The sequence below is a fragment of the Mastigoproctus giganteus genome, chromosome 4, assembly GCF_048544385.1.
Source record: "Mastigoproctus giganteus isolate SK-2022 chromosome 4, ASM4854438v1, whole genome shotgun sequence".
In the NCBI taxonomy this organism is placed as follows: Eukaryota; Metazoa; Arthropoda; class Arachnida; order Uropygi; family Thelyphonidae; genus Mastigoproctus; species Mastigoproctus giganteus.
In genome coordinates, this window is record NC_143578.1 from 71638046 (window position 1) to 71900455 (window position 262410).

The following is a 262410-nucleotide window of genomic DNA, read 5'->3' on the forward strand; positions in this document are numbered from 1 at the left end:
GAATCAATCTAAAATGCCATTTTCATATCAGTAGTAGTATACTGGGAGAAAACTGATACTGCTAAATAAATACATTTTGCTATGAATGTTTTCTAAAACCATTAAAGGGAGTTTAAATATTCCAGTGGCATTTTCTCTAGTTAGAAAAGGCAGTTTTCTTTGCTTTTCTTATATCCTGGGTCATTGCAGCTGTTTTAGCTGTCCAGGTTTTATTTGGCACCATTTTATAATGGAAACCAATTCTGTTTCAAATAAATTCGACGAGAGAAATCACATTCCCTGCCATCTTTCTAACTGATATGCAATGCACATCAATGAGATTGTTTCTTGGGTTAGGCATGTTTATTAGACAATGACCTTTCTTTAAAGTTTTTCTCTGGTTTAAATCAATAAAGATTTTCTCCAGTAATAATCAACTGAATGCCAAATTTCAAGGCTTTGGAAAAAAACTTGTCCAAATTGGTCAAACTAGTCTAGATATAGGGTAGCCTTTCTTTTTGAAACATAAACAGACAAAAAAAAATTTTGTCCCCGGGGGCTCTGGTGAGTATGAGCTTGGCACACCCAGGGTCCTGAGATGGATATCATCATTCTTCTCTTTCTTGCCGATTCCCTTCTACTTTTGACTCCCTCTCTTAGAGTAACTCGGGAATTCTTTTTTTGGCTGGCGCAGCACAAGCCTCATGCTTCTTTGCACCATACGGATAATAATAATAAAAAGAGCTCCAATCATTTTTTATTTTCCACAAATTGTATTCTGGAATGTGAAAGATGAAGCTTTTCTTGTAGCACAAATCTTCAATTTTTGAACAGTTGTGATCCAATCTCCTACTTGACAAAACCTCAATTCCTATTAGATCTCTTATACATTATTATTAGCCATATGGCGCAAGGAAGTCTGAGGCTTATGCTGCACCCAAAAAAAAAAAAAAAAAAATTTCCCGAGTTAACCTGAAAGAGAGAGAGAGAAAAGTAGAAGGGGAATCACCAAGAAAGAGAAGAATGATGATATCCAGCTCAGGACCCCGGGTTTGCCAAGCCCATACTCACCAGACTGATTACCAACTTCGTTTTTTTCTCTTAGTCTCGACTTCCTGCTTTGCAGGACATTCGGTATCTTTTTATTTACTACTTCTAGGTATGGTACATTCAATAAAACTTAGTTTCCAAAGATACTGATTGCATTTTTGATTCACTTGACACTGTGATGCTCACTCTTCAAAGAAAAACTAGCCGAATATTTTCAAGAGGGGAAAAAACTAAAAATTTAAGGCTGAAGAATTAAGATTTAAAATTGCTGCATTATTGTTATGTTTTAATATTTTATTTTAACATATTCTTTAAAAAGAATCTTCTATCTTTATACATAAAATGTTTGCTTTTAATGCGGTCACTGAAAACACAAAATCCTTTATATTTATAAAGAGTTCAACTTCATACTGCATATTTTTATGAATAAATAAGCTGTACCTATCGATTATTTTTCTTCTTTTGATGTACAGTACGTCGTTTACGTCGTTACGATCTCAAAAAGTTATCCATCGAATAACCGGGGGTTGTACTGCATTTGTCCCCCCCCCTGGTAAAAAATTAAAAACTGACGCTTATGCAATGCATATCAATTTGTTTCTTGGTCAAACTAGTTAGTGCATGTTTATTAGACAACAGCCTTTCTTAAGGCACGACAGGATATATATCTTCTAACTGTGGTAATCCGTTATTTCGAACTGCACAGCAAATCAGAAGTGAAAACTTAGAAAATAGACACTTCAACATTTCGCAGCTGAGCTTTCCTATACAAAAATAACAAATTTTAAACTTATTGTTAATCACTTACAAATAACGTCTTTAGGAACAAAAAAAAAAAACCAGTTAAAATAACAAAAAAAAAAACATATAACATGATATTAATTTATCATACCTACCAGAGTTAACAACAGTTTTAGCTGACAACACTCCTATACAAAGAGTAAGAACAAACGTTCCGATCGCAACACTCCGCATATGTACTGCATGAAAGTGGAGTAAGACACGAAAACGAGTGTGAATGGTTATTTCAGATCATGTGATGGTAGTTATCAGTCATGCTTACAAGTAAACAGAGAATATGGCGGATGACATTCTGCCACTGTTAGGAGCTGGTGATAGCGATGGAAGTTCTGAAGGTAACTATGCCATTTTCATTATTACTAGTGATCAGTGAATACCGTATACAATGCATTCATTGCAAGAATTTGCAAGGCTTGTCAAGCAAAGACTACTCTTTAGTAAGTGATTATTTAGAACGTCCGAAACAGCTGCAGTACAGTCAAGATTTTAGATGTTCGAGCGCAAGCTAATAAATGTCGTAAAACATTTCTATTTTATGTGCTATATAATACATTTCTATTATATAGCATTGTCCGTTAACATTATAGTAAGAAAATAGCACTCGTACATTTTACATGTATGTCGCAGTGTGCAGTATGCACCAAAGCAACTAAGGCAATGAGGCACATATTCTTCGGTCGGCATTATAGAATAAGGTGACTATTCGTCCCCGAAACAAGACTTGTGTCCCGGCTTATTTTTATCCCCGATTCAGTATTTTCTTCCTTAAAGTTATAAAATAATGAATATGAGATCGGAGCGACGATTTTGCTATTAAAATTCTGCTAATCTAGCAACAATATAACCGTACTTTTATTTTATTATTTTCTGCAGGCTCCAGGGTTTCCCCTATAACCGTACTGGGAATCCCCAAGGTTTCAACTCGAATTCGCTCTCAGTCTCTGCTCATTCACCCACTTTATCCATACCAGTAACTTGCCATTAATGCCACACTGCTCCAATTTGTACAGCAGTCTTTTATGTGAAACCGTATCAAAAGCTTTTCTGAAATCCAAGTATATGATGTCAAAATTACTTTTTGTATCCAGTTCCCTTGTTACAGGCATAGTATCCAATCAAATTGTTTAGAATCGACCCTGGGCTGTGATCAGTGATGAGCATAAAAGTGGTTCGATGACAGATTTCTCATAGGAGTATTTTCATAGCGTTGAACACTTGTCTTTCTATTTACTACGTGTGTTTCCTGTGTTATTAAATAGAAAAGTTATAAAAGATTAAAACTGTAAGTTGCTTTGTATGTTTAAATTTTAAATTATGTACTTGCTATTTTAGAATTATGAGTTCAAAAAAGGGGAAGGCTCACTTCAGCGAATCATTACAAGTTCAATTTTCATTTATTCGTGCAGTTAACAATGAAAGCACTTCAGTACAGTACAGTGCAGTGCAGTGGTGTGTTATACCTTCATGGGGCCCAAGGCAAAATGGGATTTGGGGGCCCCAACTATATCTTTATGATCACAAGGCAAAATGGAATTTGGGGGCCCCATCTAAAGAAAAAAATAATGAAGAACATTTTATGGTGACAACAAAACAAACAAATTATATGACATAAGAACTAAATATAAAATTTCAGCAAAACCAACAAAACATGCTCAAGAACGAAGTGTGAGGCAATTGTAAAAAAATGTATTTTACCCTTGGTCACTGGAAGAAATGAAAAATGAACTTAAAATGATAGCCTAAATAAACTTAACAAATGTAAAGTACTGCATATGGGAAGCAGTAACCCTAGAGTAATGTATCAACTGTGTGTGTGGTACTACACTGACAGTGGTAGAGAATGACCTGGGAGTAATTGTGCAGGCAGATATGAAGTTTTGTACAAGAGTAGCTCATGGTGTCTTGTCAATGATATACTGGAATTTTTCTAGCAGGAATAAGGAGGTGATTATCTTCTTGTATAAGGCAATGGTCAGGCCTTGAGTAATGTATATAGGTCTGGATGCCTCATTTTAAGGATGTAGAGCTATTGGAACGAGTACAGAGAAGGGCAACAAGGGTAGTGAATGGAACAAAGGGTTGCTCTTACAAAGGAAGGCTTAAGTTTTGCAAATTACAGTGTCTGGAGACTAGGCACCTGCGAGGTGATCTGATTGAGGTGTATAAAGCCTTGAATGGTTTGAGCATGCTCAATTCTTCCTCTTGATCACCTGATAGGGCATAAATTCAAATTGAGGAAAGACAGATGTGCAGAAGTTTGCCTTTAGCCAGTGGGTAGTTGGTTGGTGAAGCAGACTTCCAACCTGATAGCCTAAATAAATTTAAGGCTGGGCTGGACTGGACAGGTATTTGGAACGAACGGAGGGGTGAAACGGAAGAGTTTTTTTTTTTTTTTTTTGGCTGATGCTGCATAAGCTTGCTTTCTTGCATCATCATGTTCCTCTACTAATGCTAACCATTTTTGAAAAAAACGTAATTTTCAAATTAATCTTCAAGTAAAATTCATTGACCATGACAGGTAGAAAGTTCATTTTCTGATAAAAATCACTTAAAAATAAGTAAGAAAGTGATTTTGGGGCCCCGCTCTGATCAGGGCCCTAGGCAGATGTCTTTTTTGCCTATAGGATAATGCGCCACTGGTACAGTGGCGAAAATGTCGCGAAAAAGTGGCGAAAATGTCGAAGTGCACTGTGTGCAATTCGACATTTTCCCTACCCAGTGGTGGAAAATCTTCCATAACAGACCACATGAAAGCACAAAACTGCATTGGAAGCAAAATGTGTCTGGAAGTATAGTAACTATTATCGCGAACTTGAGCAATCAAAATCCAAATATGATTTAGCTATTCATGAAGGTATTTTGCCTATCATACCATTCGACACAATCAACATTTTCAAAGCATGGACTGCGCAATGAGTTTAAAAAAGAAATTTTCAGATGAACAGTTTTCACGCTCAAGAACAAAGTGCGAGGTAATTGTAAAAAAATGTATTTTACCCTTGGTCACTGGAAGAAATGAAAAATGAACTTAAAAATGCTGATTTTGTCACCTTTTCTTGTGATACTTTGAATCATAAATACTTAGTTACTTCCAATTACTGTATGTTATTTTGATGGATACAACATGCATGCTCGGATCAATAATAAAACTTTTGTTGAAATATCAGGGGAAACAGCTGACATTATTTATTCAGAAAACAATTGCATCTTATGAGTTGGATAATAAGGTAATCGGACTTTTGGCTGATAACATGAACACAAACTTTGGAGGCTTACTAAGAAGAGGCAAAGAAAATGTTATAACTAAACTTAAAACCCAATTAAACAGAAACATAATTGGTCTTGGCTGTAATGCACATATTGTACATAATTGTGCTAAGGCAGCTTTTGATTCAAGGCCCATTGATATCGAAGTACTTGTTATGAAAATATTTGGGTACTGGGTCATTCCATGTCAAGTGGCCTAGCGGTCCCTGCTCAGCCATCTTTAATTTTGTTGAAACATGTTGTGGATGTTTAAACAGGTTTCAAATAAAGCTGTGCAAAAATTCAGTTGAAAATATAGTATGCTTGAGGCACCAGCACCTTTTTTGTGGAGGTCACTTGTTCAGAATAAATCACAAAAAATTTTCAAAGTTTTAAGTGTTACTGTTGCACAACATTGAGAGGTAGTGCTCTGAAACTTCGTATACCTAGTTAACTTTTGGCAGAGAATGCAAAACTTTTGGTGTCCAGACTCAAAAATCTTCACATTTTTTACAATGCGGTCTAAAACTGGCACCAAAAATTTGTCGCAACTAATTTAAGCAAGACTTTTGAAAGTCATAATTTTTAAATAAAAAACCTTTGGTACCTTCTTCTTTGAATTCCACTTACTAACTGCATGAATTCAGCCTAACTAAATATCAGCTCTTATACTTGTTTTCTGGCTGAGATATTTTCCTTCAAAGATTTACTCAAAATTTGAAAGTCAATTTAACCTATCTTAAGGGGCAAATATCTTAATGTGGGACACCTTCAATTCTCTTGTTTTTCCCACCACTGGAAAGAGCAGAGTTTCAGCTACAAGGATCATGGTTTATCTGTTTGTCTTTGCACTTAATGCCTTAAAATTAAGCCTAAACATCAAGTAGTTTTATGTGCCGTATTGTTATTTTGTGAGATCTTTTTTGTTGCAGAACACTTCCTTAATCTTGCCTAATGTTTAGAATAATCTAGAAATATATAGTATATTCTAGAATTTCAGAACATTCTAGAATATTCTTGAATTCCAAAAGAAAACCTGATGAACATTCTAGAACTCTGGAATATTCTAGAATCATACAAAAAAGTATAAATAGCTGATATTTGAACCATGCTGTTATTAATGTGTTTTATCTTCATGATAAACAGTTTGTTTATTTTGTTCCTCTATTTTTTGTTTGACTGTAATAAAGTTAATTAAGTTTTCATTGCTTACAGAAACAATCACTTATTAGTCAGCATGAAAGCCATGGAATCAGAAGCTTTTGCTGGAAATAAGCTGGACTCATGCACCATCAGTCATATGGATCTTTCTAAATGTCATGTGCTATCCTATACACAACCAAAACTGGGTTAAAATTATTTAAACAATTTGAATGTGAAGAACAACAGCTGATAGGTCGACGTTGTGGATTAAAACTGAGTGAAGAAGACACAATTTGTCTACATCACGAAGCTTTGCCTTTGACAAAATTTGAATTTTTGTAGCATTCATGTTGCAGTCCTTTCCAGAAGAAAAATCATTTGGTGAAAACAAGTTTACAACCAATTGATTTGTCAATGGCAGATTACTTGAAAGACCTAACAAAGGTAGACAAATCCAGGCCAGAAGCTGTGACCATAATGCCGAAAAGCAGGAACATCAACTTCATCTGGATCAGAGCATGATGACAAAATGCATGTGACTGAAAGCTTGAACACAAGTTTGATGGCTATTGGTATTTTTCCTCTGAAATTTCAGCAAATGGTTAAGAGAAACTCACAAGGCTATGCCAAAAGGAAGGCAAGTCAAGTAAAAGGTGTAATTGCCAGTAAAATTGCATCTATTGGTGACTTGGATCCAAATGACATCATGGAGCCAAGTGCAAGTCATCAGTGTGGAAATTGCTTAGATTACAATGAGCTGCTGAAAGAATTGAAAGAAAAGTTAATGGTATCAAGTCATTCCGAAATACTTCAAATATTAACATTATCTCCAGTTAGTTGGTCCATAAAGAAAACAATGGAAGAGTTTAGTATCTCAGAAAGAATGGTCTAGAAAGCTTAAAGCAGAAGAAGGAATCATGGCCATATCTGGAAAAAAGCTTTCTGAGCAAGTAAAGCAAAAGGTGGTGGAATTTTTTGAAGATGATGAATTTAGCCGGATATTTCCATTAGAAATGCAAATGGAAAAACAACTACTACTCAGCAACTTGAAGGAAATGTTTATAACTTATCGAGATAGAAATGGATCTGATGTTGGATTTTCTAAATTTTGTGAACTTCGACCTAAGTGGTGTGTCACAGTTGGTGCACTAGGAACACATTCTGTATGTGTATGCACAATCTATCAAAATGTCAAGTTAATGCTAGCAGCAAGTCCTGTTGAATGTGATTACAAAGTTCTCATTGGTAAAACAGTCTGTGATTTGGAGTCAAAAGATTGTATGTTTCATCGGTGTGAAAAATATCCAGGAATAGATGAATTAAAAAGTTTCTAGAGTATTTTTGAAAACAATGAAACAGAAGATATTTTATAGATATTTTATTTAACCTTTCCTGTCATCATTACATTGCTAAACATCAAAGCTACCATTTGAAATCAACAAAGGAAAGCCTAATGACAGGAGAATTGGTCATCTTGATAGATTTTGCAGAAAATTATTCATTTGTTGTGCAAGATGCTGTTCAAGGGTTCCACTTAGAGAATAGCCAGGTTACATGGCATCCATTTGTCATTTATTACAAGGATGTTGAACTCCAGAATGTTTCTTCATAATCAGTGACTGCCTTCGACATGACAATTGCCGTGCATGTTTTTATAACTAACTTAATTGAATATTTGAAGAGTTTCATGACAGAAGTCAGACACATTTACTACTTCAGTGATGGTTCTGCAGCTCAATACAAGAATTTTATTAACTTGTGTCATCATAAGGATTTTGATATCAGTGCTGAATGGAATTTCTTTGGCACTAGCCATGGCAAGTCACTGTTTGATGGAATTGGTGGAACAATAAAACGATTGGCAGCACGTGGAAGTCTCCAACGCCCAATTGAAAACCAAATCCTGATACCAAGAAACATGTTTGAATTTTGTGACAAGCATGTGACTGGAATAAAATTCTGTTTTGTTTCTAAAGAGGAAATTGAGCAAGTAAGGCCATCTCAAGAGAAAAGATTCATAGACGGTCATACTATTGCTGGAACAAGAGAAAATCATCACTTCATTCCTATTGATGCAAGACAGATTTGTGTTTGCAGAGTATCAAATGACACACCATCATCATTTGTAGCCCATGTAGATCAGACAAGTGAAACCAATATTCAATATGTGTCAATTGTTAATTTACAACCTGGCCAAGACATTGCCTGTATTTATGACAATAATTGGTGGATTGGAAATATTTGTGAAATTTCATTTGAAGAACATGATGTATTGGTAAATTTCATGCATCCTCATGGAGCAGCTCACTCATTTCACTGGCCTGCTAGACAAGATGTCTGCCAGATTCCTGAACAACAAATTATTGCCAATCTTCCAGCTCCAAAAACAACAACAATGGGACGATAATATAGCTTGCCTGAAGTAGTAATATCAATGAAAAATTCCAGTCCATTATGAAGCAGTGATTCAATATCTTCACACTCACTTGCTTATTTCAAATTGTATTTTAAATAAATTTTGTTTGAAACCAATAGAACATCATCTTTATGCTTTGAATCCTGAATAAAGACCACTTTTCAGGCTTGGGAACTTGCACTAAAGAAACCCATGCAATTTCTTTTCTTGCCATTTACACCCCCATTGTAAAAAAATACAGATCTTTTTGTGTATTGGCAATATATCCTTTCTCCTTAAGCCAAAGGGCAGAGTAATTGCAGAAAATTTCACTCTTGTAAATGCAATAGTTCTGTCCTTATTGAGATGTGAAGCTTCACCATCAAATAAGTATGCAAATATTATGTGGAAAATATAAAATGTTTAAGGCCATTTTTTTAGGCCTTAAGTAGCAAGACACAAAACTGAAAAACCATGATTCTTGTTGCTTAAAACCTGTTCTTTCCAATGGTGGCAAAAATGAGAGAATTGAAGGTACCCCACATTTGCCCCTAAAAGATAGGTCAAATTTTGAGTCTATCTTTGAAGGAAAATATCTCAGCCCAAACAAGTATAAGAGCTCATATTTAGATAGGCTGAATTCATGCAGATGTTAAATGGAATGTGCAAAGAAGAAGGTACCAAAGGTTTTTATTTCAAAATTATGACTTTCAAAAGTCTTGCTTAAATTTGTTGTGACAAATTTTTAGTGCCAGTTTTAGACCGCATTGTAAAAAATGTGAAGGTTTTTGAGCCTGGACACCAAAAGTTAACTAGGTATACCAAGTTTCAGAGCACTACCTTTCAATGTTGTGTAACAGTAACACTTAAAACTTTGAAAATTTTTTGTGATTTGCTCTGCATAACATAAGTGACCTCCACAGAAAAGGTGCTGGTGCCTCAAGCATACTATATTTTGAACTGAATTTTTGCACAGCTTCTTTGGAAACCTGTTTAACCATCTACACCAAGTTTCAACAAAATCGAAGATGGTCGAGCTGGGACCACCTTCAAAATTAAGCCACTTGACATGGAATCGCCCTATTTCCATATATACATGTTTGTTACTTGGTTTTTAGGAGCATTAGCAACTAAGGCCATATTGCCCCGGGGATATGCGGTGGTCATTCCCTGACCTTTCCGCATCCTCCGTATTTGGTGGTCACGGGCTCGAACCCCGGTCTAATCAAGAAGCGTGTGCTACGCACTGCTGCTCCTGCCCACCTGGCTACGGAGGCGCCTATATATACATGGTTCGCATAGAACACTTAAAAGATTTTTGTGATTTTGTTGGACAGGAATACAAACAAATATTGGGTTATGCTAATGTGAGGTGGTTGTCATTACTTCTGGCCTTAGAAAGATACTTAAAACTTTAACCGTCACTGAAGTCCTTTTTTTTTTTTTTGTCAGAAAACCAATATCCAAAAATGCTGAATCAATTTTTTGGTAGAAGTGACACAGAACTGTGGATTAGCTTTGCTCATTCTCAAGCTTCTCTTTTTCATGATACAATCAAGATGCTTGAAGGCAATGATAAGTGCACTACAGAATCGGCATTAGTTGTAAAAAATCTATGGTCAAAATTGGAGACACGATGAGATGAAAATTTTATTCCACACATGGTGAATAAACAATTAATAGATTTAGTGGATGATGGCAAAATGACAATGGAATCTTATTTTGCAAAAGAATTTTATGATACGGTTTTATCTTATTTAAAAGCTTGGAACAAAAACAGTGAAGATTTATCAGATTTAAGCTGCTTTCTTCTGAATCAGGTTCCTTTGAGAGAAAATTTTGATATGGCAATTGATCTATTGTTGTCAGAGTGTCAAATACTAAATATCAATCGTGATGAGCTTTTTGATGAATTTACTTACTTGCGAACATATTTATCAGGAAGAGACAATGAATGGTTCAATTCTACGGCCCTTGCTAAGAAATGGTGTGAAGCTCTTCTTCATATGAAAGAAAATAATGTGCCACATGATAACATGAAGAAAGTTGTAAGACTTGTGATGTGCCTCCCTGGAAGCAACTCTTTTGTTGAAAGAGTGTTTTCTTGCATGAACTACATTTGGAGTAATGAAAAATCACAGCTGAAAGTGGAAACAATGTGAGATATCATAGCTGTTAAAATAAACATGGGTTTATCGTGTGAGGCCTTTAGTGTGAAAATATCAACAACCCTGCTATATTGAAAAAAATTCATTCTTCGGACAAATATACAGCAGTTAATTAGTACAATGCAAACATTTATGAAACACGGGTTTTCAAATGTTCAAATAAAATGATTATTATTTAAATTGAATTATTATTATTACTATAGAATGAGTATTATTTAAGGTCCCACTTCAGGTCATGCGATGGCTGCTCGTGTTAGAGTGCACCTCTCTGAGTGCTGGGGTTAAAGCACCATCAGGTGTTGTCAGTAGTTGGAGGGGTGACAGTCAGTGCCAGTCCACAGCATAATGGGCTGAGTTCCCACCGAGGGCATTTATTATAGCCCATCAAAGGATTCATCTTCTACCAAGAGCAGGGGATGGGCCCTATAAAAAAAAACGACCCGCATCTCCGGAAATCCCAAGAAAAAATCGATCACCTTATTGTAGAAAACAGTGCAACTTTCGTCCGAGAACAAGTGACAGCCACGTTGCAAAAAAAAGTTTATATATATATTTTTTTATTTTCTTTCTGAATTTTTTAGCATCGTGCTGATTTGGAAATAATATTAATTTGAAGGTACTCTGGACAGAAGAGCAAAATAAAATGAAGGTCTCCACACTGAAAGCAATTCTGCTTTCATGAGAATTTCATCAACATGAGAGCCTTGTCAATCAGTTTGGCCCTGGAGAGATTGTGCAAAGGCCCATGGTGTAGAATTTTTTTCAATCTGGTCTGTGCTTGTTAACAGGAGAGACTGCTTTTACAGGGATGGGATACACTTAAATAGAAAGGGTGCAATAATATTTTTGCTGATGCTATCGAGGAAGTGTTAGGTGGGTCAGAAAACTGCTAGCTTGGGAGATACATGGACTAATAGATTAACAGTAGCCGCAGGCAGAGGTGAAAGTGATTCTTGCACTGCTTCTATTGGAATGAGCAGCAGTCTGCAAAACAAAGTTCATGGGATTTTGGAGACTGCTGGGAGTCATTGCTGAACAAGTAAATACGTGGGCTGTGTAGAGTAGCTAAGAATTAGAACAGATGCATGTATACTTGTGTATAGACCAATGCTAGGAGTTTTGTAAATAAATTTGATGAATTTGAAGTATTGGTTAAAATGTCAAAGGCAGATATCATTGGAATATCAGATAGGTAATGTCACACAGATATAAGGAATGCAGAATTGGAATTTGGGGAGTACAATGGGTACAGAAAGGATAGGTAGGGAGGAGGGATTATGCTATTAGTTAAGAAACACATAAAATATAAGAAAGTGGAGCCAGTTGATATGGGTGGACAGTGCAGTTTTGAGTCAGTTTAGTGTGACATAAGCACTGGCAAAGCAAAATTGAGAGTAGGAGTATGTTATAGGCCTAATGACTCGGATGAGTATAATGAACAACTGTACAGAGAAACACAGTGGGTCAGTAAATCAGAATGTCTTATAATTTGCTGAGAAGTGGCAACTGAAGTTTAACATTGACAAATGCAGAGTACTCCATATGGGTAGTAGTAACCCAAGAGAAATGTACCAACCGTGTGGTACTACACTCAGGGAGGTGGAGAATGAAAAAGATCTGGGGGTAATTGTGCAGTCAGATATGAAGTTCTATGAGCAGTGCAGACAGGCTGCCAGAGCAGGTCATGGAGTTTTGTCAATGATATATAGGAATTTTGCTAGCAGAGGCAAGGAGGTGATTATCCCTTTGTATAAAGCAGTGGTCAGGCCACATCTTGAGTACTGTATACAGGCCTGGAGGAAGGACGTTGAGTTGCTAGAATGAGTACAGAGAAAGGCAACAAGATTGGTGAGAGGAACAAAGGGGTGTGCTTACAATGAAAGGCTGAAGTTCTGCAAGTTGCATTATCTGGAGACTAGGCCTGTATAAAATATATAAGGCCTTGAATGGTTTGAAAAGGCTCAATGCTGACGGGATACTTCCGCTTTCTCAGATTAAGAACCTGAGGGGACATAGATTCAAATTGAGGAAAGACAGTTGTAGAATTGATGTGTGGAAGTTTGCCTTTAGCCAACGGGTAGTTGATTGCCGGAACAGACTTGCATCTGTTATTGTGGAAGTTGATAGCTTAAATAAATTTTATGGCTGAACTAGACAAACATTTTGAGTGACCGGATGGGTGAAATGGGAAGGGTTTTTTTTGCCTGATGCTGTATAAGCTTGCTTTCTTGCATCATATACCTCAACTAATACTAATGGGAGATTTTAATTTCCCAAGTAGACTTGAACTTGTGGGTTGGTCACTCACACTCTAGCAAGGCTTTTGTGGATTTATTGGATGATTGTTTTCTACAGTAGCATGTTTGCAAGACAACTAGAGGGGGTAATACTCTTGATCTGATTATCAGTAGTGATTCTTCATGCATAAAGAATCTACAGATCAGATAAAGGAACTGCTAGGTGGCAGTGATAACAGTGTGTTGATGTTGGATTTACTCAGTGGTAACTACCGTCAGGGGTAATTAGGCAATGGCAGATTACGAGAAATCTTTGGCAAAGGATACAAAGAAAAACAGCAAAGAATTCTTTACTTATGTAAACCCTAGAAGGAAGGGGATGAATCAGATTGGTCCACTTGATATCGATGGTTCAACTGTTGATATCGTGCTCAGGTAGCTAGCAAACTAAATGAGTATTTTGCATCTACATTTACACATGAGCAGTTATTCAAGGAGAGGAATGTCAGAGGTGTATTAACCTCTGGCAGTGAGCTAAATGATTTTGTTATAACTGAGAGCAAAGTGGAGCAAAAACTGTTGAAGATAAACCAGGATCTATCCAGTTATATTAAAGGCGGCAGCAAATGAAGAAAGCAAACCCTTAGCCATAATTATGAGAGCTTCCTTGGACTCAGAGGAGGTACCAAGGACTTGAGATGTTCAAATGTGACCCCAATTCACAATGGAGGATCAAAGGGTGACAAAAGTAATTACAGACCTGTTAGTTTAACTTTTATTTTGGGGAAATTAAAGAAGGTACTGGTCAAAGAAGCACTGCAGATAATCTAGATAAGATTTCAGTTATAGTTCAGACACAGCATGGGTTTGTTAAGGGGAAGTCTTGTCTGATCAATTTGATTGGGTACTATGATGTGGTCACAAAGGAATTGGATGCAAAGAATTTTGATATCATATACTTGGATCTTAGGAAGTCTGGTGTACAAATTGGAGCAGTGTGGCATTGGCAGCAAATTGCTGCTTTTGGATAAAGGAATAGTTGAGTGGTTGGAGAAGACAGAGAGTGGTAATCAACGAACACTGCTCTTTGTGGACTAAGTTATTAGGGGAGTCCTCCAGGGTCCATTGTTGTTTTCTGTATTTATTAATGATATCGATGAAGGTATACCATCCTTCAAGTCCAAGTTTGCAGATGATACAAAGATTGGCAGGATTGTTAATGACAGTACATTACTGCAATAGGATCTATAAAGTTGAGCAGATGGGCTGAGAGGTGGCAACTGAACATTGACAAATGTAAAGTAGTGTATATGGGTAGCACTAGTATCCCAGAGAACCTATGAACTGTGTGGTACTACACTCAGAGTGGTAGAGAATTAAATGGACCTGGGGGTAATTGTGCAGTCAGATATGAAGTTTTCTAATCAGTGCCCATGGTCTGCAAGAGTAGCTCATGGTGTCTTGTCAATGTTGTACAGCAATTTTTCTAGGAGGGATAAGGAAGTGATTATCCCCTTGTATAAGGCAGTTTTCAGGCTACACCTTGAGTACTGTTTACAGGTCTGGAGGCCTAATTTTAGGAAGGATGTAGAGCTGCTGGAATGAGTACAGAGAAGGGCAACAAGGTTAGTGAATGGAACAAAGGGTTGCTTTTCAGAAGAAAAACTTAAGTTTTGCAAATTACACTGTCTGGAGACTACGCACGTGCGAGGTGATCTGATTGAGATGTATATGGCATTGAGCAAGCTCAATGCTGATGTGATTCTTCCTCTTGTCCAGATTAATTGCCTGAAGGGACATAAATTCAAATTGAAGAAAGAGTGTTGTAGAATAGATGTTCGGAAATTTGCCTTTAGCCAGTGGGTGGTTGATTTCTCGAAGAAACTTCCATCTGTCGTTATAGAAGTTGACAGCTTAAATAAATTCAAGGTAGAACTAGACAAGGTTTGGAGTGAATGGGTTTTTTTTTTTTGGATGATGCTGCATAATCTTGCTTTCTTGCATCATATGTCTGTGCTAATGCTAAAATTACGCTTACTCAATCAATTCAAGGCCTTAAACAGCTCAGTGAGATCTCCTCACAGGTGCCAAATCTCCAGATGTTGAACAATTTGCAAAACTGGAATCTTTCCTGCTAAGAGAACCTATTTCTCCCCTCAATAACCTTGTTTCTCCTCTCTACATCTATTCTAATAGATCCACATCCTTTCTAAAATGGGGCTTCCAGACTTGTGGAAGCCCCATTTTATGGTGTATAAGGTGGCCTAAGGTGGTTAGGCCACCTTATACACCTTATCCCTTTGTATAAGGTGGCCTAACCACCTTATACAAAGGGATAATTACCTCCTTATCCATATGGTCCAGCATTACTTCTTTAATGGGTGACTCCATTATTTTCTTTGGAATAGAAGTCCATCTTACAGGTCTGTAATTATCAGTCTCCCTTTGATCTCCCTTTATGAAATGGGGGGGGATACATTTGCACATCTGTAGTGTAGTAGCATAGGGATATCCATAAATTCAGGCATGCCCTTATCGTTATCAGCCATTTTCAATCTACTGCAGACCTCTCCAATGAACGCCTCACCAGCAGCTTTCCAGTTCCTTTTGTTTTGTGCAATGGCCATCCATTTACTATCCACGAACTCATGAATTTCATCTGTCCATCTCCGTCTTTGTCTTGCAGGCTTTCTTCTATCTCCTCTTGGGTACTATTCTGTTATTTTCTTAGTCCATCTATCATCATGTTTTTGAGTTATGTGTCCTGCTAAAGACATCTTTAGTTTTTATAAGAATGACCTTTATTTGAGTTTGCTGCCTAATCTATGTATTTCTCTTCTTATCTAACGGTCTGATTCCTAATATAATTCGTTCCATTCTTCGCTGTGTAGTTATCCCAAAATCATTCAGCTTCTCACAGGAATTTGGCTCACTTCTGGCATCTCCATTCCTAGAAAATTTATATGTGAATGTAAATGCAAAATACCCATTCAGTTTGTTTGCAACTTCAGCAGTATCATCAACAGGTAATCCATTCTTATCTAGTGGATGAATGTGATTCAACTCCTTTCTTCCACTGTATACATAAGAAAGTCTTTGCTGCTTTCCTTGCATTCTTTGCCATAGACTTCTTGTAATCTGCGTTATCTTGCCTAACTTCCTTTCCAACTTGATTGCAGACTAGTTCATATCTGCTGTAGGCATCTCTATCATCTGATAATTTATATGTATCGTGTGTATTTTTCTTTGCTGCCAAAAGTCTCATCAGTTATCCAACATCCATTTACATTTATGCCTTAGGCTCTATCTCTTAGTTGTTATAAAAAGACTATTAGCTTCTATGATAACATCCCTGAATGCTTTCCATCAGTTGGTCCCTCTTCATAGAATTTAAAAACCGTCTGATCACTGTAGTCACCTTTAAAAAAGCAAATGCCCTTGCCTTTGACAGTGGTTATATCTTTAAGTAAATCCAATATCAGTACAATACAAGTGGGTGTTTTATCTGCAAGTTCCTATTGCAAGAAGGGCTACTGCTAATAATCAGATCAAGAGTATTGCTTTCTCTTGTCTCTCTAATGTGCTGGTGTAGTAAACAGATCCAATAAATTGACAAAAGTGTTTATACTCTGCAGAGCTGTGCTGAGGGTGAGGCGAACAAGGCTCTTGCCTCAGATTATATAAGGGGCGTCAAAAGAAAGATTAAATAATTGCCAACGTTGCCGTGATTAACAGTAGGGTGCAATTTTTCATTCTTGCCTCAGGTACTAAAATGGCTCGGCACGGCCCTGCTACTCTGTGTTAGACCATTCCACAAGGTCCAGTCGATATCTTTAAAGTTAAAATCCCTCATTATAAGACATTCTGATTTACTGTCCACTCTGTATGGGTGTATTGTTGTTTTTTATACTTATCACAGTAAGTGGTCTATATTTTGTTTTGCTTCCAGTGCTTATGCCACACCAAACTGACTCAGCATTACACTGGCCATGCATGTCACTGCACTGGCTATGCTGTATAAGCTTGCTTTCTTGCATCATATGCCTCTACTAATGCTAATGTTGACTGGATGAATTGCCCTAGATTTTATGTGCGTCTTAACTAAGAGCATACTCCTCCACCCCATCCTCGGCACCTCCGTAGCCAGGTGGACAGGAGCAGCAGTGCGTAGCACACGCTTCTTGATTAGACCGGGGTTCGAGCCCATGCCCACCAAATACGGAGGATGCGGAAAGGTCAGGGAATATGGCCTTAGTTGCCAATGCTCCTAAAATCCAAATAACAACAACAACTCCCTATCCTGTTATCCTGTTTGTCCTTTAGGTTCATTACTCCCCATATTCGAATTCCCTTCATCTGAGTGACATGATGGCTCTGATAGCCCTACAATGCCTGCATTTGATGATATGATCAGGACTTCAAATTCATAATATTTATCTACTATGCTCCACCATAACTTCATATAAGTATACCTGCAACTGCTTTTACTCTTAGAAACCTGAATACAGCCCATGTATTTCCTTGCCCATTCTCATACTGATTTGCATGTTTATAGCATCTCCTGCATATTTGCTTGCTCTATATGACATGGTATGAACACATGATGCTCACAATAAAATGGCTATTCAGTGTAAGTTGAAAGTATCATAACAATTCTAAAAGATTGTAAATATGTTCACTACAGTCAATGCAAGCTGATAGTGGCAAAAAGAGTTAAACTCAACGTTGGAGTTTTAATGCTGATTTTTTATTAGTTGCTGAAGTAGCCACCTGTGTCAATTCTTAGTGTAAAGAGAATTTGTAACATACATTGGTGTAGAAATAGAATAATGAATTTTTTGGTAGGAAGAAACAGTCTATGATGCAAGTTAAGGAAATTTTATATAAGATTTGGCAAAGCTCTGCTGAGCAGACATTTGATCTGTGATTGGAATAAGATTTTTGTAGCAATCAGATGTGTGCATTGTAAAAAAGGCTAGCAGGCCTACCTACTGTAAATGAAGAAGTAAGAATGAGTTTCATCCACAGTCCACAAAAATAAATGCATGGGACGAGCATATAATTTGTGCCACACAAAAATGTGTGGAGAATGTTGTGTATTGTTCTTGCCACAGAGGAAGGATAATTGCTGCAGTTGGCACAGTTACACCAGCCACGTTACAGCACTTCTGGCAAGAGGTTGATTACATATTGGAATATGTTCTGCATTACCATTATGTTGAAATATAACTTTTAATTTCCACTACAACTTTCGGTTTGTACTAATTTCTCCTGGTACGTTTCTTGTTGTAAATAATAAAAATTATAATTTACTTAATATGAAAGGTAGAACACAACTCAATGCAAATTACAAATATATGTAATTTATTGAGCATCAGTTGCAGCTTTTTTTGATTTACAGGCTGAACAATCGCAAACTAAATAAACATCTGTCAAAACTCACAACAGAAATAAAGAAGTGGGATTGGATTTACCGTAACTTGTAGCCAAAGTTATGGTCTTCAACTGTACAGGTCATATTGACCTCTACGGGGTGACTTTTTTTTTTTTTAATGAAAACCCCAAACACAAGAGGTATTAGAACGTATAGTACTTAGTACCGTGCTTGGGTTGGAGGTTGAGAAGATGAAAGAAGATATTTGTTGACATTAGACTTGAACTTCTGTAGACTCTAATTTACAGAAAATACATACGAAGGAAGGTTGTTCCAGAAAACGGCACTTGAATGAATAAACGAGGAAGACGAAAAGTTGGTTCTGTGAGTTTGAAGTTGGATTGTAAATGGATGTTGGCTGGTGGCGGCATGTGTTCGGACTGTTTTGAAAGAGAGCGGGAATTATAGAAACCAATTCAGAAGAACAGTGCCCGTGGAAGTAATTATAGAAACCAATTCAGAAGAACAGTGCCCGTCTGTAGAAAAGGCATGCAGGAGAAACAGTACGTCTATGAGGCAGTGAGTGGAGAGACTCTGTTAGAGAGGAGTCGTTAATTAACCTAACTGCCCTCTTCTGAATGGAATCTAGATGCCTGAGAAAGGTTTTGGGGGCACCGCCCCAGATGTGTGAACAATATTCCATGGTAGGGCAGATTTGCGATTTGTGAACAGCTGTTTGGAAGAAAAGTAACGCCGGGAACGAAAGAGAAAACAAAGTTTTTTAGATGCAGAGGAAGCAATATTTGTAATTTTTTTTTTTTTTTTTTGGTAGTTGTTGGCGCATAGGCTTCTGTGTCCATAATGCACCTCCCAAAGTTTTTGCAGTACTTTGATCCAAGCCCGAGGCGGGAATCGAGCCCACGACCTTTGGGTTGCCAGGCAGGCACTTTACCCACCCGGCTAGCCTGGTCGGCAATATTTGTAATGTGCTTGTGCCAAGAGAGATTAGAAGTCAGGATAATCCACAAAAGAGATATATCATTTTGCCTAGAAATCGGAGTGTCACCAAAGATAAGCATAGGAGCAGAAGAATTCTTTTTGCGAGATATAAGACAAGACTGAGTTTTAGAAGGATTGAAATCAACTAAGTTGTCTTTGCCCCACTGGATAATTACTTGGAGATCGGCATTTAAGAAATTGGTAGCGGATATTCGAGAAGTTGAAGCTGATTCAGCAGGGCAAGGTTTCTCAAAATGGAAAGTGGAATGCAATGTGCTATCATCGGTAAAACTGTGGATAGGATTTCCAGTTAATGGAAGAAGGTCATTAATATACAAGAGGAAAAGAGTGGGGGAAAGAACTGAACTTTGGGCGACACCAGCATTAGTGGAGAAGTTAGAAGACAGAGCCATCTACCCTCAGTGAGTGATCAGAGAGAAAACTGGATAACCAATTACTAAAAACAGTTGACAAACCATAAGATGGAAGCTTGTTTTACGCCAAACACAATCGAAAGCCTTTGAGATATCAAGAGCAACTACTTGTGTTTCACCGAACCTTTCCATTGAATTAGTCCATAAATAGGTAACATAAGCCAGAATATCACCAGTGGATCGACACTGATGGAATCCATACTGGCGATCGTTGATCAGACGGAAGGTTTCTAGGTAGTTTAAGAGTTGGCGGTTAATTGATTTCTCCATTACTTTAGAAAGAGTAGAAGTAATTGCAATGGGACGATAATTGGATGGGAGGGATTTGTCATCCTTTTTAGGAACTGGCTGGATATGAGCAAATTTCCAAGCAGAAGGAAAAACACCTTTGGAATAAGAAAGTGAAAAAAGGTGGCAAAGAACAGGAGTAAGTTCAGGAGCACAGGTTTAGAGAACAAGTGGATAAATACCATCAGGACCTGGAGCTTTCTTGCATTAAGGTTCGTCAAAATCCTTCTGACATACTTTTGATGGAAGACCACAAGAGGCATTGAATGGAACGTGTTGGGAATGGTGGGAGGTGTTTTACCAAGATCATTAATACAAGAGTTGGAAGAAAAATGGGATGCTAGCAGGTCAGCTTTATCCTTGGCTGAAGTGTCAACAGAACCATCTGGTTTTGACAGAGGTGGGAGCAGAGATGCAAAAAAGTTGCGGCTAATATCTTTGCCAAGAGACCAGAATGCTCGGCTATCATTAGGGCAAGAAGCAAGTTTTCTACTCTTAGTCTGTTCAAAAGCTAGTTTGGACTGATTAATAACTGCTTTACAATTATTGCGAGCTTTGGTGTAGGCAGAAAATGAACGTGAAGAATTAGAAACAAGCCAATTACGATATGCAACGTTCTTCTCTTGAACAGCCCTAGCACATTTATTGGAAAACCAAGGTTTAGATAAAGGATGAGATTTTAAAGTGGAGTGTGGAATAAATGATTCCATTCCTACAAGAATAATTTCACTGACACGATCTGAGCAAACGTTGACATCAGAAGTTTTGAAACAGTAATCCGACCAAGGAAAAGAAGAAAAGAAATCTTGCAGGTCATCCCATTTTGCATTCTTGTAATGCCAAACAATATGAGGTTGGGAATAGCCATGAGATAATGGCTCATTTGGAGAAGAGACAATCACCAAGTTGTGATCTGAGGTGCCTAAAGGACCACTCACTTCGACTGTATACTTAGAAGGATTGTTAGTGAGAAAAAGATGAAGCGTGTTGGCTGTATGGTTAGGATTGTTTGGTATCCTTGTAGGTAAATGAATAATCTGTGCAAGATCATTAGTAATTGCAAAAGCCTCAGCATCTTGACCAGCTGGGTTGGTGTGACTAGAAAACGGAAGCTAGCTGGAGTTGTGAACATTAAAATCGCCAAGCAAAATTATCTCACTGTTAGGGAAGTTGGGCTGGAGAAAGTCTACTTGCAAAGAGAGAAAGTCAAAGAATTCCAAGTGATTTGTGGAGTTGGGAGAACGGTAGAGACAACAGATGAATTTGACACAATGAGGTAGAGATATTTTAAGCCAGAGAAGATCGAAAAGAGGAGATTCCAAATTACCAAGTCTCTGACAGGGAATATCGGAACAGACATATGCACTAGTACCACCTTTGAGGTGAAAGGAATCGTACAGCGAATAATTTGGGCAACTGAGATGAGCAGTAGTTGAATCAACAGATAACTGAAATTCTGTCAGAAAAAGTATATGGGGTTTGGCAGACTGCAAATGGAAATGGACGTCGTTGAGATTAGAATTGAGACCACGTATATTTGTGAAATGAACTAGGAAGTGTTTGGGAGGTTGAGATCTTTTTGCAGATAAGCTGACTCTATTAGTTTGACAAGTCATGGTGTATTCAATAGTAAGAAAAAGTGGGGGGACATGCAAAATGAAATAATGTAATTTTTGGATATGGCATACATATGGTAAGAATATACCCAGTTCCTTGACATAACGTGGCCTCGACAATGGCCCCCGCATATACACTACTCGGACTCCCTCCAGTCACTATCTGGCAGAGTAGAGGTAGCAAGATTATACACTAGTTGATCCGGAAGCTTCCTAAAGAGTTACCAAAGGTTATGGGTTTGATTCCCGCCTCGGGCTTGGATCAAAGTACTGCAAAAAACCTTGGGAGGTGCATTATGGCCACAGAAGCCTATGCGCCAACAACTACCAAAAAAAAAAAAAACTAACTACCGGCCAGCCTGCGAACACCATTTTAGAGATGTACCCTCAAAATGTAAGGAAGATTGTATCTCGCCATGATGTTCATCATAACCTCAAAAGTCATCAGTCATACTGCATTATGGAAGAGGTGGGGAAGGATTGACTGGACAATGGCAGCTAACAAGGTAGAAGATTGTGATTGGTCTGAGGGAGATGAATTCTCTTAACAATTACTATTTTCCTGGTGTTAGACAGACCATGCCACCTCAAGAGAAAGCTGCATTATGCCGATTAGCTTTGGCCAATCTGTTTTGATATGCAGTGATCTACATACAGAGGATGACTGGGGATATGGATAAGGCTTAGTTTGGTTGGGTGTTTGGCTGGTGTTAGCCATCTTGAATTCTTTGGGACCTCCTGGTGGTGGCAGAAGTAACTCTGGATGTGAGGGGAAAGGGGTGGATACCATTGTTCGGTCTTAAGGTGTATGGGGTCTGAGATCTCATGGGGTAGCATCTGATGTTTGGGAAATGAATAATCCAGGAGGGGGGGCAGTCAATCTGCTAATGTTTCTGTTAATGTTGGCACCTGGGCTGTGTTCGATGGACCAGGCTTCTATGCATTCTCTCCTCAGAAAGGATTGTGGGACACCTGGAGGATCTTAGGATGCTTAAGGTTAATGGTCTCTCACATGAAATGCCATGTTACTCCCCCTCAGTCAACTTGACTTGGTGCATTATAGCCTTAGACACTAATGCTCCATAAAATTCTAAAACAACCAACCCTCAATCAACCCACTCAGTAAGTTCAGCTGGGTGGGCACCAAACTGAACATGGTTCCACTGAGTTTCCACCTGAAGAGCCTGCAGTATGATTGCACAATGTAGTGTTTACCCCACTGGCAGTCCATTCAGTAGATAGTCATGCATCTCTGGGGGTGGAAGGGGGCCTTTTGCTCTCAGTATCTGGTGAAGCTTGTGAAAAAGATGTGTTGTTTTGCTATTTTGATGATAGTCTTCCCACATTTCTTGGCGGTAAGGGAATATTAAATGATGAGAGCTCTTAGGGTTGTCTTGATATGGGAAGTGCTTAAACTGTTGGATGCATTTATTGATGATGCAGTTAGTGTACTCTGAGTGAGAATTGTTGAGGTGAAGAATGTTTTCTGACCTGGTGAAGTTCAGGGGCTGAGTCTTGGGAACATTATATGGCATCATGCTGGGGTAGGTTGTTTGAAAAGAAGTTTAGAACAGTGTGAGTATCAGTGGGTTTCCTGTAAACTGTTATGTTGAACGAGGTGTTCTTTCTCTTATGATTACATAAAAAAATTGCCAGGTATTGTGTTGTTCCAGTTCCAAAGTAAAAGAAATGTCTGAGTTGATGTTGCTAATGTGGGATAGAAATTTGTCCAAATTATCTCTGCCGTGGTTCCAGATTAAGAGCACATCATCGTTGGTGAACCTGATCCATAGCTTAGGCAGCGTGTGTGTGTGTGTGTGTGTGTGTGTGTGTGTGTGTGTGTGTGTGTGTGCGCGCGCGCGCAGGTGGAAATGGTGTTTCTTTTGAGGTCTGAAAAGCAACAGTTCTTATGAAGAATTGCTAGGAGTTTACAGGATACATGCTGCTCCTCACATCATTTTGGATTTCTCTTCAAATAACCTCCTTTCCTTCCCTAACAAAAAATATTACTTGCTTCAACAATTATCCCTTGGAATTCAGTAACCACATTACCAAGAAGTGCATCCAACAGTTTATCCACATTAGGACAATGCCAGTACCTCATTTCACGTTCCCTTACCACACAAGAGTGTGAGAATCTGTCATAAAAATTACAAAACAGTGTGACATAAAGATATATTTTACAGGCCCTCCCTACACTCTTGGAGGTACATAACTGTCTATTGAACTGACCGCTAGTGCTTTGAATGCTACATTAGTACAGACTATAAAGTATTTTAGGGCAAGAGCCTCATGCTATGTGGTAGAATGACTAGTGTATAGGTTAGTGCAATTGCATCAGTTTAATTCGTAGCCATCTACCAAAGTAGTTAAGTTGGCATCATTTTAATAGTCTATACTACTTCATACCACACTAAATACTCTATAGTCTGTACTACTGCACACCATCAGGCATCTCTCATATTGTGGAGGTATACTTCATAACTGGGTTGTCACTATTGCAACAACCAGGGTACCTGCCCACCCACCGATGAGAAGCCAATAAGCTTCGAAACGGTGTTGTTTGGGTGGTAGTATCCACTGAGAATAAGTAACATTAGTCTTCTCCAATGATGAAGAGTTACTTATTCGAGGTAGTGAAATACCATGCCAACTTGTTGTGAAGGTATTCACAATATGAGATATAATTAAAATGATGCCAATTTTACTACTTTTGTAGATGGCTATGAATTAAACTGATGCACAATTGCACTAACCTATATGCTAATGCTACACTAGGCCAGTGGTCTCCAAAGTGGGGTGCGTGAGATGATCTGCAATAAATCAATATTTATTAATTATGAAAACTTTTTAGTTTTTTGAAACGTAATCGAAAATAAAAATTATAAATAAATGTTTTTTAATACTTCAATGTACGGATTTGTTTGATTGCACAGCTTTGTTTGATCATGTTATCAATCATGCACGTTCAAGTACATGTATTTTGTTTTCAATTTAATTTTGTTTTGTATTTTTTTATTTGTGATCTTTTAAAATTAATGTGATTTTAGATATAATGCCTTCCATGTAAATGATTTATAAAAAAAATATATATATATATTAAACATATATTTAATTTTTTATTCCGGGGTGGGTGTGTGACCAAAAAAGTTTGGTGACCACTGCATTAGGCATTCTTATCACAGGCTAGATAACTGTATAGCTGAACACACACTGGGGGGAGAAGAGATGTGAAATTTCATAGTATCTGCGAGAGCCATACCTTTAACCTTAAGAATCCTAAGATCCTCCTCCTCCAGATCTCCTATCATTCCTGGGGAAGATTCATAGAGGTCTAGTTCAACCAACACAACAACTCGGGCATTAATATCAGCAAAAATATTGGCAAAGTTACTGCCTCCCCATAAAATTGCCCTCTTCCCCAACTACGTAGATCATTGTTTTCAAAACAGAAAGGCTAGATTCAGTCAGCATAAATGTAGCCTTCTCTCAGGGCTCCAGAGGTGATCACAGTCTGTCCAACTCCAGGAAATAGTAATCTGAGAGTATACAGCTCCCACAGACCAATCACAATCTGCTACCTTTGCAGCCAACATCAAGTCACTCTATGGAGATGAATGCATACTGTGGAGTTCTCTCCCCAATCTACCCCCCTCCCCCCCAAAAAATCTGCTGTTCAAGGCTATAACACTTTGGCCGTAATATGTATTCCCCTCCCACTTAATTTCAATTTGAGGTTTTAACTGATATTTATTCACTTTACTGTTATTTGGCCTGTACATAAAAGAAAAAAAAGCAACAACCGCCATTCAATAAATTTATTAGCACTAGTATTAGTAGTAGCAAATGAAACAAGAAAGCAAGCTTATACAACTTAAGCAAAAGAAGAAAAAAAATCCATTTTGCCTATCCAAGGAAGCACTAGACAATGCTTAGTCTAGTTCTTCCTTGAATTTATTCAAACTATCCACTTCCACAACAATGGATGGAAGCATGGTCCACAAAAAATTTTATCTGTTGGCTGAAGTCAAACTTCATGCATTTATTCTGCAATCATCCTTCCTAAATTTGAATTTTGTCCTCTCGTGCATAGTCTGAGTAAGAGGAAGAATCTAATGAGCATTGAGTTTGCTTAAGCCATTCAAAGCAAACTTTATCCATAGTAGTAACCTGCACATAATACCACCTCAATCAGATCCCCTTACAAGTACCTAGTCTCCCAGGGGCTGTAGTTTGTAGAACTAGATCCTTTCTTGGTAAGAGCAACTCCTTGTTCCCCTTACCAATCTTGTTGCCCTTCTCTGAACCTGTTCCGGCAGCTCTACATCCTGCCTAAAATGAAGCCTCGAGTCCTGTATGCAGTACTCAAGATGTGCGCATTACACGAAGGGCCCAGCATCAAACCATGCGAGGCCATCCATTGCCCTATACAAAAGCATAATCACCTTATCTCTGCTAGCAGAATTCCTGTATATCATTGACAAAACCCCATGAGCTGCCCTGGCAGCCTGTCTGCGCTGCTCAGAGAACTTCATATCTAACTGCACAATTGTGCCTGGATCCTATTTACTTTCCACTACCTTGAGTAGTACAACACAATTGGTACATTACTCTGGCATTGCTGCTAACCATGTGCAGTACCTTGCATTTGTCAATGTTAAAATTCAATTGCCATTTCTCAGCTCATCTGCCTAAATTTTTCTAGATCTTATTGCAGCAGCATACCCTCATTTGCTGTCAATAACCATCCTGCCAACTTTTGTTCATCTGCAAACTTAGACATTAAGCATAATATAACTTCAATATCATTAGTAAATATGGAAAAGAACAATGGGCCCAGCACCAAACCATGTGAGACTCCACTAATAACATTAGGCCACAAAGAGCAGTATTTATTAATAATCACCGTCTTCTCCCACTCAACCATCCTTTTATCCATAGCAGCAACTTGCCCTTAATGCCACACTGCTCCGATTTGTACAGCAGTCTTAAGTCCAACAGTATCAAAAGCTTTCCTGAAATACAAGTACAGTAAGCACCGGTTATAGTGATCACGTTTGCAAATTGAATTTTGATTCTAATGAATGGCAATTCTAATAAGTGAAAATTGACAAATATTATCCAGAGGCTATAAAAATAAATATATAAAGCAAAAATTTGCACTTTATTACCGAAGGTTTATTACCAGTTAAATGATATGTAAAAATTGGAAGAATATTTCGATTTTTACGTTCTGAACAAAATAAAAATAAATTTATACTTGCGTACATATCTTAATTAATATACATGTTAATTAAACATAACAATTTGTAATATTATTATAATTTAAAATAGTCACTTATTTTAGATTGCTTTAAATTATCATTACAAAGTCTATTTATAGATTTTTCAATATTGTATAAAAGTCTATATTCACAATCACTTGCACCAGTTTCTTCCAGTGCTCTCCTCAGGACTGCTATAGCTTCATGAGTTTGCCAGTTTTGTAACTGGAATTCGTTCGGATTCATCTTCGTTTTCCTCCTCCTTGGGCAAAATTATCAGTAACAGACTGGGCAATTTCTTCATCTGTTAAAGCTGTAGTAACTTGCAGATCTACGTCCACCCATATCTTCGGGCTTTTTAACGTGATCAGTATCGTGACTTAATTGTCCATCATGAATGATTAATTCACATTTTTTTTAAACAATTGCTAATTCATGTTTCAGAAACTTTTCCAGGCACTCATTGTCATATGAAGTGCATCTAGAACAGTTACTGTTTTGCGATATCGGATGATGTTACCAAACCTTCATCTATAGACTGGATGATTCTTCGCCTCATATCCGATCTATAAAAGGTCTTAAAGGTTTTTATTATTCCCTGGTCAAGAGGTTTAATCAGTGATGTGGTATTTGAAGGTAGAAAAACTAATTCAATGTTTTTGAAAGTCAACTTTGAATGAGCTGGGCAGTTGTCCAAAACCAATGCAATTTTTTTTGTTCTTCTTATCCAATTTCAAATCCCATTTATGAAGATAATCTTCAAATAAAGAAGCTCTCATCCAAGCATTAGTATTATTGGCATATTCAACAGGCAGCTGTTTTACTCCTTTAAAACATCTAGGTGATTTACTCTTGCTAATAACTAACGGCTTCATCTTGATTGTTCCCGTTATGTTGCATGTTAAAAGACCTGTAATCCTGTCCTTGATCTTCTTTCCTCCAGACACAGAGGAATTTTTAAAAATCATGCAGTGGTCTGGGGTAGACCTGTGTACAACCCTGTTTCATCTGTATTAAAAATGTCTTCAGGATTATAAGTGCTTAACACAGTTTGCCAAGAGGTTTTCAATGAGATGCCAGCTGCAGAACCATTGGAATCCTGTTTTTCTCTGTGAAGTTTTTTTGTAAACAATATCATGCTTCTCCTTCCATCTTGTCAGCCCTCTGTCCATTGCCTTAAATTCTTCGTGTAGATTTTCATCAAAATCATTAGCATTTTTGAAGAAGAATGCTATGATTGATTTGTGCATTAAATGAGCTGGCCTGTTTGAACTAAACGAACAAAGCTTCACCTACTGTTTGGCATTTCCCTTCACGCTTCCTTTTTCTGGTTTCACTAATCACATTAGTGTTTAATGTGTGACGTGATTTTGTTAAAGATGACTGAGGCACTCCTAATTTTACTGCCGCTTCCCTTTGAGACATATTGCCTAAGTTTAATTTGTAACTTATCTTTTTACACTCAAATTCGCTCTGTCTGTTCACTAACATTTTTTTTTTGGTGGTAAAATTTAAAACAGTAAAAAAGATTCAATCAATAACAAAGCACATGGCACACACAAATTGGAACTAACACGACACACGCAAGTGGGATGAAGTTTAGATATAGAAATGAAGAGCAGATTTCAGCGATGGGGAAACAAATTTCACCATAATAACGTGAAAACACAGAATTCCAGCTATCAGTATTATCACAAATGAATAAGATAAGAGTTTACTACCCATTTATTGCACTAACAGAAAACCTCAATAAACCGGAAACTTCAAATTGTTTTTATTGTTTTATGGTTGTGACCTCCAGAAATGTGCTTTAGAAAAATATCACAGAGGCATTCAAAATTGATTCTTATAACTGAAAATGTGATTCTAGTAAATGATGAAAGTGAAGTGCATTTTATTGATTTGGATTGGTTCTTCGAAATTTGATTCTATTCAGTGGCTGATTCTAATAACCAGTTATCATTATAACCGATGCTTACTGTATATGATATCAAAATTACTTTTTGCATCCAGTTCTTTTGTTGCTGTACCACAGTATCCACTCAAATTAGCCAGACAACATCTTCCCTTAATAAACTCATGCCGAGACTGAAGTATAACTGTACTCCTGTGTAGATGATCCTGCATTACTTCTTTAACCTGTGATTTCCCCCCCCCCTGGAGCAGAAGTTAAATTAACAGATGTGTAATTACTCATGTAACCCTTTGATTTGTGAATTGGGGAGACATACTAACATCTCCAGTCTAAAGGACCTCCTCTGAATCAAAAATTACTCATAATTATGGCTCTTGGTTTGCTTACTTCCATTGCTGCCTGCCTTAATATAAGTGGATAGATCTCATCCGCCCCAGATTCCTTTTTTATGTTTAACATCAACAGTTTCTGTTCTACTTTCCACATTTATAGAGGTCACAACCATAAAACAATTAACAAAACCATTTAGCTCCCTGTTAGAGTTTGATAATTCAGTTCCTTAAAGAATTCCTTATGTGAATGTTGATACAAAATACCTCTTCAGGTTATCAGCAACCTGAACAAGATCAACAGTTAAATCATTGATATCAAGTGGACCAATGTGGTTCATCCCCTTCTGTCTAGTAGAGAAGTCTTTGCTGTTTATTAGGTTAGGTTAGCCAATCTACATTGGCTATCCTAACCTTTTTTATGACCTGATTGCAGACTAGTTTGTCTGCTGTATTCACCTGATAATTTATATGCATCCCATACAATTTTCTTCTCTGCTATGTGTTTCATTAGTTCATCTAACATCCATTTAAGTCTAATTGGTATTTCTTAGTTGGTATGAAAAGCCTAGTAGTTTCTATGATATCTTCTCTTAATGCTTCCCATTTAGAATTTGTTGTTAGTAACGTCATTAGTTTGTCCCACTGTATAAAATTTAAAAACTGCCTGAGACTACGGTAGTCTCTTTTATGAAAGCAAAAATCCTTCCCTTGAACCTTGGCGATTATAAATCTTTAAGTAAATCCCACATCAATATTCTGTGATCACTGCCTAGTGATCACAGAATATTGATAAAATAACTACTGGTTCTTTTATCTGCAGATTCTTAATGCATGAATAATCACTGCTGATAATCAGATCAAGAATATTACTCTCTCTTGTTGCCTCTCTAACATGCTGTGTGAATGACCAACCCACAAGTTGTAGTCAATATCTGGAAAGTTAAAATCCCCCATTATAAAAACATTTTGATTTACTGGCCCACTCTATTTTTTTGTATAGTTTGTTGTACTCATTGCAGTCATTAGGCCTGTAACACACTCCTACTCTCATTTTTGTTTTCCCAGTGTGTTGTTGCGCAAGACTGATTGAACATTGCATTGGCCACTCATGCCAACTGGATGCACTGCCTTAGATTTTATGTTCTTGACTTAAAACATAATACACCCCCTCCTGTCCTGTCTGTTCTTTTTGTAAATTTTGTACCCCCCATATTAAAATTCTGCATCCCTTATATCTGAGTGACACCATGTCTCTAATATTTCCACAATGTCTTCATTTGATAATATGACCAACACCAGATTTATCAAATTAATTGACTGTGCTCCTATCATTGGTGTACTTCCAAGTATTCATGCAGCTCTTCCTGCTCTTAGTTATCCTAACACAGCTCATGTATTTCCGTGTGTTCCATATTCATCCAAAACACATCTTTAAATTCTCGGTAACTTGCTTTCCAGTTTGCTCTATGTTATTTAGTTTACTGTTATTTGGCCTGTACATAAAAAAAAAAAAAAACCCTTCCCATTTCACCCATCTGATCACTCCAAATGTTTGTCAAGTTCAGCCTTAAATTTATTTAAGCTATCAACTTCCACAACAACAGATGGAAGTCTGTTCCAACAATCAACTACCCACTGGCTAAAGGCAAACTTCCGCACATCTATTCTACAACTGCGTTTCCTCAATTTGAATCTATATCCCCTCAGGTTCTTAATCTGAAAAAAGCGGAAGTATCTTGGTAGCATTGAGCCCGCTAAAACCATTCAAGGTCTTATACACCTCGATCAGATCACCTCGCAGGTGTCTAATCTAAAGATGCTGCAACTTGCTGAACTTAAGCCTTTCTCCGTAACCGCACTCCTTTGTTCCTCTCACCAATCTTGTTGCCCTTCTCTTTACTCATTCTAGCTACTCAATAGCCTTCCTAAAATGAGGCCTCCAGACCTGTATACACTACTCAAGGTGTGGCCTGATCATTGCATTATACAAAAAGGATAATCACCTCTTTGTCTCTGCTAGCAAAATTCTTATATATCATTGACAAAACTCCATGACCTGCTCTGGCAGCCCATCCGCACTGCTCAGAGAACTTCATATATGACTGCACAATTAACCCCAGGTCTTTTCATTATCCACCTCCCTGAGTGTAGTACCACACAGTTGGTACGTTTCTCTTGGGTTACTGCTTTCCATATGGAGTACTTTGCATTTGTCAATATTAAACGTCAGTTGCTACTTCTCAGCCCGTCTGCCTAACTTTTCTAGATCCTGTTGCAGTAGCATACTGTCTTTAGTGTCATTAACAACCTTGCCAACCTTTGTATCATCTGCAAACTTGGACATTAACCCTGATATATCTTCATCGATATCATTGATAAATACACATAACAACAATGGGCCCAGCACTGAACCCTGGGAGACTCCACTAATAACATTAGCCCATGTAAAGCAGTGTCCATTTTTTACCAATCTCTGCTGTCTCCCACTCAACCATCCATTTATCCATTGCAGCAACTTGCCCTTAATGCCATACCGCTCCAATTTGAACATCAGTCTTTCATGTGCAACAATATCAAAAGCTTTCCTGAAATCCAAGTATATGATATCAAAATATTTTGCATCCAGTTCCTTTGTGACCACATCATATTATCCAATCAAATTGGTCAGACAAGACTTCCCCTTAACAAACCCATGCTGTGTCTGAGGTGCCTCTGTAGTCAGGTCGGCAGGAGCAGCAGTGCATAGCACACGCTTCTTGATTAGACTGGGGTTCGAGCCCATGACCACCAAATACGGAGGATGCGGCAAGGTCAGGGAATGACCATCGCCTATCCCCGGAGCAATATGGCCTTAGTTGCTAATGCTCCTAAATAACAAACAACAGAGATTTGTTGTGCTGTGTCTGAATTATTACTGCAGTCTTGTCTAGGTGATCCTGTATCACCTCTTTAACTAGTGACTCCATTATTTTTCCTGGAACAGAAGTTCAACAGAAATTATTGAATTTCATGTTGTGCTTCCATTTCTTGACATAATTCTTTGAAAATTCGGTGGTTTAAAGCATAGGATCTGATAATAGTTGATGACGTTTACTACAATTTTTAAGACTTGATTGAGTTTAGAGATTGAGTTTTGGATGCTAAAGCATGTCGATGTAATATACAGTGAGTTTCAACAGTTTGTGGAATTTCTTTTTTTACTAAACCAGCAAATCCAGAAGTATTTCCAAGCATTGCCGGTGCTCCATCCGTACCAGTACTGCCAAGTTTTAATTTCCAGTCAAAATGTTGTTTTCCAAAAAAAATTTTCAACATATTAAATATGTCAGTGCCTTTCGTAGTTTCTTGGAGAGGTTCGCAAAATAAAAATTCTTCTTTGATGATATTCATATGTTGGAAACGAACAAAAGCTAGAAGCTGATTACATTGAGAAATATCTGGTTTCATCAAGTTGAATACTGAAAGGGTATGTTGAGTCAGTTTGGTATGACAAGCACTGGGAAAACAAAATTTAGAGTAGGAGTGTGTTATAGGCCTAATGACTCTGATGAGTATAGTCAACAACTGTACAGGGAAATAGTGGGCTAGTAAATCAGTGTGTCTTATAATGGAGGAATTTAATTTCCCAGATATTGACTGGAATTTATGGGTTGGTCACTCATACACTAGCAAGGCTTTTGTGGATTTATTGGACGATTGTTTTCTATAGCAGCATGTTCGGGAGGCAACTAGAGGGAGTAATACTCTTGATCTGATTATCAGTAGAGATTTTTCATGCATTAAGAATCTGCAGTTAAAGTAACCACTAGGTGGCAGTGAACACAGTGTGTTGAAGTGGGATTTACTCAGAGGTAACTAAGATTGTTTTCTATAGCAGCATGTTCTGAAGGCAACTAGAGGGAGTAATACTCTTGATCTGATTATCAGTAGAGATTCTGCATGCATTAAGAATCTGCAGTTAAAGTAACCACTAGGTGGCAATGAACACAGTGTGTTGAAGAGGTAACTACCATCAGAGTTAAAGGGAAGAGTTTTTGCTTTTGTAAAGGTGATTACGGAGGTCTGAGACAGTATTTTCTTTACTTATGTAAACTCTAGAAGGAAGGGGATGAATCAGATTGGTTCACTTGATATTGAGTGAATGCTAGAGGTGAATTTAACTCTGGCAGTGAGCTAGATAATTTTGTAATAACTGAGAGCAAAGTGGAGGAGAAATTGTTGAAGATAAACATAAGAAAGGCACCTGGGGTGGATGGGATCTATTCAGTTATATTAAAAGAGGTAGAAAAGGAAGTAAGCAAACCCTTAGTCATAATTATGAGAGCTTCCTTGGACTCAGGGGAGGTACCCATGGACTAGAGATATGCAAATGTGACCCCAATTCACAAAGGAGGATCAAAGGGAGACACAAGTAATTACAAACCTGTTAGTTTAACTTCTGTTCCAGAGAAATTAATGGAGGCACTGGTTAAAGAAGCACTGCGGGATCATTTATTAATGGTATTGATGATGGTATATTAGGCTTAATGTCCAAGTTTACAGACGATACGGGGTTTCGCAGGATTGTTAATGACACTAATGATAGTACGCTGCTGCAACAGGATCTAGAAAAGTTGAGCAGATGGGCTGAGAGGAGGCAACTGAAGTTTAACATTGGCTAATATTAAAATGCAAATGTATCAAATGTATGTGGTACTACACTGACAGTGGTTGGGGGTAATTGTGCAGGCAGATATGAAGTTTTCTGAGCAGTGCATATGGTCTGCAAGAGTAGCTCATGGTGTCTTGTCAATGATATACAGGAATTTTTCTGGCAGGAATAAGGAGGTGATTATCTTCTTGTATAAGGCAATGGTCAGGCCACAACTTGAGTAATATGTATAGGTCTAGAGGCCTCATTTTAAGAAGGATGTAGTGCTATTGGAACGAGTACAGAGAAGGGCAACAAGGTTAGTGAATGGAACAAAGGGTTGCTCTTACGAAGAAAGGCTTAAGTTTTGCAAATTACAGTGTCTGGAGACTAGGCACCAGCGAGGTGATCTGATAGAGGTGTATAAAGCCTTGAATGGTTTGAGCATGCTCAATGCTGATGGGATCTTCCTCTTCCTCAGAATAATCACCTGAGAGGGCATAAATTCAAATCGAGGAAAGACAATTGTAGGATTGATGTGTGGAAGTTTGCCTTTAGCAAGCGGGTGGTTACTGCTGGAACAAACTTCCATCTGCCGTTGTAGAAGTTGATAGCTTAAATAGATTCAAGGCACAACTAGACAAACATTTGGAGTGAGTGGATAGGTGAAATGAGAAGGGTTTTTTCTTTTTCTTTTTTTTTTTTTTTTTTGCTGATGATAAGCTTGCTTTCTTGCCTCATGTGCCTTTACTAATGCTGATGCTAATAATTATTGTTGATAATGTATTAATAGGCCAGTACTCTAACATTAAGTTTTTCATTGAAAACCAAGAAGAAATTTTTTTTTTAATGAATCTTTGCACATACAGTGGTGTTATTTCTTGAAGAATTGTATGGACACAGACTATTTTTCGGAGCTCCTAAAAATTTGCAAATATTCAGCATTCAAGGATACAGTGCAAACTTGAAAAGGCAATTCTCACTTGTAAGTGCTCAGTTGAATGGTCTGTGCAATAAATAAAGGCTATAATTCTGACTGATTTCAATATGAAAGATTTCTTGCAAAAAATTTAATGATTATCCTCTTAAAAACAGAAAACTTCCATTGTGAAGAATATAGGTTCATCAGAAAAATATCTAGATTAGTTTACTAGTATTTTCAATCATTGATTTGCTCTATTCAGTAAAAATAGTGCAGATATTTTCAAAATGAAGGTAATGTTTGAAATTAATAAACAGAAATTTCAAAATAATTGTTTTTTTAAACTGTACAATAAAATTTATACCTGTATTTTCCAGTTTATTCTTTGTATTACTTATTTTTTTATTCTCCCCTTTGTTTTTCTTGAAAAGTGAATTAATTCTTGATTAATCAATGTTCTGAAGGTTTTGTTTTACTAAATACCAATTCACAATTAATAAGAGGCAGCTTAATGCAAAATCATTGTAACAGAAATATCTTACAGTTATCTGTTTTGTTACTCCTACCTTAATCGTCAATTTACAATAATCATGAAATACTATGATATATATATTAAACTAAAATGAAAATAAAAATTTTTGAAGGTATGGGACCCTCGGTACTTGTCTGGCATTTTCACTTTCAGTGTCTTTCTTTTTAATCTTTGGGATTATGTCACCCTATTTTCAGTTCAATATTGCCTTATCAACATTCAGTTTTAATCACTGCGAGATATTCTGTTTTCACTATGTTTAACTTGAGACATATATTCAGAATACATTCACTAATAGAGACCACCTGCTAGCTGATGAGAAGCCAGTAGCTATGAAGCAACTATGCTGGTGGTGTCTTAGATTTTTCAGTGTATAATGGATTCATCTATAGGTGATGCTATACAATTTAGAAAGATATTAACAACTTAGTGAGAACTATGATAAGTATTTGTTTGTAAATTGAATGTAAGTCCAAGCCTTAGTATCAAAGGCTCGCACTTGATCTTCAGTGAGAGCACCTGTCTTTCCATGGTTGAAATTAATTGCAGGTAATGTATACAAATTTTATTTTTTACCTGCTGTGTTGAAATACCCCTTCAGTTTTCCTATATTAAAAACTGGAAAGATTTTTTATTACTTTTTTTTATTCATTTTTTTTTAAAGCATTGGTCATTTTCTGAGTTTCAAATGTTTCTTTTAGAAGAATTTATGGACAATAATGATGACTATGTCAAGGATGAATCCAAAGGAGGAACCAATTTACCTGATGTTTCTTATGATACTTCACTTCCAGCACTGCATTCAGTAAGCTTTATTGCATTTAAAAGTAATTAGTTAAAAATATGTAACATTTTATCTTTTTATTTAGTATATAAAAGCATCTCATTTTGTGTTAAATTCTGATTTGTTAGAAATTTCAGCACGTGAGGCAAAACCATTGATGTTAAAACATGCAGTTCTCCTGATTTATTCGCTGATTCATTATTTTTCAGTAGAAGATTGAACCTTCATTGGGTAGTTTTAAGGCCTGCCTGTAAGAAGTAGTTATTGAAAGTCAGGAAAAATGTGGTTGCAGGACAATATTTTGAATTTTCAACAAGAGTTAACTAAACAACCTTTTTAACTCCACAGTAAAGCTTTCTCGTAAAATTAGAATGATTGGTGAGTTAGCTGACAATCCAACTATATGATGTTTTCATTGGTTTCTAGTACTCATGATTGAAAGCCGACACGTCACAAAATATGAGCATAATTTATGAGTGCACATAGCTCATCATAATTCTTAGCAGTAGACTGCCAGAATTATGTCATCAACTTCATAGGTCCTCCTTATGTGAAACTCCCTGAAATAGTATTGGCCAGGGAAATCGTTTAGAATTTTGAACAAGGTGAAAGACAGTGCACTGTGTTAAGCAAATGATGTTTTGCAGAGTGAGAGACAAAATTATATTTCTAAGGTAACACAGTGCGAGTGTAATGTTTTGCAGGACAGTCAACTGTATTTTCCCTGTGCTTTTGCTACTTTGTTTTTCATGTATTTCTGAATTACAGACTTCTCCTTTTGCAAATTTCAGTATATATTCCACTACAAATTTCAGCACTGTACACAGCATGTTATTTTTATATAATATCATGCTGTGTACAATTAGGTTACAGAAACTGACTAAAGATCACAAACTGAAGTTTAATTAGTAAACAACAGTCTGTATTCTCCTGCAAGAATAATGTTCCATACAATAATTAAGCATTGCACTTCTCACTTTGCTACTTTTTCAGTTTCATTTCTTGATTGCAGGCTTCTCCTTTTTTTATAAATTGGGTTATGTAAATTTTAAACAAGTTGACTACATTACAGAAGTTGACTGTAATACTAAACAGTAACAAAAAATTTTTTATTTTATTTCAAAATAAACTTTCTTAAGAGCTCCAAGATAACTTTTCAGGTATCAAATCAACCCAGTGATCCTTTTAGGTGCCTCCGTAGCCAGGTGGGAAGGAGCAGCAGTGCCTAGCACACGCTTCTTGATTAGACCGGGGTTCGAGCCCGTCACCACCAAATATGGAGGATGCGGGAAGGTCAGGGAATGACCACCGCATATCCCGGAGCAATATGGCCTTAGTTGCTAGTGCTCCTAAAATCCAAATAACAAACAAACAAAACAACAGTGATCCTTTAGAATTACTTACGTACATTAAGTTGGCTGCTTAGCAATCACATTGCTTAAGACCTTTTAGGTAACCTAACTTAATTAAATAATGGTAGGATGTTCAAAAAGTTGTCTGAGCACTTCGAAAAAAGCACATGATATTTTGTTGCTCTTAACACTGTAATCAATTTCCATAATGTAACCACACCCAGTATTGTTATTGCATTAAGGTTTGGTTACATAAATTTGCAAAAAGATGCTGCACAAAGTAGCAAAATTCATTTAAAAAAAAAAAAAAAAAAAAACCCTGACTACTTCAACAAGTTGACTACATTACAGAATTAATTACTACATTACAGATCCACTGATTTTTATTATCAAAACAAACATGCAGATGAACACTAAAAAATGCAGTTGCACATCATATATTAATAATGTCATCCCAAGCATATACAGGCAACCCTCCGCAATACTTCTACGACACAGTTTCGCTCTAACATGATTGATAAAGTGCGGCAATCCTCGCAATAACACAGAGAATTGTGGCGACCTTGCAGAACACGATATATTTGAGCTTTTGTGAGGGGAAAAACTGTGCTATTATGTTGGATGTAATTTTTCAACATTTCCATTATTTTTTTTTGTCAATCCCACTTTTGGCTCGCTGCAAAAAAAATTACTGGGAAATCCCTGGTTAGGTTCTGTGCTATTGAACTTGTGCTGCTTGTTGAACTAGTGTAAAAATCTAGATTTCGAAGTTTATTACTGTTGGTTAACGTGCCAGGCCATCCAAATGATTTAAGTCATCCAAACATTGAAGTAATGTTCCTACCATCTAGTACAACTTCTTTAATTAGATCAAGGCATTATATCTACCTTTGAAACTCATTACATCAGAAAATCGTTACAATGTATTTTGGAAAAATTGATTTTGAATCGAAGTGATGGAGGCATGGAAACATTTTTCGATTGTGTGCTGTATTAGAATTAGAGCTTTATCGCTCAAAGAAGTAAAACTCTCAACATTAAATGCATGTTGGAAAAGTGTATGGCCAGAGTCAGTTCATTCAGGAAATATGGTTGAACCAACAGAAAATGGAATCCATGCGATAGTAGAACTTGCTAAGGAGGGGAAGCTTTTGATGATATGACTACTGATACCCTCATGGTAGAATCGCCGTCATCCTCACACCGGGTGGGAAAGATATAAGTTCGAATCCCGTTGATGATGGGAGAAATTTTTTTGGGTCTTTTTCACAATGTGGCTGAGTTAGTCGGTCTCAGGCGAGGGTAGCATAGTTTTCTCTCCCAGAAACTCTGGTTTTTTGTCCAGAAAAATAGAAAATCGACCTCAGAACGCATGCAATTTCAACACACAGCAACATAGCCTTAGTTGCTGATGCTCTTAAAAAAAAAAAAGATATTATTATTGAAGACATTCAAGGATTAATGGTAGAAAAAGAGGCTGGTGAAGCGCATTTGGTGGAAATGGCATTGGAGGCAAATCAAATAAATTCAGAGGATGATAGCGCAGATAAATTATGAACTGCCAAATTTTATGCTAAAAATTAAGGAGGCCGCCGTAGTAAAGAAGTAAGGAGGTCGCCGTAGCTGAGTGGTCAGGCACACTGGTACACAGGTACATAGGTACATGTGCCTTGAGTGACCCGGGTTCAAGCCCGTGACTGCTGAATACGGTGCTGTTTCTTGTATTCTCTCTACCTTGTGTGGTCGTCCCGGAGTATAAACAAAATTTTTTTTATTTTTATTCAACTAGAATCTTATTTTTTGAATTCAGATTCTTTGACTGAAAGGGGCCCAAAGTTCAAAAGGAGTTTCAAAAATGCTTAGTTCCATACGTTGAAATTACAAAGCTCTATGAAGCAAAAGCAAACAATCCCAGATTAATGATTTTTTAAAGAGAGCAGAAGATACACGAAATCTAGAATGGTGTATTTTTGTCAGTTTTGTTAATGAAATGGTGTCTTTTTGTTAGCTCTTGGAACGTAACTACCCTTTTTGTACTGGTTCTTAGTCCCGTATAACACAGTTTCGCACACAAGATTTTATAGAAACTTAACTACCATGTTATACGAGGGTTACCTGTATAATCATTACTGAAATCAATGAGATAAAAAAATGTTTTAATCTAACTCCATCACAATTAAATTGCTTTTATCTAACTCTAGATGACATCTGAAGTTAGATTAAAACAATCTAACTCCAGATGTTGTGGAGTTGGATTGTCAAATAATTGACCAGTCACTACAATTTTGCAGGAAAGGTTTCTGTGCCATTAAAAAGGTTGTTTAATTGACAATCTTTTTAATGGCACAGAAAACTCCTGCTGACATTTTTTGGATTCTTTCCCTGGACCTTAAAGCTGTGCAACTCTCAGTTCCCTTTAGAGAAAATTCATTCACATTTGTTTGATAATTTCAAGAGTAATTTCTTGGAAGAAAAACATACATGAGAGTTAACTGATTGTAATAAGAGATTACACAATCATCTTTTGCCTTTAAAAATCTACATGGAGTGCAGGTTTAATCTCTTATTACATTTAATTTCAAGGGTGCCATCTTTGAGGGGTTATATCATGTATTGAGCAGTAATATATATAATAGTGTTTGAAGTGTTTCTTGACCCTTATCCTGTGAGTACAAAAGGTTCCCGCATTTAATTCCTAGTCACTCACTGTTTTCTTGAATTCTTGTATTCTCTCTACCTTATGAACTCCTCTGACCTTATATGATGATCATCCTAGGGTATAAATAGAAAAATTATTTAACTGAAGTTGAAGTTAGTTCCTATTAAAAAAAAAAAAAAATACCTAAAAGAAAGTCACATGAAATAAGGCACTGTTGCACATGGATACAAACTTTTTTTTTAATCATGTTGAAATCTCAGTACCTTCCTATGACAATCTGATAATTCACTGGGTACTTAAATTCTGCCAGGATGCAGATTATTGAGTAAGCAAACAAGCATTGAAAGTGGTTGTGGTACACCAGGTTCTGCCTGTGTAGTGACAGAATAGATTCAGTTTACATTTGCTAATATGGTTTAGGAAGTGTTAATTAAGTGAACATAAATATATAAGGGAGTACTACATACATACATGAGGGATAGTGATAATTTGTATGTATACATATTATTAGGCACAGATAAACGATATTTTTACCTCTTTTGCAAGTGAGTTTTCTAACAGTACTGAGCCACCTGGAGTGAGTTTTTTTCAAGGAATTTGAAGTTTATAAAAATTGAAAAACTAATTACATAAATGCTTTAAATATTAATTTGTTTCTATTTTGATTTTAAAGTGAAACATTAGTGGGATTAATGTTTCACTTTTAAAATAAGTGAAAAATATTTCACTTATTTCTAAAGGGAAATAATAATGCCAAAAATAAAAATTTTGTTTTAAAAACTTTTTAGTTTGTGTAAGCCCACATTGCCTCAGACCTTGTTAAAAGGTGTGCCCTCTTATGCTGGTATTTGAAATTATTGTAAATATAAAAAGGGCTACTTTTACTTATTACAGTTTGAAAATGGCAGAATCTCTCTCTCAACTTTCAGGAGAATCTGTAAATATACAATTTGTTGATATTGCTTTGAAAGTACCTTTAAAAATGTCTGTCTGTTCATACTTCCTCTTTTGGTCCTCACATGAATAAAAAAAAAACATGATGCATACTTGTGAAAGGAAATGCATTTTTGTCTTACTTTTGTGCTATTTATGTTTTAGCAGCTCATGTTTTCTCTTTTTTGTTTTTAATTTTTCTTGTATTTACTGTATTTATTTATTTATTTATTTATTTTTTTGTTGTTACATTTCTTTAGTACTTGGGAACAGACCTTGAGGAGCTAAGTGGAAGAGTAGTCCTAGATGATGATAGTCATCAAACTATGCCACTTATGGCATTACCTGGTGTAGTTCTGATACCTGGCCAAACGTTACCACTTCATTTGTTTCAGCCTACCATAGTGTCCATGCTGAAGCATATCATTGAGACAGATCGCACATTTGGTATGGTAAATTCCAGGTAAGTTTAAGATTTTTTCATCTATATTCGGATTTTTAAAAGATTTTTTTTTCATTTAGGCTGAATTATCATGAAGGTTATTTCTTGCAAGGAAAATCATTTTAATTTCCACATCCCTAATAAACTGCATATTGATAGTTGTTAATATATCTGTATTTATAAATGCTGTATTTATAAATGATATTGATGATGGTATATCGGGCTTAATGTCCAAGTTTGCAGACGATACAAAGGTTGGCAGGGTTGTCAAGGACACTACTGACACTATGCTGCTGCAACAGGATCTGGAAAGGTTGAGCAGATGGGCTGAGAGGTGGCAAATGAAGTTTAACATTGACAAATGTAAAGTACTACACATGGGAAACAGCAACCCCAGAGCAACATATCAACTCTGTGGTACTACACTGACAGTGGTAGAGAATGAAAGGGACTTGGGGGTGGTTGTGCAGGCAGATATGAAGTTCTCTGAGCAGTGCAGACGGGCTGCAAGAGTAGCTCATGGAGTGTTGTCAATGATATACAGGAATTTTTCCAGCAGGGATAAGGAGGTGATTATTCCATTGTATAAGGCGATGGTCAGGCCACACCTAGAGTACTGTATACAGGTCTGGAGGCCTCATTTCAAGAAGGATGTAGAGCTGCTGGAACGAGTACAGAGAAGGGCAACAAGATTAGTGAATGGAACAAAGGGGTGCTCTTACGAAGAAAGGCTTAAGTTTTGCAAATTACAGTGTCTGGAGACTAGGCACCAGCGAGGTGATCTGATAGAGGTGTATAAAGCCTTGAATGGTTTAAGCATGCTCAATGCTGATGGGATTCTTCCTCTAGCTCAGAAAAATCACCTGAGAGGGCATAAATTCAAATTGAGGAAAGACAGATGTAGGATAGACGTGCGGAAATTTGCCTTTAGCCAGCGGGTGGTTGGTTGGTGGAACAGACTTCCATCCCTTGTGGTGGAGGTTGACAGCCTAAATAAGTTTAAGGCTCAGCTGGACAGGTATTTTGAACGAACAGAGGGGTGAAGTGGAAGTGGGTTTTTTTTTTTTTTTTGGCTGATGCTGCATAAGCTTGCTTTCTTGCATCAAATGCCTCTACTAATGCATAATGCTAATATGCAGGTTATTAGTGTTGGCAAGAATAAAAATGTCTTATATAATATCAGTCTAATATAAATAATCTCATTCTGTATAATTAAGTTCATGACCCTCTTTGTTTTTAATGTCTATTTTACATATGCTTTTAGTTTCACTTTTACAAGATTAGAAGTTTGTTCCATCAGCTAATTACTTTTTTGACTGAGTGCATAGTTTCTTACATCTAGCTTGTGATTATCTTTCCTTAATTAAAGTTTCTACCATGGTTTTATCATCTAAGAAAGAGAAAATATATCTCCATTGTTTTTTAATTTATTCAACCACTTTTATAGATTTAAACATGTAAAATTTTCAGTACATCATACTATTATATGTAGTATTGAAAATTATCAAATAATCATCTCTTGTCTCCATTACTGTCGAACAGGGGTAAGCATCCTTTTGGCACAAGTATGACATAATCAGGTTTCCATTTTCATAACACACAGGATGTGCAACTAGGATTTAAAAAAAAAAAAAAAAAAAGTGCATGGTTTTTTTGTTTTTTTTATTTAATTTGATCACATGATAGCAGTTTTAGTTATTTTATTTGAGCATAGAATGTTGATAATGATATAATTTTTTAAAAATAAAATGGAAAGGCTACAAAAGAAAACAGAACTTAAAAAAGAAAATAGAAAAAATCGTGGACTAATGCTATTAGTGGAGTCCCCCAGGGTTCAGTGTTGGGCCTACTGTTGTTTCATAAATTTATCAATGATATTGCTGAAGGTATATTAGGCTTAATGTCCAAGTTTGCAGGTGATACAAAGGTTGGTAGGGTTGTTAATGGCAGTGTGCTACTGCAACAGCATCTAGAAAGGTTGGGCAGATGCTGAGAAGTGGCAGCTGAGGTTTAACATTGACAAATGCAAAGTACTGCATATGGGTAGAAGTAACCCCAGAGAAATGTGCCAATTGTGTGGTACTACACTTAAGGTGGTAGAAAATGAAAAATACCTGGGAGTAATTGTGCAGTCAGATATGAAGTTTTCTGAGCAGTGCAGACAGGCTGCCAGAGCAGGTCATGGGGTATTTTCAATGATATACAGAAATTTTGCTAGTAAGGAAAAGGAGGTGATTATCACTTTGTATAAGGCAATGGTTGGGCCACACCTTGAGTACTGCATACAGGTCTGGAGGTGTCATTTTAGGAAGGAAGTAGTTGCTTGAGTGAGTACAGAGAAGGGCCACAAGATTGGTGAGGGGGAATGAAGGGATCTTCTTACCAAGAAAGGCTTAAGTTCTGGAAAATGGAGAACTTAAGGAGGCTAGGCACCTGCAAGGTGATCTGATTGAGATGTATAAGGTCTTGGTGGATGGGTTGAGCAGGCTCAATTCTGATGGGATTCTTCCCCTTGCTCAGATTACAAACCTCAGGTTTGTAATCTGAGCAAGGGCATAAATTCAAATTGAGGAAAGACAGTTGTAGAAAATATGTGCGGAAATTTGCCTTTAGCCAGCGGGTAGTTGATTGCTGGAACAAACTTCCATTTGTCGTTGTGGAAGTTGATAGCTTAAATAAATTCAAGGAGGAGCTGAACAAACTTTTAGAGGGAATGGATGTGTGAAATGGGGTTTTTTCTCTGGCTGATGCTACATAAGCTTGCTTTCTTGCATCACATGCCTCTACTATTACTATTACTACTGCTATTACCTGCTACAGAATATTAAAAAATATGTAAAAATAATAAAATTCATTTTGATTTTCAATATATTTTTGAAAGATAAAAATATTACTAATGAAAAAAAAATTAAAATAAGTAATAAAATATTACTAATTTTAATTTTTAGTTAAAATCAACTAAAAATTAAAATCAGTAATCAAATATAGTATGAAATCAAATATAGTTTCCATATTTTCTCGACTTTTTCCTATTTTTATTATTTTGAATAAACCAGTCTAAAACAATTTAATTTCTGTTTCAAATTTCTATAGAACATATACAGAAATTAGAGAGTTACTTTGATTAAAAAAATTCAAAGAATCAGTATAAAATGGACAGTTCAGTTAGCTATTTTGGAAGTATGCTGTGGCAGCAGTATGTACAATATGTTAGGATTCATTTATGTGGACTGTGTTGTCAATTTCTTGCAAAGCAGCATTGTTGGTTTTGATTTCCTATTTAATTTATACTTTATTCCAGTAGTTCTTAAGCTATGTTCCTGCAAAATGACAGTTATTCCACAAACTATACTGCTGAAATATAATGTTAATGGATAGAAGTTTCTCAAATTTAATTTTTTTTCCATTAATTTTTTTACACCTTTGGATTATAACACTCAATATAAACAAACCTGTCCCTCTTTGTTCCAATTAATCATAGTTCATAGGTAGGCAGCATATTAGCCCATCATTCAGACACTCTGTAGGAGAGACTTCTGTGGACTGGAGAAGTGCCAATGTATTGCCAATGCATAAAGGCAGTTCTTAGAGTTAAGTGGGTAACTGCTGACCAGTCAGTCTGACTTCTGTGGTAGGAAAAGTCATGGAGGCATCAAGAGTACAATATAGAGAAATGGAATTCTGAAGTCAGTTCAGCATTGTAAAGGGAAAAATCATGTTTAACCAACCTACTTAGCTGTTTTGACAGTTCTCATGGGCTAGATGTAGAAAATAATTTTAACATTGTTTATTTGGATTTTAGCAAAGCATTTGACTTAGTCCTGCACAAGAGGTTACTGTGTAAGGTGGAATTTGTTCCAATCATAGAAAGCACAGTGTGAGATAGGGAAATGTGTGATTTTAAAAAGTAATAATAATTAAAAGAATTTATTTGCCAAATTACAGATATGCCATCTTAAAGTACACAGGATGCAGTTTATTTTTTGAAGGTATTCTTGACCTCTATCTCCGCTTAGGCATTTTTTTAATCTTCCACCCAAAAGAAATTCGAGCACTTCACAAATTCTTCCTTTCTACTCTTCAGGACCTGCGTGCGTGCGTGCATGCGTGCACACAAGCACACACTGCCCTTCTATTAATATCCGAACACCTGCCTTTAGGCAAAAAAAAGTGCTTTTTTTGTGTCATTTAATATTTTGTGCTGAAACCTTTTGCTTTTATGACAGCCTTCTATCTTTGCAGCATACTCTCAACCAGCTTATTATAAATGTCAAGTGATATGTTCTTCCACTCGGCCTTTAACACAGGCCGACTGGAAGAACATATCACTTGACACCAGTTCGGCCTTGTTCTTTGGGCGATCTAAATGTGCATGTACCTGACGATCCAATACATCCCAAAGATGTATTGGATCGTCATAGGGTTCAGATAGGGTTCAGATCAGAACTCTGAGCTGGCCAATCCAACTTTTCCACACCCATGTGCTCAAACCATTCTGTTACTACCCGAGCAATATGGCATGGCACGTTGTCGTGCTGATATAGGTATGGGCCTTCCCAAAGTATTGCCATAATGTTGGAAGCGCATAATTGTCCAGGATGTCCTGGTATTGCACAGAATTCATGGTTTTGTCGATAACGACTATTGGGCCCAAGCCAAACCGTGAAACTCCACCAAACTTCATTGTTGGGAGGATACAATTAGGAAGGAACTGTTCCCCTGGCATTCACACACCTAGGAACTGCCATCAGACTGATAGTGTGAACCTAGACTCATCTGCCCATAGGACTGTTTTCCACTGCTCTATAGGCCAGGATTCATATTCCTTACACCATGTTAATTGGCATCTGGCATTTGTTGAGGTGATCAGTGGCTTGTGAACAGCTGCACGACCATTGTAACCCATATCATGGAGTGTCTTTTGTATTGTAGTAGTGCTGACATTGGTCCCAGTTCTCTCACAGACGGTTTGTGTGACTTGAGACAATGGCAAATTATGATTTGGCCCATAGTTCTTTGCAGAATTCTCTTGTCCCATTCTATTAGTTTTCTGGGTTTACCCAGCCATTTTTTGGCTGATTCAGTCCCATTCCTCTTCCATTTGCATATGACATCACTAACAGTTGACCTAGGAATCCCCAGAGCGACTGCGATGTCTCATACAGAACTCTTGCTTATGTGGCATTCTACTATCATTCCACGTTGTAAGTCTGTTAATTCTGTTGAATGTATCATCTTGCATGCCCACTTTTGCAATTGTCTGTTCGAAGTCCAGTATGCATATTTATAGCAGGTTCTGTGATGTGTTGCATGCATAGGACCTGTTTCCTCATCCATGGAGTGTTATCTGGATATTAATGGTGTGTGTGTGTGTGTGTGTGTGTGTGTGTGTGTGTGTGTGTGTGTGTGTGTGTGTGATTTATTTTATTTTTATATGAAAACCCCAAACACAAGAGGTATTAGAACCCATAGTACTTAGTATCATGTATGCATCTGTTGAAGGTTGTGGAGATGAAAGAAGATATTTGTTGACATTAGACTTGAACTTATGTAGATTGTAATTTTCAGGAAATACGTATTTAAGGAAGGTTGTTCCAGAAAAAGAAAGTTAAATGAGGAAGAAGAAAAGTTGATTCTGTGAGTTTGACTTTGGACAATAAAAGGATATTGATTGGTTGCGGCACATGTTCGGACTGCTTTGGAAGAGAGAGAGTGGAAATTATCGAAGCTAATTCAGGAGAACAGTGGAAGTATCTATAGAAAAGGCATACAGCAAAAACATCTATGAGAAAGAGCGTGGAGGTGGACATGTGTATATGTAAGGGCGGCACCTAGAACGTTTGTTCAACTCCGCTTCGTGTCTCTGTGAAGAACAGTATCATTACAAATGCGCCAGATATGTGTGTGACGTACGTTTGTGTGTATTATGTGTGTGTTCTGTTGTTATGTTCTGGCCACTTGGCTACCCAGAAGCATCAGTCGCCTGGACAGATGATTTTGGGTACTCGTCCACACCACGGGAAGGTGGGCCAGTCCCAGAAAAATGCGTACTGTCTCAAGAGAGACTCTGACCCACCTAGTGTCGCCAGAAGGTGGAACAGATTCCTCTGGGGACCCATTCCAGAGGGAGGAGATAAAGACAGAAGAGCCCCAAAAAAAAAAAAAAACCACCAGTCATGCAGTTAGGGACGCTGTTAGAGATGAGTCATTAGTTAACCTAATTGCCCTCTTTTGAATGGAATGTAGAAGTCTGAGAGAGGTTTTGGGGGCACCGCCCTAGATGTGGGAACAATATTCCATGGTAGAGCAGATTTATGATTTGTAGAGTGAACAGCTATTTTGAAGAAAAGTAATGCCGAGAGCAAAAGAGAAAACCCAGTTTTTTAGATGCAGAGGAAGCAATATTTGTAATGTGCTTATGCAAAGAGAGATTAGAAGTCAGGGTAATCCCCAACAGAGATATATGATCTTGCCTAGAAATCAGTGTCATCTAAGATAAGCATAGGAGCAAAAGAATCCTTTTTGAAAGACAGAACTGAGTTTTAGAAGGTTTGAAATCAACAAAATTATTTTTGCCCCACTGGAGAATTACCTGGAGATTGGCATTTAAAGAATTGGTAGTGGATATTTGAGAAGTTGAAGCTGTTTGTGCAGAGCAAGGTTTCTCAAACTGGAAAGTGGAATACAATCATCAAAACTGTGGATAGGATTTCTGGTCAATAGAAGGTCATTAATATACAAGAGAAAAAGAGGGGGGGGGGAAAGAACTGAACCTTAGGGAACATCAGCATCAGTGGAGAAGTTAGAAGACAGAAAGCCATCTACCATCACCTGCAGGGCAGCCAGAGAGAAAACTGGATACCCAATTACAAAAAACAGTTGGAAAATCATAAGATGGAAACATATTTACAAGACCTTTAGGCCAAACATAAGCCTTTGAAATGTCAAGAGCAACTCCTTGAGTTTCACTAAACTTTTTCATTGAATTTGCAGTATAGGGGTAACATAAGCTGGAATATCACCAGTTAATCGACACATGTAATCCATACTAGTAATCATTGATCAGATTGAATGTTTTTAGATAGTTTAAATTGAATGTTTTTAGATAGTTGGTGGTTAATTGATTTCACCATTACTTTAGAAAGAATAGAAGTAATTGCAATGGGGCGATAATTGGATGGGTGGGATTTGTCACCCTCTTTAAGAATTGGCTGGATATGACTGCAAACTGGCTGCAAATTTCCAAGCAGAAGGAAAAACACTTTTGGAATAAGAAAGTGTAAAAAGAGGACAGGTGTGAGTACAGGTTTTGAGAACAAGTGGGGAAATACCATCAGGATCTGGAGGTTTCTTAGCATCGGTATTGATCAAAATTCTTCTCATGGAAGGCCACAGGATGCATTAAATGGAATGTACTGAGAATGATGGGAGTTTGTTTAGCAAAGTCATCAATACAAGAGTTGTGAGAAAAATAGTCTGTTAGCAGGCCAGCTTTATCTTTGGCTGAAGTGGCAATATAACCATCTGGTTTTGACAGAGGTGAGAACAGAGATGGGCAAAAGTTGTGGCCAACAGCTTTAGCAAGAGACCAGAATTCTCGGCTACCATTTGGACAAGAAACAAGTTTTCTACTCTTAGCCTGTTTGAAATCTAGTTCAGACTGATTAATAACTACTTTACAATTGTTGCAAGCTTTGGTGTAAGCAGAAAATGAACCTGGAGATTTGGATACAAGTCTTTTATGATATGCAACAATCTTCTCTTGATATGCCTTAGCACATTTATTGAAAAACCAAGAGTTAGATAAAGAACAAGATTTTAAGGTGGAGTGTGGAATAAAGGATTCCAACCCTACAAGAATAATTTCAATGACACTATATGAACAAACATTGACATCAGAAGATTTGAAATAGTAGTCTGATCAAGGAAAAGAAGAAAAGAAATTTCACTGATCATCCCATTTTGCTTTCTTGTAATGCCAAATAACATGAGGTTGAGAATGGCCACAAGAAAAAGACACCATTGGAGAAGAGGCCATCACCAAGTTGTGATCTGACAACTTGGTTGTGCCTAGAGAAACACTCACATCATCTGTGTGACAACACCAGGGTACCTTCCCACCCACTAATGAGGAGCCAATAAACTCCAAAATGGTGTCGTATGCATTACTCTTCCAATAGCAACAATCTTGGCATGAGTAGATCACTAACAAGTTATATCAGATAAAGCCTGTTATTCAACATTGGCAGTCGAGTCTGCGCAGGAACCGTAGAGAGGAAGTTGTTCTAGCTCGCCTCCGCATAGGACATAGTCATCTTATGCATGCATTCTCGCTGAGGACAGATGACTCTCCTATGTGTGAGGATTATGACACCTTTTTAACCATTCGCCATATTTTAACCGAATGTCCACGATATAAACAGCAACGTTTTACGTATTTTAACTTTTTTAGCCATCTGACTGAGCTTATACACTCAGTCAGATTTTATCTGACAATGACAATGTGTCAGCTGTTCTTAGGTTTTTAAAATCAATAAACCTTTTGCTTGTATGTAAATATATCTTTATATTAGTTTACCTCGTACATATTTATATTTTTATACATATTGACATAGTTACCTAAGCAACTACATCACTACAATTTTTACTGTTATCTAGTATGGGACATAGTTTTGGCGCATTATAGCCCTAGTTGCTGATGCACCATTAAAACCCAAACAGCCAACCAACCAGCATCATCTGTGTAGTTAGAAGGGTTGTTTGTGAGAAAAATATGAAGCATCCTGGCTGCGTTTTAGGATTGTCTGGTATTCTGGTAGGTAAATGAACAATCTCTGTGAGGTTATTAGTAATTGCAAAAGCCTCAACATCTCGACCAACTGAAAATGGAAACCATCTGGTGTTGTGAACATTAAAATCATCAAGAAAAATTACCTCACTGTTAGGAAAGTTGGACTATAGAAAGTCAAGTTTCAAAGACAGGAAGTCAGAGTTCCGAGTGATTAGTGGAGTTGAGAGAACGATAGAGATAAGAGATGAATTTGATAAAATGTGGTAGAGAGATTTTAAGCCAGAGAAGATCGAAAAGAGGAGATTCCAAATTACTATGTCTCTGACAGGGGATATCAGAATGGACATATGTACAAATACCACCTTTGAAACGAAAGGAATCATACAGTGAGTAATTTGGACAACTGAGATGAGCAGTGGTTGAATCAACCGATAACTCATAGCATAAGAAAGGCAACTGGGGTGGATGGGATCTATCCAGTTATATTAAAGGAGGCAGCAAAGGAAGTGAGCAAACCCTTAGTCATAATTATGAGAGCATCCTTAGATTCAGGGGAGGTCCCCACGGATTGGAGATGTGCAAATTTATTTCCAGTTCACAATGGGGAATTGAAGGGTGACATGAGTAATTACAGACTTGTTTAACTTCTCTTCCAGGGAAAATAATGGAGTCACTGGTTAAAGAAGCATTGCAGAATCATTTAGCCAAGACTGCAGTTATACAATAGACTTCCAGAATAATGGCACCTTCGGGGATTCAATGTGCCGTTATTTCGATTTTTCTGTTATCTAGAAAGTTTTATTTTTAAAATATATATAATTAATGCAGAAATAATGAGGCTATATAAGAAATAGAGATATTAAGAATGCAATTTTATTAACTGCACATAAAAAACATATGTTGACAATCCAATGTTATATTCTGCCATTAATACACTCCTGCTTGTGCCCCTTTCTATTTTCTTTATTATATCAAGATTAGACTGTGCAGTAGCACAGTGGTACCATGACCCACCTCCCCACACCGGGTGGAGTAGGCCTTGCTTCGGATCCCGTCGATGACACAAAGAATTTTTATGGACTTTTTTCACTCCATGGCTGAATTAGTTAGTCAAGTGTAGATAGCAAGGTCCCCCCCCCCCCAGAAATTGGGGGTTTTCGTCCAGCAAAACTGGAAAATCTACCAGAGAATACGTGCAATTTACAGACGTAAAGTGCACGTGGGTATATGAATTAACTTTCCGGGTGACTCTAAAGTAATAGTTTGGATTATAACAAGTTTGTCATTAAGCTTTAATGTTATTCATCTTTTCTTCTCTGTATGAGGTTTATTAACTTTAGAAGGCCATAGTGAGGGGTTTTTAATTTAAAATAAATGTAAAACAGCAGTATAATCCATGATATCAATGCAGAATTCACTTTGAAAATGGCAAACGTAAACAAATAGAGTAATCACGTGACTTGCCATTTTCTGTTTTCGTATTGTAAGACATCTGCAATGTAAACATCCGATCTCAATTTCTGTTAGCTCAAATGTTTCGTTATTTGAGGTGCTATTATTTCGACATTCTACTGCAGTTCAGACACAGCATGGGTTTGTTAAGGAGAAGTCTGGTCTGGCAATTTTATTGCATACTACGATGTGGTCACAAAGGAACTGGATGCAAAAAATAATTTTAATACCATATACTTGGATTTCAGGAATGCTTTTGACACTGTTGCAAATGGAAGACTGCTGTACAAATTGGAGCAGTATGGCATTTATTACACCATTCTAAAAGTTTCTGAAAAGTCAGAAAAGCATTCAATGAGATGTTCATTTCAGCAGTTATGTTTTCTCTATGTCCTCAACAGTGGTAATCAATGGACACTGCTCTTCGTGGACTGATGTTATTAGTGGAGTCCCCCAGGGTTTGGTGTTGGGCCCGTTGTTTTCTATATTTATCAATGATATTGATGAAGCTATATCAGGCTTAATGTCCAAGTTTGCAGATGATATGAAGGTTAGCAGGGTTATTAATGACAGTACGCTACTGCAGCTGGAGCTAGAAAAGCTGGGCAGATGCGCAGAGAGATGGCAACTGAAGTTCAACATTGACAAGTGCAAAGTACTCCATATGGGTAGCAGTAACCCCAGAGTAACCTACTAATTGTGTGGTACTACACTTGGGGTAGTGGAGAATGAAAAAGACCTTGGAGGTAATTTTACAGTCAGATATGGAATTTTCTTAGCAGTGCAGACAGGCTGCCTGAGCAGCTCATGGGGTCTTGTGCAGGAATTATAGAGGAATTTTGCTAACAGGGATAAGGAGGTGATTATCCACTTGTATAAGGCAATGGTCAGGTCACGCCTTGAATACTGCATTCAGATCTGGAGGCCTCATTTTATGAAAGTTGTAGAACTGCTGCAACACGTATAGGTGGGTAATGAGATTGGTGAGAGAAACATTTGCTCTTACCAAGGACGATTTAAATTCTGCAAATTGCAGCATCTGGAGACTAGGCATCTGCGAGGTGATCTGATTGAGGTGTATAACCCCTTGAATGGTTTGAGTAAGCTCAATACTGATGGGATTCTTCCTCTAGCTCAGATTATGAACCTGAGGGGACATAAATTGAAATTGAGGAAAGACAGTTGTAGAATAGATGTGTGGAAATTTGCCTTTAGCCAGTGGCTGGTCGATTGCTGTCCGTCCATTGGTCATTGTGGATGTTGTTAGCTTAAATAAGTTCAAAAACAAACTTTTGGAGCGAATGGATGGGTGAAATAGGAATTTTTTTTTTTTTTTTTTTTTTGGCTGCTGCCGATTAAGCTTGCTTTCTTCTGTCATATACAGCCACTCCCCAACTTATGAAGGGTTGCTTTTTGCACAACTGTACTTAAGTTGGAATTTTCCTAAATGCTTATGCAGCATTCGCAAATATTCGTGCTGAATTTGATTGAAGCAAAAAAGAAATGTTTGACGAACATTTAAATAGAATTATTTATTCAATTTTTTTATCTCATGCGCATAAAAAATTGCAAAAAAAGTGTACAAAATAGCAAAAATTTTCAAAATTATGAAATTACAAAAAGAGAGAGGAGACAGGCATAACGTCAGCAAGTTTTACCTTTTGAGCATCGTTTTCAGAATTAACTCTCCAGCTGATAAGCACGCATGCTGTGGAGATTTAGAAGGGATTTTTACGAACACATCACAAAATTTCTCTGCTGCTGCAGAATAGGCACTTGTGACTTCACTGCATACGTTAATGTTTTGGAAACCAGTGCGATGCTTAAACCTATTAAACCACTTGTTGCTTACCATGAACTTGGCTTGGGGTTCGCTGTACTTATCCTTAATATCTTCATAAATACTTCTTGCACTTTTGCTTGAATGGCCATTGGACTCAGGGGCACTCGCTTCTAAATCTGATTTCGCTTCTGAATCTGATTTTTCCATCCATATTATTAATAGCCTTTTCATCTTTGATATAGTACCTGAACGCTGTTTTGTGATTGCTATTGATCCTTTAACATGTTATTTTATACGCACACTGTCCCTTAAAATAGTACTCAGTGTTGAAGCAGCGAGACCTAATTCCGTGCAATAATTTACAAACTTTGTCCTGCTTCATACTTCTTAATTAATCATTTCTAAATCAGTTTTGTTTCGTTTCATTTCCTAGCACTGCCAGCACTTGCACTTTCCATTGGTCACTTTCCCTTCATCATTGTAATAAGTAAATAGGAATGAAGAGAAGATTCTGAAAATTTATTTATGTTTTTTATATGATTGAAGATTTCAGTGAAGGGGAGCTCATTTCACCATAATACCGTAACGTAAAAACCCACAGAATTCCAGTTATTGGTATTATCACAAATGCAATAAGATAGAGTTTACTATCCGTTTATATTAGATTGTGCTAACAGAAAAGCCCAATAACCCGAAAGTGCAAATTGTTTTTATTGTTTTATGGTAGTGACCTATAATGTCTTATAATGGGGGATTTTAACTTTCCAGATATTGAGTGGAACTTGTGGATTGGTCACTTGCACACTAGTAAGACTTTTGTGGATTTATTGGATGATTATTTTCTGTAGCAGCATGTTCGAGAGGCAACCAGAGAGGATAATGCTCTTGATCTGGTTATCAGCAGTGATCATTCGTGTATTAAGAATTTGCAGATAAAGGAACCACTAGGTGACAGTGATCTCAGTGTACTGATGTGGGATTTACTTAAAGATATAATTACTATCAGGGGTAAAGGAAAGGGTTTTTGCTTCTTAAAAGGTGACTACATAGCGGTCTCAGACAGTTTTTAAATTCTGTTCAGTGTCATCAACTCATGATGTTACCAACAGCAAATTCTAAGTGGGAAGCATTCAAGGATTTAATCGTGGAAGCTACTAAACGTCTCATACCTATTAAGAAATATTGTTCAAGGTTTAGGCCTAAATGGTTGTCAAATGAACTAATGAGACTCGGGGCAGAGAAGAAAAATGCATGGAATGCATATAAATTATCAGGCGACACAGAAGCCTATGGCAGATAGAAGCTAACTGTAATCAAGTCACAAAGGATGTTAGGCAGGCGAAGGCAGATTACAAGAAATCTTTGGCAAAGGATGCTAAGAAAAACAGCAAGGATTTCTTTACTTTTACAAACTCTAAAAGGAAGGGGATGAATCGATTGTTTCACTTGATATCGATGGTTTGACTGTTGATGATCCTGCTCAGATAGCAAACAAACTGAATGAGTATTTTACATCTATATTCACACATGAGGAGTTATTAAGGTTTGAAAATGCCAGAAGGTTATCAAATTGTAGTAGGTTGCTTAATGATTTTGTAATAACTGAGAGCAAAGTGGAGGAGAGGTTGTTGAAGTTGAGCATAAGAAAGGCACCTGGGGTGGATGGGATCTATCCAGTTATATTAAAGGAGGTGGCAAAGGAAGTAAGTAAACCCTTAGCCATAATTATGAGAGCATCCTTGGACTCAGGGTAGGTTCCCATGGACTGGAGATGTGCAAATGTATCCCCAATTCACAAAGGGAGATCGAAGGGTGACACGAGTAATTACAGACCAGTTAGTTTAACTTCTGTTCCGGGTAAAATAATGGAGTCACTGTGTATATAAAGTGCTTAGCATCATAATACACAGCCATTTCTGAATAAACAGAAAATTTTTAAGGTGGCATCGTTTTAGGTTATATGGCTGTGTATTATGATGCTAAGCACTTTATATACATAGTCTAAATTTGTTCGCAGCTTGAGGCTCTAGCCCTAAATGCGCCTTAGCCTGGAGTCACTGTTTAAAGATGCATTGCAGGATCATCTAGACAAGACTGCAGCAATAATTCAGACACATCATGGGTTTGTTAAGGGAAAGTCTTGTCTGACAAATTTGATTGGATATTATGATTTGGATACAAAGGAACTGGATGCAAAAAATAATTTTGATATCATATATTTGGATTTCAGGAAAGCTTTTGACACTGATGTGCATGGAAGACTACTGTACAAATTGAAGCATAATGGTATTAAGGGTAAGTTGCTACAATTGATAAAAGGATGGTTGAGTGCGAGAAGACAGGGTGATAATCAATGGGCGCTGCTCTTCGTTAATTAATGTTATTAGTGGAGCCCCCCCAGGTTTCTGTGTTGGGTCCACTGTTGTTTTGTATATTTATGAATGATATTGATGAAGGTATATCAGGCTTAGTGTCGAAGTTTGCAGATGATACAAAGGTTGGCAGGGTAGTTAATGGCAGTGTGCTACTGCAACATGATCTAGAAAATTTGGGAAGATGGGCTGAGAAGTGGCAACTGAAGTTTAACATTGACAAATGGAAAGTACTGCATATGGGTAGAAGTAACCCCAGAGAAACGTACCGACTGTGTGGTACTACATTTAGGGTGGTAGAAAATTAAAAAAACCTAGGAGTAATTGTGCAGTCAGATATGAAGTTTTCTGAACAGTGCAGACAGGCTGTCAGAGCAGGTCATGGGGTTTTGTCGGTGATATACAGGAATTTTGCTACATGGGAAAAGGAGGTGATTGTCCCTCTGTGTAAGGCAATGGTCAGGTCACGGCTTGAGTAATGCATACAGGTCTGGAGGCCTCATTTTAGGAAGGATGTAAATTTGCTTGAGCGTGTACAGAGAAGGGCAACAATATTAGTGAGGGGAATGAAGGGATCCTCTTAGCAAGAGAGGCTTAAGTTCTGCAAATTAGAGTGGCTGGAGACTAGGCACCTGCGAGTTGATCTGATTGAGGTGTATAAGGCCGTGAATGGGTTGAAAATGCTGAATTCTGATGGGATTCTTCCACTTGTTCAGATTACGAACCTAAGGGGACATAAATTCAAATTGAGGAAGGATAGCTGTAGAATAGATGTGAGGAAATTTGCTTTTAGCCAGCGGGTGGTTAATTGCTGGAACAAACTTCCATCTGTCATTGTGGAAGTTGATAGGTTAAATAAATTTAAGGAGGAACTGGACAAACATTTAGTGAGAATGGTTGTGTGAAATTTTTTTTTTTTTTTTTTTTTTTGGCTGATGATACATAAGCTGATACGCTTGCTTTCTTGCATCTCATGCCACTATAACTATTACCTCCAGAAATGTGTTTTTTGAAAAATATCACAAAGGCATTCAAAATTGATTCTTATAATGGAACGTATAACGATGAAAGTGTTGTGCAATCTCCATTATAAAAATGAATTTTTAGAGAGGTAAATAGCTTAGTTATATTGTGAAAATGTCAACTTCCGAGGTCTTGGAACAAGTTACCAAAAAAAAAAAAAAAAACCCGTGTTATTGGGTTCACATTACAATTTTTTCACGATACCTCCACTTATTTCTGCGGGATGCAAAATACATTTCCACGGTTTCTTTAAGTTTGCACCGGCTGGCAAAAACTTACATAAAGTCGAATTTCCATAAGTCGAGTATTACATAAGCTGGGGAGTGCCTGTACCTCTACTAATGCTAAACTGGGATATTCTCTCATAAAAAGTACACATTGTTTGGCAGATTGTAAGTGGAAATGGACATTTATTGAGTTTAGAACTGAGACACCGTATATTTTTGAAATGACTCAGGAAGTGTTTCGGAGGTTTAGATTTTTTTGCAGATTGTTTGCTTGTTTTATTTTAAAAATTCAAATTTTGAAAATTCCAAAAATCGTAGCCGGAGCTTTGTTCTGGAGACTGGACATGGGTTCCACCACTTCAAGCCTCCAATAATCAAATGATGGTATTGCACTAATTGATAAGAGTCATCTACCACCTAGTGTTGCCCGGTTGCCACACCTCAACCCCTGCTTATGGGGTTTGCAGCTGAGTGGTCACCTCCAGTACGTTATAGCTGTATTTCAAGATTTTTCTTATATTTCCAGATTATACTCAGATATGCTAACAGTCACGCCATCGTGAAGGATGCAGAGGATTTGGCTGTCACAGACTGACTGGACTTTGTCAAAATTATGTTCACATGACTTGAATGTTATCTGAATATCAGTTCCATCAGCAGAATTTTAGACTCCCAGCTAGCAAGCACAGCTAGGCATATCTGAGAGAATTTTTGTGACAGCCTCAGGGACCAACTTAATATTAACTGTCTAAAATGTGTATTATATTTAAATTGTAAAAGTGATGGAAGTGTAGTTTAATTGGTTATAATTAAAACTCATGTGTTTCTTCTTTCCCAATGAAATCACCTTGTTAACTTGTAATGATATCAGCAGTCATATTATGAAAACTACGTGCTAGGGAGAGAAAAAAAAGAAGAGAATGTATTCAAAATCTAGGTACTGGTCGAAAAAATGTTAAGAACCCCTGATTTAAACTATAGTTTACCAAAAAAAAAAAAAAATGCCAGGGCTATTCAGGATAAGAATATAGCATGGTGCAATTGGTCATATTGAAATTGTCCATTGTTATTTTCTCTCTGTGCTTGACGCTCTCAACAGTTGTAAACAAGGTATTAATCCAAACCTTATTGAATTTGACAAACTTGCTTATTGTGAAAATTGTAGTTAAGTGGTATCTTGCCATAATTAATGGCTGCAACTTCTGTAATCCATACTTCTTCCTCTGTTAATTATTGATAGCTCTGTTGCAACTTGATCTAAAGATACCACTAATTTATTGGCATTTTGCTTTTCCTCCAGATACAAATAAAATATTGACTGAAATAACTGAATTGGAAACAAAGATTTCCCCCCTTCACATTAAATGAGTTTTTGCTCATGGGTTTACACTTACTTTTTTAGGTATGAAGGACATACTCATATACCATCTAAAGATGCAGTTGGTACAACAGCAGAGATAAGGTCATACAGAGTAGTAAGTGGTGAACATATGGGATTATGTACTCTCAGAATAATAGCAGAAGGAAGACAAAGATTTAAAGTGCTAGATACTTGGAGACAGTCTGATGGGTAAGGATGGATGGTTTATAATTTTTTTTTATACTTTGGAATTTTTGCAAATTTTTATTATTAAATTATTTAATCCTGATTTTAAATCTGACTGAATTGATAAAATATTGAATCAACATGTTTTTGCTAACAAAGCAAGATTTTGGTTTTCATACCCAGAAGTTATGAGAATAGTTCTAATCAAAAATGAAAGAGCAATAAAGCCCAGTATGTCCTATTATTATTAATCTTAAATTAAAAAGAAAACTTCATACTTTTATTGTATTACTGTAATTCTCTCAACACTCGATCATGTATAAATATTTTCTTATGTGAATTAGCATACCATGTTAATTAAATCAATTTATGATTTTTCAAAAAGCTACAGATTTTTAAAATAATCCTGTATTCAATATTCATATCCAACCTAGTGCATCGAGAAGATTCGCAGAAAGTCAACAGCCATCAACCCCCAAGCCAATCAGTAACATATGCTAATATGAGAATTGAAATCGTCTTGATAATCTTGACACCATGAAATAAATATACATCAATTTATATAGATAATTTAAACTTTAAAATTGTCTAAAACTTCCTGAAAATCTGGTTACAACCAGGTAACTATACATCAATTTACAAATAATTTAAACTAAAATTGTCTAAAACTTCCTGGAAGTTTAAATTATTTGTAAATTGATGTATAGTTACCTCATGGTAACCAGATTAACATGGTACACTAATTCACATAAGAATACATTTATACATGATTGAGTGTTGAGAGAATTACAGTCCTACAATAAAGGTATGAGATTTTCTCTTATAATTTAAGAGAACAGTTCTGTAATAGCAGTGCTATTGATACTAGTACATTTTACAGCTAGGTGGTGAGAGCATATATTTTCCCAGTTGTTTTCCTCATTACTCACTATTCTGTTGTTAGTTACATGTTAATTAAGCTGCTTAGTGAAGACCTGTTTAATGTGTTCTACAATATTTTGACAAGCTTCTCAAAAGAACAGTTTCACCTTGAAACAAACTTGTTTCAAGGTGAAACTATTAGTGTGGCATAGGGTTAAGTTACTCATGTTCAGGCCTTAGCAGAGGGATTGGTTTGAAAAGTCAGAGATTGTCCTGAGGAAGACAGTGGAGCAAGTCATGCTGTTCCCATATGGCTACAATGAGGGAAGAGCAAGACAATCTGTCCCAACCTGCTGGAAGTGCTTGCTGTGTAGCTGCTCTAGTGACCACCCAGGTAGAAACGGGAGCATGAAATGGATACGTTCATCAAGTGAACATACTACAAAGTAAGCAGTCTATTGACCGATGTGATTATGTACAGGATAAAACTACACACCAAGTGGTTGGGAAATGGTTTCCAACTATTAAGGTCACTGAATAGTGAATAGCAGACAAGAGATGTACCATCATCATGAAGAACCTGATAGCTCCTTCAGTTTTGGATAAAATCAAGCAGGATGTGAGTGACCAACTGCAAAGAATATGGACTGAACCAGCAGTAGAAGAGGAACAGCAAGTACAAAAACTGAAACCCAGAACTGCCTAAATGGAAACGGATTTGGTCAATATCCAGAATAGAAGAAGAATGAAAGAAGGTCCTAGCAGAATTCATAAGAATGGACTTCACAAAGACCCTCACCACACCATGGCAAGTCACACCACTTCAATTGGCAAATAATACCAGATTATCTCAACAACAATAAAGTAAATGTAGCTGCCATCTGCACAGCCATTTACTGTGCTGCTGTAGCAGCTACCAGGATATCTGGAAGAGAAACCAACAGAAAACAAAACGTAAAGACAAGTACAACAAGCCTGAGAATGAAGGCTATAGTAGGCAGAAGGCCATCTGACTCAGTACCAACAGGGTAATAGAAGTAGGAAGCTGATCAGAAAAGTGGAGGCCATTCTCAAGAAAGACATCCACAGCAAACAGGAGACATGTAATCAGAGGATCAAAGAATACTTGGACATCCTCAAGCAGAACCTCCTTGCAATCAGCAAGAGACTTCACTGATACAGGAATAGTGTCCAAAGGAAAACAGACACCGGATATTTGATGAATACTGGAAAGCCTCCTACAGAAACATCGAACAAGAGGAGTGCTTCTGGACCCCCCCCCCTCTCTGACCGGAAGGCACTTGAGGAGTTCTGAGACAACCTGTAGAGCAGTGAAGTTAGCTGTAATAATGACCACGACTGTCGATACCTAGAGCAGAAGAAAACTAAGGACATATAAGAGAATACAGAATGGGAGATTCGGGAAGAAGTACAACAGTTGGTCAGGAAGCCCCACACACACACACACACACACACACACACACACACACACATAGGCACATAGTAGGACAGTTTAACCAGATGATAAAGCACCCGGACATAATCCCAGAGTCTCCAATTCAAGGAATCACATATCTGAAGGCTAGGGATAAAGAAAGTATACACTGAAAGTACATACTGGGAGACTCCTCTATCCCAGCAACATACAAGATACAATCTGTATAACAAAGAATATATCAGACCTCCTGGAGAGTCAGAACCTCATGGCTGAGCAGCAGAAGGAATGTAAGCAGATGAGCAAAGGATGCAGGGAGCAATTAACCATCAATGCGGCAGTTATGGAGCAAGCCTGCAAGAAGTACTGCAACTTATACACGGTCTACATGAATTATTGCAAGGCCTTTGACTCTGTCTCCCCCCCCCCCAAAGCTGACTGATAGAGACACTGAAGATCTGCAAAGTCAATCCAGCACTGACACACTTTCTAGAAGCAACCATGGCAAAGTGGATGCAGTTATTATGAGAGATATTAATCCTCCCCATTGGTTTTATGATGCAAGTGCATGTGTGTAGGTCATTTCATTCCACAAGATATAAACTTTTGTAGCTCAACTATCTGTTTAAAATATTTCTCATTCATTTTTTTTCACCCTTACTGATTACCCCTGTTCAAATTCTCTGCCCTCTGGCAGGTTCAGAGCTCCACTGATGCCATGCTTCTCTATCTTATGCTGTTCTTTTAATTCCTTCATAATTTCCTCGTCCCATCCAATCCATCATTCCAATTCTCCTTTTTCTTTTCCTTTTTTTTCTTCTCAATACATGTCCTATAAAGTTCTTTTGTCTTCTTCTTAGTTCATTTACTAACGTTCTCTCTTCTACGCTCCTCCAAACATCCTCATTACTCACTCTGTCTACCCATTTCATCCTTTCCATTCTCCTCCACACCCACACCCACATTATTGTACTCTTTTACTTTGCTGTTCAAGATATCCAAGGAGCTCTGTAATTCTTCCTCATTATTAGCAATCAATACCTGGTTGTGTCTGCAAATCTTATTGTCTTTATCTTCTCCCTTCCTACTTTTACACCTCCTTTCTGCTCTTCTTTTTGCTCTTTCATCAATTTTTCAGAATATAAATTAAAAAGTAAAGAGGACAATGGAACATCCTTGCCTTACACCCCTACCAATGTCTACTTCTGATTCCTCTCCATCAAATACGGAGGATGCGGAAAGGTCAGGGAATGACCACCGCATATCCCGGAGCAATATGGCCTTAGTTGCTAATGCTCCTAAAAACCAAACAAAACAAACAAACAATCCTCTCCATCAATCTGAACCACAGCTGTCTGTCCCATGTAAAGTTCCCCAATTAGTTTTAGGTCTCTCTTATCCTGCAACAATCTTTTTAAACTTCTTTTAAACCTTTTCCATCTCTTCTCCACTTCTTCTGTTTCCTTCCGTCCACTCTCTCCTTGTCAATTACCTTTCTGAAATCTTCCACTAGCGCAGTCTTCAGTACATTTAAATTCCATTTCCTTCTTTTTCTTGAAACCCTTATTCTCTTGAGTGGAATCTGAATTTTCATGGCGTACTATGGCCACAGATGCTGATGCACCTAATAAATCCCCAAACAAACAAACAATCTTCATTTTCATCACTACCAAATTGCAGTCAGAATCAGCATCTACACCCAGATAGCTATGTGAATTCTTCACAGCATTCCTATACCTTTTGTTTACTAAAATATAGTCAATTTGGTACCTGTCAACATCCCCTGGTATTTCCAAGTGTATCTCCTTCTTTTCTCCTGTCTAAACCATGTTTGATGCAATCATCTTCTTTTGCAAAATTATAACATCTTTCCCCTCACATTCCTTGTCTCAAGTCCATAGTCCCCCAACCTCATCTCTTTACCTTCCTTCACAGAGGACAGCATTTCAATCTCCCATCACAATGTTCATGTATCTGTCACTCCCCAGTTCTTGCATTATTTCCTCTATTTGTTTGTAAACCTCATCTACTTCATCCTCAGTATGGTTGCATGTTGGTAAATAGACTTGTATAATCAATAAATCTATTGACTCGGCCTTTAATCTTACAGCTATAATTCTGTCACTGACTTGCATCACTTTCCTGAGACTTTTTTTGTGTATTTTTATCTAGAAGTTTAGCTACTCTTTTGTATATTTCCTTTATATCCTCACAAAGCCTCCCTCATCTTTCTGTCTAGGCTCTGCTATGCCTAATATATTCAGTCTATTTTATTCCTTCATTCCTCTCTTCACATTTAGAAGTATCCCTTTCCTCAACACTGTTTTTACATTCCGTGTGCCAATCTTCATGAAAGGATTTCGCTGGTTTACGACCTGAGAAGCCTTGTTTCTTCTCCTGCTGAAAACGACACTCACAGCTTCTGCCTGCTGAGTCTCATTTCTATTAATATTTGATTCAGACATCTTGAAGCTACTAGGGATAGATGTAAAAGGTGGTTTTTTATTACCCTCCTTGCCAGTAATGGTCACCTATGGGGTTGGCTGCCCCAGCCATTTCTCAGACTTCTGATCCTCCGCCTGCTGCTTTTCCTTTCCAATTTTGCCTCAACTCCAGCTGGTTGTTAGCTTATTTGATGGCAGCCAACCCTTGCCATGTCACATCCATCAGCATAGGAATTATGTAGCTTTTTATAGAGGTAGACCTGCCACAGTCTACTCCACCAAAATTATATGGACTCTAAATACAAAATATTTTCATATTACTAGCAGCTTTAAAAGCAAATTGCACAGAAATATAGTTTTCATTGAATTTTTTTCTATTAGTAAAGGATAGTGTAACCTTCAGAATGATGTCATATTTGTTATCTGCAGAAATCAGTTTTAATTAAATTTTTAAATGTAGAATTCTCAGACTGATTATAATTATTATTATTGTTAAATTTCTTTATTTGCCAAGAAATTATACATTTAACCAAAATATAACATTAAGCAAATTATCCTATTATGCTGTTGCAGAGGTTTGTCACTTAAGTTCTCCTGAATATATATATATATATATATATATATATATATATATATGCACCGAGTGGACAGAAATCATGGGATACCTACCTAGTAATGGGTAGGCCCACCTTTCGCCCGGATAAGGGTAGTCACATGGCAAGGCATTCAGTCCACTAGTTCACGAAAGTGTTCCACAGGTATTTCCCATTGCCTGCTTGCTGCACCGCTGTCCATAATTCCATCGCATTCCTTGGTGGAGTATCCGAAGTTGAATGGACCTTTCCACAGCATCCCAAAGATGATCCGCGTGGTTCATGTCCGGTGAACGGGGAGGCCATTCCATTGTGGTAAAATCTGCAGAATGCTCTTCGAACCATGTTCTAGTTATCACAGCTCTGTGGGGAGGCGTATTGTCCTGCTGGAAGAGTCCATTGCCCTGTGGGTGCACAATGACCATGAAGGGATGCAGATAGTTTGTAAGGATGGACATGTAACCATATTAAGTTAAAGAACAACATAGCCACCATCAACCTGTACAACAAACATGATGCATTCAACTTTAATATAGTCAACCTCACACAGTGGAATTCCAATATTTCCAAAGGAGTACATGCCAACGTTATTCTAGCGCAAAGCATCAGAATAGCAACTATTTGCAGCAATAATGAAACAGCTATTGATAGCATCAGGATATTATACAAAAAAACTTATAAACAACCATTTTCCTAAAGCATATCTTTGCCATCACATCAGTAAAGCCCTTAACATCTTAAGGCACAAAAAACTAAAGAATATTAACATAAATAGCATTACCGGTAAATAATTATTCCCATACACATCAAGTATGTATATAGTGTAAATACAATATACTAGACCTCTGTGGTGTCTTACAGTCTAGAAAACTCATACCCACCAATTGGCCTAACACAGTGTATTATTCTTGTAATTATATTTAAGCTTAACTTTATTTCATTATACCACTCATTTACACAACTGACCTTAAATACATGATGCACTCACTCCCAGACATTCGTTCAGGGTCCTAACTATAGGAATGGGTTTGCAACCCCGAACTACCCGAGCCTAACTACTTATCTCTACCATAATCATCTTTCTACTTTACTAGCCTCTACTTCCTATGTCCTGTGAGTCATTAGTATACCGAACGCAACAGCGGGACTCTATTTTCTAACTTTACCCAATCTATTTTTCGCCTTAAAGTTTAGCTGCCTTCTACCGCTACTTTATCAGCTATTATATTTCTTAACTATCCTGGGCAGTTTGGACATCATGCATTTAACCTAGCGCATCATCACCGCCCATTTCATTTCATTTTATTTCAATCAAAAACATGCACGATAATTTTTTAACGCTAGGCGCCGCTAGCGTACCCACACATAAATATACTGGTAACCCACTAACTCAGTCTTTTGGTCAGTTCTGCTAGTAACGGTAAGTCCCTGTCTTACTGTCTATACCGATTTTCCTTACTTTTGGCCTTACGCTTTTCATTTTCATAGCGTTTCACTTACTTCTGTAAGGTCATCCATGATCTGTATGCAACACTTTTATTAGCACATTAACTTAATTTTTTCACAATCCAAATTTAAATTCAAAATTTTTAAAATTTAAATTTTAAAATCTAAATTTGTAAAATACCACGTGGCTATTTCACACGTGAACCTATGCATACAGAACATGTCGGAAACAGAAGTAAGAGCATTGCTGTCTTTTTCATGATTTTGGTGGATGACCTCTGATGATGACACAAAAATTATGAAAGACACTGCAATGTTATTTTCACCTTGGTTGTTTTTTAAAAAATTTTTGGTATTTTTTAAATTTTGCAATTCTTATCGTTTTATTTTCCGGTTCATTCCTTCCCCCCCCCCCTTCACAACATATATCGCTCCCAGGGTATACGGTATATTCATTAGTTTTAATTCTATACATAAAGCTCTTTAACACGTTCTACATACAATATTTTATACTTAAAATATTTTATATATACATATACACATTATGGCTGTAGGGTACGTTTTGCTATAGCAGTGTCCCTGATCCATAAGTTATGTTATTGTAATTCAGACTTATTTTAATTTCAAACTTAATTTTGCCCCCCCCATATCATATAGCTTCTCTATATCATTATTCTTGATTATTATATATATATATATATATATATATAAATTTTAACATATTATTCTGGTACTCCGGTGGAACACATTGTGAAGAATGTGCTGTACATAAACAAATGAATAAAAACAGTTACTTCAAGTTGCAAACAACAACTTGTTCATTTGTTTATGTAACAGACAATGCACTCTGTGTGGAAACATGAAAGGAAAGCATTCAAGCTAGTGTAAACAATGTTCATGTAGTGTCATGTGATAACATTTATGGTACAGAGGACTGCATCTGGTAAACTGACATTATATGAATAACCAGACCACTTTTTGCTCTTAGCTTATTGAATTTTTATCTCTGAATAATTTTTGAATGTTACAAAATAATGCCCTTTTCAAAACTGTTAAGACTTACTAGATTTTTGAGTGCATGGTGACAGTAAGTAAAGTGTAGTTATTGCCAAAAAAAAAAAAAAATTAGGTTTCCTTTAAGGTTCTTAGGATGTTAGAACTACTTGTATATTTAAACAGAATTGTTAACCTTTTCTAATTATGTCCTTAAAAGTTATTTATTTCATGGGCTATTTCCATTAAAAATTAACTTCAAATTATTATACTGTTGAACCATGATTATTACGATCATTAACAGCATCACATTCTGGAACTTCTGCCAGTTCGATGGCCACACTTGTACCACTACTACTCTACCGCTATGTGATCAGGATATCCATGAAAGTAAGAGCAGGGAAATTGTCATAAGAGGGCAATCAGTAGCCCTACCCAACTGTCTATAGCTCAGTGCTTATGTAATTTCATACATTGATGTATGAAAAAAAAGTAACTCTTTAAACTAATTTAATTTTAATGTTTTATTATAGTTATTATTTTTTATGTTTAAATATATATTTTTATTTTTCATTTATTTTCTGTTGCTGAATAGACTCATTCATAGTGTGTTTGTATTTGTTTTTATCCTTTATTTGTATTTATTTTCTTGCCTTTAAATTCATATTTATATATATATATATAGCTTTGATGGAATCTCCCCCCTCCCCCAAATATTTTTGTCATCAAAAGCATGTTCACCTGATTCCTTTTCTCATTTTTTTTTTTTTTTTTAATACCTGTCTGCCTAGAAATTTTATTTCAGGCATCCCTCCCTCTCCCTCATTTATATTTTTTCATTCACTCATGTGTTTTTGTATATGATGTGCTTTTTATTATTTATGTGAATCATGTTTAAAAATATTTCCCATCTTGCTTATAGGTTTAAATACGGTCCACATATGTGTTACATATTATTCTCATGGTTTTCTCTTCAATTCCTTTCATGATATTGTGGCTTTTTTGGATTTGGCTTTGTTCTGTTTTTGTTGTTTTCTCATGAAGTATAGTCCCCAGAAATTCTTCACATATTTTCTTATGGTTTTGTTGACTGTGCCCATGAAAGCCCATTGTTAGTGATAAACTCCTCTTGCTTTGTGTGTGTTAGCATTCTGATGTTGCTCTTTTTCTATTTTCATTTGGGTAACTTGAATTATAATTAGCATTAGTAGAGGCATTTGATGCAAGAAAGCAAGCTTATGCAACATCAGCCAAAAAAAAAAACCACTTCCACTTCACCCCTCTGTTCGTTCAAAATACTTGTCCAGCTGAGCCTTAAACTTATTTAGGCTATCAATTTCCACGACAAGGAATGGAAGTCTGTTCCACCAACCAACCACCAGGTGGCTAAAGGCAAATTTCCGCACATCTATCCTACATCTGTCTTTCCTCAATTTGAATTTATGCCCTCTCAGGTGATTATTCTGAGCAAGAGGAAGAATCCCATCAGCATTGAGCATGCTCAAACCATTCAAGGCTTTATACACCTCTATCAGATGACCTCGATGGTGCCTAGTCTCCAGACACTGTAATTTGCAAAACTTAAGCATTTCTTCATAAGAGCACCCCTTTGTTCCATTCACTAATCTTGTTGCCCTTCTCTGTACTCGTTCCAGCAGCTCTACATCCTTCTTGAAATGAGGCCTCCAGACCTATATACAGTACTCTAGGTGTGGCCTGACCATTGCCTTATACAAGGGAATAATCACCTCCTTATCCCTGCTAGAAAAATTCCTATATATCATTTACAATACACCATGAGCTACTCTTGCATCCCGTCTGCACTGCTCAGAAAACTTCATATCTGACTGCACAACCACCCCCCCAGGTCCCTTTCATTCTCTACCACTGTCAGTGTAGTACCACAGAGTTGATATGTTGCTCTGGGGTTGCTGTTTCCCATATGTAGTACTTTACATTTGTCAATGTTAAACTTCATTTGCCACCTCTCAGCCCATCTGCTCAACATTTCCAGATTCTGTTGCAGCAGCATAGTGTCAGTAGTGTCCTTGACAACCCTGCCAACCTTCGTATCGTCTGCAAACTTGGACATTAAGCTTGATATACCATCATCAATATCATTTATAAATACAGAAAACAATAATGGACCCAATACTGAACCCTGAGGGACTCCACTGATAACATTAGTCCACGATGAGCAGTGTCCATTGATTACCACTCTCTGTCTTCTCCCCCTCAACCACCCCTTTATCCGTAGCAGCAGTTTGCCTCCAATGCCACACTGCTCCAATTTGTGCAGCAGTCTTCCATGTGCAACAGTATCAAAAGCCTTTCTAAGATCCAAATATATAACATCAAAGTTATTCCCTGCATCCACTTCTTTTGTGACTGCATCATAGTATCCAATCAAATTGGTCAGGCAAGACTTCCCCTTAACAAAACAATGCTGTGTCCGAGCTATAACTGAAGTCTTGTCTAGATGATCCTGCAGTGCTTCTTTAACCAGTGCCTCCATTAATTTTCCTGGAACAGAAGTTAAATTCACAGGTCTATAATTCTTGTCAGTCTTTGATCCTCCTTTGTGAATTGGGGTCACGTTTCCACATCTCCAGTCTGTCGGTACCTCCCCTGAGTCCAAGGAAGCTCTCATAATTATGGCTAAGGGTTTGCTTGCTTACTTCCTGTGCTGCCTCCTTTAATATAACTGGATAGATCCCATCCACTCCATGTGTCTTTCTTGTCTTTATCTTCAACAATTTCTCCTTCACTTTACTCTCAGTTATTACAAGATTCTCTAGCTTACTGCCAGAGTTGAATACACCTCTGGCATTCCCCTCACTGAATAACTCCTCATGTGTGAATGTTGATGCAAAATATTCATTTAGTTTGTTAGCTACCTGAGCAGGATCATCAACAGTTGGCCCATCAATATCAAGTGGACCAATTTGCTTGCTTACTTCCTGTGCTGCCTCCTTTAATATAACTGGATAGATCCCATCCACTCCATGTGTCTTTCTTGTCTTTATCTTCAACAATTTCTCCTTCACTTTACTCTCAGTTATTACAAGATTCTCTAGCTTACTGCCAGAGTTGAATACACCTCTGGCATTCCCCTCACTGAATAACTCCTCATGTGTGAATGTTGATGCAAAATATTCATTTAGTTTGTTAGCTACCTGAGCAGGATCATCAACAGTTGGCCCATCAATATCAACTGGACCAATCTGATTCATCCCCTTCCTTCTAGAGTTTACATAAGTAAAGAACTCTTTGCTGTTTTTCTTTGCATCCCTTGCCAAAGATTTCTCGTAATCTGCCTTTGCCTGCCTAACCTCCTTTGTAACTTGGTTACAGATCAACTTGTATCTATCATAGTCTTCTGTGTCAGATGTTAATTTGTATGTATCCCATGCATTTTTCTTCTCTGCCATTTGTCTCATTTGTTCATCTGACATCCATTTAGGCCTAAACCTTGAACAATATTTCTTAGTTGGTATGTAAAGCCTAGTAGCTTCCAAGATTAGTTCTTTGAATACTTCCCATTTTGAATTTGCTGTTGGTAACATCATCAGTTGGTCCCACTGTATAGAATTTAGATACTGTCTCAGACCATCGTAGTCGCCTTTACGAAAGTAAAAACCCTTCCCTTTACCCCTGATGGTAGTTACTGCTTTGAGTAAATCCCACTTCAGCACACTGTGATCACTTCCACCTAGTGGTTCATTTATCTGCAGATTCTTAATGCATGAAGAATCACTACTGATAATCAAATCAAGAGTATTACTCCCTATAGTTTCCTCCCGAACATGCTGATGTAGAAAACAATCATCCAATAAATCCACAAAAGCCTTGCTAGTGTGTGAGTGACCAGCCCCTAAATTCCGGTCAATATCTGGGAAATTAAAATCCCCCCATTATAAGACTCTCTGATTTACTGGCCCACTCTATTTCCCTGTACAGTTTCTTATTATACTTATCAGAGTCATTAGGCATATAGCACACTCCTACTCTCAATTTTGATCTCCCACTGCTTACGTCACACCAAACTGACTCAACACTGCACTGTCCAGCGATGTCGACTGGCTTCACTTCCTTGGATTTTGTGTTTCTTAACTAATAGCATAACCCCTCCTCCCTTCCTATCCTGTCTGTCCTTTCTGTAGATGTTGTACTTCCCAAATTCCAGTTCTGCATTCCTTATATCTGGGTGACATCACGTCTCTGATATCCCTACAGTATCTGCCTTTGATGTTTTGAGCAATACCTCAAATTCATCAAATTTATTTACTAAACTCCTAGCATTGGTGTACACGCAAGTATACATGCACCTGTTTCTATTCTTAGCTACCCTAACACAACCCATGTGTTTACTTGTACCGCAATGACTCCCAGCAGTCTCTGAAATATCCTGCATCTTGTTTTTCAGGCTCCTGTTCATTCCAATAGTAGCAGTGCAAGAATCTCTTTCACCTCTGCCAGTGGCTACTGTTAATCTATTAGGCTTTGTCTCCCCCCAAGCTAGCAGTTTTCCGACCCACCTAACACTGCCTCGATAGCATCAGCAAATATTCTTGCACCCTTTCTATTTAAGTGTATCCCATCCCTGTAGAAGCAGTCTCTCCTGTTAACAAGTACAGTCCAGGCTGAAAAAAATTGTACCCCTTTAGCCGTGCACAATCTTTCCAGCGCTGAATTGATCGACAAGGCTCTCATCATATACTCCCTCCTATCGTGTCTGGGCAGAATTGCAGACACTTTCAAATTCAACCCTAATTCACGGCTTTTTTTCAACAGTGACCTGTACTTGTTAAGTAATTCCGCTGGTCTCCTACTCTTGATATCATTAGTGCCAACGTGTACAACTATATCACCTTTTGTGCCCTTAAAGGATGATATCCGCTCTACAACGTCATCAACCTTTACCCCTGGCAGACATACCCTGGTCCTGTTCCACCTATCCTTTTTACAAAGCATGTTCCCTGTTTCCCTGACAATAGGGTCACCAACAACTACTAGTTCCTGTGGGACCAGCGCATTCTGCCTTTGGGGTTGCCGCTGTGTTGTGTGATGACTAAGTGCAAGTTCTGACGTTGGTGTGGGCAGCTGAGAGCTTGATGGGCCCCTCAATTTAGTTCCTTCGAGGACATCCACCCTGTCCTTCAAGCTCTCATATAGGCCCATTACAACGCTGAGTTGTTGCCTGATTTCAATACACTCCTTGCATCGCGTTCAATATCCCGTACCTGAATGCTCCACGAACATCATGCAAGCAGTGCATTTTAAAAGGCTGTGATTCAGAAGGCAACTGCCCCCCTTCAGTTCTCCTCTGAGCCACAGCACTTCCATTAGCTTGAGCCTTTTGCTTTTCCCAAGTCCATCTTTTTCTGTACACCTGGGTAATAATACAATTTTATTCTCATCCTGACAGCAGTTATCCCTGTTTAAATTTCCATTTTGAATCTAATGGTTTTATGTCTATTGTTATGTCTCATACTGAAAAAAATTGTAATTGTGGTTTACTGGTCAAAAAAATCCTCCATAGTTCCACATGTTAAAAAAATCCTCCACTCTTTCCACTCATGCCATAAGTGGAAAGAGTGGAGGATTTTCACCAATCACCTGTCTATCTTTTCAGATAATAAGGGTAGTATTTATTGAAATCATTCAAATTATCTGCTTCCACAACACCAGAAGGAACACTTTTTCAACAATCACTCTGACTGAAAGAAATTTTTCACATTTTTCCCATCCCTGTTTTTTCAGTTTAAATTTTTATGCAAATCCCTTATGCTGTTGTCCAAGCAAAAATTAAGTTATCACCACCATTTTCAGAACTTTCATAATAAGGGTACTCTTTTTGTCTCCCTGATTAATATTGGTGCCATTCTCTATTCCATTTCCAACAGATCATCCTTCCTAAAATGAAACTTCCAGACCTGTATGCAGTACTTGAAATGTGGCCTAACCTCTTGTACAGCAGGATTATTACTTTTTCCTTGCTGGTAAAATTCCTGCATGTTATTGACAGAACTCCAACTATTCTAGCAATCTGTCTGCACTCCTCAGGGAATTTCATGTCATAAGGTACAATTACCCCCTAGGTCTTTCTTTCTCTGCTACCTCAAGTGTGTTATTATCCAATTCATATATTAATCAGCGATTACTGCTACCCATATGCAGTGTGTTGCATTTATCAATGTAAAACTTTAATTTCCACTTCTCAGCCCATCTGCCTAATTTTTGTTGGTGTCATTGCAGTAGAGTATGCCTTGATTTCTCTCATTATCTACCTTGCCAATATTTGCATTACAGGAACTCCCCGACTTACATAAGGGTTGTGTTCTGCAGAACGCTACGTAATTTGGAATTTCCCTAAATAAGCGTTTTGGGAAATTCCGGACCCCCAACTATGCACGCTGAATTTGATAGAAGCAAAAAAGAAATATTAGATGAACATATAAATAGAAGTATTTATTCAATTTTTTTTTCTCATGCGCAGGAAAAATTACTAAAGTGAACAAAATTATAAAAGTACAAAAAGAGAGAAGAGACAGGCATAACCTCAGCAAGTTTTACCTTTCAAGCATCATTGCCAGAATTAACACTCCAGCTGATAACCACACTGCTGTGGAAGTTTGAGGGCTGTGGAGATTTAGAAGAGATTTTTTCCAACTTATCACAAAATTTCTCTGCAGCTACAGAATCGGCACTGGCGACTTCACTGCATACTTTAATGTTTTGGAAACCAGTGTGATGCTTGAACCTATTAAACCACCTGTTGCTTGCCATGAACTTGGCTTGGGGTTTGCCGTACTTATCATTATCTTCATAAATACTTCTTGCTTGAATGCCCGTTATATTCAGGGGCACTTGCTTCTGAATCTGATTTTCAATCTTAATATTAATAGCTTTCCATCTTCGATATATCACCTGAACACTGTTTTCTGATCATTGTTGGGGCGGACTGCCCCGGTGTGAAATACATTGATCCTTGAACACGTTCTTTTATACACGCACTGTCCCTTAAAATAGTATTCACTGTTGAAGCAGCGAGACCTAATTCCATGTAATAGATGACAAAGTTTGGCCTGCTTTGTACTTCTTAATTAATCATCTTCATTTCTAAATCAATTTTGCTTCGTTTCGTTTCCTAACACTGCCAGCCAGAGCTGTGCTGAGGGTGAGGTGAACGAGACTCCTGCCTCAGATTAAAAGCTGAAAGGGGTGCCAAAAGAAAGATTAAATAATTGCCAACATTGCCATGATTAATAGTAGGGTGCAGTTTTTCATTCTTGCCTCAGGTGGTAAAATGGCTCAGCATGGCCCTGCTGCCGGCACTTGCACTATCTCTTGGTCGTTTTCCCTTCATCATTGTAATAAGTAAATAGGAATGGAGAATATTCTGAAATTTTATTTACGTTTTTTATATGATTGAAGATTTCAGTGAAGGGTGGAACACATTTCACCATAATAATGTAAAAGCCACACAATTCCAGTTATCAGGATTATTGCAAATGCAGTAAGATCGAATTTACTACCCATTTATAATTAGTTTCACTAACAGAAAAGCCCAATAAACCGGAAAGTGCAAATTTTTTTTATTGTTTTATGGTAGTGACCTCCAGAAATGTGTTTTAGAAAAATATCACAAAGCCATTCAAAACTGATTCTTATAACGGAACATATGATAACGATGAAAGTGTAGTGCAAATTTTCATTATAAAAGTGATCTTTTAGAGAAATAAATAGCTTAGTTATATAGCGAAAATTTCAACTTCAGAGGTCTTGGAATGAATTACCAAAAAAAAGAGTGTTATTTGGTTCACATTATGATATTTTCATGATACCTCCATCTATTCCTATGGGATGCAAAATACGTTTCACAATCAAGTTTGCACCGGCTGGCAAAAACTTACAGAAAATTGAATTTCCATAAGTCGAGTATTATGTAAGTCACGGAGTTCCTGTATCTTCAATATCAGACATTAAGCCTGATATTTTTTCATTAATATCTTAAATAAATATTGAAAATAGTAAGGGGACCAGCACCAAACCCTGAAGAACTCTACTAATAACATTAGTGCAAGAAGCTGAGCATGGTTATTAATGATAATAACCATGCTCTATCTTCTGCCATTCAACCATCTCTTTATTCATAGCAGTAGCTTACCCATAATGTCACTACTCCAATTTGTACAGCACTCTTTTATGTGCAATAGTGTCAAAAGCTTTTCTGAAATCTAAATACAGGAACTCCCTGACTTATGCAAATTCGACTTTATGCAGAATTTTGCAAAATATTTATTCATTTTGTCAGCAACTTGAACAGGATCATCAATGATTATTCCATTCATGTTGGTGATCTAGTGTAGTTCGTCCCTTTCTGTCTGGTGTTAACATAAAAAAGCAAAGAATTTTAATAATCCTCTAAGCCTGTCTAGCTCCCTTAGTACTTGATTACAGACCGGTTTACATTTTCTGTAGGTTTCTGTATTCCTTGATTTAAAATCAATTCATGCCTTTTTCTTCGCTGTCACTAGTTTTTCATCAGTTGACATCCATTTATTTCTAAACCTCAAACAGTATCTCATAGTCGGTATAAAAAGCTTAGTGGTTTTTGCAGTCACCTTTCTGAATGCTTCCCATTTAAAATTTGCAGTCGTTATCATTACCAGTTGGTCACACTGAAAAGAATTGAATAACTGTCTAAGATCATTGTAGTTACCTTTATGAAAAGGAAAATTCCTTCCATTTACCCTTGAGTAAGTAGTTATATTGTTATTATTATTAGTAGTAGTGACATATGATACAAGAAAACAAGCTTATAAAGCATTGGCAACAAAAAAACCTCTCACATCACTTGTCCATCCCTTCCAATAATTTATCTAGTTCTACCTTGAATTTATTCAAACTGCCCACTTTCACAACAACAGATGGAAGTTTGTTCAAACAATCATCCACCCACTAGCTGAAGGCAAATCTCTGCATATCTGTCCTTCAGCCATCATTTCTCAATTTGAATTTATGCCCCTTCATGTGTGTCATCTGAGCAAGAGGAAGAATCCCATCAGCTTTGAGCTTGCTCAGTCCATTCAAAGCCTTAAAAACCTCAATCAAATCACCAAGCAGGTTCCCCTAGGCTGAAGACATCGAAATTTGCACAACTGAAGATTTCTTCAAAGAAAACCCTTTTGTTTCTCTTGTTCTTGTTGATCTCCTTGTGCATTTCTGCAGGCATTCCAGCAGATATACATCCTTCCTAAAATGGCGCCTCCGTAGCCAGGTGGGAAGGAGCACACGCTTCTTGATTAGACCGGGGTTCGAGCCCGTCACCACCAAATACGGAGGATGCGGAAAGGTCATTCAGGGAATGACCACCGCATATCCCGGAGCAATATGGCCTTAGTTGCTAATTCTCCTAAAAAAACCAAATAACAACAATAACCTTCCTAAAATGAGGCCTCCAGACCTGTATGCAGTACTCAAGATGTGGCCTAACCATTACCTTGTACAATGAGATAATCACCTCCTTGTACCTGCTAGCAAAGTTCCTGTATATCATTGACAAGAGCTGTCCTGGTAGCCTATGTGTATTGCTCAGAGAACTTCTTATCTGACTGTACAATTATAACCCCCCCCCCCTGGTCTTTCATTTTCCACTGCTCTGAATACCATACAGTTGGTACATTAATCTGGGATTACTTCTACCCATATACTATCTTGTATTTGTACTGCTATTTCTCAGCCTATCTGCCTCTTTTTATTAGATCTTGTTTCAGTATTAGCATCTTACGTTGATTACTGTCATTAACCATCCTGGAAACATTTGTATCATCTGCAAACATAGACATTAAGCCTGATGTACCTTCATCAATACCACTAACAAATTTAGACAACAACAATGGACCCAGTACTGAACCTTGGGGGGACTCCACTAATAACATTAGTCCACGAAGAACAGTGGCCATTAATAATCAGTCTCTGTCTTCACCTACTCAACCATCCCTTTATCCAGGGTATTAACTTACCCTTAATGCCACAGTGCTCCCATTGTACAGCAGTATTTTATGTGCAACAGTATCAAAAGCATTCTATAATCGTAGAATCTACTAGGCTTTTCATAGTAGATTCTACTGAATGCTTCCCATTTAGAATTTGCTGTTGGTAACACCATGATATGATCACACTGTATAGACTTAAAACTGTCTGAGACCACTGTATTCACCCTTATGAAAGTAAAAGCTTTTCTCTATACCCTTGAATTAGTTGTCTTTAAGTAAATCCCACATCAGCACATTGTAATCAGATAATCAGATCAAGGGTATTGTTATCACTTGTTCCCTCTCTAACATGCTGCTGTAGAAAACAATCATTCAATAAATCCACAAAAATCTTCTTGCTGTCTTTAAATCCTTCATCAATACACTGTGATCACTGCCATCTAGTGGATATTTTACTTGAAGATTCTTGATTCATGAAAAGTCACTGCTGATAGTCAGATCACAAGTTATATTTTCTTTTGTTGCTTCACTGTGTTGCTTAACCCATGCACCTGTAGAATAAATTTTACCTTCAAATTTGAAATGTAATCATACTAAATCTTATAAACCAAACCTAATGTTGTAAAAGCAGATAAAGACAATATAATAATTGTATTAAGTAAAGTTGACTATATTAACAAGGTAAAAAACCTTAGTAGACTCAAATGCAGTATATGAAGAAATTCAAAAAGCTCTGACTGCCAGTAGTGAGATTAAAATTGGGAAGGCTACAAAAGATTTACTAGATAAAGGGATCATAAAGAAAATACCATACAATTGTATCATCCCTACCAACTGAAGTGTTGATTTTGTTTGGAAACAAAAATTCACAGACTAATCACATTAAGCTCACTGTTAGTAATAAATGCAACTCATAGCCAACTTTGGCCAAAATGGTTAGGCTAGATGTTAAATCCACTCAGAAATAATTACTTAAGAAATTTGATGGACTTCATCGACATTAACAAGAAAGAAAAATTTAACAATGCTATCATGCTGAGTATGGATATCTCTGTAATGTTCCTAAATATGTTTGTGAACATTATAAAGGAGAAACTATAGAGATAGATTGAAATTGTGTATAATCCTGCCCAGCCATGATAAGACAGAGAACACAAGGAAATCCTTGTCAATCATTGCAGCCCTGGAGATATTGTGCTTGGCTCGTGAGGTAGAAATTTCCTAGCGTAGTCTGTGCTTGTTTACAGGTGAAACAGTTTATACAGGGTATACCTTTAAATAGAAAGGGTGTAAGGATATTTGCAAATGCTTTCCAGGCACTGATAGTTAGGTCAGAAAACTGCTAGTTAGGGGGACACACAGGCTAATAGTTTAACAGCAGCTGCTTTAAGCAGAGATGTAAGTGATTCTTGCACCTTCTAATGCAGCAGCTTGGAAAACAAGGCGTCGGGGATTTAAAGCTGGGGATCCTAATGGAACAAGCAAATGCAGCAGTTGCATGTACTTTCTTACTAGGAGCATAGTGAATAAATTTGATGAATTTTAAGTATTGGTTAAGTCATCAAATGCAGACTTTGTAGGGATGTCAAAGATTTGGTGTCACGGAGGTATAAAGGACGTATAATTTGAATATGGTGTGTATAATGTGTACACAACAAACAGACAGGATAGGATAGGTGAAGTTCTGCTCTTAGTTAAGAAACACAAAATCTAAAGCAGTGCATCTACATAAAATCTAAAGCAGTACAGTTGACAAGGGAGGCTAGTGCACTGTTGAGTCAGTTTGTGAATACAAAACAAAAATAAGAGGAGAAGCATGTTACAGGTCTGAGTGTAATGAGTAACTGTACAGAGAGATAGAATTGGGGGGCTAAGGTAAAGAAAGCCAACGTGAGAACCATGGCAAACTACAGGAAACTTGCCAGACAAACTGGTATGTTGCTACTGCAGTTTCTCCCTACATTCTCGGTAAATGGATGGTGCGTGTTATCAGTAGCGGCAGTAGAAGTCGAGAATAATATATATATTGATTGACACATAGGCATAACAGTGATTAGGTTTTTCTCATTATTAAAAGCAGATTATTGGAGTTCATGAGTGTTTTCGCTATTAAAAAACCATATTACCGATTTATTTTATGTTTTAAGGTTAAGTTTCATAACCTAACCTTAAATGTTAGGTTAGGAAATAATAGGGAAAGGTTTCCTTATATTTCCTAACCTTAAAGGTTATGTTAGGAAATAATAGCAAAAGAAAGAAAGAGTCTTTATATACAGGGGGGGGGGTCCCTGGTAGCCGGGTATTCATTAACCAAGTTCCTGCAGTTATGAGGATTTAAAAATTGAAGAATTAGAGGAAACTCTTGAGAAAATTGACCAAGCACTTGAATATTTTTGTTAGAACGACCCTCTTAATGATTGTGCAGTAAAAGTTAAGTGCAAAGTTAATTAAAGACATAACTAAATGCTACAACACAATTTTATCTGACAAAATATGGCAAAAAACACAAACAACTCTGGATTCATTCTTTATTTGTAAAACTGAAAAATAGTATAACTTCAATAAACTTTACTTAACCTTACATTGTTCAACATGTTATAGTAAAAAATGTCTAAAATAATTGTCTCATTTTTCAGTTGCTTTAATCCATTTTTTACTATTTTACAAATATTTTTACTAAAATTTGGTCCCGTTTTAAGTGGAATTTTCTGGAACCAATTAACCTCGGATAACAAGGATCCCCTGTATATATGTATAATGATGTCAATTTACCACTTAACGCTATGATGTTATCATCTGTTGTGTTCACACGCCAGTCAGTACATCGTCTGTCCCGTCTATGTCTCAATCAATATATCGTTCCCAACTTCTGCTGCCGCTACCAACAACACAAACCTTCTGTTTACTGAGAATGCAGGGAGAAACTGCGATAGCTGCAAGCCAGTTTGTCCAATAAGTTTCTTGTGATTCTCGTGTTGGCTTTCTTTACCTTCACCAATGGACTAGTAAATGAGATTGTATACTAGGAGGGATTTTAACTTTCACATATTAACTATGACTTGCATGTTGGTCACGTGCATGATAGTAAGGCTTCAATGGATTTATTGAATGAGTGTTTTCGACACCAGCATGTTAGAGGCAATGAGAAAATGCAATACACTTTATCTGAATTATTAGCAGTGGCTTTTCATGAATTAAGAATCTTCAGATAAAAGACCCACTAGGTGGCAGTGATCACAGTATATTGACATTGGATTTACTTAAAGATGGAAGTCTGTCAAGGGAAAAGGGAAGGGCTTCTGCTAAAGGTGACATCAGTGATCTAAGGAGCGATCTGGTTCCACTGCACCGAAGTTTTTAAATTCTGTGCAGTGGGACCAGTTGATGATGTTACCAACAGCAACCCTAAATGGGAAGCATTCTGATAAAGTAATCATAGAAAGTACTAGGCTTTTTATACCAACTAAGAGATAATGTTGAAGGATTAGACATAAATGGACATCAGATGAACTAATGAGACTTGTGGCAGATGATAATGCATGGGTTGCATATATCAGTTTTCTATATCAGGCGATATAGAAAACTACACTAGATATAAACTAGTCTGTATCAAGTCATGGGGCGCCTCCATAGCCAGATGGGAAGGATCAGCAGTGCATAGCACACGCTTCTTGATTAGACCGGGGTTCGAGCCTGTCACCACCAAATACGGAGGATGCGGAAAGGTCAAGGGAATGACCACCGCATATTCCCAGAGCAATATGGCCTTAGTTGCTAATGCTCCTAAAAACCAAATAACAAACAAACAAGCATCAAGTCACAATGGGGGTTTAGGCAAGCTAAGGCAGATTACTAGAAGTCTCTGACAGAGAAAGGCAGCAGATTTCTTTACTTATGTAAACACTAAAAGAAAGGAGATGAATCACATTGGTCCACTAGATATGGTTTTTTGTTCATGTTCCAGCCCAGGTTGCAGACAAACTGAATAGTACTTTGCGACTGTGAAATAGAGGAATGTGAAAGAGTAATTGAAAGTAAATGTGAAAAAGGTAACTGGGGTAGGTGGGATATATCCAATTATATTAAGGGAGTGAGCAAATGAGGTAAACAAACCTTTATTAATAATTGAGAGCATCCTTGGATTCAGGGGACTTTTTTTTTTTTTTTTTTAATGAAAACCCCAAACAAGAAAGGTATCAAAACCTGTAGTACTTAGGTTTTAGTATCGTGCATGGGTTGAAGGAGAAGTATGGGGGAGGGGGATGCCGGAAACTTTGCTCTAGAGACTAAACATGGGTTTCACCACTTCAAGCCTCCAATAAGCAAAGTGGTGGTATTTCACCGGTTGATGAAAGTCATCTACCACCTTATGGAGATATGAAAATCTATTCCCATTTCACAAAGGGGAATCAAAAGATAATCATTAATGAGTAGTTACAGACCTGTTAGCTTAACTTCTGTTCCAAGCAAAATAAGGGGTCACAGGTTAAAGAAGAAGAATCTTTATTGCAATGCTTAGAATGATAATTTACATAATAATAGTTGCAACAGCCCATCATGGCACAGTGGCCAGGGGTTACAATTAAAATACAGAGACATTGCTTCAATAAGCCGAAAATACATAAATAAGTGAAATAAAGTACAGGAAAATGGAGAAATTACTTCAGTATACTACATATATAGAACATTAAGTGAGTGTACAACCATTTGTTTCAAAATATATACTATAAGGATATACATTGATGTGTATAAATATGTACATAGTTGGTTGGGTTAAGAATATACATTGCTTAAGACTCATTATAATAGTAGTAGTAGCCATGCAGGACATTGCAAGAAGTCGTGCAGGACCATATAGACAGGAGTGCAGTTATACTGCAATCATCACAGCACAGATTTGTTAAGGGGGAAACCTTGTCTGAGCAGTATAATTGTATACTATGATGCAGTTAACAGAAGAACTGTATGCAAAAAATAATTTTGATATCATATACAGTAAGCACCGGTTATAGTGATCACGTTTGTAAATTGAATTTTGATTCTAATAAGTGAAAATTGACAAATATTATCCAGAGGCTATAAAAATAAAGATATAAAGCACAAATTTACACTTTATTACCAAAGGTTTATTACCAGTTAAATGATATGTGAAAATCAGAAGATATTATCCACAGGTTAGCAAAATAAAAATAAATTTATACTTACATCATAGCTTAATTAATATACATATTAATTGAACATAACACTTTGTAATGTGATTATAATTTAAAATAGTTAATTTTCTTAGATTGCTTTAAATTATCGCTACAAAGTCTATTTATAGATTTTTCAATATTGTATAACACTATATTCATGATCACTTGCACCAGTTTCTTCCAGGACTCTCATCAGAATGGCTATAGTTTCACGAGTTTGCTGTTTTGTAACTGGAATTTGTTCAGGTTCATTTTCCTCCTCCTCCTTGGCAAAATTATCAGTAACAGACTGGGCAATTTCTTCATCTATTAAAGCCGTAGTAACTTGTAGATCTGCATCTATGTCCACCCAGTCATTAAACTCCTGTTCACCCATGTCTTCAGGCTTTTCAATGTGATCAGTATCGTGGTTTAGTTGACCATCATGAATAATTAATCCACATTTTTTTGAAATAGTTGCTAATGCAGGTTTTGAAAACTTCATTCCTGGCACTTCATTGTCATATGAAGTGCATCTAGAACAGTTATCTGCTTTGCGATATTGGATGATGTTCTCAAACCTTGATCTATAGACTGGATGATTCTTCACCTCATATCCGATCTATAAAAGGTCTTAATTGTTTTTATTATTGCCTGGTCAAGAGGTTTAATTAATGATGGGGCATTTGAAGGTAGAAAAATAATTCAATGTTTTTGAAAGTCAACTTGGGATGAGCTGGGCAGTTGTCCAAAACCAATGCAATTTTTTTTGTTTTTCTTACCCAATTTCAAATCCTATTTATGAAGATAATCATCAAATAAAGAAGCTATCATCCAAGCATTGGTATTATTGGCATATTCAACAGGCAGCTGTTTCACTCCTTTAAAACACCTAGGCAATTCACTCCTGCCTATTACTAATGGCTTCATCTTGATTGTTCCCGTTATGTTGCATGTTAAAAGACCTGTAATCTTGTCCTTGATCTTTCCTGCAGATGCAGAGGAATTTTTAAAAATCATGCAGTGGTCTTGGGTAGCCCTGCAGTACAACCCTGTTTCATCTGTATTAAAAATGTCTTCAGGATTATAAGTGCTTAACACGGTTTGACAAGAGGAGTTTCTCCATGAAGTTTTTTGTATAGAATATTATGCCTCTCCTTCCATCTTGTCAACCATCCATACTCTTGCCTTAAACTCTTTGTGTAGTTTTTCAGCAAAATCATTAGCATTTTTGAAGAAGAATTCTACGATTGATTTGTGCATTAAATGTGAGCTGGCCTGTTTGAACTAAACGAACAAAGCTTCATCTACTGTTTGGCATTTCCCTTCATGCTTCCTTTTTCTGGTTTCACTAATTACATTAGTGTTTAATGTGTGCCGTGATTTTAACAATTTTGATAAAGATGACTGAGGCATTCCTACTGCCGTTTCCCTTTGAGACATATTGCCTAAGTTTAATTTATTGTATGTTTCTATAATTCATAACTTATCTTTTACACTCAAATTCTCTCTCTTTCTCTTCACTGACATTTTTTTTTTTGGGTAATAAAATTTAATACACAGTAAAAAAGATAAGCTTCAATCAATAACAAAGCACACGGCACACCCAAATTGGAACTAAAATGACACATGCAAGTGAGACGAAGTTTAGATGTAGAAATGAAGAAAAGTTTCAGTGAAGTGGAAAATATTTCACCATAATAACGTGAAAACACAGAATTCCAGCTATCAGTATTATCGCAAATGCAATAATATCGAGTTTACTACCCATTTATTGCACTAACAGAATTGCATTAACAGAAAAGCCCAATAAACCAGAAACTGCAAATTGTTTTTATTGTTTTATGGTTTTGACCTCTATAAATGTGACCTCCAGAAATGTGCTTTAGAAAAATATCACAGGGATATTCAAAATTGATTCTTATAACCGAAAATGTGATTCTAGTAAATGATGAAAGTGTAGTACATTTTATTGATTTGAATCAGTTCTTCAAGATTTGATTCTATTAAGTGGCTGATTCTAATAACCAGTCATCACTATAACTGGGCCTTACTGTACTTAGATTTCAGAAAAGCTTTTCATACAGTTTCACATAAAAGACTGCTGTACAAATTGGAACAGTGTTGCTTTAAGGGCAAGTTATACTATGGATAAAGGGATGGTTGAATTGCAGTATAAAAAGTTATCAGTGGATAGTGCTTTTCTTGGACAAATGTTATTAGTAGAGTCTCCCACCGTTTTTCCTGGACATATTGTTTTTTTTTTTTAATATTTATTAATAATATTGATGAAAGCATGTGAGGCCTTCATCAATATCATTAATAAAGAATATTGATGAAGTTTGTAGAGATAAGAAGGTTGACAGGATAATTAACAACAGTAATCGCCGACCGGGCTAGCTGGGTGGGTAAAGTTCTTGCCTGGCAACCCAAAGGTTGCGGATTCGAATCCCGCCTCAGACTTGGATCAGAGTAGTGCAAAAACCTTGGGAGGTGCATTATGGCCACAGAAGCCGATGTGCCAACAACTAACAAAGAAAAAAAAAAGAAGAAAAACAACAGTAATCCAAGTATGTTATCACACAAAAAGATCTAGAAAAATTTGGCTCATGTTAAGAAATTCCAATTGAAGTTTAACAATGACAAATGTAAAGTATTGCACTTGGGCAGCAGCAATCCTAGATTAATGTACTGTGTGGTATCAAATTGGATTGTGGAGAATGGAGAAGACCTTGGGAGTAATTATACAGTTAAATATGAATTTCTCTGAGCATCAGAAACAGGCTGCCAGGACAGCTCATGGATTGTCAATGATATTCAGGAATTTTGCCACCAGGGATAAGGTGGTCATTATCCCATTGTATAAGGCTCTGATTAGGCCACATCTTAAGTACAGGTCTGGAAGCCTCATTTTAGGAAGAATGTGGATCTGTTGAAATGAGTGTAGAACAAAGTAATGAGATTACTCAGAGTATCAAAAGGGTGCTTTACCAGGGAAATCTGAAGACTAGTCACTTGCAAGGAGATCTGATTGTGGGTTTAGGGCTTTGAATGGTTTGAGTAAACTTGGTGTTAAAGAAATCCATCCTCTTTCTCACACTAAGGAATGATGGGGCATAAATTCAAAATTTGGATGGACCATTGCAGGATAGACGTATGGAAGTTTGCCTTCAGCCAGTGTGTGGTTAGAAGTGTTGATTGTTGGAAGAAACTTTTACTGGTGTTTTGGAAATGGGAAGATTAAATAAATTCAAGGAAGAACTGGACAAACTATTATAGGTTTTGACAGACGATATGGGAAATATTTTTTTATATTTATAAAGCTGATGCTGTATGAACTTGCTTTCTTGCATTGTTTTCCACTTCTAATACTAGCTAAATTATTAAATTGGTTTTACAATATGGGTATTTCAAAGTTGAAAAGAAAATTAAAGTATAGGCAAAAGTCTGTAGTCTCGTGTAATCAGTAAGTATGTGGAAACCACAATATCACTGCTGAAAAAAGCCGTGAATTAGGGTTGAATTTGAAAGTGTCTGCAATCCTGCCCAGACATAATAGGAGGGAGTATATGATGAGTCTTGTCGTTCAATTCAGCCCTGGATTGTGCAGGGCTCAAGGGGTTGAATTTTTCTCAGTCTGGTCTGTGCTTGTTAACAGGAGAGGCTACTTCTACGGGGATGGGATACACTTAAATAGAAAGGGTGCAAGAATGTTTGCTGATGCTATCGAGGCAGTGTTAGGTGGGTCGGAAAACTGCTAGCTTGGGGAGGATACACGGACTAATAGATTAACAGTAGCCGCTGGCAGAGGTGAAAGTGATTCTTGCAGTGCTTCTATTGAAATGAGCAGCAGGCTGGAAAACAAGAGGCAGGGGATTTCAGAGACTGCTGGGAGTCATTGAGGAACAAGTAAATACGTGGGCTGTGTTAGGGTAGCTAAGAATAGGAACAGGTGCATGTATACTTGTGTGTACACCAATGCTAGGACTCTGATAAATAAATTTGAGGTGTTGGTCAAAACATCAAAGGCAGATATTGTTGGAATATCAGAGATGTGGTTACACAGATATAAGGAATGCAGAAATGGAATTTGGGGAGTACAATGTGTACAGGAAAGATAGGAAGGGAGGAGGGGTTATGCTATTAGTTAAGAAGTACAGCCAGTCAACATGGCTGGACAGTGCAGTGTCGAGTCAGTTTGGTGTGACATAAGCACTGGAAAATCAAAATTGAGGGTAGGAGAGTGTTGTAGGCCTAATGACTCTGATGAGTATAATAAACAACTGTACAGGGAAGTAGAGTGGACCAGTAATTCAGAGTCTTATAATGGGGGATTTTAATTTCTCAGATATTGACTGGAATTTGTGGGTTAATCACTCACACTAGCAAGGCTTTTGTGGATTTATTGGACAATCATCCAATAAATTCACAATAAATTCACAACAGCAGCAGCAGCATGTTTGGGAGGCAACTAGAGGGAGTAATACTCTTGGTCTGATTATCAGTAGTGATTAGGGGTAAAGGGAATGGTTTTTGCATTTGTAAAGGTGACTACGGAGGTCTGAGACAGTATTTAAATTCTATACGGTGGGACCAACCGATGATGTTACCAACAGTAAATTTAAAATGGGAAGCATTCAAAGAATTAATCTTGGAAGCTACTAGGCTTTTCATACCAACTAAGAAATATTGTTCAAGGTTTTGGCCTAAATGGATGTCAGATGAACTAATGAGACGTGACAGAGAAGAAAAATGCATGGGATACATATAAATTAATGGGTGACATGGAAGCTTATCGTAGATATAAGCTGGTCTGTAACCAATCACAAAGACGGTTAGGCAGGCAAAGGCAGATTACGATAAATCTTTGGCAAAGGATGCAAAGAAAAACAGCAAAGAATTCTTTACTTATGTAAACTCTAGAAGGAAATGGATTAATCAGATTGGACCACTTAACCCATCAGATTGATGGGTTAAGTCTTGATGATCCTGCTCAAGGAGGTTAAAAAACTAAATGAGTATTTTGCATCAACATTCACATCAACATTGCATCACATGAGGAGTTATTCAGGGAGGGGAATGCCAGAGGTGAATTAAACTCTGGCAGTGAGCTAGATGATTTTGTAATAACTCAGAGCAAAGTGGAAGAGAAATTGTTGAAGATAAACATAAGAAAGGCCCTGGGGTGGATGGGATCTATCCAGTTATATTAAAGGAGGCAGCAAAGGAAGTAAGCAAACCCTTAGCCATAATTATGACAGCTTTCTTGGACTCAGGGGAGGTACCCATGGACTGGAGATGTGCAAATGTAACCCCAATTCACAAAGGAGGATCAAAGGGCGACATAAGTAATTACAGACCTGTTAGTTTAACTTCTGTTCCAGGGAAATTAATGGAGGCACTGTAGGATCATTTATACAAGACTTCAGTTATAGCTCGGACACAACTCGGTTTTGTTAAGGGTTGTCTGACTGTAAGGGTTGTTTGGTTAAGGTTGTCTGACCAATTTGATTGAATACTATGATGTGGTCACAAAAGAACTGGATGCAGGGAATAACTTTGATATCATATATTTGGATCCTAGAAAGGCTTTTAATAATTGTACACATGGAAGACTGCTGCACACATTGGAGCAATGGCATTGGAGGCAAATTGCTGGTATGGATAAAGGGATGGTTGAGTAGGAGAAGACAGAGTGGTAATCAACGGACACTGCTCTTCGTGGACTAATGTTATTAATGGAGTTCCTCAGGGTTCAGTGTTGGGTCCATTGTTGTTTTCTGTATTTATTGATGATAGTATATCAGACTTAATGTCCAAGTTTGCAGACAGTATGAAGGTCGGCAGGGTTGTTAATGACACTAATGACAGTACGCTGCTGCAACAGGATCTAAAAAGTTGAGCAGATGGGCTGAGAGGTGACAACTGAAGTTTAACATTGACAAATGTGTAGTACTGCGTATGGGAAGCAGTAACCCCAGAGTAACGTATCAACTGTGTAGTACTACACTGACAGTGGTAGAGAATCAAAAGGACATTGGGGGTAATTGTGCAGGCAGATATGAAGTTTTCTGAGCAGTGTAGATGGTTTGCAAGAGTAGCTCTTGGTGTTTTGTCATTGATATACAGGAATTTTTCTAGAAGACAAACATTTGGAGTGAGTGAATGGGTGAAATTAGATTTTTTTTTTTTTTGCTGATGCTATATAAGCTTGCTTTCTTGCATCATGTGCCTTTACTAATGCTAATCTCCACTCTCTACTCGGAGAGTCATTGTGTCCTACAAAACTATATGAATCAGATATTTTTTTGACATAAGGTTTTTTCTTCAGGCATTTAAAAAAAAAAAAAACCTGCTCTGAGGATTACATTAATTATAATTTGAACCACCCAACGAATATAAAAAAGTTCACCATCAAAACACTAACATGCACACCAATTAGAATTTGTGATCCAAAGAAATTGGAGAATGATCTTTAAACAATTCTCCGTGTTTATTATTAACGGTTAGTTTCCATTGTCTGTGGTTAAAAAAACCATGAGGATGTGGAGTATTATGGGCACACTACTTCATAGGAAAAAATAAAATGCAGAATAAAGACATTCAACAAAAAAACCACTCACAATACCATACATGAAACGAATTAAAGAGAAAAATGGTGATAATATATAACAAATGTGGATTAACTAAATTGGTAATATTTTAAGAGACATTATTCCCATAATTAAAAGATGACATATTGTATACAAAAAACATGTATGATAACAAAAAAATAGGTCTGCAAGATTGGAAGGATATTTAAATCTAGAATGTATAAACATTAGAAGCAAGTTTGAGTTAACCAAACACACTTTATGGCTCCTGCACTTATAATTTTAAAACTTTTGTAAACAGAAAATTTCAAGAAGCTGTGTATATAAAGAAATTTATATACACAGCTTATGGCAATAAACAGAAACACGAGGAGAGATGAAGGTACACTGTGGATGAATATATTTGGCAATAAAATATAAATTGCAAATAAAGTATAATAAAATTAAAATAAATTTTTTTCCCCTTTTTTCGTTTTTTTCAGGGATTATAATCAATGTATAAAATTACAAGAGAACTGAGCTTTAGAGGGTAGGGTGGGGTTACTGGGCATCTCTGATTGACTAATTAGACTCAGTCGCTCTCTCATATGATGTCATCTTCCTTCTCTTACTTTCCTGGACACCTGTTTACTGGAGTAGTGGGGCATGTAGCCAAGGAACTGACAGAAGTTCCAGAACATGATGCCATCAACAAAGGTAATAATCATGGTGTAGAAGTGTAATATTTTGTAGTTAATTCTTATGTTTTCTTTGTTTTCAAAAACACTGAATACCCTTGGAGTTTGGTTTTATCCCAACATACAAGTTGTGGCTGTTAAATAAGGAGACTGAGCACATAACCACTATGTACCAAGTGCCACCTGTGAAACAAAGGCACAGCAGTTGACCTCAAACCTTTCTCCTAGTTGTCTGGCAAATCATATTCAAACATGCTCATTCACTCTGCAGTGAAGCAGGTTTTCAGTGTTCACTCTGCAGTGAAGCAGGTTTTCAGTGTTCACTCTGCAGTGAAGCAGGTTATCTTGTATTTTTGCAGTTTGCTGGAAAAATGACAGACAAATTACTGTCATTAACTACTGTCAAATTACCAACAAATCAACTTAAAATTTTTAACCAAACTGAAGAAAATGCCAACTGAACGTTATGAGTTATGTAGTCTCCATAGGTTTATGGAGAAGATACTGTGTGAAGAGTCATGTGTTTGAATGGCATAAAAGATTTTTAGAAGACAGCATGTGGAAGACAGTGAATGACCAGGTTGTCTGGTATCCATCAAAACTGATGAAAATGTGGAAAGAGTAAGGATATTGATTAGAAATGATTGTTGTTTAAGCATTAGAATGGTTGCACCAGAACTCAGTATGGACAAAGAAAGAGTTAGACAAATTTTAACTGAAAATTTAGGCTTGAGAAAAGTGTGCACAAAGATGGTGCCAAAAATTTTGAATGAAGACAAAGAATGGGAATACTCCAAGTTTGTGAGGATATTTTGAAAAAAAATTGAAGATCTAGAGACTGAGTACTGGAATTACTTGTGATGAAAGTAGACTTTCATCACAAGTAATGACAGTTCCAGTACAACCCAGAAACTAAAAGCCAATCAACGCAGTGGAAGACAAAACAATCCCAAGACCACAAAAAGCAAGAATGTCAAAATCAAAAATGAAAACCATGCTTCGTTTTCTTTGATATTAAAGGGGTTATTATGGCTGAATATGTCCCACTAAATCTGTCAATCAAAAAAAATAGGAAGTTCTGACAAGGCTGAGTCAAAAAACCGAAAGGAAGAGTCCTGAATTGTGGAAGGATGGTTGGATTCTCCATCTCCATTCTTCATCAATGCTGCAGCACACAGTGTGCTCTCTTTTTGCTAGTTTCTGGCCAAAAAAAAAAAAAAATCCCTGTGTGTGAATATGCAACCTACTCACCAGACCTAACCTCTTGTGACTGTTTTTTCTCTTCCCTAAACTGAAAAGTGTATTTAAGGGAACTCATTTTCAGTCTATTGAAGTCATTCAGAAGAAATTGACCAAAGAGCTAAAAAGGCTTACAGAAGATGACTTCCAGAAATGTTTCTGTGCCAGAAGAATCATATGGAACATTATGTGCAAGCCCACAGCAATTATTTTGAAGGGGATAACTTGTAAGCTATGAAATATTTCATTATATTTATTTTATTGCAAGAGTCTCGTTATTTAATAGCCATACTTTGTACAATGCAGAGGGTAAAAACAGTGAACTTATGTGGAGGATTTAAATTTCTTTATGTTTGGCTGTTGCTCCCAATTTTGCATTTGGTAGCTCAGCAGCATTTGACAACAGTATAAGAATATACCCCCACACACATTTTGGTAAGGCTTTCAAAAAATGTTACTTGTTATTGGAGTAAACGTTAACTGTTGAAGGAAATCCTGCAAGTCATAGTCTCACTTTCCCATTGTATGGTTTCCAGAAGAATACTGCAATAGTAAAGTACATTACCTCTGGCAGGTTTAACTTATTATAAAAGAATTTGAGCCAAACAAACATGAAACTCAAAATAAATTTATTTAAATTATTATTTACCAAACTGACTAATTTAATAAATTCTCATTAAAATGAATTTTTTTCAGATGTTTATTTCGTGATGATATCAAATGCTGAATCAAAGGATTCGATTCTTTCTTTTCAGAGGAATTCATTTATGTTTATTTAAAATTTGTAAGTTCTGCAAGGTTTTGCAGTTAAGTTCCATGACTGAGTCCATTTCATGTTGTCAAAGCACAAGGGACATGATAGAGCACTCCATATCAGATGACTTACATGACTACTTCCCTCTGAAGTGTAATTTGCTTATCACAAGTTATTCACAAGCAGTGTTAGAAGTGTCGTGTTGTTCATTGCAAGTTGCTTTAAGTGATGTAATGGAAAAGACAGTGAACTTATGCTAAACAGACAGACAGACAGACAGAGATGCTAAACTTGTTTCAAGTTTGTGAAAAGTATGACAGAAACTTATGAATTGGTAAAGCATGTGCATAGCAGTGATTCCCTGTCTCACTTGTATGTTTTCAAGATTTCTGGATGGCCCTGAGGACCTGGAAGATGACTAGTGCTGTGGATGTCCAACAATGCCTCAGACCCCCCAGGAATTGCCAAAAAGTTATGCATTTATTGGGTATGATTGTTGAATGACTGAAACTTTTTGATTAAAAAAAAAAAAAAAAAAACCACTTCATTTAGGTTTTCCTTGAGTGGCATGATGACTAGGTAAACTGCTTTGTTTGAAGATAATAATTCACTCAAAACCTACATTGGTATTATGTTTTTTTTTTGAAAAATTTGATATGTACATAATGGGGGTCAGACATTTTGTGGTATTTTCTTATTCCGGGTATTTTTTTATTGTTTTGTTCCACACCAAGCAACAAGTTATTGTGAGCAAAGTGAACTTTTGTGATGGAGATATTTCAAAGACAGATGTCACTGAAGAAGTGCTGAGAAAATATCATATCTGACCACATTATGTACATATTTCCAATTCGGAAATAAACATAATAATATCAAAGTAGGTTTTGAGTGGTTTATTATCTTAAAACAACTTCACATTAGTAGAGAAACAATTAATGTAATTTTCACAGATCTGTGCTAGGTCTATCCTGCACTGTTTGACCAAGGAATAAAAGCTGCTCAGACTCCTATAATGTGAAGAGATTATTCAAACTAATGATGATCCCTCCTTGCTTGATTCAGCTGTGAAAGTGATCAGTTGTGGTGTTTTAAATAAAACCCATAAACAAAAAGGCAAAACTTGCAATGGCAATCGCAATATTCTCAGACACAAAAAATTTTGTATCTTTTTTTATTTTTGATTCACATGGAATTTGTTCTGTTAGGTAAGATAGTGAAGAAGGAGTACTGTGCACGATGACACATTGTTAAAAGAATTCACACTAAGACATCAGTTTATTATTAATGAATATTAGATACATGAATATGTAACTAATATTAATTAATAATAATTATCATGTAAACTGATAATCATTAATTATGAATATTAGACCACATTCTGCACTGATTATCAAGGAATTTTTGACAAAGTGTGTGGTTGTAGAGCTATCCCCCCCCCCATTCCCTTCATTTATTTTTAGATTACTTCTTTTCAAAAATTCAAATATATGCTGGATTTGTTGGTCTAGCAGACAAAAAGAATATCACAGCAGAATGAAGGTGGTTCATTTGCATTTAAAAAATGCCTGGCATGATGTCACAAGTGTATAACTGCTCAAGGTGATCACTTTGAAAAGTATGGAAAGTTTTTTTTTTTTTTTTTTTAAATCTGATTTTTTTTAAAAATTGACCGTATAACTTATATTGTAGTATCTTTATATATACAGGAACTCCCTGACTTACGTAATACTTGAGTTACGGAAATTCGACTTTACGTAAGTTTTTGCCGGCCGGTGCAAACTTAAAAAAATCATGGAAACGTATTTTACATCACGTAGGAATAAATGGAGGTATCGTGAAAATATCGTAATATGAACCCAATAACACTTTTTTTTTTCTTTTTTTTTGTAATTTGTTTCAAGTCTTTGGAAGTTGAAAATATTACTATATTACTAAGCTATTTATCTCTCTAAAAGTCATATTTATAATGGAAATTGCACTACACTTTCATCGTTATCGTGTGTTCCCGTTATAAGAATCAATTTTGAACGCTTTGTGATATTTTTCTAAAGCACGTTTCTGGAGGTCACAACCATACAATGATAAAAACATTTGCAATTTCCAGTTTATTGGGTTTATTGGGCTTCCGGTTTATTGGGCTTTCTCGTTTATAATTATTAAATCTAATTATAAATGAGTGGCAAACTCGATCTTATTGCATTTGTGATAATCCCAATAACTGGAATTCTGTGGGTTTTTACATTACGGTATTATGGTGAAATGTGTTCCCCTTCACCGAAATCTTTAATCATATTAAAATTTTCAGAAACTTCTCTTAATTCCCATTTACGTATGATGAAGGGAAAGCGACCAGCGAAAAGTGCAAGTGGTGGTAGTGCCAGAAAACGAAACAAAATAGTTTTAGAAATGAAGATGAAAATGATTAAGAAGTACGAAGCAAGACAAAGTTTGTCATCTATTGCAAGGGAATTAGGTCTCGCTGCTTCAACAGTGAATACTATTTTAAAGGACAGCATTTGTATAAAAGAACATGTCAAAGGATCAACAGTGATCACAAAACAGCATTTGGGTGCTATATCGCAGATGAAACAGCTTTTAATAATATGGATGGAAAATCAGATTCAGAAACGAGTGCCCCTGAGTCTAATGACCATTCAAAACAAATAAAGATATTAAGGATAAGTCCAGCGAACCCCAATGCAAGTTCGTTGCAAGCAACGGGTGGTTTTATAGATTCAAGCATCGCGCTGGTTTCCACAACATTAAAGTATGCGTGAAGTCACCAGGGCCGATTCTGCAGCTGCAGAGAAATTTTGTGATGTGTTGGAAAAAATTATTGACGAAGGTGGCTATTCAACACAGCAAATTTTTCACGTTGACGAAACTGCTCCGTATTGGAAAAAATGCCGGATCGAACATACATTGCCAAAGAGGAAAATACAATGCCAGGTTTCAAGGCGTAAAAAGATAGGGCCATGCTCTTGCTTGGGGCTAATGCAGCGGGAGATTACAGATTAAAACCACTGCTTTTGTACCATTCTGGAAATGCTTGTGCATTTAAGGGCATCAGTAAAGCCACCCTACCCGTGCATTTCCGATCGAAACAGAGAGCATGGCTAACAATATCTCTCTTTGAGGATTGGTTTAAATTCTGCTTCATTTCTGAGGTTGAAATATATTGTAAAGACAATGACGTTCCTTTGAAGATTTTGCTTCTATTAGATAATGCTCCTGGACATCCTACGCATCTAGATGATTTCAATTCGAACGTGAGTTGTTGTTGTTGTTGTTTGGGTTTTTAGGAGCATTAGCAACTAAGGCCATATTGCTCCGGGGATGTGCGGTGGTCATTCTCTAACCTTTCCGCATCCTCCGTATTTGGTGGTCACGCGCTCGAACCCCAGTCTAATCAAGAAGTGTGTGCTACGCACTGCTGCTCCTGCCCACCTGGCTACGGAGGTGCCTCGAACGTGAGAGTCATATTTCTACACCAAACACGACTTCAATCATCCAACCTATGGATCAGAGTGTCATTTCAAATTTAAAAGCATACTATTTACACACAACATTTGCTCAGGCATTGTCTGCAGTAGACGATGAAAAAATTTTTACATTAAGAGACTTTTGGAAATCTTGCAATATTTACCACGCCAATCTTAATAAGTCCTGGGCGGAAATTACTAAAAGTTGTTTAAATGGCACATGGAAGAAAATATACCCAAGGCATGTAAAAGGCCTCGAAGGATTTGAAAAAGACAAATCATATGAAGAGGTTACAAATAAGATTGTAAAAGTTGCAGAGCTACTTCATTTGGAGGTTGATTCCAAAGATGTGGATGAGTTAATAGAGGAAGAAGAGAAGGAATTATTTAATGAAGAACTTATTGACTTGCAGGCAAGGATAGTGAAAGAAGAAAATGCTGACGAAGCTCAAGATGAACCAAATGAGGAGCCGAGACGCTTCATCACCAGAGAGATGGCAATGGCATTTCGTGAAATTGCATCGGCAATGGTGAGGTTTGAGAAGATGGATCCTGACAGCGAACGATTCTTAAAAGTTAACATAGAGGTGAATGATATGCTTGTTTGCCGCAAAGAAATCTGCGATGAAAAAAAAAAGTCACCGTCCAGTCATTCATTAATATGTTCTTTTGTAAGGTTGAGCGGCTGACCCATTCTAAATCTCCACATCCCTCAACCTCTGCAGTGGCGTACTTATCAGCTGAAGATGTCGATTCTGGCAATGATGCTCGAGAGGCAAAACTTACTGACATTATATCTGTCTCCTCTCTTTTTTTGTAATTTTATAATTTTGAAATTTTTTAAATTGCACGCTTTTGTAATTTTTCCTGTGCACGAGATAAAAAATTGAATAAATACAATAAATAGTTCTATTCACATGTTCGTTGAACATTTCTTTTTTGCTTAGTGAGCACAGTTGCGAGTGCTGCACAAGCATGTGTGAAATTCCGACTTGCATAAAATCCGATTTACGTAGCATTCGGTGGAACGCAACCCTTACGTAAGACGGGGACTTCCTGTATACAGTAATACCCCGAAGTTACGCGATAGGTGGGTCCGACGAAAATCGCGTAAGTCGGGGTACAACTTTGCATATAAATACATATAAATTTTGCTTAATTGGGACCAAGGACTAACAAAAACACTAGTTTAGAAGAAAAATATTAATAAAATTGCAGTTCTTTATATATATTAATACAAAATATGTATTAAAAAAACAAATGACTTACGTAAAAAAGTTATGTCGATGGCTTCATAAAATCTAACAAATTCGTCTGACGACACAGCGCCTTCTTTTTTTCACGCAGAATTTCTTCGTAGCAAGCTAATAATTTTTTTATTCCTTGCTTTGTAGCTATAACGCATTCTTCGTTGGAGTCTATGTTTTCTAAAATTTTTAAGCCCTTTTCAATTGAGCTAAGTTTGCAATTCAATAACTTTTCAATTCAAGTTTGCAATTGTCATATGCTTTTCGCCGTTGCCTCATTTACGCCTGTAGCACGTGCAATATCACATGGTCTTTCATTTCGCTCAAAGCGTTTCACAATTTCATATTTTTTTCTCTATCGACAGAGGCGGACTGGCCATAAGCCTTACCGGGGAAACCCCGGTGCGCCGGTATGATTTTGGCCATAAACCATAGTATGAGGCCACTATAAATTTTCCCGGGTAAGAATTTTTGATCCAGTCCGCCTCTGTTTATCGATAATTGCTTTTCTTTTTCTCTCCGAATCTGCAGTGTCTTCACCAGGACGCTTCCTTTTCACACCTTTTAATTAAGTATTTTACTCATTTTTAGGGAATAAAGCACAATTACAAAACGAGGAGGCACGCTTGATATGCATAAACAAAGCTGCGCACATGTAGCAACTGAATAAACAACACCATAAAAGCAGAGATACACTATTAACACCTCACATTTCTAGGGGTTACTGCCATAAAACAATAAAAATCCAGTTGCGTTTCTGCTAGTGAAATCTGTTATAAACTGGTAGTAAACTCGATCTAATTGCATTTGCGATTATACCCATAGCTGGAATTGTGTTGGTTTTTACGTTATTATGGTGAAATGTGTTTCCCCTTCACTGATATAAAAAACATAAAAGCAGCAAAGTTTAATTTTGTTCATCTTTCGCTCTCAATCTCCGCCGTCGCACCGGATATCGATAACATATGAAAAACGACCTTGAAGATAGTGGGCGGCAGCGTTGCCAAACGAAAAAATCAAGAACCGCGTAACTCCGAGTTCGCGTAAGTCGGGGTATTACTGTATATATATATCTCCGATAATTCAAAATAAAACAAAATAAAATAAAACATAAGCCAGTAATATGGCAAAAACTGTAGAGCGAAAATTAACATAAAAATAACGTAAAATAAACCAACAGGAAGGAGGAAGTAAAGGTAATAAGACATTAAACAGTAGCCGAAAGATAATTTAGCACTTTAAATCCAATTAATATTTATTTATTATTTTTTTTTATTACATCTTAATTTTTAAGCCATTATTTAAATATATATATATATAATATATATATATATATATATATATATATATATATATATACACACACTCAGTAAACTCCTGTTATAGCATTTTTGAGGGTAAGTGTTAAACAGAATCCCCTTTTGGGGGGGGGGGATAGATAACATTGATTTTTCAGGTTTTTTTTTTTTTTTTTGTACTGTTAATGAAGAAGTGGTTAATATGTAATTTGAAAACTTGCACACTTAGTATACTACACTTCCACTTTTGGCACCTTAAACTGTTTTTACATGATATTAAAAAGAATAAAATATTTTATTAAACTAAGCTAAACATATCTTGAATATTATAAAGATGATTGTAGTGCAATCATTCCTCCCAAATTTGGCTATATGGGGACATGATCCTTTCTGGCTCTTTGAATTTTCTGCATTTTGGATGGTCATACTCTAATGAAAAGGTTTTAAGTTGTTGCATTTCTGTACTGTGACTAATTTTTTAAAGTACTGTACAAATATATCCTGTATTTTCAAGAGAAAGATATAGAAAATACAGTACAGTACATGGAAAAGTATAGTAAATATGCAGTGCATGTTTTGCAGAACAGGAATACTTAAATTAATTATTCCACATTTAAAAAGCGAAAAGTAAAGTTTCGCACAATTATTTTCTTGAAGCCTCAGTGTTGACCATGTTTCATAATACAACTTTTTGCTTAAATAGATAGTGGCCTGTGCATGTGCTTTGAAAGTCTGCAGTCCTCTGGACAACTTTTCTTTTAGGCGGCCTATGAGCAAATACAAATGGATGGAAGTTTCTGTATCATTGTTAATTACAAACAATTTGAGTCTAAAAAACATTCATAGGCTAGTAAACATTGTTCACACCTGAGGAGTTATTTAAGGAAGGGAATGCCAGAAGTTTATCAATTATAACTGAGAGCAACGTGGAAGAGCATTTGTTGAAGTTAAACATAAGGAAGGCACTTGGGGTGGATAGGATCTATCCAGTTATATTAAAGGAAGCACTAAAGGAAGTAAGCAAACCTTAGGCATAATTATGAGCATTTCCTTGGACTCGGAAGTCGCATGGACTGGAGGTGTGCAAATATAACCCCAATTCACAAAGGGGGTTCAAAGGGTGATACATGTAACTATAGACCTGTTAGTTTAACTGGTGTTCCAGGGAAAATAATGGAATTGCTGGTTAAAGAAGCATTGCAGGATCATCTAGACAAGACTGCAGTAATAGTTAAGACACAGTATCGGTTTGTTAAAGGGAGGTCTTGTCTGACCAGTATGATTGGATACTATGATCTGGTCACAAAGGAACTGGATGCAAAAAATAATTTTGATATCATATGCTTGGATTTGTACAGCCATGGAAGATGGCTGTACAAATTGGATTAGTATGGCATTAATGGGAAATTGCTACAATGGATAAAGGGATGTTGAGTGGGAGATGACAGTGAGTGGTAATCAATGGACACTGCTCTTCGTGGATTAATGTTACTGGTGGAGTTCCCCAGGGTTCGGTGCTGGGCCCATTGTTGTTTTGTGTATTCATCAATGATATTGATGAAGGTATATCAGGGTTCATGTCCAAGTTTGCAGATGATACAAAGGTTGGCAGAGTTGTTAATGACAGTAAAGACAGTATGCTACTGCAACAGGATCTAGATAAGTTGGGAAAATGGGCTGAGAAGTGGCAACTGAAGTTTAACATTGACAAATGCAGAGTACTCCATATGGATGGCAGTAACCCAAGAGAAACGTACCAGCTGTGTGGTACTACATTCAGAGAAGTGGAGAGTGAAAAAGACCTGGGGGTAATTGTGTAGTCAGATATAAAGTTCACTGACCAGTGCAGACGGGCTGTCAGAGCAGGTCATGGAATCTTTTCAAGGATATATAGAAATTTTGCTAGCAGGGACAAGAAGATGATTATCCCATTGTACAAGGCAATGGTCAGACCACACCTTGAGTACTGTATACAGGTCTGGAGTCCGCATTTTAGGAAGGATGTAGAGTTGCTAGAACAAGTGCAAAGAAAGGCAACAAGATTGGTGAGGGGAACAAATGGGTGCTCTTACCAAGAAAGGCTTAAGTTCTGCAAATTGCAGTGCCTGGCGACTAGGCACTTGCGAGGTGATCTGATTGAGGTGTATAAGGCCTTGAACGGATTGAGCAAGCTCAGTATTGATGGGATTCCTCCTCTTGTTCAGATTAAGAACCTGAGGGGGGCATAGATTCAAATTGAGGAAAGACAGTTGTAGAATAAATATGCGGAAATTTGCCTTTAGCCAGCGGGTAGTTGATTGCTCCGAACAAACGTCAGTCTCTTGTTGTGGAAGTTGATAGCCTTAAATAAATTTATGGCTGAGCTAGACAGGCATTTTGAGTAAATGGATGGGTGAAATGGGAATTTTTTTTTTTTTTTGCTTATGCTGCATAAGCTTGCTTTCTTGCATCATATGCCTCAACTAATGCTAATTACTTACGATAGGTAAAACCGTTATTTCGTTCCATTTTTGTAGCCATTGTTTTTGGATATAGTGGTAGGGAATTCAAACTTTTTAATTGAGGTAGCTAGGTAGCTCTAACGCATAATTATATAGTAATACGCTTCACTGTTTCTATTTAATAGTTTCTATTCAAATACTATTGATATTTAATTTATTGATTTTATTAATTTAAACTACCATGCCCCAGACTAGAGCAGCAAAGCAACGGGCACAAAGTGGCAGGAGTGCTGTGACTCGGGGGAGAACTGAGGGGGGCAATTCTCCAACGCATCACAGCCTAAAAAAATGTGCAGCTTGTGAAATGTTTGCCGAACTCTCTGGAACGGAACATGATATTGCCATGGGGGAATGTCTTTGTGTGTGCGCGATGTAAGGAGTGTAAGGAAATCAGGCGACAACTCAGCGTTGTTATGGGCCTATATGAGAGTTTGAAGGACAGGGTGGATGCCCTCGAAAGATCTAAACTGAGGGGCCCATCAGGCTCTCAGCTGCCCACATCAACGCCAGAGCTTGCACTTGGTCATCACGCAACACAGCGGCAACCTCCAAGGCAGATTGCGCTGGTCCCACAGGAACCAGCAGTAGTTGTTGGTGACTCTATTGTCAGGGAAACGGGGAACATCCTTTGTAAAAAGGATAGGTGGAACAGGACCAGGGTATGTCTGCCAGGGGCAAAGGTTGATGACGTTGTAGAGCGGATATCATCTTTCAAGGGCACAAAAGGTGATATAGTTGTACACGTTGGCACTAATGATATTAAGAGTAGGAGACCGGCGGAATTACTCAACAAGTACAGGTCACTGTTGAAAAAAAGCCGTGAAATAGGGTTGAATTTGAAAGTGTCTGCAATTCTGCCCAGACACGATAGGAGGGAGTACATGATGAGAGCCTTGTCGATCAATTTGGCCTTGGAAAGATTGTGCAAGGCTCAAGGGGTAGAATTTTTTTCTGCCTGGACTGTACTTGTTAACAGGAGAGATTGCTTCTACAGGGATGGGATACACTTAAATAGAAAGGGTGCAAGAATATTTGCTGATGCTATCGAGGCAGTGTTAGGTGGGTCGGAAAACTGCTAGTTTGGGGGGATACAAAGACTAATAGTTTAACAGTAACCGCAGGCAGAGGTGAAGGTGATTCTTGCACAACTTCTATTAGAATAAGAAGCGACCTGGAGCGAGGGGTGTTGGGGGTTTCAGGGATGGATGGCAGTCATCATGGAATAGTTGGGTATATGGGATGTGTTAGGGTAACAAGGAATAGGCATAGGAGCATGTATGCTTGCATGTATACCAATGCTAGAAGTATAGTAAATAAATTTGATGAATTTGAAGTGTTGGTCAAGACATCAAAGGCGGATATTGTTGGGATAGCAGAGACGTGGTGTCCAAAGATATAAGGAATGTAGAACTGGAATTTGGGGAGTACAATGTGTACAGAAAGGATAGACAGGACAGAAAGGGAGGGGGTGTTATGCTGTTAATTAAGAAAAACATAAAATCAAAGGAAGTGCACCCAGTTAATATAGATGAACTGTGCTCTGTTGAGTCAGTTTTGTGAGATAAGCACTGCGAAAGGAAAAATAAGAGTAGGAGTGTGTTATAGGCCTAATGACTTGAATGAGTACAATGAACAATTGTACAGAGAAATAGAGTGGGCCAGTAAATCAGAATGTCTTATAATGGGGGATTTTAACTTCCCAGATATTGACTGGAACTTGTGGGTTGGTCACTCACACACTAGTCAGACTTTTGTGGATTTATTGGATGATTGTTTTCTGCAGCAGCATGTTCGAGAGGCAACCAGAGAAAGTAACACTCTTGATCTGGTTATCAGCAGTGATCATTCGTGTATTAAGAATTTGCAGATAAAGGAACCACTAGGTGGCAGTGATCACAGTGTGCTGAAGTGGGATTTACTCAAAGAGGTAACTACCGTCAGGGGTAAAGGAAAGGGTTTTTGCTTCCGTAAAGGGGAGTACAGTGGTCTCAGACAGTTTTTAAATTCTGTACAGTGGGATCAACTTACGATGTTACAAACAGTAAATTCTAAGTGGGAAGCATTCAAAGAATTAATCGTGGAAGCTACTAGACTTTATATACCGATTAAGAAATATCGTTCAAGGTTTAGGCCTAAATGGTTATCAAATGAACTAATGAGACTCGTGACAGAGAAGAAAAATGCATGGGATGCATATAAATTATCAGGTGACGCAGAAGCCTGTGGCAGATATAAGCTAGTCTGTAATCAGGTCACAAAGGAGGTTCGGCAGGCGAAGGCGGATTACGAGAAATCTTTGGCAAAAGATGCTAAGAAAAACAGCAAGGATTTCTTTACTTATATAAACTCTAAAAGGAAGGGGATGAATATGATTGGTCCACTTGACTTCGATGGTTCGACTGTTGATGATCCTGCTCAGATAGCAAACAAACTGAATGAGTATTTTGCATCTACATTCACACGTGAGGAATTATTAAAATTTGAAAATGGAAGAAGGTTATCAAATTGTAGCAGTGTGCTTAATGATTTTGTAATAACTGAGAGCGAAGTGGAGGAGAGGTTGTTGAAGTTGAGCATAAGAAAGGCACCTGGGGTGGATGGGATCTATCCAGTTATTTTAAAGGAGGCGGCAAAGCAACTAAGCAAACCCTTAGCCATAATTATGAGAGCATCCTTGGACTCAGGGGAGGTTCCCACGGACTGGAGATGTGCAAATGTGTCCCCAATTCACAAAGGTGGATCGAAGGGTGACACGAGTAATTACAGACCAGTTAGTTTAACTTCTGTTCCGGGTAAAATAATGGAGTCGCTGGTTAAAGATGCATTGCAGGATCATCTAGACAAGACTGCAGCAATAATTCAAACACAGCATGGGTTTGTTAAGGGAAAGTCTTGTCTGACAAATTTGATTGGTTATTATGATGTGGTCACAAAGGAACTGGATGCAAAAAATAATTTTGATATCATATACTTGGATTTCAGGAAAGCTTTTGACACTGTTGCGCATGGAAGACTACTGTACAAATTGGAGCAGAATGGTATTAAGGGTAAGTTGCTACAATGGATAAAAGGATGGTTAAGTGCGAGAAGACAGAGGGTGGTAATCAATGGGTGCTGCTCTTCGTGGACTAATGTTATTAGTGGAGTCCCACAGGGTTCGGTGTTGGGTCCACTGTTGTTTTGTGTATTTATCAATGATATTGATGAAGGTATATCAGGCTTAGTTTCGAAGTTTGCAGATAATACAAATGTTGGCAGGGTTGTTAATGACAGTAATGGCAGTGTGCTACTGCAACAGGATCTAGATAATTTGGGCAGATGGGCTAAGAAGTGGCAACTGAAGTTTAACCTTGACAAATGCAAAGTACTGCATATGGGTAGAAGTAACCCCAGAGAAACGTACCAACTGTGTGGTACTACACTTAAGGTGGTAGAAAATGAAAAAGACCTGGAAGTAATTGTGCAGTCAGATATGAAGTTTTCTGAGCAGTGATATATAGGAATTTTGCTAGCAGGGAAAAGGAGGTGATTGTCCCTCTGTATAAGGCAATGGTCAGGCCACGCCTTGAGTACTGCGTACAGGTCTGGAGGCCTCATTTTAGGAAGGATGTAGATTTGCTTGAGCGTGTACAGAAAAGAGCAACACGATTGGTGAGGGGAATGAAGGGATTCTCTTACCAAGAGAGGCTTAAGTTCTGCAAATTGCAGTGGCTGGAGACTAGGCACCTGCGCGGTGATCTGATTGAGGTCTATAAGGCCTTGAATGGGTTGAGCACGCTGAATTCTGATGGGATCCTTCCACTTGTTCAGATTACCAACCTACGGGGACATAAATTCAAATTAAGAAAGGACAGATGTAGAATAGATGTGCGGAAATTTGCCTTTAGCCAGCGGGTGGTTAATTGCTGGAACAAACTTCCATCTGTCGTTGTGGAAGTTGATAGGTTAAATAAATTTAAGGAGGAACTGGACAGGCATTTGGAGGGAATGGTGTGATTTTTTTTTTTTTTTTTTTTGGCTGATGCTGCATAAGCTCCTACACTTGCTTTCTTGCATCATGTGCCACTACTACTACTACTACTACTGCTATTATCATTGAGTCATTACCTCAGCCTAATGTTCAGTGTAGGATTTAAGTAGTCTGACTCACAATTTTTAGTGATTCTAAAAATTAGATCAGGGGCCGTGGTCCAATACTTGTGTTGGTCCAGGAGTCCTGCAACATTGGTGCCCTGGAGCAACCTCTGTAAATCTTGCCATGCTAATACTTTATGTATGAAAATTGTATAATATACAAATGTAAATTTGCAAAAATACTAATTAATTCAAATTTAACAGCAACCACTCAACAGCACCAGATTCAAATTATGTGAAATATCACTACGGATGGAGACCAGGATAAACCGCAACAGTGTGACCAACTGAGTGAAATAAATATAAAATAAAATAGACCGACCATTGTGCGCCAACTCCTCAGAATGCCACAAGGCCAATCAGTGCTTTTTTTTTTGTAAAAAAAGAGGTGCCAGTACTCATTCTTTGCTATCAGGAAAAATTGAAAATTAAAAGGATATGAAAAGTACTGTAAAATTTTTTTACTGATATTGTTACATTAATAGTAAAGTTTTTGGAATAAGAACAACAAATTAACTATATTAACACAGTTTATTAAGCATAAATTTATTATAGTAATAGAGGCATGTGATGCAAGAAAGCCAGCGTATGAGCTTATGTAGCATCAGTCAAAAAAAAAAAAAAAAAAAAAAAATTCGCACAACCATTCCCTTTAAATGTTTGTCCAGTTCTTCCTTGAATTTATTTAAACTATCAATTTCCACAACTATAAGTCCTTGAATGGGTTGAGCACACTGAATTCTGATGGGATCCTTCCACTTGTTCAGATTACGAACTTAAGGGGGCATAGATTCAAATTGAGAAAAGACAGATGTAGAATAGATGTGCAGAAATTTGCCTTTAGCCAGTGGGTGGTTAATTGCTGGAACAAACTTCCATCTGTCGTTGTGGAAGTTGATAGGTTGAATAAATTTGAGGAACTGGACAAGCATTTGGAGGGAATGGTGTGATATTTTTTTATTTATTTTTTTTTTTTGGCTGATGCTGCATAAGCACTTGCTTTCTTGCATCACATGCCATTACTACAACGACAGAGGGAAGTTTGTTCCAGCAATTAACCACCCGCTGGCTAAAAGCAAATTTCCACACATCTATTCTACAGCTGTCTTTCCTCAATTTGAATTTATGTCCCCCCCCCCTTTAGGTTCGTAATCTGAGCAAGTGTAAGAATTCAGCGTGCTCAGCCATTCAAGGCCTTAACACCTTGCAGATGCCTAGTCTCCAGCCTTTGCAATTTGCAGAACTTAAGTCTCTCTTGGTAAGAGGGGCCCCTCTGTTCCCCTTACTAATCTTGTTGCCCTTCTCTGTACATGCTCAAGCAAATCTACATCCTTCCTAAAATGTGTCCTCCAGACCTGTACGCATTACTCAAGGCGTGGCCTGACAATTGCATTATACAATGGGATAATCACCTCCTTTTCCCTGCTAGCAAAATTCCTGTATATCATTGACAAAACCCCATGACCTGCTCTGGCAACCTGTCTGCAATGCTGAGAAAACTTCGTATCTGACTGCAGAATTACTCCTAGGTCTTTTTCAATTTCTACCACCCCAAGTGTAGTACCACACAGTTGGTACGTTCCTCTGGGGTTACTTCTACCCATATGCAGTATTCTGAATTTGTCAATGTTAAACTTCAGTTGCCACTTCTCAGCCCATCTGCCCAAATCTAGATCCTTTTGCAGTAGCACACTGCCATTACTGTCATTAGCAACCCTGGCAACCCTTGTATCATCTGCAAACTTCGACACTAAGCCTGATATACTTTCATCAATATCAGGCTTAGTGTTGATGTTTGCAAATGATACAAAGGTTGGTTTTATATTATTCAAGTATATAAAAAAAAAAATAAGTAAAATGTGAGTAAAATAAGTAAAAGTAATTTCATAATAAAGGTTTTGTAGAATATTCCAAATTTTTATTAAGTTCTCATCTGACACACTATGTTGACTTCTTTTCTTACTGTTTGTGTCAGTTGCTGAATGACATTTCAGCCACGAATCGACATATTTTCCTGAATTGAAGCGTGTCAGTGGCGGGTCTACAATTTTAAGAAATAATAGTGAAGAAATTGTTTTTGTCATCAACGAAGCTCTGGTTGGGCTGATGATCAGGTTCATTTGTGAAAATCCTCGTGTGCATTAACTCGATTTAATTGGTATTGTACTCAGAGCAACCATAAAATTCTTCAATTCTTCCGAAACCATGATTTCAATGTGGTATTCCCGAAATCCATGAATTGTATCTCTTTCATTTAACTGTAACGTAATTGACAATTTTCGAACTTAAGTTTCACAAAATTCCAACATTTCATATTTAGAAGGTTTAATACCTTTGTTGTCTTCAATTTCCTTCTGTGATCATCAATATTGTCACTAGTTCGTAGAACTAGTTGTTAAATTTGAATGTTTTCTTTTTTTTTAAAACTGTCCAAATGCTGGTGTTATTTGGATATTCAGGTACTTTGACTGTGTAAACAGAGATAGAAAAAAAAATTTATGAAAAAATGTGGATAACGCACTTCCGGAAAACAACAGATGATTATTTGTCGGGGTAAAAGAAAATCACTCTCTCCTAATTTTTGAACAGGGCACTTAAAGTTGAGTCACAGTAGTGTCCAACTTACAGCCCACTTAGAAAGGGAACTAAAACAGCATTTTAAAATTTGTTAATTATCAAAAAAATTTTCTCATTAAACATTTTGTTCAGTAAATGTAATTGTGTATTGTATTTAATAAAATTTTTGAATATTTTCAATTTTACTTTTACATGTAACAAGACATGGAAAATGTAATACACTAATTTTTCTTGAATCACTCAGTGTGGTCCGCGAAAAAAATCTAACTTTGAATTTTTTTGAATATGAATATGGGAAAAAGTTCGACACCACTGAAGTAGAAGGTTGACCAGAGCCCATTGTCAGCATTGGGAATACCCCTTGATCTGCTCACCATTGACCAGCACGGTTTTATGAGTACTACAAAGTTGTAGAATGGTAATCCCGTTAACTCTCTTAATTCGTGCAGCAGCACTAGTTGCCTAAATTGTCTGAAGGCCAGAAATGCGAACTGTGTGTGTACCGAGTTAAGTCTGTCCTAATATGTTTGTTTTATGAAAATTTTCTTCACTCAGTGGAAACTATTTTAAATGTAACTTCCAAGGGAAATTTAAAAATTTGCTATAAAAGGAGTTGGTTAAACAGAGGTATGACTTGGTAATTTGGAATTCTAAAAATGGTTATAAAGTTTTATATAGAAAATAACTTTAAGCTTATTTGAATAGTAGTTAAACATGTGAAAAAAAATTTACTGAATATTACAAATTTTGAAGTGTACTGAAAAAAAAAGTCGCATGTCATTGTTAATAAAGGTGCCAGTACCCCATACCATTGCGTACCATCCCAAATAAAAGCACTGAGGCCAACAATCTCTGTGGAATCAGTGCATCGGTAACTTGACCAAAATACCAATTCACTGTATACCAGTTATCTATCTTTGCGCCTTTCAGCTCTGGAAGGGTGGATTTCTGGTTTTCCTTTCTGAAACTTACTTACAGTTTTTGTAAAAAAAAAGTTTACAATTAATTACAGTAAACCCCCGCTATTCGCGGGGGTTACGTTCCTGAGAAATGCCGCAAATACTGAAAACGCGAATACTGAGTTATGGTTCCCATAGTAATAAAGGGGTTCCGTTCCAAGGTATGAAATATATAAGAAAAACTAGTTTAAAATTTTGTCTATGTATATATTATATGTACCTTCATAATATGACTATGTACATAGACAGTACATAGTGAAATGCAAGCATATGGCATCGAAATGAAAATAAGAAACAATTTAATATTAAATGTAATATTTATTAGAAATTTCAAACAAATATTTCAAACCAGCGCCTTTGCTAGCTAAAAAACTTATCCCACCAGGGCTATCACCAGTTTCGCTAAAGTGTTGATAAAGGAGTTTTGCCTTTTCACGAATGATGAGTGAACTTAACAGAATTTTATTTTAGTCTTCTATCCACAGATTTAAAGCCTTTTCCATTTTTTCTAATTTAACATCACGAGTTACAGAGCAAATTTTTGAAGCAATTAGCGCGTTTTCACGGACACTACGGCGGATTTTTTCTTCCAATTTCTTGATTGATTGTACCGTTGACTCGTTGATTTTATAATGTTTTGCCACTGACGAGACACTTTCACCATTAGAAATTTTGTCTAATAACTCAATTTTATTCGCTAATGTCATCACTTTCTTTGATCTTTTCACATTTCCCTTGTTATTTGTAGAGCCATATTTTTGTACGGGTTAGAAAGAACTTGTCCACAATCAAGTCACTTTCTTCCATTAACACTCGAAAAAGTCTGTTTTACACTGCAAAACGGTAGATTTATCACTTTTGTAAGCATATCAATTTATAAATTGATAAATTTATTCAATTTATAAGCATATAAATTAAAAGCAAACGACGAAACCTTCCATGACAATCGCATAACACATACTGAACAAGGATTAGCGAGAAACATCCACGCTCACGATTTTGTCACCCCTCTCCCCCACACCCACTGAGCTCTGTTTTGACCGGGAAAGATAATTTTAGCCACGCCCATGTTTTTTTATGGCAGAAAATGTTCACGGCGCTTTAAAATTCACATTTTTTAAGGTTTCATTTTATATTAAATCAGCGACCGCTAATACAGATACCGTGAATAGCGGGGGTTTACTGTAATTGGAACATAAGAAAAACTTTCAAAACTTATCAAGAACTGTTGCAGTGAGAAATTGCTCAGAGAATTGCTTGTTCACTATAATGCTTGGCACTCGTGACCCTGAAGAGTTATGTTTAGATTTTCAAACATTGGCATAACATTTAAAAAAAACAAGCAAAATATTTTATTCCAAGTAGAAGAGAGGAACATGAAAAAGCTTGGCCTTTTAAGATTGCTTTCACCAGAAGTCTATTAAAGAAAATAATAAAACAAGGAAAAAAGAGGAAAATAGAAGAAAATCACTATAGCAAACATTGGTAGCCGCAAAGCATTACATGATGCGGAAACATGATTTAAATATAAATGCAAAATATGCTAGTGGTGTGGCAAGCCAAGTAAGTGACAAATAGAAAGTCAACCAGACATAACACAGCAAAAAAACAAAAAGGGGAAGGGGATAAGTTGAGATAAAGGGTATTGCAGAAGGAATACACTCCTAATGTAATTTAGAAGAAATGCCAGTTAATGAAAATATCAAATATAAATTTACAAAAACATCAGTGAATTCAAATTTAGCAACAGCACCAGATCCCAGTTATGTGAAGTATCACTACATTGCTTCGAATTGCAGATCGAGATGAAACCAACTACAACAGTGTGACCAACAGAGTGAAACAAACATAAAATAGACCGACCGTTATTCCCCAATTTGTCAGAAGGCCCAACAAGGGCCATGGAGTCACTGCGTTTTGAACATTAAGCAAATCATTGCATCGCTGACTCAACCAAAACACTAATCAGCCTGCCAGTACAATAGATTTGAATAATGGTGGCCCTTATGAAGTGAAAAATTGTACTAGAACAGATTAATTAACTGTTATATATGGATTGAAAAAGGAGTTTACTGAATATATAATTAATTGCTTAGAATTGTAGATATAATTCTATGCAGTGATTTGAATCTTTGAAAATTGTAAATTATATACCTTTTCATCAACCTTTTCATACCTTTAATACCTTTTCATTCAAAACTTTAATATCTTTGCATGTTCTTTGAAGCTGTATTATATCCATAATGAAACTTACTGTTTGTAGCTTTCACTATGGATGTAATTTTGTATGAAATTAGTGTTTGCCATGCAATAATGTGTGCGCTATTGAAACTCACTTTGATATGGTGAAGTGTACTACTTTGAGGTTTATGCATGATTTACATTTTCCCAGTTAATCCGTGACACACACATATACACAAAATCTATTTGAAACTGAGTACCATAAGAAATAGTGCACTGTGGCTTGAGTAGCTAGTATGCCCAAAATATTGTCAAAGGCAGACAATTCACAGTTGCCAAGAAATCTTCTACAACCAGCTAAATAATTATTATAGTAAAATCTTATAATGGAAGAAAGGAGTAGTCTGAATTAGTGAAAAGTCCAAATTATATCATATAATTACATGTAGATATTTTCAAGTTGTAGTTCATAAAAACAAGAAAGTTTATTAGATGATATTATAAAATATATTGAAAAAAAATTTATGAAAACACTGAAAAACCAAATTAAAAGCAAAATTTCATACAAAAAGTTCAGATCAATAAAAACATGTATAATTTGATTTTTTCTAAACAATAAACTTTAATTGATGTGTTAAATCGCCATCATTTTTTCACACACAGTACGGTATCAGCAGAGGCAGTACTGGGTGTGAAAAAACGATGGCGGAGAAAACGGGCTGCAACAGTGGGATTCAGAAATCAGCACTATAATTCAGGAGAAAAGGAATGCATATAAAAAATGGATAACCACAAAAAAACTAGAAGATGAAGTGGAATATAAACAAAAAAAAGCCACAGCCAAAAGAGAAATATGAAAAAGATACTGGGATCAATGGAACAATTTTGTCACCAACTTAGAAAAAGACATTAATAAGCCACGTACTAGAGTATACAAAGTAATAAGACAAATGAACAATAACCTCAAGGAAACAGTCAAAATTTAACACAATATCGTTAGAAGATTGTCTCAATTATTATAAAAACCTATGGACCACAGCTGATCCTCCCCTGGCTAAAACAACATCTAACAATAATATAATAGAAGCCTTCACTAAAAAAGAACTGGAAACAGTGCTTAAAAACAGTAAAAATCAAAAATGTCCAAGCAACGATGGAATAAACATAGAGCTCATCAAATACTCAGGAAAAAATTTTGAAATTAAGCTACTTGAACTGATGAATATGATTTTTGCGGGCCACTGGATAGCTGGCAGAATGATCTGGTAGTGTCACTTTTCAAAAAAGGCATATTAAATGACTGCAATAACTACCGAGGAATCAGTCTCCTAAACTCAGCATATAAAATTTACTCAAGCCTCTTAAAACTGAAACTTAGTAAATACTACGAAAACAAACAGGTTCAGGAGGGGAAGATCATGCGCTGACACTTACTTCACACTCAAGCTCCTGATAGAAAAAAAGAAGAGAGTTTAATTTGGAAAACCATTTCTTATTCATAGATTACAAAAAAGCCTTTGACAAGGTGAACCGAACAAAATTATTTGAAATCTTAAAAGACGATATACCAAACCAGTTGATTGAGGCCATCCTCAATATCTATAAAAATAATAGAATAAAAATTAAGATTGAATCGTAAACAACTGAATTGGAGACGATAAATACAGGGGTGCGACAGGGATGTGGACTGTCCCCACTTCTTTTCAACATACATATATAAATCTTATTATAAGAGAATGGAAGAAAATCTCCAAGACAGGTATCGAAATTAGCCGCGAAGCAAGAATGGACACACTGCTTTTTTTTGCCTAATGGCCAGGTCAGTGAGAACTCATTGCAGAAAGCCATCTTCTCATTACATAAAATAGCAAGATCATTTAGTGTGGCAATAACATTCATTTAATATGGAAATCTCATCTTCAAAGACAAAAGTGATGGCATTTAAAGGAAGAGATCCAATAAGAAGCAAGATCTGCATTGACAATAATACTATTGAACAAGTTAACACTTTCAAATACCTAGGATACCACCTGTCATATGAAAAGAAAAAGATATTGAGCAAAAAGTAAATTATTATATAGGAATTGCTAAAACTATAAACCATATTTTAAAATCTAATTTGGTGCATAAGAAAACTAGGATGCCAGACCTATGGCTCTTAGGCAAAAAAGCCTTTGACAGGCTTTGACAAAAAAGCAAAGGGGACAGGAGGAGGTTGACTGGTGCAGAAATGTGTTTCATGTGCATAACTGCAGGCTGTACCAGACTTAACAGGAAAAGAAATCAAGAACATCCTGTCAGAACTGCAGATAACCGCAGAACTGAATTATATTGACTCATACAGAAACAGATGGATACAGCATGTAGAGAGAATGAAGAACAGACGTTATCCATTCTCTCTACTAAAGAGCTACTAAACTACAAAACCCAGTAACAGGCCACTAGGCCTAATACTGGACAGGAAGAATAAGAATATTAACTGTAAATTTACTTGTATGTAGACAGTCATTCCCAACTTGTGTTGTCTGTTTTAAAGAAAACAAATTTCCTTTTGAAGTGGCCTATTGTGTTGCTGTTTCCTAATGTTCTTCATTTCTTTTAGAGTGTAATAATATTTTTACACTCTAAAAGAAATGAAGAACATTAGGAAACAGCACCACTATATTTTTTTACTATTTTTACACTCTTAAAGAATATCAGAATTAGCAAATTTAATAAGTAAGCAGCTGCAGGCAAATTTACAGAATACATGTTAGTGCAAAGGCATCATGTCTATACTCAGTAAATTAACCGAAGTTATTACAGTTGCATCAGTTCATTACATCTCATTTTGTTAAAGCCTTCACAGTGAGTTGCCTTTTTTTTTAATGAAAATCCCAAACACAAGAGGTATTAGAACCTATAGTACTTAGTACTGTGCATGAGTTGGAGGTTGAGAAGACAAAAGAAGATATTTGTTGACATTAGGCTTGAGCTTTTGTAGACTGTAATTTTCAGGAAATATGTATGAAGGAAGATTGTTCCAGAAAATGGCAGTTGAATGAATAAACAAGGAAGAAGAAAAGTTAGTTCTGTGAGTTTGAAGTTGGACAGTAAATGGATGCTGGCTGGCTGGCGGCGGCACATGTTCGGACTGTTTGGGAATTATAGAAGCCGATTCAGAAGAACAGTGCACATGGAAATATCTGTAGAAAATGCATTCAGCAGAAACAGAAAGTATGAGACAGAGTGGGGAGACTCCGTTAGAGGTGAGTCATTAATTAACCCAACTGCCCTCTTCTGAACGAAGCCTGGAAGCCTGAGAGAGGTTTTGGGATCACCACCCCCAGATATGAGAACAATATTCCATGGTAGGGCAGATTTGCGATTTGTACAGAGTGAACAGCTGCTTGGAAGAAAAGTAACGCTGAGAGCAAAAGAGAAAACCAAGTTTTTTAGATTCAGAGGAAGCAATATTTGTAATGTGCTTGTGCCAAGAGAGATTAGAAGTCAGGGTAATCCTCAAAAGAGATATATCCTCTAGCCTAGAAATTGGAGTGTCAGCATAGATAAGCATAGGAGCAGAAGAATCCTTTTTGTGAGATATAAGACAGGACTGGGTTTTAGAAGGATTGAAATCAACTAAGTTGTCTTTGCCTCACTGGAGATCAGCATTTAAGGAATTGGTAGTGGATATTCAAGAAGTTGAAGCTGATTGAGCAGGGCGAGGTTTCTCAAACTGGAAAGTGGAATGCAGTATGCTATCATCAGAAAAACCATGGATAGGATTTCTGGTCAATGGAAGAAGGTCATTAATATGCAAGAGGAAAAGAGTGGTGGAAAGAACTGAACTTTGGGGGACACTAGCATTAGTGGAGAAGTTAGAAGATAGAGAGCCATCTACCATTACCCTCAAGTCAGAGAGAAAACTGGATAACCAATTACAAAAAACAGTTGGCAAGCCATAAGATGGAAGCTTGTTTAGAAGACCTTTATGCCAAACAAGATTCGAAAGCCTTTGAGATGTCAAGAGCAACTGCTTGTGTTTCACCGAACTTTTCCATTGAATTTGTCCATAAATGGGTAACATAAGCCAGAATATCACCAGTGGATTGACACTGACTGCATCCATACTGGTGATCGTTGGTCAGATGGAAGATTTCTAGGTAGTTTAAGAGTTGGCGGTTAATTGATTTATCCATTATTTTAGAAAGAGTAGAAGTAATTGCAATGGGATGATAATTGGATGGGAGTGATTTGTTATCTTTTTTGGAACTGGCTGGATATGAGCAAATTTCCAAGCAGAAGGAAAAACATCTTTGGAATAAGAAAGTGAAAAAAGGTGGCAAAGAACAGGAGTAAGTTCAGGAGCACAGGTTTTGAGAACAAGTGGATAAATACCATCAGGACCTGGAGCTTTCTTGCATTAAGGTTTGTCAAAATCCTTCTGACATACTTTTGATGGAAGACCACAGGAGGCATTGAATGGAACGTGTTGGGAATGGTGGGAGGTGTTTTCCCAAGATCATTAATACAAGAGTTGGAAGAAAAATGGGATGCTAGCAGGTCAGCTTTATCCTTGGCTGAAGTGTCAACAGAACCATCTAGTTTTGACAGAAGTGGGAGCAGAGATGCAAAAAAGTTGCGGCTAATATCTTTGCCAAGAGACCAGAATGCTCGGCTATCATTAGGGCAAGAAGCAAGTTTTCTACTCTTAGCCTGTTCAAAATCTAGGTTGGACTGATTAATAACTGCTTTACAATTGTTGTGAGCTTTGGTGTAGGCAGAAAATGAAACTGAAGAATTGGAAACAAGCCAATTATGATATGCAACATTCTTTTCTTGAACAGCCTTAGCATATTTATTGGAAAACCAAGATTTAGATAAAGGACAAGATTTTAAGGTGGAGTGTGGAATAAAGGATTCCATTCCTGCAAGAATAATTTCCCTGATATGAACTGAGCAAATGTTGACATTAGGAGTTTTGAAACAGTAATCCAGCCAAGGAAAAGAAGAAACGAAATCTTGCGGGTCAATCCATTTTACATTCTTCTAATGCCAAACAACACCAGGTTGGGAATAGCCATGAGATAAAAGCTCTATTGGAGAAGAGACAATCACTCAATTGTGATCTGAGGTGCCTAAATGACCAATCACTTCGACTGTGTACTTAGAAGGGTTTGTTTGTGAGAAAAAGATCAAGTGTTGGCTATATGGTTAGGATTGTCTGGTATTCTGGTAGGTAAATGAACAATCTTTGCGAGGTTGTTAGTAAATGCAAAAGCCTCAGCATCTCGACCAGCTGGGTATGTGTGACTAGAAATCGGAAGCCAGCTGGAGTTGTGAACATTAAATCACCAAGGAAAATTAGCTCAGGTAGGAAATTGGACTGGAGAAAGTCAAGTTGCAAAGAGAGGAAGTCAAAGAATTCCAAATGATTAGTGGAGTTGGGAGAACGGTAAAAACAACAGATCAATTTGACAGAATTGAGGTTGAGAGATTTTAAGCCAGAGAAGATTGAAAAGAGGAGATTCCAAATTACCAAGACTGACAGGGAATATCGGAATGGACATATGCATAACTACAACTTTTTGAGGCAAAAGGAATCATACAGTGAATAATTTGGGCAACTTAGATCAGCAGTGGGTGAATCAACTGATAACTGAGATTCTTTCAGAAAAAGTACATGGGGTTTGAGAGACTGTAAGTGGAAGGGGACATCATTGAGATTAGAACTGAGACTGCGTATATTTGTGAAATGAACTAGGAAGTGTTTAGGAGGTTTAGATATTTTCACAGAGAAGTTTGCGCTATTAGTTTGACAATTCATGGTGTATTTATATATTCAGTACTTATATTCAGTTGTAAAAAAAAGTGGGTGGGGGACATGCTGTATGAAATAATGAAATTTTTGGATATGGCGGATACCTGGTAAGAAAATACCCAGATCCTTATCATCACGTGGTCTCACAATGCTCCTCCCCCTGCATACACACTACTTGGAGTACCTCCAGTCACTATCTAGCAGAGTAGAGGCAGCAAGTTATACACTAAGCTCAGTGGTGTCCAGCCTGTGGGCTGGATTCAGCCCATGATTAATTTTTATACGGCCCATGTGGAAAGTGAACTAAAATAGCTTTTTAGAGAGTCACCCCACTGTGTGTACAGCCATGCAGGCATCGAGCTCGACTTTCATTCTGTGACTGAGTTAGTTGGACTCGCGCGTAGATAGCAAGGTTTTCCCCGCAGTAACTCGGGTTTTTCGTCCAGCAAAATAGGCAAATCGACCAGAGTACACTCGCAGTTTACAGACAGAATACACAATGCACGGCAGATGAATTTAATTATTTCGGTGGCCTAAAACTAATAGTTTGGTTGAGCTTGACTGTATCAAACGTGTGTGTGTGTGTGTGTTTCAGTGCCGTCATATGTACGCTAAATACCATTATGTACTTCTACTATTTTGATGTAATTTGTTCATTGTATTGAATTATTATTAATTTGTATTGAATTAAAAAAATCATCATCCTTAAAAATGTTCCAAAAGAGAAAAATTGATTTGAAGTGTCATGTATTTGATCACAGGTGGACCGAAGACTATTTCTTCATTGATTACCACGAAAAAGCAGTGTGTTTGGTATGTAAGGAGATTGTGTGAGTTTTCAAAGAATATACTTTGAAACGACACCATGATTCCAAGCATAAATCTTCTGATCAACATAAAGGAGCGTTGCGAAGAGCAAAGTGTTCAGAGTTACAAAACGAATTAAGAAAACAACAAAACACACTGAAAATATATCAGTCAAGAAATTTATCTGCTGTAAGTGCCAGTTATCAAGTTGCACATTTGATCACTTTTGAAAGTAAACCATTCAGTGAAGGTGAATTTGTTTAGTGTTGTTTGTTAAAAGTTGTGGAAAACTGTGTACGGAGAAACGAAAATGATACAAGACATTTGTCTCGACAAACAGTTATGCGAAGAGTAGAAGATATTAGAAAGAATTTGTTCAAACAACTTTTGGAAAACATAAAACAAATGAAATATTCTGGTGTGGCACTGGATGACAGTACTGATGCCAGTGACACAGCCCAATTCCTTATCTTCATATACCTGGAATTAATGATAATTTTGTACCAACATGATGGTTTAGCCGACCTACAGAGTGTGCACGGAATGTTAAATATTAAAAACCTGGTAGGAGTCACAACTGGCGGCGCAAAAAATATGATTGGTAAAAACATTGGGATTATGGGTAGAATAACCAAGAAAATGATAGATATCAGAGCTGAAACTCTGATTGGAAGTCACTGCATCAAGAAGTTCTTTATGGGAAAGTATTGAACCTCCAACACGTTATGAATGTATTTCAGCTGTAAATTTTATAAGATCACATGGCATTAATCACTGAATGTTTTACGGTTTCGTTCAGAAATTGAAGCTGAATACGAAGATGTAATTTTATATTGTGCAGTGGGATGCCTTAGTTGTGGCAAAAGTATTACATCGGTTCTTTAAATTACATCGTGAAATTGATATTTTTATAACAGAAAAAGGGAAACCAATAAAACAACTATCAAATATGGAGTGGCTGCTTGATCTTGAAATTCATAGACATTTTTAGTCATTTAAATGCTCTTAATTTAAAACTACAAGGGAAAGGAAAATTAGTCTGATTTGTTTGGTAACAGCGAATCATTTCAGAATAAGTTGTTGAATTAGTTATTATTTTAATCCCAAATTGAGCAAGACAATTTAGTTCACATTGAATGTTGTACCGAGCTAAAGGAGAAACACATTTCCAAAGAATCATTGCCCTTCGTTATTAGAATTACTTTTTGATGAGTCTAAGAGTCGATTTGCTGATATAAGATCCCATGAAAAAGACCTGAGCTTGTTTGAGAACCTATTTATTTCCATGAAAAATACAAACCCAGCTTGCAACTTGAAATTATTGATCTTTAAGCCAAAACATGGTTCCAAAATAAGTATAGGCAACCCCAGTGTAACACGGTACTTCAATAACATGGTTTTGCTCTAACACAATTGATAAAGTGCAGCAATCCTCCACAACACAGTACTTATATTACACGGTTAGAGAATTGGGGCAAACCTTGCATAACACTGTATTTTTAAGCTTTTCTGTGCAGGAAATTCTTCAATTATGTTGGATGTAATTTTTAAACATTTCCATTCTTTTTTGTGAATTCCCGCTTTTGGCTTGCTAATCGTTATGCAAAAAAAAAATTTATTGGGAAATCCCCATATTTTACTTTGTTGAGAAATTCCCGTGTTAGATTCTGTGCTATTGAACTTGTGCTTGTTAAACTTGTGGAAAAATCTAGATTTCAAAGTTTTATTACTATTGGATAATGTGCCAAGCCATCCAAAAGATTTGTCCTCCAAATGTTGAAGTAATGTTCTTACCACTCCTGTACAACTTATTTAATTTAACCATTAGATCAAGGCATCATATCTACCTTTGAAACTCATTACATCAGAAAATCGTTAATATAGATTTTGGAAAAAAAATTTATTCTGAATTGACTGATGAAAAATTGAAGTGATGAAGTCATGGAAACATTTTAAATTGTGTACTGTATCGGAATCATAGGTTTATCGCTTATAGAAGTAAAACCGTAAATTTGGAAAAATGTATGGCCAGATTTAGTTCATTCAGGAAATATGATTGAAACGGCAGAAAACGGAATCAATGCAATAGTAGAAGTTGCTAAGTCGGTAGGAGGGGAATATTTTGATGATATGACTACTGAAGTCCTCGTGGGTAGCACAGTTGGTAGAATCGCCATCCTCCCCACACCGGGTGGAAACGACCTAAGTTCAAATCCCGTCGATGATGGAGGAATTTTTATGGGTCTTTTTCACAATGTGGCTGAGTTACTCAGTCTCAGGCGAGGCTAGCATGGTTTCTTCTCCTGGAAACTCTGGTTTTTCATCCAGCAAAATAGAAAATCGACCCCAGAACACATGCAAATTATATACAATATACACAGAACAACATGGCCTTAGTCACCGATGCTCCAAAAAAAAAAAAGGTATGATTACTAAAGACGTTCAAGAATTACTAGTAGAAAAAGAGGCTGGCGAAGTGAATTTGGCGAAAATGGTATTGGAGGCAAATCAAATAAATTCAGAGGATGATACCACAGATATACGGGAAAAAAGTATACGGGAAGAAAGTTAGCCGAGCAATTAGATTATTATTTTTCGAATGCAGATTCTTTGACTGAAAGGAGCACAAAGTTCAAAAGGGAGCTTCAAAAATACTTAGTTCCATACAATGAAATTTACAAAGATCTATCAAGCAAAAGCAGAAATAACCGAGATTAATGATTTTTTAAAGAGAGCAGAAAATACACAAAATCTAGAATGGTGTATTTTTGTTAGTTTTGTTAACATTGTTATATTTTTGTTAGCGTTTGGAATGTAATCACCCTTTTTGTGATTATGTTCTTGTGATCATGAGATTTTATAGGAACCTGACTACCCTGTTATACGAGGGTTATCTGTATATTGACTGCGAAAATAAACTACAATACTTTAATTCTAAAAGGCTTTCCCTTGTAAAGATTTTCCCCTAATAAAATGCTATGAAAATGGCTGCCTTGTTCAGATCAACGTATGTTTGCGAGCAATTTTTTCATGCACGAAATCAAATAAATATTTAAAAAGAAACAGAATAACAGACGAGCATCTTCATTCTGTATTGAGAATTGGCGTCAAAAATTTTCAACTGAATTTTGAACAATTATCTAAAAATATTCAGCCTTAATCATTTCATTAAATGTTAAGTTTTGTTCAGTAAATGTATTTTAGTATTTCAGTAAATGTATTCAGTAAGTGTATTGTACTTAATAAAATATTTTGAATATTTTCAATTTTAGGTGTATTGTATTTATTGATTCACCTTAATATTGAAAAGCAATGATCCTTTCCAGGTTGTAAAATTTCTAAAGTGACCATTTAAAAGCAAAAGTAAAGTTAAAAAAAAAAAGGAAAAAAAAAAAGTCATTTTTATAATTTTAATAAAATCTCAAAAATAAATCACTGATATAGATTTGTTGCACATAAAAGTATTGGGAATTTGCATTTTTTATATAATATTGGCAGTTCCCACTTTACAAGTTCCCGGGTTTACGATTTTTTTTTTTACAAGTATCAAGTATCAACAAAATAAATTGCAAAAAAATGAATGTTAAACATTCATAATACCACATTTCAAACCAAGCATGTAGCTATACAATACAGTGCACCCCGCTGCGATATTAATCTGTTCCAGAGACACCATCGTATCGTGAAAATGTCGTCATGTGAACCCAGTAACACTTTTTTTTTTTTTTTTTTTTTGGTAATTCGTTCCAAGACCTTAGAAGTTGAAATTTTCGCTATATAACTAAGCTATTTATCTCTCTAAAAGGTCATTTTTATAATGGAAATTGTTAAAAAAAAAAAGAAAAAAGGTAAACTGCAGCCATTATCAACCCACTGGATGGAAGCTGGAACCCACTGGAACAGCAGGATGGAAGCCTCCTCAACAATTCATGCTGAGGGAAATGGACCATAATCTGTCACGCTGGTCCAGTGCGGGTTGACAGATCGACTGCATTTAGCAATCAGGGGCTTGAACCCCGGTCTACTCAAAGAGCATGTGTTACTGCACTGCCGCTCCTGACCACTTGGCTATGGAAGCCTATTGTATTAGCTACCAATTCAGATCACTTTCATTGTTATCCTATGTTTTGTTATAAGAATCAATTTTGAAACACCTTTGTGATATTTTTCTAAAACACATTTCTGGAGTTCACTACCAAAAAACAATAAAAACAATTTGCACTTTTGAGTTTATTGGGCTTTTCTGTTAGCGCAATCTATTATAAATGGCTAGTAAACTCGATCTTATTGCATTTGCAATAATCCTGATAACTGGAATTCTGTTGGTTTTTACACTATAGTGGTGAAATGAGTTCCCTTTCACTGAAATCTTCAATCATATAAAAAGACAAAGTTTCAGAATCTTCTCTTCATTCCTTTTTTTTTTCCCTTCTTCATAAACTTGTTACTCCTTGCAAATTGTGTTTGTTGCAATCTCACTTGCTTGTTTCGTGTTAGTTAGTTGCAATGTGCGTGCCATTAAAAAATGCTTATGCATGCTATCATGAAATTTATAAAGAAAAGAAAAGAGAAGAGATTATCTTGGAAACAAACTCCTCTTGAAGAAGTTGCACAAGGAGTCGTCTTCTTCATTTCTGAAGAAGACGACTCCTTGTGCAACAAACCAACAACGAGTGATCAATGAGTGTGCATTTAGTCGATGATGATGAATAAACATTCTGTAACATTTGTAAGTCGTAAATAATTTCTTTAAATTATAATTTGCTTGATTTTACAGGCTGTTTTCATTTATTTGGATAAATCAATCATTGTTTAAACATAAACTAATTAGCTAACTAATTTCATTGTTGAGAACGTAACTCCTGGTTTTAACCTTGTCTATGGGAAAGAAATTCCAGCTTTACGAGCGCACGCTAGGAACGAATTAACTTGTAAAGTCAGGAGATACCTGTATGTACATATTACGTAGCCTAAAAAAAAATGGTAACACAAAAATAGAAACTTTCTTTTACATGTAACAAGATATGGAAAATGTAACACACTTAATTTTTCTCGAATCATTCGGTGCAGCCCGCGAAACAAATCTAACTTCGATTATGGCCCCTGTACGGGAAAAGGTTGGACACCACTGCACTTGCTGATCCCGGAAGCCTCCCAGAGAGTTATCAATAGGTCCGGTCTGGTGTACTAACTAGTGGCCGGTCTGCGAACGCTGTTTTAGAGCTGTACCCTCGAAATGTAAGGAAGTTTGGATCTCACCTTGGTGTTTCATGACCTCAAAATACATCAATTGTACTGCATGATGGAAGAGATGGGAGAGAGTTGACCAGAACTTTTCTCTGGAGACGAAACATATGTTCCACCACTTCCAGTAGTTGCTAATACGCCAATAAAATCCAAACCAACCAACCACCACTTCAAGCCTCCAGTAAACAAAGTGGTGGTATTGCACTGATTGATGAGAGTCATCTACTGCCTAGTATTGCCTGGTAACGAGGAGCCGCATTCCTCCGTGTGGTGTGGACGCCACACCTCGACCTCTGCTTATGTTGGTTCAACCTGGATGGTCACCCACAGTGTGCTTGCGCATGGGGTTATACCCAGGATTACTAACAGTTCCACCATCATGAAGCTGCAAGAAGAGGATTTGGCTGCCACAGACCGTCCAGACTTTGCCAAAATTAGGTCTGCTTGACTTGAGTGTCACCTGAATATCAATTCCATCAGTGTTTTAGACTCCCAGGTAGCAAGCACAGCTTGTCTAGCATATCTGAGAGAATGTCTGCGACAACCTCAAGTATACTTCAAATAAGTAACACACTAATTTAATAACAGTAGTCTTTTCTACTCCAATAGAAAAGACTACTGTTACTTATTTTCAGTGGAAACCATCACCCAGATGGTCATTTCAGAGCTATTTGGCCCTTCTTTGGTTGTTGGGTAGGTACCCTGATAGTATAGCAGTTAATAACCCAGTTGTGAAAATAATTCCACAATGTGGAATTATTTTGACAATTGGGTTGTCATTGGGCAGTGGTATCCATTGAGAATAAGTAACAATAGTTTTTTCTATTGAGGAAGCGTTACTTATGCAAAATATAACCAAATAGGCAACTCTTCGTGAAGGCATCCAGAATGTGAGATGTAGTGAAGTGATGCCATTATAATAGCATTTGTTTTTATAGATATAATGCATTTATGTCTGTAAGTAAAAAAATGTAACTTAATTGTTTCTTCACTTCTCACTTTGCTTATAGACTTTTCTCCTAATGTTGGTGCTATTTCTTCTTCCACCACTGTATGTCATTTAGCATTATCATCTTACATCCTCCAACTTAATATTTTGCTACTGTCAATTATTGTGGTGCACCTTTGATTCTATCTGAATAACTGGGGACATCTATTCATCAAGATGAAAAATTCTAGTAATGCATGAAAAGATAATAAAAGATTTTTTTTTTCTGACTGACAAAAAAATTTGTCAGTCCAAAAAAAAAAGAAGATATCTATATTCTGTAGTCACACACATTATTTGAATTAATGCAATGCAGTAAAACCTCAGTGATTTGGGCCTCTTTTGTTTTTGTATGTATTTTATTTATGCACCACAAATTCTTTCTAAAAAAATTAAATGATACAAGTCCTAATGTTTTTGCAAGTAGTTCATGTTTGTCTGTATCATAAGAATGCTATCATGTAATAGTGTTACTTGCACTTAATATTGCACTCTGCTTTATTTCATTCCAGTTGCAGATAGCACTTTTTCTGTTATAATTTTTAATATTGGCCATTGCCTTCTCTTCTCTTGTGGCTACAAGCAAAGAAATTTTCAAAAGGGCTAGACACTTTTCACTTGTTTTCATTGATACAAATGTGTATGGCTGAGTATGACTCCCAGAATTCATAAATGAGAACTTTTTGTTGGTTGTATGAGAGTTTTTTATTGTAAAGGAAGAAAAAAAAGGCACTTAATATTGCATAAATAAAATATATATAAAAAAGAATGTAGGTCAAATTACAAAGGGTCCGAATTAGTAAAGTTTTATTTCAGGTAATTTACATGGTCATGGAGTATAGAAAGTGATATTTTTTTCATGCATTACTCTAATTTTTATCCTAATCCCTAGATCTGGAAAAAAATTTGTTGATCCCTAATTATGTATTTCTTGAAATTATATATATATATACACACACACACACACACACTTATATTTGAATAATGTTTGAAATAATTGAAAACTGAATCTTACATAAAAAAGGGGTAAAGCATATATAAGAGGCAGCAAAAAGCATTTTCCTCTACATTACACTTGAGATATAAACTTAAGTGAGAATAATGATAAAAAATAAATAAAAATGCCAGCAGCAAGGCAAGACAGAAGAGGGAAAATTGTGAAATTATACATAACAATCAAGCCAACAGGGAGGGAAGAGAATAAAATTATTGCAGCAGAAACTCTCGAAGGTAATTTAGAAGTCTAAATACAAAAATAATAAAATATAATCAATTAAATTTTGAATAGCCAATTAAATGAAATTTAATGGCGCCGCCTCTGACCGGCACCAGGTCCAAATTTGTGTGAAATATCACAAGCAGAGATGTGAACAACTACAATAAAATAAAACAAAATAAAACAAAAACAGAAATAGACTGACCATTATGCCCCATCTCAACAGAGGACCACAAGGCCAATAATGGTCAGGGAATCGCTGCATTTCGATAGCGATCGAAATGCAACGAAATGAGGATCGGATGGTGGACTGATCTTTCAATTGATTCGCCTTTGAGGCGATTTGGCTAGCGATCGAAATGCAGTGATTCCCTGACCATTATTGGCCTTGTGGTTCTCTGTTGAGATGGGGCATAATGGTCAGCCTATTTCTGTTTTGTTTTATTTTATTGTAGTTGTTCACAGATATTTCACACAAATTTGGACAGAGGGGGGGGGGCGTTAAATTTCATTTAATTGGCTATTTAAAATTTAATTGATTATATTTTATTACCTTTGTATTTAGACTTCTAAATTATCTTCGAGAGTTTCTGCTGCAATAATTTTATTCTCTTCCCTCCCTGTTAGTTTCATGGTTATGTATAATTTCACAATTTTCGCTCTTCTGTCTTGCCATGCTGCTGGCATTTTTATTTATTTTTTATCATTATTCTCACTTAAGTTTATATATACATATATATACAGGGTGTCTCAAAAATACATGGCATAACTTCAGCAATGAGTTCCTCATATGTAGACAATAAAAATATTTTATATCAACATGGTTTCTGAGTTTTGAAGGTCTGTCTATGACACTTAACTGTTCACATCACCTTATAATAATTGTTCAAAATGTCAACCTTCTGCCTGAATACAGGCCTCACTTCGCGAGTCAATGCGACGTCGCATTGACTCGCAAAGATTATGCCAATTTCCTGGCATGTTTCGTATTGTCTCACAATATTTTCCTCAGCTCATACATGCTGATTGTTAAAGTTTTGGATTCCGTCTCGTGTGAACTGTGCTTCATCTGTGAATATCACTAAGGTAGGAAAGTGAGGAGTTGTACCACACTGCTGCAAGAACCACTGGCAGAACATTACTCGTGCAGGGTAATCTGCTGGTGACAAGGCCTGTACCCATTGCAGATGGTAAGGATACAGTTGGTGTTCTCGCAACACTCTCCAAATAGTAGAACGTTGAAGAGCCAGTTGCATTGCTATTCTGCGTGTGCTGATTCCAGGAGTAGAATGCACAACATCCAAAATCTCTCCTCTACTTCAGGAGTCGTAGATCTTGGTCGTCCTCTATCAGCAGCACGAGGTGTAAAGGTCCCATGTTCACAAAGGCGGCGATGGATACCTTCAAACATTTTCCTGTCTGGACATCTTCATTCTGGGAATCTTTTATGGTACAAACGACTAGCCTCCAGAGCATTGCCGTCTGCCAAACCATACATAAAGTGCATATCCGCTTGCTCCTGATTTGAGTACATGGTCGTAATGGAAAACCACCAGATTCTATCAGTACCTTGCAGATTCTGTCAGTACCTTAGGACTAGATCTTGTAGAAAACATTTTTATTATCAGAGTCTTGAAATTAAAACCTTATGTTCTTCTAAACTTATTCAACAGATGCCTTCAGGAAGAAACTTTTCCGGAAATTTGAAGGTCGCTCTAGTTAAGTTGATCAGAAAGCCGGATAAGTCTTCTGGAGCGGCTAGATCGTACATGCCGATCGCTCTGCTGGCTAATTTGGGTAAATTGCTAGAGCGACTAATGGCCATTAGATTGAATACCCTATTGGTAGAACAGGATCCGCTTTCAAGGAGAGGCGCCTCCGTAGCCAGGTGGGAAGGAGCAGCAGCAGTACGTAGCACACGCTTCTTGATTAGACCGGGGTTCGAGTCCGTCACCACCAAATATGGAGGATGCGGCAAGGTCAGGGAATGACCAACGCATATCCCGGAGCAATATGGCCTTAGTTGCTAATGCTCCTAAAAACAAAATAACTAACTAACTAGCTTTCAAGGAGTCAGTATGGGTTCTGTCCCGGACATTCCTGCGAGGATGCTCTTGTGGACTTTGTCTCTTCAGTTCAAAACTCGGTACATAAATATACCCTGGCCATTTTCATAGACTTCGAGGGCGCCTTCGACTCCCTTTGGTGGTAGAGCTTCTGCGATCAGCTAGGTGCTCCAATCACCTTTACCTTTTAATCCGTAATTACTTTGCCAATAGAACCATAATAGTCGAGCCTAAACACATAGTTAAGTATCAACAGGGCTCTATATTGGGTCCTTTTACATGGAACATGGTGCTGCAGCAGTGGCTCTCCCGATCTTTCGATAACATCAAAATAATAGTGTATGCAGACGATCTCACCATCTTGGTAAATGGTAACTCTAGGGCCGATCTTGAAACTACCGCAAATTTTGTTCTCCGCAATCTCTACAATTGGACTGTGGCCAATAAGCCTAAAATCAAATTGTCAAAAACAAAGATGATGATTCTTGGATCAAAGTTGGATATCTCTCGTCCTCCGTTGGTCAAGATCAATAGCATTCGTCTCCCCATAGTTAAAGAGTACAAGGTTCTAGGAGTGGTAATTGATTCCAGTCTCAATTTTATTCCTCACTTGACAAACTTATCATCTAAAATATGTAGATTTACTGGTGCAATTGTTAGGTTGTCCCGTGTTGAATGGGGGCTCTCCAGAAAAAGTTTAAGGATCTATTACAATGCAGTTTTCCTCCGTATGCTGCCGGTGCATGGTTTCACAGGGCACGGCTCAAACACTTCAAAGCAAAACTCGCCTCATTGCAGAGAACCATCTTGCGGTGTTTAGTTAAGGCATGCAGGACAGTCTCGACGCAAGCTCTGCAAGTACTAGCCGGAACATTACCTTTAGACTTGCAAGTTACTTATAGAGGATTTTTATACAGACTGAAAAAGCAGATTGAGACTGAATTTCTTGGAATAACCATCAACCTTCAAGATGATGCTAAAAGAGAAAGAAGGAGACTGTGGAACGAGTTAGTTAACATCTGGCAGTCTCGATGGGATACAGCTCCAGTTGGTGTAACAACGAGAAAATTTATACCACAAGTTTCATTTCTCCTTGATAAATGTGTTTGATTGTGGTTCTGCATGGACATATTCACATCCTACCTGTTGACAGGACATGGATCGATGAACCAGTCTTTTTAGGTTCAATTTATCACATACAGACCTCTGTTCGTGTGGATCACCAGAGAGTTGGGATCACATCTTGTTTCATTGCTCCCTGTATGACAATCTTAGACTTCCTCTTCATGCACTTACTAATTTTCAACCAGGACAAGAGTCGTCTCTGCTTCAAAGCTCGGAGTCATATCAGATTTTTCAGTCTTTGCTCAAGGCGTATTTCCTTGAAGGCGTTCAGTGTCGACAGATCTCAACAGAATGCAGCACAATGGTCCTGCTGTTGCATAGCTGGTTAGATCTCCTTTAATAATATTTAAACTCAAATCCTCAAGAAATGAAATTTTTCCTTGGCCTGCAGACAAAATTAAGTGCTTTCTTTTTTCTTTTTTTTTATTTAATATATTACAAAAAAGCATCACTTTTTTTTTGTTTACTAATTTATTTGGCTTTCTTTTTTTTTTTTTTTTTTTTTTTTTAGCAGCACCACTACCGTCTCCCATTTTACTTTTTTTTTTTTTATTGATTTATTTTATTTCATTTATTTTTATTTTATTTTATTTATTTATTTATTTTTTTTTATAAATGTTTTATTTTGTTTCCTTCTGCTTCATTTTTATTAATTTCGGTTCCATATCCCATATCCAGCACCATGGGTGATCTTTTTTTTTTTTTTTTTCCCTCCCGACTGAGCCCCCAGAGGATCCTGGCCTACCTTCTGACAACATCAGGTGGGTCAGAGTCTCTCTTGAGACAGTACGTGCTGTACATGGACTGGCCTACCTTCCCGTGGTGTGGATGAGTACCCAGAATCATCTGTCCAGGTGACTGATGCTTCTGGGTAGTCCAGCGGCCAGAACAGAACAAAAGAACACACACAAAATACACACAAACCAATGTCACACACATATATGGCCCATTTGTAGTGATACTGTTCTTCACAGAGATACAAGGCGGATTGAACAAACGTTCTAGGAGCTGCCCTTTACATATACACATGTCTGCACATGTCCAGTACCTTATGATGAAGGAAATCACCTGTGGGAGATAAGACATTCCGGTTAATAACTCGGGAACCAAGCATTTCCCAAACTGTGTTGATGTAAAATATTTTTATTGTCTACATATGAAGAACTCATTCCTGAAGTTATGCCGTGTATTTTTGAGACACCCTGTATATCATCATCATCAGCCATTTTCAATCCACTGCAAGATGAAGGCCTCTCCAGCAACTTTCCAGTTCCTTCTGTTTTGAGCACTGGTCATCCATTTACCACCCACAAACTCATGAATTTCATCTATCCATCTCCGCCTTTGTCTTCCAGGTTTTCTTCTAGCTCCTCTTGGATACCATTCTGTTATTTTCTTAGTCCATCTGTCATGTCTTCGAGCTATGTGTCCTGTCCAAGACCATTTTAGTTTTTTAGTTTTGATAAGAATGTCCTTTACTTGAGTTTGCTGCCTAATCCATGTGTTTCTCTTCCTATCTAACAGTCTGATTCCCAGTATGATTCGTTCCATTCTTCGCTGTGTAGTTCTTAGCTTCTCTTCCATTCTTTTGGTGAGTGCCCAAGTTTCACTTCCATAAGTCATGGTGGGGAGTATACATTGGTTCATTATTTTACGTTTCAGACAAACTGGGATATTGCTCTTCAGTATGTGACTATATTTCCTGAATTCTATCCATCCAAAATTTATTCTTCTCTTGACTTCCAGCCATTTATCATTATTACATCTAATAACTTGTCCCAGATAAGTATATGACTCCACCTTTTCAATTACTGCTCCTTCAGTCATTATTTCCCTTTCTGTGGCATACTTGTTCATCATTACTTTTGTTTTAGCCATATTCATCTTTAGTCCAAAATCCTTACTAACTGTGCATAACTGATTAAGATTTTCCTCTAATTCTTTGGGATCATGGCTTATGACCACAATGTCACCTGCAAATCGTAAATGGTTTAGGTACTCTCCGTTCACATTGACTCCTTTCTGCGACCAGTCTAATCTTCTGAAAGCTTCCTCAAGGGCAGCAGTAAACATCTTCAGAGATATTGTGTCTCCTTGTCGAACTCCTTTCTTAATTTTAAATTTCCTACTGTCTTTGTCTAGTCTAATAAAGGAGGTAGCACTCTCATATATTTTCTTCAAAATCAAAATATATGATGTATCAATGCCTTATCTTTCCAGTGTCCGAAACATTGCCTTATGCTGTATGGAGTCAAATGCCTTTTCATAATCCACAAATGCCAGGCATAATGGTGTTTTATATTCATTTGCTTTCTCCATTAGCTGTGATATTACGTGAAAGTGATCCATAGTTGAGAATCCTGTCCTAAAGCCAGCTTGCTCTTTCGGTTGATTCTCATCAAGTATTCTTTCTAATCTGTTAGTAATGACCCTTGTGAACAACTTGTAGATGTGGGATAACAAGCTAATTGGTCTATAATTTCCAATTACTGATTTATCTCCTTTCTTATACAGCAAAACTATGATTGCATTATTCCACTGCTTAGGCATCACACCTTTTCTAATGCACTTTGGAAGAGCCTTGCCAGTTTTTGTGTTATGTCTCTTCCTCCCAATTTTAACAACTCTACAGTAACTTCATCTTCCCCCGGGGCTTTCTGATTCTTCATTTTCTTCAATGCATGTTCTACCTCATCAGGAAGAATATCAGGTATGTTGTATGTGTTGCTATTTGCAATCCATCTTCCCCACTGCTGGCATCATTCCCCTGCTCCTTGTATAATTCTCTATAGTATTCTTCTGCTATTTGAATTATGCCTTCTCTGCTGGGTATAAGTACACCATCACTATTCTTCAGTTTCAGTATGAATTGTCTTTCTGTATTACTGCTCATGGCTGCTGATTTAAATCCTTTGTTTTCCCTTAATGCTTGTTCTACTTTTCTTGTATTAAATCTTCTTATGTCCTCTCTGAGTCTCTTTCTAATGGCTTTGCATAACTCAGTATACTCAATTTTCTCCTTGTCAGTTTTTTTCTTGCTTTTCATTTGTCATCTTCGGTACATCATGACAAGTATTTCTTGACTAATTTTTTCTTCTTTGGATTTCTTTTTCCCTATAGGTTTCTTGGGCTTTATCACTTTCAAAAAGTTGTAATATTCCTCGTCCATATCTTGGTCCTGAGCAGTCTGCAGAAGCTCAAACTTGTTCTTAAGTTCCAGTACATACTGCTTTTTCTCCTCTTCTGTTATCTCAAAGACCTTTGTATTATTTACTCGAGTCAGTTTTTTCCTTTCCTACATCTATATCAAGTGTACATCTTACCATTCTGTGATCACTTCCAATATTTACCTTATTCAGGACGGTAACATCATTCACAATATATCTTCTGTTAGTGAGGATGAAGCTGATTTCATTAGTAGTTAATCCATTTGGACTCTTCCATGTCCACTTTCTGTTCACCCTTTTCTTGAAAAAAGTGTTCATTACTGACAGTCCTTGAGATTCTGCAAATTCCACAAGTCTTTCACCTCTTTCATTTCTTTCACCAATTCCAAAATTTCCTATAGTTCCCCTTTCTGCGCTGTTTTGTCTTTTCTAACCTTAGCATTGAAGTCTCCCATAATAATAGTATAGTGGGTTGTCTGCTCATCTAGAAGACTCAATTTCGGTGTACATTTCTTCAACCTCTTCATCATCATGGCTCGATGTTGGTGCATAAATCATTATAATCTTTATCTTGTAGCTCTTAGAAATCTTGAGTATTAGTCTTGACACACTTGGTGATGTACTTTTGAATTCCAAAATGTTGTTTTTAAAATCTTTATGGACCAGAAACCCAACTCCACCTTCACTCCTTTCACTGTTTCCATTGGTGTACGGCAGATTTCCACTTGATAAACTTATAAGTGAATCATTTCTTCTTCTTGTTTCAGCCAAACCAATGATATTCCAATTCACATTTTCTAATTCCTTTTCCAGCTCTAATATCCTGTCTTCACCGATGAGTGATCGTACGTTATAACAGGCCAAGTTCAGTTTTTGTGTATGGCAGCCTGGTCGTACCCAGAGATTCTTAGCACCCTCTGCTTCCACTCTGATCCTCACTGCCGTAAGAGGGAGAGTGAAAGCTGCTGGGGACTGAGGGCCATTTGTTTTGTCGTGCTGTTATATGCTGGAGGATTTGGTCTTTTCCTCTTCACGCTGATCAGGCATCTTGAAGAGAACCACTCTACATGTTCGTTGCCACCTAAGTGACATAACAGGACTTATGTCACTTACACTGACATACTGTAAGCTGAATCAGCTTATAGAAGCTGATTCAGCTTACAGTATGTCAGTGGTGTGGCTCTGCTCTAGAGTGCTGTCCGTTCTATATTTTATTTTTCGCTGCATAAGGACCACCTCCGTGCAAATCCTCTGCATTGGTGGATCGATCGGAGGAGGGAGGGTGAAGTGGTACTTCGATCTTTTCACCATGGCGACGATTTGTATAGCGATTGAAATGCAGCGATTCCATGACCATTATTGGCCTCGTGGTCCTCTGTCGATATGGGGCATGATGGTCAGTCTATTTTATTTTAATTTATTTTGATTTTGTTATCGTCTGGTAGTTCCTTTAACCCTCTTCTGGTGATATTTCACGTATCTCTGGCGGAACTGGTATCTCTGGGGGGTACCGCTAAATTAATAAATAATTGGCATTAGTCTAAATTTTGTATAGTTTTAATTGGATTTAAAGTTCGAAATTATACAAGGGTTTATGGGCTACTATTTATATCTATTCTTTCTTTTCGTTCGATTGTTTATTTGGGTTATTTTTATGTTAATTTTCGCTCTACAGTTTTTGCCATACTACTGGCTTATGTTTTATTTTATTTAATTTAACATATTGGATGTATTTCAGCTTCATATGGAGGAATTGCATGTCGCTGCCTCCAATGAATGCTTAATTATTTATTTAATTATTTCATTATAATTTAACTTTATTTAATATAATTCAATGATAGTTATTGCCGTACTACTGGCTGATGTTTTTATTTTAAATATCATATTTATTTTAATTATCAGATATATATATATATATATATATATATATATATATATATATATATATATATATATATATCCTTAAACAGTCTTTGCCCTGCCCCTATCTTCATATAAAAATTTACACAGATATTTTTAGGGTAAACGGTATACTTATTGGCCACTGAAGAAACATTCCATGCTTTACATAGTTGAACCATGCTTTCCATAATAAAATTGAAGCATTTCATTTAAATTATGATATTTGATATTTGGTTGAAATTGTCACTTTTTTTTTTCCCCTCTTTTTTACAATTATCATGAAATCTTAAGAATATTACATTTTATTTTTGTATGCTTAGAAAAAGTTTTTATTTAGTTTTAGTTTATCACTATTGTTAAAAAAAAAAAAAAAAAATCCCCCCCTCCTCTTCATTCTGTAACATTTTATTTGTACTATTTCTGTATTTCTTTTGTGTGGCAGCTGTGGTGACAAAGAAAATTTAAACCATTTTCCGACAGCGATTCTTCTGAATTTTTTTTTTTTTTGCTTTCTCTTTTAAAATTAGATATAGGAATATGGAATAATTCATGTATCATCAATCTCATTTTCAATATTTCCAAAATTAGCAATAATTTCTGAATGAGAGAGTCTGTTATAGGCCAACTGACTGTGCTGATTCTAATGAATAGTTATACAGACAAATAGAGAGGACTAATAAATCATATTGAACTATAATGGGGGATTTTAACTTTCCAGAACATGACTGGAACATGTGGGTTGGTCACTCACACAGTAGTAAGAGTAGATGTTCCTGGACATTTACTGTAATTCACAAAAATGAGAATTTGAGGGGGAAAAAAGAAGCCTCTACCAGCAGAGGTGAAACGACGCCCTATTTTAAACTTGTCCTGGATGCCCTTTATGTAAAAATCCTCTGTAGCTTTCTTCCAAATATTTTGATTTGATGAAGGACAGCCATATCTGCTGATTGTGATAATCATGTAGCATTGGATAGTGTGCTATGGCCTCTATTTCTCAATCACTGTACAAGACACTGAGCTAATACGTAAGGTGAGTTATGATCATTAAAAGAGGGACAGATAACAACTGGAAATTTTGCATCTCTTTGTAATAAGAATTAGATGGAAAATACTGTTAATATCCACTTATAAGCCAAAACATTATGAATACTTACCTAATAGCATGTTGGGCTACATATTGCTGTAATAACTGCTTGTACACAGCATGGGGTTTACAAGACAGCAGAAGGCACCCTGAGGTATCCTGAATCATCTGGAAAGGAGAATGTCCCAGAGTTCAGCAATGGAGTTGAGGCACTAGTGTGGACAGGTGAATGCTGCATTCTACTGCACCCCACAAAAGTTCAATGAGATTATCAGTTATCTTCAAACAGGCCTATGGGGCTGGGAAATTCCATACTGCAATAATTAGACTCAAACACCAGCCAAGCGATTAAAAATTTTACTATAAAATAAGATAAAATACAAAAATAAAATACAATAAAATAAATTACGATAAAACAATTAAAAACAATACTAAAATTGTTAAAATTTTGCTAAAATACCGGAGCTTTCGGAGACTGCTGTCCCCTTCTTCAACGGTGTACTATTATTGCAGTGACACATCCTTAAGTAGCAGGCCCATGGCACTCAAACACGTGATTCACCAGGCACATTGGTTGGCATTCCCTACATGCGCATCGGAAACGGAAGTGGCTCGGGAGCGTGTCAAACGGAACCGGTCATCCCGTCTGAGGACAACCGCCTCAAACGGGGTGTAAACACATACCCCTGTCCCTGTTAATAGTATTATGACTGGATGAACCAATTTGCAAGCTCTCGAGCCACTTGCGTTCCCAAAATCTATGGGCACGGTCAGTAATGACCATGTCCTCAGGGGAGATTTATTTTATTGTATTGTAATAGTTTAGTCTCCCGATATTATATTATAGTATTTTATTATATTTTATTTTTGTATTTTATCTTATTTTATTTTATAGTAAAATTTTTAATCGCTTGGCTGGTGTTTTGAGTCTAATTATTGCAGTTTGTTTGTTTTGTTTAGAGTTGTATGGCGCTTTAGCATTTAAGGCTATAATGCACCTATTGCAGTATTATCAGTTATGTTGTGGGCAATTTGCTATCCAGGGGAGCACACAAAAATGCTTGCATGTGAACGTTCCCACATAGAGTGGGTCTTGTAGCATTAGGCATTATCTTGTTGAAAGATTCCAGTTGTGGTCACCACGTAGGACAAAACTTGGTCCAAAACATTGTGAAAGTAGAATCTCGTGGTGAGGGTTATTCAATGGGGATGAGAGACCAAGTGATGTTCATGAAAACATCCCTTTAAACCATGCTACTACTGCCACTGGCCTATTTTTGTCCAACTGTGCTGTCTGGTTGCAGCTGTTCACCAGTTTGCCATTTACTGCCATGATGGAGTTGCAACCTTGATTCATCAGACCAGGCAACTCTTACAGTCTCCATTATCCAGGAACAGTGCTCCCATGCCCTCTGCTGATGGAAGTGTTGATGGTGTGTCAACATGGGCACATGGACAGGTTGCCTACTCCACGGGCCTATTTGCAAGATACTGGAGAGTGTGCCTGGAAATGTTTCTCTATGTTGGTTGTAGTCTGCTGTTAATTGACAGATTATGAGCTGTCTGTTGTCCTGGACAACACATGCCAACCACTGTTTACATTGACTGTCAACTGGTGGGGGGAGGCATTGCCATCACCGCACATTGGGTGATAGAAATGTCCTATTTGGGCGTTTATATCACACACCTTCATTATGGTGGCTCTTAAACAGCTGCAAATTATTCCCCATTCAAACTCCATCAGTTCCTTCCCTTTCCCCATTCCATGGGCTTTGTGTGACTAACTGACAGGCATTACCTGTGCTATCACTATATATGCTGTGTCAGTTGGTGATGTAACTCCTAGGTTCTGTGGGATGCATCCACTCATTGGAGACAGGGGTGGTCATAATATTTTGGCTCGTGAGTGTATATTCAGAAAGTACTTCAGATATCATTGTCACTTTGAATGATATCACATTCTGCTGGATAATGTTACATTCTTATATTCCTATTAGAGGAGCAGAGTTGGGGGAACCCCTGGTGCTGCAAGACAGAACACTCTACTATCCCTTATAGAGGATTCCTATAAAGATTTAATTCTGAAATCCTTACAGGGATCTGGGATCCTCTTGTGTTGATATAAGAAGATTTTTATAAAGGAGTTCCTCAACTGGGAGTAATTGTACAGTCTGATAAGAAGTTCTCTGAGTAGTATACACAGGCTGCTAAAATAGCAGCAGTGCACTCATTGAAGTATTGTAATTTCCTCCTCATTTGAAAGCAAGTTTCTTTGTAATAAACCACAAGTTTCTTTGTAACCTGGATTCTCTATCTTAAAATGTAGACCTGATTGAGAAACCCCATATTTCTTTGTGAAATTCTAAGAGAAATTCATCACTTTTCATTTCACAGGGTCTTACAGTTATTGGCCATTGTTTCTTTAAAATATGCAAATGTGTTATATTATGTAAATCACAATTTAATCGTAGAACGATACAGTTTCCCACGTAAAACAATCTACAAAGTTACAGCTTCAAAAAGAAAAAAATTAAAGGGATCTCAATTGAGTTCCAACCTTAAGAAATTAACAAGAAGCAGCAGTCTTAATTAAAACACATTCACAATAAAATCATAGTTTTTAGTGATATTTGACCGTAGATAGTTTTATGTGAAACATCCTTGACTTGGAAAAGGTTAGCGAAATTCAAGCCAATAGCCTAATTACCCATTTGATTGTGGCAATTTGTTAAATAGTATGATTGCAACAATACACATATTTGATTACAAATACTTGTATTGTTACAATGTTTGATTACAAATACTTGAGTCATATTTAGCATATCATTGTATTGTTGCCATCATACAAGTTGTTGTTGTTTTGGTTTTTAGGAGCATTAGCAACCTAAGGCCATATTGCTCCAGGGATATGCGGTGGTCATTCTCTGACCTTTCCGCATCCTCCGTATTTGCTGGTCATGGGCTCGAACCCCAGTCTAATCAAGAAGCGTGTGCTACGCACTGCTGCTCCTGCCCACCTGGCTACGAAGGTGCCAAATCATCATACAAGTATTGCAACAATACAATGCCTCTGGCAGAAGCTGCTGATGACATCACTTCTGCTTTGCATTTTTCATGACTGATCAGATTTACTCTGTTAAGGTGCCCCCAAGAAGGATCTTTCACATCAAAAAGTGGAAAACCATGAAAAATCTTTGTACTTTTGGCATTTATCTTGCATGATAAAGAACACATGCTTTTCCTCCAATAGTTGTTGCCTTTTTTTAGTATGGGCTCTGTAGATTATATAATTTTAAGTAACTGTTTAAAAAAATTTCTTCCACAAGGATAAACAGTTTAATATTTTTTCTTATTTATTGACAGCATTGTAATGGGGAAAATTACAATATTACCAGAAATAATACTAAGAGATCCAGGAGAAGGAGCAAGATTACAAAGTTTAGACCGCTTTCGGGTACCTCCACCTCCGAATATAGATCGTGTCACACTTGAAATGGAAAATTTAGGAGAAAACTGTATCCTTCGACAGAAATATTCAAGGAGAAAGGTATGAACTAGATCTCAGTACTCCTTTGTGGCTAGCAGTTTGTAAATGATATGTTTGTTTTCATTGTTCACCATGTATTAATTATCCTTCACCGCTATCAAGGTTTTCATTCCTTCATATGTAGTAATAATATGCCCTAATATTACTGCCATTACCCATTAGTTAAGTTAAGAAGCATGTTAAATCTAAGGCAGTGCATTTAGTTGATGTGGGTGACCAATTCAATGGTGAGTCAGTTTGGTGTTGATATACACCAATGAGCCAAAATGTTATGACCAGCGAGTCGTTATGCAAATCGAAGCAACTGCAGGTAAACTACGACCGTGTTTTTATACCATGTCCCGTGTGCGGGCTGGGACATGGTATAAAAAACACCTGATACTGAGCTTCATTAATGAGTGTTACTCTTGTTCTTCAGATGGGAAAGGCAGTGGACTTAAGCGAGTTTGACAAAGGCCAAATTGTAATGGCCAGACGACTGGGTTAGAGCATATCCGAAACGGCAAGGCTGGTGGAGTGTTCGTGGTCAGCCCTTGGTAGTACCTACTGAAAGTGGTCCGAGGAGGGGAAACCCACGAACCGCCAGTGAGGTGTTGAATGACCAAGGCTCATCGATGCTCTTGAGGTGAGCGAAGGCTCTCCCAGATGGTATGTGGCAACAAAAGCGCCAATGTGGTGCAACTCGCCGGTTATTAGAATACTGGTGACATGAGTAATGTGTCAAAACACACAGTACATCGAACCCCGCTGAAAATGGGGCTGCATAGCCGCAGGCAGCTCCGAGTTCCCATGCTAACCACATTTCACTGGCTGCAGTGCTACAATCGGCACGCGAGCATCAAAACTGGATCTTGAGTGATTGGAAAATCTTCTGGTCTGATGAATCATGTTTTCTGTTGCACCATGTGGACGGCTGGTACGCGTGTATTATTTACCCGGGGAAGTGATGGTGCCTGGATGCACCGTGGGACGAACACAAGCCGGTGGTGGCGGTGTCGCGCTTTGGGTGATGTTCTGCTGGGATACCCTAGGTCCAGTCATCCATGTGCCGAGCACTCTGATGTCTACCACCTACCTAAACATCATTGCTGACCTGGTACACCCTTTCATGGCAACGGTCTTCCCCTCTGGCGGTGCCGTCTTTTCAGCAGAATAATGTGCCATGCCACATTGCCCTTATTGTTCGAGACTGTTCGCGGAACATGAGGAAGACTTCCAGGTATTGCCCTGGCCTCCAAATTCCCCAGATATCAAGCATCTGTGGGTTTTGTTGGAACAGCAACTCCGATCTGCGGCGTCTCAGCCACGGACCTTACAGGAATTAAAGGATCTGCTGGTTATGTATTGGCACCAGATACCACAAGACACATTTAGAAATCTTGTAGCATCCATGCCTCGCCAGGTATGAACTGTTTTGGCTGCACATGGAGGACCAACATCATATTAGTTAGGTAGTCATAATGTTTTGGCTCATCGCTGTAAGTACTAGGAAAACAAATTGAGAGTAGGAGTGTGTTGTAGGCCTAATGACTTGTATGATATGCTATACAGAGAAATAGAGTGGGCCAGTAAATCAGAATGTCTTATAATGGGGGAGTTTAACTTTCTAGATGACTGGAATTTGTGGTTTGTCACACACACTAGCAAGACTTAAATTTCTTGGATAACTGTTTTCTACAATAGCATGTTAGGGAGGCAACAAGAGGAAGCAATACTCTTGATTTGATTGTCTGCAGTGATTCTACATGAATTAAGAATCTGCAGGTAAAAGACCCAGTGATTCTTCTTGCATTAAAAATCTACAAATTGCCTTAGTGTTGCACTGTAGTGCAACACCAAGGCAACTTGTGGTAAAGATGAAGTTTGTTCTGCTGTTTATATTAAGATCATTGCATACCAGGCATTTTAAAGCCTCTTAAAAAAAAAGTCCATAGACAAAGACATTACACAAAATATGTTTACAATTCAGAGAATCATGGACAGTTTCAACATAAATACATGACAGGCCAAAAAAAAGTCTTACATTTTTATGAAATGATACTTTGTTTATTGCGATATTCAGCTTGATCTGCAAAGCCACAAAAGTAGTGCATATTGAACTTGCATAGGTAGAAATTATTAGCGTAGCTTAATTTTACGGTACTCACCTTTTGTATAATCTGCAGTTGATGCTTAAGATAGGATGAATACTAATTTGAGTTTAAATTTTGATTAATATGGATAAATTTAATTTTGAAACAGAGTTAAAATATGCCCAAGGAAATAGAAGTGCACATCTTTGTAAACTTAAATACGCGCGTTTCACTTTCTTCTCACTATCGCCAACTGAAGACGTTAACAACGAAAGCCAATTTGTTACGGCTATTGGCCTCCTCAGTTTACAGATATAGTTTCAATTATTTTCAACCTTAAATTCTATGACAACCAAGGACGAAGATGTGCACTTCTATTTCCTTGGGCATATTTTAATTCTGTTTCAAAATTAAATTTATCCATATTAATCCCAATTTAAACTCAAATTAGTATTCATCCTATCTTAAGCATCAACTGCAGATTATACAAAAGGTCAGTACCGTAAAATTAAGCTATGCTATTAACTTGAGTCAATCTAAATCGGTATCTTAAGAAATTCTATAAATCATTCAATTGTAGAAATTATTATTATTTATTTTATTTATTTATTTATTTATTTATTATTTATTTTTTTTGGTTTTTCTTTTATTGCATTTCACTAAATCTTTATTAGTACACATGAGAGGACAAAAAAAATCTTACTTTTTATAAAATGGTACTCTGATATTCAGTTGACATCTGCAAAGCTGCAAAAGTAGTACACATTGAACTTGAATGGGTAGAAATTATTATTATTGTTGTTATATTATTTCTCCCTGATGGAGGGATTCCATCCCATTACAGGTACTGCTACCAAGTGCACAGAATGGTTATTAATATAAACTTTTCCTCCTTTATGGAATTTTTTTTTTCTCATGACAGGTACTGGTACCAAGTGCATGGAATGGTTTGTTGTGTCTGGTTGCTGTTATTATTGTTACTGCTGTTGGCTGACGAACTCTCTTCTATTCTACAAGTGTTCAGAATAACAGCTTTCTGAGGTTCCATTTAAGTGTTCTCTGGAAGGTCTGTTGCTGTGGCGCCTCCGTAGCCAGGTGGGCAGGAGCAGCAGTGCGTAGCACAAGCTTCTTGATTAGACTGGGGTTCGAGCCCGTGACTACCAAATACGGAGGATGCGGAAAGGTCAGGGAATGACCACCGTATATCCCCGGAGCAATATGGCCTTAGTTGCTAATGCTCCTAAAAACCAAATGACAACAACATCTGTTGCTGCTAGGTTCTAATGGCACCATGGCTCTTTGGCACCATGCTGGTGGTTGATGCAGTGATTGGGATGTTTATTACTTGTTCCATATGCCACATTTCTTTGACTTTCTGTCTTACGTATGTGTACCTCCTGATCTTTTCCTTGTAGGTTTTCTGGAGGTTGCTGATGTTGGGCACCACTACATCGATCAGGTAGATAGCCCTTGTTCAAGATGAAGTGTTACTCAAATAGATGACCATTCTATTGGATGACTGTTTTCTGTTCATTGTTATGGTTCTGTGTTCCTCAGAACCAGAAACATTTCCAGCACTTGATTTTTTTTTTTATCAGCCATTTTTAATGGCTGATAAGGGGAGCCTCACTAATCCCCCCCCTCTCTCAGGGTAACTGGGGAAATTTTTTTGGCTGATGTAGCGTAAGCCTCAGGCTTCATTGCATCGTATGGCTTATAATAATAAACATTAGTCCCAGAAGAGCAGTGTCCATTAATAACTACTCCCTGTCTTCTCCTATTCAACCATCCTTTATCCAGAGCAGTAACTTGCCCTTAATGCCACATTGCTCCAGTCTTTTATGTACAACAGTATCAAAAGTTTTCCTGAAATCCAAGTATGTGATATCAGAATTATCTTTTGCATCCAGTTACTTTGTTACTACATCGTATTAACAAAGGAACTGGATGCATCATAGTATTGAATCAGAATGGTTAGGCAAGTTTGCCCTTAACAAATCCATACTGTGACTGCAGTATAATTGCATTCTTGTCTAGGATGGTACTCCATTATTTTCAATGGAATAGCAGTTAAGCTACCAGGTCTGTAATTACTCGTCACCTTTAGATCTCTCATATGTGAACTGGAGATACATTTGCACCTCTCTAGTTTATAGTGACCTCTCCTGTATTGAAAGATCCTCTCATAATTATGTCTTAAGGTTTTGCTAACCTCCTTTGCTTTCTCCCATAATATAATTGGATAGATCCCAGCCATCCCAGGTGTCATTTTTTTTTTTGTTAAGCTTCAATGATTTCTCTTCCACTTTCTTAAGATATCATGAGATCATTTAACTCCCTTTTTGATTTTGATGAATTTCTGGCGTTCCCCTATCTAAAAAGACTCCTCATACATAAATGTTGATGCAAAATACCTATTCAGTTTTTAAGCAAACAGGCAAGAGTATAACGGTGCTGCCTGGATGGATACCACCACCCAGGCAGCACTGTTTCAAAGCTTGTTGGCTTACTCATCAGTGTGTGTGTGTGTGTGTGTGTGTGCATACCCTGTTGTTGCAATAGTGACAACCCAGTTATGAAGTATAACTCCACAATATGAGAAATGCTTGATGGTGTGCGTGGTTTGATCTAAAAATACTTTTTGGCTAAATGTGTACTCTTTTCACTCTTAGACATTTAGTCAAGAAGTATTTCTAGATTAAACCACGCACATCATCAAGCATATTTCATATTGTGGAGTTATACTTCATAACCGGGTTGTCACTATTGCACCAACAGGGTACCTGCCCACCCATCAGTGAGTAAGCCAACAAGGTTCGAAACTGGTGCCATCTGGGTGGTGGTGGTATCTGCCAAGAATAAGTAACATTAGTCTTCACTGGTGAAGCATTACTTAGTCAAAGCAGTGCAATACCTCAGCAATATACCTTCACAATATACCTCTCATATTGTGAAGGTATTCACAATATGAGATATAATTAAATGATGCATGAATACTACATGGGTAGTAGAAATGATGGAAGTGCATTACCCATGCATAAACAACCTTTTTCATATCCTCACCTGATCTGAAGAAGTAATCGTTTCCTTGATAATGAAGTTTGTTATTTGGTTTTTAGGAGCATTAGCACTAAGGCCATATTGCTCTGGAGATATACGGTGGTTATTCCCTGACCTTTCTGCATCCTCCATATTTGGTGGTCACAGGCTCGAACCCCGGTCTAATAGGCACCTCCGTAGCCAGGTGGGCAGGAGAAACAGTGCGTAGCACAAGCTTCTTGATTAGACCAGGGTTAGAACCCGTGAGCCACCAAATACGGAGGATGCGGAAAGGTCGGGGAATGACCACCGCATATCCCCAGAGCAATATGGCCTTAGTTGCTTAATGCTCCTAAAAACCAAATAATAACAACAACAACAACCCGGCCTAATCAAGAAGCGTGTGCTACGCACTGCTGCTCCTGCCCACCTGGCTACGGAGGCACCCTCTGATAATGAAGTGAACTGGAAGACATTCACATAGTGAGATCTACTTCATAGTTTCAAAAAATAATAATTTATGTATACAAGAAAAAATAATTTATGAATATATGATGTGTTTACCAAGGCAGAACCATTTACCACTGATGGAGGCTGTGCTCTTTTCTTGATAATGAAGTGAACTAGAAGACATTCACATAGTGAGATCTACTTCATAGTTTCAAAAAATAATTTGATTATACAAGAAAAAATAATTATTTTAATTTATGATGTGTTTACCAATACAGAGCTATTTACCATTGAAGGAGGCTGTATCCTTTTTATAGATGGCATGTGCACTGTTGTTGTTATTTGGTTTTTAGGAGCATTAGCAACTAAGGCCATATTGCTCCAGGGATATTCGGTGGTCATTCCCGACCTTTCCGCATCCTTCGTATTTGGTGGTCACGGGCTCGAACCCCGGTCTAATCAAGAAGCGTGTGCTATGCACTGCTGCTCCTGCCCACCCACCCAGCTACGGAGGTGCCATGTGCACTGAAAAGGTGTCCAGAAGTACTATTGAGCAGCTTTGTAATTTAATTGAATTGTTCTTTTATCCAGGGGAGTTCGGAACCATAACTATAATTGAAAACCATTGAGAGAGTTTTGTGTTCAGAGACTGCTATCTGATTTAGATTGTTCTCATTTAGTTAAAAATAAGGGCAATGCTTTTGACATTGATATTGTTCGATTAATATCATAATTATAAGCATTATCAGTTGCATTTATTGAGTTTTTTTTTCTTCTTCTTGCCCTTTTGACTTTATTTATCCTTTCATAACCTGTAAATATTTCACGTTTTGTTGCCTTTTAATGTGTACATTTTTAACTTTATTACTTTTTTTTTTTTTTTTTTTAGTATAACTTTTGCCCTGATTTATCCTTTCATAACTTGTTAAGTACTTCACATGTTGTTGTCTTTTAACATGTACATTTTTTGCCCTATTACTTTTTTTTTAGTATAACAGATATGAATTTGCTAATTATACATGGTGGCCTTCATGGGTATACTGGCAGTATGATTCAGTAAGTAATTTATATTTATAATTCATCTCTCTCTCTCTCTCTCTCTCTCTCTCTCTCTCTCTCTCTCTCTCTCTCTCTCTCTATGTTTTTTATTGAAAAATGTAGAAAATACACATATGAGGGGAGGTTGAAAAGTTTCTAGCTTCTCACAGAAGAAATGCTGGAAAGTTGTGAAAACCCATTTATTTTTCAACATAGGCCCCCACCACCTTAAGTCAACACACTTTCTGGCATGATTCACTAGCTTTTGTAACCTATTCAAATAAAATTGAGAGGATTTTGACTCAAAATGATTTGTTGACTGCATACATCACAACATTCTTAGTCAAATTTCTGTCCTTTCAAGGTTCTTTTAGAATAAAAGGATATGAAAGGACAGAATGTGTTTAGAAACAGAAAATAGTCTGATGGAGCCAAATCTGGGGCTGCAGTAGCCTAAACCTAGTCGTGCAGTGGTGCATGCATGACACGTGCCCCAGTGCATTATCTTGATGCAACATGACTACTTGGCCAATTTCCTGCATCTCTTCTGCTTTAATTCCTTGCAAAACACTCTCAGTAGGTTAAACTAATATATAGCATTGATAGTGGCACCTCATTCCAGGAAATCAACCATGATCACTCCTTCTACATCCCAGAAGATGGATGCCATGACTTTCTGAACTGACTTCTGCACTCAAAACTTTTTAGGAGGTGGAGAAGAGGGATACCTCCACTGTTTCAGAGTCTAAGTGGTGTACCCATGTTTCGTCCATAGTGACATACCACCCCCAAAACTGAATGTTATTATCTTCAAAATGCTGCACAATCTCATGACAAAACCTCACTCTTTCCTGCATCTGATCTACTTTATTATTAGTGTCATATAATGCAAGGAATGAAACTTATAAAGCATCAGCCAAAAAAAAAAAACCTCCCTCATCACTTGCTCCCAGTTCTTCCTTGAATTTATTCAAATTGCTCACTTCCACAACAACAAATGGAAGTTTGTTTGTTTGTTTGTTACAACAATCAACTGAACACACAATCTGAAGACATACTTCCAAACGTCTGTTCCTGCAATGGTCCATCCAAAATTTAAATTTATGCCCCATCACTGAGAGAAGCTGGATGGATTCCATCAGCATTGAGCTTACTCAGTCCATTCAAAGCCTTAAACAACCTCAATCCCTGCTACTCAGAGGATCAAAAGATATCCTTTTGATCCTCTGAGTAATCTCGCTTCTCCTCTCTGCACCGATTTCAACAGATCCACATCTTTGGCAAAGGATGCTAAGAAAAACAGCAAGGATTTCTTTACTTATATAAACTCTAAAAGGAAGGGGATGAATCTGATCGATCCACTTGGTATAGATGGTTCGACTGTTGATGATCCTGCTCAGATAGCAAACAAACTGAATGAGTATTTTGCATCTACATTCACACATGAGGAGTTATTAAGGATTGAAAATGGCAAAAGGTTATCAAATTGTAGCAGGGTGCTTAATGATTTTGTAATAACTGAGATCAAAGTGGAGGAGAAATTGTTGAAGTTAAACATTAGAAAGGCACTTGTGGTGGATGGGATCTATCCAGTTATATTAAAGGAGGCGACAAAGGAAATAAGCAAACCCATAGCCATAATTATGAGAGCATCCTTGGGCTCAAGTCAACTTCTGTTCTGGGTAGAATAATGGAGTCACTGGATAAAGATGCATTGCAGGATCATCTAGACAAGACTGCAGCAATAATTCAGACACAGCATGGGTTTGTTAAGGGAAAGTCTTGCCTGACAAATTTGATTGGATATTGTGATGTGGTTAAAAGGAACTGGATGCAAAAAATAATTTTGATATCATACACTTGGATTTCAGGAAAGCTTTTGACAGTGTTACGCATGGAAGACTACTGTACAAATTGGAGCAGAATGATATTAACGGTAAGTTGCTACAATGGATAAAAGGATAGTTGAGTGGGAGAAGACAGAGGGTGGTAATCAATGGGCACTGCTCTTCGTGGACTAATGTTATTAGTGGAGTCCCACAGGGTTCAGTGTTGGGTCCCCTGTTGTTTTGTATATTTATCAATGATATTGATGAAGGTATATCAGACTTAGTGTTGAAGTTTGCAGATGATACAAAGGTTGGCAGGGTTGTTAATGACAGTAATGGCAGTATGCTACTGCAACAGGATCTAGAAAATTTGGGAAGATGGGCTGAGAAGTGGCTACTGAAGTTTAACATTGACAAATGCAAAGTGTATTGCATATGGGTAGAAGTAACCCCAGAGGAACGTACCAACTGTGTTGTACTACACATAAGGTGCTAGAAAATGATAAAGACTTGGGAGTAATTGTGCAGTCAGATATGAAGTTTTCTGAGCAATGCAGATAAGCTGCCAGGGCATGTCATGGTATTTTGTCAATGATATACAGGAATTTTGCTAACAGGGAAAATGAGGTGATTGGCCCTCTGTATAAGGCAATGGTCAAGCCATGCCTTTAGGTGTGGCCTGACCATTGCCTTATACAGAGGGACAATCACTATACAGAGTACTGCGTACAGGTATGGATGCCTCATTTTAGGAAGGATGTAGATTTGCTTGAGCATGTACACAGAAGGACATCAAGATTGGTGAGGGGAATGAATGGATCCTCTTACCAAGAGAGGCTTAAGATCTGCAAATTGCAGCGGCTGGAGATTAGGCACCTGCGAGATGATCTGATTGAGGTGTGTAAGGCCTTGAATGGGTTGAGCATGCTGAATTCTGATGGGATTCTTCCACTTGCTCAGATTACGAACCTAAGGGGGCATAAATTGAAATTGAGTTAAGACAGATGTAGAATAGATGTGTGGAAATTTGCCTTTAGCCAGCAGGTGGTTAATTGCTGGAACAAACACTTCCATCTGTCGTTGTGGAAGTTGATAGGTTAAATAAATTTAAGGAGGAACTGGACAAACATTTAGAAGGAATGGTTGTGCGAATTTATTATTATTATTATTTTTTTTTTTTGGCTGTTGCTGCATAAGCTCATACGCTTGCTTTCTTGCATCACATGCCACTATTTCTACTACTACTATATCATTCCTAAAATGCTTCCAGACCTGTGTGCAGTACTCAAGATGTGGCCTAACCAGAGCATTACACAACAGGATGAAGGCCTCCTTATCCATGCTGGCAAAATTCCTGTATATCATTGACAAAACTCCATGAGCTGTCCTAGCAGCCTGTCTGCAATGCTCAGAGAACTTCCTGTCTAACTGCATAATTACCCCAGGTCTTCTTCATTCTCCACAATCCCGAGTGTGATTGTGGAGACTGAAGAACTGGAACTTCAATTGTAACTTCTTAGCCCATGTGCCTAATTTTTCTAGATCTTGCAGTAGCATACCCTGATTACTGTTGTTAATTAACCTGCTAATCATCGTATCTCTGCAAACCTTAGATATTAGGGCTCATATGCCTTCATAAATTTGATTAATAAATACAGAAAAAACAATGGGTCCAACAACAGTCCAGCACACAATGCTGGAAGACTCTACTAATATATCAAAGAAGCAGACAACCCAGCCTGGCAATTTGTCATATTGCAAAACCTCTATAACTTTGGTCTTGGAGGTAACGTTCCTCTTTTTATTAAAAACTTTCTTTTAATTGCCGATTTCAAGTTTTTTTAGGATACACATTCTCTTTAGTATTTTGGAAGAGGTGGGAGTTCCACAAGGATCTGTTCTAAGTGTCACTTTTCACAATCAAAATAAACTCTATCGCAGAAAAATTTCCACTTACAGTAAGCAACCCTATACCTTGATGATTTTACAGTATTTTGTCATTCGTGCAATATGAGGGTCATTGAAAGGCAACTGCGAAAAGCCACTGATCGCCTTACATCTTGGTCTTTGGCTAAATGGTCTTTGGATTCAGATTGTCATCATAAAAGACCGTTTGTGTACACTTTTGTCACAAATGTAATCTTCACCCTGACCCAGAATTAAGGTTTGTGCAACAGAGCATCCCAAAATTGGGATGCTCTTTTGTTGTTTTCAACATCATCAGACTGTCCCATTGTATTGAATTTAAAACTTTTCTGAGACCTATGTAGTTACCTTTATGGAAGCAACACCCCCTTCCCTTTATCTGGAGGTTCTTAACCTAACAAATAGTCTGTAGAAAATAGTCATCCAATAAATCCACAAAAGTCTTGTTAGTGTGTAAATGACCAACCCACAAATTCCAGTCAGTATCTAGAAGTTAAAATCCCCCATTATTTAGACCTTCTGAATGTTATACTCATCACCATCATCAGGCCTATTAACACGCTACTACTTTCATTTTCGTTTTTCCCTTATGTCATGCCAAACTGATTCAGTATTGTACTCACCATCATGTCAACTGGATGCACTGCCTTCAATTTAATATGCTTCTTAACTAAGAGCATGCCCCCCCCCCGTCCTTCTTGTACTCATTGTGCTCTCCATATTCAGATTCTGAATCCCCTATATCTGACCAACACCACTTCTGTTATATCCCCATTCAGTGCTTTAGGGAACCATCTCAAAGAAACCCTTCTTCATTCCTAAAATGTGCTCCACAGTATTGTGAGCTCACTCATGGGAGGTGTTGAATGCTATCTCCTTGTGCTTGAATGTTATTCTCTGGTCATGCACGATCAGATCATGAATGATATTCACATTTGCAGGTGTTGATATGGTAACAGGCCTCCCACTGCAGGATGCATCTTCATCACTCTCTCTCATTCATACTTAAATCCTGTACTTTGGCAGCATTCCCTTTAAATGAAGGTGCTCATTGACTGCGCAGTGCTGGATTCTCTCAACAGTCACTGTCTTCATTCATCTTCCATACTTCAATGCCTCGTGTAAAGAGAAGAATATAGTTCTAAACTGAAATTTTTTGTGAACACACACAAGGATCACAGCACAGATTAGCAATATTGTCTTCCATGAAAATCTTTGCACTCTATATTGAGCTAAAAACTTTTCAAATCCTCCCCCATATCTGTTTTACATATTTGTTAGGAGTTTTATTTTTAAAATATTGAATGCAATAAATAATAAATAAATTCCAATGGATTTGGCAAAATTCGTCATAAATTTGCAGAGCATGTCTGCATTTATATCAGCAATGTCTTCATGAATATGTCTTGGGTACACATTGCTTTTGAGTCATCTTGACTGAGTTTTTCTTATGAAAAACTCAGTCTTTTCCCCACCTGACCTTTTCTTATAAAGTTCAGTGCCATAAGGTCAGCAGTACAAGCATTGAGAAATGAGTTGGTTCATATCACTCTTGTCATGTGAGATGTTATATAGCTCCAGCTCTCCAATTTACAATGGAAAATCTCTCTTTTTTTATTTTACTCAGTTTTACCCATTCTCCATGTTACCTTCATAATATAATTAGTGACAAAGAGTTTATCGATCTTTTTTCTGTTTTCAAAACAGAGTAAAATTATGTTAAAATTGAAATTTTAATGCAGTTTTACATTAAGATTTCAATTTTTCATTAACAAATTGATCAGATATGCTATTGAACATTGAAAAATGGTGTTGTTCTCTGTAATGTGTGAACATTCCATATCGCTTGTGTGGTATGAAGCTAATTAACAATATCTTTCAGCATGATACCAAAGAAATAGTTCTTAAAAGTTCAGAAGATATATCACATGATTTTCCACATATTGTAAGATCTGAAAAAGGTAACATTGCCTTGTGTACTGTAAGTATTTGTGATTTTTAAATTCAAGCCACGTGAAATGCGATGTAATCAGACATTGCTGTATTTGCTAACAAAGCAAATGTCTGATTAAGGATAATGACAGCAAGCAGTGCATAGAAAGAAATGCAAAAATTGATGCAGTATTTCATAGTGATGACAGTCGTACTTGCTGAACGTTGATTATCATCTTTTGTTATAGAACATATTTTTCCACAGATTGTGCTGATTATGCAGGTGCATTAGTGAATAGAAAAATTTTGAAATATATAAAAAAAATGAAATATATAAATATAAAAAATGAAATTTTTTATATTTCAAATGAAAAGAATGAAAATATGAAATGAAAAAAATGTATACTATATAAAAAATGAAATATATAAAAAAAATTTTATACTATATAAAAAATGGAATATATAAAAAAAAATTTGAAATATAAATAAAAATAGAAAAATAGAAGACTTTTGGTGGAAGAGCAACAGCAAAAGGCATTGTTAATGAAATTCCACAGATAGGGAATGCAGAGGTAGTGAGGGCTCTGAAAACAGGCCACTTTCAGTTGCTACAGATGGTAGTAATCAAAGTGAAGCTAAGCTATAACCCATTGTGATGAACTTTTATAATAAAAAAAAAAAATCATAAAATTGAAAACATCTTCTTTTACTATCTTCATTGAAAGATGACACTACGGAATTCATTGGGCATCTTCTGAACAAACTGAAAGCATGTCAGATTCCCTCAATAAAACTGTCTGGCAGAATGTGTCTTATGGTAGGCCTAAAAACTGGATCAGCAAAGATATTAAAAAATGATATTGGGCACTTGGTGAAAATGGGCATGTTGTTAATTTGTGTCTGAAAAGAGAGCTGCATGCCTTTCTTTGAGAGTGGATGAATATTGGTGTACATTTATTACTGCCTAGAAAGAATTTCTGAAAGGAAAGATAGATTTAAACAATTTCAACTGATGCATGCCACTGAGGTAAAAAAATATTTGAAGCATGTGTATGCACATTGACTGTCTTTGGTTAAATGTGTAACTAGGCTCGTAGAACAGTGACAATCTTGGATAAGTCTATTTAAAGAAGTTAGAAATGGCGAGAAAAGCCTTATGAGCACTTTTCAGAGTTACCAAATTTGATGAAATAGCGAGTGCCACCTGCTCATAACTAAAGGACAGCAAACGGTGCATACCCTTTATAGTCATCACCCAAGGAGGATGAGAAAAATGATTTTACAAATTGATGAACTCCCCAAGAATTTGAGTTTTTTTTGGAAATAGGTGTGAATTTTTTCCCTTTACAGGAACTTCCTGACTTGTGTAATACTCGACTTACAGAAATTCGACTTTACATAAGTTTTTGCTGGTTGGTGCAAACTTAAATAAATCATGGAAACGTATTTTGTATCACAAAGGAATAAATGGAGGTATAGTGAAAATTTGTAATGTCAACCCAATAAAACTTTTTTTTTTTTTTTTGTAATTCGTTCCAAGTCCTTGGAAGTCAAATTTTGCTCTATTACTAAGCTATTTATCTCTCTAAAACAGTGGTTCTCAACCTTTTTTGCCTCATGCACCCTTTTCACCATATGTCAGAATGTCATTCCCCCCTTTCCAAGATTGATGTCATTCCTCCCTTTCTAATATTGTCTGACTCAAAAGGAGCATTCCAAAAAGATAAAAAAGTGAAATATTTATCTTTATTTTTAATTTAATACGTGACATCCAATAAAGTGTGATGTCCTGTAGATTATGTACAATCTTTAGAATTGTAGTTTGTAGAAAGATCAATATTCCAACAGTTTGAGTCTGTAAATCCCCCCCACAAAATTCCCCCCTGGGAGGGAATTCCCCCCACGGTTGAGAACCCCTGCTCTAAAAGGCCAAAAAATTGTAATGGAAAATTGCACTACCCTTTCATCGTTATCATATGTTCCTGTTCATCATCATCATCATCAGCCATTTTCAATCCACTGCAGAATGAAGGCCTCTCCAGCAACTTTCCAGTTCCTTCTGTTTTGAGCACTGGCTATCCATTTACTACCCACAAACTCATGAATTTCATCTATCCATCTCCACCTTTGTCTTCCAGGTTTTCTTCTAGCTCCTCTTGGATACCATTCTGTTATTTTCTTAGTCCATCTGTCATCATGTCTTCAAGCTGTGTGTCCTGCCCAAGACCATTTTAGTTCTTTAGTTTTGATAAGAATGTCCTTTACTTGAGTTTGCTGCCTAATCCATGTGTTTCTCTTCTTATCTAACAGTCTGATTCCCAATATAATTTGTTCCATTCTTCATTGGGTAATTCTCAGCTTCTCTTCCATTCTTTTGATGAGTGCCCAAGTTTCACTTCCATAAGTCATGGTGGGGAGTATACATTGGTTCATTATTTTACGTTTCAGACAAACTGGGATATTGCTCTTCAGTATGTGACTATATTTCCTGAATGCTATCCATCCAAAATTTATTCTTCTCTTGACTTCCAGCCATTTATCATTATTACAGCTAATAACTTGTCCCAGATAAGTATATGACTCCACCTTTTCAATTACTGCTCCTTCAGTCATTATTTCCCTTTCTGTGGCATACTTGTTCATCATTACTTTTGTTTTAGCCATATTCATCTTTAGTCCAAAATCCTTACTAACTGTGCATAACTGATTAAGATTTTCCTCTAATTCTTTGGGATCGTGGCTTATGACCACAATGTCACCTGCAAATCGTAAATGGTTTAGGTACTCTCCGTTCACATTGACTCCTTTCTGCGACCAGTCTAATCTTCTGAAAGCTTCCTCAAGGGCAGCAGTAAACATCTTCGGAGATATTGTGTCTCCTTGTCGAACTCCTTTCTCAATTTTAAATTTCCTACTGTCTTTGTCTAGTCTAATAAAGGAGGTAGCACTCTCATATATTTTCTTCAAAATCATAATATATGGGGTATCTATGCCTTGTCTTTGCAGTGCCCGAAACATTGCCTTATGTGCTGTATGGAGTCAAATGCCTTTTCATAATCCACAAATGCCAGGCATAATGGTGTATTATATTCATTTGTTTTCTCCATTAGCTGTGATATTACGTGAAGGTGATTGATCCATAGTTGAGAATCCTGTCCTAAAGCCAGCTTGCTCTTTCGGTTGATTCTCATCAAGTATTCTTTCTAATCTGTTAGTAATGACCCTTGTGAACAACTTGTAGATGTAATGATGATAACAACTTGTAATCAACTTGTAATGATGATAACAAGCTAATTGGTCTATAATTTCCAATTTCTGATTTATCTCCTTTCTTATGCAGCAAAACTATGATTGCATTATTCCACTGCTTAGGCGTCACACTTTTTGTAATGCACTTTGTGAAGAGCCTTGCCAGTTTTTGTGTTATGTCTCTTCCTCCCAATTTTAACAACTCTACAGTAACTTCATCTTCCCCCGGGGCTTTCTGATTCTTCATTTTCTTCAATGCATGTTCTACCTCATCAGAAAGAATATCGGGTATGTCGTATGTGTTGCTACTTTGCAATCCATCTTCCCCACTGCTGGCATCATTCCCCTGCTCCTTGTATAATTCTCTATAATAGTCTTCTGCTATTTGAATTATGCCTTCTCTGCTGTTTATAAGTACACCATCGCTATTCTTCAGTTTCAGTATCATTTGTCTTTCTGTATTACTGCTCATGGCTGCTGATTTAAATCCTTTGTTTCCTTTGTTTTCCCTTAATGCTTGTTCTACTTTCCTTGTGTTAAATCTTCTTATGTCCTCTCTGAGTCTCTTTCTAATGGCTTTGCATAACTCAGTATACTCAATTTTCTCCCTGTCAGTGTTTTTCTTGCTTTTCATTTGTCGTCTTCGGTTCATCATGAGAAGTATTTCTTGACTAATTTTTTCTTCTTTGGATTTCTTTTTCCCTATAGGTTTTTTGGGCTTTATCACTTTCAGAAAGTTGTAATATTCCTCATCGATATCTTGGTACTGAGCAGTCTGCAGAACCTCAAACTTGTTCTTAAGTTCCAGTACATACTGCTTTTTCTCCTCTTCTGTTATCTCAAAGACCTTTGTATTATTTACTCGAGTCAGTTTTTTCCTTTCCTTTCCTACATCTATATCAAGTGTACATCTTACCATTCTCTGATCACTTCCAACATTTACCTTATTCAGGACGGTAACATCATTCACAATATATCTTCTGTTAGTGAGGATGAAGTCGATTTCATTAGTAGTTAATCCATTTGGACTCTTCCATGTCCACTTTCTGTTCACCCTTTTCTTGAAAAAAGTGTTCATTACTGACAGTCCTTGAGATTCTGCAAATCCCACAAGTCTTTCACCTCTTTCATTTCTTTCACCAATTCCAAAATTTCCTATAGTTCCCCTTTCTGCGCTGTTTTGTCTTTTTCCAACCTTAGCATTGAAGTCCCCCATAATAATAGTGTAGTGGGTTTTCTGCTCATCTAGAAGACTCTCAATTTCGGTGTACATTTCTTCAACCTCTTCATCATCATGGCTCGATGTTGGTGCATAAATCATTATAATCTTTATCTTGTACCTCTTAGAAATCTTGAGTATTAGTCTTGACACCCTTGGTGATGTACTTTTGAATTCCAAAATGTTGTTTTTAAAATCTTTATGGACCAGAAAGGTGCCTCCGTAGCCAGGTGGGAAGGAGCAGCAGTGTGTAGCACACGTTTCTTGATTAGACTGGGGTTCGAGCCAGTCACCACCAAATACGGAGGATGCGGAAAGGTCAGAGAATGACCACCGCATATCCTGGAGCAATATGGCCTTAGTTGCTAATGCTCCTAAAAACTAAACAACAACAACAACATGGACCAGAAACCCAATTCCACCTTCACTCCTTTCACTGTTTCCATTGGTGTACAGCAGATTGCCACTTGAGTGATTCATTCAGTGTGAATTGGAATATCATCCAAACTGATGATATTCCAATTCTCATTTTCTAATTCCTTTTCCAGCTCTAATCATTTTCATCTTCATTTCTAAATCAATTTTGTTTCGTTTCCTGGCATCACCACCACTTGCACTTTTCGTTGGTCACCTTCCTTCCCTTCATCATTGTAATATGTAAATAGGAATGAAGAGAATTCCTGTTCCCGTTATAAGAATCAATTCTGTGAACGCCTTTGTGAATTTTTCTAATGCACATTTTTGGAGATCACGACCATAAAACAATAAAACTATTTCCACTTTCCAGTTTATTGGGCTTTTCTGTTAGTACATCTAATTATAAACCGGTAGTAAACTCGATCTTATTGCATTTGCAATAATACCGATAACTGCAATTGTGTGGGTTTTTAAACTATAGTGGTGAAATGAGTTCCCTTTCACTGAAATCTTCAATCATATAAAAAACAAATTTTCAGAAACTCTCTTCATTCCTATTTACGTATTACAATGATGAAGGGAAAGTGACCAACGAAAAGTGCAAGTGGTGGTGATTCCAGGAAACGAAACAAAATTGATTTAGAAATGAAGATGAAAATGATTAAGAAGTACAAAGCAGGACAAAGTTTGTCATCTATTGCAAGGAAAATAGGTCTCACTGCTTCAACAGTGAATACTATTTTAAAGGACAGTGTGCGTATAAAACAACATGTCAAAGGATCAACACACTTAAGATCAGCAGTGATCACAAAACGACTCTCAGGTGCTATATCGAAGGTGGAACAGCTGTTAATAATATGGATGGAAAATCTGATTCAGAAGTGAGTGCCCCTGAGTCTAATGACCATTCAAGCAAAAGCAACAAGTATCTATAAAGATATTAAGGATAAGTACGGCGAACCCCAACCCAAGTTTGTGGCAAGCAACTGGTGGTTTAATAGGTTCAAGCATCGCGCTTGTTTCCACAACGTTAAAGTATGCGGTGAAGTCTCCAGTGCCAATTCTGCAGTTGCAGAGAAATTTTGTGATGTGTTAGAAAAAATTATTGATCAATACAGCAAATTTTTAACACTCACGAGACTGCTCTGTATTGGAAAAAAAATGCTGGATCGAACATACATTGCCAAAGAGAAAATACAATGCCATGTTTCAAGGCGTCAAAAGATAGGGCCACGCTCTTGTTTGGAGCTAATGCAGTGGGAGATTATAGATTAATACCACTGCTTGTGTACCATTCTTGAAGTCCTCATGCATTTAAGAGCATCAATAAAGCCACCCTACCATGCATTTCTGATCGAACCAGAGAGCATGGATAACAATATCTCTTTTTGAGGATTGGTTTAAATGCTGCTTCATTCCCGAGGTTGAAAAATATTGTAAAGACAACGATGTTCCTTTCAAGATTTTGCTGCTATTAGATAATGATCATGGACATCCTACGCATCTAGATGATTTTGATTCAAACGTGAGAATCATATTTCTACCGCCAAACATGACTACACTTATCAAACCTATGAATCAGGGTGTTATTTCAAATTTAAAAGCATACTATTTATGCACATTTGCTCAGGCGTTGTCTGCAGTAGACAATGAGAAAAATTTTACGTTAAGAGAGTTTTGGAAATCTTATAATATTTACCATGCCATCTTTAAACATTAATAAGGCCTGGGTAGAAATTACTAAAAGTTGTTTAAATGGCGCATGGAAGAAAGTATGCCCATGGCACGTAAAAGGCTTCGAAGGAGTTGAAAAAGCTGAATCATATATGAAGAGGTTACAGATAAGATTGTAAAGGTTGCAGAGCTACTTCAGCTGAAGGTTGATGCCAAAGATGTGGAGGAGTTAATAGAGGAAGAAGAGAAGGAATTATATAATGAAGGACTTTTTGACTTGCAGGCAGCGATAGTGAAAGAAGAAAATGCTGACGAAGTTCAAGATGAATGAAATGAGGAGCCAAGACACTTCATCACCAGAGAGATGACAATGGCATTTCGTGAAATTGCATCGGCAATGACGAGGTTTGAGAAGATGGATCCTGACAGCAAATGATCTTAAAAGTTAACAGAGAGGTGAATGATATGCTTGCTTGCTACAAAGTAATCAACGGTTAAAAGAAAAAAAGCCACCGTCCAGTCATCCATTAATATGTTCTTTTGTAAGGTTGAGCTGCTGACCCCTTCTTAATCTCCACAGCCCTCAACCTCAAATTATCAGCTGAAGACATTGTAGAAAACCTTGTAGAAAATGATTCACAACAGGCTTAAAAGGTATATGGAATCACACTCTTTAATGGGTGAAAATCAGTATAGATTTTGGAAAAAAAGATTCTTCTTAGATTTCACGGTCAAAGTTGAGGCAAATGTATGAATGTTTCCACGAAAAAAACCACCTTGTCATGGTATGCCTCGGTATTCAGGCCTTACAACACTTTGACACCACTTGGTGCATTGGTGTTGTTCAAGATATCTACACTTACTTGGTGTAAGTACAGTCAGTCCTCGTATAGCACGATAGTTGTGTTCCTAGAAACCATTGTGCAATGCAAAATCATGCAATATAAACAACAGGCCCTATGGGGAAAATAGGGTTAGGTACCGACCACCCAAGATTGAACACACATTTGTAACCAAAACATTACCAAACACAATAAATTATCGTAATAAAATACCAAAGTATTTTATTACGACTATTACGTAATAAAATATTGCTAATGCTTTTGCTTCTATCATAAGCAGACTTGTTTTTTGTTTGATTTTCTGTCGAAACAGATGACAGCCGTTCCATCTCTTCCAATTCTTTGTGTCTTAATCTAATGGATTTTAATTACACTTTGAGTTGTTCCTACTATGAAAGTTGTTTTTATTTTCTCTGCATTCTTTGTAATTCTCAGCCTTGCCTCATTTAGGTCCGTAGCGCGTGCTATATCACATAGTCTTTCATTTTGCTCAAAGCGTTTCACAATTTCATATTTTTTCTCTACTTACCAGGCCATTTCTTACCGGGGAAACCCCGGAGGTCGGTGTAATTTTGGCCATAAACCATAGTATGAGGCCACTATAAATTTTCCCGGGTAAGAATTTTTGACCAGTCCGCCTCTGTTTATCGATATTGCTTTTCTTTTTCTCTCTGCATTGTCTGCATTGTCTTCACCAGGACGCTTCCTTTTCACACCTTTTAAGTATTTTACTCATTTTTAGGGAATAAAGCACAATTACAAAATGAGGAGGCATGCTTGATACACATAAACAAAGCTGCGCGCGTGTAGCAACTGAATAAACAACACCGTGAAGGCAGAGATACACTATTAACACCGCACATTTTACTAAAGCACATTTCTAGGGGTTACTACCATAAAACAATAAAAACAATTTCCAGTTGCGTTTCTGCTAGTGGAATCTGTTATAAACTGGTAGTCAACTCGATCTAATTGCATTTGCGATAATACCGTTAGCCGGAATTGTGTGGGTTTTTACGTTATTATGGTGAAATGTGTTTCCCCTTCACTGATATAAAAAACAAATACATTTTCAGAATCTTCTCTTCATTCCTATCGTGTTGCATTCGGTTGGGGTGATTCTGCGTTCGACTGCCATTTCTTGTTTGTTTGTTTGTTATTTGATTTTTAGGAGCATTAGCAACTAAGGCCATATTGCTCCGGGAATATGCGGTGGTCATTCCCTGACTTTTCCACATCCTCCGTATTTGGTGGTGACGGGCTCTAACCCCGGTCTAATCAAGAAGCGTGTGCTATGCACTGCTGCTCCTTCCCACCTGGCCATTTCTTGTAAACACAAAGGCGAATTGTGCATAAGCGAATTTGGTTCGTGTTAGATGCACGTTATATGATCGAATTCGTGTAGTGTAAACACGTGTTATACGAGGACTGACTGTATCTACACGTTTGGTGTACGAGAAGCTCTTCTTATCCCACAGTGTGGACCTTTGATAACAGACCTTTTGTGGTTCATTATCAAAATGCCCTCTTCCAGTCTTTCACCCAGGAAGGAGTGTGGCACTTAGGACTGGGTTCCACAGGTGTTGGTCCTCAGTGCCATACTCTTCGCCATCAGAATAAATTAAATGATACAAAATATTCCTGATACTGTTGAAACACCTAAATGCTGATGACGTTACTGTCTCGCATCACTCTCAAAACATCCAGAACTTTAATGTTCAATAAATAAAATAGAGCTGTGGATATCACAGAATACCAACTCTCAGATCAGAAACCATTGCTGTACACATTTGTAAAAATTGAAAATTGAAATAAAACCAGAATTACGATAGGTATTTGTCCCATAACGCTCTCTTACTGTGCTTGATTCATTGGCCTAGCTCTTAACAATAAGCTTAATAAAAACACAAATATCTGAATAGCATGCCAAAAAAAAGATGAATATACAGTAGACTCGTTTTCCGGGATAGATGGTAAAAAAAAAAAAACCCCAGATAATCGACTTCCCAGTTAATCCAAAAATACAGCAAGTCCCTGACATGTTCCAGGACTTCTTATGTAAGTCGACTTTTACTTAACTTGGGAATGACTAATAAAATATTGCTACTATATCCGTGATATGCTGAAATTACAAAAACCACATAATATCCTCAGAAGAATGAAGAAAAATAGTTATATATTTTTCAATTAGTTAGCTATATATATATAGAAAAATTGTTTTATATTTTTAAATAGTTCAATTAAAAACTTTATCTGACGACAGCGGTGAAATAGCCGGAGTGGACATAAGAAAAGAAAACATAAAAGTAAGAAAAAAAGTGCTTGTTATTGTACAGTAAAAACTGTTCTGTATTTCTTAGCCTTGGTTATCATAGTTGACTTCATTGGTGCCGATCCATTGTCGTATTCTGTCTTTGTCCTTTATTATTGTATTCACTGTTGACACTGACAAATCTGAATTCCATGCGATACTTGTTAATGTTTCACCATTTTCAAACATCCTTATTTTAATTTTCTGATCTGAATCAATCGCTTTCCTTTTCTTGGTAGATTTACTGGTACCACTTTCACTTATTCTCTTAGTCAGCACCATGATAACAGTAAAATGAAATTTTCTGTAAAGAACTTCACAGGGTTAAGGCGAAAACTCACTATTATCACCTCACATGAGCTCACATTTTACTAAAACACATTTCTGGAGGTCACTACCATAAGACAATAAAAACACTTTACTTTGTTTTACTTTACATTGTTACTGCACTTTTCGGGTTATTGTGCTTTCTGTTAGTGCAATTCATAAATGGGTAGTAAACTCGATTTTTGCATTGCAAATCAAACAGCAACATTTCTCTTTCACCATTACAAAAAAGCATTTTAGTCCCCACTCTTGATGACAATGATACATTTTTCTCTTTTTCGTAGTATTCATTTTAAATCAAAAGGTATTAAATTAACATATAAGTGCTGTCCAGTTACTGGAATCAGCGAAAGCAATGCTTACCAATTAAAACACTTTAAGTTGCGCAAACCAGAAAAATATTCTGTCTGTACAGCTAACGTAGGATAATTGATGAAGTGGATTCCCAAATGAATATTGCTCTATTTGGTTATATCCTTATAAGAATCCGTTTCAAATGCCTTTGTGATATTTCTCTAAAGCTATTTCTGGAGGTCACAACCATAAAACAATAAAAACAGTTTGCACTTTTCTGTTAGTACAATCTAATTATAAATGGGTAGTAAATTTATTGCATTTGCAATAATACCGACAGCTGGAATTTTGTGGTATTTTACGGTGAAATGTGTTTCTCCTTCAATGAAATCTTCAATCATGCAAAAAAATAAAAATAAATAAATTTTCAAAATCTGCTCTTCATTCCTATTTTGAAGCTTCGTAAAAAAAAAAAAAAAAAAAAAAAAATAATGCGCAGGTAGCAAAACCCTCTGCGCAATATAAAATTTTGGTAGTATGCCTATCGCACAAATCGAGGGATGACTGTATAAATATACATCACGATGAATTTTAAATAAAATTCATCGTGATCGACCAAAATTAAAGTCGCGATCGACTTGTTGGCCACCCCTGCTATATATCATTAACAAACTCCATGACCTGCTCTGGCCCATCTGCACTGCTCAGAGAACTTCATATCCGACTATATAATTATCCCCAAGTCATTTTCAGTCTCCACCTCCCTGAGTATAGTACCACACAGTTGGTACGTTTCTCTTGAGTTACTGCTACCCATATGCAGTTCTTTGCATTTGTCAATATTAAACTTCAGTTCCCACTTCTCAGCCCATCTGCCTAACTTTTCTAGAACATTTGCCTAACTTTTCAGTAGCATACTGTCTTTACTATCATTAACAACCCTGCCAACCTTTGTATCATCTGTAAACTTGGACATACCTTCATCGATATCATTAATAAATACACAAAACAACAATGGGCCCAGCACCGACTCCACTAATCACATTAGTCCACGTAAAGCAGTGTCCATTTATTACCAGTCTTTGCCGACTCCCACTCAACCATTTATCCATTGCAGCAACTTGCCCTTAATGCCATACCTCTCCAATTTGTACAGCAGTCTTCCAGGTGCAACAGTATCAAAAGCTTTCCTGAAATCCAAGTATATTATATCAAAATTATGTTTAGCATCCAGTTCCTTTGTGACCACATCGTAGTATACAATCAAATTGGTCAGACAAGACTTCCGCTTAACAGACCCATACTGTGTTTGAACTATTACTGCAGTCATGTCTACGTGATCCTGCAACACTTCTCTAACCAGTGACTCCATTATTTTACCTGGAACAGAAGTTAAACTAACAGGTCTATAATTATTTGCATCACACTTTGAACCCCCCCCTTTGTGAATTGGGGATAGATTTGCACATCTCCAGCCCATGGGGACCTCCCCTGAATCTAAAGATGCTTGCAGAATTATGGCTAAGGGTTTGTTTACTTCCCTCACTGCCTCCTTCAATATAACTGGATAGATTCCATCTACCTCAGGTGCCTTTTTTATGTTTAACTTCGACCTCGTCCACTTTGCTCTCAGTTATTACAAAATCATTTATCTCCCTATTAGAGTTAGTAAACTTCTGTCCTCATCATCCTTACAGAATTACTCATCTAGGATTGTAGATGCAAAATACTCATTCAAGTGGACCAATCTGATTTATCCCCTTCCTTCTAGAGTTTACATAAGTAAAGCAATCTTTGTTGTTATTCTTTGCAAAGGATTTCTCATCATCAACCTTCGCTTGCCTAACCTTCTTTGTAACTTCATTACAGACTAGCTTATATCTGTCTTAGGCTTCTGTGTTGCCTGATAATCTATATTCATCCCATGCATTTTTCTTCACTGCCACGACCCTCATTAGTTCATCTGACGTCCATTTGGCCCCGGGTGCCAAGCGTTCCGTGGCCAAGCGATTTCAGTGCGCTCGATAAAGCGATCCTTCTAAAGAGCTTTTGCCAGATATAGATTCCTTTTTGTTCTAAATACCATTTTCCTCATTTTCTATTAGAGTAGCTCTTTCGCACTACAGGTAGTAGGCAAAGGCCCAGAAAGGAAAGTCACCTTTCTGTTTCTTTTTCTTCTCTCACTAACACAACTAACAGCCGCTTGGTCACCTCGTGGCACTGCTCCTGCCTCCCCGTGGCAGGGTCGGAAACCTGGAAGGAAAAGTTATCCTTCCGGGGCCAAAAGGAGCAATTATGAAAACTGAAAATTTTCCACCTCTCAAGACTGTAAATCCTGCTTCTATGGATTTGCAACAAAATGACTCTGACTATGAAACATGGAAGAGGATGAAAACAGATGTACCTCAAATGGAATATCCATCTTTCCTCATACTGCATTCCCTAACGAATCAGTCATTGGGTACTTTGTCTCCTTTTTATATACAGAAATGTCTAGAAAGTGTAGCGGATCACCAAAAATGGTAAGAAGACTGAAATCTGGCGACCTATTAGTCGAAACCACCAATCGTAAACATTCTGAGTTCCTTCTGAAACTTACATCGTTTTGTGGAGTTCCTACTAAAGTATCTCCTCATGCTACCCCGAATAGCTCCAAAGGAGTAATTTCCGAATGGGATTTATTGAATGTCAAAGAGGAGATTGTTCAAGAACTCCAAGACCAGAAAGTTACTGAAGCAAGACGAATAATGCTGAAGAAAGATGGAGAATTTGTTCCTACTCGTAGCATCATTCTCACTTTTTCTACACCAAGCCTTCCTTCATCAGTAAAAGCAGAATACCTAAACTGTCGCATCCGTCTTTATATCCCCAATCCTGTTCGATGCTACAAGTGTCAGAAGTTTGGGCATTCCTAAACTGTCTGCCGAGGAGATTCAGTTTGCTCAAACTGCAGATCAAAAGAACATGTCCATAGTGATTGTAATGCCGAATCATCACGGTGTCAAAACTGCAATGGCAACCATTCCGCTTTTTCTAAATCCTGTGAGCAATGGAAGCTGGAGAAAAGAATCCAAAAATACAAAATGGAGAACATACCCTGAAGCCAGAAAGCACCTAATACAAAACATGCCTAAACGTACATATGCTGAAGCATCCAAAAGACACCAAACAGTTTCAACGCAAACAGATATATCAGTCCCACCAAAAGTGTCAATTTCTGAATGGGCTCAATCATTGCTATCACCTGCATCACAGTCAACAAAACATCAAACAGTAGATAGGACAAACAATACCCCGATCTCGATACCGTCTACTGCTAAATTAGATCCAGTTACTCCAGATCAGAAGGAAAATTCAGTTCATGTTAGAAAGAAATTATCTGATAACACAACTATGGATATTGCAGAAAACAATACTTGTAATGAACCCATTCTAGATCTTCATGCAGAAGACGACATGGACACATGTCCATTCTTTTCAAAAAAGGATAAAATAAAAATTGACCATCACAAGCAGAGCAACATTAAATAACAGACAGATTCGACTTCTAATTCAAAACCTACACAATGAACAAAAACATAGTTCAATGGAATTGCAGAGGCTTTCACAGCAACATAGATGACATATATGAATTAATTGACCGTTATCATCCTGTGAGCATATGCCTACAAGAAACAAATCTACCACCATAAGTGTCCTTGTCAGTTAAATATTACACTGTTTTTCGACAAGACAGGACAAACAGTGCTCATGGTGGAGTGGCCATACTCATAGACTCAAGGGTTCCTTGTAAACAAATTCCTCTTCAAACTGCCTTAGAAGCTGTTGCGGCTCGTGTAATGATTGGCATTGCTTTAACGATCGTTTCATTATATCTCCCTCCCAACCAGAAATGTACGATTCATGAACTACAGAAAACCTTGTGTTGCAATTACCGTCACCAGTCTGCCTATTAGGAGACTTTAATGGACACCATCCATTATGGGGATCCTCCATCTCAGACAGACGCGGAGAACTCATTTAAATACTACTAGACAGACAGAATTTAACATTACTGAACACAGGTTTACCCACTTACATTCATTTTCCTACTGGAGCATCATCTGCAATAGACCTCTCAATCTGCTCTCCGATCCTCTTCCCAAGTGTCGAATGGACAACACTTGACAATCCTCTCAACAGTGATCACTACCCAGTAATATTCAGAATTCAAACCACGAATTCCAAAACAACTGACACTCAAATGAAATGGAAATTTTCTAAAGCAGACTGGACAAAATATAAAAGTCATGTCTCTTTTGATGATCACATCATTGAGTCTTCCTCTATCAATACTGTCACCAAACATATCACAATACAGATACTATCAGCTGCAAAAGTTGCCATCCCACAATCTCAATTAAGAAATCGTAGACATATCAATCACGGTGGAATGATGATTGTAATAAGGTGAAAAGAGAAAAGAATGCAGCATGGAACTCATTCCGAAAATGCCCTACCACTGCCAACCTTATTAATTATAAGAAACTTAGAGCCAAAGCATGGTACATCAGGCGAAAGGCTAAAAAGGACTCTTGGACAAAATTTGCTTCATCAATCAATAAAGACACTGAAGCCAGAATAATATGGAAAAAAATAAGGCAGCTAAATGGCAAACACCCTACATTACCTGCACCTATTTTTAATTGGAATGGGAAGGAGATCTCTAATCCCGAAGATATTGCAAATGCCTTAGGAACTATGTTCTCTGAATTGTCCACCTCGACTGCGTATCATCCATCATTCCAAAAAATTAAAACCAATGCTGAGAAATTCAAACTAAATTTCAAAACTACCCGCCGCTTACCCTATAATCAACCACTCACACTATCAGAATTGAAAGAATCTATAAATAGTTCCCACAACAGTGCCCCTGGCCCTGATGGAATTTATTATGTAATGCTTAAACATCTAGATCAGCAATCGTTATCCTCTCTGCTAAAATTTTACAATCGGATATTTTATGAACACACATTTCCGAGCTCCTGGCAACATTCATATGTAATTGCTATCCCTAAACCAGGAAAAGACATTCAATTCTTAACAACTACAGACCGATCTCTCTAACCAGCTGCTTAAGTAAAACTTTAGAAAAAATGGTGCACCATCGATTAATGTGGTACCTTGAGTCTAGAAACATAATCAGCAACAATCAGTTCGGCTTTCGTAAGAATAGATCATCCTTAGATCTCATGATAAAGGCTGAATCAAACATAAGAAACACTTTTATCAGGAATCAACATCTCGTCGTGGTGTGTCTCGACATAGAAAAAGCTTTAGATACCACATGGCATGGAATCCTAAAGGATCTCCAATTCTATAGATATGAAAGGGCATTTACCATATTTATTCAAAACTTCCTTTGCCACAGGACATTCCAAGTTCGATACCGGCAGGCTCTGTCTCACACATACAGACAAGAAGAAGGAGTCCCTCAAGGCTCTGTACTCAGCGCCACTCTATTTGCTATACGAATTAACAATATCACAAACAGAATTCCAAACACTGTTGACTCATATATTTATGCTGATGATCTTATCTTGTCCTGTCATTCTCAGACTATAAATTATATTGAGAGGCAATTATAAATATGAATAAATAATATTGAACTATTGATGACACAAAATGGATATAGACTATCAAGCCACAAATCTATGGCCATGCATTTCTGCAACAAACGCAAAATGTATCCAGAACCCAAGTTACACTTGGCCAATCATCCTCTTCCAATCGTTAACAGTATTCGTCTCCTAGGGCTAATTTTTGATAAGAATCTAAATTTTCAGGAGCATGTTAAACACCTACGGAACCGCCTGCCTTAAGAAAATTAACATACTCCGGGTCGTCTCTAGTACATCCTGGGGTGCAGACCGGTACATGCTCCACATGTATAGGTCTCTAATTAGATCTCGCCTAGATTATGGAGCGCCATTCTGCTAGAGAGAGTACTTTAGCTCGTCCTGCTCCTATCCACCACGCTGCCCTTAGGATTGCCCTGGGTGCATACAGAACATCACCAGTTCAAAGTCTGTATGTTGAGGCTCACGAACCTCCACTCAGTATCAGGAGAAAGATGTTACTGTTGAACTACTCGGCTAAAATTAAAAGCTTCCCCACTCATCCTATTTGGCCACTACTGTATGATCCACAGTGGAGAACACACTATGGAAACAAACCCAGAACAATCCGACCTGCCGGTATCAGATTACAGAACCTATTAGAATGCTGGAATATTTCCTTTCATAATATCATCAGAGATTTAAAAGACCCGGATCCCCCATGGATTACCTTAACTCCTTCATATGATGATTACTTTGAAAAATGGGGAAAAGGTGCTGTAGCAAATATTAACATCAGACAATTGCATCTTGTCCATGAAGAAAATTATTCCCACTTTTCTAAGATCTACACTGACGGTTCAAAGTTGGGCAATAAATGGGTGCAGCTGCTGTCTTCCCTAATGCAACTGTTTCTATTCCACTTCCAGCTGAATGCAGCAGCTATACTGCTGAGCTCTATGCAATTAAACTTGCTCTGGAAAATATTTCACTCCTGTCAATTAATAAAAGTATAGTATACACAGATTCTCAGAGTGTTCTCTTAGCTCTCACAAACACCTCACCTTGCAATCCTTTGGTAAAGCTAATAAGACATGAGCTGATACATCTCCATGAGCAACATCGCACTGTTGTCTTCTCCTGGATCCCAGGTTACAGTGGTATTCCTGGAAATGAGCACGCTGATTATGCTGCAAAGCATCCCTCCAACATAGCCTTAACAAATGATCTTGTCCCCTATCCTGATTATAAACATAAAATACAGGAAATATGTATGGAACAATGGACACTTCTGTGGAAAAAGCAAACACATAATATACTGTTTCAATTGAAACCCGAACCACAATTATGGGCATCTAGTCTCCGTAAAATTAGAAAGGAAGAAGTACTTCTAGCCAGAACCCGAATTGGCCATACTCACCTTACTCATCTGTTTCTGCTCACAGGAAATGATCCTCCTCAGTGCACGCACTGTTTGCAGCTGCTATCAGTGAAGCACATTCTGATTGAATATAGCTTGTTCAACTGCCTGACAGTCTACTTTCAGCTCCATCTCAAACCCCTTGTCACTCGACAGCATCATAGGTAATGACGCAAAACTCTCCGAATTTTTCACCTACTTGAAAAAAATTAAAATGTATGACCAACTCTAATTGCTCCCAGAGCAGTTATCACATGTATACTTACTTATGTTGATAGGTGCAATATGGCCTATGTAGCCCTTGTGCCAGAAATCCCATAACAACAACAACAACTGACACCCATTTAGATCTAAATCTTGAACAGAATTTCTTAGCTGGTATGAAAATACTAGTAGCTTCCAATATTAATTCCTTGAAAGCTTCCAATTTAGAATTCACTGTTTTTAACATCATCAGTTGATCCCACTGTATAGAATTTAAAAACTGTATGAGACCACTGTAGTTACCTTTTCAAAAGCAAAAACCCTTCCCTTTACCCTTGATAGTAGTTACATCTTTAAGTAAATCCCACATTAGTAGACTGTGATAACTGTCACCTAGTGGTTCCTTTATTTACAAATTCCTAATGCATGAATCTTCACTACTGATAATCAGATCAAGAGTATTACTTCCTCTGGTTGCACCTCGATCATGTTGCTGTACAAAATTATCCTCCAATAAATCCACAAAAGTCTTGCTAGCATGTGAGTGACCAACCCACAATTTCTTTCAATATCTGGAAAGTTAAAATCCCCCATTAAAAGACATTCTGATTTACTGGTCCTCTATTTCTCTGCACAGTTGTTCGTTGTACTCATCAGAGCCATTAGGTCTATAACACACTCCTACTGTCATTTTCCCTTTCCCAGTGTTTATATCACACCAAACTGACTCAGCATTACACTGTCCACTGATTTAAACTGGATGCACTTCCTTATATTTTATGTGCTTCTTAACTAACAGCATAACCCCTCCTCCCTTCCTACCCTATCTATCTTTTCTGTATACTCTGTACTCCCCAAATTCGAATTCTGCACTGCTTATATCTGTGTAGCACCATGTCTCTGATATCCCAACAATATCTGCCTTTGATGCCTTTATCAGCACTTCAAATTCATGCAATTTATTTACTATACTTCTAGCATTAACATTAGTTGAGGCATATGATGCATGAAAGCAAGCTTATACAGCATCAGCCAAAAAAAAAAAAAAAAAAACCCTTTCCATTTCAACCTGCCGGTCACTTCAAATGTTTGTCTAGTTCAGGCTTAAATTTATTTAAGCTATCAACTTCCACAATGGCTTCCCATTTAGAATTCACCGTTGGTAACATCATCATCAGTTGGTCTCATTGTATAGAATTTAAAAAGTGTCTGAGACCACTGTAGTCACCTTTATGAAAGCAAAAACCCTTCCCTTTACCCTTGATGGTAGTTATATCTTTAAGTAAATCTGGCATTAGTACACTGTGATCACTGTCACCTAGTGGTTATCTGCAAATTCTTAGTGCATGAATAATCACTGCTGATAATCAGATCAAGTGTATTACTCCCTCTGGTTGCCCCTCCAACATGTTGCTGTTGAAATGAATCCTCCAATAAGTCCACAAAAATCTTGCTAGCATGCAAGTGACTAACCCACCAGTTCCAGTCAATATCTGGAAGGCCAAAATCCCCCAATACAAGACAATCTGGTTTGGTGTACATGCAAGTATACATGCAGCTGTTCTTACTCTTAGTTACCTAACACAGCTCATGTTTACTTGTTCATGTTCCATGTATTTACTTGTTCCACGTGTTCCAGCCAGGTGGGAAGGAGCAGCCAGTGCGTAGCACACGCTTCTTGATTAGACCGGGGTTCGAGCCCGTCACCACCAAATACGGAGGATGCGGAAAGGTCAGGGAATGACCATTGCATATCCCGGAGCAATATGGCCTTAGTTGCTAATGCTCCTAAAAAAAAACAAATAACAATAACAATAACTTGTTCCATGATGACTCCCAGAGCTCTTGAAGTTCTCAGCAATTTGCTGTCTAGGCTGCTGCTCATTACAATATAACCAGTACAAGAATCGCTTTCACTTCTCCCTGCAGCTACTGTTAATCTTTTAGTCTGTGAATCCCTCCCCCCAAGCTAGCAGTTTTCTGACCCACCTAACATTACCTCGATAGCATCAGCAAATATTCTTGCACCCTTTCTATTTAAGTGTATTTCATCCCTGTAGACTCAGTCTCTCTTGTTAGCAAGCACAAACTACACTGAAAAAAATTCTACCCCATGAGCCTTGCACAATCTCTCCAGGGCCAAATTAATTGAAAAGGCTCTCATCGCATACTCCCCCCCTATCGTGTCTGGGCAGAATTGCAGACATTTTCAAATTCACCCGTAGCTCACGACTTTTTTATTTTCAATATTGATCTGTACTTGTTAATTAAATCTGGAGATCTCTTACTTGTAATGTCATTAGTGCCAACGTGTAGAACAATATCACCTTTTGTGCCTTTAAAAGACGATATCTGCTCTACAACGTCATCAACTTTTGCCCCTGGCAGACATACCCTGCTCCTGTTCCACCTATCCTTTTTGTGTAATATATTCCCTGTCTCCCTGACAATAGAGTCACCAACAATAACTACTTCCTGTGGGACCAGTGCATTCTGCCTTGGAAATTGCTGTTCTGTTGCCTGATGCACAGGAGTGAGCTCTGGCATTGAGTTGGGCAGCTGAGAGTTTGATTGGCCCTTCTTATTAATTTCCTCAAGGGCATCTACCGTGCACCTCAAATTCTCATAGAAGCCTTCCAGAAGCTGAGTTGGTGCCTAATTTCCTCACAATCTTTGCACCTAGTACACAAAAAGACATCCTCCTTGGCCAGTCATGCCTGTCCTAGACAGGTCTGCAAACATTTCATATTTCGTGCATTTTTTTTAGACTGATAAGCATTGGAGAATCAACCCCTTTGGTTCTCCCCCATGCCACAGCACTCTGGCTAATCTGTGAGTATTGCTTTGCTCCTCTAGTCTGGGTCATGATTCCGTTTAAGCACAGTTTAATTAACAATGAAATTTAATAAGATTAATAAATTTTGCTGATTAATTGATAATACTATACTAAACTATACTAACCGATTTCCAATACAATTTTTGCTATCTAGTTTCATGTTAAACCATACACTGTCTAGTTCAGGATATACATTACGCTATTCTGTAGCGTATAACAATGGCGAAAAGTTACGAACGGTAAAATCTGTGGACACTAAGTATTAACTTTCAAAATCGCTATTTAAATTCAAAATAAACCAAGAGCTTGACTAGGACTATAAGCTACTTATAGAAAATAATTTAAACAAATTAAGTCACTGGAGCTGCAAAATCTTGTCCAACACATGGATATCCTCATATCCGTGTATCAACAAGTTTTAACTTACAAAATTATTAGCTAAATTTGAAAAATACACTAACAAATGCTACAAAGCATTTAATCTATTTGTAAAACTTAAATCTTAAAACTTTGATTACAAATGAAATCTATTTGTAATCAAAAATATGATAAAATTTCAAAGAAAACTTGTCTGTTTCCAGCAGTTTGAGAAGTCCATGTCTTCACACTTATAGTCTCGTTCCCAGACTTTTTAGGTTTATGGGAAAAAATGTTTGTATGGGTTTATAGCATTAGGTTTATGAGAAATCAGCCAGGACCTACCACACTGTTGTTATAATGTGCTGGGATGGTAAAAGGGTTGCTGTAAAGAGCTTTGACTGTGTTAACATTGGGTGATTCCATATCAAGTGGCCTAATTTTGAAGATGGTCCCTGCTCGACCATCTTCAATTTTGTTGAAACATGGTATAGATGATTAAACAGGTTTCCTGTTTAAAGAAGCTGTGCAAAAATGTAGTTCAAAATATAGTATGCTTGAGGCACCAGCACCTTTTTTGTGGAGGTCACTTGTGTTACGCAGAGCAAATCACAAAAGATTTTCAAAGTTTTAAGTGTTACTGTTTCACAACATCGAGAGATAGTACTCTGAAACTTGGTATACCTAGTTAACTTTTGGCAGAGAATGCAAAACGTTTGGAGTCCAGGCTCATAAACCTTCACATTTTTTACAATGCGGTCTAAAACTGGCACCAAAAATTTGTCGCAACAAATTTAAGCAAGACTTTTGAAAGTCATTTTGAAAGTCTGCAGGAATTTTGCATTCTCAGCTAACTAAATATGAGCTGTTATACTTGTTTGCTGGCTGAAATATTTTCCTTCAAAGATAGACTCAAAATTTGAAAGTCAAATTTTGATCTATCTTTAGGGGCAAATATCTTAATGTGGGGCACTTTCAATTCTCTTGTTTTTGCCACCATTGGAAACAGCAAGTTTTAAGCAACAAGAATCATTGTCTTTCAGTTTTGTGTCTTGCTACTTAAGCCCTAAAAAATGGCCTTAAACTTTTTATATCTTCCACATAATACAGCAAACTCTTGATTTACCGGAACACTTCAAGACTCCAAAAAAAACGTAAGCCGCTGACTTACGTAGCTTTGGACTTATGTTATGTTATTTATATATTTTTAATAAGACCGAAGATTTCAATGAAGGAGACACACATTTCACCATAATAACATAAAAATCCACAGAATTCCAGCTATTGGTATTATTGCAAAAAAAAAAAAAAAAGGGAAAAAAAATCAATCAGAAATCTTATATAAAATTCAAGTAATAAATATAAAGGTATAAACAGATGTTTTGCAAGTCATAAATAAGCAACAAGAAGTGCATTATAAGTCGTCATTGGGAGATCAGTGTACCTGTTATCTTGCAATCCCCTGCTGTCTTCCCTCCCGCCGCTAAAAAAAAAAAGGACGAAATGTTTAGTTTGTTCTAGTGCGTCTTCTATTGTTGTGTTCCATTGCACCGCAAAAGGACAAATTTTGTTTCGTTATTTATGTCAGGGGTGTCAGAAATTTTTTTTTTTTTTTTTACAGTAACTTTTTTTTTTTTTGTTTAGAAATCGCGAAAATGATGGGAAAATGCAAGAGTTTTGCTTTCAATTAAACAAAAACTTGAAATTATTCAAAAGTTTTAAACCGGTGCATCTGTTAAATCTCTAAAGAACCATTATAATGTTGGTGACCAAACCATATGCATCATTGTAAAAAATAAAGGGAAGCATCATATTGGACACGCGAGTAGTGCGTGGTAAATTTTTTCATTTTTTATCTATCGCCATACTTTTTACATAGGTTGCTGAACATTTTTCGATATAGTAAGTCGAAATATTTTTATATATATATTTTATATAAAAATATTTATATATTTTTAATAAGACCGAAGATTTCAATGAAGGAGACACACATTTCACCATAATAACATAAAAACCCACAGAATTCCAGCTATTGGTATTATTGCAAATGCAATAAGATTGAGTTTACTACCCATTTATAATGAATTGCACTAACAGAAAAGCCCAATAACCCGGAAAGTGCAATTTGTTTTTGTTTTATGGCAGTGACTTCCAGAAATGGGCTTTAGTAAAATGTGACCTCACGTGGGGTGATAATAGTGAGTTTTTGTCTTAACCCTGTGAAGTTCTTTTCAGAAAATTTAATTTTGACTGTTATCATGGTGCCTACTAAGAGAATAAGTGACAGTGGTACTAGTAAATCTATCAAGAAAAGGAAAGTGATCGAGTTGGATCAGAAAATTAAAATAATGACGTATGAAAATACCCAAACATTAACAAGTATCGTGTGGAATTCAGATTTGTCAGTGGCAAAGGTGAACACAATAAAGGAGAAAGTCAGAATACAAGAAGCGGTGAAGCGATTGGCACCAATGAAGTCAACTATGATAACCAAAACTATGAAATACATATCAGTTTACAGTATAATAACATGCGTTTTTTTCTTCCTTTTACATTTTCTTTTCTTATGTGCCACTCTGGCCACTTCACTGCTGTCCCCAGATAAAGTTGTTAATTGAACTAATTAAAAATATATAACTATTTTCCTTCATTCTTCTGAGGATATTATGTTGTTTTTGTAATTTTGGCATATCAGGGATAGAGTAGCAATATTTAGTCATTTGCAAGTTACGTAAAACTCGACTTATGACGTAATAAGTCCTGGAATATATCTCCTACGTATGTCGGGGATTTACTGTATTTTTGGATTAACCAGGAAATCGATTATCCGGGAATTTTTTTTTTTTTTTTTACCATATCCGGAAAATGGAGTCTACTGTATTTGCATACTTATTTGATGCTGAAGTTTTGCATCTCAATAAGGACAGAACTATTGCATTTACAAGAGTGAAATTTTCTGCAATTACTCTGCCCTTTGGCTTAAGGAGAAGGGATATATTGCCAATGCACAAAAAGATCTGTATTTTTTACAATAGGGGTGCAAATGGCAAGAAAAGAAATTGCATGGGTTTCTTTAGTGCCAAGTTCCCAAGTCTGAAAAGTGGTCTTTATTCAGGATTCCAAGCATAAAGATGATTTTATATTGGTTTCTAAGCTAGAAAAAAGTTATAATTGCAACAAAATTTATTTAAAACACAATACAATTTGAAATAAGCGAGTGTGAAGATATTGAATCACTGCTTTGTAATGGACTGAAATTTTTCATTGATGGTTGATATTACTACTTGAAGCAAACTATATTGTCGTCCCATTGTTGTTGTTTTTGGAGCTGGAAGATTGGCAATAATTTATTCAGGAATCTGGCAGACATCTTGTCTAGCAGGCCAGTGAAACAAGCGAGTTACTCCATGAGGATGCATGAAATATTACCAATACATCATGTTCTTCAAATGAAATTTCACAAATATTTCCAATCCACTAATTATTGTCATAAATGCCGGCAATGTATTGGCCAGGTTGTAAATTAACAATTGGCACATATTGAATATTGGTTTCACTAGTCTGATCTACACGAGCTACAAATGATGATGGTGTGTCATTCGATACTCTGCAAACACGAATCTGTCTTGCATCAATAGGAATGAAGTGATGATTTTCTCTTGTACCAGCAAAAGTATGACTGTCTATGAATCTTTTCTCTTGAGATGGCCTTACTTGCTCAATTTCCTCTTTAGAAACAAAACAGAATTTTATTCCAGTCACATGCTTGTCACAAAATTCAAACATGTTTCTTGGTATCAGGATTTGGTTTTCAATTGGGCGTTGGAGACTTGCACGTGCTGCCAATCTCCAACCCCCAATTGTTCCATTGGTGGTTTTATTGTTCCACCAATTCCATCACGTGGTGACTTGCCGTGGCTAGTGCCAAAGAAATTCCATTCAGCACTGATAAAAAAATTCTTGAAATTATTGTATTGAGCTGCAGAACCATCACTGAAGTAGTAAATGTGCCTGATTTCTGTAATGAAACTCTTCAAATATTCAATTAAGTTGGTTAGAAAACATGCACTGCAATTGTGTCACATCAAAGGCAGTCACTGATTATGCAGAAACTTATATTCTGAAGTTCAACATCCTTGTAATAAATGACAAATGGATGCAATGTAGCCTGGCTATTCTCCCAGTGGAATCCTTGAACAGCATCTTGCACAACAATGAATAATTTTCTAAAAAAAACCATTAAGATGACCAATTCTCCTGTCATTAGGCTTTCCTTTGTTGACTTCAAATGATAACTTTGATATTTAGCAATGTAGTGATGAGAGGAAAAGTACACGCTTCTTGATTAGACTGGGGTTCGAGCCCGTCACCACCAAATATGGAGGATGCGGAAAGGTCAGGGAATGACCACCGCATATCCCGGAGCAATATGGCCTTAGTTGCTAATGCTCCTAAAAACCAAATAACAAACAAACAGGAAAAGTTGAATATCTTTGTACTCAACTCTTCAATAAAATCTTCTGTTGTTAATTGCTTTGTGTCTAGTGTATCCAGTGCTTGAATTCAATAATATCTTCTGTTTCATTGTTTTCAAAAATATTCTCTAGAAACTTTTTTAATTCATCTATTCCTGGGCATTTTTCACACTGATGAAGAATACAATCTTTTGACTCCAAATCAGACTGTTTTTCTAATGAGATCCGTGTAATCACAACAGAACTTGCTGTTGGAATTAACTTGACATTTTGATGGATTGTGCATACACATACAGATTGTGTTTGCACCAATTGTGACACACCACTTAGGTCGAAGTTCACAAAATTTAGAAAATCCAATGTCAGATCCATTTCTATCTCGATAAGTTATATAAACATTTCCTTCAAGTTGCTGAGTAGTAGTCACTTTTGCATTTGCATTTTTATTTCATCTACATTTCTAATGGAAATGTAATCTTTCTTCCCAGGGTATGTCCAACTAAATTCATCATCTTCAAAAAATTCCATCATCTTTTGCTTTACTTTCTCATAAAGTTTTTTTCCAGGTATGGCCATGATTCCTTCTTCTGCTTTAAGTTTTCTAGCTTTCTTGATCATTCTTGCTGAGTCACTAAACTCTTCCATTGTTTTCTTTATGGACCAGCTAATTGGAGCTAGTGTTAATATTTGAAGTATTTCTGAACGGGCGCCTCCATAGCCAGGTGGGCAGGAGCAGCAGTGTGTAGCACACATTTCTTGATTAGACCAGGGTTCGAGCCCTTGACCACCAAATACGGAGGATGTGGAAAGGTCACGGAATGACCACTGCATATCTCCGGAGCAATATGGCCTTAGTTGCTAATGCTCCTAAAAACCAAATAACAAACAAACAAACAAACAAACAAACATTTCTGAATGACTTGATACTCTCAACTTTTCTTTCAATTCTTTCAGCAGCTCATTATAATCCAAGCAATTTCCACACTGATGACTTGCACTTGGATCCATGATGTCATTTGGATCCAAGCCACCAATAGATGTAATTTACTGGCAATTACATCTTGTATTTGAACATGAGCAATTACAACATGAACACTACAAAAATTCAAATTTTTTAAGAGCAAAGCTTCAGGATGTAGACAAATTGTCTTCTTCTCCCAGTTTTACTCCACAACATCGACCTGTCAGCTGTTGTTCTTCAAATTGAAATTCTTTAAATAATTTTAACCCCATTTTGCGTGTATAGGATGTTGAAGTTAAACGTAAGAAAAGCACCCAGAGTGGATGGGATCTATCCAGTTATATTAAAGGAAGCGGCAAAGCAACTAAGCAAACCCTTAGCCATAATTATGAGTGCATCCTTGGACTCAGGGGAGGTTTCCACAGACTGGAGATGTGCAAATGTATCCCCAATTCACAAAGGGGGATCGAAGGGTGACACGAGTAATTACAGACCAGTTAGTTTAACTTCTGTTCCGGGTAAAATAATGGAGTCGCTGGTTAAAGGTGCATTGCAGGATCATCTAGACAAGACTGCAGCAATAATTCAGACACAGCATGGGTTTGTTAAGGGGAAAGTCTTGTCTGACAAATTTGATAGGATATTATGATGTGGTTACAAAGGAACTGGATGCAAAAAATAATTTTGATATCATATATTTGGATTTCAGGAAAGCTTTTGATACTGTTGCGCATGGAAGACTATTGTACAGATTGGAGCAGAATGGTATTAAGGGTAAGTTGCTACAATGGATAAAAGGATGGTTAAGTGCGAGAAGACAGAGGGTGGTAATCAATGGGTGCTGCTCTTCTTGGACTAATGTTATTAGTGGAGTCCCACAGGGTTCGGTGTTGGGTCCACTGTTGTTTTGTATATTTATCAATGATATTGATGAAGGTATATCAGGCTTAATGTCGAAGTTTGCAGATGATACAAAGGTTGGCAGAGTTGTTAATGACAGTAATGGCAGTGTGCTACTGCAACAGGATCTAGATAATTGGGGCAGGTGGGCTAAGAAGTGGCAACTGAAGTTTAACCTTGACAAATGCAAAGTACTGCATATGGGTAGAAGTAACCCCAGAGAAACGTACCAGCTGTGTGGTACTACACTTAAGGTGGTAGAAAATGAAAAAGACCTGGGAGTAATTGTGCAGGCAGATATGAAGTTTTCTGAGCAATGCAGACAGGCTGCCAGGGCAGGTCATGGGGTTTTGTCAATGATATATAGGAATTTTGCTAGCAGGGAAAGGAGGTGATTATCCCTCTGTATAAGGCAATGGTCAGGCCACGCCTTGAGTACTGCGTACAGGTCTGGAGGCCTCATTTTAGGAAGCATGTAGATTTACTTGAGCGTGTACAGAGAAGGGCAACAAGATTGGTGAGGGGAATGAAGGGATCCTCTTACCAAGAGAGGCTTAAGTTCTGCAAATTGCAGTGGCTGGAGACTAGGCACCTGCGCGGTGATCTGATTGAGGTGTATAAGGCCTTGAATGGGTTCAGCACGCTGAATTCTGATGGGATCCTTCCACTTGTTCAGATTACGAACCTAAGGGGGCATAAATTCAAATTAAGAAAGGACAGATGTAGAATAGATGTGCGGAAATTTGCCTTTAGCCAGCGGGTGGTTAATTGCTGGAACAAACTTCCATATGTTGTTGTGGAAGTTGATAGGTTGAATAAATTTAAGGAGGAACTGGACAGGCATTTGGAGGGAATGGTGTGATTTTTGGCTGATGCTGCATATGCTCATACATTTGCTTTCTTGCATCACATGCCACTACTACTACATGACATTTAGAATTATCCATATGACTGATGGTGCATGAGTCCAGCTTATCTCTAGCAAAATCTTCTGATTCCATGGCTTTCATGCTGACTAATAAGTGGACCTGCAAGCAATGAAAACTTAATTAACTTTATTACAGTCAAACATTAAAAAATAGAGGAACAAAATAAACAAACTGTTCATCATGAAGATAAAACTCATTAATAACAGCATGGTTCAAATATCAGCTATTTATACTTTGTTTTTGTATGATTCTAGAATATTCCCGAGTTCTAGAATGTTCATCAGTTTTTTTTTTTTTTTTTTTAATTCAAGAATATTCCTGAATGTTCTGGAATTCTAGAACATTTTAGAAAATACTCTATTTCTATATTATTCTAAACATTAAGCAGGATCTTTTTTGTTGAAGTGTTCTGCAACAAAAAAGATCTCACACAATAACAATACGGCACATAAACTACTTGATGTTTAGGCTTAATTTTAAGTCCTTAAGTGCAAAGACACAAAACAGGTAAACCATGACCCTTGTAGCTGAAACTCTGCTCTTTCCAGTGATGGCAAAAATGAGAGAATTGAAGGTGGCCCACATTAAGATATATGCCCCTTAAGATAGGTCAAATTTGACTTTCAAATTTTGAGTCAATCTTTGAAGGAAAATATCTCAGCCAGAAAACAAGTATAAGAGCTGATATTTAGTTAGGCTGAATTCATGCAGTTGGTAAGTGGAATGTTCAAAGAAGAAGGTACTAAGGGTTTTTATTTCAAAGTTATGACTTTCAAAAATCTTGCTTAAATTTGTCGCAACAAATTTTTGTGCCAGTTTTAGACTGCATTGTAAAAAATGTGAAGATTTTTGAGCCTGGACACCAAAAGTTTTGCATTCTCTGCCAAAGGTTAACTAGGTATACCAAGTTTCAGAGCACTATCTCTCACCGTTGTGTAATTATAACACTTAAAACTTTGAAAATTTTTTGTGATTTATTCCACATAACACAAGTGACCTCCACAAAAAAGGTGCTGGTGCTTCAAGCATACTATATTTTGAACTGAAATTTTGCACAGCTTCATTTGAAACCTGTTTAAACATCCACACCAAGTTTCAACAAAATTGAAGATGGTCGAGCAGGTACCCCTAGGCCACTTGACATGGAATGACCCCATTGCATCATGTGGAATACTTCTTGTTTGCGAACTGTGTTATTAATGCATGTTTTTGTGTCTTCCTGTGTATAAAGACATCTATCCCTTAGTAGTGTTGTCAATTGCTATTCAGCACTTGTATGGCATTCAAGCAATTAACCCAGGAAAAAAAGTGTAGTTATTACTATTTATAGGAAAGGATTTTCAGTGAATGTAAAGAAAGCCAACACAAGAACTACGCGGGGTTTGAGCCTGTCACCACCAAATACGGATGCGGAAAGGTCAGGGAATGACCACCGCATATCCTGGAGCAATATGACCTTAGTTGCTAATGCTCCTAAAAACCAAACAAACAAGAACTACGGGAAAGTTACTGGAAAAATTGGTTTACCGCTACATGCAGTTTCTCCCTGCATTCTTGGTAAAAACAGACAGTGCGTGTTATTGGTATCGGCAGTAGAAGTCAAGAACGATATCTTGATTGACATATAGGCATGACAAATGATAACATCATGTGTTAAGTGATTCATTGATGTTATGTTACATATATATATAAAGAATCCATCTTTTCCTATTATTTCCTAACCTAACCGTGAACCCTATTTTTGTCCATGAGGTTAGGTTAGGTTAGGTTAAAAAATATAAGGAAACCTTTTCCTATTATTTCATAACCTAACCTTTTAAAATTAGGTAAGGAAACCTTTTACTTTTTTCCCTATCCTATCGTTGTATGTTTTTAAGGTTAGCTTAGGAAACCTAACCTTAAAAATATACAAAGAAATCAGTAATATGAGTTTTTTTTAATAGCAAAAACACTCATGAATGTTTTGCTGATGATAGTACATTGCATTCCACTTTCTAGGACATAACCTCAAGGACATAACCTTGAGAAATTCGCATTGCTCAATCAGCTTCAACTTCTCGAATATCCGCTACCAGTTCCTTAAATGCCGATCTCCAGGTAATTTTCCAGTAGGGCAAAGACAATTTAGTTGATTTCAATCCTTCTAAAACTCAGTCCTGTCTTATATCTCACAAAAAGGATTTTTCTGCTCCTATGCTTATCTTTGGTGACACTCATTTCATATGCATTTTAATGAAGGGAAAAGACAATTTACCACAAGTAATGGTTGGTTGGATCGTTAGAAAAAAGGTTTGGAGTTAAAAATCTGAACATCACTTGGGAAAAATTATCAGCTAGTACAGAAGAAATAGCAACATTTACTACTAAATTAGCAAAAATTATTCAAGAAGAAAATTTGAATTTGGATCAAATTTATAATTGTGACAAAACAGGCCTGAATTATAAAATGCTCCCATCCAAAACACTTACAGCTAGAAAAGAAAAATCAGCTCCTGGTTATAAACGAAGCAAGGAGAGAATGTGGTACTGGCATGTTGAAATTCATCAGGGGACATAATCTTAAACTAACTGTCATTTGAAAGTCAAAGAATCCCTGAGCTTTACAATATGTAAACTGTTTGCCTGATAACTATGCAAATCAAAAAAATTCATGGATGGATTCAAGTTTTTTTTTAAATATTAGAAAGAAAATAAACTTCTCCATAAAGCACTTTTAATTTTAGACAAAGCTTCATCCTATCCAGACAAAAATGATCAAGATTTTGGTGACATCAGAGCTCTGTTTTTGCGACCTAATGTGATATCCCTTCTTCAGCCTCTAGATCAAGGTGTTTTGGAGACTGAAATGCAGCTATAGGTGACGTCTGCTTCAAAATCTTGAAACAGGGATCAGTGTTGATGAGAATCTTAAAAAAATAAACATCAAAGACATTATTTACTGGTGGGCAGAAACATGGAATGATGTTAAAACATCTACTCTTATTTAATCGTGGGAAAAATATTTTATGCTCCCAAAATGAAGTCAATGAGAATGAGATAGAAAATGAAGACAAAAGAGATGAGGAAACCCTTTTAGAACTAGGCAATAACCTTACTGTTTTGGACACTTACTACAGAGGATATTAAAACATGGATGAATTCTGATGAGCATCTGGAAATGACTGATGACATGGTCGAAAAACTTGGTGACGAACAAAAAGATGAAAAGTGAAGGTGACTATGAAGAGTATACAGAAACTACCAAAACAAATGACATACACAGAAGGTGTAAACAATTCAACTTTATGTTATATTGTGCAGCAGGAGGATAGCCGATGTTTTATTACTTAGGCACCTACAAAGTATAGCAGCTAAAAAGCGAGGAGCTTCTATTAAACAGAAACCCATTAAGGAATTTTTTTATATGATATTAAGGTGTAGTGCTAACGAATGCATCTTCATCCCCATTGCTTGTTACGCTGCAGATGCCAAAGAATCACCAACAGCCTTGTGAAGAAATACCTTCTGCAGGCCCAAAGATTTTTCCTGCTTGCAATCTCGAGAGCCTGCAGAACAGTGCTTACCTTTGCACTCCAGGTCATATGTGACAAGCTGCCTGATCCAACGTGAAGTAGCCTTATACCATCTTCAACACTACAGAAGGAAGAGCCTCCCTACAAGAAATGGAGACTAGGCAATAAACCTGAACATGTCAACTAAAGAAGACAAGAGAATAATTGAAGAAATGATGGATGAGTGGAAAAGGGAGTGGACTGGCTCGGCACTAGGAAGAATCACATATGAATTCCAACCAGAAGCTAAAATATTCGACAAACAATACCGTGCATGGTTCAGGCCTGGACTTCACCTATCGTTTTTGCTAACCGGACATGGCAGTATAAACTCAAAGTTGTACTCTGTTGGACTAACAGACTCACATCTCTGCCCCTGTGGATCACCAGTCAGTTACCTAATCTTCCAATGCCACATTTATCAGGACCTAAGAGCTCAATTACAAATAATCATTGAAGTATATTATCAAGAAAATGTCAAAAATCTCATCTCAACTCCTCAAAGATTCACCTCATATGCTGACTTTGCTCTCAGCCTCTTCAAAAGCAAGAGAAGAATCCTTACTACTCTAAATAGAACCCGGACGCAGATGGACACTGATTTGAACACTCACTAACAATGACAAAGATCATAGCACGAGACCAAGCCAAAGAATTCTGATCGAAACCAAAGGGTCCCACTGTCCTAATTCTACTTTTCTCAAGGGATGCCTCTCTATTCCATTCCCTACTGCCTAAAACTTTACTCCCCCCCACCCTAAAATCTGACTTCTCCCACTGACATGCAATCTTCCTTTCACTTTTTTTTTGTGGGAGCCCCCACGGGGAGGCTCCTCTCCAGAGGAACCTCTTCCTGGGTGTACCATTGGTGCAATGTGAACTCTGGTGTGCCTCCACTTGCCGAAGGATGGTAGGCAGGGAGCAGTGAACAAACTCATTGTATGCCCCATACCTGCGAAGAAGCCGGCAAACATTCAACAGAACAAACACGTACACTGCACACCCACACTTACCATACTACCGGCATTGGCACATGTCTCAAACAGATGCTACAGCAGCTAATAGGGGGAACCCTGGAGACCGCCATGAAACATAAATTCATTTTGACATTTTGTACAATTACACTTATGTCTTTTTCTCAGAATAACAATACTATCCAGTTGACATGTCTGGGATTACTGCTACCCATGCATAGTACTATGTATTTGTCAATATTAAAAATCAATTGCCACCTCTCAATTCCATCTGACATCATATACTTAGATTTCAGAAAAGATTTTTATGCTGTTCCACATGAAATACTGCTGTAAAAATTGGAGCAGTGTGGCATTATGGGCAAGCTACTGCTATGTTAAAGGGATGGTTGAGTGGAAGAAGACTGAGAGTAGTTATCTATGGGCATTGCTCTTTGACTAATGTTATTAGTGAAAACTAATAACATTAGTCAGTCCAAGTTCATGTTCAGTTCTTGTCATATTGTTGTTTTCACTATTTATAAATGATTTTGATAAAGGCATGTCAGGCTTGATGTCTAAGTTTGCAAATAATACAACTGTTGGCTGGTTGGTTAATGACAATAATTAGGATATGCTAATGCAACAAGATCTAGAAAAAGTAGCCAGATGGGCTGAGAAGTGGTTGTTCAAGTTTAGCGTTTACAAATGCAAGGTATTGCATTTGTCAATGTTAAACTTCATGGTATTAGTAATCCCACACATACCAACAGAATAACATCAACTGTGTGGTATACCACACAGTTGATGTTATTCTGTCTCAAGATAGTAGAGAATGAAAAAGACCTGGGATAATTGTGCAATCAGACTTGAAGTTCTGGCAGTGCAGACAGGCTATTAAGACTGTTCATGAGGTTTTTTTTTTTTTTAATGATATACAGACGTTTTGCTGGCAAAACGTCTGTATTTCAGCAAAACGTCTGTATCACAGCAAAGTAGTGAATCATATCTTGATTATTGCATGTCTGGAAGTCTAATTTTTAGAAAGATGTGGATCTGTTGAAACGGGTGCAGAGAAGGCCAAGATTAGTGGGGCTATAAAAGGGCATTTATCCTTCCTTATGGCATCCTTATTCTTGCCAAGACTATAAAGATGCCATAATGGAGGATATAAATTTAAATTGAGATAGAATAGTTATAGAATATTTTATTGTTGGAACACAAACTTCCATCTGATGTCATTGAAGTGGTGATTTGAATAAATTTGAAGATGAATTAGGCAATTATTAGACCAGATTGGATAGTGATGTGGGAAGGCTGGTTTTTTTGTTTGTTTTTTTTTGTTGATACATTAGCATTAGCATTAGTAGAGGCATTTGATGCAAGAAAGCAAGCTTATGCAGCATCAGCCAAAAAAAAAAAAAAAAACCACTTCCACTTCACCCCTCTGTTCATTCAAAATATCTGTCCAGCTGAGCCTTAAACTTATTTAGGCTATCAACTTCCACGACAAGGGATGGAAGTCTGTTCCACCAACCAACCACCCGCTGGCTAAAGGCAAATTTCCGCACGTCTATCCTACATCTGTCTTTCCTCAATTTGAATTTATGCCCTCTCAGGTGATTATTCTGAGCGAGAGGAAGAATCCCATCAGCATTGAGCATGCTCAAACCATTCAAGGCTTTATACACCTCTATCAGATCACCTCGCTGGTGCCTAGTCTCCAGACACTGTAATTTGCAAAACTTAAGCCTTTCTTCATAAGAGCACCCCTTTGTTCCATTCACTAATCTTGTTGCCCTTCTCTGTACTCGTTCCAGCAGCTCTACATCCTTCTTGAAATGAGGCCCCCAGACCTGTATACAGTACTCTAGGTGTGGCCTGACCATTGCCTTATACAAGGGAATAATCACCTCCTTATCCCTGCTAGAAAAATTCCTATATATCATTGACAATACACCATGAGCTACTCTTGCAGCCCGTCTGCACTGCTCAGAGAACTTCATATTTGCCTGCACAACCACCCCCAGGTCCCCTTCATTCTCTACCACTGTCAGTGTATAAGATACTGTATAAGCTTGCTTCTTTGTGTCATTTGCCATTTCTAATGCTAATACTTCATAATTAATGATGAAGGTTCCTTAAAAAAAGCAAAAGAAAATTGGTTTAATATCAAAACTCCTTTGTAACTGAATAGTTAAACAGAATAATGAATGAAAACAGCAGAAACTTTTTTTTTTACTGCTTACCATAGTGCTTTAATTTATTGACTTTTTAGGTTATTCTGATGAAACGGATACAGCAGGAATTAAAAAATTGGAACCGCTCTTTACGTGTGGATGCTATGCCTAAAAATCCCACAGAATTTTCATTTTGGGTAGCTGCAAACTTGCCATTAGATGATGCCCGTCGTGTTAGTCTTTTATCATTAAATAGTGCAGTCCAAAGACTAAGATGTGAATTAAGCTTACTAGAAAAGGTATGTTATTGAATTAAAATGTTCTTCTTATTTTTACAAAATTGTTAATTGTGTGAATTTAATCATAATTGTTAATTTTAATATATCAAAGTAATTTGTGTTAATTAAGCTATTTAAGGTATCTTTATTTGCATTTTAAAGAAGAAAACAGCATGTTTTCATAGAAAATAATGGCTCGAGGATAGATGCAAACTGTTCTTCCAGTCCCTTGATTAAAAAAACAAGTGACATTTTATGAATCTGTTTTTATGTTGTGATGTTTAAATTATTTCAAGTTATGAAATAATTTAGTGGATTATGCTAGATTGCTCTATGCATATGAAATAGTTAAATTTTCCGTATTAACAAAGACAGGCAATCTTTTTGATTTTCAGAAATGTGTTATTGCTGGAGCACATTTAGGAACCACAATTGAGAAAACAAAGAAAATCACTGCTGTATCAAAAGCATCCATCTCAAACGTATACAATGAGAGGAAAATGATAGGAAATATAGCTCTAAAAGAAAGAGCTGTGGAAAAAAGTCAGTACTCCAAGAATGAGACTACAGGAATTTAAAGCAAATTGTGCAATGTACAACAAATGATTGAAAAAAATCGATTTAGGAAAAGTATTTCCAACTGAACTATGTGGTGGGAGTTGAAGAATCTGGGATTTGGTAGTTGTGTGGCTATATGAAAGCTGTTTTTTTCTGTAAAAAATTGAAAGATTCAACTGGAGCGGTGCCTTCAATACCATGACTGGACTGTGGTAAAAGATTGTGGTCTTCCGGTTCTTGATTTACACTTTTTTTGCACCAATGGTAGGTTGAGAGTGGCACAAACCTAATGAAGCCATGCATCCAGACTGTCTCATGTCTGCCACCCAAGTAGTTATGGCGCCTCCGTAGCCAGGTGGGAAGGAGCAGCAGTGCGTAGCACATGCTTCTTGATTAGACCGGGGTTCGAGCCCGTCACCACCAAATACGGAGGATGCGGAAAGGTCAGGGAATGACCACCGCATATCCCGGAGCAATATGGCCTTAGTTGCTAATGCTCCTAAAAAAAAAATTTAAAAAAAAAAACCAAATAAATAGCACCAAGTAGTTATAAGTGGTATCATGGTATGTTCTGTTCATGTACAAACTGGGTTTGCTCATACCATTAAAAGGTCTTGTTACCTCCAGTGAATATCTTTTTGTCATATTGGACCAGCTTCACCCTGCACTACATTTTTATCCAGATAGTGATGGATCATTTCAAGACTGCTATGCAAAAATTGTACCTGAATGATTCAAGGATGAATGGTTCAAGTTCATTCCCAAGATTTCGAACATCTATCCTGACCATCTAATTTTCTAATTGAGAATGTCTGATACCTTGGAATGGGCAGTTTGGCTTCACAGTTCTCTGTTGGCTGTATAGCAGCTGACAAATATCATGATGGAAGAATGGTCAAAACCTGGGGCTGGACCTTAGACATATAGTGGAATCCATGCTATACTGTTTAAGGGCTGTAATTTGGGTAAAAGGTGGCCCTATGAGATAGGAATAATGGTTTTTAATTTTTTGGCCAGTGAGTGTAAAATCCTTAAGAGAAGAAAGGCAAAAATATGAAATGAAAGAAATTGAAGAGCCCTTAGAACAAACAAGACCATGCACAAATGAAATGAATGTAATCAGAATGCAAAATTATGAAAATAGAACCTGAAAACAAGTGCAAATGTGAGCAATGAACAAATATATGCTAATCTGAAATATGGAGATGGAAAATCTAAGAAATGGAAAGAATGAAACTAAGCTGAGCAGACAAAGTCATAACAAATATGGGAATAAATGAAAATATCAAATATAGGAAACAGGATGAACTATTAGGGTAATGCATAATGAGAGAAATTTCAGAAAGGAAAAAAAAAAAAAAGGTAGTACATCAAAGCAGGTTAGGATAAAAAATGAAAAAGAATACAAGGCAGAAGTAAGTAGCATAGGAAACAGCACTTTTTGTGGAAAAAGAAATTACTCTGTCCATGAAAAAGCAGTGAGCAAACATTCACCTGAGAGCTACACAGATAACTAATAAGAAGTTTGTAACCAAGTTATCCAGCTCCAAGTGTTAATTCAAAATAGCCTGGAAATCAGAAGCTTAGAACTAAATTTCTCAGTTATTTGCAATTATTGCTTGTGAAGAGGCAGAAAAAAAAAAGCTGTCCTAGAAAGTGTAAGTATGGGGCCAAAAGGAGTAAAAATAAGGCAATTCTAAAATCGAAAGAAAGCAAACTGGACAAAAGCAAATTAATATCTTTGCACATAATACATCAAATAAAATTTGATATATTCATCATTTAATGTCACAGACTAGAATTTCAATGAAAGGAAGCAGAGAAGTAGTTATTATATTTAATAGGAAATTGAGCTTCTAAGTGAGATAAAGGTAATTCAAATAATTTTGAGGCTGTGAATGCCATGTTTTATCTTAAACTGAGACAGCTACAAAATTACCCCCAGGGGCTCACATCTGGTGAGTATGGGCTTGGCACACCCAGGGTCCTGAGCTGGATATCATCATTCTTCTCTTTCTTGGTGATTCCTTCTCTCTCTCTCTCTCTCTCTCTCTCTCTCTCTCTCTCTCTCTCTCTCTCTCTCTCTCTCTCTCTCTCTCTCTCTCTCTCTCTCTCTCTCACAGGGTAATTCAGAATTTTTTTTTTTTGCCTGGTGCAGCATAAGCCTCAGGCTTCCTTGCACCATACGGCTAATAATAATAACTAATTCTTATTTGTTGCCCACCACAGTGAGAGCACCAGAACTGGAAACCTGGATTGTTAACAGAACAGGATGCTTGGTATATCATTACAGGTGACTTTAATGTGCCTGAGCATGGTACATATGCTGAGAGGATTCAACTGAATAGGGATCTGGCAAACCTACACCCTCACACTAAAATTCAGAATACCAGCGAAGAGGCTGCAATATATGCAATCGCCCTTTCATAATTTTCCAAAAAAAAAAAAAAAAAAAAATCCAAGGGAACTGCTTGTATCAGATCATAGACCATTAAACTTTGTATGTGATGTGGCAGAACAAAACTTGGAAATAGTATACTTAACCAAGTTTATCAAAGAAGTCCATAATAATGTTAAGAATAAAACCCATCCACTGGGGGACTGAGTTATTACATGAGAACACACACACACACACACACACACACACACACACACACACACACACACACACAATTTTAATTTGAAATGGTTCAACAAATTTTAAGACCCAAATATAAAATTTCATAAAAATATGTATGTTGAAATTTGAGTTGGTACATGTAGACAGATAGATGGATAAGGTGTAGACAACAGGTGCATTATGCATATTAGTATTAGCAATGGCCACACGGTGCAAGGAAGCATATGGCTTAAGCTGCACCAGCCAAAAAATAAAATAAAATAATATAAGTGGCAAATGATGCTAGAAAGCAAGTTTATTTAGCATCAGCAAAAAAAAAAAAAAAAAAAAAAAAAGGTAAAAAACACCACCCTTCCCATTTCACCCATCCATTTGCTTCAAAAGTTTTTCCAGTTCTTGAATCTATTTAAGCTATCAACTTCCAAAACGACAGATGGAAGTTGTGACTTCACTATACACTAACGTAAATGTACCCTACGCCTTAGACATAGTCTGGGCCTACTTAAACGATGATAACACAAAAATTAATAACACCGGACTCCCCAAAGACAGAATATTCGAACTAACAAAACTATTAGTAAGTGCAAATTACATTCTATTCCAAGAAAAAATATACAGACAGATTTTTGGCCTCCCAATGGGCCTAAACATTAGTGGACTCATTGCCGAACTATACCTAGACAAATTAGAAAAAATCCACCTTGATCCATTTATACCACAGATCACATATTACGGAAGATATCTGGATGACATCCTAATCATCACAGATCACTTGACCATAAACAATATTCTACAAGTTTTTAATAACATCCATCAGAGACTAAAATTTGAATTAGAAACTGAAGCAGAATCCCACTCCATAAATTTCCTTAATTTTACCATACACAGATTAGACCAAAAACTAAATTTCAGCATATATAGAAAACCCACTAATAAAGGGATGCTTCTGCACTTCCACAGTTACCATCCCCAACCATACAAAAAATCGGTCATGCTGAACCAATTTCTAAATGCCTTTAAATATTCTTCCACCCAGATTTCTCTAACCACTGAAATAAATGAACTAACTAGAAGATTCTCAAATAGGGGTTACCCACTAACCTATATAAACAAAGTCAAAACAATAGCCCGTGATAAAATAAATAACAACAACCTCGCAACAAACATTGCAAAAAAATCCGACAAGACCAAAAAAATATATTTCATCACCATTCCATATATCGAGCACTGGTACAATAAACTTAACCAAATATGCAAGGGAACCGACATGAAAATCATAGCAAAACCCATGAACAAATTATACACATTCTTCAGAAATCGACCTTCAAATACCACATTCCAATCACAGTATGACCTAGTATACAGTATACCATGCAAAAATTGTGACGCTGTCTACGTAGGATCCACCATGGGAGTGGCACAGCTTTGAGCAAAACAACACAAAGCTTCTGTGCGGGCGGGTCGTTCAAATGCATCAGAACTTTCGTTCCACGCCATAAATGAACGACATACATTCGGCTTTAATGAAACTAAAATTATAAATATTCAACACAACTACTACAAACTACTTATTGCAGAAACCTTAAAGATGAAACTACATGCAACTTCAATCAATATCCGTAGGCCATTCCTATTGTCCGACGATTGGTCACTTATACGCATGCGTGAAGAACAAACACTACAACATAAGACAAAAGTTTCGGATTAATTGTGAGTAGCTCTCTTCCTGTGAACATGACACCCCGAAAAGTTCTAATCCGACTTAAGGAATGTAGAGAATAACCCCCAACCCCCACCCCATATCCAATTATTAGACCCCTAAATTTAACTCAAAATTCCTGCCACAGCACCAAAAAGAAAAAAATTGATCCTTAATTATTAGCCAGTTTAGACCCCCAAAATCTAACTTTATGACAGTGTCTTGCAAAATTGATATCGCCTTCCCCATGAATTATTAGCGAGTTGGACAAGGAGAGTTGGAAAAGAAGCTTCCTATATCAAAAATAAAGGTAAGCCCTGTTGATTCATAATACAAATTAACACATGACACAGAAGCCTATGATAGATACAAGTTGATCTGTAACCAAGTTACAAAGGAGGTTAGGCAGGCGAAGGCAGATTACGAGAAATCTTTGGCAAGGGATGCAAAGAAAAACAGCAAAGAGTTCTTTACTTATGTAAACTCTAGAAGGAAGGGGATGAATCAGATTGGTCCACTTGATATCGATGGGCCAACTGTTGATGATCCTGCTCAGGTAGCTAACAAACTAAATGAATATTTTGCATCGACATTCACACATGAGGAGTTATTTAGCGAGGGGAAAGCCAGAGGTGTATTAAACTCTAGCAGTAAGCTAGAGAATCTTGTAATAACTGAGAGTAAAGTGGAGGAGAAGTTGTTGAAGATAAACACAAGAAAGGCACCCGGGGTGGATGGGATCTATCCAGTTATATTAAAGGAGGCAGCAAAGGAAGTAAGCAAGCCCTTAGCCATAATTATGAGAGCTTCCTTGGACTCAGGGGAGGTACCCACAGACTGGAAATGTGCAAATGTCACCCCAATTCACAAAGGAGGATCAAAGGCTGACACAAGTAATTATAGACCTGTGAGTTTAACTTCTGTTCCAGGAAAATTAATGGAGGCACTAGTTAAAGAAGCACTGCAGGATCATTTAGACAAGACTTCAGCTATAGCTCGGACACAGCATGGTTTTGTTAAGGGGAAGTCATGCCTGACCAATTTGATTGGATACTATGATGCAGTCACAAAGGAACTGGATGCAGGGAATAACTTTGATATTATATACTTGGATCTCAGAAAGGCTTTTGATACCGTTGCACATGGAAGACTGCTGCACAAATTGGAGCAGTGCGGCATTGGAGGCAAATTGCTGCTGTGGATAAAGGGGTGGTTGAGGGGGAGAAGACAGAGAGTGGTAATCAATGGACACTGCTCGTCGTGGGCTAATGTTATTAGTGGAGTCCCTCAGGGCTCAGTGTTGGGTCCATTATTGTTTTCTGTATTTATAAATGATATTGATGAGGGTATATCAAGCTTAATGTCGAAGTTTGCAGACGATACAAAGGTAGGCAGGGTTGTCAAGGACACTACTGACACTATGCTGCTGCAACAGGATCTGGAAAGGTTGAGCAGATGGGCTTCGAGGTGGCAAATGAAGTTTAACATTGACAAATGCAAAGTACTACATATGGGAAACAGCAACCCCAGAGCAACGTATCAACTCTGTGGTATTACACTGCAGTGGTAGAGAATGAAAAGGATCTGGGGGTAATTGTGCAGGCAGATATGAAGTTCTCTGAGCAGTGCAGACAGGCTGCAAGAGTAGCTCATGGTGTATTGTCAATGATATATAGGAATTTTTCTAGCAGGGATAAGGAGGTGATTATTCCCTTGTATAAGGCAATGGTCAGGCCACACTTAGAGTACTGTATACAGGTCTGGAGGCCTCATTTCAAGAAGGATGTAGAGCTGCTGGAACGAGTACAGAGAAGGGCAACAAGATTAGTGAATGGAACAAAGGGGTGCTCTTACGAAGAAAGGCTTAAGTTTTGCAAATTACAGTGTCTGGAGACTAGGCACAAGCGAGGTGATCTGATAGAGGTGTATAAAGCCTTGAATGGTTTGAGCATGCTCAATGCTGATGGGATTCTTCCTCTCGCTCAGAATAATCACCTGAGAGGGCATAAATTCAAATTGAGGAAAGACAGATGTAGGATAGACGTGCGGAAATTTGCCTTTAGCCAGCGGTTGGTTGGTTGGTGGAACAGACTTCCATCCCTTGTCGTGGAAGCTGATAACCACCGCATATCGCCGGAGCAATATGGCCTTAGTTGCCAATGCTCCTAAAAACCAAATAACAACAACAGCTCCAAGTCGAACCTTGTTCTGTCTCAGTCAGCAAAAATCATATCTGAATGCACAGTATTTTTCAAGACCACTGAGGGTTTTGCCTCATTTTTCAGTCACTACAAAACAAATGCAATTTCTTGATGACATAAATGCAGAAACGCATTCCAAAGACTGCACCGACGAGATGGAGTTCTAACTCAAAACTAGTATAAACTATTTTACACTACCATAGTGACCTTTGCGAACTTTTCAACAGCATTAACAGCAGCAATCCTTTATTGTGGGATTCAGATACCTTTGTGAGGAGCAATGGATTTTATAATTGGTTAACGCAAGATTCAACATACTTTCTTCTTATGGTTTATGATAAAATTTTCATTAAAACTAACGCACTCTTCAATATCTTACAAACTAAAATTATAGATATTCTGTATTGCATTAAAAGAATCAATGAAACAATAAATTTGCTCGAAAATCTGCGCAGACATTTTGATGATATATATGAGAAGTTTGAAGAATATTGCAAAGAAAATAACTTGATTGAATCAAAATGTTGTACAAAACGTTCAATTAAAGAAGAAAGAGAAAAATTATTCTGTCTAATATTGAATGATATCTTGAAGGATATGGAAGCGAGATACAGTGAGTTTAAAAATTTACAATTTATTTCATTAGTCGATAGTAAAAAGTTTCAAAATCTAGCTAGTCAAATTGATAAGGGTGCATTAGAAAGTTTAGAAAAGAATTATGGTGACACCTTCGATGTCATAAGACTCAAAACTGATCTAGCTGGAATTTATAATGCACAAGTGTTCCGGGATAAATCAATTCAAAATTTTCTTACTTCTGTGTTTAAAAATGGACTTGAACAAATAGTAGTAGTAGTAGTAGTAGTGGCGGCATGTGATGCAAGAAAGCAAGTGTATTAGCTTATGCAGCATCGGCCAAAAAAAAAAAAAAAAAAAACACACCATTCCCTTCAAATGCCTGTCCAGTTCCTCCTTAAATTTATTTAACCTGTCAACTTCCACAACGACAGATGGAAGTTTGTTCCAGCAATTAACCACCCACTGGCTAAAGGCAAATTTCTGCACATCTATTCTACATCTGTCTTTTCTTAATTTGAATTTATGCCCCCTTAGGTTCGTAATCTAAACAAGTGGAAAGATCCCATCAGAATTCAGCGTGCTCAACCCATTCAAGGCCTTATATACCTCAATCAGATCACCGCACAGGTGCCTAGTCTCCAGCCACTGCAATTTGCAGAACTTAAGCCTCTCTTGGTAAGAGGATCCCTTCATTCCCCTCACCAATCTTGTTGCCCTTCTCTGTACACGCTCAAGTAAATCTACATGCTTCCTAAAATGAGGCCTCCAGACCTGTACACAGTACTCAAGGCGTGGCCTGACCATTGCCTTATACAGAGGGACAATCACCTCCTTCTCCCTGCTAGCAAAATTCCTATATATCATTGAGAAAACCCCATGACCTGCCCTGGCAGCTTGTCTGCATTGCTCAGAAAACTTCATATCTGACTGCACAATTACTCCCAGGTCTTTTTCATTTTCTACCACCTTAAGTGTAGTACTACACAGTTGGTACGTTTCTCTGGGGTTACTTCTACCCATATGCAGTACTTTGCATTTGTCAAGGTTAAACTTCAGTTGCCACTTCTTAGCCCATCTGCCCAAATTATCTAGATCCTGTTGCAGTAGCACACTGCCATTACTGTCATTAACAACCCTGCCAACCTTTGTATCATTTGCAAACTTCGACACTAAGCCTGATATACCTTCATCAATATCACTGATAAATATACAAAACAAGAGTGGACCCAACACCGAACCCTGTGGGACTCCACTAATAACATTAGTCCACGAAGAGCAGCACCTATTGATTACCACCGTCTGTCTTCTCCCACTTAACCATCCTTTTATCCATGGTAGCAACTTACCCTTAATACCATTCTGCTCCAATGTGTACAATAGTCTTCCATGCGCAACAGTGTCAAATGTTCCCTGAAGTGGTGAAGCTGCTGAAATTGATTTTAACAATTCCAGCTACAACAGTTTCTGTTGAGAAGTCATTTTCAGCTTTTTTTTTTTTGAAAAGAATCAAAAGCTTCACCAGAAATAGAATGAAAAATGAAAGGCTTTCGTCACTTGCTTTAATTTCCATTAAAAAGGAAAGTAATTAAAATGGAGCAAAGTCCAACCTACAATTTCTGTGAAAAAGTGACCGATATTTTTAGTACTAGCAAAGAGAGAAGAATGAAGTTCATCTACAAATAAAACTGTGAGTAAATATTTTTACTTATTGTTTTATAGCAACAAGGCCTTTTGCTTACAATTCACTTTATAAATGCTTACTGCCTACCCTGAGTATTTACTCACGGCACGGTGCCTCCGTAGCCAGGTGGGAAGGAGCAGCAGTGCGTAGTACACGCTTCTTGATTAGACCGGGGTTCGAGCCCATCACCACCAAATAGGAAAGATGTGGAAAGATCAGGGAATGATCACCGCATATCCCGGAGCAATATGGCCTTAGTTGCTAATGCTCCTAAAAAACCAAATAACAAATAACAATAACTCACGGCACCTGCCTGACACAGACAGACAGACAGACAGACAGAGAGAGAGAGAGAGAGAGAGAGAGAGAGAGAGAGAGAGAGAGAGAGAGATTTTGACATCTGGAGCTCAGATATCTGCTTTTGTAAGGATATCTTTGTCAATAATTATCCACCCTCTTCAGATTTTGCTTATTCCTCCATTTACCTTAGCTTACTGGGCCATAGTTTAATTGGTATATCACCCTCGGCCTTCTTTATTTACTACATTTACTTCAGAAGGCTTATATGATCTGCTGTAACACTTGCCAGTTATTAACATGACAAACAATTATCACATTCCTTTGAAATTCATAATCTTTTTACTGTGGCGTCCCAATTTCCGCTACTAGTGTGTCTTGCTATGTAAATATTACATAGCAAGACATACTAGTAGCATAACATACTAAAATAATATTAATTTATCTATATTCAACTCATTTGCATGTAAATGTAAGTAATATTATTTTATTTAGCAAAAAATTATATTTTATTAAGCATGTAATCTTTCACTCTTGGAACTGAATCCTGTTTTTATATGTTTGATTATTTTGCCAATTTGACACCACTAATGCAATTGTCTTGAACTTCCCAAAATTGCAGGAAGTTACATGCATTTATGATTTTTGTATAACACAAACTATGGTAAATAATAAAACTATGGTAAATAATAAAATAAACATTTAAAATCATCCTTTTTAAATATTATGATTTCTTAATATATTCCAGTAAGCAGAGGCTTGTTTAGGAAGAGTTTTTCATTAATAGTTTGTATATGTAGACACTGACGTGCTCTTTATTTTCTCCAGTAGATTGTAACAATTACTTTTAATCTTATTATTATCTGATTAGAAACTATTAAAATTTTCCACATAAGAGTGATATTTTTATATCTTTATAGTACACAGTGCTTCAGTGCCGAGACTGTGAAGCTTACACAGCAGACCGCAGTGATATTTTTAGTATGTCTCTAGAAGGCCCTCAAGGTACCTACGTCAATGCAAATGGCTATGTTCATGAAACAATAACTGTATATAAAGCTCAACACTTAATCACTGTGGGTCGTTCTTCTACTGAACATAGCTGGTTTCCAGGGTAATTTCATTATTTAATTAGTATTAGTATATAATTGTTTTCTGTTGTAAAAAGTTAATTTTGCACTGTAATATGTTAGATTTAATTTAACACGTTAAAGAAAACATTAATAACTATCTTTTCAATGTTTTAATGGCATTGTTTTATTCCTAAATGTTCTTATTGGCATTGTCTAGACTGAAAATGTAACTTAAAAATTTTAAAGTAGTAAGATATTTTTTTCACTTCCGAAAAATTTTATTCCATTCACTCTAATTTTTCATTTTTGGGATACTTTAAACCTAAAAAGAAATACTCTTTCACTAGTTTTTGGTGTTTTCCTACTTTTCCTGTAATTCTTTTCTATATGACTGGACTTTATTTTAGTGGTTTAAAATTTTTCAGCTACATTTCCTGGCTCATCAGTGTTAGTAAAGAATATTCATCCTAATTCGCTCCCAACCTCTAAAAATAAGCGTCATTACAGTATAGTTCATATAATTTTGAGCACTTCTATGTTTTGTAATGGGGTGGACAAAATTTTGTAATTTTGTCTACAAAATGATCTTTCCAGTCTAGTATATGTTTTTATATCAGTGCATGCATGCTCCTTCAGTATTTCAGACTTCATTATTCTTGTGTGCTTATTTTAAGTTGCTTTTCCGCTCTCATTTCACCTGTTATTTTGAGTGTATTCTAAATTATATATCCCTTGGCTCTTTCTTCTCCAAAATTAATTTCATTTTAAACATATTCATACTTTGTAATAATGGGGCAACCTTTACTGTTTTAAGCTTGAAATGTCAAATATTTTATTCTCACATAAAGGTGCTGTCTTTGAATATATATTTTTTTTTTTTTATGTAAACCCCAAACACGAGAGGTATTAGAATCTATACTACTTACTACCGTGCTTGTGTTGGAGGTTGAGAAGACGAAAGAAGATATTTGTTGACATTGGACTTGAACTTCTGTAGAACTTCTGTAATTTTCAAGAAATACATATGAAGGAAGGTTGTTCCAAAAAACGGCAGTTGAATGAATAAACGAGGAAGATGAAAAGTTGGTTCTGTGAGTTTGAAGTTGGACAGTAAATGGATGTTGGCTGGTGGCGGCACGTGTTCGGACTGTTTTAAAAGAGAGAGCGGGAATTATAGAAGCCAATTCAGAAGAACAGTGCCCATGGAAGTATCTGTAGAAGAGGCATGCAGCAGAAACATTACGTCTATGAGACAGCGAGTGGAGAGACTCTGTTAGAGATGAATTATTAATTAACCTAACTGCCCTCTTCTGAACGGAATCAAGAAGTCTGATAGAGGTTTGGGGGCACACCCCAGATATGGGAACAATATTCCATGGTAGGGCTGATTTGCGATTTGTACAGAGTGAACAGCTGTTTGAAAGAAAAGTAACACAGAGAGTGAAAGAGAAAACCAAGTTTTTTAGACCAAAATAGATATATCATTATGCCTAGAAATCGGAGTGTCACTAAGGATAAGCTTAGGAGCAGAAGAATTCTTTTTTGCGAGATATAAGACAAGACTGAGTTTTAGAAGGATTGAAATCAACCAAGTTGTCTTTGCCCCACTGGAGAATTACCCGAAGATCGGCATTTAAGGAATTGGTACCGGATATTTGAGAAGTTGAAGCTGATTGAGCAAGGCAAGGTTTTTCAAAATAGAAAGTGGAATGCAGTGTGCTATCATCGGCAAAACTATGGATAGGATTTCCAGTCAATGGAAGAAGGTCATTAATATACAAGAGGAAAAGAGTGGGGGAAAGAACTGAACCTTGGGGGACACCAGCATTAGTGGAGAAGTTAGAAGACAGAGAGCCATCTACCATTACCCTCAGTGAGCGGTCAGAGAGAAAACTGGACAACCAATTACAAAAAACAGTTGGCAAACCATAAGATGGAAGCTTGTTTAGAAGACCTTTAAGCCAAACACGATCGAAAGCCTTAGAGTTGTTAAGAGCAACTGCTTGTGTTTCACCAAACTTTTCCATTGAATTTGTCCATAAATGGGTAACTTAAGCTAGAATATCATCAGTGGATTCACACTGATGGAATCCACACTGGCAATCGTTGATCAGATGGCAGTTTCTAGGTAGTTTAAGAGTTGGCAGTTAATTGATTTCTCCATTACTTTAGAAAGAGTAGAAGTAATTGCAATGGGACGATACTTGGATGGGAGGGATTTGTCACCTTTTTTAGGAACTGGCTGGATATGAGCAAATTTCCAAGCAGAAGGAAAAACACCTTTGGAATAAGAAAGTGAAAAAAGGAGGCAAAGAAGAGGAGTAAGTTCAGGAGCACAGGTTTTGAGAACAAGAGGAGAAATACCATCAGGACCTGGAGCTTTCTTTGCATCAAGATTCATCAAAATCCTTCTGACATCCTTTTGACAGAAGACCACAGGAGGCATTGAATGGAGCATGTTGGGAATGGTGGGAGGTGTTTTACCAAGATCATTAACACATGAGCTGGAAGAAAAATGGGATGCTAGCAGGTCAGGTTTATCCTTGACTGAAGTGACAATAGAACCGTCTGGTTTTGACAGAGATAGGAGTACCCTTTCACGTCCCTGACTAATCTTATTACTCTCTCTCTCTCTCTCTTCAACTGTTTATCTTCCATTTTCTTTTCAGTTATCACAATCATTTAGTTCCCATTTATAACTTGATATACTACTGGTATCCCCATCCCTAAAAACTTCTTCACATGTTATGATTATCATTTTATTATTAGTGGAAAATGATACAAGGAATCAAACTCATACATCACTCAAAAAAAAAAAAAAAAAAAAAAAAAAACAACTATTCATTCCATCTGTACAGCTCCTCCAATAATATGATTCAAACTGCTCACTTCTACAGCATCTGATGGTAGTTTGTTCCAAAACATTCAATTACTCTCTGACTGGAAGCAAATTTTCACTCATCTATCCCGCAGCCACCTTTTTTAAATTTGTTTATATTCCCGTGTGTGTGTGTGTGTGTGTGTGTGTGTGTTGTCCTAGAAAGGGTAAGAATGCCATCATCATTAAGCTATTCAATCCATTTAAAGCCTTTAGCACTTCAATCATGTGTCTTATCCAGTGCCTTTCAAGTACTGCAATTTGCAGAACTAAAGTCTCATGTGATAAGAGTAACCCCTTGTGCTCTTAACTAATCTACTTTCTTTTTGTACCCATTCCTAGAGATCCACATCTTTCTTAAAATGAGGCTTCCAGACCAGCATGCATTACTCAAGATGTGGCCCGATCATTGTCTTTTATAAAATGAGATAATCACGTTCTTGTCCCTGCTGACAAAGTTCATGTTAATCACCTACAGAATCCCATAAACTGTTCTAGCAGCCTGCATTGCTCAGAGAACTTTTTGTCACACTACAGTTCCCCAAAGTCTCTTTCATTTTCCAACACCTTGAGTGTGGTACTGCCTAATTGTTATGTTATTCTGGGATTACTGTATGCAATACCTTGCATTTCCTAACAGCAATCAAGTATCGTTTTCAGCCCATTTAGTTTTTCTAGGTCTTGCTGTAATAATATGCCTTGATTGTTGTCATTAGCCACCCTGTCAACCTTTGCATCATCAGCAAACTTAGATAGTAAACTTGATATGCCTTCATCAGTATCGTTAAGAAATATTGTAAACAGTAAAAGCCCAGCACCCAAGTCTGAGGAATACCACTAATCTAAGAAGAGGAATGCCCATTTATAATCACCCTCTGTCTTCTTTCACTCAACTATATTTTTATCCATAGCAGTAACTTGCCCCTAATGCCATATTACTCCATTTTGTACAGATTGTTTCTTTACTAAGGTAAAGAATTAAGCTGTACAAAAAGTGTGGTGGTGGGGGGGGGGGGAATCCTCTCTGACCTAATATATGCTGTGATTTCTTTATAATTGATCCTGAAATATGCAATACTTCTTTATCTACTGACTCCATTATTTTCCTTGGAGAAGAGGTTAAGCTTACAGTGCTATAATTGCTCACTTTGCCCTATGAATCCCCCCCCCTTTTGGAAAGACATTTGCACACCTCCAATCTATAGAAACCTCCCCTGAATCCAGGGATGCTTTCGTAATTATGGTCAAATATCTCCTTACTGTTTTGCTGCTTCTTTTAATATAACCAAATAGATCCTATCAGACTCAGGTGCCTTATTTACATTTAGCTTTAGCAGTTTCCTTTCTACTTTTTTTCTCAGTTTTAACAAAAATCATTTACTTCCAGTTATAACTTGGTGTACTTCTGTTGTTCCCATCCCTAAAATTTTCTTCACATGTAAAAATATTTAGCTTGTAAGCAGTTTTAACAGATTCATCAGTTGTGCCATTTATATCTAGTGAGTCAATGTTGTTTGTCCCTTTTTTTCCTATTGTCAACATAAGCAAAGAATTCTTTGCTACTTTTTTTCCCATTTTTAGCCAAGGACTTTTCCTCTTGATAAAAAAAATATTTATTGAGTCTGTCAGCAGGGATCATCAATAGTTATGCCATTCCAATCTGCTGGGCCAGTGTGATTCATTTAGGTGTAAACCTTGAAGAGTATCCTGTATAAAAAGTATAGTGGCTTCTATGAATCCTTCCCTGAAAACTGCCCATTTAGAATATCCAGTTGATTCCAATGAAAACAATTTAAAAACTGCTGAGACCATTGTTGTCACCTTTATAAAAGCAAAATTCTATCCTTTACTCTTGACAGTAGTTATGTTTAAATAAATCCACACTGATAGATTATGATCACTGCTACTTAGTGGGTTTTTTTTTTTATATGGAGATAATGCATGAAGAGTCACTGCTGATAATTAGATCAAAAGTATTGTTTTCTCTTTATGCCTCTGACATGCTGATATTGAAAACAGTCATCTGATAAATCCAGAAATGTTTGCTACTGTGTGAGTAACCATCCACAAATTCCAGTCAATATCTGAAAAGTTAAAATCCAACATTATAAGACATTCTGATAGACCCAGTATATTTATTTCTTAAAACTGTAAATAGCTTTGTCTTCCTGTAAAGAATTCATTGTTTTTACAGAACAACATTGTCAACTTCTGAAATAATTTCTTATTTATTTCATGTTTGCGTTTTCTTAAAAAAAAAAAAAAAATGAGAGATAGAGAGAGTGACAGACTTTGAACTATTGATTTGTTTTATGAACAGTTTGGAAATCACTACTAATAGCTTGTTTTCCTTTTTGATTATTTCTTGAAATTAAGTTAATTCATTACTTTAATTGAACTTATTCCTTGTTTTTGTTGTTTAAAATATTAAATTTTAAATGTTGTCTTCTTAACATATTCCCTCTCATAATAATGAAATCATTATAATGTGTTAATTTAGAAGCTACTAGATATAATGAGCCACTTTGGTAAAGTAATTAATGGTAGGTAAGAAAACAGTCATCCGATAAATCCAGAAAAGTTTGATAACCATGTGAGTGGCTAACCGCCAGTTCCAGTCAACAGGAGAATTAAAATCTCACAATATAAGATATCCTTATCTACTGGCTTATTAAATTTTTCTGTATAGTTTTTTATTATACTCATTATAGACATTTGGCCTCTAATATACTTCTACTCTCATTTTTGGTTTTCCAATGGTTATATCACACCACACTAACTCAACATTACAGTGCCACACATTTGAACTGAGTACTCTGCTCTGTTTTTCAATTTGCTAGAAAAAACTTGTTACAACCTGCAGCACGTACCCAAATGAGAACTGAATTCAGAGAATTAGACAAACTATTGGAGGGAAACCATCCATTCCACAACATGATTAGTACTAGCATTAGTAGTGGCATATGATGCAAGAAAACAAGCTTATATGGCATCAGTTAAAAAAAAAAAAGAAGAAAAAGAAACCACTTTCCATTTCAATTATCCATTCCCTCCAATAGTTTGTCTAGTTCTTTGAATTTATTAATTAAGCTGTCAGGGGATGGAAGTTTATTCCACCAATTAACCACTCATGCCTAATGGCAAACTTCTGCATGTCTGTTATGTAACCATCCTTCCTCAGTTTGAACTTATGCCACCTCATATGTGCAATCTGAGTTAGAGGAAGCATCCCATTAGATCACTTCACAGGTGTCTAGCCTCCAGATGTTGCAATTTGCAGAACTCAAGTCTTTCTTGGTAAGAGCACACCTTTATTCCCATCACCAGTCTTGTTGCCATTCTCTGTACTCCTTTTTCAACTGTGTGGTACTACACACAGGATAGTAGAAAATGAAAAAGACTTGGAGTAATTGTGCAGTCAGATATGTAGTTCTCTGAGAAGTCTAGACAGGCTTCCAGGCCAGCTCATGGGGTTTTGTCAATGATATACAGGAATTTGTCAATGATATACTGGCTACCTAAAATGAGACTTCTAGACCTGTATGGTATTCAAGATGTGGCCTGACCATTGCCTTATACAAAAATAAAGTAAAGTAAAGTAAACTGCAGCCATTATCAACCCACTGCAGGATGGAAGCCTCAACAATTCATGCCGAGGGAAATAGACCATAATCTGCCATACTGGTCCAGTGCAGGTTGGCGGATCAACCGTATTTAGCAGTCAAGGGCTTGAACGCGCTCAAAGAGTGCATGTGCTACTGCACTCCCGCTCCTGACAAATTGGCTACGGAGGCCTTGAGTTGAGGAGGTGATTGTACAATGGTATAATCACCTCCTTAATCTCGCTATCAAAATTCCTGTATATCATTGACAAAACCCCATGAGCTGGCCTGGAAGCCTGTCTAGACTTCTCAGAGAACTACATATCTGATTGCACAATTACTCCAAGTCTTTTTCATTTTCTACTATCCTGTGTGTAGTACCACACAGTTGATACATTACTATAGAGTTACTGCTACCCATATGTATAACTTTGCATGTCAAACTTAAGTTGCTATTTCTCAGTCCATATGTCTAACTTTCCTAGTTGCAGTAGCATACTGTTATTAACCACCCTGCCAATCTTTGTATCGTCTGCAAACTTGGACATTAAGCCTGATATGCCTTCATCAATATCATTGATAAATATAGAAAACAATGGTAAGCCCAACACTGAAGCCTGGGGGAATCCACTAATAACATTAGTTCACAAAGAGCATTGTCTACCTTCTCCCACTCAAGCATCTCTTTGTCTGTAGCACAACTGGCTCTTAATGCCATACTTCTTCAGTATTTCAGCAGTGTTTTATGTTCAACAATATCAACAGCTTTCCTGAAATCCAAATATGTGATATCAAAATTATTTTTTGCATACAGTTCCTTTGTGACCACATCATAGTATCCAATCAAATTAGTCAGACAAGACTTGCCCTTAACAAATAGGCACCTCCGTAGCTAGGTGGGCAGGAGCAGCAGTGCGTAGCACACGCTTCTTGTTAGACCAGGGTTTGAGCCCGTGCCCACCAAATACGGAGGATGCGGAAAGGTCAGGGAATGGCCACCGCATATCCCCGGAGCAATATGACCTTAGTTGCTAATGCTCCTAAAAACCAAATAACAAACAAACAAACCTTAACAAATACATGCTGGGTCTGAACTATTACTGCAGTCTTGTTTAGATGATCCTGCAATACTTCTTTAACCAGTGACTCCATTATTTTCCCTGAACAGAAGTTAAATTAATAGGTCTATAATTACTTGTCACTCTTTGATTTCCCCCTTTGTGAATTGGGGATACATTTGCACATTTCCAGTCTGTGGGGACCTCCCCAAGTCCAAGAATGCTCTCATAATTATGGCTAAGGTTTTTCTTGCTTACTTCGCTGCCTCCCTTAATATAATTGGATAGATCCCATCCACCCCAGGTGCCTTTCTTGTGTTTAACTTCAACAATTTCTCTTCAGTTTTTCCTCTCACTTATTACCAAATCATTTAGCTCTCTGTTAGTTTGATAAACTTTTGGCCTCCAGTTACCTAAAAAATTTTCCGGTTTGATTTATTCCCTTCTAGTTTTTACATAAGTAAAGAAGCCTTTTGTATTCTTCTTTGCATTCTGTGCCAAATATTTTAGTAATCCGCATTCACTTGACTAACCTCATTTCTGGCTTGATTAACAGACTAGCTTATATCTACCATAGGCTTCTGTGTTGCCTGTTAATTTATATTCATCCCATGCATTTGTCTTCTCTGCTATGAGTCATTAGTTCATCTGACATCCCTTTAGGCCTAAACCTGGACAGTATTTTTTATTTGGTATGGAAATCCTAGTATGGTAAGCATTCAAGGAATTAAGCTTCCATGCTTAATTCCTTGAATGCTTACCATTTAGAATTTGCTGAAGGTAAATCATCAATTGGTCCTACTATATAGAATTTAAAAACTGTCTGAGACCACTGTAGTCATCTTTATGTAAATCCCACATCTATACTCAGTGATCACTGCCGCCTAGTGGTTCCTTTATCTGCAAATTCTTATTGCATGAATAATCATTGTTAATGATCAGATCAAGAGTATTACTGTCTCTAGTTCCCTCTGGAACATGTTGCTGTAGAAAACAGTTATCCAATAAATCTACAAAAGTCTTGCTATTGCGTGAGTGACCAATCCACAAGTTCCAGTCAATATCCGGAAAATTAAAATCTCCCATTTTAAAATATTCTGATTTACTGGCCCACTCTTTTTTTTGTACAGTTGTTCGTTGTACTCATCATAGTCATTAGGCTTATAATACACTTCTACTCTTTCTTTTTTCTTTACCAGTGCTTATGTCACACCAAACTGAATCAACAGTGCACTGGACACTCATGCCATTGGATGCACTGCCTTAGATTTTTTGTTTCTTAACTAAGCGCATAACCTCCCTCCTATCTTGTCTGTCCTCTTTGTACACATTGTATTCTTCATATATTTAAATTCTGCTTCCCTTAAATCCATCTGATGCTATGTCTCTGATATCCCAACAATGTCCACATTTGATGTCTTGACCAGCACTTCAAATTCATCAAATTTATTTACTATGCTCCTGGCATTGTTGTTCATGCAAGTATATGTGCACCTGTTCTTACTCTTAGTTATCCTGATACAGCCCATGTATTTACTTGTTCCATGATGAACCCCAGCAGTTCTTGAAATCCTTAGCATCTTGCTTTTCAGGCTGCTGCTTGTTCCAATAGATAGACTGCAAGAATCACCTTCAATTGCAGCTATTGTTAATCTATTAGTCTGCATATTCCCCACCCCAAGATAGCAGTTTCTGATCCACCCAACATTACTTCGATAGCATCAGCAAATATTCTTGTACCATTTATATTTAAGTGCATCCCATCCATGTAGGAGCAGTCACTCCTGTTAACAAGCATAGACCACTCTGAGAAAATTTTACCCCATGTGCCTTGCACATTCACTCCAGGGTCAAAATGATTGACAGGACTCTCATCATATACTCACTCCTATTGTGTCTAGGTAGAATTGCAGACACTTTCAAATTTAACTTGAGTCTGTTTTTCAACATTGAAAAACAGACGCAAGTTAAACATTGTGCTTGTTAAGTAAGTCCGCAGATCTCCTCTTAATGTCATTAGTTCTGACATGTTCAACAATATCACCTTTTGTGCCCTTAAAAGAGTTGATATCTGCTTTACAATGTCATCAAGTTTTGCCCCTGGTAAACATATCCTATGATAGTGCACTGTTTATACATCTATTTGCTGCTGTACAATTAATGCAGTCACAAAATTTGCCATGTTATCATTGACACTGCATAGCATTCTGTAGACAGTGCAACTGTTATATGGGTCATGTGAGTGGCAAATTACCAGTTTTTAAAGAAAAGCAAAGGGCTTATTATACTGAGCTTTGCAGAAAAGGCTGTGATAAGTTTACTTGTCAAATAGAATGAAATTCTTGTGCTATGTAGTATTTCATGAGAAGAAATTTTAAGGCAAAAGAAAGGCTACAGAAGTTTCAGAATCTTCATATCAAAGAGGTGAAGGAAATAAAACATGTATATCCACAAGGTGGCTTTCAGTTAGCAAAATTTTGTCAAGATTTGTTAATTGGGAAAACCATTATAGAATTACACTCATATAATTCTAGACTGTCTTGAGCACTACAAACAAAACATTTAATACAGATTATGCAAGTATTTAAGTCTTGTGATTCTGTTTCACAATAATAAAGTTGTTGAACAGATGGAGTTTTACTTTTAGTTACCTTAAAATTGAATTCCTTAAGTTTTTATTGTTGTTATTTATATAATTCATTACCATCTATTATGTCTAATACACACAGCACAATTTTTTTTCTCCCTGTGTTCGCAGTCCTTTTCAGTACTCTAATTAATTTTCTTCATGCAAGGCTACCATTTTGTTTCAGAAATCATGCTAAACTTCATCATAATCACAGACTTTTCTGTTTCAACTAAAGCTTTTTATTGCCATCAGGTTTCTTTAGTTATATTTTTGATTAAGGAATCACTTTGTTTTCTCTCAAAGTCATTAAAAGGGCAATGTTATCATTTGCTTGGCGCTGGTGTGAAGCATTTCTGTGGGCAAGCAATCACTGTGAATTTATAGAGTTTTCTGCTGAGGTTGATAGTTTCCTTGTTTTTCTCTACCAGTTATAAATCTTTCTTTTAAGAGGTTCTACTAAGAAGAGAAAAAGAAAAGCAGCCTTTTCTGTATTTAAATTAGTTCTACTAACTGTACTAACCTCTACTGTTGGTTATCAAGTTACTAGCCTCTGATGGCAGTAACTTAGGTGGAAAAGATAATTCCCTGGACAAAAAGGAGTAAAACTTCGTTATTCAGATGCAGTCAGATAGATAACTTGTACATTCCATTTGTCTGATTTTTTGACAGGACATTATTTATACACTATAATATATCTTAAACTTGTATTGATGTATTAATATGAGGGCTGTCAATAAAGAATGATCATAATTTTGTTTTGTTTTTTTCACAACATAACTGTATTAATCATCCATATTTTAATGGTCCTTTTCAAAGTAGTCCCCATTTGATGAAATGCACTTACTCCAACGTTTCTGCCCTTCTTCAAAAACGTAGTGGAAGCTGTTTTTTGACATGAATTTGAGAGTCGCCTACAATGTTTTTACAACCTCTTCTGATGACTGGAAATGTTTTCCTTGCAGCTCCTTCTTTAACTTTGGAATAAAAAAAATTGCAGGGTGCAAGGTCAGGGTTGTATGATAGTGACAGTATGAGCAATGTGAGATCCCACATTGTCATGATGCAACATCCACCCACCTGCATGCAGTTGTGGTCATTTGCAATGAATGTAATCCCAGAATGTGCAGTACAGTTCTGTAGTAAGGTCCCATAACATTTCCATGTGGTACAACATGCTGGTAAATCATTCCTTGAATGTCAAAAAAGAGATGACCATAACTTTTCCTGCAAAAGCCACAACTTTTGCTTTTTTTGGTATTGGCAATGTTGTTGCTTACTCTCTGGGTTGAAATGATGGAGCAATGGCTCATCTGCCATTATCACCTTGTGTAGAATTTCACCATCTTCAATAACCATCCATTGCACCTTCTGACAAATCACCATGTGAAATGAAATTGCTTTTGCTCAGGTGTGAGTAGTCTTGCAACACATGTCATATGGTCATGGAGTACTTCCTGTTGATATTCTCAACATCTCTGCCAGTTGCCTAATTGTTATATGACAATGTTCTCTCATGATTAAAGAAATAGTATTTATGGTTTCTGTGGTGACAGCAGTATTTGGAGCTCCACAATCGCTGATTTTTGTTATTGAATTACACCCATCTTTAAACATTCTAAACCATTTGCAAGCTGTGCTACATGGAAGTGTAAATTCACCATAAATTTATGGTGAATTTACACTTTTTTTTAACATTTGATATGCTTCAGTTGAGGTTTTCTTGAGATGGGGGGGGGGGAAATTGAGAGCACTGTTCCTTATGTGTCACATCCATTGTTACATAGGCAAAACTGAACAGGCATAAACTTGACTGACCGCCGGGGTCATACTGTGTGCATGAATCAACTGCACAGTTGGCATGTGATGCAGCTCAGTTTGGTCTTGAATTCTACAGCTTATCTAGAAATACCAAACAGTACAGTTTATGAAAAATTATGATCGTTCTTTATTGAACAGCCCTTGTGTTATGCCTATATTCACTAAAATGAAATATATTTTGAAATATATATTCACCACAAATTATATTTCATATATGAATTTAGGTATGCTTGGACTATAGCAGAGTGTGATAGATGTAAATGCCACATGGGATGGAAATTCACTGCTCAGAACAAGAAGCTTCAACCAGAAAAATTTTGGGGTCTTTGCCGCTCCTCCATCCATCCTGGATTTGACAATACCGGTGATGAAGAGGAATGGAAACCTCATGTCTAATAGGATTATCTGTGAGGAGAGAGAATTATTGCCCTGCTGGCTTATAAATATGCCCAAAAGTAAAGTATTTTAGTTCAGAAATCACTCTTGTAATTGACTTGTAAGCTGTGTTTTATATTGAAGCTGGAATAATGTTGATTTTTTTTCAAAGGTTCCTGGTCATATTCCAGTTTTTTACAGAAGTATTTTTGTGACAGAATAGTGTAGTGAGCAGTGATGGCAATGGAGTGGATTAAAGTACACATTTCAATAAGACATATGTTACTTTTGGATAGCCTATTTGCATTTATGCCTTATTTCACACCAAATATATGACCTGGCTTTAAAATTAAACTCCCAAGATTTTTTAAATGTAATTTATATTAATTTATTTTGTAAAGAAAAGTTGCTAATATTTAGTTTTCTAGTTAAAGCATTAATATTTCATTTTAATGAGTTGCTTGCACCAAATCATAAAGTTTAATTGTTACATATGGTGAAATGAATATTAAGTACATAATTAAAATTTGTGTATATGTTTGGAGGAAATCTCACAAATGTATAGAATAGTTTATTTCCAAGAAAATTATAATTTTATATGTTTGCAGAAGAAGCTGAGATTTTCTCTCCCAGTACAAAGTTGAAAGGAATCTAATTTTTATCACTTAGATGAAGACGCTTAGTGAAATTGTTAAGTTTATTTAGCAGTACTTTACTGTGGTTCGGTTAATTAAACTTTAGCAACTGTAAAATAGTGTTGATAAGCTTTTTTTTTTTTTTTTTTTTTTAATTTAATGATACATACATGAACACATGTTTTCAATTGTTTGGAAAATATTTGTTTTCACTAATATTCAAATGAATTGTTTTTCTGTATAAGATTTAATTCAGAAAATTTTTTTCCATTAATTTGAAGTTAATAAAAGAATTGTTACCCCTTTTTAATTTTAGTATATCAGTGCCTATTACTTTTTATTACTTTTTGATTTTTATTATTATTATTATTAGCCATATGGTGTAAGAAAGCCTGAGGCTTATGTTGCACCAGCGAAAAATAATTCCTGAATTGCCCTGTGTGTGAGAGAGAGAGAGAGAGAGAGAGAGAGAGAGAGAGAGAGAGAGAGAGAGAGAAAGAAAGAAAGAAAGAAAGAATCACCAAGAAAGAGAATGATGATGATATCCAGCTCAGGACCCTGGGTGTGCCAAGCTCATACTCTACCAAATGGGTTGACAGTGGGGGCGGGGGGAGAACAAATAAGAATCTTCATTATTAATAGTGAGGAAATTAATTATTTGCTCCAAAAAATTTGTCAGTTTTTAATGATGCAAATTATACTTATTAATATAATTTTTTGAAATACTTATAAAATTTTTAATAATAAAATTTAATAAAATTTTTCTTCATGCAGACAGGGCTTTCAATTTATGATGATTGGATATTTTAAAATCCAAATATATCTTGACTTGTTATGTGAGAAAAATTGAAGCAGAATTTCTGATGCTAAATTGTTAGTAGCTATTCAAGATCTGAAAACTAATCACATCTTTTCTATTAGTCCATTCCTTCTAAACGACTGAATTTCAGTAATGTCTGCAGATATTTGGCGAAGGTAAAGAAAGCATCTATGAAAAACTATCCATACTTTTATCAGTAAACTATCAGTTAAATGCTGATTGATTTGAATTGTTACATCAATTAATCAGTCACCTAAACCTGTGATGTTATAGTCTGTTACACTCACGTGCCAATCAGTTTGTTGTCTCTGACTTGAACCTCACTCATACTTTTATTCGCCATTATGATATACAATGTTAATTTTATGCAGCCCACCTGTGAACTTGTATATTACTGAAAAAATAAACACTTTTGGTTTGCTGTTGGAGCCATTCTTCAATCGGCCTTTTTGAACATATTTCAGCTTGGTAGTTGGTTACATCAGCTACTGAACATCAAATATATTATCAGAATGAAAGAAGTTATGCATTCATAGAATGTCGGGGATCACGGATCCACTTGATATTATACTTAGTACTTCATTTATAATTAGTTACATAAGTGAATCACAGTTTCTAACTTTTATACAATGGCATATGTGGGTGGGGGGGACTACTCTGAACATATTCTAGCTTGGTAGTTGGTTACATCAGCTACTGAACATCAAATATGTTATCAGAATGGCATAGAAGTTATGCATTCATAGAACATCGGGGATCACGGATCCACTTGATATTATACTTAGTACTCACTTATAATTAGTTATATAAGCGAATCAGTTTCTAACTTTTATACAATGGCATATGTGGGGGGGATACTACTTTCCCAATAAAATATTCATTTTAACAGTGAAATATGGAGGAGTATTTCAAATGAAAACATATGTTATATGAGCTGATGTTACTCTGCTGACTGAGTGCATAACAAGGAAACCTTGTCAATAGACGGCTGAACTGATTGCACACATTACTTACAGAGTGAATAGTCAGAAGCTGTTGGTAGCAGGAAAGGAATTTGCCTTGGTTTTTGTAGATGACCAAGCACTGGTGTTCTGTTTGCATTTTGCCATTACTTGTGGATATTGGAATGCTGCTGATTGAATTGCCTAAAGGGGAATCCTTACTGACATGTTTTTCCATTTAGTGAGCATAGCGGAAAGCTGCTGGTTGATGTTTGTTTCTTTTTTTAAATATTTTTAAGACATACTTTATCATATTCCACCTGGCAGTCATCACATTCTCAATAAATATATTGCAATGAACATATGGAGAATAAATGCATGCTAACAGAAATATTTTAAAAATAATTATTTAGGCACTGTCAATTATTTATTTTTCTGAGAGAGAGAGAGAGAGAGAGAGTTATCACAGAATTAGTGAAATTGTTATTTATTATTAATGAATGAATATTATAAATGCCTGTACTACAATTTATAAACATATCACTTTCTTTTCTCTGATAATAATGATGCTGCCACAGTTTTTTAACCAACAGAGAACAGCAACTTGAATATCATTAGAAGACAAGTGTGATGATAACTATAGGAAACTAATTCTATTATTACGGTATACATAACTTTAGGCGTCCAATAGAAAATAGATATAGCTCATTCATTTCTTAAAACTGTTGAAGCAGAAGTAGCTCTGTCTTCCTATAAAGAATTCATTATCTTTACAAGAAGACATTCTCATCTGAAATAATTTATTTCTTTCATGCATGCTTTTTCCTGAGAGAGAGAGAGAGAGAGAGAGAGAGAGAGCTATTGATGTTTTATGAACAGTTTTAAAATCACTAATAGCTTGTTTTTCTTCTGATTATTTCTTGAGGTTGTTATTTCATTACTTTAATTAAAATTATTCCTTGTCTTTAGCTGTTTAAAAATATAAATTTTAAATGTTATTTCTTCTTGACATATTCTCCTTATGATAATAAAATCATAACTGTCATAATAAAACAGGCCTACGTGCTCTGGATTCATAATGCGAAAATTTATTTTTATTTTGTTACACAGAGCATTAGTAAAACTACAATAAATAAATTAGCTTTCGGCTGGGTGGCAGCCTTCATCGGATTAAAATACTTGAATGGCAGTTGGAATAGAGATGCACTGCCAGGATGGTGCGTGAGGCACGTGGTTAATTGTTTGTTGATGTTTGTGGCTGTGACGTATGGTGGTTACGTGGCCAGCGTTTGTCTATGGATAGAATTACTGACTCTGTGATGGGGTTAACTTGACAACCACTGTTCCTGTTCAAAGCGGTGTCCGAGCATTTTATATTTAGCGATTCCAACCAGGTACGCCTCAGGTAATGGTGGGACCTGTCCACAACCACGACATCGCGGTGTGGGTCGATGTCGTGGTGGGTTGTCCAGACATGCTCGGCGATAGCTGAGTGTTCTACATCTGCCAAACGGATCGCCCTTTTATGTTCTGAGAGACGTTTCTCGAGTCGACGTCCAGTCTCTCCAAAGTAGCAGCTCGTGCAGTCACGGCAAGAGATGCGATAGACCAAACCACTCTGTAGAAGGGTGGGGACAGGTGTTTTTATGTTGGAAAGGAGAGAACGCAGTTTCTTGCCTGGGAGTTGGATGCACTTTATCCCATGCGATCTTAGGATTCTACCGATCTGCTGTGACAGGTTGGGGTAGTATGGGATGAATGCCCTCGTGGATGACTCGTCACTGTTGGCGTTGCTGTTGGTCGTCACGTCACGTGCTTGTAGATCACACCTGTCAAGGACGTCGATGGGGTAGCCACACCTCGTAAGGTCTACTTTGACTCTGGTGATCTCTTTGCGTCTTTCATTTGCGGAGCTGGAGTGTGTCCAGGCGCGAGTTAGCAAGGTTCGGGCAGTTGAGAGGAGGTGGCCCCGTGCGTGTGCTGACTGGAAGTTGGTAAATTGGCCAGCACACATAGGCTTACGATAAACTGTCGTCTTCAAGCATGTGTCTTCGCGCCGGACAAGTGTATCTAGGTATAGAGTTGTTCGATTCCAGCTCAATCGTGAATTTTATAAAGGGCGATAGTGAGTTGAGGTGGGTTAGGAGTCGCTGACCTGAGTCTCTAGGGATGACTACGAACACATCGTCTACATAGCGACACCAAAAGGCGATGTGATCTGGTGCGTGTGTAAACGCACGTCCCTCTAACTCCTCCATCACGATGTTTGCTGTGACCGAGCTGACAGGGGAACCCATGGCTGTGCCATGTATCTGCTGGTAGATCGAGTCATTAAACATGATTGCACCCCCTGTTAAGCACAGTCTGAGGGCGGCGGAAATGTCATCAGGCGTCAGTCTAGTTCTGCCGCTAAGGGTTCCATCATTATCCAAGAGTTGTTTTGCACAAGAGATGGCAAGTTCCACTGGGATGGAGGTAAAGAGTGATACGACATCGAACGATGCCATGACTTGATCTTGCGAGATGGATATAGTGCGGATCCTTTCTATGAACTCAACACTGTTGGAGACGGTGTAGGTGGTCTTGCCAACTAGAGGAGAAAGAAGTCTCGAGACAAATTTAGACAGCTCGTAAGTCGGTGATCCACAGCAGGATACAATAGGTCTTAGTGGTGTGCCTTCTTTGTACACCTTCGGCAGGCCGTAAAACCGTGGGATCTGACACCCTGAGGCACGGAGGTGATTACGGGTTGACTATGTGATTTTCTCTTGCTTCAGCCAAGTGTTGATGAGGATATTCACCTCATCAACTAATCATAATTAATCAAATTTATTGTAGTTTTACTAATGCTCTGTGTAACAAAATAAAAATAAATTTTCGCATAACTGTCATGTTAGTAAATTTTTCACTAATAAGTTAATAATACAGAACTTAATAGATATAATGATGCCATTTAGGTGTTATAATTTACAGTAGAGTAAGGAAAATGTTTACAATCAAGTCTTATGTCTGTTGAAGTTGTTATATTATGGAAAATGCAATTAAAATTATCTAATTCAGGGGTATTGAACTCAGGGGTTCTTTTGGACTGTGCCAGTGTGTACTTGGCATACTAGTGGCATTACTCAGAAATTTTACATATTTTCTTGTATTTCCTCTTGTGCAAAAATGCATATATCTAATGAATATCAACATTTATGATATAAATGTTGATATTCATGATTCATATAAGTTATGAATGATATTTAATTCATATTGGAGGAGATACACTTAAATATTAGTGTATCTCCTCCAGGTTATCATTATATTCATAGGAGTTTAATCCTGTTAACCTATGAAAGTTGTCAAATCACTCGGAGGGCCATAGAACAAACGTCAGAGGGCTGCACATGAACTGCTGGCTGCCAGTTTGACATGCTTGATCTAATCGGTTCTGTTCTGATTAGTTCTAATAATTGTAAATAATTAGAATGTTTTACCATGTATAATAAACAGCTCATTGATTTTATCTTTCAATCCACTTCTTCCCCAAAAACAAAATCATAGCAAACGGTAAAATTACCCAGCCTTGATCATATTATCTCATATAATATATTATGTTATAAGGGTTCATTTACTTATCGGGTTAGTAACTCATAAAAAGAGAAATTGGCCTTGTTATAATGACAGTCTAATAATATAATAAAAAAAATTAATAACTGATTTCTTGGAAGAAGGCATTGCAGATTTTTCCATGTAAATTTTGGCCAAATTAATCAAATTTATTGTAAACAGGCAAAAAAAAAAACAACAAAGAAATGTTCAAAATAGCCCATCTATTTATTGGAATGTTTTATATGCCAATTTTTGATGGCATTTTGAAATCCTTATGGATATCACTGTAACATCTAGAAATAGTAATAAAATGATTGTTAGTACAGTTATTAAAGAGCAAGTTTACCTATTTTATTTGTAATTAACTATTTCGATTAATATTTTTTAACGAAAACCCCAAACACGAAAGGTGTTAGAACCTGTAGTACTTAGTATTAGTTGGAAGCTCAGAAGATAAGAAGATACCGTTGAAATTAGACTTGAATTACTATAACTTGTGATAAAATAGCATTTATTTTAACTAGCTCTTTATTAGCTGTTGTAACAACCACTTGACCTCTTCTAGAGGTAATAAAGTGGTTTACAACACATATCTTGACAACGATATCTACGAGGATTTTGAAAATATTGTCAAAAATTGACAATATTTGTGTTTGTGTTTGAGTTATTGGAATGTTTCTTGTAAAGTTCTTACTTTTTCTTTATTTTCAATAAATTTTATTAATTTTGTCTAAAATGAACATGAATTGCTTGTTTTTTAATTTATAATTAGAAAATTAATAACATTTTTCCATTATGACTGGGCTACTGAACATTCCTCAGTTAAAATAATAATATAGAGTTAAAACCTGCATTATGCATAGTGAGCTGTTTCTATAACTTTTAATTAGTTCTCAAATCTGTCTATCAGATTTTTCCCCCAGAGTTTCATGAAATATAATCTTATTAAATATTTATTTGACTTGCACTGCTGTATTTTTGATTATTATGCAATGAATCTATTAATATATTTTTTTAGTTACTTTCTGTTTCAAAAATCTGATATGATAATTAAAGATTAGTATTTATTTGCATTGCTTGCTCTTCCTTTTGGCTATTTGTTTTCACGTTATCAGTAACATCAGGAAACTGATTTTTGCTTATATCCATAATATGATTATTATACGTTATATTTATTTTTAATTATGAATCATGTACATTTTAAAAACTACTGTCAAAATAGATTGTAAAACTGCACTGACTAAAAGCATGATTTAGAGTAAGTTGGTTAAAGTGTTTTTATCACATATTTGAGTCACATGATGTATAACTTCTTTAAGGAGTTCCAGCTGTTCCAGTTTCCAATTATTCATGATTATGATGCTCCAATGCTTAATGATATATGTACCAAAACACTTTAATCTTGAAGTTCAACATCATAGGGGTTTTAACATTTCCATTACTTGTTGGCTGTACCTACAGTGGTAACTACTACTGAAATTTGGTGTCAACCATTGTAGGTACAGCTTACAGATAAAGATAATGGAAAAAACCCTTGCAGTACTGTTTTAATTAAAATATTGAGGTATTTAAAATGATGTATTAAACTACTTCATTTGATTATTATAAGCACATAACATTTGTATTAAATTTAACTACTTTCTTATAGTGATGGTGCAAGTCTTTTTAAGCTTCAAAATTGTTTTTGAATTGTTTGACCTAGCAGTCACATATTCTTAAGATGGTTAATTTTGTTTTATTTAAAAAAAAATCAACAAAAATGGCTTTATTTTTCCACTGTTTTAAAAAGTTTTGATTCATTTATACTGAAATAGTCTGATCATTTAGAGAGCAACTTCATAATTTCAGGATAATTATTCTGCGGTCTTTTGCTGTCGGTCTGTCTTCAGTACCTAACTCATTACTCCTTAAACTTCTCACTCCAAACTACAAACTAAAAGTCAGATGCAGCTTGTAAAACTCTTTTTATTAATACACAAAATATTATGGAAATGCTTATATGAAACATAACTGCCTATATTTGATTAGTAATATTCCCAAGATAGATACCACAAAAAAAAAATTAACCTACATATTTGTGCAGTTAGAGTGAAATGCCAAACTCCACATCATTTTCATTTATTTGTATTATTTATCTGTTAAATAAAATATCATATCGTTATCACTTAAAGCAGTGGTTTTCAACCTTTTTTTTAATAACGGCACCCCCTAAGGCATTTATTTTATTTTGTGGCACCCCTACTCAATTTTCTACCTGTTAGATTCGATTCCTCTCTCTCTCTCTCTCTATATATATATATATAAATATTTTGTATAATATATAATATTGAAGATATAGAAGTTAATTCAAACAGACAATACCAAGCTGGATTTAAAGAAATGCAAGGGATATAAATATATACAAAGGGTACTAGGAAAGTTTTGCAATACAGCTTTGTTTATTTAATTTTTTCAAAGTAATTTCCTCTACATTCAATACACCTCTCCATCCTCCGAAACCAATCTTTAAACCAGTTCTGCCAAGTTTCACTAGGGAGTAAAGCACACTCGTTGTCCCAAGCCCGTAGAAGGTCCTCATCACTGGAAAACCGCCTCCCTTTTAGCTTCATTTTCACATGCGGGAACAGTGCAAAGTCGCAGGGAGCAAGGTCTGGACTGTAGGGACGGTGCTCGAGAAGTTTCAGTCCTGTCGTGGTCAAATATTCGGTGCAGGCTTTGGCGCGGTGAGCTGGAGCATTTTCGTGATGGAGGTACCAGGTGTCCATTCTTGACTTTGGCTGCAGGTTCTTCATAGATCCAATGACTTTAGGCAGGCATTGTTCAGTATACCACTTAGCTGTGACTGTCTTCTGCATGTCCAAAACGACACGTTCCACAATTCCACTCGATTTGAAAAATACAGCTATCATTTTCTTCTTTACAGATCGGGATTTTCTGACAATTACGGGTGTGTCGTCATCATCAAAGACCCAAACTTTGTTTTGAGCCTTGGTCGGCAGATTGTAATAGTACAGCCAAGTCTCGTCACCTGTCACGATGTTGTTCACATACCGAGATTGTCCCTTATCAAACTTTTTTAACATCTCCCGGCACCAAGTCACACGTCGTGTCATCTGCTCTTCAGTCAGTTGATGCGGCACCCAGAGAGAACAAAGTTTCTTCACGTGCAAATCATCTTGCAGAATTGAACGAATTGCTGGTGCATTTAGGCCCAAAGTATCCTCTATCTGTTGGTAGATCACTCGCCTGTTTTCGTCAAGCATTTTCCTCACAGCAGTAACGTTTTCCTCCGTAACTGACGTTCGTGGCCTTCCCGGCCTCTCAGAATCCTCCAGAGTGAAATTTTCCCTTTGGAATTCTCTATACCACCTGAATATCGTTGTACGATGTGGACAATCATCATCTAGTGCAAGAGTCATTTCTTCTAAGCACTGGTCTATGGTTAAACCACGCACGAAATTATACCGCAAAACTGTCCTTATCTCATTTCGTGACCACGATGCCATCGCAAGCACTTTACACTCTCACTACTAATGAATAACTGAGCCCATCGACTTGGCGCGGCGGCTACTATGCACGTATGAACATGTCTCAACATGCAGCAACAAGCAGCTTCCTGTGATTCATTGTTGCGTCATATTGCAAAACTTTCCTAGTACCCTTTGTATATTAAAACACACACACACACACACACACACACACACACACACACACACACACACACACACACACACACACACACACCTTATCGTTGTCTACCCACAATCTAGACTTCAACTGGGGCCAACCACCCAGACTGAAGGCAAAAAATGACAAGGAGTTCTCTGTTTCTGTAATGATCAATATCTGCTAAGATATATAAAAATTCCGAGATTAAGTAAATTAAGTAATTTGAATCTAAACCAATTAAAGATAGTTAAAAAATTTTTTAGAATCAAAAGAAAGATATTATAAATGTAAGCATATATTGATCATCGTTTACCCGACAGAGAATGCAATTTAATAATTAAAATAAGAACAAATGCAAAGTATAAGACATATCTACCGTATCCAGGACATAATGTAACAACTAGTCGTTATGAAATAATAATCCCTCTAGTGAGTTAATATATATGTGGTGACCCCTATGTGATGGATATTATAAAAATAAAAATAAATAATTAATTAAAGTTAATGCAAAGAGAAACATGCAGATAGTAATAAGAATAAAAACTAATAGAGTAGGAATAATAGAACCTGAACTCCATAACGGCGAAAATATAGTAGTACAGATAAGAAATAGTTTCTCCTACATCCTCGGATTATCCTAATAATTTCGGAGAAATAAGAACAAAGAGTGTAGGACAGCTTAAAGACAATACAAGAGATAAGTTGTAGCTCAGGTATGCCTGGGATCGCAATCCTGTTCGTATAGTAGGACCCTGAGCTGAATTTGCATGTCACCTTAGCATGAACTTAAGTATATACAATGTGATTATAAAATAAGATAAGATAAAATAAATGATACACTATAATTTGCAGGCCAGTGGGTACAAGTTTTCTAAGCTGTAAGACACCAAGAAAGCAAAGCACATCCTATGTACATAATATACGTGGCTCTAAATCCATAATTATGGTAATTATATTGAAGCAATGGGTTTAGAAAATAAATTTTCAAAATTAATTATATTTATCGCCTTCCTGAAGTGGTATTTCAGGTAAGCGATAGGGAAATTATTATTTATCAACTTATTGTACAATGCTATTATGTTTGCTGCACAGGTTGTGTTTTTATTGCAAATAGAAGCAATCCTCAGGCATTGGGATAAAATGATATTAGCATGCACTGATTTCGATGTATTAGATCTCCAGTTTGTAAGGCCGACTACATTGAAATTAAATGTGTCTATTTTATTATATGCATTTACATCTATATTATTATGGAATATTTCTATATGAAGATCCAGTAATTTGCTATAGTATCAGAACTGTTAGTTTTTTCCAATACAAGTTCTTCTGGATATAATTTGCTGTAATCCTGAACGAAATGTGGACAATTAAACACACATAAATCATCTACATATCTGAACATAAGTAGGTTATCTTGGAATGTTCTTTCTGTGGGATATAGATAGAGATTTGCAATTGTGCAGGATGCTGGACTTCCCATAGGGGTGCCATTCACTTGTAAGTATAATGAAGTTCCGTCATATACGTAATTCTTAAAAATACATAGATTTATTAGAGTATCCCAGTAGGTTAAATCAAACTTTATAGCATTTTTATGTTCCAAATATAGTTTTTTGAGAACATCTTTTAAATTGTCGAGATTGATACTAGTGAATAAACGGTTAAAGTTAAATGTTTGTATTTGCTGAATATTGTTATTTTTTATTGCATTTATAATCAGTGCATTTATATACTACATTAGCCCATAAGTATTAGTTACAGCTTGATACAATTTATTAACTTTCTTTCCATATTACTCATATAAATAAATATATATGTATATGTATGTATACATATTTAAAAAATAAGGATAAATGTAAAAGTTTGGCCCGCTGTATATGGTTATGTTTATATACATATTCAGCATCTTCTTCTTTATCTTCGCCTTTTCCCACGTTATATGGGGTCGTCATTCAATGTTCCCAATTCACACTAGTCAAATAGTTTTTACAATCGGATGCCCTTCCTGACGTCAACTCTCACCATTTAATCCGGGCTTCGGATTTAAGCTGCCAATCTACTAAACCTGCCGCAGCCATATAAATGGAGCATCTATATAGTACATATTATACTTTTACTATAATAACTATATATATATATATATATATAATATTAAAAAAATATATGTTATATGATAGTTATTACAATAATATAATTATAAAAATTACATTTCAGATTACAAATTATATATACAGTATATAATAATTTTATTCTTTATATAGAGTTACTAAGTAAATATCAATTATAGATCACCACAAAATTAAAAAAATACTGTACACCTTTTTATAATGAAATAAACATAAATTTTAAAAAAAGTAAAAAGTTTAAGTAACTTAAACCCAAATTACGTGGCACCCCTGGAATGTTGTGGCACCCTGGTTTGAAAACCACTGATTTAAGTATTAATAGCTAGACATAAGACCTTACCAGTGTAGTCCACCAATCAACACTTAGCGCCTCTGTAGCCAGGTGGGCAGGAGCAGCAGTGCGTAGCACACGCTTCTTAATTAGACTGGGGTTCGAGCCTGTGCCCACCAAATACGGAAGATGCGGAAAGGTCAGGGAATGACCACCACATATCCCCAGAGCAATATGGCCTTAGTTGCTAATTCTCCTAAAAACCAAATAAACAAACAATCAACACTTATCAATGTGTGTGGGTATTGCAGACCCATACACATTGATAAGTGACACAAGATGACTCAGTGACAAATGGGGGAAACCCCATTTGTCACTGAGTCATCTTGTGGTGAGGCTTGCACCAGTGTTAGTCATGTGAATGTAGTGTTAGTTTGTATGAAGTGTAATGTTTTGTTGTGTTGTAATGTTGAGTGACTGGCAGCTGGCGACTTAGCAGGTAGGGGACAACAAACATCAGGTCAGTTGCCCCTTACCACAAGGTGGCATGCCAAATTCTATTACTAGTTTGTGCTGAGTTATCTTAGAAACCAAGATCTGGGGTAGCTCGTGACATCAATGAAAGGAGTAGGAGGATAGTTGGGAGAAGTGTTTTTTGGGGAGTATGGGAGGGGAGTAGAAATAGAAAGATTGGGAGTAAAGTGAAAAGCTTCCCCATGGATACAGAAGAGAGGAGTTGCAAGGTTCACTGATAGAATTAAGTACTTGGGCAGTGGGCCCAGTTATTCCACCTCAAAGGCTGGGGGCCAGCTGTGATGATCCTACCCCAGAAACCAATGTAATCCATATCAAATGGCTTAAAATGAAAATAAAAGCCCTGAAATAATGAGTTTGGCTAGAAAGATCTAGAGTAATCATCAGTGGGAACAGCCAAAAAAAAAAAAAAACAGATGATGCTCTTGAATTAAGCAAACACACATGCGCGCGCGCACACACACACTCACACTCACACACACTCGCACACGCACTCACACACTTTAATTGGGCTAACTGTTCTAGATTATTGATTTCTACTTTCTCAGAATTTATTGCACAAATTTAATGTATCTTGAAATAAGTATATTTGAATATTATTAAATTAAAAAGAAAAACAAACTACAGTAAAAATTCAGAAAATTGAATGTGCTGGATATCATCATTCTTCTCTTTCTTGGTGATTCCCTTCTACTTTTGAATCTCTCTCTCTCTCTCTCTCTCTCTCTCTCTCTCTCTCTCTCTCTCTCTCTCTCTCTCTCTCTCTCTCTCTCTCTCTCTCAGAGTAATTCAGGAACTCCTGTTACAATGAATCGTGTCACCCTTCGATCCCCCTTTGTGAATTGGGGATACATTTGCACATCTCCAGTCCGTGGGAACCTCCCCTGAGTCCAAGGATGCTCTCATAATTATGGCTAAGGGTTTGCTTAGTTGCTTTGCTGCCTCCTTTAATATAACTGGATAGATCCCATCCACCCCAGGTGCTTTTCTTAGGTTTAACTTCAACAATTTCTCCTCCACTTTGCTTTCAGTTATTACAAAATCATTAAGTATCCTGCTACAATTTGATAACCTTCTGCCATTTTCAAACCTTAATAATTCCTCATGTGTGAATGTAGATGCACAATACTCATTCAGTTTGTTTGCTATCTGAGCAGGATCATCAACAGTCGAACCGTCGATGTCAAGTGGACCAATCAGATTCATTCCCTTCCTTTTAGAGTTTATATAAGTAAAGAAATCCTTGCTGTTTTTCTTAGCATCTTTTGCCAAGGATTTCTCGTAATTTGCCTTCGCCTGCCTAACCTCCTTTGTGACTTGATTACAGACTAGCTTATATCTGCCATAGGCTTCTGAGTCGCTTGATAATTTATATGCATCCCATGCATTTTTCTTCTCTGTTACGAGTCTCATTAGTTCATTAGATAACCATTTAGGCCTAAACCTTGAACAATATTTCTTAATAGGTATGAAACTTTTAGTAGCATCAACAATTCATTCCTTGAATGCTTCCCACTTAGAATTTACTGTTGGTAACATCGTCAGTTGATCCCACTGTACAGAATTTAAAAACTGTCGGAGACAACTGTACTCACCTTTACGGAAGCAAAAACCCTTTCCTTTACCCCTGATGGTAATTAAATCTTTAAGTAAATCCGACATCAGTACACTGTGATCACTGCCACCTAGTGGTTCCTTTATCTGCAAATTCTTAATACACGAATGATCACTGCTGATAACCAGATCAAGAGTATTACTTTCTCTGGTTGCCTCTTGAACATGCTGCTGCAGAAAACAATCATCTAATAAATGCACAAAAGTCTGACTAGTGTGTGAGTGACCAACCCACAAGTTCCAGTCAATATCTGGGAAGCTAAAATCCCCCATTATAAGACATTCCGATTTACTAGCCCACTGTATTTCTCTGTACAATTGTTCACTGTACTCATTCGAGTCATTAGGCCTATAACACACTCCTACTCTTATTTTTGCTTTCGCAGTGCTTATGTCACACCAAACTGACTCAACAGTGCACTGTTCATCTATATCAACTGGATGCACTTCTTTTGATTTTATATTTTTCTTAATTAACAGTATAACACCTCCTCCCTTTCTGTACACATTGTACTCCCCAAATTCCAGTTCAGCATTCCTTATATCTGTGTGACACCATGTCTCTGCTATTCCAACAATATCCGCCTTTGATGTTTTGACCAACACTTCAAATTCATCAAATTTATTTACTATACTTCTAGAATTGGGATACATACTCCTATTCCTACTTACCCTAACACATCCCATATACCCACCTCTTTTAGGATGACTGCCATCCATCCCTGAAACCCCCAACACCCCACGCTCCAGGTCACTACTTATTCTAATAGAATTTGTGCAAGAATCACCTTCACCTCTGCCTTCAGCTACTTTTAACCTTTTAGTCTGTGAATCCCCCGAAGCTAGCAGTTTTCCGACACACCTAAAACTCTAGCAAATATTCTTGCACCCTTTCTATTTAAGTGTATCTCATCCCTATAGAAGCAATCTCTCCTGTTAACAAGAACGGTCCAGGCTGAAAAAAATTCTACCCCTTGAGCCCTGCACATTCTTTCCAGGGCCGAATTGATCAACAAGGCTCTCATCATATACTCCCTTCTATCGTGTCTGGACAGAATTGCAGACACTTTCAAATTCAACCCTAATTCTCGGCTTTTGTTCAACAGTGACCTGTACTTGTTAAGTAATTCTGCCGGTCTCCTACTCCTAATATCATTAGTGCCAACGTGTATCACCTTTTGTGCCCTTAAAAGATGATATCCGCTCTACAACGTCATCAACCTTTGCCCCTGGCAGACATACCCTGGTCCTGTTCCATCTATTCTTTTTACAAAGCATGTTTCCCGTTTCCCTGATAATAGAGTTATTGTCATGGGGTTTTGTCAACGATATATAGGAATTTTGCTAGTAGTAAGTAGGAGGTGATTGTCCCTCTGTATAAGGCATTGGTCAGGCCACGCCTTGAGTACTGCGTACAGGTCTGGAGGCCTCATTTTAGGAAGGATGGAGATTTACTTGAGCGTGTACAGAGAAGGGCAACAAGATTGGTGAGGGGAATGAAGGGATCCTCTTACCAAGAGAGGCTTAAGTTCTGCAAATTGCAGTGGCTGGAGACTAGGCACCTGCGCGGTGATCTGATTGAGGTGTATAAGGCCTTGAATGGGTTGAGCACGCTGAATTCTGATGGGATCCTTCCACTTGTTCAGATTACGAACCTAAGGGGGCACAAATTCAAATTAAGAAAAGACAGATGTAGAATAGATGTGCGGAAATTTGCCTTTAGTTAGCTGGAACAAACTTTCATCTGTTGTTGTGGAAGTTGACAGGTTAAATAAATTTAAGGAGGAACTGGACAGGCATTTGGAGGGAATGGTGTGATTTTTTTTTTTTTTTTTTAGCTGATGCTGCATAAGCTCATACACTTGCTTTCTTGAATCACATGCTACTACTACTACTGTTTTAAGAAACTTTCACTATAACAATAATATTTTAAGGTCCTGACTGGCTGACTTCGTTTTTAGTAATGCTTTTTAAATTTTGTTTGAACGAAATAGTTCTGACAAAAAATTCAGTACAATGAAATGCAGTCAGACCTCTATATAGCGAAATCAATCGTTCCCATGAAAAAATTGTTATAAAGAAATATGACCATGTCAGCAATGAAAAATACTGTAAATTCAGAAATATAGTAAAAGATGGGAAAGAAGTGGGAATGAATAAATTTTCTAACATTTTAAAACAATTTATTAATATATATATATATATATATATATATATATTAAGAAATGACTGTTTACATGATACGGCCTCCATAGCCGAGTGGTCAGGAGCGGGAGTGCAGTAGCACACGCTCTTTGAGTAGACCGGAAGTTCTGGCCCCTGACTGCTAAATATGGTCGATCTGCCAATCTGCACAGGATCATTGTGGCAGATTATGGTCCATTTCCCTCAGCATCAATTGTTGAGGAGGCCTCCATCCTGCAGTTGGTTGATAATAGCTGCAGTTTACCTTTTTTTTTTTTTTTTTTTTTTTACTTACATTGATGCCCACAATTTATACACTTTTAAAAATGTGGTTATATTTTGGATTCTACTGTACACTTTAAAGTCTTTCGAGTTGTAGTCCAACTCGAAAGACTTTATCCTTCGAAACGTTGGGGTTATTGACTTTTGCCTTTTACCAAAAGCTTCAGTTTTTCATTACCAGCCATATTTGCAACCAAGAGTGTAATTCTCTCCTTACTATTTTTACCACCTAAACAGGTCCCTCCGTAGCTAGGTGGCAGGAGCAGCAGTGCGTAGCACAGGGTTCGAGCCCATGACCACCAAATACAGAGGATGCAGAAAGGTCAGGGAATGACCTTTCTGCATCCTCTGTATTTGGACTCAGGGGAGGTACCCACAGACTGGAGATGTGCAAATGTCACCCCAATTCACAAAGGAGGATCAAAGGCTGACACAAGTAATTATAGACCTGTGAGTTTAACTTCTGTTCAGGAAAATTAATGGAGGCACTAGTTAAAGAAGCACTGCAGGATCATTTAGACAAGACTTCAGCTATAGCTCGGACACAGCATGGTTTTGTTAAGGGGAAGTCTTGCCTGACCAATTTGATTGGATACTATGATGCAGTCACAAAGGAACTGGATGTAGGGAATAACTTTGATATTATATACTTGGATCTTAGAAAGGCTTTTGATACTGTTGCACACGGAAGACTGCTGCACAAATTGGAGCAGTGTGGCATTGGAGGCAAATTGCTGCTGTGGATAAAGGGGTGGCTGAGGGGGAGAAGACAGAGAGTGTTAATCAATGGAGACTGCTGGTCGTGGACTAATGTTATTAGTGGAGTCCCTCAGGGCTCAGTATTAGGTCCATTATTGTTTTCTGTATTCATAAATGATATTGATGAGGGTATATCAAGCTTAATGTCGAAGTTTGCAGACGATACAAAGGTTGGCAGGGTTGTCAAGGACACTACTGACACTATGCTGCTGCAGCAGGATCTGGAAAGGTTGAGCAGATGGGCTGAGAGGTGGCAAATGAAGTTTAACATTGACAAATGTAAAGTACTACACATGGGAAACAGCAACCCTAGAGCAACGTATCAACTCTGTGGTACTACACTGACAGTGGTAGAGAATGAAAGGGACCTGGGGGTGGTTGTGCAGGCAGATATGAAGTTCTCTGATCAGTGCAGACGGGCTGCAAGAGTAGCTCATGGTGTATTGTCAATGATATATAGAAATTTTTCTAGCAGGGATAAGGAGGTGATTATTCCCTTGTATAAGGCAATGGTCAGGCCACACCTACAGTACTGTATACAGGTCTGGACGCCTCATTTCAAGAAGGATGTAGAGCTGCTGGAACGAGTACAGAGAAGGGCAACAAGATTAGTGAATGGAACAAAGGGGTGCTCTTATGAAGAAAGGCTTAAGTTTTGCAAATTACAGTGTCTGGAGACTAGGCACCAGCGAGGTGATCTGATAGAGGTGTATAAAGCCTTGAATGGTTTGAGCATGCTCAATGCGGATGGGATTCTTCCTCTCGCTCAGAATAATCACCTGAGAGGGCATAAATTCAAATTGAGGAAAGACAGATGTAGGATAGACATGCGGAAATTTGCCTTTAGCCAGCGGGTGGTTGGTTGGTGGAACAGATTTCCATCCCTTGTCGTGGAAGTTGATAGCCTAAATAAGTTTAAGGCTCAGCTGGACAGGTATTTTGAACGAACAGAGGGGTGAAGTGGAAGTGGTTTTTTTTTTTTTTTTGGCTGATGCTGCATAAGCTTGCTTTCTTGCATCAAATGCTAATGCTAATGACCACCGCATATCCCCTGAGCAATATGGCTTTAGTTGCTAATGCTCCTAAAAACCAAACAACAACCACCTAAACATTTATCACCTTTAAAAGTCAGTGTCTTGTTTGGCAAACATTTAAAAAATAGACATGTTTCTTCAACATTGAATGTCTTTGGATTCATAGTCCTCCATAATTTTTTTCAAAACTGTTTCATTCCAATGGGTATAGTCTTCTTCGATTGCAACTCCACCTTCATCAGAAATAACTTTTTCGAGTAAGCCATGACGCTCTTTAAATTTGTCCAGCCAACCAGAACTGACTTGGTATGTTTTGTGCCCCAGAAAAGATGCATACTCCATAGCCTTTTCTTTTATTAATAGCCCTGATATCGGCATGTTTTGGCCTTGAATCAACTTTATCCTCTTAAAAACTGCTTCATCTACATCTTCCCAAAGGCATTTATTTGCACACTTCCAAATGGGTCCCGTTTCCTCAAACAGTTTGAGAATCGAAACAGGGTCTTTCAGAATGGTTGACCCACTACTGGCAGGGACATCAAATTTTAAAGTGATTTCTTTTTTTTTTTAATGCCACGACGATCTACACTATTAAGCACTTCCACTTTTTCACACTACCCTCAAGGATTTCCTCTTAGACATTGTAAGGTTACTTGCACAGCAATTAAAACAAAGCTGAAATTTAGTGAGTGTGGATGACTCGTTTCTTCGAAACAACAGATGAATTTCTGAGATAAAGGAAAATCACTCTCTTCTAATTCTCTAATAGGATGCTTACGGTAAAAAATAGGTTGACAGAGCCAATGGCTGTGGACAGCTGACCAGCAGGACTTCTCAGCATATAGTAGTGTATAAGTTGTATGGTTTTACTTTTTTTTTAGCCATTGCTAGGCAATGGCCTCTCCCAAACTTCCATCTTTTTCTATCCCGCACCACGGTTGGCTAGTTTCCTCCTGCAGGGTTTTACAGGCACCATTAAATTGTAAAATGTTTTACCTCTTAATTCATGGAATTAAAGCCTTTAGTTATTAAGAGCTAAAGGGATTAATGCTTAATCCTTTTAGCTCTTTAATTTGTGCTTTCTACATCATCAGCTCTATCGCCTAAAGGCCAGAGGTGCGAACAATGTGTACTTAGGTGTCTCTATAGTTTGTTATATGGAAATTTTATTCATTATACAGAAACTATTTTCAATGTAATGACCAAGGAGAAATCAAAAAATTTTGCTACAAAGAAAATTTTGGTATGTGGAAGTTTGTTAAATAGAGATCCAACTGTATTTCAAACTCCACTTATGCCTAAAATGTATTAGTTTATATGTGCAAAAATTATGAACGAAGGACCGTCATATTGTAGAATACTGCTATGGATGGTTTAATATTAATAGTGGCAAATGAAGAAATAAAGCAAGCTTATGAAGCATTAGCCAAAAAAAAAAAAAAAAAAAAAAACCTCTTTTCACTATCCATCCCCTACAATAGAGTTTGTCTAGTTCTTGAATTTCTTCAAACTATTCACTTCCAAACAATGGATGAAAGTTAGTTCTAGCAATCAACCACCTGTTGGCTGAAGGCAAAGTTCTGCACATCTACTCAGCAACCATCCTTCCTCAGTTTGAATTTTTGTCCCCTCATGTGCATAGTCCGAGTGAGCGGAAGAATCCCATTAGCACTCAGCTTGCTCAATCAATACAAAACCTGAAACACCTCAATCAGATTGCCTTGCAGGTGCCAAGGCTCCAGATACTGCAATTTGCAGAACTGAAGCCTTTTTTGATAAGAGCACCCATTTGTTCTCCTCACCAATTTTGTCGCTTTTCTCTGTACCCATTCCAGCAGCTCTACATCCTTCCTAAAATGAGGCCTCCAGAACTGTATGCATTACTCAAGATGTTGCCTGACCCATTGCTTTATACAATGGGATAATTACGTCCTTATTTTGACTAGAAAAATTCCTGTGTATAATTGACAAAGACCTATGAGCAGTTGATAGTTACTCTGAGATTACTGATACCCATAGTCAGTACCTTACATTTGACAGTGGCAAACTTTAATTGCCATTTCTCAGCCCATCTATCTAATTTTTCTAGGTCATGTTGTTTTGCAGCAGCATGTCATTAAACCACCCTGTCAATCTTTGTATCGTCGAAAAACAGACATTAAGCCTTATATACCCTCATTAATATCATTAATAAATATAGAAAACAACAATGAGCCCAGAACCAAACCCTGTGGATTTGGTTCTGGACTCATTGTTTGCCAGAGACTCCACTAATAAAATTAGTCCACGAATAGCAGTGTCCATTGATATCCACTCTCTGCCTTCTCCCACCCACTCAACCATCCCTTTATCCATAACAATAACATTTCCCTTAATGTTACACTGCTCCAATTTGTAAAGCAGTCTTTTATGTGCAATAATATAAAAATCTTTCCTGAAATCAAAGTATATGATACCAGAATTGTTTTTTGCATCCATTTTCTTCATAGTATCTAATCAGATTGGTCAGACAAAATTTCCCCTTAATAAACCCTTTGATTCTCTGGAGGGGAGTGACTCCATTATTTCCCCCCCCCCCCAGAACAAAAGTTAAGTTAACAGGTCTGTAATTATTTGTGTCACCCTTTGATTCTCCTTTGTGAATTGGGGATACATTTGCACATCTCCAGTTTATAGAGAGCTCTCCTGAATTCAAAGATGTTCTTATAATTATGGCCAAAGGTTTGCTTACCTCCTTTGCTGCCTCGCCTATATAATTGGTTAGATCCCAACCACACACCAAGTGCCTTTTTTTTTTATGTTTAACTTTTAACAATTTCTCTTCCACTTTCCACTCGGTTATCACAAAAACATTTAGCTACCTATTAAACTTTAACAAACTTCTGGAATTCCCCTCCCCCACCCAAAGAATTCTTGATGTGTGAATTGAGATGCAAAATATCTGTTCAGCTTGTTAGCAACCCGAGCAGGATCATCAGCTGTTAAACCATCGACATTACGTGGACCAATGCCATTCAACCCCTTCCTTCCGCTGTTAATATAAGTGAAAAATAGTCTTTGCTGCTTTTCTTGGAATTCTTTGCCAGAGACTTCTCATAATTTGTTGTGGCCTGACTATGACCTTTGACTTGATTGAGGACTAGTTTATGTCGGCCATAGGCTTCTGTATTACCTGATAATTTATATGCATTCCATATATTTTTTATTCTCTGCTACATGTCTCAGTTTATCTGGCATCCATTTAGGTCTAAGCAATGAACTGTATTTCTTAGTTGGTATGTAAAGCCTAGTAGCTTCTATGATTATTTCCCTGAATGCTTCCCATTTAGAATTTGTTGTCCTACTGTACAGAATTTAAAAACTGAGATGACTGTAGTCTCCTTTACAAAAGCAAAAACCCCTTTCCTTTACCCTTGATGGTAGTTACATCTTTAAGTAAATCCCACATCACTGGGTATTGCTCTTTTTTTTTTTTTTTTTTTTTTGCCTCTCTAACATGCTTCTGTAGAAAACAGTCATTCAGTAAATGCCTAAAAGTCTTGCTTGTGTGTGACCAACCCACAAGTTTCAATCAATATCTGTAAAGTTAAAATCTCCCATTATAAGACATCTGCCACCATTGTGTTGTATTAATTAGAACATTCAAATTTTACTGCCATTGTTATTTTATTGATTGTGAGGGAGGGGAATTCTGGTGTTTTTAATTGTGGTAGATAGGTAGTGTGGTCAAAAGTTCGAATCACATAGATTGGCATTAGATAATTTTGTTTTCTATTAGAGAGAAAAATATAGCATGGGACAGTTACAGAGCAATGAATAGACTGTAGCCTACAACAGATACTAATTGATTTGTAATAGTACCACAGATAAAATTAGATAAGCCAAGGCTCTGTATGAGAAACCAAGAGAGCAAAGAATGGGAACAAGGAATTTGTTCCCATTCTTTGCTCTCTTGGCAAGGAAGAAAAAAGTGAATCAGATTGGATCCTTGTGCACTGATAGTGGGAAAGTCTTAGAAAATCCAGCTGATATTGCAGATGAATTAAATAGGTACTTTGCATATTTCTTTACTGAAGAAAGGCCCTTCATGCTGAGAAGAGGCTGTGCGAGTGTGGCTGAGTCTTATGAAATTAGTGATTTTGAAATTACGGATGATGTTTATTAGGGAAACCTTCGATCATTCAAAGGCAAGTAAGGTTCCCGGAGTTGATGGCATATACCCAGTAATTTTGAAGGAGGCTGTAAGGGAGTATATTGAACCGTTGAAGTTAATTATGAGGGCATCTTTGGACTCAAGAGATTTCCTTTGGATTGGAGAAGTGCCAGTATATCATCAATACATAAAGGCAGTTCTAAGAGTGAAGTTGATAACTACAGACCATTTAGTCTGACTTCAGTGGTAGGGAAATCTTAGAAACAAAGATTAAGAGTGCAGTCCAAGGACATTTGGATAGATATGGAATTCTGAATGAACACACTACATGGGTTTGTTAAGGGAAAATCATGTTTAACTAACTTAGTAAACTCTTTTGGCACAGTTATTAATGAGACAGATGTAATGAACAATTTTGACATACTTTATTTGGGTTTTAGCAAGACATTTGACAGTCCCTCATGAGAGGTTATTGTATAAGCTGGAACATGCTGGGATTACTGTAAAAATTCTAAGATGAATTGCTGAGTGAATGCAGGGCAGAAGGCAGAGGTTGCTATTAATAGATATTCTTCAGACTGGTGTAGAGTCATCAGAAGTGGGGTCCCCGAGAGATTGGTTCTTGGACCAGCACTTTTTTTTCTGATTTTCATAAATGACACTGATGATGGGATAGAAGGCTTGATGTCAAAATATGCAGACAAATGTAAAGACCGGTATAGTAATTAATGATCAGTACCAAGCAGTGCTCCTTCAGAATGACTTGAAGAGGATGTAAGAATGGTCAGAAAGCAGAAACTGTGCATCAATGCAGCAAAAATAAATTAATTAAATAACAGCAATAAATGAAAGAAAGGGATCTGGGATTATAATATGGGCAGCAGATATGATGTTTTCTGAGCAGTGTAAACAGGCTGCAAGAAAGCCCATGGTGTTTTATTGAACATTTTCCTGTAGAGTTATAAAGGTCATAGTCCCATTGTATAAGGCAATTGTAAGACCACATGTGGAATGCTGTGTTCAAGTGTGGAGACCATCTGAAAAAAGACATTGAACTTCTTGAAAGGGTCCAAAGACGGACAATCATGTGAAGAACGACTCTGAATGTGTAGGCTACAGAGCTTGGGGTAACCAGGCACCTCAGAGGTGATCTGACTGAAGTTTATAAGGCTCTGAGAGAGGTTAGTAAAATGAATGAAGATGGAATTTTCACTGTTATAGAGAATTCCCAAACTCGTGGATGTAAATTCAAATTACAGGGGAAGAGGTTTAAATTAGATTGTAGGAAGTTTTCTTTCTTTTAGCTAGCAAGTTCTAGATTGCTGGAACAGGTTGCCTTCACAGGTACTTGAAGCTGACTGTTTGAATAAATTTAAAGGTCAACTGGATAGTTACCTATATGAAGAGGGAAGCAATTAACTTCTATTTTCTTATCTACATTTTTTTCTTTTCTTTTTTTTTTTCCAGCTGTGCAGCAAAAGCCTGTGGCTTCCTTGCACTGTATGGCTATTACTATTATAATTAACTAATAATTTTCAAACATAATAGTATATATTATTGCTTCATATGACTGGTGAAATAGAGTGGTGTTATTATTGCATTAAGTATATTAGTGTAGGTGTACCAGGGTATATCTGCCATGGGCAAAAGTTGATGATGTTGTAGAGGAGATATCATCTTTTAAGGGCACAAAAGGTGACATTCTATACTGAATTAATGGCAATAAGAGTAGATCTGTTGACTTTCTTAACAAGTACGGGGCAATGTTAAGAAAACGTTGCGAGTTAAATTTGGAAGTGCCTGCAATTCTGCCTTGGCATGATAGCACAGAGTATATGATGAGTGCATGCCTTGTCAATCAGTTCGCCTCTGTAGATTGTGCAAGGGTCGTGGGGGAAGAATTTTTCTCAGCATGGCCTTTACTTGTTAACAGCAGAGTCTGCTTCTACAGGGATGGGATATATTTAAATAGGAAGGTGCAAGAATATTTCAATGCTATTGAGGCAGTGTTAGGTGGGTCGGAAAACCGTTAGCAAGGGGTGGGGGTGTTACACCGGCTAATAGATTAAAAATAGCCAAAGGCAGATGTGAAAGTGGTTCTTGCACTATTTTTACTGGAATATGCAGCAGTAGCAGTCTGGGGAGCAGTCTCTCTAATACTTGAGCTGTGTTAGGATAACTAAGAGTAAAAACAGGAACAGTATACTTACATGTACACCAGTGCTAGGAGCATAGTAAATAAATTTGATGAATTTGAAGTGCTGGTCAAGTCATCAAATGCAGACATTGTGTGGGGGGATATCAGAGATTTCGTGTCACTTGGATGAAAAGGATGCAGAATTTGAATATGGGAATACATTGTGTGCAGAAATGACAATGTCAAATGTGTCTAAGTGTATTTGTTGCAGGATCCAAGGTTCCTCCATTTGCTGCTGAATCTTCTGGACTGGCATAAGCCATATATGTGTTAAGTGTAATGTTTTGTTTTGTAGTGCTGTGGTCAGCACAGGCATTTAGCAGCTAGAGGACAACAAACATTAGGCCAGTCTCCCCCCCCCACCTCCCATCCTAAGTCACAAGTAGTCACGCTATGTTGTACTGAGTTTCGCATACTGGACTTTTCTGGAACTAGTTTTAGAGAGAGCTCCAAGGAAGAAATCGTGTGTGATTGTGGGAGAAATATGGGGAGTTGGTTTAGGAGAGGCAAAAAGGATATGATGGTCAGAGGCATCCCCTCAAAGGTAGAAGAGAGAGACAGCATAGAAAGTAATCAGTTAAAAGGGATGGACAGTGGCATACAACATCCCTATCCAAGAAAGTGAGGAGTAGGAACATTAATCCTACCTTGGAGGTCCAAGGCCAGCAGTTTCCTGCCCTAATTGGAGTTTGCATGGATCTCACTCTGCGGATTAAGCCAGCACTCAGTTTCCCAGTGTGGTGCTGGGTCAGCAAAAGATTACACCCCCTTGAAGTGTCTACAGTGGAATGATCATGTCTGGCAGGGTACAGTTATACAAACCCAAGGTCCAGAGATGCTCAACCTCAGTTGGGGTTGGCATTAATCCCCCCCACCAGGCAGAGCATATGAACAGGTTCCCACCCAACAGACTGCTTGGTCTACAGATTCTCCCACATCTTGAACATGAGATGGAGGATGTAGTCAAGTCCAGTGAACATCAGTGTTTGGATTGAAAGTCTAGTCCTGTAGTTTGTCACACTTATGAGATGTCAGTAAAGGATGAGATGTTAAGTCAGAGTCAGGAATTGATTCTAAGAAGGAGTGTCTTTCTCCAGAAGACTTTTGTGGCCAAAAGTGAGAAAGCATTAAAGTTTTCTTTGGTGGTGATATAAGATGGTTCATCCTCAAGTGAAAAGACTCCAGTGAGTGTCCCCAGAGGCTCAAGGGAACCAATGGCAACAAACTTTGGGGGAGTTAGTAAGGTCCAGAGAGAGACACTACTAATAGTTGCTGAGGTTGCCATTCTCAGGTGATATTTCAGAAAAGTGCACATAACTTCCAAGTGAATGGGGTAGCTTTCTGCAGATAACCTGCAGGGTGAATGTAGAGAAAGCCTGGTCCTGCAGGCTCAGGAGATGATTAGTAGGATTGCTCTTTGAGTTTGGATAAGTCTTCTCTGTACTGCACTGTTTTCTATTCTGTAGCCCCAAGCACCAGAGCTGTACATTGACATGTGCAAAAATAAACACTGATAATAGGTACCACTCTTAAGACCCCAATTTTTTCTTGTAATGTTGAGCAATTTTACCAGCAAGATATTTTATCTTTCTTTAGTGTATTCATAGTGTGGGATGAAAAAGCGGGCATCATCGGTTGCCACACCCAGGTATTTGTATGTTTTAATATATTTAATTTGTTCTCTTTTGTATTTTATAGTCAATATACGTATAGGGCACTGTGAATACCTAAGCTTGTTCATATTGCCCTTTATGTATATTTGTTTGGTCTTCAATGTTGACACAGCAGATTTGTTATTCTCACATTAATCGGCGAGGTCTTTGTAGGATTTCATTTGTTGTTTTCTTCAACTGCCCTCTGGGATCACCAAAGACAATAATGGCTCCATTGGCATAGACCACCTTCATAGTGTTCTCATGGGTTCTCTTCAACCATTTGTCAAATACAGGAACTCCCCGACTTATGTAATACTCGACTTACGGAAATTCGACTTTACATAAGTTTTTGCCGGCCAATGCAAACTTAAAAAAATCATAGAAACGTATTTTGCATCCTGCAAGAATAAATGGAGGTATCATGAAAATATAATGTGAACCAAAACACTTTTTTTTTAAAAATTATTTCCAATTCTTTGAAGTTAAAAATTTCTCTATATTATTAAGCTATTTATCTCTCTAAAAGGTCATATTTATAATGGAAATTGCACTAAACTTTCATCGTTATCATATGTTCCCGTTACAAGAATAAATTTTGAACGCCTTTGTGATATTTTTCTAAAGCACGTTTCTGGAGGTCAAAACCATAAAACAATTTGCACTTTTTGGTTTTTGGGCTTTTCTGTTAGTGCATCTAATTATAAACAGGTAGCAAACTCGATCTTATTGCACTTGCGATAATTCCGATAACTGGAATTCTGTGGTATAATACCACAGAATTTCAGTTATCGCCATAATAACGTAACGTATTATACGTTACGGTATTATGGTGAAATGAGTTCCCCTTCACTGAAATCTTCAGTTATATAAAAAACAAATTTTCAGAAACTTCTCTTCATTCCTATTAATGTATTACAATGATGAAGAGAAAGGGACCAACAGAAAATGCAAGTACTGGCAGTGCCAGGAAGCGAAACAAAATTGATTTAGAAATGAAGATGAAAATGATTAAGAAGTACAAAGCAGGACAAAGTTTGTCATCTATAGCACAGGAATTAGGTCTCACTGCTTCAACAGTGAATACTATTTTAAAGGACAGGGCATGTATAAAAGAACGTGTCAAAGGATCAACGCACTTGAGATCAACAATGATCACAAAACAGCATTCAGGTGCTATATCGAAGATGAAACAGTTGTTAATAATATGGATGGAAAATCAGATTCGGAAGCGAGTGCCCCTGAGTCTAATGACCATTCAAGCAAAACCAACAAGTATTTATGAAGATATTAAGGATAAGTACGGCGAACCCCAAGCCAAGTTCATGGCAAGCAATGGGTGGTTTAATAGGTTCAAGCATCACGATGGTTTCCAAAACATTAAAGTATGTGGTGAAGTCACCAGTGCCTATTCTGCAGTTGCAGAGAAATTTTGTGATGTGTTAGAATAAATTATTGATCGAGGCGGCTATTCAATGCAGCAAATTTTTAACGTTCACGAGACTGCTCTGTATTGGAAAAAAATTCAGGATCGACCATACATTGCCAAAGAGGAAAATACAATGCCAGGCTTCAAGGCATCAAAAGATAGGGCCACGCTCTTGCTTGGGGCTAATGCATATCGGGAGATTACAGATTAAAACCACTGTTTGTTCACCATTCTGGAAATCCTCGTACATTTAAGGGCATCAATAAAGCCACCATACCCTTGCATTTCCGATCAAACCAGAGAGCACGAATAACAATATCTCTCTTTGAGGATTGATTTAAATGCTGTTTCATTCCCGAGGTTGAAAAATATTGGAAAGACAACGATGTTCCTTTCAAGATTTTGCTTTGCTTCTATTAGATAATGCTCCTGGACATTAGGCACCTCTGTAGCCAGGTGGGAAGGAGCAGCAGTGCGTAACACACGTTTCTTGATTAGACCGGGGTTCAAGCCCGTCACCACCAAATACGGAGGATGCGGAAAGATAAGGGAATGACCACCGCATATCCCGGAGCAATATGGCCTTAGTTGCTAATGTTCCTAAAAAAAAAAAAAAAATCCTGGACATCCTATGCATCTAGATGATTTCAATTCTAATATATTTCTACCACCAAACACGACTTCATTCATCCAACCTATGGATGAGAATGTTATTTCAAATTTAAAAGCATACTATTTACGCACATTTGCTCAGGCATTGTCTGCAGTAGACGATGAGAAAAATTTTGTTAAGAGACTTTTGGAAATCATACAGTATTTACCGTGCCATCTTAAACATTAATAAGGCCTGGGCGGAAATTACTAAAATTTGTTTAAATAGCACGTGGAAGAAAATATGCCCAAGGCACATAAAATAAAATATACCCAAGACTTTGAAGGATTTGAAAAAGACGAATCACATGAAGAGGTTACAGATAAGATTGTAAAGGTTGCAGAGTTACTTCAGCTGAAGGTTGATGCCAAAGACGTGGAGGAGTTAACAGAGGAAGAAGAGAAGGAATTATCTAACGAAGAACTTATTGACTTGCAGTTAGCGATAATGAAAGAAGAAAATGCTGACGAACCTCAAGATGAACCAAATGAGGAGCCGAGACGCTTCATCACCAGAGAGATGGCACTGGCATTTTGTGAAATTGCATAGGCAATAGCAAGGTTTGAGAAGATGGATTCTGACAGCGAACAATTCTTAAAAGTTAACAGAGAGGTGAATGATATACAGCCACCATCCAGTCATCCATTAATATGTTCTTTCGTAATGTTGAGCAGCCAACCCCTTCTAAATCTCCACAGCGCTCAACCTCCGCAGCCACGGTGTACTTATCAGCTTTAGACATTGATTCTGGCAACGATGCTTGAGAGGTAAAACTTACTGACATTATGCCTGTCTCCTCTCTTTTTTTGTAATTTTATAATTTTGAATTTTTTTTTTAAATCGCACATTTTTGTAATTTTTCCTGCACGAGATAAAAAATTGAATAAATACAATAAATAATTCTATTTACATGTTCATTGAACGTTTCTTTTTTGATTCAATAAATTCACTCGCAACTGTGCTGCACAAGCATGGGGGAAATTCCGACTTAGTAGCGTTCCACGGAATGCAACCCTTGCGTAAGTTGGGGAGTTCCTGTACAGGGGGACGAAGAACCTGTCAACTATAAATTTTTCCGAAATCTTTCCAGTCGTGTACAAAAATGCTATCAGTATGTATGCATCCAGTTTATTCTGAGGCTTTTCATGTTTGTGCCACAATTTAAGTAAGCATTTTTCCAAATGGAGGGGAAAGCCCCCTGTGGGCAACCTTGGTGATTTTTCTAACTAGATGGCAGTGATTGACTCTGATTGCTATTTTTCTGTTATTGAGATAACTCTAGATTAGCAGATACAGTAGTTGCCGACACCTCTGCCTCCATGATGAATTTATAAATATGCTCCCAGTGGTCTGTATGTTACCATTATTTTGTATAATTATCTCCCAGGATTTTCTCTTCTCTTTGTAGATGTCAGGTGGTATATTCTCCTTTTTTCTTCGTAGCTTTCCTCCAGCGTGGTAATGTCTTGAATTGGTCTGTTATTTTTTTTTTTTGGCCTTATAGTCATGTCTTGATGATCTCGTTTCTTTCCTCTGGGATGTTATTGTTCAGTTAAGCAGGATACAATTTTGCCTTTTCTTCTACATCTTGGTATGGTTTTGTTGCAGGTTTTATCTTTGGGTTTGAATATTTCCTTGCTACCATGGAGGAAAGGTAGCAAGGAAATTTGGTATAGTAAGATTATCAAGGTTGTCAGTACAAAAGTTAGAAGAAAAGTCAGATGCTGGTAAGTTGGTTTTCTCTTTAGTCAAGGATGCAATAGAACCATTACACAGGTAGGAGTATAAATGAACAGAAGTTGTGACCAATAAATTCAGCAGAAAGCCAGAATGCTCAACTGCCATTTGGACAAGAAGCATGTTTGCTACTTTTAGCGTGTTCAGAATTGCGTATGGAAGCAATAAGGCCATATTGCTTCGGGGATATGCGGTGGTCGTTCCCTGACCTTTCCACATCTTCCGTATTTAGTGGTCACGGGCTCGAACTCCAGTCCAATCAAGAAGCGTGTGCTATGCACTGCTGCTCCTGCCCACGGAGGCGCCTGATGGATTGAGTAATAACTATTTTACAATTGTTGTGAGCTTCAGCATAGGCAGAAAAATGAAGTTAGAGATTTGGATGCAAGCCAGTTGAGATTATGCTTATGCTACATTCATATCTTCAGTATTGGAAAAGCAACATTTAGATAAGGGATGAATTATCACTTTCAAATCAACCAACAGCTGCATAGGGTATTTTTGCATCACTGCCTTCTTTGCAGTCAAAAATGTTTATACTCTCCAATACACAGTGATACATTCAGTGGACAATTATGTCTGTTTTTTTTTTTGCTGGCTAGGCCATCAGAGAGCAAAGTTGGATGAGTGACTGTCAATCATTTTTTTCCAAATTAATATAAACTAAACAGGTATTGTGTTTTCTGTGTATGTAAAGTATAGTAAGAGTTATTTTTTTAATATAATTAAGCTTATAAAGTATATACAGTAGACTTCTGAAATAACGGCATCTTTGGGGATTCAATGTATTTAATGCAGAAATAATGAGGCTAAATTAGAAATAGAGAGATTAGGAATGCCACTTTATTAACGGCACATAAAAAAACAAACATTGACGATCCAGTGTTATGTTCTGCCATTAATACACTTCTGCTTACGCCCCATTTTATTTTGCTTATAGTATCAAATTTAGTCTGTGCATGTAGCACAGTGTTATCGTCACCGTCCTCCCCACACCGGGTGGAAAAGGCCTGGGTTCAAATCCCGTCAATGACACGAACTTTTATGGGCATTTTTCACTCCGTGGCTGAGTTAGTGGGTCTCAGGTGTAGATAGCAAGGTTCCTTTCTCCCCCCCCCCCCCCAGAAACTGGGGTTTTTCGTCCAGCAAAACAGGCAAATCGAGCAGAGAACACTCCATTTACAGACACAATACACATGGGTATATGAATTAACATTTCGGGTGAACCTAATGTAGTAGTTTGGATTATATCAAGTTTGTCACTAAGCTAAATGTTATTGTTTTTTTCTTCTCTGTGTGAGATTTATTAACTTTAGGGGCCATAGTGAGGGGTTTTTAAAATGGTGAATGCAAACAAATACAATAATCGCGTGACTTGCCGTTTTGTTTTTTTGGCACTTCAAGACATTCTGCACTGTATGTATACATCCAATCTCAATGTGCTGTTATTTCGACAGTCTACTGTACATACATGCAATGAACAAACAAGCACTGTGTTTTCTATCTATAAAGATATTTAGTATTTTTTGAAAATTCATTTAGCCTTTGTAATGTGTTGCATTTAGTTCAGGTTTTCTTTAAAATAGAAATTTTTGAAAAGTCGGGGTTTATCAAACTGTAGAAACAAAGATATTTCAAGTGGTGTACTGTTGTTATTATGGTGAAAAACAGCATAGTAGTGGTACAAATCATCACTATTAGAAATATCTGAGTTAAAGATAAGTTTGAGACACAGTTTATGGTTTTTTTTTTTTTTTTTTTCTTCTAAATCTAATTCATCTATATATTGTGGGATATCACGTTCAGTTTATTTAAAAAAATAAATTGTTAAAAATGAGTTTTAAAGCCTGAAATGTGGAACACAGAGAGAGAGAGAGAGAGAATAGTGGGAACTTCAAGATGTTTTGAAATTGTGCTCTATAACTGAAACAAATATCTATAAAGAGAAAAGATAGTTTAATATATTGTAAAATAAATTAGGACTCAAAGGCTTTACTCAGTCATATTTGATTGAACTTCCTTCTGCCCTAATATTTTGATCATCAAAATTTTTCTTTTAACATTTTAACTGAATTGTGATTAGTTAAAATTTTGCAAGCATTTAAGAGAACAAATTTTTCTTTGGTGCATAATTTACACATTTCAGTAGTTTGATAAATCATTTAATGCACAATAACCAATGAGCTCTATTGTTATGGAATTTTTGGAACATTCAATGTTTAATCATTGTGTATTGAATGTGCCAAGCACCTATGCATAATATGAAAGCATACTTCATTTAATGAAGATTCAAAAAATTTTGCAATGAATTTTTTTGCAAAAAATGCCGTCAATACTTCCAAAATATTTAATACTTGCTCAATTGCTTGGTATATGTTACATCTTTTAAAGAACACAGTTCTTGAAATTACAAAGTTCAGTAAACCTAATAATTAAAATGTCATATCCTTGTGCAAGATTGATAGAGATTGCAAAACATTGTCTGTCCACATGGAATTCTGCCTTTTAGCTTAAGGTCCTCTGCCAGATAGCACAGCAAATGCATTCAAAATCTCATTCAAAATCTGCACTACTAAGGCTACTCACAGAGAAGAAAAGGAAGGGAAGTATATAATTACATGTCATTCTTATTTTCTTAGAATCAGCTTTTGAACCCGTGTACAAGTAGTGTTTGCAGCACTAGAATCCTAAAATGTCTTTTATAAAGTCATTTTATAAAGTCATTTGAGATTGAAAATGAATTCCTGCAAATGTAGATGGTAAAAACTGCTGGTTAAACATTTAAAATTTCTGAAAACTAGGACATTTGTGTGTCTCCCCCCCCCCCCCAAAATCAGAGACAGAGAGAGAGAGAGAGAGAGAGAGAGAGAGAGAGAGAGTGTGAGTGAGAGAGAGAGAGTGTGTGCATTCATTTATCATCCCCCCCGGATCTTGTAATGTCAATAGTTTGTTTTTAAAAATTTCTTAACGTGTGCGTGTGTGTTCTGTGATATTGCATGCGTTTTTTAAAATAAAATATCACACCATATTAACAGTTTTTTTTTTTTTTTTTTTTTTTAATAAATTCATAAGCTTTGATTGCTTTGGATTAAGGGTTGTTAACAAGGGAGGCGTTTCTTTAGGGGAGGTGAGAAGGCATCCCAATATTGAATTTTTTCACATATTTCATTTATGAATTTTGAAACTAGAATAAGAGATGTCAAACAGCAGGACAAAATTGGAAGGGTAACAACTGTACAAAAAAGGTTAAGCACCAATGCTTTAGATCAGCATTCCCCAAACTGGGGTCCATATACCAGTTCCAGGGGGTCTGCGAAATGGACCCTCATATTAATAATAATAATACCTTAATAATAAATAAATATCAACCTTAATAATAAATAGTTATTATATATTTATGTAAAAATAAGAATAAAGTTGAGTTGTTTTAGACAAAACTTTGAATTTTATTTTCAGAAAACCAATTTTCTACATATGCATTTTTTTAAATAAAATATATTAGTAATAGTTTTTTTTTTTTTTTAAATGAATTCATAACCTTTGATTGCTTTGGATTAAGGGAGGCTTGCTTCTTTAGGGGAGATGAGAAAGCATCCAAAAATTGAATTGAACACACAGAAACATGCAACTGGGTTTTCTGAAAAGAAAATTCAAAGTTTATATATAGGGGTCTGCAAACTTTTTATTTTTTATTTTTGAAGGAGTCCTTAGAGCTCAGTAGTTTGGGAACCACTGAGTTATTTGTTATTTTCCTGTCTGTGACAGCACTCAGAGGAACAGTCATATGATAATTGTAGGTGCTCAGTAATAGAAAAATATAGTAAGCAACACTAAGAACACGTGCATTAAGCTTCACAAACTTGTGAATACACAAGTTTGTCTGCTATCACATCTGTGATAGTGGACCTAAAGGTTTTACAATAGAAGTGTTAAATTGTTTTGTTGTACCACAGTAAACTTCCCCCCACCACATGTAAGTGTTAACCAGTTAAGAAAATTAATAGTTATCCTTTTCTTCTATTAGCCTAAAAACAAATTAAAATTTGAACTACAAAAATGCTTTTTGAAAAGCAGAAGTATATAATTCTTGCTATTATAAGTTTTCGTAAAACTTTTTTTGCTAGGCTTGAAGCTTCTTAAGCTCTTTTAATTTAGTATCTCAGATTCCTTTCCATTTAGCATATCAGTTTTCCCAAATGTGTAGTGTGCTCTCTTTGTTTGTGGGCATCCACAGAGAAAGGAGAGAATTTTTGAATAATGACACCTGGAATTTATGGGTCCAAAATGATTGATTTATTTATTTAGGTGCAAGTTTTTCCTTGGTCTATCTTCTTACAAGATATTAGTAACATCAGAACAGCTCTTTGAATAGTGGTGTATATGAGGCAGTACAGTAAAACTTGATTCAGGTTTATGTAGAATGGAGATTAAAAATACAATTCCAAACTTTTTTTAATGGTTTCACAATCAACAAAATCACTTAAAAAGAAAAATTATATGCAAATGAAAACATTAAAGCATTATTATTGTTAGATAATGTACCTGCACATTCTTTCATTCAAATTTTATAAATCAACAATGATTTAAATGTTGAGAAGAGACTTGATTTGAACAAATCAAGTCTCTTCTCACCCCCCCATCCAATTCCACATGGAGGGAGTCATGCTGAGCTGTAAATGTGTGCCAAAGAAAACAGTTGAAGAGTGTGTGGTTTTATCTAATATTCTAACAGTAAGCAGGACAAAAGAAAAGGCAGTGGCTACTATTAAAAATTATGACAAAGTGCTATTTGCAACTGGGTAAGTTGGAATGAAAGAGCAGAGAGTACAGTATTAACTACAGTATACAGAAAAGCTGTTAAATGACTATGGTTTCACTGATTTAGACAGAATAAAAGATGAAGAGTGTCTTCAGTAATTGTAAAAGTGAAATTACACAAAGATGGCTTTGATACTCTTATTAAATTGATTGGCTGATACTGACAAGGAATTAGAAAAACAGAGAATATTATAAAATAGCAATACAATAGGACCTTTACTCAATGGTAAATTTCTGACTTTTTTTTCAAAAAAAAAAATCACGTGTGGAAACATAGTCTGAATCTAATTAAGTTATAGTTATTATTAGTATTGGAAAACGGTGGAAATTTATACAGCATCAGCCAAAAAAAAAAAATCACTTCCTGTATCACCTGTCCATCTTCCTATCTGATAATTTGTCTAGTACTTTCATAAATTTATTCAAACTGTCCACTTCAACATCAGATGGAAGTTTGTTCCAACAGTCAACTACCAGCATTTTAGCTCTCAATCCATTCAGCCTTAAACACCTCAATTAGATCTCCACACCTAGTTTCCAGGTGCTGAAATTTAAAGAATTGGTAAAGAGCACCCTTTTGTTTCCCCTCACTAATCTCATTGCTCTTCTCTTGCACCCATTTCAACAATCCACATCCTTCCTAAAATGAGGTTTCCATACCTGGATGCAATACTCAAGATGTGACTTAGCCATTGCCTTATATAATGGGATAAGCACTTCCTTATCCATGGTGGCAAAATTCTGGTATATCATTGACAAAACTCCATGAGCTGTTGTTGGCAGCCTGACTGCACAAATACTGCAAGGTCTTTTTCTCCACAGTTGCGTGTGGCACCCGATTGGTAAGTTATTCTGGGATTACAGCCACCTGTATGCAGTACTTCCCATTTGCCAATGTTAAACTTCAGTTGCCACTTCATAGTCCTGCTGAATTTTTCTAGCTTTTGGTTGCAGTAGCATACCTTAATTATTGCCATCTTTATCTCATCTACAAAAACTTAGACATTGAGGATAAGTCTTCATCAATATCATTAATATATATTAAAAACAAGAATAGGCTCAACACTGAACCCCCCTAGGTTACTCCATTTTTCTTTTCTTTTCATCATATTTGTGTTCTGATATCCTCTGAATTAGTTCGTTTGATCGCAAATAAATTTGCTTGTTTTCATAATCTATGACTTTAAAATATTTATATATAATTATATTCTATAATTCCTAGTTAGTCTGAATTACTGAGATTTTCCTGAAATAAATAAATTCCAAATGCACCACAATTGTACCTTAGGGGCTCACATTTGGTGAGTATGTATGGGCTTGGCACACCCAAGGTCTGGATATCATCATTCTTCTCTTTCTTGGTGATTCCTTTCTACTTTTGACTCTTGTTTTCTCTCTCTTTCTCAGTGTAATTCAGAATATATTTTTTTTTTGGCTGGTGCAGTATATAAGCCTCATGCTTAACCCATATGGCTAATAATAATAAAGCAATATGTGCAAATTGTACTGCACATGAGAGATCAATAGCAATATGAGAAAACTTTAAAAATGAAGTTAAAATCAAATACTTCTCTCCATGTAAATATTAAATAAAAATTATTTATTGGTTAAGTAATGGTTATAAATGAAGTCCAGTTAACTCAATAATCCTGTACAGTTATGACATTTCAAAACTTGATTTTGGAATGTCATATTAGATATTTTCAGATCTAAGAGAAAATAAAAGACATTCTGATCAGATTTGTAAGTAATCATGAAAAAAACTTTAATTTTGAATTACATGAAATTATTATTATCCCCCACCTCAGCCTACACAAATGTAAATTGGCCTGTGAACTACTTGTACTATATCAGTGGTTTTCAACCGGGGTGCCGTAGCACCTTAGGGCACCGCAACAACATTCCATGGGTGCCACGTAATTTGGGTTTAAGTTACTTAAACTTATTATTTTTTAATTTATATGTTTCTTTCATTATAAAAAGGTGTGCAGTATCTTTTTAATTTTGTGGTGATCTATAATTGGTTTACTTAGTACCTCTATAAAAAGAATAAAATTATATACTGTATATATATATATATATATATAATTTTTATAGTTATATTATTGTAATAAATATCATATAATATATATATTGAGAAAATTGAGTAGGGGTGCCGCAAAATAAAATTAATTACTTAGGGTGCTGTTATTAAAAAAGGTTGAAAACCACTGTACCATATACACACATAATATATAATGGTACAATATAGCCAAGTTTCTGATATGCCAACGACCAATAATCGAATTACCATTAGTTATTTTATCCAATGACAAGAATATGCCTAGAGCTAATGCTAAAATAATAATAATAAATAAAAATAATAAATATTCATTTATTGCAAATACAGCAAGCCCATCACAGCACATGGCTAGGGGCAGGTAAAAATACAACGGGAATGACATAAAATAATCAAGTATATGTACATAGCAGATTTTATATAGATATTAACAATGCCTAGGAATTTTAATTATGAATTTAAAAATTGCAGAACAGTTATGAATTTTAAAAAATTGCAGACAGGACATTTGGCTTTCAGTTGCAATTACTGGGTTGGATTATTTTTCTTCATTTTATTGGAGATCTGACTCCTGTAGGCTTCAGAGTTGATTAACCTGTTGCAATCAATGTTGTGATGATTTATGAGGTGAAGAGATGCATTGGGAAACATTCTGTCCATTTGTTTGAGCCTGGAGAGGTTGGATTTGAATTGTTGGTTTCTTGAATTTTCCCTGTTGGGGATAGCTATTATATTGGCTAAGTTTGGTGAATCGCATGCAGAGGCGATTAACTTTGCTAGAAGCATGACTCCAGACTCGTTGATCATCTGTTGCAAAGGCTTTGTTTTTAGGTTTTTATAAAGCTGTTGCCTGGATATTGTATGGGGAAAACGAAGCTTACTATTGAGCCATCTAAGAACCCAATATTCTAGGGCAAGGAATTTCTTGACGGTTACTTGAGGAGCACCAGACCAGATTTCGGAAGCATAGGACAGAATGGGAAAGATGCATCTTTGAACATGCTTAATGACTGTTTTTCTGTCTTGAATCGCTGCTGTTTCTTGTTTGATTAACCATTTTGCTTTTTGAATTTTTTGAGCAACATATAAATAGTGGGCATTAAAGGAGAGATTTTTATCAAAAACAACTCCAAGGTCTTTGTGAGCATAAACATTTGGGATTGGGACATCTGCAATTTTTATTTCTATGTGGTTGGGTTGTTTCTGAAGGGAATAAGTAATTTGAGCAGATTTGCTTGCATTTATATTCAGATTGAGATCTTTCAGGTACTCGATGATTTCACAAATCTGTGAATTCGCAACATTGATAACTTTGCGAATATCATCACTGGCTTTGGAGATTATAAATAACTTTAAATCATCGGCATATGCCAGTAGATTTGGATTTTCTTGTAGAAGTGGTTGAAGAGATGCTAAAAATATAGTACTGGAGAGAACGGCTCCTTGGGGAATGCCTGTTGAGGTTGTGACAAGAATATTGTCAGTACTAGTGGGGAAGAGGAGAAGTCTGCGATTTAGGCTGTATTGAAGATAGGAAATAATCATTGTGTCAACGAGAAAATGATTTTTTAGTATTTGAAAAGCTTTTTTGAGATCTATGTTGTCGAAAGCACCTTTGATGTCAAAATAAAATACATCGCATTGTGCCTTATCTTGAAACGCAGTTTGGATGCGCACAATGGTGTCAGCTAGGCTTGTTGTTGTGGAGCGCCCTCTAGGACCAAAATGCATATTGACAGGCGCATTAGCGAAGATTGCATGTTGAAGATATGGGAGCATGATTTTTTCAATAATTGACGAAACAGCAATTGGTCGATGGCCGGGATGGTTATTTCTGCAAGCTTTTTTAGGAATCAGCGTAATCCTGAAAGTTTTCCACTGTCTTGGAAGGAATGGCTGGCAGATGCACCTGGAAATTATATGCACTAACGAATCAATAATGTATACGCTGGACAATCTAACAATAAAACCAGGGATGCCGTCAGGACCTTCACTACTATCAGGGCGTATTTGGTTAACTGCACGCTGAACTGTATTCTTGTTCACAAGTTGGTTAATTAGCAGGGCTTGATCCGGAGACACATCATGTTGCACTTTGTCTGCTTGTTCATAGGAATTAAATGCTATAAATCTGTTTTGTATACCTTCACTGAAAATGTCAGATCTGCTTGTTTCCATATTGCATCTTATCCATTCAGAAACTAGATCGTGCTGTAAGGTAGCTGTTGTTTTTGTAGAAAGTGCTCTTTTATTGTGCTTTAGCGTGGACATAACATAAGTTTTGTATGACTGAATTTTTTTGAGTTAAAACAATGCTCTGCTCTTTTTATATTTTATGTGTGCTGATGAAGTGCCGTATTTCTTCCACTGTCTGTGATATTTTTGCTTACTTTTAAAGTAAGGTTTCAGGTGGGATTTGAACCAAGGTTTGGAGTGAGAAGATATTCTAACAAGTTTGGATGCCAACTCTGTTTTCAGTTGATTCAGCCATTTTATAAGAAGAAAGGTGGCGTCCTGTATAGGAATATTTTTGAGAGAATCCCATGGATAGTATTTTAAGAGCTGCAAAAACTTTTCTTTCTGAAGGAATTTAATTGATGATATTCTTTTAGTGATTTCCAGAGGGGGGGGGGCGAGATTCCCACAGCAAATTGTTGCTTGCAGTTCTATACTTTTGTGGTCAGATTTAAATGTAATGTTTGTACTAAGTTTTTCATGCAGTGGAAAGTTAGAGTATACAAGATCAAGCGCTTGATTACCTCTTGTAACAGGGACGTTGATTTTTTTAGCTCCTAGAACTAAAAATGAGTCAGACAGCAGCTTCATTTGTAGATTATATTTGGGCAGGGGAAGGTTAAAGTCACCCATTATAATGATGTTAGTTTGAGGCTTAAGAACAGTAGTGATCCAGGTTATTACTTCATTAATGATGTCATCAGTAGGTCCAGGCAGAATATAAATATTATAAATTTGAAGCAGAGAATCTTCAACTTGGATTAGTAGGGAAATTCCTTCAAAGTTGAAAGTATTAGAGTTGTATGTGTTCAAAACTTTAAAATTGGATTTTACAGTTATTGCTGTCCCACCACCTCTATGATTAATTCTTGATGTCATGAATGGCGTGTAACTGAGATTCTTCGGCAGTAGGAAAACATCTTGTAAAGATTCCTGCATCCACGTTTCAACTAAACATATGATGTCATGCGATTCTTCAACCATTAATGAAATAAGCGTAGACAGTTTATTTTTTATGCTGCTTACATTTTGAAGAAAAATGCTGAGATTGACATTTGTGTTAGAAGGATGTTTGCAAACAGATGTATTAGGTGGCAAGTTAAATGATGGATTAGGATGAGAATTAGGAATATTATTCTCTAGCTATGCAGAGAATTCAGCAGATTGAGAATTAGTTGGTACCTTTTCACTAGAGTTGTTGACCGATCCTCCAATAGCTCCATAAAATGGCATGACGAGTAGACCATTTAGCCAGATATCAGGATTTAGATATTGTTGTAGGTCACAATTCTTTAGCTCAATTCTAAATGATGAATATGTGGGATATTTCGTTCTTATTTTGAACGCTCTACCTGGAATTTCTAGTTCTAATAGTAGCTGGTCCATCTGCTGGGAAGTAGTATTGGGGTCTAGCCTGCTAACAAAAATGTTACTACTTCTAGGCGTCGAGCTATTTCTGTTTCTAATTTTAATACAGGACTGCATATTTCTTGTTCCTATTATGCTTGCATATCTGTTGTTTCTGTGGGGAAACTTAAAACCTGGGGAATTTGTAGGCAAGCCATTATGGGAAGGCACTTCAGGATATTGCTCAGAGCGATCATTTTGACAGTGCACATACAGATTGCTCGGTTTTTGTCGATTACTAATAGTGGTAGATATTGGTTGTCTGCCTGTGTCAACGCATTGCGAGGAAGCACAATTGTGTTCTCGGACAGAAAGAGAGCCAGAGCTTGATTTTTGGGGTCGCGCAGCTGTTTTTTCTGGAACAAATTCTTCAGCATCTGGACTGAGGACTGGAACTGCAGAAGCCTGATGAAAAGAAGGGTGAGACACTGGATGGCTTTCGACCATAGCCTTTAGTTCGAGAAGTAGGTGGTAGAATTTACATTGCTGATCTTCAATTCGAAAAAGATGCTGTTTAATATCTTCATTTTCTCTAAGTTGTTTCCTCAGCATTTGTTCCAGGGAAGCAAATGGGCGATCATTGTTTGGGGCTGTTGAAGGCAGGGGGGACAGAGAGGAAGCGTCATCCGTTTGGGCGGAGGCATCTTTAGTTGACTTCCTTGTATGGTCTGAGGGCTTAGAAAATTGAACTATATTGACGGGGGGAGACAAGGGATGGTCAACGTTGCTAAGGAGATCAGCATCTGTTGGGGTATCCTGGGAATCCAGCTTATGCTGACTAGGAGACTGTAAGTTTGCACTTTTGCATGAAGGGCATCTGAAATTGTTTTTTAAATTACTGTCTTTAGAAAAGTTCTTTATTAATGAACACGCATCACAAAACACCATACTGCAAATTCCCTTGCAGATAACCCAATTTCGTACTGTTTTTTGACATATATTGCATGAAACTGCTTTTTTGGCATGTTGAAGAGTTGAGAATGGCTTTAAATATCAGCAAACAGAATGAAACAAATAAGCAAGTGAGCCGTTATTGACACAGCAGGAATCGAAGAGAAGAGTATTAAACCTGAAGAAGACAGTTCGGACGTGGGAGTGACTAACTGAAAAATTGTTAGAGGGCTGCAGGACTTTACAAAAGCAGGAACACTACCAAAGTCATGAACAGCTTTGCATCAAGGTAAGAACTCAGGTCAAAAGTCAATAACGTTGCTATTTGTAGCTATGCAAAACAAGGCTCAGAGTAACGTTGCACACTAAAAATTTAAGCTTAAATAAATAGTACTTATCTTGATGAAGACTTCATAAAAACCATCTAAGCTGCTTGATAGTCATTTAAGGAACATGTCAGAACACAGATTTTATAAAGATGCCCTTTAAAAACTACTTAAAATCACTATAAAGCAGAAGCTGAATCAAACACGTCTAACACGTTTAGCCTTAGCAGAATGCTAAGCCTAAATGGATTAGGTAGATGACGAGAGAGTTCAGACAAGATAACCCTCGTAATAACAAAATTTTCTCACCCACGTAATCCTCTTGCGAAGTTCTTTGAGCTGGAACACTTTTCTGGTGGAAGAAAACACTTTAAACACATTAAAATAACTCAACATTCAGGAGCTCCAGAACACGTGGGTGGAGATCATGATTTATCGCATGAGAATGTAGCAAATGAAAGATACCAAGATATCTTGGCACCTTAATTTCATCTGGTTATTTTTGGCCATTCCCCTTCCCCCCCCCCCCCCACTACTTTAGCAACATCAGCCACATATATAATTTTCTTTCAGTTATTTTGGCTGTATCTTTGCATATAACATTCCCACAAGTTAGCCATCTTACTTTTATATGTATATATATATTTTTTTTTTTTATCCACTATCTTTAATGTGAGCCCCATAGTCTGTATCTAATTGTGTATTAACATTATCTCTCACACCCAGCAGCTAGGCAATATGAACTAATAATTTTTATCAGAAAACAAGTCTGTATTACTTAGTTTCTTCTTTTCTCTTAAGCTTGAAAGAAAATCCAGTGTTTGTGTAGGACTGTTCAGTTAATTGATCCTCTTCTGTTATTATTTAAAACTAATAAATAAAATATTTTTCAAAATATTTATGTTGTGAGAAATCTTGAATTTTTATATTCAAATGCCATTCATGCAAGAAAACTTGTTTTTCCTAGTGCAAACTGTAGTTTGTCTTTAACCTAGTACAGCAAAAGGATGCAAGTCTACTCTTAACGTTTGACATAAGTAAGCACATGTAATATTTTGTAGTACTAAGAAGCCTTGTGTAGCAACCTTGCATTTGTATCAAATTATGTTCTGTATGGATCTTGTAAAAAGTAGCCGTAATCACTGTTCTTACCAGAGTGATTACATGTGCTCACTGTAAGTTGTAGCTATCAAACATCTTTAGCCTTACAGTTTAATGTAAGGTGCCTTATAACGTTAACTGTATATGTGAACACAAAAAATCACGCATTCTAAATTAGAGCTAGAGCTGTTTGCCTTGCTCTTCAGCTGTGATAATAAAATCTCAGAATATAAAAATTTGCTTGTATTAATCTTTATTTCTAATATTTTTCATTATCCAAATTCCTTGAAAAAAATTGTTATATATACAGTGGAGTCTGGTTATTTGGGTGACCGGTTAATCGGGGGCTGTTTATTTGGGGCAAATTTTAAAAAACAGAACCCAATCGAGAAAATAGCCAGGGTTTACTTCGCTTAATTGGGACAGCATGCCGTTTAATCGGGGCAGGAGACCGCAGCACTGGAGATTACCATACGATTGTCTCCGACGGTACCACGTGGTTCGGTCGAAATTCTGGAGGTCACAACCATAAAAGAATTAGCAGTTGCCTGTTTATTGGGCTTTTCTGTTGGTGCAATCTATCATAAACGGACAGTAAACTTGATCTTACTGAATTTGCGATAATACCGACAGCTGAAATTCTGTGGGTTATTATGGTGAAATGTGTTTACACTTCCATGAAATCTTCAATCATATAAAAAAAAAATTTTCATAATCATCTCTGCATTCCTATTTTTAAAGCTTTGTAAATCGTTACTCCGTTCTCACTTGTGCGTATCGTGTTATTGATTGCTTATCTTTTTACTGTTTTAAATTTTAACCCCCACCCACAAATGACAGTGAACAGAAATGTCAACTAGTTTAGTTAGTATTACAGTACGTATTAATTCTTCCGATTATCACGTATATTCTTCCGAATTTCACGTATCATTTAATTTTTTAATTGGTAAGGTAATAAAGGGTAAATTTGTGCTTAATATATCTTTGCTTTTATAGCCTGTGAATAATATTCCTCCTATTTTCGCTAATTAGAATCGCTGTTTAATATAATTAAAATTAAATTCACAAACATGATCACAATGACCGGTGCTTACTGCACATCGTATAGTGAACGGTATTTTTCTATGGTGAGTTCGTCGTAACGTGATTTGTGATTGTACAGTGAACCAATTGTAAAGGGAGGGGTTACATTGTATTTTTAACTAAATACGTGAAACTTTGGATAATTCGGGCAGCCGCTTAATCAGGCCAAAATGCACTAGTCCCGATGTGTCCCAAATAACCGGAATCGACTGTATATATATATTTCCTCAGTGGCAGTAAGAAGTTAATGATTTCAATCTCTCGCAGTGTTGATAAGTGAAATATATTGTTGCTTTATTTCTATCCAGTTGGTAGAAAATCAGTGTCCTCTTCCATAAAGATATGGGATACCCCTCAATGTAGGACCTTCCACTATGTTAATGCTGCACTCTTTGCTACAAAACACACACTGCTTTTCAATTTTACTTGCAATCCATCCTGTACAAATTATTTTAAGTAAACTGATATAGTTGAGCTATGATAAACAGAACAAATTTACCACTTGGCATAGAAGACAGGTGCCAGTGATTTCTAAAATTAGGTGACTTCACTAAACTCATAATTAAAATTGTGGGGAAATTAAAGTTTGCTGCCTCACATAGAAATGACAATATAAAATTGTTAATATAACCTTGTGTGGTTATTTAGTCCATATTAATTTATGACAGTTTTTCTTGTGAATCTGTTGAACCTTGCCCCCCCCCCCCCTCCTCCAACATAAGGGATAAATCTTAATGTCAAACAAATGAGTGATTATGCTTATTGTTTTTATGAATTTGTCCCACATGGCCAAACCGTGAATATTACAAACAGTTCTATGATAATTGTAAGATTTTTTGAAGATAATGGCCAAAAAAGTGGGCTTCAGGGAATGGTATTTGCAGCAGACAGTGCCACTGCACAATTGGAACTTTCCATTATGGTTCTCCCTTGTATTTTTTCCAAGCTTAACCCCCCCCCCCAAACAGTCATGGATTTGTAATAACTAAAGAATTTATTCAGAATATGACACAGGAACTATTTCAAATACCAAAAGATATTAGAATTGTTTCCAGAAGCTGCAAAAGCATTGGAATCTGTGTATACAGCATTGAGCTACTTCAAAGAAGATTCATATGAATGGCCATCATTTCACAAATATTAGTTAAGTTCTCAAACTTTTTTGCTCACACCTCATATGTCCATTGATTTTCACTCGTCACTAACCTTCTGCAGATCTCTATTTTATAGTTTTCAATTTGATTTTTTGCACTCAAAGCAGGTCTTATACATGGTATGTGGCAGCTGATCATTGTATTCATTTTGTTAAATCATGAGGAATGCATTTTTGTTATTTATGCATTTGATAGGACAAATTTGGAAAAGGTTTTTTTTTGTTTGTTTTTAACTTTTAATAATCATCGGTATCTTCAACTAATCAGAGAGAGAGAGAGAGAGAGAGAGAGAGAGAAAGAAAGGGGAGATAATGTTGAGAATGGGCATAGGTAATACAGGGAAAGTGGAAGTAGGTAAAAGAGTGTCACAAGGGCAGTAAGATAATTTTGAACAATTTTTAAATCTAGGTGCCACTTAATCAGAGTGGAAAGTTTGTTGAGTGACACTTGGTGAGTCCAGAGCTTAAGTTAATACCAAAATGCATTGCAGTAGGTTATATTTATTTCAGTGATGGCTACTGGAGTGCTATTTATTTTCTAATTTGAATCTCTTTTTAATTTTATTCATTTTGGAATGAAATCATTGTGGTCAGGGGTCTAGTATCTGCCAACTCAACAGGTTTCCCATCAAGTATTAGAATGCTAAATAATGCAAGAGATGTTTTTTTTTTTTTTTTGAAAAAAAAAAAAAAAATTCAACTTTCACATCACAGTTGGTTTTTATTAGTTGCATAATATACCTAAAGAAGCCACAGGCTTCTGCTACACAAGCCAAAACAAAAAAAAAAGAAAAAAAAAGAACAAAAATAAAACTATCCCTGTGCTTCCCTCCTCACATAAGTAACCATCCACTGACGTTTAAATTTAACCAAGCTTTCAGATTAACTATCACAGAAGTAACATATCCCTGTAATCAATAGCCCACTGGCTAAAACTAATTAGGCTTATATTGAATTTGATAATTCAGTGTAAATCTTACTATCTTACTGCTTCTACTCTGCCAGATAGGGGAGGGGGCATTGTCGAGGCCATGTTATGTTGAGGAGCTGAGTATATTCTTGCCATGTGTGTGCCATATCCATGAATTGTCAAATTAATAGAATAAATGCAAAAAGATCTAAATCTCTCAAATGCTTTGTTCATTTCTCAGTGATGTCCATTTCAACTTAGTCTGCCAAACCCCACATACTTTTCCTGACAGAATCTCAAGTACACAGTCAAGGTAAATGGTCCTTTAGGCACCTTAGTTCACAACTTGGTGATAGTCTCATTTCAGATGGAGCCCTTCTTTTGTAGCTGTAATACCATATAACTATAGCTATTCTCAGCCTATAGTTATATGGTATTACAGGAATGCAAGATTTCTTTTCCTTGGTCGGCTTACTGTTTCAAATCTGCTGTCAACGTGTTTGGTCAGATGGTGTCAGTGAAATTATTCTTGTAATTATCCTTTATTCCACACTCCACCTTAAAATCTCATCCTTTAGAAGAAAATTAATGTCAAGAGCAAAAGAAAATCCAGTTTTTTAGATAAAGAGGAAGCAATACTTGGGATGTGCTTATGCCAAAAGAGATATGAACTTAAGGTAATCCCTAATAGAGATATGTGCTCTTGTAATCCTTAATACAGGAATTACCTTGTAACTCAAGGTAATCCCAAACAGAGATAAGCATAGGAAAAGAAGAATGCTTTCTGCAAGGTGTCAGATAGAACTATTTTATAAGGATTTAAATTAACTTATCTTTGCCTTACTGGAGAATTACTTGGAGATCAGCATTTAAGGAATTTGTAGTAGACATTTCAAGCTGTTTGTGCAGGGTGAAGTTTCTCAAACTGGAAGGTAAAATACAATGTGCTGTCATCAGCAAAACTATGGATAAGATTTCCAGTCAGTGGAAGAAGGTAATTAATATACAAGAGGCAATGTGTGGGAAAAAGAACTGTACCTTGGGGAATGCCAGCATTAGTGGAGAAGTTAGAAACAGGTGTTTACCATTACCCACAGTGAGTGGTCAGAGAGAAAACTGGACACACAATAACATGAGACGATTGGTAAGCCATAAGAACACAATCTAAAGCCTTTGAAATGCCAAGAGCAACCCCTTGAATTTCACCAAACTTTTCTATTGGATCTGTCCAATGGGTAACGTAAACAGTATATCACGAGTGAAAGGACACTGATGGAATCCATTCTGGCAATCATCGATCAGATGGTAGGTTTCTAGTTTAGGAGTTGGCAGTTAATGGATTTGTCCATTCCTTTAGAAAAAGGTAGAAGTGCAATAGGATGATAACTGGATGGGAGGGATTTGTCACTCTTTTTAGGAACTGGCGGGATATGAGCAAATTTCCAAGCAGAATAAAAAACAGCAGTGGAATAAGAAAGTGTAAAGAGCCAACAGAGAACAGGAGTAAGCTCAGGAACACAGGATTTGAGATCAAGTGTAGAAATACCATCAGGATGTGATGCATTCTTGGCATTAAGCCTGTTAAAAATTCTACTGACATCCTTTTGACTGAATGGAGTGTACTAGAAATGGTAATTGCAAAGGACAATGCTGTTGGCTATTCTACGTGTTTGTCGAAAAGTATCGACGGCTGCTTTGCAGGTATTAGTTGGAGTGTTACCATTGGACTTTTTCTTAGTATTTCGAGGACTATGTTTTCAAATCTGTAAACAGATTCCAATAACTGCATTTATGGGGACTGACACACAAGATCTTGAGAGAGACAAAAACATTGGAATAAGTTGGTGAACAAAGGGCAGGACAGATGGGATATATCCAAGGCTGAATTAGTGACTAAGAAATTTATTCCTCGGGTTTCTTATATAATGGACATAAGGACATATAAGTGGTTCTCTAAGAGCATGTTCAGCTCTTGTATTCTTACAGGACATGGTTTGTTAAATGATAAACTATAAATTCAGCCTGAGCAATACACCTCTCTGTTTTTGTGGAGAGGCAGAGTTTTTTTTTTTTTTTTTTTTTGTTAGTTGTTGGCACATCGGCTTATGTGGCCATAATGCACCTCCCAAAGTTTTTGCATTTTATTCTGATCCAAGCCCAAGGTGGGATTCGAACCCACGACCTTTGGGTTGCCAGGCAGGCACTTTACCCACCTGGCTAGCCCGGTCGGCTTGGCAGAGAGTTGGGGCCATTTTGTAGGACTATCCACAATATTTGGATATCAGGACAGAATTTGAAACTACAGTCGGCCCTCGTATAACACGTGTTTACACTACACGAATTCGATCATACACGATTTATAAATAGGGGAACGTTATCTTATATAACACGAGCCGAAATTCGCTTATGCACGATTCGCCTTTGTGTTTACAAGAAATGGCAACCGAACGCAACACGATAGGAATGAAGAAGATTCTGAAAATGTATTTATGTGTTTTATATCAGTGAAGGGGAAACACATTTCACCATAATAACGTAAAAACCTTTTATTCCAGCTATCGATAATTTGCAATTGCAATTAGATCGAGTTTACGACCAGTTTATAACAGATTCCACTAGCAGAAACGCAACTGGAAATTGTTTTTATTGTTTTATGGTAGTAACCCCTAGAAATGTGCTTATATCTCGGCCTTTACGGTGTTGTTTATTCAGTTGCTACACGCGCGCAGCTTTGTTTATGTGTATTAAGCGTGCCTCCTCGTTTTGTAATTGTGCTTTAAAAATTAGTAAAATACTTAAAAGGTGTGAAAAGGAAGCGTCCTGGCGAAGACACTGCAGATTCAGAGAGAAAAAAAAAAAAAAAAAAGCAATATCGATAAACAGAGGCGGACTGGTCAAAAATTCTTAACCGGGAAAATTTATAGTGGCCTCATACTATGGTTTATGGCCAAAATCACACCGGCCTCCGGCCCACCGGGGTTTCTCCGGTAAGGCTTATGGCCAGTCCGCCTCTGTCGATAGATAAAAAATATGAAATTGTGAAACGCTTTGAGCGAAATGAAAGACCACGTGCTACAGACCTAAATGAGGCAATGCCGAGAATTACAAAGAATGCAGAGAAAATAAAAACAACTTTCATAGCGGGAACAACTCAAAGTGTAATTAAAATCCATTAGACACAAGAATTGGAAGGGATGGAACGGCTGTCTTTTCTATCTGTTTTTCGATTTTCTATCTGTTTGGATAGAAAATCAAACAAAAACAAGTTTGCTTACGATAGAAGCAAAAGCATTAACAATATTTTATTACGTAATAGTCGTAATAAAATACGTAAGCATTTTATTACGACTTACGTATTATAAAATACGTAAGTATTTTATTACGACTATTTTATTTAATATAATTTTTTTACGAATAAAATACGTATTTTATACGTAAAAAATACTTTTTAGTATTAAAAAATACTTTATTATAATATAATAAATAATAAAAAAATAAATTTTTTATTATATTATAATAATAAAAATATATTATATTTTTTATTACGTATTTTAATCTTTATAAAATACGTAAGTATTTTATAACGATTAAAATTACCCGATTATTTATTGTGTTTGGTAATGTTTTGGTTCCAAATGTGTGTTCAATCTTGGGTGGTAGGCACCTAACCCCACTTTTCCCATAGGGCCTGTTGTTTATATTGCACGAGGGTTTCTAGGAACACAACTATCGTGCTATACGAGGACAGACTGTACTGTGGAAACAATTTCTCTTGGTCAAGAGACTAAACTTATTGAAACTCCCTTTAAGCTAAATGCGCTTCATATGTTTGCCAATCAGGTGTTTAAAAGGCAAAAATTCCTGTCACAAATGGCTTTGGCTAGGACCAGTGTATTGTAAAAATTTCAACAAATTTTTAAGAAGAATGTATTGTATAAATACTTTATGAAGACAATGCATAAAAGTTCAGTGAAGGGAAGTGTTAAGAATTTCAAGTTCTATTTTTTTTTTTTTAATTCTTTTTTAAATTCCCTTTTCTTCCCCCCCCCTCTGGAGTGGGCTCCCAGAGGGTTTTTTTTCCCTCCCCTTAAACTGAGACCCAACTGGTGTGGATGAGAACTCGGAAGCAGCTTTCCAGGTGATTGCTGATCCTGGGTAGCCAAGCAGCCAGCCCACACAACACAACACACACACTAACTACATAAACACAACAGTACATGTCTGGCTCATTTTTACAGATTCTGTAAAATTAGCATGTGGATTTCAGTTAAATATGATCATCTAGGTCTGTGTAACTATACAATGGAAGCCAGCTGGAGTTGCAAACATTAAAATCAACAAGGAAAATTACTTCACAGTCAGGAAAGTTAGATTCAGAAAATCAGGTTCCAAAGAAAGTAAATTAAAGAGTTCCAAATTGTTAGTGGAGTTAGAAGTACGATAGAGGCAACAGATAAATTTGACAGAATTGGGTAGAGAGATTTTAAGCCAGAGAAGATAGAAAATAGGGGATTCACTTGAGTGGACATATGCACAAGTACCATCTCTGAAATGAAAGGAATTGTATAATGAATAATTAGGACAACTGAGATGATCAGTGGTTGAATTAACCGATATTGGAACTGAGACCACATATATAAGTAAAATATAGGAATGAGGAAGTGTTTTGAAGGTTTAGATACTTTCTGCAGACAAGTTATCTATTAGTTTGACTATTCATGGTCTATTCAGTATAAAGAAATGTGGGGAGGCCAGTAATGAAATTTTTGGATATGTTGCAATACAGTGAGAATATGCCTAGCTCCTTTACATTGCGTGGGCTTAAAAATGCCCCTACGCACATGCACACTACTTGGACTCCCTCCAGTCACTGACTGCCAGAATAGAAGTAGTGAGATTATACACTAGCTGATCCAGAGGCCTCTTAGAAAGTTATCAATAAGTTTGGTCCAGTGGACTATCTAGCAATCAGCCTGTGAACCACTGTTTTCGAACTGTACCCTTGAAATGTAAGGAAGGTTGGATCTTGCCATGATGCCCATCAGAAACTCAAAAGACATCAATCATTGAAGAGATGGTTGGAGTTGCCAAAGGTTTGTCCAGAGATTAATAAACATGAGTTTTATCATTTCAAGCCTCCAATAAGCAAAGCAGTGGTATTGCATTGGTTGATGAGTCATCTTCCAGTGCAATACTACCAGCAGTTCCGGCATTCCCTTTCTATTATAATGGAAATAATTAAAGTACACATTTAAAACAATGTACAGTGGGGCCCAAACATCCGATGGTAATTCATTCCACAAAACCCATTGTATGTTGAAAATATTGTAAGCTGAAACCAATAATACATTGATTTCCTGTAATTCATTTCCCAAAAACGCATAAAATAGGTATTTCTTGCATGTTATACTTCATTTTTACATTAAAAATAAGGTTTTTTTATAAAGATTACTTAATAAAACATCTTAAAATAAAAAAAAACAGGCCTTGAGCGCAGAGCTGATGAAATGAATGGTGACATAGTGGTGGAACTGTATGAAGCGTCACACGTCTTTTGTTGCTACTGGCAAAGAAACTGTCCAAATGGACTGATTTTGACGACTTTTTTGTAGCTTCTGAAGTCCAGTCACTCTACGTAATTTTCTCCAACTCTTATACCTCCTCTGTTGTTAGCTCACACCCATGAGCATCAATAAGGTCCTCTACATCCTCCAGACCCATTGATTTACCAAGGATGACAATATCAATTTGTCAAAGCACCATCATCTTCAAACCTGTCAACATTATGAATTAAAGGCCAGATCTTTTTCCAGGGTGAATTTAAGCACCTGATGGAAACATCATTCCAAGAACTTACAATCAGCCTCACACATTCCAGCATGTTGAACTTGGACCTGCAAAAATCTTTGAGGGTGACAGCATTTTTCACCAGAGGCCACTGCAAAGCAGCTTGGGAACATTTTCGTGGTGTAGATTTTCTTGAAGTTTGTAATCACTTGCTGGTTTGGTTGAAGAAGAGGAGTGGTGTTGGGTGGCAAAAATTTGACTTGAACAAAGTCAAATTGTACCTGAAGAGATTGAACAAAGTTGGTATCACAACATGCCACATTATGCAGCAGGACCTTCACAGGAAGCTTATTTTTCTCAAGATAACTCTTCACTGAAGGACAGAAAACTTCAAGCTCCCATTCATCGAAGACATATCCTGTGACCCAGGCCTTCTTCTTAATACACCCAAACACTCCCAGCATGCATTTGTCAACCTTATGTTGTTTAAATACTATGGGGGGGGGGGGGTATTAGAGTGATACACAAGCAAAAGCTTCAGCTTAAAATCTCAAGAGGCATTGGCACCTAACAGAAGTAAACAGCCTCATCCTTAGTGATGTACGCTGAGTGATCACTGAATTATAACCACCCCTATGAAAATTGAATGCGACCCATTGACCTCATGAGATACGAGAGTGCTCAAACACCCCACCAGTTCAGCCGTTTGGGAAATCGAGGCACCAGCTTGTCGAACACCCACAATCTGTCCTTTATCAAAGTCAGATAAATCCTTCCTTTTACCCATCACACTAAGAATTTTACTACTTACTGACACCTTATCTATGCTGCATAGGTTGACTAACTCTGCACCCTCATACCTCACATGGTCATAATTCAGTGATCACTTAGTGTACATGTTCCTGGACATCCAGAAGCGGCTGATTTCGTAAATGTTAAAAACTTGCTGGGGAAGATAACCTTCCTGATCAACTAACTGTTGGAATTCAATTTTAAAGGTTGCAGCTGCTTTATTATCAGCACTGGATGCCTCCCCATGCCTTTCAACACTTTTGATTTTTTTTTTAAGCGCTCAAACCTGGCTTTAAAATCTTCAAAGCGCATGCCACTGGTTGATGGAGCTTGAAGTTTCAGATCGTCATAGATCTGATGTTCCGTACACCATGCATTGAACAATAACAAAGACGCTAATTGGTTGAAAACAATCAAACGAGCGATGTTCCATGCGTCACGCATCTGAAAATTTCCACCAATGTATCGTTCCAGCTATATCGGAAAGCCATTGCTATCTGCAAATATCATCGGTCCTTAAAATAAAAGATCGTATGGATGATATATCAGTTCCTGAGAATATCAGATGTCGGTGTCACTGTAACTCGAGGCCCTACTGTAGTTATATACAATAAAACATGTTTCCTTACTTATGGACTGACCTGTGTGTGTGTGTAAACTGCTTTTTTTGGGATGGGATGGGACAGTACGTTGTACCAGCACCTTTATTAACAGTGACAGTTGGATGCAGTGCACCTCGAAATTTGTAATATTCCATAAATTTTTTTCACGTTTACCTACTATTCAAGAAAATTTTCATATAAAGAGCGGCTTAGGAGAGACTTAATTGGGTTTGTTTGTTTGTTTTTTGGAGCATTAGCAACTAAGGCCATATTGCTCCAGGGATATGCAGTGGTCATTCTCTGACCTTTCTGCATCCTCCATATTCGGTGGTCACGGGCTCAAACCCCAGTCTAATCAAGAAGCATGTACTTAATTGGGTACACACTGTTTGCAGTTCTGGCCTTCAGGCAATTTAGGAAAGTGCTGCTGCCAAGCAAGAATTGAGAGGATTAAAAGGATTAACCATTCTACAACTTAGGGGTACCTGGTAAACATTTAATTGAACATTTAATGAGAAAATTTTAGGGGTACCTGGTAAAATCTATCCGACCACCTGTCCTACATACAGAGAAGTCACGCTGGTCAACAGTGAGCAGGTTAAGGGGTATTCCCAATGGGTTCTGGCCCTACTGCAGTAGAAGGTGTTCTACTGCAGTAGTGTCCAACCTTTTCTCGTACAGGGGCCATATTCAAAGTTAGATTTATTTCGGGGGCCACACTGAGTGCATTACATTTTCCATGTCTTGTTACATGTAAAAGGAAGTTTCTGTTTTCGTGTTAGTTTTTTTTTATCTTCCAGGCTATATATAAAAAATGCAAATTCCCAATACTTTTATGTGTAACAAATCTATGTCACTAATTTCTTTTTTAAATTTTATTGCTTTAAATGCTCACTTTAGAAAATTTACAACCTGAAAGCATCACTGCTTAAGATGAATAAATAATGATACACCTAAAATTGAAAATATTCGAAAATTTTATTAAGTACAATACACTATTACATTTACTAAACAAAACATTTAATGAGAAAATTTTTTTGATAATTTAAAATGCTGTATTTACCTTCCCCATGGGCTGTAGATTGGATGCTGCTGTGAATCAACTGTAAGCACTCCGTTCGAGAATTAGGAGGGAGTGATTTTCTTTTACCCCAACAAATAATCATCTGTTGTTTCGCGGAAGTGCATTATCCACACTTTTCCAATCTCTGTTTACATGGTCACAGTAGCTGAATATCCGAATGACAACATTTTGGACAGTTTAGAAGAAAAGGGGAAAAAAATTAAACTTTAAGAACTAGCGACAATATCAATGACGAGAGAAGGAAAATGAGGACAACGAAGGTACTAAACCTTCTAAACATGAAATGTTGGCATTTGGTGAGAATGAAGTTAGAAAATTGTCAATTAGGCTTCAGTTAAATGAAAGGGATAAAATTCGTGGATTTCGAGAATACCTAATTGAAGAGCATTTGTTGAACACTCTGAGTACGATACCAATTTCATCAAGTGAATGTGAACAAGGATTTTCACAAATGAATCTGATTGTCAGCCCAACCAGAGCTCCGCTGATGACAAAAACAATTTCTTCACTACTATTTCTTAAAATTGTAGGCCCACCACTGCCACACTTCGATCCAGCAAATATGTTGATTCATGGCTGCTCCGGAAATGTCATTCAGCAACAGACACAAACAAGGAAAGAAGTCCGCATAGTGTGTTGGATGGGAACTCAATAAAATTTTCGAATATTCTATAAAAACTTTATTATGAAATTTTTTTTTTTACTAATTTTTACTTATCTTTTTCTTTCTATACGTTAAAATAATTTTCCTCCTAGTGATATTTTATTCAGCCAATGGGAGAAGAGGGATGCGGGTTACGCGGTAATACACAACAAATACCAAAATACATGTATGTAACAGAAGCTTGTTTTACTGTGGTAAAACAAGCTTCTGTTTAAGCATGTTCATGCTAGATAAATCTCGTGCACGCACTTTATCTAACATGACCACACGGTACCATTCTTGATTAAAGTATATGTAATGTATTTGTGTATTCATAGCTAAGGAAGAGATACAGTGTCGAAAGCTTCTGTTAAGTATTTTTTATTTTATCAAAAGAAGCGAGCAGGGGACAAAGCCCCTAGTATACTTGAATAATAATTTATGCTTAAACTGTGTGTTAATATACTTAATTTGTGTTCTTATTCCAAAAACATTACTACTAAAGTAACAATATCAGGAAATAATTTTTTTTAGAGTACTGTACTTTTCATGTCCTTTTAATTTTCAATTTTTTCTGATAGCAAAGAATGAGTACCAGCACCTATTCTTCTACAAAAAAAGCACTGTATATAAATAAACAAAAAAGCGAAATTAAATTGTATGAAACTGCTTTAA

General features: G+C 36.9%; 1 protein-coding gene across 1 annotated transcript; it reads left to right on the forward strand.

Moving 5' to 3' along the window:
* Nucleotides 1-2065: 2065 nt before the first annotated feature.
* On the forward strand, nt 2066-206914 carry LOC150086827 (protein cereblon-like). Its single transcript, XM_090371601.1, has 9 exons — nt 2066-2165; nt 36027-36130; nt 41314-41516; nt 58546-58713; nt 136050-136233; nt 142785-142850; nt 183314-183514; nt 194049-194242; nt 206411-206914. Exons 1-9 carry the CDS (start codon nt 2108-2110, stop codon nt 206580-206582), a joined length of 1350 nt encoding a protein of 449 aa, XP_090227727.1. The 5' UTR covers nt 2066-2107; the 3' UTR covers nt 206583-206914.
* Nucleotides 206915-262410: the final 55496 nt, after the last annotated feature.

Bases quoted from the DNA above. Each gene is read 5' to 3' on its own strand.
- LOC150086827 (XM_090371601.1), top strand. From the start codon at position 2,108: ATGGCGGATGACATTCTGCCACTGTTAGGAGCTGGTGATAGCGATGGA. The intron at 2,166-36,026 runs GTAACTATGCCA...TGTTTCTTTTAG, and splicing joins TAGCGATGGAAGTTCTGAAG to AAGAATTTATGGACAATAAT. The intron at 136,234-142,784 runs GTATGAACTAGA...CTTTTTTTTTAG, and splicing joins AGAAATATTCAAGGAGAAAG to TATAACAGATATGAATTTGC.